The 285,619-nt window shown below is 48.2% G+C and overlaps 8 protein-coding genes and 1 long non-coding RNA gene across 17 annotated transcripts in view; 5 read left to right on the top strand and 4 right to left on the bottom strand.

The window, feature by feature from the left end:
- LGALS12 (galectin 12) overlaps window positions 1-7,497 on the bottom strand; it is a 14,946-nt gene extending 7,449 nt beyond the window's left edge. The window contains exons 1-2 of one of the 2 annotated variants that reach the window (XM_075939126.2): window positions 7,156-7,497; window positions 5,034-5,122 (exon numbers count right to left, since the gene is read on the bottom strand). In XM_075939126.2, coding sequence (XP_075795241.2) covers window positions 5,034-5,122; window positions 7,156-7,209 — 143 coding nt within the window. In that variant the 5' untranslated portion in view covers window positions 7,210-7,497. The remainder of the gene's footprint in view (window positions 1-5,033; window positions 5,123-7,155) is intronic. The other variant, XM_075939125.2, reaches the window with a different exon arrangement.
- A 6,068-nt stretch (window positions 7,498-13,565) lies between these two features.
- Window positions 13,566-34,491, top strand: LOC102460791 (solute carrier family 22 member 6-A-like). The gene is made up of 10 exons (XM_075939124.2): window positions 13,566-14,783; window positions 20,355-20,458; window positions 20,937-21,091; window positions 21,425-21,593; window positions 22,336-22,459; window positions 24,059-24,174; window positions 24,765-24,979; window positions 26,621-26,729; window positions 28,439-28,642; window positions 31,988-34,491. Exons 1-10 carry the CDS (start codon window positions 14,382-14,384, stop codon window positions 32,067-32,069), a joined length of 1,680 nt encoding a protein of 559 aa, XP_075795239.2. The 5' UTR covers window positions 13,566-14,381; the 3' UTR covers window positions 32,070-34,491.
- A 7,950-nt stretch (window positions 34,492-42,441) lies between these two features.
- On the top strand, window positions 42,442-61,193 carry LOC102460551 (solute carrier family 22 member 6-A-like). The gene is made up of 10 exons (XM_006136594.5): window positions 42,442-43,306; window positions 44,714-44,817; window positions 46,018-46,172; window positions 47,367-47,535; window positions 50,007-50,130; window positions 51,098-51,213; window positions 54,807-55,021; window positions 56,535-56,643; window positions 58,715-58,918; window positions 59,193-61,193. Exons 1-10 carry the CDS (start codon window positions 42,905-42,907, stop codon window positions 59,275-59,277), a joined length of 1,683 nt encoding a protein of 560 aa, XP_006136656.2. The 5' UTR covers window positions 42,442-42,904; the 3' UTR covers window positions 59,278-61,193.
- Window positions 61,194-86,447: 25,254 nt separating this feature from the next.
- Window positions 86,448-99,571, top strand: LOC102463953 (solute carrier family 22 member 6-A-like). The gene is made up of 10 exons (XM_006136608.5): window positions 86,448-86,960; window positions 87,294-87,397; window positions 87,753-87,907; window positions 88,762-88,930; window positions 91,315-91,438; window positions 92,490-92,605; window positions 93,300-93,514; window positions 94,491-94,599; window positions 94,973-95,176; window positions 99,308-99,571. The coding sequence occupies exons 1-10, from the start codon at window positions 86,559-86,561 to the stop codon at window positions 99,396-99,398; spliced, it is 1,689 nt and encodes a 562-aa protein (XP_006136670.2). The 5' UTR covers window positions 86,448-86,558; the 3' UTR covers window positions 99,399-99,571.
- A 4,854-nt stretch (window positions 99,572-104,425) lies between these two features.
- LOC142830945 (uncharacterized) lies at window positions 104,426-155,809 on the bottom strand. The gene is made up of 3 exons (XR_012906506.2): window positions 155,680-155,809; window positions 116,559-116,715; window positions 104,426-105,290 (listed from the first exon to the last, which is right to left on the bottom strand). It is a non-coding gene; the product is annotated as an uncharacterized LOC142830945 (long non-coding RNA).
- LOC102460310 (solute carrier family 22 member 6-A-like) lies at window positions 110,051-132,276 on the top strand. Its single transcript, XM_006136593.5, has 10 exons — window positions 110,051-110,565; window positions 115,222-115,325; window positions 116,525-116,679; window positions 121,282-121,450; window positions 122,005-122,128; window positions 125,573-125,688; window positions 125,959-126,173; window positions 127,176-127,284; window positions 130,706-130,909; window positions 131,871-132,276. Exons 1-10 carry the CDS (start codon window positions 110,164-110,166, stop codon window positions 131,956-131,958), a joined length of 1,686 nt encoding a protein of 561 aa, XP_006136655.3. The 5' UTR covers window positions 110,051-110,163; the 3' UTR covers window positions 131,959-132,276.
- On the top strand, window positions 135,586-179,859 carry CHRM1 (cholinergic receptor muscarinic 1). Of its 2 annotated transcripts, none has more exons than XM_014580325.4 (4): window positions 135,586-135,792; window positions 172,755-172,865; window positions 173,907-175,642; window positions 177,510-179,859. In XM_014580325.4, the coding sequence occupies exon 3, from the start codon at window positions 173,988-173,990 to the stop codon at window positions 175,614-175,616; it is 1,629 nt and encodes a 542-aa protein (XP_014435811.2). In that variant the 5' UTR covers window positions 135,586-135,792; window positions 172,755-172,865; window positions 173,907-173,987; the 3' UTR covers window positions 175,617-175,642; window positions 177,510-179,859. The 2 variants fall into 2 exon arrangements, with proteins under 2 accessions (XP_014435811.2, XP_075795243.1); XM_075939128.2 differs by lacking the exon at window positions 135,586-135,792 and adding an exon at window positions 170,479-171,325.
- Window positions 179,860-184,955: 5,096 nt separating this feature from the next.
- On the bottom strand, window positions 184,956-233,498 carry DPF2 (double PHD fingers 2). Of its 5 annotated transcripts, XM_089781154.1 has the most exons (14): window positions 233,340-233,386; window positions 232,275-232,313; window positions 222,496-222,656; window positions 220,039-220,146; window positions 217,604-217,767; window positions 207,208-207,300; window positions 204,132-204,210; window positions 202,651-202,692; window positions 195,393-195,530; window positions 194,162-194,290; window positions 192,641-192,753; window positions 190,868-190,949; window positions 188,451-188,566; window positions 184,956-188,326 (listed from the first exon to the last, which is right to left on the bottom strand). In XM_089781154.1, exons 1-13 carry the CDS (start codon window positions 233,369-233,371, stop codon window positions 188,490-188,492), a joined length of 1,257 nt encoding a protein of 418 aa, XP_089637280.1. In that variant the 5' UTR covers window positions 233,372-233,386; the 3' UTR covers window positions 184,956-188,326; window positions 188,451-188,489. The 5 variants fall into 5 exon arrangements, with proteins under 5 accessions (XP_089637280.1, XP_075795249.1, XP_089637281.1 ...); XM_075939134.2 differs by having other exon boundaries at window positions 184,956-188,566; XM_089781155.1 differs by having other exon boundaries at window positions 184,956-188,566; window positions 190,868-190,943.
- Window positions 233,499-253,384: 19,886 nt separating this feature from the next.
- On the bottom strand, window positions 253,385-277,148 carry CDC42EP2 (CDC42 effector protein 2). Of its 3 annotated transcripts, none has more exons than XM_075939135.2 (3): window positions 277,012-277,029; window positions 275,716-275,837; window positions 253,385-257,120 (listed from the first exon to the last, which is right to left on the bottom strand). In XM_075939135.2, exon 3 carries the CDS (start codon window positions 256,561-256,563, stop codon window positions 255,850-255,852), a length of 714 nt encoding a protein of 237 aa, XP_075795250.1. In that variant the 5' UTR covers window positions 256,564-257,120; window positions 275,716-275,837; window positions 277,012-277,029; the 3' UTR covers window positions 253,385-255,849. The 3 variants fall into 3 exon arrangements, with proteins under 3 accessions (XP_075795250.1, XP_089637283.1, XP_006136649.2); XM_089781157.1 differs by lacking the exon at window positions 277,012-277,029 and adding an exon at window positions 266,327-266,467 and having other exon boundaries at window positions 275,716-275,853; XM_006136587.5 differs by lacking the exon at window positions 275,716-275,837 and having other exon boundaries at window positions 277,012-277,148.
- Window positions 277,149-285,619: the final 8,471 nt, after the last annotated feature.

Below are 285,619 nucleotides of genomic sequence, written 5' to 3'. Positions count from 1 at the left end.
AGCAAATTAGCCCTTTGTCTTCAGCTGGCCTGACACACTCCAAAGTGGGATGGAGACCTGGGCTGGCCTTACCATGAGGCGAACTGAGGTGGCCGCCTCAGGTGCCAGACTCTGTGTGTGTGTGAGGGGGGGGGCGCCACTAGGACCCAGAGTGTAGAAAATTGTGTCTGCTGCGGATGCCTATGTATTCTCTCTGCTCTAGATGCACAGAGATGGTGGAGTGCCATGAGAGGAGTAGAACAGGAAGAAGGCAGAATTGAGACCTTTCAAAGTTTTGGCCCAAGCGAGGGGGCATAGGGCGTCATTTGAGCTCCCCACCTCATGTGCCAAAATGTTGTGGGCCGGCCCTGGCTGGAGACCCAGGTCAGAGTAAATGATCATCTTTAACTTGAAGACTATGCCTAAAATAATGACAGCTCTTTAGGGGTAAGAATCTGCTTGCCTTAAAGTTTCTTAGTGAAGTAGAACTAGCTTTGTTTTTTCTTTTTGTTTTAATTTGGTAAAATACTTTGTTCTGGCTGTTCTCACTTGCAACTACCTAAATCCTACTGTGTGTACTTAATAAAAACCACTTGTTTCCCTCGCCCCAGGTAACAATTATTTACACTGGGCCTGACGGTAAACAACCAGTGTGCACATCCGTCTTTCTTTGAAAAGGAGGATGAACATCCTCATGAGCTCTCCTTGTGTAAAACTTTTACACAGAGAGACAGATTTATTTGGGGTTTTGATCTGCTTGGGGGGGGGGGGGGGGGGTTGGTTTCCAGAGTGCTGTGCCCTAGAATTGCATCCTCCCAGAGCTGAAGTGGTTCAGCGTCTGCATTATTCTGAGAAGGGCAAAAACCCCAACTCAGTGCCTTGTCTAGGAGAGACAGAGGATCTGGCTCAGCAGGATAGGATGGTGAGGAACCCCAGAGAGCAAGAAGGTGGGTGTCACTGGAATGATCAGCACACCGGGGAACAATCCCAAGGGGTCTTCTGTGACTGCACCCCATCACAAGCAGCATTGATGAAAAGACCCTCTGCTGTTGCTGTGGGAAGCATCTATGCTATGGCAGCTGCAGCATCATAGCTGTGTCACGAGAGCACAGACATGCGGTTAGTTTACAGGCAAGAGAAACTATGCCCTTACCTGTGCAAAGCACCCAACCATCTCCAACATGTTAATTAAGGACCAGAGGAGTGGAAAAACCAAAATGAAGGTCTATACCAGACAGGCATAGCCAGCTGCTGATCCAAAAACTTGACAGTTCCAAAACTCAAATTTCTGAAACCTCAAGCAGCACCCCTTATTACATATACGCACCCCAACTCCAAGCGTAGATTTGTTTGCCTTCTGAATGAGATCTGCATCTCTGGGTATGTCTATGCTATAGGATAAGGTCAAATTAAGATAGAATCTTTGGCTATGTTAAATTACGTAGCTGAAATTGAAGTACCTTAACTTGACTTTTGGCACTGTCCACACAGCAGGAAGTCGAAAGGAGAATGCTCTCCCTTTGACTTCCCTTATTCGTCGTGGAAGCGGGACTACTGGCATCAACTGGAGTGCCCCTCTCAGTTCAAATTAGCACATCTTCACTAGACCTGCTAATTTGAACTCTGGAAGATCAACAGCAGCAGCTTCACTCTTCTCTGTAGAGTAGACATATCCTCAGTGAACAATCTCTCTTGTTCCTCTATTTCCTATCCTAGGATATACCCCGAAAGAGGAGCACTTAAGAGTTTTAGCAATCAAAGAATATATTGACCATGCCTACCAGCTTTAGACAAGGGGCTCTGTTTCCTTTGTAAATAAATGTTGCACAAGGGGGGGAAGGGGAGAAACCATTGAACAGAAATCACCTAACCAGGGTATAAGTGTAGAATATTAATAGAAATTGCTTAAGAGGGGAGGATCTAATTGATAATTGAATAACAAAATGCAAATCAAGAAATGAATCAAACCCCACAACTAAAAAGAAAAGCATCAAAGACATTGGATCCTATCAATTGGGTGTGGGCTGAAACAGCAATGAAACTGAGACCGCTGAAAGCCAAGAGCTACTTGGCAAGTGACCAATAGAAATCAGAGGACTACCCCCTCCAGTAAGCCCTGAAATCAGAGGATATAAAATTGAAGTCAAGGTAGGACCACAGAGTTTTGATCAAGCCCCATGTGGGAAAGGCACCTCCCAATCCATGGTTACAGGACTAACAAGGGTTGACCGAACCCACAAAGAAGCTGCAGAATCTTCAGTGCAACCAATACTCAGAGGGTTAGCAGAAAAAGGAGCAGAGAGATTTTCCTTCCAGGATTGTATTTCTCCTGTTCATAGCACTAACACCTGTAGGTTATCTATCTGAGCCAATACACTTTAGCAAGACCTCAAGTGAGCATGGTTTAGGGACTGTAAGTACAGGCAGTCCCCGGGTTACGTACAAGATAGGGACTGTAGGTTTGTTCTTAAGTTGAATCTGTATGTAAGTCGGAACTGGCGTCCAGATTCAGCCGCTGCTGAAACTGACCGCCAGTTCCAACTTACATACAGAATCAACTTAAGAACCCCAAGCGTCCCCAAGTCAGCTGCTGCTGAAACTGATCAGCAGCTGATTCCAGGAAGCCCGGGGCAGAGCAACTCTGCCTCGGGCTTCCTGTATTCAGTGCTGGTCAGTTTCAGCAGCAGCTGACTTGGGGACGCCTGGGGCAAAGCGGCTGAATCAGGACGCCTGGGGCAGAGCAGCTGGGGTGCTGCCGGGTTGGTCCAGTAGCGCCCAGAGCGGCGCTGTGGGACCAACCAGCAGCGCCCCAGCTGCTCTGCGACAGGCATCCAGAGAAAAGCCTAGTCAGCTATGCAATTTGGAGCTGCGCCCCCCCCCACCCCAGCAGACCAGGAAGACATGGGCGGACCGAGACGCACCGCGGTCCCGCCGCCTGGGTCCTCCGCGGCTTTGCTCCCCGTCTCCCTGGTCTGCTGGAGACCAGCAGACCAGGGAGACGGGGAGCAAAGCCTCTGAGGACGCCAGCAGCGGGACAGCCGTGGGGCGTCTGGGCTGTCCTGCTGCCGGCTTCCCCAAGGCTTTGCAAAGCCACGGGGGGGCTCGGGCAGCGAGGCAGCCCAGGCGCGCCTGGGCTGTTCCGCTGCCAGCTTCCCCGTGGCTTTGCTCTGTGTCTTCCTGGTCTGCAGACCAGGGAGACGCGGAGAAAGCCCCAGAGTACACGGGTGGCAGGACCGCGAGGTCCCGCAGTCCGTGTCCTCCGGGGCGAGCCCCGTTCGTAACTTACGTCGGATCCGCGTAAGTCGGGGACTGCCTGTATTACTATTGGCATGCCCTTCTTCCAAAGACCAACCAAACTGACCTAAGAGATTCACACCAAAAGCAATTGCTTAAGTTTATGCTATTCTAAACCAATTCTTCCTAGCAAGGAAGTGCCTCCTTACTCCTTGGAGAGACACTGGAAGTGAGATAAGCATGCTAGGTACTAAAGAACTGATCAAATAAAGTAAATGCGTTAAGATATCTTGGTGATTTTTGTTGTTCCTTGGCAAATACTGAATCTCAACCATAGTCCAGTCACAAGTACTTGCAAGACAACATTATGTGGTCAGTACATGCCTAGAACACTGGTGGTCTACACATGATTGATTATATGCTGATGTGTTTCTGGGTGAATTACAAAACTGTTGATTGGTTTATAATAACTGAGGGTGCATCTACACTGCACCCTGAGCTCGAAATAAGCTATGCAATTTGGAGCTACGCAAATTGCATAGTTTATTTTGAGTTAATTTCAAAATCACTAAATTATGAAATAAGCTCTGTCTACACTGCCAAATGTCGAAATAACCTGCTATTCCGAAACGTCCCTTAAACCTCGTGGAATGAGGTTTACAGGGGCGTCAGAACAGCAAGCCCGTTATATTTTGAAATAACGGGCTTGTTCAAAAGATGCAGAACAGCTACTTCAGTATACCGGAGGTATCCCAAAATTGCACCGCAGTGTAGACGTACCCTACGTGTTTTAATTTAAGAAATGCTATTCAAGTTAAAAAGTTGATCAGAAAAGAACCTAGCATTGAATTAATAAGCTGATGCTCCCTTGACTAAAAAAAAAAAAAAAAAAAAAAAAAAAAAAGGGTATTCCATTCTCAAATTGCTGATAGCATTGGCAAGAATTGAAAGGCAAATCTAGTTTGTTGGATTTCAGCTTTAAAACCTACCTGGTAGCCCAGCAAATGTACAAGAGTAAACTCATTTCATGCTTACATCGCTCAGGTGAAATGGGGCCACACCAGGGCATGTCTCCACAGCAGCATTATTTCGATATAACAGAGTGTATGTCTACCCAGCAAGCCCGTTACTTCGAAATAATTTTGAAATAACAGGCATTTTACTCCTACTTCTGTAACCCTCATTTCACAAGGAGTAAGGGAAAGGGAAGGATGTGTGTTCTTCCTTTGACTTCCTGCAGTGTAGAGAGTGCCGAGGCAATTAACGTAGCTGAAGTTGCATATCTTAATTCGAATTTAGCCTGCAGTGTAGACGTATGCAGAGGGGTTCCACTCATTATGGGAAAAAGAGAATGGCACAGAGTCCTCCGGTTACTGGTCAAGGAGGGACTAGACACTGTAACTCCCTTGGAGTCCGGGGATTGCCTGTCCTTTAGTAGCTTCCAGCTGGAGCTGGAAGACAATTTTTGGCTAGAAAAAAAACAAAAACATTTGGGAGGAGGGGAAAAGGCAGCAAAGGTGGGGAGAAGTGACTAGTCAACTAGCATGTTGACTATCCAATAAGCATTTGCTTATCAGATAGACTAGTCGTTCACATCCCTATTCCTGTCCCAGCCCTGAAAGGGACTGGAAGGATCCTGACACTCCTGGACTAAAGGAAACACTAGTTACAGCTCACCTGAGCTCTGTAAAGCCCCAGGGTTTAACACATTGACTCCCAGCAGCCAGTGAATTGGTGTGTTTTCTGGCTGACTGCAGGAACTGTGAATAAGGGGTTGGAGTAGGACAAGAAGCCCGAGCCCCAGTGACATAGCCTTTTACCTTTCCGCCTCCACAAAGACCATGCCCTGCATCAGAACCATCTTCCCATGGGTCAAGCCACCGAAGATCGTCGTCATATACGGGAGCACCTGAAACAGACATAGGGTGGAGATGAGGGATCCATATTGGTGCTGGGAATGGGAGAGTCTGGGAGCTCTGGCTGATAACATGGAACTCGGGGTTCATTCCAACTCTGGGAGAAGAAGGGGATAATGGGAACTGACAGCCACGCCAGGTCCCTGGGCAAGGTGGGGGCTGGCTCTGTGCTCAGGGAAGGGGAGGAGCCTCGGGGGAAGGGGGCGGGTCCAATGGCAGGCAGCACTGAGGGCTGCCTGGAGCGTACCGCGTGGCCCTCTGGGCCTAAGAGCCGCCCAGAGTGCGCCGCATGCTGCTATGGCAGGAATTTAAAGGGCTCAGGGCTCTGCTGCTGCCACAGCAGTAGCCACTGGAGCCCCAGGCCCTTTTGAATTGCTGGACCCAGGAGCAACTGCCCTCTTCACTCGCTTCCCTCTCCTGACAGCAGGCCTGAATGGGAGCTAGACTTTGAACGCAGGGCGGGAAGGCTCTCATCTGTGCACAGTCGGGCTGGGGGCCAGGACTCCTCTGCGCCATCCCCGCTTTGGGAGGGGAGGAGAGCAGCTAGGACAGGGCTGCTATCAATGCAGATCTCCTGGGTTCCATGCCCAGCAGTGGGAGGGAAACAGGGTGTAGCGATGAGTTCAAACAGGAGCAGATTAGCTGGGGCAACCGGGAGTTAAGACACCAAGTTCCATCTCTGCTGGTGATTCACTGTGTGATCTTGCAAAAGAACCCTCCCTTCCTCCCTCTTTCTGTGCCTCAGTTTCCCAGGGCATCAGACACCAGTTATTGCTTTAGCTTAGTGACTAGCATCAGTGTTGTGATCGGAAATTCCTGGGCTAAGTAAATGGGAAAAAATTATGTTCCAAACCAAAGCCCTGCGGGGGTGGAGGGAGGGAGATGATCACACAAACAAGGGTATTATAATATTACAGACCCCATCTCTTCTCACCATTGGAGACTGGATAGCTGACCAGAGATGAATTAGAAGCCAGAATATTTTACCTGAACCCCACTGAGCTCTGGGGAGGGCTGGGGGTACAATAGATTCAGGAGCTAAATAACCTGCCCCTTTCTGTAAGGCAGATGCCTGGATTTAGCAGAGTCCAAAATGAAACCACAACCCAAACTTCCTGAGTGAGGAACTGGCTTGATTTAAAGAAACCAGCAACTGTCTCAGCTGAAGTTTCTGCACTTTACAGAACCATGATCTGCCTGACAAGGGTCAGGAGAAAAGTCTGTGCAGAAAACAACCAGATGGCTGAAAAGTTTTGCAACATCCTGATAAGCACCCCTCCCCCAGCCCTAAACAAACAAACAGACAGACACAGCTGCAGAGAGGAGCTTAAAACAAGATTCCAGCTAAACTAGTCACACACACAGTGCTTGGGGATTAACCCTTGAAAAGTCAGGTTCCCCCTGGATTTAAGATCAGGTCAGACAGTCCCTGCTGCAACAGCCACACAAGGAGCCAGCTTCCCAGGAAGTGAGGTCAGCTGTCAGATATTTGACAGCACCCAGTTTGAGATCTGTTGGAAAAATCCCCCCCAGAGGCATGCTCTAAAGCACCCACCCTATGGACCATCCAAGCCTTGCTGGAGGGGGGGGGGGGGGTCCAGTGAGGCACCTGAAAGTTTGAGACATTCAGAGATTCCTTGTTTCTTTTGGGAAAACAAACCACAGCCTGGCCCCTGAGGGAAAGAGAGCAGTGAGTGAAATTAGCTTGGGAGCTCTGTGGGGCAGGGGCTGCCCTTTTACTCTACTTGTACAGAGTCTATCACACTGGAGTCCTGATCCAAGGGGAAGACTTCTACCTGTTGCCACACTACAAGCCATGGGCGTGCAAGAGCCATAGTCTGCTCTGGGCTGCACTCCTGTAAACTCTTTTGGGTTCGACACCTGGAGTCACACCCACCCTCCTACCTCAGCATGATTCAGCTGTAGGAACCCAGGAAACTGGGCAAGGCCAGACGTAGGAGCCAACTGCTCTTTGATTTCCTTGCACACTGGCTGCCCCCGGGCACGTGTCATAGTGATTACTCACCGGGTGGAAGACTGGGGGCTGGAGGATGAAATCTACCAGAGAAGTGGGGCCCATGGTTTGAAAATCCTCAAAGCCAGCAAGCTCTCTTCAGTTTCCAGCAGGGAACTTTGCGCTTAGAGCAGTCACATGATGCAATCACACTGGGTGGAGAGAAAACTTTTAAGAGAAATCCACACCAGCCTCCCTCCGGAGCAGCCTTTGGCTCTTTCATCGTCCATGCAGGGTCCTAGTGCCTGCCCCAATTTAGAGGGAAATGCTGACCCAGCTCTTCAGCTGGCGGTGATTGGCTTGCAGCCTTCGGCCCCAGCTGAGGGTCTGGCCCCATTGAGTGTTTGGGAATCAGGATGCTGACTCGTAGGTAGCGTCACCACAACTGAATTTAAAATCTCACAAGTCAGCAATATTGTCCCTGCCAGGAGTTCATGAATCAGCCCCTCCAAGATGTCATGGGATTGGCTCAAATCCATGAGATTTCAAAAAGACTGTAATACATGCTGCTGGGCTTGTTTATCTTACTTGTGTTTGTAAGCCTTTAGAGATCAAGCTTTTCTTTTGGCATTTGCAATGTTTTAGAAAGGGGGAGGACAGATTTCCCCTTCAGGGAATTCAGCTGACACTAGAAAACCTCACTTTACCTGGGATTTCAGGTGGGACTTGAACCCTGGTTCCAGCCAGTCAAGGCTCCCCAGCCCTCAAGGAAGCGTTGCTGATTTTGAGTGGGGCTGGCTGGCTTTGTGTGAGCTGATGTAGGGCATCTGGTTCAATATCCAGTTCTGCCACCACACTCCCTGTGCGACCTTGGGCAAGTCACTTAATTGCTCTGCCCCAATGGCCCCATCAGTAAAATATGGGACATAATCATCCTTCCTTTGTTTGGACTGGGACCACTTTGGGGCAGGGAGTCTCCCCCTGGGCTTGAGCCTGGACCAGTATGTTGGACCATGATCGTGGCAAGCATTTCTGTGGGTCGCTGTAACTTAACTAAGTAATATTAGAAATGTATTGGCATGAGTGGCCTCTCTGGGTACATCTACACTGCATGCTTATTTTGGAATAAGCAATTTCAGAAGAAATATTCCAAAACAGATTATTTCAAAATAGTGTGTCTGCACTACAGGGAAGCCTCGAAATTAGCCCAAGGCAGGCTCCCCTAATGTGAATGTGCTACCCCAATTTAGAGCCCCAGGAAGCGCTAGAGAGTAATTACTTTGAATGGTCCTGGGGAGGAGCTATTTCAAAATAGCAGAAGTGGAGCATCCACACTACAGCTATTTTGAAATAGCAGTTTCGGAAGAGGCATTATTCCTTGTGGAATGAGGTGTAAAGAAGTCAGAATAAGCCGTCCATTATTTCAAAATTATTTTGAAATAGCAGTATTGCTGTGTAGACACTTGATTGTTATTTCAGAATAACTGCCGAATAATATTCTGAAAGAATGCTGCTGTGTAGATGCACCAAGCTCGTTTCGTTCCTTTGAAGAGGGGGAACAAATTCTTTTAAAATGTTAATTTCCCTCCACCAGATGGCAGTGTTGTCCCAAAGGTTTTCACGTTTCTCTGTAGTGGATAGCCATGGGCAACCTAGGCTAGTGAGTGGGCTGCATGAGTGGCCCTCCTTCCGCTCAATCGGCTGCACGACTGTTGTAACCAAGATGGTCTCCCGTAGTTTTGCTAACTGAGCGCTTGCGTGCCTAGAATTTGCAGGTGCGCTGACTGAACTGCAGACGCGCTTTGATTGGCTGCAGAGGGAGTGCAGGGCTTTTACAGTCAGTGTTGTGTGCAATCAGCACGCACCTAACTTCACGTGCCCTTGCTTGATGCGAGTGTCACTTTAGTAATACTGGTAGGAAAAAATGACATGGCCAGAAACCAGTGGAACTTGGTACCTGTGCATGGGCAATGGTAAATAAAATGTCTTGCGGGCCACACATAGAACCCCGATGGGCTGTAGGTTGCCCACGACTGGGCTATGTCCTGCACAAAGGGGATTAAATATAACAAGGTCCAATTCTGCAAAGGGTTAAGCTGGTGCATAACTTTACTCACTTAAAGTTGTAATTACTTATATTACAAGAGCACAACTAAGAATGAGACCTCCCTAATGCTGGGCACTGTCTGTACTCTGAAGGGGATCAGAACTTCTTCTGCCAGGTGTTGGCTCAAGAGTGAAAGACAGTCCTTATAACCAGAACAGACTATGTCAGGGAAAGGGAAACACACAAAATGACTCCCCCAAAGTCATACAGACAGTCGGTGGCAAAGCCAGGAAAAGACCCCATATCTTCTAGGCTTGGGTTTTATTGGCCATGTAGCCAGCCCGCTTCTGAACATTTTGTACTAAGTCAGGGAGCACTGGGTGATATTTAGTTTATCCAGCAGCACAGCTAGAGCAGGACCTTTGACCCTGGAAATGTTCAGCTATAGGTTAATGGGCCATCCTATTAGCAGCAGAAAAAAGCAGACTCAGCAACTTCCGGGTACCTTTGTTCCCAGAAGGTGCTTGGAAGGATGGGGGCTGGACTTTGACACCCATTTGTTTGGTGACTTGCCACACTAAGCTTACAATCTATTTGTAAGACTGATCACAATCTTCCCAAATGGGTCTCCAAGCAGGTTCCTTGTTTGGGTCATTACCAAATTGGTCCTCAGGGCATCTACCTCCCAATTGGCACTCCAAACCTTGCTTCTCTGCAAACCCAACAATCAACCCTCAGTTTCTCATGGTCCTCATAGGGGCCACCATACCCAAATGTGCCATGAAACTCCCCACGGCTCTGACAAATGATATGGGGTGAAATTTTGGGCTCCTCAAAGTCAATGGGAGTTTTCCAAATAACTTCATTGGGGGCAGGATTTCACCTACACTCCAGTTCAACCACAAGCCACCATCACGCTCGCAGCAGGGAAGGGAACTCCCTCCATTGCCCCAAATGCTGTGTGACGGACTAAAGACAGTTTTCTTAGCCCCAAATGCCTGTCTTTGACGCCTGTCTGTGTCCCTCCACTGGCTCCCCTTCTCTTTCACATCAGACTTAAGCCACTTGTCTTCCTTTCCGAAGTCTTTCATGCTCTGAACACCTGGCCGGGTGTTCTCCTCCACTCTGGAGGGCGATGATTCCTACCTCCAGCCAGCCTATGATGCCGGCCACCATCACCCACTAATTACAGTTTCAAACAAGCCTCTTTGTGTTTTCTCCCCTGCTGCCCCTCGTGTTTGGGAAAAGCTCCCTGTAAACACCTGCAAAAAACCTCACTCTCCGCCTTCAAACTCTTCTTAGACACTCCTTTGCCATGAGGCCTACAAACAACCTGACAACAGTCAGGGCATGAGTGGTTGGAGCCCACTGCTTGTCATGCTGGCCAGGATCGTCTCATGGTTTTCTTCTGCTCCTCAGTGTGTCTGTATCCAACTGTCATCTCTTGTCTTACCCTTACACTGGCAGCTCACTGCAGTAGGGACCATCTTTCTGTACAAGGTCTACACAGGGCCTAGCCAGGCCTGCCAATGGGCCAGGGGAGGGGCGGCCCAGTGATTCAAAAGGACCCAGGACTCCCAGCTACTGCCCAGAGCCCTGGGCCCTTTAAATCACTGCCAGAGCGGAGGGCTGGCTGCCCAGCCCTGCCACTTCTGCCCTAGGTCCAGCCTCTTCCAGGAGTACGAAGCCCTCCCCACCTTGTCCTGGGGCCTGGTGAGGGAGTCATCTCCCTTGTGCCAAGCACAATGGGGTCCTGCTCTAAGGACAGTACAAATATCCCAGGCTGTCCTTGGGATATGCTCAAATATCTGGAACAGACCAGGGAATTGCAGCGAGCTCTCTAGACCCTTACAGCAGGGCCTGAGTCATGAGCCTGTCTGCTGGAAACTCTCTTAACCCTCTGCCACGTTCCATCCGACCCACTAACTTTCCTGAGCCAGCTGGAAAAACACCCTAATGTGACTCTAGTGCGTCACGTGGCTTTGACCCTGGTCAGTGAAGCTTCACCAGGACACCCGCCACAGCTAAAAAAGACAACCCAACAAATTCCAGCCTGGTCCAAAGGGTGGCTGCAGTCAGGCGAGCGGTGTAGAAATGGGGTGGCAAGGGGAAAGGTCACATGAACTGGCAGACAATCATTTAGGTGATGAGCTACTGGGAGCTCTTGGACAAGTCATCTCCCTCCACCCCCACCCTTCGACTGTGAGCTTCCCCAGGACAAGGTCTTATCTCCAAGGCCTTGCCTAGACTGGGCAAATCCATTGTGCTGGGGTGACACAAGCCATCATGACCAGCACACCAGGGCTTGAGCTGGAAATCTCCAGAGCTGAATTCATGAGTCACTACAGGCAGTCATTGCAGCTGATACCTGTAACAGAGCTACCATCCCTGTGAACCATGTCTGAGTTAGGCTACATTAAATGGGGGAAACTGAGGCACAGAGTGAGCGCAAGTTACTTGCCCAAGGACAAACAGGGTATTGGACCCTGATCTTCTCTGTCTTAGCTCAGTGCCTCAACCCACAAGCCAGGTCTCCTTTGCCCTACAGGAAGCCTTGTGCCTAATAAATGCTTAAGCAGCAGCCACCAGGGTTCAGGGCTGATGTTTTGCCACAGCAGACAGTCAGAGTTTATTCTAATGATGGAACACGCTGCATACCTTAGGGGCTCTTTGCCTCCCTTTGCCTGCTCCCCAGCTCCCTGGGGCCACCATCCCCTCTAGTTCAGGGACTCCCTGCAACTCCCCCCACCCCTTGCTCCCACCAGGGGCTCTGTGTGCCCTCCTGACCCCTCCTTCCTCCTCTTCCCCTGGCAGGGACACTGCTGTGATTGATTTGACTCTGCCATGGGGTGCTGGTGAACTGGCTCTGTAAAGAAAAACTAACCCTGGGGTGTCACCCTCTGCAGCACCTCAACTCCTACTCCAGAGAATTTAGCAACTGAACCTTCCAGAATTAGTCAGTTGGCTGCTTGGCTTGGTGGTCTAGTGGCCTAGCATGCCTGGGCTCTTATCCCAGCTGTGGGAGGGCAGTGGCATCTAGTGGTGACATCAATGGATTGGAAGACAGGTCTCCTGTTTTGTGCTCTTCTGAGACTTCACAACTAAATGGTTCAACCCTTGGCAAACCTGCTTTGCTGGCCCTGCCATGAGAAAGGCTGCTGTTTCCTCTTATCGTATGCCAGAGCTGACACCATCATGGCTGGGGTCTCTGTGGGTGGGACAGTGGGTTCATGCCATATCCTCTGCCACCCCGCCCCCTCCAACTCCAGTCTTAAATCGAATTCTGCCAGTGTGCTCCCCCGGCAATGAACTGCAGCGGCAGCCTTCGGCCCCCTCCATAGCAAAAATGAGCAGGGTAGCCAAGCTGCATTAGCTTGGCCTTCCATGAGCTGCAGTAGGGTGATAAAGACAGATAGGAACTTCCATAGAATAGAAACTTCATAGACCTGGCCAGAGATTGGAGCCCTGTCACATTTGGTGCTGCACAGACCTTGCCCTCATCATGGCACACATCGGTAGGCAGACTCTGCCTCAAAGAGCTCTCCGTCAAAACAGACAGCTGGGGAAACTGAGGCAGGGGGTATTTTGCATCTGAGATTTTTCCCCTGAGTCGTAGTCCAGGGCCTAATCCACAAGCTGTCCTTCTAACACAGAACTTACTCTGAAAAATACTCTCCACTGGCCTTTAAAGGATATTTTGCCAGGGAGAGGTTTTTAACAGAGCAGCTCCACTCCCAGGTACTGACATGCAGTCCCCAGCATCTGCTGGCTCCTCTGGTTCTTGTGTAACTACATGTGGATTTGACTAGCTACCACTGGCTCTGCCAAATAGATGCACAGGTTGTCATTCCTATTCAGCTGATGAACAATGGCCTTTCAGTAAAGAATTGGGACCCAGGAGATCCCTTGAGCCAATAATAGCATTGCTCTGTGCCTCAGTTTCCCTGTTTGTAAAATGGGGGAGAATTATCCTCCAGCCCAGTGCAAGAGGGGTCCTGATCTCAGACAGGACCCATGGAGCACCAGCACAAGAGAGGGGCCCTGATCTCAGTCAGGATTTGTGAAGTGCCCAGCATGAGAGGGAGGCCCTTGATCTCAGAGTCCATGCAGCATCTAGCATGACCTGAAGGGTGGCCCTGATTGCAGATCCGCTGCATCCCACTCCGGTGCCTTAACCACAGAGCCTTCTTATATTTAGACTTTTCTCCACTTTTCCAGATCAAAGTGTTCATGCAGCTTTCTCTGATGGCCGAAGCCAGGCAAATGCGCCACACAACACCTGCAATGCTACCCAGTGGGAGAGACCAGACCTGGGCACTTTGGCCTCTAGAACGCACTGACCTTGTACCCAGCCACGTAAAACCCTGATGATGCAGCCTGTACATTTCTGAGCACAGCCCCGCCCGCAGAGAGCACTGGATGCGTTTCCCTTTTTGGCCCCTCTCCGATTCCAGAAGGCTGGTTTCCCTTGACTTTGCTCTTGGGGGTGTCACAGTTTTCAGCCCCATGCCTTAGAGTGAACTCATCTTCCAGCAAACCCAGTGCACTTTCCTCTGCTGCATTTTGCTCCATTTTCCCCTTACATTTTTTTCAGATTTTTTTCCCTTTTCATTTTAATGAATCCCTTAAAACAAGAGTAAAACTTCAACCTAATGAGCTGATTAACGCTTATATAATCCTCTAGGACTGTTAAATCAGGCTCTCTTTGCCAGAAGGGGGAAAACAGGAATCTATTTTTCAACTCCCCTTCTCCCCCAGCAAAGGTTCTGTTTTATTTGCCATAGAAGTTTCACTGAGCGACCAGTTCCACTGGGCAACCTGGAAGCTTGACAGACTCAGTGACTCTAACCTCAAGCCACAGGTACAAATCCAAAGCTAAAGCTCCACAATCAAATGAAAAGCTCTTTTGCCAGCTCTCCTGTGGATATTTCAGTGCTGGGAGCAACTCCACAGCAGCGTCTTAGGTAAATGCTAAATCTTTCCAAGGCTGCAAGGACTCTTCCAATCACTTTCTAAAGCCTCGATCAGTTGCAGACCAGATTCCCCGTAAGGGGAGTGACCTCCGGACCGCTGGATCCAAGAGCGTGACAGTCAATTACAGAAGTACACACGTTAGCAACTAGTGGTAACAGCAGCCCATTAATCACTGTTTATATTTGAGATCCATGCAGCTCTAGAAGTATTTGGAATCCTGGAGTATTTTTTTGTTGCTTGGGGTTCTTTCTGAGAACAAGGCACTTCCAGCAGGATCATGACTTTTGCTGAATTCTTGCACCAGGTGGGTGGCATGGGACGTTTTCAAATTATCCACACAACGCTGCTCACCATCCCCATCGTGCTGATGGCCAGCCACAACCTCTTGCAGAACTTTACCGCTGCCATCCCAGGGCACCACTGCCAAATCCGTATCGATGGCAACAACACCCGCTACTCTAATGCTACCCTGCACCTGGACTCCCAGGACCTTCTCCGGGTCTCCATCCCCATGGACAGGAACCAACAGCCAGAGAAGTGCCACCGCTTTGTCAGCACTCAGTGGCAGCTCCTAGACCCCAATGCCACCCAGCCCAATGGAACTCAGCTGGCCACAGAGCCCTGCAGGGAGGGATGGACCTATGACAGGAGCATCTTCACCTCCACCATCATTACTGAGGTGAGACCTGCTGAGTTGCGAAGCTCTAGATGGAACAGGTGTGCTGCAGAATGCAGAATGCCATTATAGTTGAGGTGCTCAGGGATCAGAGAGAGGAGGACTGCATCGGTAACTAGGTAGATACAGAGATGCGTATGAGACAGGTGGATACCGGGGTTTGAATGGGAAGGGAGATACAGCAAAACACAAAATCTTCAGGAAATGGTTGGAATGTGTTGGAGACGAAGGAGAGGGAGTAGCAGGGGGCTGTGACAGCCATTTTAGGCTCAGTTCTCACTAATGCAGGAAACGGTTGAGACTCTGAAGGGGGAAGGACATTTGGATGCAAGTGGTTATGAAATGATAGATTTCGTGATTCTAAGGGAAAGAAGAAATGAGAGCAGCAGAAAGAGGACAAGGCACTGACAAAAAGCCCACTGTACCAAATCCAGAGAACTGGTGTGGGGGGGGGGAGGGAGGGAGGTTCCCATGGAAAGCAAATCTAAGGGAAAAAGGAGTTCAGGAGAGCTGGCAGTTTCTTAAAGAGATAGAATTGGTGGTACAAGAGCAAACCTTTTTTATACCTTCCTTCCTGGCTGTCTTGTGTAAGAGGCAAATATGGCCCACAGGAGCTCTTTAAAGACCTGAAAATAAAAAAGTGGAAACACGGACTAATGGCTACGTTTGGGTACAAAAGAACAGTGTGAGTAGGAAGGGACACAACAAGAACTAAAGCACAAAATTAGTCACTCCTAGCTGGGGTGAAAGTAACTTTGCTTTCTTACAGGTACTGTTGTACTGCAACCCTCTCCTGGGACAGGATCAGGGCAGGGGTTGTGATAGGACAGTACCCGTGAGAAATTTAAGAATGAGATGGAATGTGGGGGGCTCAGAGTAGGGGGCTGTGTTGTGGGGGGTGCAGGGTTCAGCACAGGGGGTTGGAATGTGCAGTGGGGCTCAGAGTGGGGGGCTCATGGAAGGAGTATGGATGGCATCGGGGTACAGGAGTCAGGGCGGGGGACTGGAGTGTGGAGGGCTCAGGGCAGGTGATTGGCATCTGTGTGGGGAGCTTGGGGCTGGGAATGCAGCCACCGCACTGTCCAGCCACCAGATCCCTTGGGGCTGGCTGGGGTGGCAGGTAGCATGCCGCCTGGCCGCCTGAGCATCAGGGCAGGAGTCTGGACGTACTGAGGCCATGCAGCCCAAGTAGCTGGCAGCACCCAGAGCCCCTTCCCTAGCCGGCCAGTCTCTTACCAGTGCATTGCAGCAGGGCGCACCAGCTTACTTCCACTTTTGCTCTTAGCAAGAAATATAAGAGGTAATAAGAGATACCTATGGTGCAAGAGAAAAACAAAGGAAAGTAGGAAGGCTGAGGAGTTTAACATTCAGAGGGGTAGCCGAGTTAGTCTGTAACAGGAAAAACTTAAAAAAACTCGAATAGTCTAGTAGCACCTTAGAGACTAACAAAACACGTAGATGGTATCATGAGCTTTCGTGGGCACAGCCCACTTCTTCAGATGACACATTTAACATTAACAATCGAAGGGAGGGAACACAAGCCAGAGTAGGGAAAGAGCAGATGAAAGACTATTTAGACAAGTTAGATGTATTCAAGTCAGCAGGGCCAGATGAAATCCCCCCTAAAAGTACTTAAGGAACTACCTGCAACAATTTCGGAACTGGTCGCGTTTATCCTTGCAAACTCAAGGAGAAGGGATGAGGTTCCAGAGGATTGGAGAAGGGCAAATTTACCTGTCTCTGAAAAGAGGAGCAAAGAGAGCTGGGGAAAATCCGAGATCAGTCAGCCTACTACACAGGGGTGAAAGTAACTTACGTTTCTTACAGGTACTGTCATAGTGCAACCCCCATCCCCAGGGGGGGCCTTAGGGCAGGGTCTTGCAGTGGGGGTTGCACTATGACAGTACCTATTTGAATGTAAGTGTGGGATGAAGTGTAGAGAGCTCAGGACAGTAGGTTGGGGTGTGGATGGGTGAGGGGCAGCTCTGGGCAGGAGATAGGGACATGGGAGGGGGACAGGCTCCAAGAGTCAGGGAAGGGAGTGAAGGTGTGTGGGGGGTACAGGATTGCAGCTGGAGATATGAGGGATGTGGGGGGTGATGAAAAGAATCAGGCAAGTGGGTGCAAGAGTCAGGACAGGAGCTGTGGGGGTGTAGGAATTTAGGACTCAGGGCAGGCATAGGGGGAGCTTGGGGCTGGTTGGGGCAGCAGAGACCATGCTGCCTGGCCACTGGATCCTTGGGGCTGGCTGGGGTGGCAGGTCCCGATCTGCCTGGATGCCCCAGCACCAGGGCTGGAGCTTGGGTGTATTGTGGCCATCCCACCAAGAGTGAGCTGTAAGTTCCGGCTCAGGCCCACTCGTGTATGGTGGCAGGCTGCATCCAGAGTCCTGCACCCAGCTGGCCAGTGTCTTACCACTGCACCTGCACCAGGGCACATCAACTTACTTACCCCTTTGCAACAAGATACTGGGATGAATTATTAAACAATCTGTTTGCAAGCATAGGGGATGATAGGGTAATGAGAAAGAGCCACCGTGGATTTGTCAAGAGCAAGTCATGCCAGACCAACCTAATATCCTTCTTTGACAGAGTTACTGGCTAGTGGATGGGGGAGAGAGCAGTAGATGTGATATCTCTTGATTTTAGTTACGTTTTTGAAACCGTCTCACAGGGCATACGAATTAGGAAAATGTGATCTAGATGAAATTACTGTAAAGTGGTTGCAGACCTGGCTGAAAGACCATTCTCGAATAGTAATCAATGGTTCACTGTCAATTTGGGAGGGCGTATCTAGTGAGGTTTCATTTAGTGACTGGGATGATAGAGTGGAGAGTCTGTTTATAAAATTTGCAAGTGACATTTTGCTGGGAAGGACTGCAAGTACTTTGAAGGGCAGGATCAGAATTCAAAAGAACGTTGGCAAGTTGGAGAATTGTCTATGGCCCAGGTGACATCGGTTTTCTAAAAGGGGACAGGGCCAGTGTACCTGTGCTTGATCAGCTGACCACAACTGGGTTCTGGAGGGTGCACAGCTGGGTGCCTCTGGCCTAGTCAGTTAGGAAAGGGGCTAGAGGAGACCTGGGGAGCTCATTGCTGGCTCCCTGGGAATAGGAACACAGGCCAGAAGCAGGAAGCTCTGTGAGATGGGAGGCCGTGGGAACCTGCTGGAAGAAGCACAACCAGGGAGCTGCAAGAAGCAGGGAGTTCCAAAGAGATTCCTGGGAGGGGAGACAGTGGAAACGTGCTGGGGAATAACAGGCCGTGCAAGGAGAAAGCCCTGGGAGGGGTGCTCAGGGAAGGGTACCTGGAAGATTCCTGCAGAAAGCACTGAAAGGCAAAGGAGAAAAAACCCGGAAAGCTGTAACTTAGCTCGAGCTGAGAAACTCTTTGTTTGTTTTGTGTTTGCCCAGCACCTGGAAAAATAAAGTCCCTGAGAAGAGACTCTGTGGGGGTCAGTGAGGTATCTGGGAGCAGGGCAGCTTGTTACAGCCTGAAATCAGCACGATGAAATCCTGTAAAGCAAGTGTGAAGTACTGCACGTAGGAAGCAAACCCCAAATGCACAGCTCAGAGCGAGGGATCGCTGGCTAAGCAGCCTTACTGCTGGGAATGAGAGGGGGGTTATGGCAGACCACAGACGGCAGAACAACTTGAGCTCCGAATGGGCAATTGCATCAACCCCAGAGATACTGATCAACACCACAGAAAGGTCACATTCCAAAATGGCCCTTGAGTTAGTACAAAGGCCCTACCTGACCACATGACAGGAGCGGTGGAAGCACCGTAAAAGTGGAGGGGCCAGAGGGGCCCAAACAGTGGCCTTGCCCCCCCATCCCACTTCCTCTTGAGGGCCCACCCCCACACATTCCATTGTCCTGAGGCCCCAACCCATCCCTTCTCCCATTGCCCCACCTTCACACCATCTCCTTTCCCAAGATCCTGTCCCCAAGCCATCTCTTCTCCCTAAGACTCCATGTCCAGCTCACTCCTCTCTGCCCTCTCCCTGTTTCTCACACTTACAACGGGTACAAAGTGGGAGGGCAATGGCTCTCTGCCCTCCTTTCTCCCCCCTCCCAGGCTATGTGCTGCCAGCTGACATGCCCACAAATGCTTGTTCTCATGACTGAGGTTCTTGGCCACAACTTCTGCAGAGATTTTGATTTGTGAGTCTATCCATCCATTTCCCCACACACTGCTCTATCTACCCATCCATCCTCCTACACGCCCACACAGTTCCTGCGGTCGCTGCACAGCTGACCCCTTCGTGGCCTCCCCTGGGACACCCCACTAAGGTCTCTAGCTTCTAGCCCTCACTCTATTGAGGTAGAGTCCCACAACTCCCTCCACCCAGTGCAGGGATTTAAACTTGCAGTTCCTCTTGCAACTCTCCGCAATTATTTCTGCAGGCCTGACTGGAGTCCGGCACCTGCAGCTCTGCTCAGCTGGAGGCAATGCCAAGCTTCCCCAGGGCCCCGGCAGCTGCCAGAAAGCAAAGTACAATTTATTCAGCAAGAAACCACCACAGAAAGCCATACCTAGAAAACATCCTACAGTTTAGTCACATGCCTGTCTTCTCTGGCAGTCAGCCGAATGGGGTAGGAATACAGTGCCTCAAGCCCCTCCCACAACACCCATGCCTCCTGGGCACCTCATTATGATCTTGGACCAGCTGAGGATGAGGTGTCCTACTGTTCTCAGTCCTTTGTCTGGTGCCCTTTGCCATCTCGTCCAAACTGGGCTATGCAGTTTCCCTCAAGGTCTGAGGCTTTTCCAGACTTGGAATCCCTGCCCTGCAACTCCTTCTTGTCATCTCACTTCCTTTGAGAAACTCCTGTTACTTGTCCCTAGGCCCAGAATCCAACCCCTCGCCCACGCAGAGAACAGGCAGCATTTGTGCAGGCGATACAGCAGACTGAGACATTCCATGTATCGTATCTCTCCCCAGACACACCCCTCATCTCTCTCTCCAGACAAACCCTCTTCTGTTTTTCACGTTCCTACGACAGTGGGGCTCATTACTTTAATTGCGTTTGCAACATCAGCATCGCCCAGGCCTCTTGTGGGAGAGGAGAATGGTCAGGGCAGGAATGGCACAGAGACCAGACTCTCTGGGCTGCTCCAATACACACGCTGGGTCCCATGGCCCCGGGGAGGAAGGAAATAGGCAGACTGCTGTGCATTCTCCAGGTGCTCTTTCACCCCTTAGCTCAGCTCCACACCAGCGAGGGAGACACACAGTCCCACGCGGTTCCTAGGGAGCCATTTCCACTCATGTTAAGGCTCCTTTACCTTGCCAGAGAGATACAAAGGGGCCTGAGCAGGAGTGAGAAGCAGCCCCAGTGATTCCAGGGTAATGAGAGCAGAATACCAGTGACTGTGTTGCACAACCACAGCCGGGCTGAGGAAAGCCACCGCTGCTGGCCATGGACACCATGCACCAAGCAGCTTCTGTGACTCACAGCCCCCGGGCTGTATCTTGTTCCATGCTCCAGTGCCTTAGTATCTGCTCGCCATCCGTTGGGCCTCTCCAGAAATGGCTGACTTGCTCTCTGTCTCCCTTCCCCCATCTGCAGTGGGACCTCGTGTGTAACCTGCGGAGGCTCCGGCAGATGGCTCAGTCGATCTACATGGCTGGGGTGCTGGTGGGAGCGCTTGTGCTCAGTGGTCTCTCTGACAGGTGAGCTGACATGGGCAGCACAGGGCCGGGACTCAGGAGACTGGAGTTCTGTTCCCTGCTCTGCTTTGTGACTTGACATCTCTCTCTCTCTCTCTGCCCCAGCTTTCCCCTGGCACTCTGTTTGGGGCTGTCTCTCTGGGCAGTGTCCAGCATGATGGGGCCCTGATATTAGTCAGGGGCTGCGCAGCACCTGGCACAATGGAGCCTCCGTTTCATTTGGGACCTCCTGGGCCCTGTGTAATTGCCCAATGATCTGAGTGATACAGGATGTCAGACTGGACAATCTAATGCACCCATCTAGCATTAAAATCTTCCAGCCGTCACTCCACATGGTCCCCATCTGGTTCATGGTCATACCCAGCTGGGCATGCCACTGCCTCTCCAATCACTTCAGAGCCCATGTGACCCTATACTCACTGATGCATTGAGTTTCTCATTGCCTGTTTCTCATTCCCCTCTCTATCCCCCTTTGCCATAGGACTGGACGCAAGGCAATGCTCATCTGGTCCTTTCTGCAGCTGGCCGTGATGGGGACCTGCACGGCCTTCTCCCCCAATTACATCTCCTACTGCATCTTCCGCTTCCTGGGTGGGATGGCGCTGTCTGGCTTCGGGCTCAGCATCGCCTGCCTGAGTAAGCCCCGCCTACTTAGCAGCTGGGTCTTACGTGTCTCACCTCCATCCATAGCAGATACTGTGACTGGTGTATGCAGGGTGCTGCACCACCTGCTGCCACCAGGGGAGCTGCAGCACTGGAGGCTGCAATACCCCTGGCTACCACCATGGGGGGGTCTGAGGTTGCAGCTCAGAGTGCAGAGCTGTTTGCACATTTCCCTGCTGCCTCCTTTCTGTTGCAGCCCTAGAGGGGACAATGCCATGTGGCGCCAGTGACTCCCAGGAGAGTCAGGGCTAGTGGTATCCTGGTCACGGCCCCTGGGCAGATTAAACAAGGCTCCTTTCCTTGCAGTTGTGGAATGGATCCCCACCCAGTTCCGCACCATCACCGTTGCCATATCAGGGTTTGTCTACACCCTGGGCCAGCTCCTGCTGGCAGGCTTGGCATATGGCATTCCAGATTGGCGCTGGCTACAGCTGACTGTGTCTTTGCCTTTCTTCCTCTTCCTCTTCTATTCCTGGTACGTATCTCTAAAGAGCTCCCTTCCAGGAGCAAGTGCTGCCCTCTTTCCTTGTGGTTGTTAGCAGGCAGGGTGGGAGGGGGGGAGTGTCGAGTGGTTAAAGCCGGGAGCTGGGAGTCAGGACTCATGGGTACTACAGGCAGTCCCCGGGTTACATGGATCCAACTTACATCGGATCCCTACTTACAAATGGGGTGAGGCAACCCCGCACTAGCTGCTTCCCCCTAGCAGACCAGGGAGACGCGGAGCGGCTTTTCTCAGCAGACACCTCAGCTTGAGAATAAAGGACTGAGGGAAGTGAGGTGTGGGAGAATAAAACTGAGCTCTGGAGAAATGTTTGGCTAGAGTTTCCCCTACAATATGTACCAGTTCCTACTTACATACAAATTCAACTTAAGAACAAACCTACAGTCCCTATCTTGTACGTAACCCGAGGCCTGCCTGTATATGCAGCTCTCAAGTGGAGTTACAGCAGGGAACTAGGAATCAGGCTTTTGGGTGTCCATACCTAAAACAAAGGGATGGAGCACAGGACTCCTGGATTCTGTTCCTGGCTCAGCTGCTGGCTCCTTAGGCAGGTTTCTGATGGTCTGTGCCTCAGTTTCCTCATCGTAATACCGGGATAATAATCTTGTGCTGCATTACGTTTCCACTGATCCTGCTTTGAGGACTCTGTTGAAGTTGTGGGTCACATCACTGACCTTGGTTCTACAGGACAAATATTTGACTCTTTTTTCAACAGGTGGCTTGCAGAATCTGCCCGCTGGCTGGTTCTGGCTGGTAAAGCTGATGTAGCTGTGAATGTGCTCCAAAGGGTCGCCAGAGTGAATGGGAAACAGGAAGAAGGGGAGAAGATTACCACAGAGGTAAAGAGACCCAATGGAGCCTTTACTGAAGGGCTTGATCCTGAAGTGGCCTAAATAGACAAAACTCCACTTGAGTCATTCATATATATCAGCTGAGGATCAGGTCATTTAACCTTTTAATTAAGACTATTGATTAATCTCAATTAACTCATGCAACTAACCAAAAAAATTAATTGCAATTAAAAATTAATTGTGACAAATTGCAGTTTAAATCATTCTGTTAATCAATTCAATACTAACTGAAATGTATTAAGTATTGTATTTTCAAATATATTGATCTCAATTACAACACAGAATACAGTGTATAGTGCTCACTTTATATAATTACTTTTATATATAATATATATATAATTACTATATATAACAAATATTTGCACAGTAACAATGATAAACAAAGGAAACAGTATTTTTCAACTTCATACACATTCTGTAGTGCAAATTCTTTATCATGAAAGTGCAACTTACAAATGTATTTTTTACATGACTCCACTCAAAAACAAAACATTGCAAAACTTTAACGCTTACAAGTCCACTCAGTCCTCTTTCTTGTTCAGTCACTTGCTGAGACAAGTTTGTTTACATTTACAGGAGATAATTCTGACCACTTTTTATTTACAGTGTCACTAGGAAGTGATAACAAGGGTTATCAATTGGCTGAACAAGAAATAGGACTGAGTGGATTTGTTTTATTTTTGAATGCAAGTTTTTTGGTACATAATTCTACATTTGTAAGTTCAACTTTCGTGCTAAAGAGATTGTGCTACAGTGCTTGTATTAGGTGAATTGAAAAATACTATATTATTTTTACAGAGCAAATATATGTAATAAAAATAAAGAGCACTTTTTGTATTATGTCTTGCAATTGAAATAAATATATTTGAAAATGTAGAAAACATCCAAAATATTTAAACAAATGGTATTCTGTTATTGTTTAACAGTGTGATTAATCACATGATTAATCATGATTAATTCTTTTAATCACTCAATTAATCACAATTTATTTTAAATTGCTTGACGGCCCTACTTTTAATCTATTCAGAGAACGTAGGAAAGCCGGTCCCACTAGATTTCTAGTTCTAGGCAAGGGAGCTTGAATAAAGTCTGATTTCAGCAGAGAGCGGGGACATTTGGGCTTCCTCCCTTGCTTCAAAGTGAAATTAACATAGTCCCCTGTGAATATTTGTCCATGGTTTAAAACCAGCAAACTATTTCACACAACTAACAGCCTGGCAGAGAACACTGGAAGGACACTTGCAGAGCAGATGGGTGGATGTGTAAGGTTCGAATAGTGGGGGAGGAGAGAGGGAACCATGTTACTAAGTCTTGAGCTTAGTTGTGGCTTCTCAGTGCTACCATAATATTACTAATCAATAGCACCAATAATACCAGGCCAGCAGGGTCAATATAGTGTGGCCTCTATATTCAATCATAAGTAGGTCTTGCTGAACTGAAACCTGAGGTCCACGGGAGTTTGCCTTAGTCAGAAGTGACTAGCTACCATTTGCTGGAGTGAGAAGCCATTGGCAGGTCCTGTGTGATCATAGGTGAATCTGTGGGGCTGTCATGTGCTTCCCCACCCATTCTTTTGTTTCCTACTAGATTCTAAAATCCAACATGCAGAAGGAACTGTCAACAGTGAAGTCCTCCTACACTGTCTCAGACCTGGTGCGCACACCCGCCATACGTCACATATTCTGCTGCCTCTCAGTTGTGTGGTAAGAGCTCCTTCCCTTTGATCCTGATCCAGAATCTGGGTCCAAATCAGATCTGGCAGGCCCAGTATCAATAACCTTAGTTCATTTCCCAGCATAAATAACCCACAGATTTTGGACATCTATCTGCCCAAGGGTTATTTATCCATGCTCCAATTTAGCCCTAGACATACACAGATGTGTCTGTTGACCTTATGTATCCATCTAGCTGTCCTATCTCCCAGTCTTTAAGTTTCTAATCAGGAATGTGGAGTTTCTCTCTAAAGTTGGTGCAGTTTAGGTCCCTAGGTGTGTCCATGCAGTCCTGGGCATCCCTGCTTTGAATAATGCCCATCCACACCCACCCTGTTTCATCACTGCGTACACCAAGCAGAGCACCCCCAAGTATTACACTAAAAGTTCCCCTGGCCAACTCTACCCTGGAGAGACTTTTATGGCTGTTCAAAAGAGTAACACAAGGGCCTAGATAGTACTCAAGGCCCATCTAGATTGTGGTTAAGTTGTGACTAAGCCTGGAGCTGAATCTCACTGGGCTGCACACACAGTAGGACTCTCACTCATCCCTTTGCTTTCCTCTCTATGGCCAATGGCAGGTTCTCTGCCAGTTTCTCCTATTATGGGCTGGCCATGGACTTGCAGAACTTTGGCGTCAGCATCTATGTGATCCAGTTGATTTTTGGAGCCGTCGACTTCCCAGCCAAAGTGGTGGTCACCATCTCCATGTCCTACATTGGGCGCAGGGTCACGCTCTCAGCCTGCCTCATCCTGGCAGGGAGTGTCATCATTGCCAACATCTTTGTGCCCAGAGGTGAGTTTAGCGCAGTCCACACGCGACAATGCTTAGTGCGTAACTGCCAAGAAAACTCCATGAGTCTACACTCCAACTAAGAGTGATTGACTCCTTCAGTATGCATCGCTCGCTCTCTGCACCCACATACACACACACCTATCTATCCACCCTTCTATTTGCATACACACCCACCCGTCTATCTGTCCTTCTATCCGCATACACACCCACCTATTTAGCCATCCCCCCACATATATAACCCCCTATCTAGCCATCCCTCCTCATACATAACTACCTATCCATCTCTGAACCCATCCAAATTCACAACCACTTGTCTATTCATCTATTTACATAACCACCTATTTATTTATCCATCCACCCATGCATACCACCTATTCATCCATCCATCCATCCATCCATCCATCCATCCATCCATATATACAACTACCTAGCTACCTATCCATCCTTCTATCCACATACACAATCAATCATCTATCTTTCCAAGGGATGGATTTTCAATTAAGCACAGTGGGCATGTGGCTGGGTTGCCAGTATTCTAGAGGTGCCTTACATCTCTAAAACTGCACGCAACACGAAAGTCATGAAAGCTGTAGACTGGGAGGGAGCATTGAAAATGTTATGTCTTGGGCACCTAAGGGCTACGTCTACACTGGCCCCTTTTCCGGAAGGGGCATGTAAATTTCACTAGTCGTCGTAGGGAAATCCGCGGGGGATTTAAATATCCCCCGCGGCATTTAAATAAAAATGTCCGCCGCTTTTTTCCGGCTTTTAAAAAAGCCGGAAAAGAGCGTCTAGACTGGCCCCGATCCTCCGGAAAAAGTGCCCTTTTCCGGAGGCTCTTATTCTTACTTCAAAGTAAGAATAAGAGCCTCCAGAAAAGGGCACTTTTTCCGGAGGATCGGGGCCAGTCTAGACGCTCTTTTCCGGCTTTTTTAAAAGCCGGAAAAAAGCGGCGGACATTTTTATTTAAATGCCGCGGGGGATATTTAAATCCCCCGCGGATTTCCCTACGACGACTGCTGAAATTTACATGCCCCTTCCGGAAGAGGGGCCAGTGTAGACGTAGCCAAGGTGTAAAGCTGGCCCTGTCTATCCATTTACATTCATACCTGCCTATTTATCCATCCACTCACATATAAAATCACTTCTCTATGAATACATCCACATAAGTAGCCAACAATCTATGGATCCATCCATCCATCCACCCACATACATAACCAGGAATCCATCCTTGAACCCATCTACATACATAACCACTTGCCTATTCATCTACCTATGTAACCACCTTTTTATGCATCCACCCACATATATAACCACCTAGCCATACCTCCATCAGCCCATCCATACACATAACGACCTGTCTTTCTCCATACACACCCATCTATCTGACTAGCTTTGCGATAGGTGTGAGCGAGGTCAGAGGGTAAAACAACCAAGATGAGCGATGGAGAGATTCTCAGCCGTGGGAGAGAGGGGAAAGGCCAATTGCTGGAGAATGATGAAGGGAGAAAGAGCAGGGACTGGGATATACCAGGCGAAACAGGGCAGAGGAGAGATGCTGCCAAGGTGGCAGGGCTGGGCTGCAAGGGAGCGCTCCGAGCAGTGTTCTAGCCCTGGATTCTCCTTGCTCCCTCTTTGCAGAGTTGCAGATGGTGCGCACATCGCTGGCTGTGATTGGGAAGGGATGTCTTTCAGCCGCCTTCAATTGCGTGTTTCTGTTCACAACTGAGCTCTACCCCACCCCGATCAGGTAAGACCCTTCCCGAGCCCTTCCTCATCCTCTGCAGCACAGCGCCCCCTAGCATGGCACTGCAGCGTTGGAGTCAGTAGTGGCTGAGCAAGGAGAGTGTACTCCTTGGGAGCCCCTGCCCTGCTCCTAGGCCCATGCTGGGCACTAGGGCCAGCGAGGCTTGCCAGGTGTCTGGTATTTGTGTGCTCTGTCCGGTAAAAAAAATCAGAAAATGCCGGACATGTGCAATGTCCAGTATTTTCTGATTTTTCTGGCTGTGCACCCGACGGAAGCCTGGCGTGGGCGGGGGGAGCGTCTGGGAGTCCCAGCTGGGAGGCGGGGCTGCGATTGCCGCCGGAAGCCCTCAGTCAGTTGAGTGTGAGGAGGAGGGGAAGCCTCCTCGCTCGTGTGTCACCGGGAGCCTGCGTGGGGCAGGCAGCAAGTGCCCAGGTCAGTCCCACTCCCCGCCGGCCAATTTGCTCACTCCCCGCTTCCGGGCCGGCTGGTTCTCCCCCACTTCCCCTCCTGATCATCCCCGGTCAGCCCCCCTGCACCCTCCCCAGCTCTGCTTCCCGCCGGCCCATTCCTCTTCCTGATTTCCCCCCAGCCAGCGCTGCTGCACCCCTCTCCCCGCCAGCTCTGCTTCCCACCCCCCTTCCTCCCGGCCCCCCCCTTCCTCCTGGCCAGCACCACGGCCCCCCGATCCCCGCATCTGTGCTTCCCGCCCTCCCTTACTCCTGGCCAGCCCCGCCCCCTCCCAGCTGGTCCGCCCTCCCCTGATATCCCGCACGAAGCCCTGTTCTGCCCGACCCCTCCCAACCAGCCCTGCTTCCTGTTGGCCCCCCCATCTCCTCCGGCCAGCCCTGTTCCCCCCCCCCCCCATTAACTGTTTCCAGGGCCCCCCCTTCCCAGCCAGCAACGCTCCCTTCCTGGCCGGTCCTCCCCAGCACCCCTCCCCCCATGAATCGTGTCTGGGGTTTGTTTTTTTAAAACAGACTACCTGGTAACCCCTAGCAGTGATCCAGGTTCCTGGAGTTTTTTTTTTTTTTTGATCCACAGCTTTGGTGTCCCCCCCCCCACCTTTTTTTCCTTCAACAAAATTTTTTCCCGGTGTTTTTTTTTTGTGGGGGAAGGGAAGTGTTCGGTATGTTTGTTTCAGCCATCTGGCAACCCTAGGGCCAGCACTGACTGTGAGAAGAGAGTATCTCCTGCTGAGCCCCCACCCTGCAGCACAGTGCCCCTAGCCAGCGGCATGGGAGCGTTTGTAGTAGTGGGGCTGCCGAAAGCCAGCCCCCTTATCCTGGTCCATGCCCTTCCTGAGCTGGGAAGACAGGATCTGCGGGCAGGACTGGCAGAGCCCCAGGGCTGGCAGACAGGATCTGAGGATGGGGCCAGCAGAGCCCCAGGGCTGGCAAACAGGATCTGAGGGTGGGGCAGGCAGAGCCCCAGGGCTGGCAGACAGGATCTGAGGCCGCGGCCAGCATCTGGGTCCCAGGCGTGGGGCCAGTAGCAGAGCTCCAGCTAAAACCTGGAGGTGCTGCAGCTCCCCCCCACACCCAGGTAGTTCTCATGCCTATGCCCCTAGTGCCATGCTGGGGCACTGGGAACAGCACTGGCCGTAAAGGGAGAGCACCTCCCCATAGTCACTGCTCAGCTCTCCCGGCAGGGCTGCCCTCGCAGTACTGAGCTAACCTTCCCTGTTCTGGATGCTTATTTCCCTGCAATGCCAGGCAGACGGGACTGGGCTTTGGCAGCACCATGGCCCGGGTAGGAGGTATTGTGGCTCCCTTGGCCAAGATGTTGGATGAATACGTCTCCTTCCTGCCGCCAGTCGTCTACGGCGCCGCCCCCATCCTCTCCGGTATTGCGGCCTCCTTCCTCCCGGAGACACTCAACCAGCCACTGCCAGACACTGTTGAGGAGGTGGAGAGCAGGTGGGTCTGGCGGGAGGCCTCCCCTCTCTTCCTGTCTGACTCCGACCCTGGGACCAAGACAGGGCTTGGGTTCCAAAGGCCAAAACACTCAGCTGGTGCTTGGGATCAGTTCTGCCCCCACCCAGCTAGCAAGGCAAATTGGGCTGAGACATTATGATTGGTACGACTGTAGCACCCAGCCACTCCAGTCATGGCCCTGGACCTGTTGTGTTAGGTGCTGTACAGAGAGTAGCCTCTGTCCATTGACTGATTCCAGTGAGGGGAGACTGGGCATGTGTGTCGAAAGACAGATTCCCCTCCAGGCCTCCATTGTTCCCGGTGCTGCACAGACCCCATCCAAGATGGGGACCCCTGTGTGCTAGGTGCTGCATAGACACACAGTGAGACAGATTCGTCCTGAAGATCTGACAGTCTAGCTCAGGCTACGTCTACAGTTCTGTAGTGATAGCGCAGCAGCTTTAGCACCTATTGTAATCACGGCACTGGTGCTGAGAGCTCTCGCAGCGCTGTAAGTAAAACACCTCCACGAGGGAAGCAGGTAACAGCGCTGGGAGCCTGTTTACCCTGGTGCTTTTCAGCGCTGTAACTTGCCATGTTTGGGGGAGGTGTGTTCTTACACACACCTGAGTGAGAAAGTTACAGCGCAGTCAAGTGGCAGTGTAGGCAAGTCCTCAAAAGTCCTCAAACACTGTGCGATATGCCTCCCTAGGGGTCAGCCCGTGGAGGGCAGGGAGGAAGTGCTACCCAGTTCCACTCTACTCCCAGCTCTGGTCCAGCCCCCAGCCTCAGCCCCTGTCCGCAGCTTCGTTTCTGGTCCCGGACCCACTCCTAGCCTTGGCCCTCTTACCTCTGTCGGTGTCCCACACCATAACTGGAAACTGTGGTCCTGGTCCCAGTCCCAACTGGGAAGGAGAGCGTGGACAGGGCAAGAGGGGGAGTGATCCTGAAAAGTTTTGGCGCTACTGGTCTAAATGGACAATGAGGTGGGGGAACAGAGACAGGACAGGAGTTGCCCAATATCACAGTGAGAACAGGAGTCAGTCGCCTGTCCAGAGCAGTAACCACTAGATCCTGGGGCTCTTCAGGGCATAACGTCCTTGTATTGTTCTTCTAGTGAAGTTCAGCCCAGGGGAATAATTCCTGAGCCATAGGCATGTGCACGGGGTGTGCCAGGTGTGCCCAGGCACACCCTAATGTTTCAAAGGGGGTGCGAGCGAAGGAGCGCCGCTTTGGCGCTCTGGGGAACGGATGCTGCGCTGGGTTTGCCGCACATGCCCGGCCAAAACTGGCGGGTCTTAGGACCCCACAGAAAGAGGCAGCAGGGACGCAGTGACGTCACCCTGCCACCCCATCAAGCGAGGTGAGTTTAAACTCCGGGCGGGAAGGTGGGGGGCAAGGGGGTGCGCCCTGGGCAGGGGATCAGTTGCAGTGTGGCTGGCCCAGGAGGGGCCTGAGGTCGGGAGCAGCACAGCTGGCCCCGGGGAGGAAGGAGGGGCCGGGATTGGGGGCAGCACAGATGCCCCGGGGAGGGAGGAAGGGGGCCCGGGGGCAGTGTGGCTGGCCTGGGGAAGGACAGGGGGGTTGGGGGCAGCACGGTTGGCCCAGGGGGAGGAGCGGGGGATCCGGGGTCAGGGGCAGCGTGGCTGGCCCGGGGAGGGGGGGCAGGGTCGGGGGCAGCATGGCTGGCCCCCGCCTTCCCCAGATCTGCTTCCCATCCCCTCTTTCTTCCGGCCCCCCACTTCCCCCTGGCTAGTCCCTGCCCCCCAGCCAGTCCCTTCCCCCCCCCCTCTACGATCAAGTGTGTCCGTTTTTTTGGGGAGGTTCTACCTGGCAACCCTACGAGTCGGACCTGGTACAGGCACCAAGTGATGGGGACTGCTGGAACTTTGGGAACCAGAGACTGCAGGGTGGGGTTTTGTGGCCCAAAAGGGAGCTGAGAAACCTAAGAAAGACAGAGTAGGGGGAGCACCAGAAGTGTGACAGTCAGGCCAACCCTAGAACTCTGTTACAGACCAGCTGGCGGCTGCTGGAAGAGGAGGGAACAATAGGGGGTAAGGGTCAGAGAGGAAGGGGCTTGTGCTGAGGGGAGAGAGGCAGGTCAGGAGAATAAAGAGGAAGGCACCAAGGGACAGGGTGCAGGAGAGAGACAAATGCCAGGGGGCCAAGTAGAGACAATGAGGAAAAGGGCAGAAGGAGAGGTGTCAGTGAGGGGGGGAACAGGATGATGCTAAGAGAGGAGAGGGGAAGAGCTTTGGGGGCTAGAGGGGAGAAGGGGAGGTGCTGGGAGAAGGCTTGAAAGAAGGGGAGGGCATGAGGAAGGCGGAGATGGAGCAAGGCATGTGTGAGGGCACAGGGGCATGAGGGAAATGGGGGCAGAGAGTGGTGAGGGGGTGGGCATCAGGGAAAAAGAAGGCAAAGGGGGCAGGGGCAGTGAGGGAAGGGGGAGGCACCAGGAGGGTGCAGGGGTAAGGGAAGGTGCAGGTGCCAGGGGATTCTGGGGTGAAGCAGGAGGGCAGACACCTGCAGGGGAGGGACCAGCACCAGAGGAGAGAGGCAGGGTAGAAGGAGGTGTTAGGAGAGGGGATGAGGAGGGGTAGCTCACATGATCTGAGTGGGGCTACTGGAGGAGTGGGCACGGTGGGGAGTGAAAGGCTGGTGGAGGGGGGCAGGTCTCAGGAAGGCTGAGGGCAGTGAGAAGGGCAAGAGTCAGGACAGCAGAGGTGGGCAAGGGGTTGGGGGGGGGCAGCAGGTACCAGGGCAGCTGATGGAGCAAGTGGAGGAGACCGAGCAGCAGAGGGGAAAGGTAGAGGTTCATAAGATATTTATTAATAACTTGGGTGCCACAGAAGCACATCCAAACAAGCCACAACTCAGGACTGGTGCACAACACAAAATGTATTGTGCTCATAGGAGGAAACTCTTAGAGGGAACACGTCCCCCAGCCTCTCCACCCCCCGAGTTAATGTCACACACATTGGGTTAATGCAATTGCAGGATTGTTGCATGAGGGGGGTTTGGTGAGGGCCAAACTGATCCCTATTGGTAATAGGATGATGGGAAAAATCCTTGGGGGGGGGGCACATGACACCTTTTATTTCTGGTCATGTGTCCATATTGCCCTGAAAGTGTTACCTGCAGAAGCATGGCTCATGGGGGCCGGGGGTGTGGCTAACGGGGGTTAAAGAGTACATTTGAAAAAATTCTTTGGGTGCTCAGCCTAATGAAATGTGCTGCGCACGCCTATGTCCTGAGCCCTGTTTTAATGTTCAAACTGGCTGGAAAATAACTGATCCTGGGTGTGCCGCCTCTCTGCTTCATCGGTATCCCCCTTCCCTTTCCTCAAAGGTCCCGCAAGAAGAGGGCTGAGGCCTCCCAAGAGAAGATTCCGCTTCAGACCCCGGAGCAAGTCATGCTCAAAGAGACTTGAGGACGGTGCTCAGACCCAGAGTCCTTCTGGGTTCATTGGGGTGGAGGGGTAGGGGGGAGGGCAGCAGCTCAGTTCCAAATATCCCCTATCTAATCACACACTGCTCCCAGTCATCCCCATGTCCCTTGAGACCCACACCCAGGGTGGCTTTTTGCACACAAGGATTCTGGGTAGGAGGCATTAAATTTACACCGCAGTTTGAGGGAAGGGGTTTCCAGAGAGAAACCTACTGGGAAAGGAACCTGCGGGCTGGTTCAAAACTCTCAGGAACATTCAGGAAATACCTCCCCACTCCCTTCCAGGCTAACTAATGCTTGGAGTACACCAAGGAGCACAACGAGGCCCTTCATCTCCTGTGTGGCATCAGCCTTCTGTAATGCAACCCGTTCCCCCGCTGCTAAGAAAGGAGACAGGGACAAGCTCACACCAAACCTCCTTCATGCCGAGTAGCCCAGGGGCTGGCACAGGGGCTAGCTAACATAACTCAGCACTGACACAGATAGCGTTACTGTGTCATGTGGCTGATGCCCAGCTGCACGGCCTGGCTGGCTGGCACCTTACACCTGACCATTATTGGGGGGCTACCGAGGGAGGAGGCACAGGAGATACAGACCCTAGTGGAGTGTACAGCAGCCCAGAGTCCAGTGTTTTCTGCAAATGCAACCTACTGCTTGGCACCTGCCTGCCACAAGAATGGGGGATAAAGATCACAGCCTTCCCTGGGAATGCAGCAGGGATGAATCTGTCCCAAAGCTTGTGTTTCAGCCTACGCACTGGAGAAAACAAGCCTTTCTATAGCGGGGAGCAGACATGGCCGTGCAATAAACACACAGTCATTTCACAGCACAATGTCTTGTGATTACTTAATCTCCGAGCCCAGGGCTGGTCTGGTGAGATGCAACAAATAAGGGAGAAAAGACACACAAGGTAAAATTTCCTCTCTGCTCCTACTCAGTCCCCTTCCTTATTTATATAGCCAAAGATCGCATTGGCTCTTTAGGTCCCAGCATTGCACCAGGAGCGCATGTTATAATTTAGATTATTCACAAGAATGCACACAGCCCCGTTTCCCCGACAACAGAAGGTAAGAATTCCCTACTCAGAAACCCCCACGTCTGCCCCACCAGCAGGCTCTGTGCCCAAGAAGCCCTGTCTCTCTGCATCCTCTCCCACAACTGCTCCAGCCCACACAGGCTGCAAAACCAACCTCCTAGACCATTGGGTCTCAAACTGGGGGGCGTGCCTCCTTTGGGGGTGGTGAAGAAATTCCAAGGGGGGCATGAGGTGACCCAGTCTCCCCTCCCTCCCCGTCATTCCTCACCCACCCTAAGAAAGAGCCCGTGCTGGCACTACCTCCTGCAAAAATGGAGTAGTGCTGGGCTCCTGCAGTGTGTGTGTGTGTGGGGGGGGGAAGTCCCACAGCTGCACGCCAGGTCTGGGTTTCAGGAAGTGCGTGCTGCCAGGGGAACAGAGGAGCAGGGCGTGCGCTGCCTGGGCAGCTGGAGCTGGCACGGTCCCAGGACCTCTACTCCCTCCCCCCTCGCATAGGCAGGCAGCAGGGGGAAGGAAGTCAGGAAATGTGCCGGCTTTTTCGGGAGGAGGAAAGCAGTGCACGTGCTTCCTGAAACCCAGACCTGGCGCGCAGCTGTGGGATCCCCCCCCGGTACCAGCTGAGCTGTCCCTGTCCCCTCCCTCCACCCAGACCCCCATGAGTACCATGCCCCCCTGCCCAGTTCCTCATGAGTACCCTGTCCCCTACCTAGACTCCCCACGAGTACCTGCTCCTCTGCCCTCCCTGCCCAGACCCCCACAAGTATCCTGCCCAAGGTCCCACCAGCAACCTGCTCCAGGACCCAGCAACACCCTGCCCCCTGGCCAGGCTCCCACCTGCCCCCTGGCCAGGCTCCCACCTGCACCCTGCCTAGGGCCTCACTTGCACCCTGCTCCTGCCCCCTCCCAGACACCATCACTCTGCCCCTGCCTCCTAGCCGGACACCCACCAGCACCCTTCTCCTGCCCCCTCCCTCCTGGCCAGACACCTACCCTTAGCTTGTTCCTGTACCCTATTTTCCACCCAGATTTTGCACCCCATCTCTATCCCACTCACTGACACACTGGATCCCCTGTCCCACACACTGGAACCCTCAATTTTTGGCCCTACCTTAGAGTGTAGAGGGGCCCACAAATTCTACTTACCATAGAACCCCACAAGAGTTAATCTGACCTTGAACCTCAGTCCTACCTACCTTCCTTCCATGGGGCTGGGGTGCGAGGTGTCTCAGTTGGGGCCACATCAGTGAGGCTTGGAGGTGTTGTTTTTTCGCATCTTGCTTGTGTGGTCCCTGACTGATTTTTCTGATTTCTCCTGTCCTGCCTCAAAACAGGTTCCCCACCCCTCCCATAAATAAAGACAATGCTGAAACATTTGTGTTGGACATATTTTATTTTAAAACGAAGCCTGGCCAACAAGCCCCCATTGGGGCCAAGTCCTCATCTGGCTGCAGCATCATAACACCCCTGCATGTCCACATACACCCCAACCCTGAACCTATCATACTCTGGAACCCCCTGTTCTGAGCCTCTCACATCCCCAGTCTTCTGCCATAACACTACAAATCTGTGTCCTGTTGTGACATAGTGTTGGTACCTTGCTGGTTGCTATGCTGGGCGGTGGGCTGTGGGTGACCTCCGCTGGCGGCTGTTTGTAGCATGGCCAAGCAGGACAGGGGATGAGTCATTATGCAAGGGGCTTCCAACCTGTCCGACCAGTTGCCTCCCAGGGAGAGAAACAAAGGAAGGAGGGGAGGCCAGCCCTGGCTGGGGGGCAGGGCTGGAAGAGAATTTTTTTGGTTTCTGTCTGGTATCATGGAGGAAGCAGCCTAAGCAACGGGTTGGGATTTAGGGGCCCAGTCTCCCCCATCTCAAGGGGGGCTGAGGCATCCTAGGCCTGGCCCTGTAACCGGATTACATCTTTGCTGTGCTTTATCCTGGAGAAGCAATAAACTCCCTCTATTCTACTGGCTGGTGGAGTCTGTTCGTGCCACTACGGGGGTGCAGGAGGCGGGGTAACCCCGACACGCCACCACACCTGTGCCCATCATACTCCCAACCTGCCTGCCCTGAGCCCCTCATGCACCCCAACCTGAACTCCTCCACCCTCATGTCCACAAGCCTGTGGTTTGCTTAGCACCCCAACACTCACCAGCCTGGAGCCCCCTCCCTGAGCCAGCATCCCCTTCTCTACCTCCTCCTGTACCCAAATTCCCCCCCAGAGCTTCCACCTCTCACCCCTTCCCACACCCAAATCCCTCATTCCCTCATTTCAAACCTAGGATTTCCCAACTCGTGAAGAAAATGCAGCATCATCCTTCACATTAACTTTGTTTTGTTTCTGCTACTTCTTATGCTGTTACATTTTTATTAAGTTTTTGTGCCAAGAAAACTTCTGTGGTCATTTTTAATTTTAAATAATTTTTATACCAAGTTTTTGTGTTTATTTTTAATTTTAAATTACTAATTGAATTTTTTGTTAAAAGGGGGGGGTGGATGCTGGTAAAGAAGAGGTGGGGAGGCACGAGGGTTTCTCAGAAATCAAAAAGGGGGCGTGATGCCGAGAAGTTGGGGAACCACTGTCCTAGCCCCTGTGCCTGCAAGGCAGAAACCTCTCAGCAGGTAGGGCCTAGATCTGAGCTACTAAGAGTCACTTCAGTCTTTGTAGCTGGCTCTATTGTATAAAGGGGCTTAATTGCATCTTCCATACAATTGGCACAGGGGCCTGGTACACCCAACACCTTTAGCGAAGTCTGTGATGGTCTTTCATTACCCTGCGACCTCCTTCTGGCAACAAAAATCATTACACGGCCCCAGAAAAGGGAGACTGAAGCATGAGCCCTCCCAAGCCCTGCCAAAGCCCAAACCCATGAACTTGCCCCCAGGCACTTGGGCTCAGGCTTCGGCTTCAGCAAGTCTAACGCCAGTCCCGGTAACCCCGCTAAAATGGGACCACGACCCACGTCTTTGGTTTTAATATACTTTGACATGACCCCTGAAGCTTATTTGTAACTAATGGTGGCTGGGGAAGAAAGACTGAAATTCACCTCCCCCCTCCCAATTTTTTTCTTTCTTCCCATCTCCCCTTTCTCTATTTATTCTTGGTTCTGGACATCCAATACTCTGGTGATCTGAAGTTTTTCCTGTTACAGATTAACTTGGCTACCCCTCTGGAGCTTGTGAAATTCTTGTCAGGTTTATACAGAACTATGCTCAACTTTCGTAAACTGATTTTAGTTAGATTATTAGTTGGGATTTTTCCATTTACTAATCAGGCAATAACCGGAGCCAATAAAGGAGAGTGTGGGGAAAGAAAGACTCACATGACGGCTGCTGTTAATAATCCCTAGCCCTTGCCTAGGGATTTGCATCCATAGTTCTCAAAGCACTTTGCAAAGGAGGTGAGGACTGTTGCAAGGGAATGTGGATTGCAACTGCTTTAAACACTAAGGAGAGGGGATCACCACATAGGAGTGTAAAGGGTTTGTTTATTCAGTTAAAACTGGGAAGGGAGAGGAATCTCACTCATACACTCAACCACACTTACGGTCCCAGGCAGGATGATAAGGCGAGCAGAAGGCAGTTCATGGTGTTTGATCTTCCCAAGACCTCCTAAGCTGGTCCGCTGGCCAGGAGAGCCGAGCAGGGGACATTCTGGGAGGCTCCACTTGATGGTCAACCAACTGTGTCTCTGTCCCTCTTTCCTTTTAGGATCAGCCACATGCAGCGTCTGTGTCTCTGGGTTTGGGGCCCCGTGCACTGTTGTTTACTCCTGCCGTTTACCTCAGAGTTTTCCCGCCTCTGGTGTCCACCTCAGACATTCTTCTGCACTCACTCAGGGAAGGGATAGGGGGTGAACAGATAACACTTTAACAGCTTAGGGAACCAAATACAACATCATTAACTGGTGAGAAAGAGAACAACATCCATTTTAACTCTTCCCTTGTTCCTCCTTTGCCTCCAACAAGGACAGTTACCACAGTTTTATAGCAGTAACGGGAGGTGGGGGGAGTGTCTAACTTGTCCCAACATCCCTTTTGAAAACAAAATGTTTTGTTTTCAGGGTTCTAAATGGCTGTCTTGAATTTTTAGTATACTTCTGAAAAAAACAAAAAAGGTAGAAATTGAAAGGCACGTTTTGAGCCATCCTGATGGAATTTTTCCTTCGTTTTATTGGTCCACAACATTTTTGGACATTGTGATTTTTCATCCCAGCACAGGACGGGAAAAAATGTCAAATGTCAGGAGAGATGGGGGAAAACATTGCCCTCCCAGCTCTCAGCACTATAACTAGGGATTTTTGTGCCTGGAACAAAATATTAATTAGGCGCCCCCTCACCTTAGGTTAGCAGCGTCGTCCTCTTTACTTTTGCAACTTATTATTTTTATTTATTGTATCTTTGTGCCCCTGATTATGATGCACCTGTGGCAAATGGCCTGCTTGCCCCATGCTTGTTATGGCCCTGCCAGCTCTACCTTCAGCCCTGCATCTGCCCCTTTGCCAGCCCAGCAATGCCCTGTCCCAAACCCCACAGCAATTCTCTCCCCCAACCCCATCTCCTCTCCTCTTGCAGCTTCCGGCGTTTTTCACACACACACACCCCAGGCCTAGAAGGGGGCAACGCCAGTGAAGTCTCCCCTGCTCCCTCCCAGGCCAGGTGATGCTGGCAGGAGAAAGAAAGGAGGAGGAGCTGGAGAACCATCCCGTTGTTCTGGGGATGGGAGGGTTCGACTGTAAGGTTCTTGGACTATGTCCAGGACTGTGAGAGTCGCACTGTCACCCCTGCCTCCAACAAGGGGTTGTTTCTTCTGGTAGCTGGGTATCAACTCCCCCTCCCGCGTCACAGTTCTCGGCAATGCCAGCTCTAACCTGGCCCTGGGGGGTACCAACTTCTGATCCCACTTAGCACTAGCCAGCACTGACAGAGAAACCCAGAAACAAGAGGGAGGGGTGGAAATGGGGGAGGAGGTGAGAAAAGAGAGAGGGGCTGGATTGTGATTTGCAGGAGTGGGAGAGAAAGGGGCTGGACCATGGTTTGCATTTAGTAGCTGCTCCTGCCATAGCCTCTGCTCCTACCTTCCTCTCCCCGACAGGCTGCAACTTTCTCTGGTTCTGCAATGCAGATGGCAGAGCTTCCTAAGAGTCTGCCTGGGTCCAGGGCCATCCTTACCCCTATGCAGAATACACTGCTGCATAGGGCACCTGAAAATCTGGGACACCACTGGGCCTTAATGTCCACCTTGCTGCCTCTTCCTCTCCCAACTCTATCCCCTGCTTCCTCCAGAGAGGATCTAATTAACTTAAAAGTGAAAAAACCTGCCAGGCCTATTAGCAGAACATTGAACGTGTGAAAGAGCCGTTCAAGTGGTAATGAAACCACTTAACTGGCATGTGCCAACCCCAGGTATATCCTGTCAGGTTCTGGATTTACTGTGCTGACAAGACCTTAGCTTAAATTTTGTTTTAAAAATATTTCATTAGTTTGTTGTGGGAGATTAGAAAATCACATCTCTAAAAAATTGTCCTCCTTCCCCCACCAATCCAGACTGCCATCAGGCACAGGGGCACTAATTTAATAGTATTGTGTAGAGTCCCATAAATACTAAGGATGGCCCTGCCTGGGTCACCAGGGCCCTTGCAGTGCCATGGGGCTTGGGCACAGACCTGCTATGTGAGTTCACACTGCCCTTCTCAACCCCACCAAACAGAACTACCCCACTTCTGCTGAGGTATTCAGCTTTTACCTCTCCTAGCAAATGTATGACCTGACCCCCCCAATTTTTTGTCCATCCACCCATCTCCATACACATCCATCCCCATATGTATCAATCTATCTATGTCAGCGATTGGTACCTGGGAACCAAGATAAACAACCCATAATGCAACAGGTTCTATCTCATTTTTTTTGCTCAGTTCTGACCCTCCCAAATGCTTGATTGAGACCCCCCCCACCACCACCACCACCACTTCAGGTGCAAGACATCAGTGGTAACATGTAATAAACAAAGGACAGTGGCATTGAGCCAATCAGCCAACTAGGCAGACTGAGTCTGACAGTGCTGGACATACCAAGCTGCTCATCAAGCATCAAAACCACACCCCAAGATAGAAGAGCCTTGTGAGGAACAATGGCCTAAGGGCTAATGCATAGGGTGAGGACTCATGAATTCAGGCCTCTCTCTCTTTCCAGATACAGGCAGTCCCCGGGTTACATGGATCCGACTTACATCGGATCCCTGCTTACAAACAGGGTGAGGCAACCCCGCACTAGCTGCTTCCCCTCAGCAGACCAGGGAGACGCGAAGCTAGCGCCCCCCTCCCCCAGCAGACCAGGGAGACGGGGAGCGGCTTTTCTCAGCAGACACCTCAGCTTGAGAATAAAGGACTGAGGGAAGTGAGGTGTGGGAGAATAAAACTGAGCTCTGGAGAAATGTTTGGCTAGAGTTTCCCCTACAATATGTACCAGTTCCGACTTACATACAAATTCAACTTAAGAACAAACCTACAGTCCCTATCTTGTACATAACCCGGGGACTGCCTGTACTTGGGCACGTTATTTTCCCCCTCCCTGTGCTTCATTTTTCCCAACTGTAAAAGGAAGAGAGTAATGGAGTAGGGTAGGTTTTCTATCCAGAGAAAATTCACTGAGATTCCAAAATAAAATAAAATAATTCCGGTCTAGAATCAGGATGAAAAGTTAAAATCCCAGAATTTTTTTAAAATTTGGTTTAGTCAGTCAAAACATTTTGTATTTTCCAAACATTTTTACTATAATTACCCCAAATTTGTAAATAAAAAGTCATTTTGCACTGAAAAACTGATATTTGTCATATTCAATTTTTCATCTTCAAAACTGTTTTCTTAAAATGTTTTAGAATTAAGACATTTGTCAAAAACAATACTTGTCAGCACACCATTTTCCGCAAAAACCTTTTGCTAAAATGTTTCAAACTAGCACTAATTATAACCCCCCCCCCCACCCTTTTGGTCTGTCTTGTCTAAGACTGTTAGCTCTTTGGAACAGGGATGTTTTGGACTTACTTTGCAACAAGGGAGATTTAGGGTACGTCTAGACTACATGCCTCTGTCGCCAGAGGCATGTAGATTAGGCTACCAGGCATAGGAAAATGAAGCGGCGATTTAAATAATCGCCACTTCATTTAAATTTACATGGCTGCCGCGCTGAGCAGACAAACAGCTGATCAGCTGTTTGTCGGCTCAGCGCGGTAGTCTGGACGCGCGAGTGTCGACATCAAAGGCATTTGTCGACCACCCAGGTATACCCAGGTCGACAAATGCCTTTGATGTCGACACTCGCGCGTCCAGACTACCGCGCTGAGCCGACAAACAGCTGATCAGCTGTTTGTCTGCTCAGCGCGGCAGCCATGTAAATTTAAATGAAGCGGCGATTATTTAAATCGCCGCTTCATTTTCCTATGCCTGGTAGCCTAATCTACATGCCTCTGGCGACAGAGGCATGTAGTCTAGACGTACCCTAAATCTCCCTTGTTGCAAAGTAAGTCCAAAACATCCCTGTTCCAAAGAGCTAACAGTCTTAGACAAGACAGACCAAAAGGGTGGGGGAGAGGGGGTTATAATTAGTGCTAGTTTGAAACATTTTAGCAAAAGGTTTTTGCGGAAAATGGTGTGCTGACAAGTATTGTTTTTGACAAATGTCTTAATTCTAAAACATTTTAAGAAAACAGTTTTGAAGATGAAAAATTGAATATGACAAATATCAGTTTTTCAGTGCAAAATGACTTTTTATTTACAAATTTGGGGTAATTATAGTAAAAATGTTTGGAAAATACAAAATGTTTTGACTGACTAAACCAAATTTTAAAAAAATTCTGGGATTTTAACTTTTCATCCTGATTCTAGACCGGAATTATTTTATTTTATTTTGGAATCTCAGTGAATTTTCTCTGGATAGAAAACCTACCCTACTCCATTACTCTCTTCCTTTTACAGTTGGGAAAAATGAAGCACAGGGAGGGGGAAAATAACGTGCCCAAGTACAGGCAGTCCCCGGGTTATGTACAAGATAGGGACTGTAGGTTTGTTCTTAAGTTGAATTTGTATGTAGGTCGGAACTGGTACATATTGTAGGGGAAACTGCCTAAGGTGCATGTGGAATCTCTGTCATTGGAGAGGTTAGACAACCACCTGTCAGAGACAGTTTAGATCAGTGTTTCTCATCCAGTGGTACGAGAACTCCTAGGAGTACTTGAGAGAAGTCTAGGGGGTACGTCAACACAGCTGAAACTTGGAGAAAACTGACCTAACCAGATCAGCCATACCATCACTGGTTCATTCTCCTGCACATCTACTAACGTAATATATGCCATCATGTGCCAAGAATGCCCCTCTGCTATATACATTGGCCAAACTGGACAGTCCCTACGTAAAAGAATAAATGGACACAAATCAGATATTAGGAATGGCAACATACAAAAACCTGTAGGGAAACACTTCAATCTCCCTGGACACACAATTGCAGATCTAAAGGAGGCCATCCTGCAGCAAAAAAACTTCAGGACCAGACTTCAAAGAGAAACTGCTGAGCTACAGTTCATCTTCAAGTTTGACACAATCAACTCAGGATTAAACAAAGAGTGTGAATGGCTTGCTAACTACAAAAGCAGCTTCTCCTCTCTTGGTATTCACACCTCCAGATCAGCTACTAGAAGTGGGCCTCATCCTCCCTGATTGGATCCACCTCGTCATCTCTAGCCTGATTCTGGCCTGCATATTTATACCTGCCTCTAGAAATTTCCACTACATGCATCTGACAAAGTGGGTCTTTACCCACGAAAGCTTATGCTCCAACACTTCGGTTAGTCTATAAGGTCCACAGGACTCCTCGCTGCTTTTGAAGAATAGTGATGACCAGGGCTCGACAAATACAATCTACTCTCTCGTGGTGAGTAGATTGTAACCCGGAAGAGCTGGGTTCGGGCAATCTGCGCACGCGCAGATCGCCGGACAGCGTGGCTGGCGAGCGGGGCTCGCCGTGGTTCGGCGAGCCCTGGTGATGACTCAGAACAGATGTGACCTTTTAGTAGCACTGCTAAACCTGGATCCTTCTTAGTTAAAGTTTATTTCTAGTTCTGTAGTATAAATATTATACTCGTTTAGCAACTTGGATTAGTGTGTTTGTCACCTCTGTACTTGAAGAATATGGCATGGTATCTAGCAAATGGCATTCAGACTTTCTCTTTTTTGACTTAATCCATGCAAAACAAAGTAAAATTTTAACCAAGTGACCTGCTTACGGCCTTATATAATCTTTCGAGGGATATATAAACCCTACTTGCTTTTTCAGAGGGTGAACTACAAGGATCAGAGTGGAACTAAGCTTTGCAAAACCATCCCCTTATGTATTCAAAGTTCATGGAATGGGAGTGTGGAATTTTCCCTCAATTGACAGAAAACTAAGAATGGTTGTATGGGAATTTTTGCAACAAAGGAGAAGCAACGTGCTAACACACTGTTATTTAGGAAGAATATAACTCACTGCCTCTTCTTGGGAGACTACGCCTTTAAGAATCCGCAGACACTATTTACCAACAGCTGACTTTTTCTAGGCAGTGGTGCACTTTATGGGTGTCTCTGAAGTTGTGAAACAGGATATAAGCCGGAGACAAATTAACATCTTTCTGTGTAGATATTTTGATTGCACATTTAGTTTTTACAAGTATCCTATTCAGGTAACACCAGATATTTGAGCCCCATCGTTTTTGCTTAACCAGGTGGCTAGTGCTGAATCTTTCAACCCAACACCATGAGTTTTGCTGAGCTCTTAGACCACGTCGGGGGCATGGGCCGCTTCCAAATCATCTATGTTATCTTACTGGCTCTTCCAGTTTTTATGATGGCCAGCCATAACCTCCTGCAGAATTTCACCGCGGTCGACTCTGAGCACCACTGCCATGTCCATATCAACATCAACGACACTCCTTACACCAACCTCAGTGGAATGATCGGTGCCAAGGACCTGCTCAGGGTTTCCATCCCCTTCGACAACAACCAGCAGCCAGAGAAGTGTCACCGTTTTGTCACCACTCAGTGGCAGCTCCTAGATCCCAACGTTACAGTCACAAACATAACCAAATTGGAGACTGAACCCTGTGCTGATGGGTGGGTGTACGAGAAGGACTTTTTCACCAGTTCTATCGTTACAGAGGTATGTGAGAGCAAGACCTGCTGCCATGTGGGTAACCAAGTGGGAAAAGGATGCTGACCCCATGGGGTGGAAGCTGGGGGTGGATGAGTGAAAATATGGTTGTTGGAAGCATGCCTGTTTCATAGATTTTTGCAACTAAGTAGCACTGTGGTATGGGCACAGGAGGTTACAATTTTGATCTATCAACCCTGCTCTTCCTAGTCTCTGATCTTAAAATTTGCATCAACATACAGTCCCTGCACATCCATTGGCATCAGCTTGGTTTCACGGAGCCTAAATCAGTGCAGAATTTCATCCAGGGCCATGTGCCATTCTCAGTTACATTCTGGCTCCTGGCGACTTCAATCCATGCAATTTCAAGTGGCTGCCCTGGCACAGGTGGTAAGGAAAGTGTGCAGGTCACAGCCTTTACGCTTCACAGAGCCTGGATTTCTTCAGTGCACAAGCACAAGGAAGCTGTGGTAGCACTGCTTGGGGTGGGAATTTGCCCATCTATTTTGTGTTTGGTGTCCTCTCAATTAAATTCAATGTAATTCTCTGATTCACATTAAAGAAAGCAAGAATGATGCTAAGAGTTAGCCCTGCTCTCCCCTAGATCTCAAAGGGCTTTACACTAGTGACTAATCTTTACTATCCCATTTCGCAGCTGGGGGAAACTAAGGCACGGTGAGGCTACATGACTTGCCCAAGGTCACAGCAAGTCAGTGTCAGAGCCAGGAGGAAAGATCCAGGTCTCTTGAACACACACTTCACTCCAAACCATCCACCTTACATAGGATCTTTCTCTTTGATCCTACATTTCTGTCTAAAGGATCCTAGCACTGCACAGATCCCAGCTGTGTTCAGAGACCAGCTGTGCCAGGTGCTACACAGACCCACGTTGGGAGTGGGGTCCTGTGCTGCCTGGCACTGCACAGAGCCCAGCTGAGACAGAGGAGCCAATGGCTCAGACGCTGCATGGGCTCCAGCTCAAATCAGGACCCCACTGCTCTAGGCACTGCACAGGTCCCATAGATTGTGCCGCGCGACACACAGACCCCAACTGAGATTGGGGCCCACCTGTGCTGGGTGCTACACAGACACAGAGCTAGAGACCCAAAGAATTTACAGCCTGAGTAGACAAAGGAGGGATGAGCCTCCCTCATTCTGCAGACAATGGACACTGAGGCTCAGCTAGAATGAGGTTGTGATGCCCTACAGATGACATTTCCCACCAGTTGTAGGTAGCTTTGGACGTTTATTGCATATATTAAAATTGATTGCAATGGGCACTGGATAGCCAAGTGCTGCCTGTGGTTTTGAAAACCTCAGCCTAAAGCACCAACTCTTTTGAGCCCCAGTCTGGGGCCTTAAACACCAGCCAGTCTTCATCCTGGAGCCAAGCTTTGTTTTCTCTTTCCCTGACAGTGGGACCTCGTGTGTGATTCCCGGCAGCTGAAGCAGATGGCTCAGTCCCTCTACATGGCCGGGATCCTGGTGGGAGGCATCATCTTTGGAGGCCTGTCAGACAGGTGAGGGTGATGTCGTTGTGAAACTGAGCAAGGCTGGTCCTGGGGGGAGTCAGGAATCTCGCGCAGGAGGAGAGATGTTGTGGTGTCTCTGTACGGGGCACTGGTACGGCTGATACCGGAATCCTGTATCAGTTCTGGTATCCACAACTCCACAAGGCTGTTGGAAGGTTGCAGGGGGGTTAGAGAAAAGCCAGGAGACTGAGGAAAGGCTTGGAAAAGGTGCCTTACAGCGAGACATTTGATCACGGTCTGTATGTTGGAGCCCCACAAATTCTTTTTATGATTTTTTTGGTGAATTGCTCGTGATTTTTATTTTGTTCATTTTATCCATGTGGGGGAGGGGAGGATTGGATCCTGCCCCTGAGGGTTGGCAGGTTCTGGAGGGGGACGGGGCCCTGCCACCAGGTGCTGGGAGGCTCTAGGGGAGACAAGTCTTCCATGCCCAAGTCTGCCCTGCACTCACCTTGCAGCTGTAACTCCTGAGGGTCTAGGAGGTGGGGCTGGGCCCAGCTCTTGAGTCAGGGTGCAGCAAGCTGGCACAGGGGGTCACAATGCTGCCCAGGTTTGACCAGGTGCCCCCCTGTTCAGAATAGGGAGCCTCACAGGCCAGGAGCTGCCACAGCAGGCTTGGTTTTTTGCTTTATTTTGTTTTATTTCACATTTGCAAAGAAGATGGGGCTCTGTATATAGGTACCTGCCTGGGGAGCAGAAATCTGGTAACAGCTTTTCCATCCAGCTGACAAAGGGCTAGATGGAAAGTGAAGCTAGACAAATTCAGACTGGAAATAAGGTGCAAATTTTAACAGCAAAAGGAATTACCCACTTGAACAACGGCCCCAGAGCTGTGGTGAATTCTCCATCCCAGGAGCTTTTAAAATAAAAATTGGATGTTTTTCTAACAGTCCAATACCAGCCAGGTGATGGGCCTCAGATTGCCTTCATCCATCCCTGAAGGTCTTGTCATTCGCAGCCACAGCACAACTGTCATGAAGTATTTTCATCAGTAACCTTTTGTCACATGCCACAGAGCTGGTTTTAGAGCAGGGACCTCCTGCCTGTTTGCCCATTCCCCTTGCTAGGAAGCCACAGACATCAATGGCTCCAAGAGTCCCTGGCACCAGGGTTAACTCCTACTCTGAAAACACTTTTCTCAGTCTCCTGGGTTTCCCTCACCTGTTCTCTTGGTTCTTTCGGGCTCAGGTTTGGACGCAGATCTCTCTTGATCTGGTGCTACTTGCAGATGGCCGTCACGGGCACGTGCTCTGCCTTCTCACCCAGCTTCACTGCCTACTGCATCTTCCGCTTCCTGACTGGAATGGCCTTCTCGGGCATCGTGATGAACGGTGTCTGTCTATGTAAGTGTGTCCAGCGCCTGCCACTCCAGACACAAGACAAGCTGGCTACTGGGGATGGAAGGAGGTGCCTTGGTCCAGAGGCTGATAAATGAGTCTGTGGAGGGATCACAGGGAGGCCAGAAGCACACACAGCATGGGTGGCATGGCCAAGATCTCAGCACTCAAAACCGGGAGTTAGATTTTCCAAAAAGTCCACCCTGGATTTCCCACGGCACTCAGCAGCTCACAGTGGCACATGGATTTGCTACAATCGATAAGGGCCTGAGCATGTTATTTAGGTGCTTAAATGGGTATTGTTCACCTCAAAATCTGGCCCTGGCCTCACTTCTGAAAAAGTGGTACCTAAATGAGAACTGAGTTCCCTAGAACAATCCCCCCCCCACATGATCCCATAACAGAGATGCCACAATATGTCCTTTACAAAACAGGGCAGCTTCCAATAGCATACAGGTCCCCCCAAAATGGGATGGATGCTCAGTGGAGTAGGGTGCCATTGTTCAATAACAGATGCCACAATGCCTCTTTCACATAACCGGCACGAGTCATGAGCATCAGCTGGGAGCTACGAACTCCCTCCTCATTACTAAAAAGTCCCTTCCCTATACAGAATGTACTTGTCCTCCAGGGACTGGAGGGTCAGCCGGGTATGAGAAGCTAGTGGGACTCAGACTCATGTTACATAATAGCTGGGTACTGTGGCTGATGCATGTCAGGGTGCAGATATGCGCCACTGTGGGGCGTGAAAGCAGCTGCAGCCCTGCAGGGTACTGTACCACCTGCTGCCATAGGGAGGTTCTGGAGTATTTGCAGCCACGCTGAGGACAGTGCATCCTGCTGCCCCTGAGGAACAGGTGCTGCTGTAGCCCTGAGGGTACAGCATTGCTTGCTGTTACGGGGAGGGCTGGAGGTGCTGGAGGGTGCAGTACTAACTGCTGCCATGGGGAGGGCAGAGGGAGAGGCTCCAGCAGGGTGCAGAACCACCTATGGCCAGCAAGTGGGGCAGAGCTAGCAGGGGAAGGAGGCCGGAACAGGAATGCAGGTTCTGGGGAGCTATTTCATCTCAGCCTCACCGAGGCAGGTGTACACTGTTTGTACCTGCTTCCTGCTGCCTTCACCTGCACTTGTTCTCACCACTGGAGGACATCACCCCGAGGACAGAGACATTATTTTCCCTTTCTGTGTGTATCTCCCCAGCTGTGGAATGGACACCCACCCACACCCGGGCCATTGTGGGCACCATGTATGGCTACTGCTACACGACCGGGCAGTTCATTCTGGTAGGGGTGGCTTACGTCATCTCCAGTTGGCGATGGCTGCAGCTTGTGGTGTCTTTGCCCTACTTCATCTTCTTCATCTACTCCTGGTAGGTTAGCTCATCCTCATCCTTTCGGATCAGTCTCCTTCCAACCTGCCTTGTTCACTGAATGCAGCAATGAGTGAAATGTTAAGCAAGTAGAATAAACAGATTGAGTATCCTGATTCTCAGAAGCTTGCTCCTCAGTAGTTGCAACATGCTCTTCTCCAGCCTTGGCAAATGAAGTCTTGCTCCACTCACATCCATTCAAAACACTCCCGCAAAGATCATTTCCCTCTCCCGTGGCTTTGCTCAGGTCACCCCTCTTTGCAGCCTTCCAATGGCTCCCCATCTTCATTGCACCATACACAAAGTACTCACCTTCACATTCAAAGCTGTTCATGGCCAATGGCAGCGTAAGCATCTCATTTGTCCGCCACTAGCACAGGGCTAGTGATTCCCAACTCCAACTGGCCTGTGATGCCTGCCTCCACTGCACACTTGCTACATTTTGAAACAAGCACCTTTTGCGCTTTCGCCCATGCTGCCCCCTGCACCTGGGTGGAGTTCCCCTGTCAACATCATCTCATTGACCCTCCTCAAACCCTTCAAACTCTGCTTTGTGGCGAGGCTTACAAAAAACCCGACGTTGGTTAGGCTGCTGCTGATACTGTCTTGCAGTTTCCTTGTGCTCTTTTATCTGTCTGTAAGCTTGTTTTGTCCTTAGATTCTAAACGGTTTGGGGCTGTGACTGTCTTTTTGTTCAGCATCTGGCACAATGAAGGTCTTGCCCCATGACTGGGCCTTCTGGGCATTAGAGCAATACAAATAATAAATAATAATGAACAGAGAGCTATGAAAACTATGGAGTATCATACCTGGAATTGTTTCAGCAAACTAGAGAAGTGGCGAGACTAAGAATAAAGAAAGTTGATGATTTGATGTTTTTAATTTGTTTTCCATGAAAAATGACTCCTCCCCCCCCCCCAAAAAAATTCTGTTTCCTTCAAAAATGTTCAAAGAAAGGAAACATTTAATTTTAGTTTCCAGAATTTTTGCTGAAAAATGACCATTTCTTTCTAATTCTAGCAATTTCTTTGATATAACAAACATTTCATTTCAATATTTTGGGGTTATTTTTTCAACTTTACTCCATTTACCAGTGGAAAAATGAAGTAAACAAACAAGAGGAAATAAAAAAAGCTCTCTCTAAATGGAAACAAAATGAACACTCTTGTTCTGTTGTAAATTTTTTTTAATATATTGTGAAAAATTTCAGATGAAACCAAACAGGGATTTACCCCACCCATAAAATCAATGCTAGGTTAATGTGAGGGGTTTATCTATCTTAAATACTCATCTGGCACCCATCATCACAGCACCTAGGCACAGCACAATGTTTAACATATTTATGCTCACAGCAAGAATGGGATGGCAAAAACCATAGGAGTTCTTGAAGCTTTGAAAATATTTCCCATCCTGAATCTGGCCAAAAGTCTAAAGTAGGAAAACTTTTGTCAATTGATAATGTGAAAAAATATTCAGGTTCGGTCAAACAAAATGTTTCCTTTTGATAATTTTGAAACTTTTATTTTTGATCTGAAGCTTTTTAATTTATTTTTTACCCTTAAATGAAGAAAAATGAACCAAAATGGTTGAAAATTTTAATTTTGACAAAAGTCAAATTTTGAAGCTTTTTCCATTTTTTTAAAAAATTGAGAGATTCATGGCAACCAACCTTTTCCTGTAGTCCGTTTCAGTTCAGACAAATCAGCATTTTTCAGTGGAAAAATATTTCACTAAAAAATGCCAACCAGCTGTAATCACAACAACTTTCTGTGGTAGAGAGCAGAGCTATTATCTTGTAATACAGATGAGCCATTTCAGACAGAGATAGACTAAGGCTTTATCTACCCTTGCACTTGATCGACCAAACTTTAGTCATTCACGGGGACTCAAAAAACCCCGCATTAATGAGAAAGTTTAGTGGTGGCAAGTGAAAGTGTGAACGCTGCTTTGGCTGCAGGACCACTCACCTATCCACAAAGTGAACCCCTCATTGGGGGTAAAAGTATTTTGCTGACAAAGGAGCTGACAAACAGCGTTCACACATTCCGATTTTTAGCAATAGTGCTGTGTTGACAGAGCCTTGTCGCTAAAAGCTGTGTAGTGTAGACATACTCCGAGACATGTCTTGCAACAGTGGCATAGGAAGTCAGCAGGGGAGCAAGGAATGGAAGCCAGGTTTTGGCCATATCACCCTATTCTTCCTTCCTGGTGCACTACCGAGTGCAGTACCGCCTGCAGCCACTGCACTGTCTCCTGGTGGGAATGGAGGTTGCAGTAACACCAGGCAGCAGGGGAAGGTTCCATTGATGCAGGTTCCATGGAGGCTATTCCACATGCCCACTGCTGCCTCTGTCACTGGTTGTGTCCTGCAACGCCAGCACCAGCTTTGGGCACTGCACCATGCACCGCTGGGGCAGATCCCAGTACAAGGAGATCCAGGCAGGTGTGTTTTCATCTCTTCTGTTTCCCAGGTGGTTTGCAGAGTCTGCCCGCTGGCTGGTGATGACTGGCAGACATGACCATGCAGCTCAGCAGCTCAAGAGAGTGGCCAGGATAAATGGGAAGAAGGAAGAAGGAGACAAATTCAACACAGAGGTAAGACTGGATCTCAAGAAAAGTTGAAAGCACCCACCAACTCCAGCAGCCCAGAGAGGCACATGAGAGAAGCAAGTATAATTTAGTGTAGCTGAGCTCATAGTATGAGGGCTCCGCAGATGTACACCAGCAGTGCACCCAGCTGTAATATTCCCTGAGCAATATTTTCACCATGTCATGTCAGTGACAGCTCAGGCTTTCGGTATAACAGTCAATTTCACCATACTTTGTACATATGGAATCTCATTGTATCTTCTTTCAGTCTATCTACCTATAACTGTACACACACAACCATCTATCCAGCCATCTATCTATCTATCCATCTCTAGACAAACACCTATATTTTTATAAATGTACAGTCATATATGTAATTTTTCTATTAATCCCCATGCAGTCTATATCAGTGTTTCTCAACCAGTGATACAAGTACCTTTGGGGAGCTTGAGAGAAGCCTGTAGGGTACGTCAACATAACTGAAACTTGGAGAAAACTGAATATTTGTCTTAAGTTTTACAGCACTTTATTGTTTTTGTACTTTTTATACACCAAAATTTCATTGCCCGCCCGGCTACAATTAAGTTGTTTAAACAAATGTGTTACAATAGAAGAAAAGAGCGGTGTGTCTGAAAACTGTAGGTACTGGGGGTACTTACATTTTTTTTGAAAAAGGGGGTACTTATAATTTTTGTAAAGGGGTACTTTATGAAAAAAGGTTGAGAAACACTGGTCCACACACACCACTGTATCCATCCACCCTCCTGCACACTCATCTACCTACATACATACCTATCCATCCATTCCTAGATGTACACATTTTTTTGTCTGAGGCCTGTTCCAAGACAAGAATTTTGTCATCACTGGATGATCCAGAATCTCATCGCCTCTCATAACCCAGCTCTGTTTCCAAGCTTTTCCCTGACCATGGAGGCCCCATACTCTGTTACCCAGACCTCTGTTCTCTCTCCAGGCCTTGATATCCAACATGCAGAAGGAAATAGCCTCTTCAAAGAGCAGTTATACCTTCATTGACCTGGTGAGGACCCCTGTCATGCGCCGGATCTCCTGTTGCCTCTGCTTTGTATGGTGAGTCGGCTCATATGATCCCATAAAGAGGAAGCTGAGACAATGGTATGAATGAAAAAATCAGCAAAAAAAATATTTTGAGTTGAACAGGAAACTACTTTTCTTAATATTTGGCTAATCAAAAAATTGGAAAAAATCAGATGAAACCCAATGCTTTGATTTCAAATATTTTAAGATGTTTTTAAAATAAAAGCAAAGAACATTTTGAGATGAAAATCAAAACATTTTTATTTTTTATTTGGGATTATTTATTTTCTTAAACGCAAACAATTCAGCAAAAGGGACATGAACTCCTTGGCTGTGTCTACACTGATGCGATCTTGCGCCAAAGTGACCGCTCTTGCGCAAAAACTTGCTGCCTGTCTACACTGGCCACGTGTTCTTGCGCAAGTAAACTGACGTTCTAATGTATGAAATCAGGGCTTCTTGCGCCTGAACTGATGCTCCCGCTCAGGAATAAGCCCCTTGCGCAAGAGGCCAGTGTAGACAGGCAACATGAATTTCTTCCGCAAGAAAGCCCGATGGCTAAAATGGCCATCAGAGTTTTCTTGTGCAAGAGAGCATCTATACTGGCATGGATGCTGTGACGTAGTGGGGGTACTTGCTGGGCTGTGGTGACCCCTGCTGTCTGGAGCAAGACCCAGCAGGGAAAACCTCACTAGGCAGAGGTAAGGCCAAACTTGTTGAACCAGTGGCCAGACACCCCCCATGGAGAGGAACAAAGGAAGGTGAATGCGGCCCTGACTGGGGGGGCAGGGCTGCAAGGGATTTTAGTTGGTTGGTGGCTGTCTGGGAGGATGGATGAGACAGCCTAGGGAGAGGAGCTGGAGTTTTAGGGGCCCAGTCTCCCCCATCTCAAGGGGGCCTGAGGCATCCTAGCCCAGTTCCTGTAACCAGATTACATCTGTGCTGCGCTGTGCTGGAGGAGCAATAAACCACCCTCAATTCCACTGGCTGGTACAGTCTGTTTGTGCCATGTCGGGGTGCAGGAGACGGGGAACCCCCAACGCGCCGTCACACTGGTGTCAGAAGTGGGATGCACTGCACCCCGTGGATGGAGCTTCCAGCGGCAAGCGACAAGGCGCAGTAGAAGCAAGAGCCCTGGAGCCAGGCGTGCTGGAGGCAGAGCGAAGCGGTTCCTGGGAATCGTGGGGCGCTGCAGCACTAGACTGGTGAGTCTGCACCGAGGGGCCCAGCGGGCAGATGGCCTACGCCCGACTCTTGAAGGCAGAGCTGGTGGGGCTGTGCAGAGAGAGGGGCTTGCCTGTGCGGAAAGCGACCAAGGCCCAGCTGATTGCCCAGCTGGAAGAGAATGACCAGCCACAGGGCCAGGATCTTGTCCCCAGGGGAAGCAGCCAGACCCCCCCTGAGAGTGTGTCAGGCTCAGAGAGGGGGAGGAGCGCTGGAACCCACCGGAGAGATGAGACAGCGTCTCCCGGGAGGCCTGCAAGCCGTAGCCCATCTAGGGCAGGGGCCAGCCCAGCGGAGCTGCGGCGGCTGGAGATCCAGCTGCGGATCAGGGAATTGGAAGTAGAGGACCGAGAGAAGGAGCGCCAGGATCGAGAGAGGCAGCGGCAGCATGAGCTGGCCATGGCAGAGCGGAGAACCGGCGGGGCACCGGCTGCGCCAAGTGCGGATGGGCCCCAGGGTCCCAGGACTGCCAGATGCTTGGAGAGGCCCGTGGTGGCCCAACTGAAGGACGTGGGCGACATAGACGGGTTCCTCAGCTCCTTTGAGAGGGCCTGTGGACTGCAACGGGTCCCCCCAGCTGACTGGCTGCAGGAGCTCATCCCCGCACTGAGCCAGGAGGCGGCCGGAGTGCTCAGTCAGCTGGAGGACCTACAGCCAGGGGATTACAACCGAGTCAAGGAGGCCCTGCTGCACAAGTTCGGGCTGACCCCCGAGATGTACAGGAAGAAGTTCCGGGGGGTGCAGAAAGGGCCACGGGAGACCTATGTGGACCTGGCCTCCCGCCTGGCGCAATACTGCCGCAAGTGGGTGTCTGGAGTCGGAGCCCAGGCCGCAGAGGAGCTGCTCAAGCTGGTCATGATGGAGCAGTTCTGTGAAGCGTGCCCACCCAAACTGAGGCTGTGGCTCAAGGACCGGAGACCAGAGAACCCCCGAGGACAGGCCTGTGCCAGTCGCCCTGGAGCGGGGCGGCGAGTGGACAGAGGGAAGCCAGCTCATGTGGGGCCTTGCCACGGCCGGCCCGAGTCAAGGGGAGCACCCATGTCCCCAGGGCGGGTTCCCACGCAGAGGACCCGAACTTCCCTAGGTCACGAGTGGAGTGACCCTGCTCAGTTCGCTCTCGGAGGGGGGAGAACTGTGACGTAGTGGGGGTACTTGCTGGGCTGTGGTGACCCCTGCTGTCTGGAGCAAGACCCAGCAGGGAAAACCTCACTAGGCAGAGGTAAGGCCAAACTTGTTGAACCAGTGGCCAGACACCCCCCATGGAGAGGAACAAAGGAAGGTGAATGCGGCCCTGACTGGGGGGGCAGGGCTGCAAGGGATTTTAGTTGGTTGGTGGCTGTCTGGGAGGATGGATGAGACAGCCTAGGGAGAGGAGCTGGAGTTTTAGGGGCCCAGTCTCCCCCATCTCAAGGGGGCCTGAGGCATCCTAGCCCAGTTCCTGTAACCAGATTACATCTGTGCTGCGCTGTGCTGGAGGAGCAATAAACCACCCTCAATTCCACTGGCTGGTACAGTCTGTTTGTGCCATGTCGGGGTGCAGGAGACGGGGAACCCCCAACGCGCCGTCACAGATGCTCTTGCGCAAAAGCACATCTCTTGCGGAAAAGCACATGCCAGTGTAGACGCTCTCTTCTGGAAGAGTTTTTGCAGAAGAACTCTTCAGCAAAGGGTTTTTGCGTGAGTGTTTTGATGTTGTTGCATCTGCATTTTGCACTGAAAAAAGTTTTAGATGAAAAATTTTGCTCAGCTCTACGAAGGCTGACAGATGCGCTGCGTCATCCCATGTCATGTCAGTGACAGCTCAGGCTTTCAGTATAACAGTCAATTTCACCTTGATTGACTATCCCCTAGGCCAACATTGTGCTGGGTCACAGCTCAGTACGTTTTAGTGAGTTTTTGGTAAATCCCATCTGGGAGACAGCAAGGGAAAACCATCATGAGGTGCTTCTACCCAGATGCAGAATCCTGGCTTCAGAAACTCCTATTTCTAGTATTAGGACACATTCCACATGCAGAGCCGGAGAAAGAACTCAGGTGTTCTTGGCTCCTAGTTTGTCCTGTGCCAGCTTTAGACCCCACTCGTCTCTGAGAACTATAAACAACAAAGTTCCCTCTTGCTCTAACCAGTAGGCCACACTTCTCCAAAACTGGGAATAGAGCCCCCCACAGTCCTGGCTCCTAGCTGCTTACCAGTCTAACTCATGAGAATATAATCTCTTCCCACAGTTATGAACAGGACCCAGTGCAGTCCACCTACTAGTCTACACTGCCACCCAAAGCAGCAAAGAGAACTCATGAGTCCTGACTCCAACCACTAAACACAATTCTAAACAGGAACATGCTTGTAATAAACTCAGTGGTAAGGACCCTCTGTGCATCAATCTCTGTCTGATTCATCCCAGGTTCTCCACTAGCTTTGCCTATTATGGGTTGGCCATGGACCTGCAGAATTTTGGTGTCAATATCTTCTTGATCCAGCTGGTCTTCGGAGCTGTCGATTTCCCAGCAAAGTTCATCTCGGTCCTCACAATTAGTTTCATCGGACGCCGGTTCACACAGGCCTGTGTCCTCATCCTGGCTGGACTCTCTATCATAGCCAACATCTTTGTCCCACAAGGTGATTACATGGTGTCCTGGATTTTCAGAGGTTGATACAGAGGCATTCAATCCTTTGTCATGTCAAAGGTCCAAAGCCTAGCTGACAAAGGCTATGTCTACACTGCAGGGGGGGTTCCAGGATACCTGCCACATCCAGAGAACGCGTTTGCATGTCCGCTTTTTTTTTTTGCGGATGTGCAAATGCGCTTTTTCGGAAACCCCTGTATTCTTCCTTCCATGAGGAAGAAGGGGGCTTCTGAAAGAGGGTTTTTTTCCGACATTTGGCCCAGTCTAGACGGGCCAAATGTTGGAAAAGCCTCTTCTGACAAAAGAATTGGAAAAAGCTATGCAAAACATGGAGCGCATTTTGCATAGCTTTTTCTGACAGAAACCTGTAGTCTAGACCTAGCCATAGTCGGCAGCAGGGGAGGGAGAAGAACGAATCCAGTGCTACTCAACATGTGGCCCGAGGACCACATGCGGCCTGTGGCCCGTTTGTTTTCAGCCCACGGTGTGGTTTGGGTTTATGTGGGGCTCAATATGCAGTCCACAGGTGGGATCCTTTGAACATGCCCTCCACTGGGAACACATTCCACAACAGCAAGGCATCTCCCAGGTGGGGTGAGTACTGAAAGACACAAGTGAACAGGCTGGCTGGAACAGATAGGTACAGGGTGTCGGTGTTTCTAGCTCCCAGGGAGGAAGTGCTGGAAGCGCTGCGTGAAAGAAACTATTTGCATATATATATTTGCAACTTACATTGTGGCCCTTAGCATGTGCTGTGGGTATCATTGTGGCCCCCAGGGCTTCCAAAGTTGGCTAATCTGTAAGAGCTAAAGGACTCAAGGCCACCGATAAGGCCACAGCTGTGTACTATGGTTGCAGAATCGCCTGCTGCTGCCAAGGATAGAAGCAGCTGGCATATGTTTATGACTCCAGTAGCCATGGCACTGCCCCATGAAGCAAGCTGAGACACACATTCAGCCTGAGCAGGGCTGGTCTGTTGCAAGATGGTTGCAAAATGGATGCTCCTCTTGCTGTCTGTGAAGTGTGACAGACACAGTTTCACAAAGCTGGCTGGAAGGTTATTAGTATTTGATCACGGGGCGAGTCGCTGCACAGACTCTAAGGAAGATCAGGCTTAGCACTGTACTAATAATGAGATCAGGGACCCTGGTGCTGAGCAGTGCACACACCTGAAGTGAGAGAGAGGCCCTTCCACACAGAGTTCACCATCTAAATAGGCACAATGCAGAAAGGAAGATCATTTCTAGGTGGCAAACTGAGGCACAGATCCTGTAAATTAGCTCAGCTCCATTGATTTCTTGCCCCTTTTGGCTTTCATGGAGCAGCTGGGGATTTGACTCCATTGACACCAATGGAGTCACAGTCAATTTTCACCAGCTGGGAATCTGGTCTCGCTGGCACTAGTGGAACTACAGATGATGCGGGGGATACATCCCATTGGTTCCCTGAGCTTTTCAGCTTTTTTTCGCATGCTTAACCCTCCTCCACTGTGTGCTTCTCCCAAGATCTGAAGACCGTACGTACGGTTCTGGCTGTCTTTGGAAAAGGCTGTCTTGCTGCCTCCTTCAACTGTGTCTACCTCTACACAAGTGAGCTGTACCCCACAGTGGTTAGGTATGTGGCAAAAACTCAAACAGTGCAGCTCCAACTTCCCCTACAGCCCAGCAGAACAGAAAAGGACCAGGGCCAAGGGGCTAGTGATTAAAATTGGTCAGGAATTTTTCATCACAATGTATTTTTCTGTTGGAAAAGGCTGTTTCATCAAAGACAAAGCTTTTCATAGGAAGGGGCTGCTTGGAAAATAATTGTGGGGTGTGTGTGTGGGGAAACAGGGTGGAAATTACATTTCCAAATGAAAAAGCCCATTTTCCCAGGTGGAAACAGCTGTGCATTTTGGACTGTGTCAGCTAGCTCTAGTCAATAAAAGACAACGATGCTTGTACTGACACATCACAAAGGTTGAAATTGAAACGAAGACATGGGATGGACCCAAACCAAAGGGGTTTTATATTGGTGAATTCACAGTGATATTTGAAATGTCAATAGTTCATCCTGATTGGGAATGACAAGAATGTTTGAAATCTCAGAAATGATCATGGGACAGGAAACCCCTTTCCTGACCAGCTCTCCTAGTGATGTTAGGGGATGCCCACGTCAGGATCCCAAAGTGGGCCTGACTCTCCACAATTGCTGAGGATGTGCCACCTGAAAAGGGAGAGCCCTCTGAGGCATCTCAGTCTTGCCACACAAAATTGCCCTTCTGCGAACTAAGAACTGCTGCATCAGCTCAAAGATCTAGCTAGCCTAGTCCCAGCTGCAAGAAACTCTGCACTTGTGGGGTCAACTACCCCCAGTAAATGTCTCATTTGTCCCCATGGTGCCAGGTGCTGCACAAACTCTGACTTGGATTAGGGTCCCCATTGTACCAGGTGCTGGCCAAACACAGTGACAGCAGTCTCTGTGCTTCACAATCACAGTAGACAAGGCAGATTGAGGGTGATAGGGGAAAGAGATTAATGCAGAGGAGGAAGGGAGTTGCCCAAGGTCATACAAAGGGTCAGTGGCAGAGCAGGGAAAAGACCCCTGGTATCCTGTCTCCCTAGTCACTATGGGCACATCCAAACTACATTCCTCTTCCAAAAGAGGAAGGTAAATGAGGCCAATTGAAAATTCAAATGAAGCATGGATTTATAAATCTCACGCTTCATTTGCATAATCACGGGAGAGCCCTTTTTCGAAAAAGAAACCACAGTCTAGATGAGGTTCTTTAAAAAAAAACAACCCTTTTTCGAAAGAACCCGTACTCCTGAAAAAATGAGTATGAAAAGGCACTCTCCCGCGAGTATGTAAATGAAGCGCGAGATTTGTAAATCCGCACTTCATTTGAATTTTCAATTGGCTCATTTACATTCCTCTTTCAGAAGAGGAATGTAGTTTAGACATAGCCTCTGAGTCCACAGGGTTTGACTGACCATTACTACTCAGCTTATTGCGTGTGAACTCCTTAACCCAGATTCATCTCAACTCTGTGGCTTAAGCTAATAGCTCTGTTTGTTATCTTCTTTACTATATATTTTAGTATCTGCATCTGTCTTTCTGTCTGGCTGTCAGTGAGTCTGTTTGTTCAAGTACTCCTAAATGGTAAGAGCTAGGCTCACCACATTTGATGTGCAGCTTCCTCTTACCATAACTTTAGAGAAGGCCAGGGTTTGATTGTGCCAGGGCAATGGGGTGTGCCTGGAATTTGATTGTTTCTCAGAAAATGGAAAGGGAGGGGTGTGGTAGGTGGGCATTATACTGCAGAATGACCACAGGGGGGGCATCAAAGGGCCAAGATGAGGACCAGGACAGCTATCACCCCATTGGGCCAACAGGCAGCTGGGGTGAAGAAAGGGACAGCTATCTACTATGTATCTCAGAGTGTTTGTTTGTGTGTCTGTGTGTCTTTCTGTCCCCCACCCAGGGGACATGCGCCCTCCCCCAGCTGTGCTCACTGCAGCTGCAGTGGCCATGGACAGGCGCTTCTCACCTGGCCCCAAACTGCTGCAGTGAGAGAGGCCTGGGGTTGCCCACCCTTCGTCATTCCCACCCCAAAGCAATGATTTAAATGAAGAAAAACAAAACTTACTTGAGTTAAGGACCTGAGCAACGCCGAGAAAATCTTCTAATGTTTTCAAATTCACAGACAGACCGGCATGGGCTTGACCAACACTATGGCACGTCTGGGCAGCATGACTGCCCCATTGGCGAAGATGTTAGAGGATTACATGCCCTCCCTGCCACTCATCATTTATGGGGGTGCCCCAATCATCTCCGGCATCACAGCTGCCTTCCTGCCAGAGACACTCAATGTGCCATTGCCTGAGACTATAGAAGAAGTGGAGAGACAGTGAGTAGAATCAATGAAAGGCAGGAACAGTGGCCATGATGCATTAGTTGAGAGGGGCGTGCTTTATGATACAGACAAGGATCCACTGAGAGCAAGAGAGTGAGGGAGCTCAAGCGATGATAGACAGACAGATAGATATCTGACCCCATTGATTCTGATGTGGCTATGGATAATTTACACCGGGTGGGATCTTGCCCCATTAGCATGTTTTAAGCCAAATACAACTCTTGATACTTGTCTAAGTGTTAATATTTATTGATTCTTTTTTATTAAGATCCAAGCATCTGAGAGATGAGGAACAACAAATGAAGATCCTTCTGAAATCCACCATGCCAGACCCAGCCAAGGAAGCCAGTTAAGAAAAGAAAAAATTAGCAACCATTGTAGGGCAATGGGTAATTTTTTCCAAAAGTGCTTTAGGAGCCTATATTCCATTTTCAGCAGTGACTTAGCCACTTCATGAGAGTTAAGTGCCTCACCTACCTCACATTTGAAAATGTGGCTCCAAATCACTTTTGAAAATAGGGGCTTAGGCACTTTTGAAGATTCTCCCCTGTCTGTTTTACTGTTTTAATCACACCAGAAGTGTGCAGGCATCAGTGATAACTCTGTAGGGGTTCAACTTGCACTTAATGCAGCGAATTAACCTCTTCAAACAGCATATTGACCCCCCCCCCCAAAAAACAGCAGGAATTGGGACCTGCTGGTGTGCAAAGTGGGAGACATGAATCAATTGCTCTAGGTGGCTCTGCCATGAGGTCCAAAACATGGAGTAGCACTTGGGATCCAACACATGGTACCCAACAATTCAGCAAATACTTCCAGGGCCATTTCCATTAGGTGAACCTAACATTTAACCGGTTAACAGATTAACCAGGATTTTACATCCCTACTATGCTCCACTCAGAGTACAAGGGTTTAAGAAGAAGAAAACAACTAGGGATATTAAATATTGGTTAACTGAATAGTCCATTAACCTCATGAATTCTTATTGGTTAGTCGACTATTCTATAGTCCCTGGGCAGCCCATGTCTGATGGGGAGGGGTGTGAGCTCCTGGACCCAGCATGAGCTGAAACTGAGCTGGGCTGCCTGCCTGCCTCCTAATACTCTTTAAATACAGGGCCACAGCGGGGGTAGGTTCAGGACCCAGTGCAAGCCAGGACTGAGCTGGGCTGCTCACCAGCGTGCTAAACAATTTACTGGCAAGGGGTGGGGGGGAAATGCATGTAGTCTATAATATTGACCTATGAGCTTTTGCTTATCGTTTAATCAGTTAATTGACTACACTATTACCTCCCTAATCACTACCCTGCAGTGGGCAGATATGAGAGAACCTCTCCATTATCAAGTCACATCCTGATCTTGAACAGTCACTAAAGTTGGGCAAATAATGGTTTTTTCCTTGGTTTAGAAAAATCCATTTTGGCTGCAAATAAGAACATAACATAATGTAAGAACGTAAGATTGACCATAGTGGGTCAGACCAAAGGTTTATCTAGCCCAGTGTCCTGTCTTCCAATAGTGGCCAATGACAGATACCCCAGAGAGAATGAACAGAGCAGGTAATCATCTAGTGATCCATCTCCTGTCACCCATTTCCAACTTCTGACATAGGCTAGGGACACCATTCCTGCCTATCCTGGCTAATAGCCATTTATGGACCTAGCCTCCATGAATTTATCTAGTCTAGCTTTTTTTAAACCCTGTTAAACACCTGGCCTTCACAACATCCTCTGGCAAAGAGTGCCACTGGTTGACTGTGAGTTGTGTGAAAATGAAATTGTTCAAAATTTCCAGCAAATAGAAAAATGTAAAAAATTTGTTTTTAATTAAATATTTTGCTTTGATTCCAAACTACTTTAAAACTTTAGTATTTTTTATAAAACAACAATTAAAGGAAATTTCCAAACTAAGTTGCTTCAGGTTGGAAAATCAAAACATTTAGACTTTCAACAACATTTACCACTTTCTCCCTTCCTCGCAATAAATAATTCAGCAAAACCAACATGAACTCATGAACCATTGCAGTGTCACCAAATCTGCATTTTCAAACAAAACCAGTTTCAGTTGAAAAATTTTGCACTATTCTACTAGACACAGATTTTGAGGGGGGGGGGGTAAGGCCTGACTCATGAGGTTTGTATGACTTCGAAATCTCTTCTTTGTATTATTGATATTCCTGTTATCCAGATAGATGTCCAGTTCTCCTTTGCATCTTGCTAAGTCGTGGCCTTAGTGTCATCCTGTCTCAATAAACTCCAGCCTAACACTGTCATGATAGAAATATTTCCTTTATTCCATTTTGAAAATAGGAAAGAGAACCCAGGAGTCCTGATTCTCAACTTCCTCTGCCCTGATTCACTAATTTCACTTCCCTCAGAGCTGGGAATCATGTCTACCAATCCTCCACCCCCAAACACATACCGGAAAAACTGAAAACGGAATAGTATTCCGTTTTAAGCAGTTCCGGAAATTTATGCCAGTGTAGACACAGCCATACAGACTCTAACCCACTAAGCTCCAGCGGTGAAAGCAACATAACATTTTTTACAGGTACTGCCTTATCAGAACCCCAAGTCCCTGCCAGCTCTTTAAATAGCTTCCTTAGCCAACCCTTGCTAGAGCTGCGCACCAGGGTTCACCTGCTTACTTTCGCCTCTGCGAAGCTTCCATCCCATTCCAAAGCTGAGAATGGAACCCCAGAGTCCTGACTCCTAGCTCCACCTGCTCTAACCGTTAGATCTTACTCTCCAGCCAGAACTGGGAATGGAATCTAGAAGTCCTGACCCTCCTTCCTACTTCTCTGACCCGCTAGACTTCATTCTCCTCTGAGAACTGATAACCAAACCCAGGGGTCCTGAATCTCAGCCTCTACCACTCTAATCATTAGACGCTACTTTCCTCACAGAACTGGAAATAGAACCCAAGAGCGCTGATGCCTAGCTTTAACCACTGGACCACTCAGTTACACCCATAGCAATCAAGATGGAGGGACTGACTACAGCTTGAGCAGACATACCTGAGCTACCTTTAGTCTTGCTAGCTCAGGTACCAGAGCAGTACGTCGGCACAGACTGTACAAGTCTGTCTGGAACCCAGAGTCATTATTTGCAGGACTAGCCCACGCTGAAGCATGCGCTGCTTAGCTTCACTGTTCTTGGAGCCAAGGAAGCCAGATTGAAAGTACGTCTGCTTGGGTTGCAATCTTAGCCCATGACTGCAGCATAGACAGATCCTAACTCAACTGCTTCTGTTGGATTTGAGACTGTCTCCTTGTACCCCTGCTTTGGGCTCATCAGATGCACATTTTCATGTTTAAAAACTCCCAATTTACCAGGATCAAAATGTAGCTCATCTATAGAGATATCCTGATACATTATGGTATAAATTCCACCTAGAACTGGGGCGAACACATCTATTTACTGTACAAAGAAAGTTCCTCTGTGAAACGCTGCCACAAATAAACAGTTTCTGTGGCACTTGGCTCAGCCGTGTTCTCCACGGGAGGGTTCTGCATTCTTTGGAGGTCTTGCTCAGAGTTCAAACACAGACGCTGGTTCTGGTTACATCCTCGGCCTGTGGGGTGCTGAAGAGAACACAGCCATCCCATACAATCGTACTTTGCCCTTCTCTGTGTGAGCTTTTTGCAGACTGCTTGACAAAGCCTCCCAGCCCCATGGGAGTTTGGTGAATATTATTGTACCCACAGGTGCTGCCTTTTTTTTTCCTGCTGGGTGCTCCATGCCGAGGCCCCTCTCCGATTCTGCCTCTTCCTGTCCCCACTTCACCTCCTCCTCCATTAAGGCTATGCCCATGTGCCTGCTGCTTGCTCCTTTCCGCCTCCCTGAGCACTTTGTGCCAGCTGCATACTACTATGCTGGCTGCCTCAGGGGCTGCCAAACTGCTCAGTAGCAGCCAGACCCAGGGCCTCCAGAACCACTGTGGCTAATGGGTGCTAGGCACCTCCTATTTCCCCCATGTGTACTAAGCCCCAGAGCACCCAAGGAGTCAGCACCTAGGACTGTACCCGTCTTCCACAGTATCAAAGTAAGGCACAGAGCAAAATGCCCAAGAATACAGATGGAAAGTCAGTGGCAGTGCTAGGGATAAAACTCCAGAGTCTCCTCTCCCCACTAGACTCCACTCCTCTCTCAGAGTTGTGGATGGAGCCAAAGACTCCCAGCTATCAGTCCTCTACAACTCTAAGCACAAGCTAACACTTCTCCTGCTGTTTGGACCAAAATCCAAGCACCTCAGTTTCCGATCCCCTGCTCTGGTCACTAGGGCCGTGTCCAGACTCAGGGGTTTTTTCGGGAAAAGTAGCCTTTTCCCGAAAAAACTTCCCCTGCGTCCAGACTCAAGCCGCGTTCTTTCGAAATTATTTCGAAAGAACGCGGCTTTTCTTTCGATGGCGGTAAACCTCATTTCACGAGGAAGAATGCCTTCTTTCGAAAGTTCCTCTTTCGAAAGAAGGCGTTCTTCAATGTAAAGAGGCCGTCTTCGAAAGAGAGCATCCAGACTCGCTGGGTGCTCTCTTTCGAAAAAGCGGATTTCTCTTTCGAAAGATCCGCCTGCAGTCTAGACACGATCTTTCGAAAGAGGCTCTTTCGAAAGATGCTTTCGAAAGAGCCTCTTTCGAAAGAAGCCTGCAGTCTAGACATAGCCTAGATGACTATCTACTTCCTCCCAACTCAGCCACGGAACCCAGAAATCAAAACGCCAGGCCCTCCCTCTTCCACTGCTACACCATAAACACCTTGTAGAGATAAGACCAGAACTCAAACACCAAGGCTCTCAAATTAATCACTAACCCCTCCCCCCAGAGCCCATTTCACTCTACTCCCAGAGCTGGCACCAGAACCCAAGAGTCTCACAGTCCCCTGGCTCTAACCATTAGAACCTCCTTCTCAGCCACATCTGGGAATAAAAACCCAGTAGCCCTGACTCTCAGTCCCCCTGTATTATGATGTCCCTCAGTCCAACATCCTCCCCCTCCCCCCTCTTCTCACCCACTAGACCCTACTCCCCTCCCAGAGCTAGGAATCTAACTCACAGCTCCCCTTCCCCTTTCCCCACACTCCCCCACAGCTCCCCTTCCCCCACACTGATCACCAGTGGCTCAACCTCCATGTAAAAGAAGCAGTGAGGGACAAAAAGGTATCTTTTAAGAATTGGAAGTCCAATCCTAGTGAGATAAATAGAAAGGAACATAAACACTGTCAAATCAAGTGTAAAAATGTAATAAGAAAAGCAAAAAAAGATTTTGAGGAATAGCTAGCCAAAAACTCAAAAAGAAATAACAAAATGTTTTTTAAGTACATTAGAAGCAGGAAACCTGCTAAAAAACCTGTGGGTCCCCTAGATGATCGAGCTATAAAAGGAGCAATCAAGGACGACAAAGCCATTGCGGAGAAACTAAATGATTTCTTTGCTTCAGTCTTCATGGCTGAGGACGTTGGGGAGATTCCTGAATCTGCACCGTCCTTTGTGGGTGATGAATCTGAGGAACTGTTCCGGATTGAAGTGTCATTAGAGGAGGTTTTGGAACAAATAGAAAAACGTAATGTTAACAAATCTCCGGGACCTGATGGCATTCATCCAAGGGTTCTTAAAGAACTCAAATGGGAAATTGTTGAGCTATTATCTGTGGTTTGTAACCTATCCTTTAAATGGGCTTCCGTACCTAATGACTGGAAGGTAGCCAACGTGACACCAATATTTAAAAAGGGCTCTAGCGGCGATCCTGGCAATTACAGACCGGTAAGTCTAAATTCAGTATCAGGCAAATTAGTCGAAACAATAGTAAAGAATAAAATTGTGAAGCATGTGGAAGAACATAATTTGTTGGACAAAAGTCAACATGGTTTCTGTAAAGGGAAATCCTGTCTTACTAATCTATTAGGGTATGTCTACACTACCCTCCTAGTTCGAACTAGGAGGGTAATGTATGCATACCGCACTTGCTAATGAAGCCCGGGATTTGAATTTCCCGGGCTTCATTAGCATAAGCGGGGAGCCGCCATTTTTAAATCCCCGCTGCTTCGAACCCCGTGTAGCGCGGCTACACGGGGCTCGAACTAGGTAGTTCGGACTAGGGTACCTATTCCGAACTACCGGTACACCTCGTTTCACGAGGAGTACCGGTAGTTCGGAATAGGACCCTAGTCCGAACTACCTAGTTCGAGCCCCGTGTAGCCGCGCTACACGGGGTTCGAAGCAGCGGGGATTTAAAAATGGCGGCTCCCCGCTTATGCTAATGAAGCCCGGGAAATTCAAATCCCGGGCTTCATTAGCAAGTGCGGTATGCCTACATTACCCCGCTAGTTCGAACTAGCGGGGTAGTGTAGACATACCCTTAGAGTTCTTTGAAGGGGTTAACAGACATGCGGACAAGGGGGATCCAGTAGATATAGTATACTTGGATTTTCAGAAAGCCTTTGACAAGGTCCCTCACCAAAGGCTCTTGTGTAAATTACATGGCCATGGGATAAGAGGAAAGGTCCTTTCTTGGACTGAGAACTGGTTAAAAGACAGGAAACAAAGGGTAGGAATAAATGGTAAATTTTCAGATTGGAGAGGGGTAACTAGTGGTGTCCCCCAAGGGTCAGTCCTGGGACCAATCCTTTTCAACTTATTCATAAATGATCTGGAGAAAGGGGTAAGCAGTGAGATAGTAAAGTTTGCAGATGATACAAAACTGTTTAGGATATTTAAGACAGAAGCAGACTGTGAGGGACTCCAAGAAGATCTCACCAAACTTAGTGATTGGGCAGCAAAATGGCAAATGAAATTTAATGTGGATAAGTGTAAAGTAATGCACATTGGGAAAAATAACCCCAACTATATGTACAGTATGATGGGGGATAATTTGGCTACGACAAATCAGGAAAGGGATCTTGGAGTTATCGTGGACAGTTCTCTGAAAACTTCCACACAGTGTGCAGCGGTGGTCAAAAAGGCAAATAGGTTGCTAGGAATTATTAGGAAAGGGATAGAAAATAAGACACAGAATATCTTACTGCCCCTGTATAAAACTATGGTACGCCCACATCTTGAATACTGTGTACAGATGTGGTCTCCTCACCTCAGAAAAGATATTTTGGCCTTGGAAAGGGTTCAGAAAAGGGCAACTAAAATGATTAGGGGTTTGGAGCGGGTCCCATATGAGGAGAGGTTAAAGCGACTGGGACTTTTCAGTTTAGAAAAGAGGAGATTGAGGGGGGATATGATAGAGGTATATAAAATCATGAGTGGTGTGGAGAGGGCCGATAAAGAAAAGTTATTTATTAGTTCCCATAATAGAAGAACTAGAGGACACCAAATGAAATGAATGGGTAGCAGGTTTAAAACGAATAAAAGAAAGTTCTTCTTCACACAGCGTGTAGTCAACCTGTGGAACTCCTTGCCAGAGGAGGCTGTGAAGACTAGGACTATAATAGAGTTTAAAGAGAAGCTAGATAATTTCATGGAGGTTAGGTCCATAAAAGGCTATTAGCCAGGGGATAAAATGGTGTCCTTGGCCTCTGTTTTTCAGAGGCTGGAGAGAGATGGCAGGAGACAAATCGCTTGGTCATTGTCTTCGGTCCACCCTCTCTGGGGCACCTGGTGCTGGCCACTGTCGGTAGACAGGATACTGGGCTAGAAGGACCTTTGGTCTGATCCAGTACAGCCGTTCTTATGTTCTTATGTTCTTATGTAATTACCCAAGGTCATTCCTTCCACATGAATGGATGGATGATCATTCTCTCAGAAATGCACTCTGGGCCAAAGAGAGAGTTGAGGGTGGTGTGACTGCCAGTATGAGCCCTTGCACCTGGTGATTATGGCTGTGAAAGGCCTAACAGACCCAGTCATCGGCATCTGACCTTCGTCCAACACAAGCAAATGATCAACCACTGCAGGCTCTGGACCAGGCAAACAGCCCCAAAGTGGCTTTCTGGCAACCAAGCTACCCTCCTGCCACCTTGGCCCAAAGAGGTGAGGAACAAGCACCAAGACTGGGAGACCAATGGTTCCTCAGACAACCACTCATTTGCATTGCTTCATGCCTTTTCAATCCAGAAGGAAGCATCTGATTGTCTTGTCTTGCCTTGCCTCCTGTATAATCACAGATCAGAGAAAGTCACCCAGATGTCTCTGCTCTGAGCCCAACAACTGGGGTTTGGCTACAGCTCTTGCAGGAAGGGCTCCAGGAGATAGAAACCCATCCCTTCCCCTGGGAGTTTCTTCCAATGGTGAATCCCCCTCACTGTGAAACACTGGTATCTGCTTTCTGACTGGAATTGGTCTGGCTTCACCTTCCAGCCTTTGGTTCTTGTCCTGCCTTTCCCTGATAGGTTTAAACTCCATCTAGAACTGGGGTGAAAGCCTCCCTAGCATCCCATTAGAGCCTGGTATTTTCCTTCCATAAAGGTGTTTTACACTATAAGCAGCTCACCTCTTGACCTGACCAGCCTGAGCTTTCCAAGTCTATCACTGTCAGGCATTTTCTTGAGCCTTGAATAATTTCTCTCTTTTCTGCAGCATCCTCTCTGGTTTTTAACAAGCACACCTCGGAATGGGATGTAGCATTCTCATCCATGTTTGTTATTCCTTCCACACGAATGGATGATTGCTCGCCCAGAAATGCCTTTGGGCCCAAGAGAGAGTTGAGGGGTGTGTGACTGGCAGTGTAAGCCTTTGTGTCTAGTGATTAAGGCTGTGAAGGCCTAACAGACCCAGTCATCAGCATCTGACCTTTGTGAAAGGTGCAGCTTTCTCACCAACACTACAGTAAAACTCCAATAGTCCGGCACCCAATTGTCCGGCACTCTCGATAGTCCGGCATCAAAATGGCATGCGCTCCTGACGGAACTGGGACGGAACCCAGAACCGCTCAGGTCAGCCGCTCTCACATGGGTTACAGCAGGGAGGGGAGGTGTTTGGCTCTGGAGAAGGGGAGGGGAGGGGAGGAGGATTGGGTGAGGCACGACATCCCGGCCAGCTCATTGAAAAGCCGGCCGCTCAGCACACGTGCCCCAGCGCCTGGAGGGAGATGCACGGCTGTACTGGCAGCTTTGGGACCCAAGCATAAGGTTGGGGGGGGGGCAAGAGAGGGATTGGGTTAGGAGTATGCAGTCCCTCCAGATACTTCGTCATATCCAATAATCTGGCACCACCTATGTCCCAACTTCTGAATTATCAGAAGTCTACTGTATATACAGAGTGCTCTTTATCACTGCTCTGCCCTTTATACAGCCAAAGATCACGTAGCCATTTTTGCATTGACCAGGAAGCCCATGTCGAGTTATTTGTCCACCACTTGCTCTGACCCCAAACAAATGGAAATTTACAATTTAAAAAAAAATCCAAGCTGAGGTTCTGGAGAACATGATAGTTCCCATGGGGACGTCTCAGGAAAGGTGCATACTAGTTGTTCCCAAGCCCCAGCATAATTGAGGCGGAGAAGTCACTGTCACAGGAGAATTTAGCAGTATTCAGAGAGGGGCTGGCCTTTTATATAGCTATTAAGGGTATCTAATATTGCCATAACTAATGCCTAGGAAAAGGATAGCAAGCCTCCTGCTTTGGGGCTGAAGCCCACCTTTAACCGTTCAAAATCAGGATGAGACTTTGATGAGACCACAGTCTGACTCCTTTGGCATTCTTACACCTACTTCTGAAACATCTGGTGCTGGCCAGAGACAGGATATTGGATTATACCAGGGATGGGAAATAATTGTAGAAGAGGGGCCACGTAACAAATTTTTGAAGTGGCCCCAGGCCACGCCGGAAGGGCCCTGCCTCAGGTCAATCAGGGCCTAGGGGTGGGAGAGCACGCAAAGTCTCTCCCTCCCTGCCCCACCCTGCAAGAGGTGAGTGGTGCTTAGAGTGAACCACCAGCTGAGCTTAGAGTGAACTGCATGCTCATAGCAGGGGAGGCGACTTTGCATGTTCCCCCAGGCCCAAGCCCTGATCAGCCTGGGGGCCGGGGAACGGCAGGGCATCTGCAGGCTGGATCAGCCCGCTTGGTGGGTTGGATGCAGCCAGCGGAGACTCTCTTGCCCACCCCTGGATTGCACTGACCCCAGGTCTGATCCACTCTGAAAATTCCTGTGTTCTTACAATCACAGTTCATTTAGGAAGCCATGTGTCTTGTGTTCCAAGAGAAAGGTACAGTCTACTGTCAATGAATTATGAACCTCCAACACACACGTGGCATAACCAAACATGAGATCCCATCTTGGAGGAACACCTAAAACCGCTATACAGGCCAAAACCAGTCTGGGATTCAGCCTCATAAGTCAATGGAGCTGCTTCATCTATTAAAGACTCTAGAAATAAGGCAGTTTGGTTTATATGTTTTTTAGCAATGATAGTAGCTAACCACTGGAACAACTTTCCAGGGGTTGTGATGGATTCTTCATCACTGGCTCTTTTAAAATCAAGAAGACAGGACGGTTCTCGAGAAGATATACTTTGGTCCAAGCTGGAACTAATCCAATAGTATGGCCAGTGTTAGATGGGAGGTCAGACTAGATGATCACAATGGGCCCTTCTGGCCTTAAAAATGGTGATGCTGCCAATAACATGATGCCGTTACAGTGGAAAACAAAGCCGAGAATGATCAGAGGGTGTGATGGATGCATCAGACCTCCAGCTGATGTAAATTGGCAGAGCTCCACCAAAGTCAATTTACACCAGTTGGGCATCTGGCCCATAAACTTGAGGTAGGGTGGAAATTTCAAATGCTTCTTTTAGCATGAAATTCCCCAGTCTAATTACATCTTTGGGGGGGAAGGTATTCGAAAATCTCCCTCTTTACATCAGCACTAAGTGATACAAAATCCGAGCCCAGTCTCCCGTCCATGCTATACCCATCCTATAACCCTGATATACTAACCAGGTCATCATTCTTGTCCCCTGTGCTCTGCAGACTCGTCCCTTTGCCAGCACTGCCCTTTGTGCCATGTCGTGCCAAGCATTTTCTTATCCGATTCAATCCACCAACTAAGCAATGTAAAACTTTAACTGGCTGAGCCCATCAAGCCTTTATATAACGAGTCAGTCTGCACAAGGGTAAAACCTTGGAGATGAGCAAGCATTCCTAGAACTGGTGTCTTCTCATTGACCTGGGACTAAATGATTTGCCAATGCAAACTGGGACCAGTTCAACTGGACTTTCTGCAGCAACAGGAAAAACAACAGCCCCTGAATGCAGGTGGCAGCCTGCAAAGATATTAAGCCAACTCACCACTTTTGGCAACTGTGACCCGTGGTATCAAAGGACTGTTTGCTAAGAAGCACATAACTTCCACGAAGTTCAGTATAAGCACCCCAAGTGTGAATCAGCTTCACTCAGCTGTTATTTTTTGGCCAGATCACTGATATATTTTGCCAATATGGGAGAACAGTATATTCTTTTCAGTCGTCCCTGGTAATTTGTTTTAATGGATGCAGCATCACCTGCAAGCTAGGAATTTCCCCGAACTTGTGGCATGGGACATTTCCAAGTCATGCATGTGGCATTACTGGCCATCCCACTCCTTTTTCTTTGCCTCGAGGAGAGGCATGTAGCTACTGGGATCATCTGCACCAATCTCAACCTAATTAATACCCTGCTATTGCAAGGGCTTTGGTCTCTCCTGTTCTTGGCCTGTGGCACAACACAGTTCAGTTCCCTAAAGACTAAAATGCTTTGGTGTAACTGAAATTTTTGGGTTCAATTTAGGGTGTGAATGAGGTAAAATTTAATGACCTGTGACGTGCAGGAGGTCAGACAAGATGATCTAATGTTCCCTTCTGGCCTACATCAATAGGGGTATGTCTACACTGCCACCCTAGTTCCACGAAGAGTAACGGTAGTTCGAATTAGAGAGCCTAATTCGAACTACCTACTCCGTGCTGCATGTAGCCGCGGGCACGGAGTCCGCACTAACGGGGATTTAAAAATGGCGGCGCCCGGCAAGATGCAAATGAAGCTCGGGATATTTAAATCCCGGGCTTCATTTGCAACTTCGAATGCCTACATTAGCCACCCTAGTTCGAACTAGGGTGGCAGTGTAAACATACCCTACGAAACTGAAAATGTCCAGACATCAGAGTATTTGCTTAACCATGGAACAGTGTGCTAGATCCTTAACTGATATAAACTGACATAGTTCAACTGTAGCGCATCCCACAGACACACTCTAACATAGTGTAGTCCTTTGTCCCATTGTAGTGGACTAATGTAGGGGTTTCTCTTGCTCTGGATCATCACCTGGTCGTAATGAGTGGGCTTGTGTGTTCCAATGAACCTGAGAGTGATGCCGTTGGCTCTTGTACTCCTGGTAGGGACACCCACAGCGGCAAGGTCAAGGGGGAGGGACCAGATGAATAACGATCCTAAAAGTGCTCAATGGCAGAACAGGCAGAGGATAGCAAGGGTAATGCTACAATGGCTGTGAAGGCTGCCAGTGGACAGGAGACTCCCAATTGTCGTGAATTCCATGCCATTGGTCCTGGGCCTTCTCTCCATCAAGGATTGTGTGGTGGCTGCAGTGCCACAGTCCCCCCATGTTAAAAGAAGTCATGTGCAAGCATCTTCCTATGCACTACTCTCGTAAGCTTAAGCCCTACGGAAGTGGTCTCCAACCTTTTTACACCCAAGATCACTTTTTAAATGTCAGAATAAGCCAAGATCTACCCCATCCTTCCCCCAAGACCGCCTCCCCTCTTCCTTGAAGCCCTGCCCTCTCTGTTCTCCTCCTCTCCATCACTTGCTATCCCCAGCCCTTATACACTCTCAGGGTACGGCTACACTGGCACTTTTAAAAAAATTCTTTTGTAAGAAGAGGTTCTTCCAACATTTGGCTTGTCTAGACTGGGCCAAATGTCAGAAAATCCCCTTCTTTCAGAAGCCCCCTTATCCCTCATGGAATGAGGAATACAGGGGTTCCCAAAAGAGCATGTTTGCTCTTCCGCTAAAAAAAGTGGAAGAACAAACACGTCCCTGGATGTGGAAGAGTTTTTCTGAAAAACTCTTGCACTCTAGACGTACCCTCATTGGGTTCAGACAGGAGGTGCGGACTCTGGGGTGGGAATGAGGGATTTGAGAGTGGGGAGGGGTGAGAGGTACAAGCTCTGGGAGGAAATCTGGATGCAAGAGGAGATGGAGAAGGGGATGCTGGCTCTGGGAGGGGGCTCCAGGCTGGGGAGCATTGGGGTCAGGTGGAGGGCTGGGGTGCTGAGCAAACCACAGGCTTGTGGTTGTGGAGGTGCAGGAGTCTGGGTTGGGGTATGTGAGGTTGGGAGTATGATGGGCACAGGACACAGACTGGCAGTGTGTGGATGGTGCAGAAGTGTTGTGGCAGAAGACTGGGGATGTGAGGGTGCAGGAGTTTGGGGATGTGAGAGGCTCAGGACAGTTCCAGTGTATGATAGGCTCAGGGGGGTGATACAGGAGTGTTTTAATGCTGCAGTGAGATGGGGGTTTGGCCACAATTGGGGGTTTGTTGGCCAGGCTTTATTTTTAAATAAAATATTATGTCAAACACAAAAAGTTTCAGCATTGTCTTTATTTATGAGAAGGGTGGGGAACCTGTTTTGAGTCAGGGGTCACTGACCCACAGAAAAGTCAGTTGGAGCCACACAAGTGAGATGAAAAAAAAAAGCTCCTCCAACCCCCCCCCCCCCCAAGCCTCACTTATGTGGTCCCAACAGTGCTGGTGGGAGCAGGGACATGGTACTGGGCAAGGGTGCTAGTGGGTGCTGGGGTGGGGACAGGATGCTAGTGGGGGCAGTGGACAGGGTGCCAATGGGAACAGGGGACAGGGTGCCAGTGGGAGCAGGGGACATGGGACAGAGTGCGGGGGTGGGGAACAGGGTGTTGGTGAGGGTAGGGCACAGGGTGATGGGGCAGGTGGCAGGCTGCCGGTGGGTGCTGGGGCAAGGAACAGGGTGTCGGTGGGGGCAGGGAACAGGGAGTCCCCAGCATGCGCCTCCTCCCGGGACTCCTACCCCCTCCCTCTCCCACAAGGGAAGGACGTCCTGGCGCATGCCTCCTCCAGGGACTCCTACCCCCTCCTCCCTGCAGGTGAAGGACATCCTGGTGCGCACCTCCTCCGGGTACTCCTCTCCCCTCCCCCCCGCAGAGCAGGGAAGTCTGCGCGCATCTCCTCCGGGGACTCCTCCCCCCTCTCCCCTGCAGGGGAAGGATGTCCCCAGCACACCACAGACCTGGCCTTTCAGGTATTGCGCTGGCTGCTTGGGGGAGGGGGAGCAGCCAGCGTACTTCCTGAAACCCCGGAAGTCACACGCAGCTGCAGGACTTTCATTCACCCCGCAGGAAGCTGGTGGGCACTGCCTCCATTGTCTCTGGAGGTAGGTATTGGGGCTTCTTGGGGGTGGGGGGAAATGAGGGGGCCCCAAACGCCTCGCGATCAACTGATCAAGCCCTCCCGATCAACCAGTCAATCACAATCAATGGGTTGGTGACCACAGCCCTATGGTGACTTGCGAATGGCGATGGGAGCAGGATTGTGAAGTCCAGGAGCTTTTAGTCATGGACCAGCACATAGGCGGTGGATGTGTGTATCAGTTGGTCTGTTTTAAGGACCTAAGTGGTAGAACGGTCCGGCAGCTGCGTCCACAACTGAGCAACTCTATTTAGGATCCGCTCTGCTCACCCCGTATGGGGAGGGGGCTAGAAAAGGTGCCCTAAACATAGTCCACCTCAACCTTCCTGACTGGATAACTGTGTCCAGTGGGTTCACCTCTATGTGGTCAAAATTGAAGGTTAAATTTTGGAACATGGAATATTTGGACTTTAATGGACAATCCATATAGGGGACGACCTGAAAGATGCACAGCAATTATAGCCCATGAGCTCTAATGATTTAACATCAACATAGCTGCCCTGGCAGAAATGCATAGACCAGAAGGTCAACTAAGAGAAGAAGGCGGAGGGTACACCTTTTTCTGGAAAGGAACCCCAAAGGAAGAAAAACAAATTCACTGAGTAGGAGTTACCTCAAGAACAAAGTGACAAAGATCCTATCTGAAGTCCCTGTCGGTATCAATGAGCATCTCATGACACTCTGCATGAAGCTTGCCAAAAACCAACAGGCAACCCTTGTGAGTGCTTATGCATCAACTCTAGATGCAGAAGATGATGTGAAGGATAAGTTTTACACCCAACTGGACACAGACTTGAAAGACATCCCCAAAGACGACAAGGATGATTCTTCTGGGAGATTTCAATGCCAGGGGTGGAAGAGATGCACACCTCTAGCAAATCACCATTGGAAAAAAAGGAGTCAGCAACAGCAACTCCAATGGAGTGCTCCTCCTTACGAAATGCGTGGAACATCATGAACACCCTCTTTTACCAGAAGAATAAATTTAAGACCTCTTGGCAACCTCCTCAATCAAAGCACTGGCATCTTATAGATTATGTCATCGTCCGCTCTCGGGATCGGCACGATGTCCTTCTCATGCGTGCAATGACTAGTGCTGATGACTAGTGGACCAATCACTGCCTCATCCAATCCACGATGGCCATTAGGATTGTCACCAAACAGAGAACTCAGAAGAAACTGACCCAACGAAAGATCATTGTACAAGGATTGAAGGAGCCCACCAGACCAGTCACTTCCAGATAGCACTCCAAAGGAAGCTGCCAACAGTACACCCTGAAGATGTGGAAGAATACTGGTGTCAATTGAAAGATGCCATCATTGGAGCTTGTGGAGAAACCATTGGCTACCAGTCCAGGAAGCATCAGGACTAGTTTGATGAGAATGGTGTGGAAATCAATCATCTGAGTGAGGTAACTTGCCTTCAGGGTCTGGCAAAGTGACATCAATGCACAATGAAGAGAGAAATGCATGCTAAGGCCAAGACAGATGTCTAATGCAAAACGAGGACTCTGAAAAATCAATGGTGGACTGAGAAGGCACGAGAGCTCCAACATCTCACAGATATCAACGATACAAGAAGTTTCTTCAATGTCACCAAAGCTGTTTATGGACCTAGAAACCACAGAATTAATCCCCTGAGATCAAAGGATGGTACCCAGCTCTTGAAAGACAATGAAGCTATTGCTTCTCGCTGGAGGGAGCACTTTCACGAGCTCCTGAACAGCCCCTCTACTGTAGTCCCAGAATCTCTTGACCAAATCCTTCAGCAACCGTCTAGGGACGATCTTGAAATACTTCCTACCCTGAATGAGGTCCAAGCTGCCATCAAAGCAACGAAGAGCATCAAGGCAACTGGACTAGATGGAATCCCCACTGAAATCTTCAAAGAAGGGAAGCCAGAGTTCCACAAACAACTCCATTTCCTGATTCTCAAGATCAGGAATAGGGAGCAAATACTGCCAGAGTTCAGAGACACACTGACTGTCAGTCCTTCAAGAAGGATGACAAATCAGACTGTGGAAACTATTGCAGCATCTCCGTCCTGGCAACGGCAGGGAAAATAGCTCAAATCCTTGCCAATTGATTCCTGCCACTCTCAGAAGAAATTCTTCCAGAGTCCCAATGTGGCTTCTGACCATTCTGAGGAACAGTGGACATGATCTTCACCACTTGGCAATTGCAAGAAAAATGTCGCAAACAAAATCAAGCCTTATACATGAGTTTCATTGATCTGGCCAACACGTTCAATTCAATCAATCATAGCGCCCTGTGGACCATCCTCTCAAAGATCGGTTGCCCAAAATATTCATCACCATTCTGAGGCTGCTTCATGACAATATGACTGCCACGGTGCTGAGTAACAATGGATCCCAAAGCAATCCCTTTGAGGTGAAAATGGGAGTCAAACAAGGCTACGTCATTGCCCCAGTGCTGTTCTGAATCTTCATTGCCATGACCCTCCATCTCAGACCACATTTTCTCCTTATGGGGGAAATCCCCCCTGAAATACACATTAAAAGGGGGCAAATCTCAGAAGGGCAGCTGTGTTAGTCTGTATCTACAAAGACAATGAGGAGTCCTATGGCACCTTAAAGGCTAACATTTATTAGGCATAAGCTTTGGTGGGTAAAAACCAGGAAAGGTGATGCCCACATAAATCTGTTAGTCTTTAAGGTGCCACAGGATTCCTTGTTACACTTAAAGTTTGTGCAAATTGGTATCATGCCATTGGAGTCAGTGCAGCCAAATCCCCAGCTGGTGTAAATCAGCATTGTTCCAGTGGAGTTGACAAGGCCCAATTCCAGCAGGTGTAAATCAACCGTAGCTCCACTGGAGTCATTGATTCAAATCCAGAACTGGTGTAACTCAGTGTTGTTCTATTGGAGTCTTTGGGAGTAGATGCCAAACTGATGTAAATTGAGCATAGTTTCTTTGGAGTCAATGATTCAAGTCCAAAGCGAGGGGGTCACTCCACTGATTTCAGAGCTAAGGTCCAGTACACCAGCTGAGGTTCTGGCACAATATCCAATATTTAGGGGTGTTTTTGACGTCTGTTGCAGGCAGTCTGGGCTGAGACTAGGAGGCACCATGGCTCGGGTTGACAGCATCATGGCTCCACTTGTTTGGCTGACTTGTGAATTCTTCTCATCCCTGCCCCTGATTATCAATGGAGCTGTCCCTATCATCTTCGGCATCGCAATCTGCCTACTGCCAGAGACATGGAACATACCACTGCCTGGGACCATAGATAGAGGAAGCGGAAAGACAGTAAATGGCAATTGTGTAATTAATCAAAACATTTAAAAAAAAGAAATTTCTCAAAAACCTTGAAGTTGTTTTTGATCTATGTGTTCCAAAAAGGAACAGCTATTTCAGTGTTCTCAACTTTTTCTCACCATTTTTCTTGTATAGAAATTTTTCATTTTTCCACATCCAGTTTAGTCATTTTGTCTCCATTTCTGTCTTGCCACTGAAAGTGGGAGGAAAGGGAGGGGGGAGAATTGGTTTCAGCTTCATCAAAAAATCTGAGGAAAATGGGGAAAAAATCATTATTTAGTTTTGTTAAAAAAACAAACAAATAATTAAAATGAATTTCTTACAGTCAAAAATTAAAAGAAATGTTCGGAAAGAAATTAAATTTTTTTGTTTTTGGGTTTCAAAAAGAAAAGTGAAAAATTTCAAGAGAAATTAACAATATTTGGGTTTTGTCAAAAATGAAATCCTTGAAAATTTTGGGAAAAACAACTTTTTAGTACAACTTAGTTTAAAAAAACCAAACACCCCAGAACTTTAAAAAAAAAAGTGTTGGTTTTGAGCATCTGTTTTATATTAATTACTTCTCTTGATGACTCTGCAAACATTGATATTTATTTATTTTCTTCTTTTTATTAAGATCAAGACAGATGATTGAGGATGAAGTGCAAATGAATGTTCTCCTAAATTCCACATAGCTAGATCCAGCCAAAGAAGTGAGCAAGGAGGGAAAATGAAGCACCTTTTTTAGCTGTTATGTCTTTTACTATTCTATTCCTTCTGGAAGTATTTACACAGTGTGACTAGCTAGAAAGCAAAGGGAGAGCATGTCCCAATTGCTCTGCATAGCATCTCTCTATAGTTCAGCATCCCACATAGCTAATTGCAAGAATCCAACATATGCTGCCCAGCAACCTTGCAAATATGGGTCATTCATGGTCTGACATTGCCTGTATAGTCAAACCATCCACTGAGTATATGGAACGGGGCCTGGCTAGTGATCTGGCATCATTCATAGACGGTCTGAGTATGGTATGCACATTTTAAGAGGTTTTGTTATTCAACACTGCTTTGAAAAGGCCCCATTGCTCACCAGTCAAAGACTGGACCCTAGCTGGATTCAACGGAGCTCTGCTGATTTACACCAGTTGAAAATCTAGTGTATTATTTCATAGGATAGGGCCGGGATAGTGACAATGACCTGAAGCACAAATAGGTAAAGCAACCTGCTTTACCTCACACAGCAAAGCTTGTGGCATCATTAGAGAACCCAGGAGTCCCAGTGCCACACACGCACTCCACTTTAACCATTAGACCCTATTCCCTCCCAGAGCCAGGAACAGACCCAGGAGTCCTGACCCCATTCTCCTTCCAGCAGACAATTCAGGAGTCTTAGCTCTCAGCTCTAACTTGCCAGACAATACTCCGCACCTAGGTACAGCAAAGGAGAAAACAGAATAGATGCTAGGGATGTTAGATATGATGTAGCTGAATAGTCGTGTAACTGCATAAAATATTATCGGTTACACAATTATTTGATAGTCCCTGGGGGCAGGGCCAACAGCCAGTGAGCTCCCAGACTCACTCCCAGTGAGCCCTTTGCCATCCTACGCTGCTGCCTCTCTATCAGAGGCAGCAATGTGGGGTGCCAGGCAGTAGATGGTGTGGGAGGGGAGCCAGTTTAAAAACCAGCTCCCCTTGTGGACCAGCTGCCCGCTGCCCTGTGCTGCTGCCTCTGATACAGAGGCAGCAGCATAGGGTGGCAGCAGCCCCTGTCCATGGGGGGAGGGGAGGCTGAGCTGAGCAGAGCAGCCTTTGTCTGTGGGGAGCTCAGACCCCTGTGACCAGAGGCTCCTTTGGGGTGGTCTCCTCTGCCCTCCTGCCCCCCATGTTGCTGCCTCTGGTAGAGGCAGCAGCATGGGAGGGAGAGGCAGGTGGTGGCACCATGGAGCTGATGCTGCAGGGACTATGGGGACCTGGCTCCGTAGGAGGCAGCAAGGGGGGGCAGGTGGGTTTGCGGGAGCTAACAGGTGCAAAGAGCTGGCTGGAAAGCAGGCTCCCCGCATGTATTGGTTCCTACTTGCCCCCCCCTCACCCTCCACACTGCTGCCTCTCTATCAGAGGCAGTAGTGCGGGGGTTGGGGAGGAGGTAGATCCAGTGCTTGTGGGGAGCCTGCTTAAAACCAGCTCCTCACAGGCACCAGCTTCTGCTTCCCACCTTGCTGCCTCTGATACAGAAGCAGAAAGGGGGGATATAGCCAGGGGCAGATGACGATTTTGCAGGGCCCAGGGCAGCACAATTTCATGGGGCTCCCCCTTTGACACCGCGCATGCGCAGTGGCGCCACGGCGCATGCGCGGGGCTTCTTGAAGCGCGGGGCCCAGGTCGGCCGCCCCACTCGCCCTGCCCTATATCCTCCCCTGGATATAGCAGACAGGATTAACTGATAAGCATAGACGTATCAGTTAATCATTTATTCAGCGTTACACTACCATCCCTAATAGATGCACATGGGGAAAAATCAGGCACATCTCAAACTTCCCAGCACTGACATTCCTGCACAGTGATTTGCTGATCCTCATTAAATGACTACATCTCATTGTACCCTATTAACCATTCATTTCTCCAACTCTGCACAATTGTAAACACCTTCTTCTATTTCATAAGGCATCCTTGCTTTGCTAGCACTATGGGGGGCTCCGCTGAGATCAGGGCCCCATTGTGAAAGGTGCTGCACAAACAGCTAGTGAGCGACAGTCTGTTTCCCAAACACCATGCAAAGTAAATAGGCAAGGGAAGTATTATCTCCAATTTATAGACAGGGAAACTTAGGCACAGAGTAATCAAGTTACTGCCTCTTTCTATGGATTAGTTTGCATAGCACAATGCAGATGCAGTTCCAATTTCAGCTGTTCAATAGTGATCACATAATACAAATAATTAATAATTGGCACACCACATCTTGCACCAGCAGAGAGCTGACTCAGTATGTTCCAACTCCAACGTCTGTGCCCCAGATTCTTAACTGGTGCAAATTATCACAGCTCTGTTGCAGCCAATGGAGGTGCACTGGCTTACACCAGCTGAGGATCTGACCCATGTAGGATTCTGTGAACGTAAATTTGCTTTTCTACAAGGACTTGAAGCTGCTTGTTAATAAGCTGTTAGGCAATTTCTGCGATCCTGCAAGTTGCTTCCACGAGGAGGAGCAATTTATGGGGTCAGGTATTTCTTTTATGCAAGCCTGCTTATTTTTTACATCCGCAGTAAGTCCTGTTTCCCAGAATACAGCAGGACTCAAACCACAGGAGGCAGTTTCTTGCTCACAGTTCCAAGCCTCTTTCCAACTAGCACTTAACCCAAAAGCTCCCACTCTCTTAGCTTTCCCTCTGAGTGCTACAACCATTGTTTCTGTGCCTGCTGCTTCTCTCTCCCATGCAGACACGGTTCCCTAAATAATGCCCTAGTCTCTACATTTGTTGTATCAATTTCCAGAGAAACTTCTAGGGCCATTTGATTCAGCTTCTACTCATGCCTTGTCATATATCTGTGTTGGGGAGGAGGGGGTTATTGTTTCAACTAGCTGGTTCCATAAAGGAGCTCCCTTGTGTTTTACAGCTTATCTAGAATGAAGGACAGTTATTACTTAAACCAGCTTCAACTAGATTTAACCCTGCCCATAAGTAAGCTTATATGCGTAACCAAAAATGGAGGTAAAGGGACAATATGTGAAAAAAGTGCAAGTTTTTAACAAAAGATTCAAAAATGCAGGAAATGATCTATTTATTGTAGCAATGGCATATTATTGTAAAATCCTGAGCAAAATAAAGGAGTTTATGTTGCGGTTTAATATATTTTCTTTCAGTGAAGACACTGTACCATTTCAGAAGCCCAATCTCATGTTCTGAAAAGGGATCTCGGTTTTGGTTATTGCAACTTGGACTGCAGGAGACAAGAGTAAAGGAAAAGCTCCTATTTAAATAGTAACTTGCCAAGATACAGCTCTCCTTACCAAAGGCTCACAAGGCACTTCACAAAAAGGTCCGGATTACCATCTCCCTATTTTCATGGATGAGGCAAAAAGTTATTTACAGCAAGATCTAAGGGTGAATCCATGACACAGATGGGAAAATAACCCAAAGGTTCTAGTTGCTAGCCTCCTGCTCTAACCACTAGACTCCGCTTTCCCATCTAGAGCTGAGACTAGAACTCCGGAGTCTTAAATCCCAGCCCACATCACCACTCTGCTTCAATATCTAGACTCCACAGTGAGAGCCTGGAACAGAACCCAGGAGTCCTTCCTACCAGCCTCCCTGCTCTCACCATTAGAGCAGACAACTTATTGTCCCCCGTCACATACATTGGATGCAACTTCTGCACTACCAGGAAAGAGAAACTTTTGTAACTTACGGCATCTCTGAATATGGCCCAGTGGGAAAAAGAGAAAAGGAGAATGAAATAGGACAAAGTGGCCCCGGGACATACAAGCTACATGAGCCAGGTCCCCAGCTGGTTTACATCGGTTATATCTCCATTAGAGTTGATGGGGCCAGGTCCCCAGTGGGTATAATCACTCCTCAACTTCAAGGGAGTGATTCCAGATTATAGCAGCCAAGGTTCTGGCTCTTCACTGGGATGTTCAGTTTATGCAAGCAACCAGCTTCAACAGCCGGTGGATGCCTCAGTGGCTAGCATGAGCTGAGTGGGTCCTGGCAGGACCCTCACATGCTGGCAATACTACAGAGACTGCTGGCATGTCTTGCCCTCTCATTATTTTCATGTCAGCAGCCTGCTCTGGTGTGAAAATCTCTTCTGTTTCCTGGCCAGCACCATTTATATTCATTCTCCATTTGCACTGGGAAAGGGTGAATGTACGGCACCTGCTTTCCAATCCATTAACCCTGCAGCATCATTTCGTGTGTATCTATTTCTCTCTCCATAACTTTCCCATCGCAATGGAGATTTTTCCCCTTTAAAATATGAAAAGGTTTAGTGAAAATTTTCGTTTTGTCAAAAAAGCCACTGTGCATCAGGAAGAGAAAGCCAGCACCTAGAACATTTGTAAGCAGGTCTAATGGGAAGAGGAGTATAATTGTGCCCTTTTTGCTGATGGGGAAACTGAGGCATGGCAAGATGAAATGACTTGCCCAAGTCACCCAGTAGACCAGAGCTACAAGCAGAATCCTGAATCCCTGGGCAGTGCTCTGGACAACTAAGCAACCATCTCCAGCATTAGTCCAGTGTTAGCTCACAGGAAACCTGTTTTGCCTTGTTAGAAGGTTTCTAATTTCTTCTTGTTCTGAAACAAGCCCCTGGCGCGAGATGGTTCAGCCCACATCTGTTCTTCTGGCTCATTTTCGTTCTCATACCAGGAGCTTCAGGGAGGCACCATGTTTATATTCCCCAGTCACAATGTTCCGCTCCAGGTCCTGGCTGCATGGTGGGATCATGTTAGCTCTTGTTTATTAATTTGCTAAGTAGGGGTTCTCCTCACTGGGCCATTAAAGGGGCAGTTGGGGTTTGCATGCTGGGCTTTTGATGCCGTAGTTGAAGAAAGGGCAAAGAGGTTGCAAGCTCTAATGAGTCCCACCTCCTCTGTCCTCAGTGTGTTGCTGTCATAGCCGGATCTCCACTAATCTGGAAAGATTTCTAGACAATTTGCTTGGTGAGAGAGCACGATCCATATGACCCACAGAGAAATGCAGCTGTAGCCTATTAAAGACATTGCTTGATAGCAAAATAGGAAGCAGGTAAGTCTATTTTAATTGTATGGGACCAGATTATCAGCTCTATTGTAGATAGGGGCCTGTTTACACTAGCGGAGGATCTGGCTCACTGACTCGCCCCGATTAAATATGGGCTTGAAATGCAGTGATTCCAGATTTACACTGATGTCTGTGAGTCACAGCCTTAGCTGGAGTAAAGCAGCATTGAAGTTAGTTGAGCTATGTTGATTGAAACCTGCTGAGCATAATGCTCATTGAATTGTCTTCAACTGACTTCAGATTTATACCTGTGTGAATAGGCCAGCTGGTGTAAATCAGCATAGCCCCATGCCTCTCATTAACAGCTCAGTTCTGTACCTAGGGGGATCTGATGTCCTGCTTTTAAAGGGAAGTCCTGTATTTAAGCCCTCCTGAAGGTGTCCCTATTTTTTTAAAATGGGCAAATTGCCCCGTATTTTCTGTCTCTCCCTTCCCATCAGTGCGGGTGGGTCCTACTTCTGGCTGGATCCTTGCTCACCAGCTGCCCACCCACCAGCAGCGACCGAGGGCTCCAGTGGCTGATGATAGAGTTGGGAGTGGGGGTCAGGCAAAGCTGCAGCACAGGGGGCTGGGAGCTCCTGGTGCTGGTCAATCAGTGCATCCCTGCTGGGTGCCAGCTCTAAGCCAGCAGGCTTCCCCATTCCCCCCTGCCCTTGTGGGGTATACCGGAATGCATGCAGTGACTGGTGAGCAGTGTTCACGGTAAGCGGAGCACTTGGGCAGTCACCCAGGAGAGATTCAGGTGCTGCCCAACTGATTAGCAGAGTGCCCAGCTTGTCCACAACCAGCACTATGTTGCTACTGGTGGTGCATATTTGTCCATGCCTCAGTGCACATAACAAAAGTTATTCTGCACACAGATGGGAAACATTAGAGGGAACATTGCTGGTGAGTGTAGGCAGGTGCTGGCTGGTTAAGTGTCACCTGCTGCCCACTCATTGGCCCTTTACATGCTTCCCCTCTCACTGTCCTCTCCCTGCTGTGCCCATTCTTCCCCCTAGCCCCACTGCTCCTTCATCCCACTCACAGCCCTGGTCTTATCATTCAGCTCATCAACATCCCAGCTGGCAGGCTCCTTCCTCCCCTCACAGCCTCTGGCTGGGCTGGCAGCCCTGGAAAGCTCAAGACCCTCTGGCCTGGGATGTTGTCCAGGAGCAGCCAAGCCCTGCATGGACAAAAGCCCCACACAGCACTGGCGGGGGGAGCTTCTCTGCCCCACAGCTAAGCTCTGGACTGGTGGGGAGGAAGCTACTTCCAGCTGGTTCACACCCCAATCCTGCAGGTTCCCAAGCAGAGGCACTTAGCCCCCTCTTCACATGCTGACCCCTGCCATAGGTCCTGCCCCAGGGAGTGCAGGGCTTCTCTGTCCTCTAGGCACCCTCCCCTGAGGAGCCACCTCACTGGCCAGGTTCCCTGGCTCTTGGTGCTCACTGCATCCTTAGGACTTAACTCCTTTCTGCCTGTGCTGTAGCGAGGGGACAGGAGGCTGCTGGGTTATGTCAGTGGCCAACCTCAGAGGAAGCAGTGCAGAGTGGCAGGTGGGAGCTGGTTCGCAAGGGGAGCTGGTTTAGCTCCCCACACAGAGCAGCTCCTGCCTGCTACCCCACACTGCTGCTTCTGAGACAGAGGCAGCAGCACAGGGCGGTAGCAGCTCCTGTCTGCAGGGGCCCGACCTTCCCACGGACAGAGGCTGCACTGGCATATCACCTGCTCCCCCACCACCACCACATGCTGCTGCCTCTGGTACAGAGGCAGCAGCATGGGGGTGGGAAGGCAGCTCCGCAAAACCACTGCCACGGGGAGCCGGCTCCTAAATCCCAGAGCACCATCTCCCACCTGCCTCCCAACCCTGCTGCCTCTGTAGGAGGCAGCCTGGTGGGGACAGGCAGAGCTGGCACATGTGGAGAGTCGGCTTAAAAGCTGGCTCTCCATACATATCGGCTCCTATCTGCCCCCCTCACCCTCCACGCTGCTGCCTCTCTATTAGAGGCAGCAGCACGGCAGTGGGGGAGGCAGGCAGCTCTGTGGGATCCAGTGCTTATGGGATGCCAGCTTAGAAGCAGAGGCAGCAAACGGTGGGGAGTGCGTGTAGTCATTTGGATTAACTGATAACCCTGCTCTGGAGCTGCTGCCAGGGAGGGAGCAGCGGGGCAGCCACCATGCCATTGGTTAATTGTTTAAATGGCTATATGCTAACATCCTTAATGCGGGCAGGCAGGGACAGGCTGCTTTTAGCCATAGGGGAACAGCGGACAGGAGGAAGAGATGATCTCTAGAAAAACACGTCAGATCATCCCCATCCTCGGCCCCTTCAGCTGAAAGCAGCTCCCATCCCTTCCCTCCCGCACAGTGCTGAAAGGCTGCTGCTGGCCACCTCCTGGTATGAAACCCGACAGAAACCTGTGGAGGGGCTTGTGACCCTCTGTATCCTACCCACATGGTGCCTGAAGAAAATGTAGCGCCAGGCCCAGGCAGGCATGCAGGGTTGGGTCAGGTTGGTCAGCCACCCCCATCCCCATGTGAGAGGGGTGTCTGGGAATGTCTGCATGTGTCACCTCTCCCCATGCAATCCTTAAAGATAAGCAGGCACACTAAATGGCTCCAGCTACTCAGTATGTTTTTAAACAGAGGCTCAGTTAGCTTGCTGTGAATTTGAACATTTGTACTGCAGAGTTCTGCTTGATTGCCGTTAAACTTGCTTGAATACACAGAGCTGTTCTAACCCATATGCAGCTGGATAGGGCACCTGAAATTTTGGGGCACTACTGGGTAAGTCCTCAGCCCTGCCCACCACAGAGAGGCAGGGCAGCAAGTGTGCACCCACCCACCCACCACACCATGGGGGAGAAGAGGGCAGGTACACGTACGCATGTGCCTCAGCCTGCCCGACCCCAGAGCATGGGGAAGAGGGAGTGAGTATGGCCCCAGCTTTCCTGCCCTGGAGCCCTGTCCTCCCCATGCTCCAACCTGACCCCACCCACACTCTGCTCCCAGAACACTTACAGTAGGCATTCTGGGGGCGGAGTACGGGTGGGGTCAGGTTGGTGGTTTGGGAAGGCAGTGCCCTCCCCCACCTAGCATACCAGCCGCCCACAACTACTGGGTCTTAATGTCCATTCTCCACATTCTGTGGTTCTGCTTTCTCGGGAAGGATCTAGCAGCACACTGAACCTGTGAAAGAGCCATTCAAGTGATATTTTAGGGGCATTTCCTAGCCGCACGTATATTCTCTCTGTTTCTGAATTTACTGTGTTAGTCGACAGGACCTTAGTTTAAAATTTGTTTTAAAAATATTTCTTTAATGTGTTGCTGAAGGTTATAAAAATCACATCTCTGAAAAAACATCATCTTCTCCCCTCCCCCAGCTGCCATCAGGCATATGCGCACCAGTTTAACAGTATAGCATAGGGCCCCATAAATCCTAAGGCTGACCCTGTGAATACAAGTGACTTTGTGTCCCATGTTCAGCATATGGAAAAATGGTCACCCTATCTATTCTCTGCCACTCTGCACTATGGATACATAGAAACTCCCACTGAGCTATTTGGAATTCCAATATTTAGTCCATTTACACAACAAGTGCAAAATATATCAGGGTTGCAAAGCTCAGATTTAAGGGCATATTTTACCTGGTTCTCCATTGACATTTTCTCTCCTAAATGCCTCTTCAAATAGTTTCCTTTTTGCGGTAAGTCCTCCAAACCCAGGAAAGCTTTGCCTAACTGGAACAAATGACCCCAACCAAAGATTAACTAAAAGTGCAAGAGAACCCCAGACAGTCTACTTTTTGACATGGAACTCCTCTCAGCAAAGGATACACTTTCCCAACCAGTTTCTGGGATTCACAATCAACTTGGAATGGTCTAGTAGCCAAAAAAGACTGTGGATTAGTTTTGAACGGAATGACCTAGAATTTTTGCATCTGATTTAATTGTACCAATATTCTGATTAGCTGCTTATTTAATCAGCAAGTACTTAATGCAGCCAAATTTGCCACTTGACTGTAGGAATTCACTCTGAGCTATAGCTAGATCGAATGCAACTCTTTCTGTCTTTCCAGAGTAGGTTGCTGCATCTGACAAGACTGGGGGCAGATGAGTAAGCAAATCCAAAGCTGTGCCTATCTGTGAGTAGACAGTAGCTTCATTCCTCTGTTTAGATCTGCACGTTGTTTTGGGTGTGTATCTAATTCACAAAACAAGTACATTTGAGGTGTAAGGGTCTTCTGGTGTGGGGCAACATGACCTTTGCAGAACTTTTGGAGCAGGTTGGCAGTATGGGCCGTTTCCAAATTATCCATGTTACGTTACTGGCCCTGCCATTATTACTGGCAGCCAGCCACAACATTCTACAGAACTTTACAGCTGCGACCCCTGGGCACCACTGCCATATTGCCATTGTTCCTAACCACACTTGTGAGGACAACTTTACTGACTTCCTGCATTGCCAAGAGCTGCTCAGAATCTCCATCCCCATGGACGGGAACCAGCAGCCGGAGAAGTGTCTTCGATTCATCTCTACCCAGTGGCATCTCCTAGACTCAAATACCACAACCACCAATGGGACCAAAATGGACACTGAGCCCTGTATGGATGGATGGATCTATGACAGGAGTGTTTTCACCTCCACCATCATCACCGAGGTAAGAAAGAGTCCACTGGCAGGGACTGGCTAGTGACTATGCTGAACGACATTGCTATCCGGTGGCCACCAGCATAGTTTCATTGAACTCAACAGAGCTACCCCGATAGCTACCAGATAAAGATCTGGCCTAGTATTGTGGTAGCATCTGGACACCCCAAACTGCTCATGTTGGGTCCTGCCTAGTCCCTGACCAAGATCAGGGCCCCATTTTGCCAGACTCTTCAGACACCTCATCTGAGTTTGGGGCCCCCATTCTCATTATGACCAACTTTGCTGGACTTGTCTCCCTTGTGCTTTCTCACTGGGAAAGTGCTTTTTCTCCCGTTTGCAGTGGGATCTGGTGTGTGGCTCACGGACGTTGAAACAGATGGCTCAGTCGATCTATATGGCGGGAGTGCTGGTGGGAGCAATTGTGTTTGGAAGTCTTGCTGACAAGTAAGACAGCTGTCACTTTGCCTCAGTAGGGTGCAGATGAATTACTGGGGGTAGTGGTTCATTCTAACAGCTTTCAGCTGTCTTCACGAGTGCCTCTAAGAAGAGCGGAAAAGTGGCCCAGTGGCTAGGGCACTCACATAGAATTTGGTAAAGCCTGGATTCAAACCTTTGCTCCGCCACAGACTTCCCGTATTACCATGTGCAAGTCATTTAGTCATTCTCTATTTGGATTCCTCATCTGTATAATGGGGATTGTAGTGCTGCCCTACGACAGGGATGGGGTCATACAGGTCCCTCGGAGTGCTAACTCAGTGCTCAAGCCACAATCCCATCTCGCCTGTTTTCTCTGACACAGGTTTGGACGGAAGTCACTCTTGATCTGGTCCTATCTGCAAATCGCCATCACTGGCTCCTGTGTAGCCTTCTCATCTAACTTCACCATGTACTGCATTTTCCGCTTCCTGACTGGAATGGCTCAGTCAGGGATCGGCCTCAACTGTGTGTCCCTCTGTAAGTATGGAGCCAAGCAAGTAGCAAGGCTGAGGGACTCGGGGGACAGGGGGTGGACAGACTTGCAGGATGCTTCCATTAGGAAGAGAAATGGATGATGGAGCTGAGCATTTCTTTGGGGCAATACTGGCTGCTCCAGTCCATGTTACAGCCCTAAGTTTGCTATATCGCTGCCCAAGGAACCCCCATGGGCACATGACTCAGTAGCTACTCCTGCCTTGCCATGTGCCTGTTTTGGGTTGTAGGTCCTATTGTTTCAGTTATCTAGTGGCAGTCATCTAAACAGCATGATGGCCATGCCTAAAAATCCCAGTCATGGACCAGCATCCCATTGTGCTAGAGTCTGTTAACACACAGAACTAGAGGGACAGTCCCTCTTGCAAAGAGCTTCCGTTTAGAGCTGGGTGATAATTTCTAGCTGAAACTTTCTTCTATAAAACATTTAGCAAATTTGTGCTGGTTCTGCCACATTTTCTGATTCGTTTTCAACATGAACAAAGTTGAATTTTTGTGTGTGTTCAAAATCACTTTTCATTTCAAAATGTCCTCACCTTTTACATTGTTTTGCATTCCAAAGCATGACAAAAATGTGGGCGCTCAAAACAAAACAATTCATTTAACCAAAAGTGAAACCTTTTCCAATTCTTTGATTTGCCAACAATTAAAAAAATATATTTTCTGGTTGACCCAAAATGATTTTTTTTTAGATGCCACTAAAACAAGAATTCCATGATTCTCCCTGCCCTGCTTAAGTTCCACTTGGGGTAGATTTTGGTGTCCTGGTGGCTTTGAAAGCTGGGATTTGTGTTCTCTAGACTTTGACTTTCTTTCCCCCTTTTCCTCTCCCCACCTAGCTGTGGAGTGGACCCCCACCAGACTCCGAGCAACAGTTGGCATAGTGATAGGATATAGCTACAGCATTGGGCAGTTTCTTCTGGCGGGGGTGGCCTATGCCATCCCGGATTGGCGCTGGTTGCAGCTAGCTGTTTCAGTGCCTTATTTCATCTTCTTCTTCTATGGCTGGTAGGTATCTCGCTCACTTGCCAGCATGGGGACCTCTCTGTTATCCCTTGTGGGAACTATGGGTTTCTGGGAGACGTACAGACTGCAAGCTCTCAGACACCAGATGTCTCTCTCACCGTGTGTCTGTCCTGCATCTGTCACCACAAGGGCCTCAATCTAAAGCTGCACTGATCGTTATTTTTCATATTATGGTCGCACTAGATTTATCCACCACTGCTTGGGTCTTTAACTTCATTTTTGGTTTTTTTTGGAAAATAAAATGAAAAATGTCAAGGCTTCATTTAAACCGTTGCTCTGGGGTGGGACTGGGGATGAGGAGCTCAGTATGCAGGCTGCCCTGGGGAGAGAGGACTACAGCAGCTTGGCGCCAGGTGAGAAGCACCTCTCCATGGCTGCTGCAGTTCCAGCGGGCACAGCCAGGGGAGGGGTGCATGTCCCTCTGGCTGGGGCAGGTCCCAGTTCATCTGCCCCTTGTGCTCCCCAGCCAGATTGAGGAATGCAGCAAACTCTGCACTTTCCCCTCGCCCCATGATGAAAGGGAACAGCCAGCAATGTCCCCGTACTTCAGCCCCCTCTGCCCTCCCTAAAGAGTGCCTGGGGGATGGGAGGCTTGGGCAGTGGAGGGGAAGGCTAGGGAGGGGTACCTAGCCAGCGCATTTCACCTGCCTGGTGACTCTGTCTCTTTTCTATATGGTTTTATGAGAGCAATCCCATTTTCCTGGCACAACCAAACCCTTACCTTGCTTTAAGTCATGAGAAGAGGAAACTGTATACCAAGTTTGGTGGTCCTAGATCTTACCAGTTATGGGAGTTCTTGAACAGACAGACAGACAAAGTCTCTCAAATATATAGCAGATTTAGAGGCCTCATCTGAGGTCAAGGTCGCATTGTGCTGGGTGCCACACAGACACACACTGAGAGACAGGCCTGGTCCCAAAGCGCTCAGAGTCTAAATAGAAAAAGGAAGCGGTTTATAGACTGGGAGCTGAAGCACAGAAATATAGAGCAAGTTGCCCCAAGTAACATGGTGTGTCCGTGGTAGGGCAGGGAAATGAACGCAGGTTTCCCAAGTCCCAGGCTAGTGTCCTACTCACAAGCCCATTATTATGAGGGTAGCCACTACAGACCAGGATTAGGAGCTGAACAGACACGGTCCCTGCCCAGACGTGCTTATCAATGCAACAGATGATCTTTGGAGAACCAGCTGGCAAGTTATTAGTCAAAGGTCACAAGACAGGCATTGCTACAGCCAGAGGTGAAAGTGAGCGGGTGTGTCCTGGAGTGCAGCTCTAGCAAGAGCTGGCTGAGCTGCGGATTAAAGAGCTGGCACGGACCTGGGTTGCAATAGGACAGCACCTGTAAGAAATGTTAAGTTACTGTCACTGCTGGCTACAGCCCAGAAAAGAACCTGCTTCCTAATGCTGTGCCCTAACCATTAGACCACACTGTTTCCCACCTTGCGTGCTTAGCCTGAACACCAAATCTATTCTAAGCACATAGGGTATGTCTACACTACCCTCCTAGTTTGAACTAGGAGGGTAATGTAGGCATACCGCACTTGCAAATGAAGCCCGGGATTTGAATTTCCCGGGCTTCATTTGCATAAGCGGGGAGCCGCCATTTTTAAAACCCCGCTGGTTCGAACCCCGTGTCGCGCGGCTACACGGGGCACGAACTAGGTAGTTCGAACTAGGCTTCCTAGTTCAAACTACCGTTACTCCTCATTTCACGAGGAGTAACGGTAGTTTGAACTAGGAAGCCTAGTTCGAACTACCTAGTTCGTGCCCCGTGTAGCCGCGCGGCACGGGGTTCGAACCAGCGGGGTTTTAAAAATGGCGGCTCCCCGCTTATGCAAATGAAGCCTGGGAAATTCAAATCCCGGGCTTCATTTGCAAGTGCGGTATGCCTACATTACCCCGCTAGTTCGAACTAGCGAGGTAGTATAGACATACCCATAGAGACAGAGGAGTTTTGAAATGTGCCCTGAACATAGGGTGACAAAATAGCAAATGTGAAAATCAGGACACTGTGAGGAAAGTGGGGGGTAGGGTTGCATGTATAAGACAAAGCCCCTAATATCAGAAAATCTGGTCACTCTACCTGAAATGAAACAGACTCTTTCTGTAACATACATCGTTTGGGAAGCTCAGGCGTGCTGAGTCTTTTCAATAGGTTTAGTGTTTCTCATGGGAGAAAGGGCCTTGTAGTAATGGACATACAGCCAATTCTTTATTAGGCTGCTGAACAAACACAGCCTTGGGGTTCCCGTGGAGTCTCCCCCCTGCACTTCCCAGGTCAGCACTGGGGGTCACCCTAAACCCGGCCCTGCAGTAAGCCTGGTGGCAGGGAAGTTGGCTACCGTATGACCTTCTAGTTCCGAACAGGTGGTTCACGGAGTCAGCCCGCTGGCTTGCAACCGCTGGCAAACTGAACCAGGCATTGAAGGAACTGCAGAAAGTGGCACGAATAAATGGGCGAAAGGAAGAAGGGAACAAACTCAGCATAGAGGTGAGGAACTGAATGGGCTAAAAAGGGAGGCTGTAATGCATGGAGCTTATGTGAGTGCCTCTCACCTTGTCATAGGCAGGACCATGGATATTCCTGAACTAGAGAGCTTGGGATCCTAATGGCAGAAGGGCCAACATGGTCAGGACTGGGGGCAGCAGGGCTGGAGGATCCCCAAAGCAGTGCGGGAGCCAGGGCCATAGAACCCCGGCAACCCATGGCAGTGTGGGGTTGGGGGCTGAAGAAGCCCAGCAGCACACGGCAGTGTGGAGTTGGGGAAACCTGGCTGTTGACAGCAGCGCAAGGCCAGTGCTGGGGACCAGAGAACCCTGGCCGCCCATGGGCAGTCCGGAGCCAGGAGGCAGCAGCAGCAGAGCGGACAGCTGGGCTTGGGAGGGAGTACATGGGGCCAGAGGCAGGAGGAAGGACAGCTCCTCTGGTCTGGCAAATTCTCTCATTTGGGACCAGTCAGATCCCAGGGTGCTGGACCAGGGAGGTCCAACCTGTACCTCTCACAGTGCCCTAAACAAATCATAGGGCTGCAAGGAGCCCTGTGGTATGAGTTGAAGTAGACCCATTGGAGCCTACCCTTCCTGCTCTATGCCTCCTCCCTTGGCTGCCTGTATCCCCCAGTGGTAGCCCGGGGTACTGCAGCCTCAAGATTGGCTCTGCCCATGACCGCACTCAGTATTGCAAGAAGCTCCCAGACCCGAGGTGTTACATGGGTAGCAAGAATACCCAAAGTTATAGCTGTGCAAATCCATGGATATCTGCTTTATATCCAGGAGTATTTGCATTTGCGACTATGGATATAGATATCCACAGCTAATTTTTGTGGATATGGAATAGGTGCAGATACAAAATTTGTATCTAGAAACCAGCAAATTTGTGGATATCTGCTTTATAGCCGCAGATATCCATATCCACGGATGTCAATGGGGATATCCACGGCTCATTTTTGCTGATACTAATATCAGCAAATTTTGTATCCAAGCAAGGCTGTATCAAGTTATAACCATAAGGATTGAAACTCTCCTGTGTCTCTTCCCTACAGGACTTGAGAGCGAGTCTGCAGAAAGAAATGTCCTCAGCCAAGTCCACCCACACAGCTGCTGATCTGGTGCACACACCATCTGTACGCAGGATATCCTGCTGCTTGTGCTTTGTATGGTACGTGGGCTCGTTCAGATGCAGAGGGAGCAAAGAAGGTGGAAGGGCAGAAAATAAACCAAGAGCTTTTGGGACAATGGCACTGTTAGCTGAGATCCAAGTGCTGTTGTGCTTGGTGCTGTACAATAAGACAAGACAGGCCCAACCTTACAATCTAAATTAACCAGAGCAAGGATGAGTGCTCCCATTTTTACAAAAGGGGAACTGAAGCACAGCGACACTAAATGACTTGCTGAAGGTCACACCAGGGAGTCTGTGACAGAGCAGGGAATAGAACAGTGGTCTCTCAAGTCCCAGGCTACAGAGAGTTTTACAGCACTCCCAGGCTATGTCTACACTGGCGCGATCTTGCACCAGAAATATGCAAATGAGGCTAAGCATGGAATATCGCCAAGCCTCATTTGCATATCTAATGAGCTGCCATTTTGCGGAAGAGGCTCTTGTGCAAGAAGGAGCATCTACACTGCCCCTTCTTATGCAAGAAAAACCCTCTTGCGCAATGCCGTTACGCTGATTATTTTCAGGCTCATTATATATGCAAATGAGGCTCAGCGAGATTCCACGCTTAGCCTCATTTGCATATTTCTGGTGCAAGATTGCGTCAGTGTAGACAAAGCCCCAGTGGTCACAGGCAGAACTGCACCCTGCAGACTATTTTCATTGTCGCCCTGCATTTTTGTGCTGTCAATGGCAGGTTCTCCACCAGCTTTGCCTATTACGGGCTGATCATGGACTTGCAGAATTTTGGGGTCAGCATTTACCTCATCCAGGTGATATACGGCGCTGTCGACATCCCTGCAAAGCTGATTGGTTTCTTCATGATCAGTTTTATTGGCCGGAGAGTCACCCAGGCATCTGCTCTCATCCTAGCAGGGATTGCGATCCTGGCCAACATACATGTGCCCCAAGGTGAGGTGCACTATTGGTTTGCATGCTCTGATTTTAATTAGCATGTAAATACATTTAGCTCATATTTAATTTAATTGGCATGCATGCATGATACAGCAAGAGCAATGTTACAAGAATGGTCTATAAAAAGTCTGTATATCGAACTTTTTTCATCCAGTTTGTCAACAGAAAATTGGAAGACTGGCTACCTTACATTTTATATGAAAGGCATCAGCTTCACACTGAAACTTTCTATTTGCCAATAAATTTTTTTTATCAAAAGCATTGCCCCTCTCCCAAATTTTAATTATGAAATGCTGGGGTCCCTTGCCAGGCTACATTTCTCATAATGCAATGCAGCTGCCATGACTCACCACTTCCCTCTCTTTGCTTCTCTGGAGTGGTCCCTTTTTCTCTAGCTACTTGTCTTCACTCTCAAGACCCTTCATGACCAATCCATACCCACCTTGTCAGCTCAACTCCAGTCAGTCCGTAATGTCAGCCTCTATCACCCACTTGTTACATGTTCAAACAAGCACCTTTTGGCTTCCCCTCATACTTGGGAGAAGTTCCCTGTAAACATCAGCAAAATTAACATCATATCCTCCTTAAAACTCCTTCTGCCCTAGGCCTACTAAAAATTCGACAGTGGTTAGGTTGCTGGTGTGCTGAAACCATAGTCTATCGTGCTGACCGATAGTGTCTCATTGTTTTCTGGAGATACCTCACGGAGAACCCAGAGTCACTCAATGAAATCAATAGGCACCAGATTTAAAACAATCACAAGGCAGTACTTCCTCACACAGTACACCGCCAGCCTGTGGAACTCATTGCCAGGGGATGTTGTGCAGGCCAAAACTATAACTGAGTTCCAAAAAGAATTAGATGAGCTAATGGAGGATACATCCCTCAATAGCTATTAAACCAAGATGATAAGGGATACAATCTCATGCTGTGGGTGTCCTAAACCTCTAACGGCATCATTTCCTTTCCCCAGATCTGCAGATCTTACGCGCTCTCTTGGCTGTGTTTGGAAAAGGCTGCCTGGCTGCCTCATTCAACTGCGCCGCGCTCTATACGGGAGAGCTCTACCCCACGGTGATTAGGTACGTAGACACGAACGCCCCTTTTGGAGTCCCGTCTGGGCTGCTGAGCTGTGTGGTGGTTTGCACCCTGCCTGATCCACCTCAAGGAAATGGCAATGAGAGAATAAGAACAGGAGCCAGTTGGGTGTCCCACGGCTGGTAGGAGATGCAACGCCAAAGGAATGTACAGGATAAAGCCAGACTGCATGAAGCAGGGTTTCTTGGGCCACTGCTTTCTCACGGGAGGCGTGGCAGGCAGGCAGGTTCAAGATTAGATTAGGATCAGATAAAATATGCAAATTGTGGATGAGAAACACTGAGATTGTAGTTCAGAGAAGGGAACCCAATGGAGGGCCGGTTCCCAGCTCCTGACTGTTCTCTCTCCACCCGGCAGACAGACCGGAACAGGGTTTGTGAACACCCTGGCGCGGGTGGGCGGCATAGTGGCTCCGCTTGTCAGAATGACCAGCGAGTTCTTGCCGTCCCTGCCTCTGATCATCTATGGAGCTGCCCCTATTGTATCCGGCATCGCCGCCTGCTTCCTACCTGAGACCCGTAACATGCCATTGCCGGACACCATAGAAGATGTCGAGAGTCAGTGAGTAATTTCTGCAACCATTAAGGGGAACTGGTGGAGAAGAAGCAAGGCCAGGTGGCTAGAGCAATGGGCTGGAGCTCAGAGACCTGGATTCTACTTCTAGCTCCACCAGCCTGAATTTAGGCAAACACCTCCCGCTCCCAAAACTCTTCAGGGTCTGTTTCTTAGTATGAGTCTGTGCAGCCCCTGGCACAACGGGGCCCTGACCTCACCAATATCTGTGCAACACCCGGCACAATGGGGCCCTGACCTCAGTGAACACACGTGCAACCCTTCAGCCGGGTTTTGTACGCAGAAGGGTTGGGTTCAGTTTTCAATGGGGCCCGTCTAAAAACACCAGCTTGAGCCCCAACTTAGAAACCTGGAAACTGAATACGCCACCCTGGCTGCCTTGATAGGTAATTCTTCCCTGCTTTCAAGTACTGAGTGTAGGGGTTAAAGAAGAAAAAGCTTTATGAGGGTGGGGGAAGGGGACAACAGGACTAATGTGAGACAGCCAGCAATTAATAAATCCGCACTGTTAGGCAAGACTCTCTCCTTGAGGGTGTGCTGGCAGGAATCCCAGCCTCAGGCCTCCTTTCATGGTGGGGAGCAGCTCAGACACTCTCGCCACTTCCCTGCTCCCCCTTGCTACGTCTCTGTGGGAAGGGAAGGGAAGGGAAGGGAAGGGAAGGGCAGGCTCCTGCTAGCTGTGAGCTAAGCTAAGCTGGCATTGAGCAGTGGTGGGGAGTGGAGCTGAGGTGCTGTTGAGGTACAGGCTGGAGCTGAGTTGAGGCAGTGTTGGGGCTGGAGGGAGGAGGGGGGGCGTGGGCTGAAACTGTAGACAGCAGCAGCCGGGAACCTGAGGGAGTCTGGTGAAGGCCAGAGGCGTAGCGAGGGTGTTATGCGCCCGGAGGCAAAGGAAAAATTTGCGCTCCCCTTCCCCTCCTGCCACCATGTGGCACAGCCCTGAACCTGGTACACAGCTGAGGGGAACTTGTACCGCATCTTCCCATGAGCAGAATGAATTTTATGTTGTGCACCAGTACTGAGTTCATGGGGCTTGTTTGGATGTGCCACTGTGGCATCCAAGTTATTAATAAATATTTTATAAAACTTTACCTTTTCTCTCTGCTGCCATGTCTCCTCCCCTTGCTCCATCAGCTCCCCAGTGCCTGCTGCCCCCCAACTCCTCACCCTCCTCTGCTGTCCTGACTCCTGCCTTTCTCACTGCCCTCAGCCCTCCTGCAACCTGCCCCCCTCCACTAGCCCTTCTCTCCCCCCTGTGCCCACTCCTCCAGTAGCCCCCCTCTGATCATGTGAGCTACCCCTCCTCATCCCCTCTCCTAACACCTCCTTCTACACACCTGCCCTGCCTCTCTCCTCTGGTGCTGGTCCCTCCCCTGCAGGTGTCTGCCCTTATGCTTCACCTCTAGAATCCCCTGGCACCTGCACCTTCCCTTAGCCCTGCATCCTCCTGGTGCCTCCCCCTTCCCTCACTGCCCCTGCCCCCTTTTTCCCTGATGCCCACCCCCTCACCACTCTCTGCCTCCATTCCTCTCATGCCCCTGTGCCCTCACACATGACTTGCTCCATCCCCACCTTTCTCATGCCCACCTGTGACCGTGTCCCCTCCCTCGGTCTGGTCCGGGGTGCGGTCACCCGTCTCTAATCCAATTAATTCTATCTCTGTGTGTCGAATTCGACCACGTTTCTCTTTTTCTTGGTTGGGGGAAGGAAGGGGGGCCCGCTCCAGTCTCGGTCCGGCTGGCGGGGTCGTGCCCCTAAACGCACCAGCCCACGGGCTACTTCACCGCCCTGCCCTGGGCTGCTTCCTTTCTCCCCCACTTTGTCCTCGGGATGCCCTTTACTCACAGGGTCGGCTCCCCCTCCCCGGGAGATTGTCCCGAGTGCGTCCAGGTCTCTCCTCTCCTCTGGGAAGCCTGGTCCTCTCTGTGTCCCCCCTTCCCCTTCTCCGGTGGCTGGTGGGCTTTTAAAGTCCCCGCCGATCCGGGAGGGGTTTATGCGCCCCGCCCCCCGACGTCTGCCGCGGCGCGTCCTTGTGCCTTCTCTGACCAGCGGGGCTGGGGCGGACTCAGCTGCGCCTTGCCTTCCTCCAGCTGAGCCGCGGCGCTAATCAGCTGAGCCGCGAGGCCGCTCCGTCTAGCCGCGGCGCGGGAACAACCGGTGCACCGCCGGTATCCACTCTGCTGCCCCTCTGCAAGGGTGCAGAGTCCCGGATGTCGGGTGCGGGGTCTCGGCACCCCGTCACACCACCCCTTCTTTCAAGCCTTCTCCCAGCATCTCCCTCTCTCCCTTCTAGCCCCCAATGCTCTTACCCTCTCCTCTCCCAGCATCACCCTGTCCCCCCTCCCACTGACACCTCCCCTCCTGCCCTTTCCCTCATTGTCTCCACTTGGCCCCCTGGCATTTGTCTCTCCTCCAGGCTGTCCCTTGGTGCCTTTCTCTCCCGCCCCCTCCCCCTCCACACAAGCCCCTTCTTCTCCCACCTCTTCCCCTCCCCCTCCGCACAAGCCCCTTCCTCTCCCACCTCTTCCCCATAGTTTTCACCCTTCCCTGCCCTGCCGTACCTTCTGCCTTCCACTTTGCGGGGCTGGAGTCTGTGCTCGGGCCCCAGAAGTCCCTGGACTCTGAACCCGGAGCTAGGCCTTGCGGTGCAATGCGGCACGGAGCAGTTTTAAAGTCCCGGGCCATGACGTCATGTCACGCCCGGGCGTCTCCCCGATCACCTGGAAATGCCACACATGGCGGTAGCAGCAGCCAGCAGCGCACGCTGGCAAGGGGGAGCCAACTGAACACTGCACATGACAGGGACGGTCCAGGGCTGGGAGGGATACACGGGGGGGGGGGGGGATGGCAGGTGGGGGCCTGGGCGCGCTCCAGGCAGGGCCGGGGGAGAGACCCAGCTCCAAATATTGCTGGAGCACGGGCACCACGAGCCCATATAACTTGCCGCCCATGAGTGTCAGGTGAGCCTGCGCAGTGAGCGCTTGTTCTAATCCTGGCCTGGCGCCCCCCTGGGTAATTGCCTCCCCCCACCCCGCCTTCGCTATGCCTCTGCCTTTCCCATGAGTTCCCTCAGGGGAGCCACTGGGCCCCTGACCAAGGACGGGGGGCAGCTCTGCACTTCCAGAAGGGGCAGGGCCTCTGGCAGAAGGGGCAGAATTAGGGTGGCCTGCCTCAGGGGAGGGGACTGGACTTGATGACCTCTGGAGGTCCCTTCTAGTTCTAGGATTCTATGAATTGTCAAGGTCTGTGCATCACCTGGCACAATGGGTCCTGACCTCAGTCAGAGTCTGTGCAGTTACTGGTGTCACACACACACACACACCTTATACGTGTAGTGCATTGTCCCAGCTACTGGCACTGAGACCTCTTATAGAGAAAATAATGACCCTGCTTTACAGCCTTAGGTAATAGCCCACTGGTTATTAGCTTGTGCACCAAGCTCTGATCCCAGCTGGGTCGGTGCACCACCTGGCAGTGGCACTGGAACTATTTTTGGGGAGAGGCTGCAGAGCTGCATCCTGCCTTTAGACCTGTTATCAGCACTTCTCAATATTGCATATGTCAGGATCATGCAACTGCTTCGCACTGAAGCTGGTTGGGAATTTTCCAGAGAAACCTTTTTTTGCCACTTTGTCAAAACTGAAACTGTGTATTGAAAAGTGTCTGGGTGAATTTTTCAAACAACACATTTTCAGAACCAAAAAAAGTGATTTTCTGGTTCAAAATGACTTTCTGCTAATAAATTTAAGCTAACTGAAAGAAAACAAATATGTAATTTGGTCAAAATCAAAATAAAAAATGTTTCTAAATTATTGACAGGACACATTTTCATTGATTCAAAATGAATTTGACTTTTCATCCTAATCTGGGACAAGGACATTTTTCAAAATCTCAAAAATATTCATAGGACGTGACAATCATTCCTCCTCCCCCAGCTCCATCATGAACCAAGACCATGGATGCTGCATTATGGGAGGGGATAAAAAGGGGGAGTGTAATTCACAGAGCAGTTGGGAGGCTTGGCTAATCCCTATTTATACAGTATCATGGTTTGCTGTGATGAAAAGAGCTACAGAAATTCAGTGTTATATAATCCTGTGGTCTCTTCTTATTCCTTTCTAGGAGAAGACCCAAAGTGATTAGAGATGTAGGACGGAAAGACAAACTTCCGCTGAGAGCCTACAGATTGGAACCACTCAAGGAAATTATGTAAGAAGTGAAACTAAAGAGACCCTAGGTCCTGATACCAATTAGTGTGATTAAAATCAAACATGCCCTTGTGTTTTACCAACTCAGGGTCAGAGAAAGCTTCTGTGGAAAGGGTATTCATGGGACATTATACGAGCTTTTGTATCCATTTTCAGAGAGGCTAATAAAGTCTACAGTGCCTCGACAGTTACTGCTAACATGGGGCGGCAGCGTGATACGGAACACAGCATTGGGCTGGGAGTCATCTTGGATTCGGATCTCAGCTCAGCCCCTGGCATCAGACTTGTGTCTCATGCTTTTCCCTCCGCAAAAGGGGTGTGAACAAACTACACCAGTCCAGTTGGGTCCCAAATAACTATGTCTATTTCACAGGGCTAGCCAGAAAACAGGAATTCTGAATAGCACAATAATTTAATAATTTTTGTTCCACATCAGAACAAAGCCAAGATGCTTTCAAAATGCCTCATGAAAACAGAGAGCTCCATCCCAAAAGAACCAACAGCTCAGGCAAAGCAGCAACCTAAACTTTGTATCTCTATACCCCTCCCAAGTACCCTAACAGCCATGCTAGCAAGTTAGTGCTTCTCACTCTATGTCAGGACTTGAACCTGGCTCCTCAACACAGGTAAGCAGTCTGACCTACAGGCTTTTCTGGGGTGGGTCTTGCTCTCTCTCTCATTTTGTTCAGTGGTATTCCATTCTGGACCTGAGAAATCCTCCCCACAAAGTATTGGTCGAAACCCATACATTTCTGTGAAAAATTTTAGTTTTGACACATTGGCAATTTCCCCACAGAAAATTCTCACCCTGCTCTTCTGTTTAGTACATACAACCATTCAAAGCCTCACTACAAAGACACCATTGCTCTGAGTGGCTTTGAAAACACAGAACACGGTGAGAACCTTTCGAGGGATCACTGATGAGTTAAAGGGACACTGCTCTGATTCTGTATACTACACTCTGCAAGTCACTTCCCCACTCTGCCCCAGTTTCCCTCCCCACTCTGTCTATTTAGATTACAAGCTTTTCAGGGCAGGGACAGCGCCCAACACAGCGGGATCATGACTTCTTATTGCTACTGTAAAAACATACCAGTTTAAAGGAGGCTCTGAACAATGTAGCTCTGGGTACTGAGTAAATACCATCACAGACCAGGGCTGTGCTGTCATACAATGAGAGCGCTTATCACACAGTAGTTCATGTATATCGCAGACTCTAGTTTCCCAGACTGGCAATTTGCATCAGACCCATAGGGGAAGGCAGGGGAAGAATAAAGGCAAGTCCAAAGAGGGTGTGTTTAGCCTGGCCACCAAACAAGCCACATACATAAATAAACCCCATTCTCATCAGAAACATATGTCACTCAAAGTCAAAGTGAAATACAGGATGTTTCTGGGGACACTGCCGAGAGGGTTAATTATAGGTGAATTGCTTAAAGACAGAGCTACCTACATCCCAAGACTAGGGCCCTCCACGATGAGGCACCAAACCAGTCAGAAAGAGCACTTCTGTTTGCCACACTGGCAAGCAAGAAGTTGTACAAGCAATTCCTTTCAGACACTCCAGTTCTCCTTATACAGATAAGAGATTATGAAAACCAATCCCACCAAATCAAAACAGATCCTTCTGATCCAAAAGGATCAGCCATATTCCCAGGTCAATTTATAACTCAGATCTTACTCATAAAAGCATGATGTTAGCCAGGTTTTTTTTTTTTTTTTTTTGTTTTTTTAAAGAAAAGAAAGAAAGGAAGACAGACATCTCAGCAGAGGACAAGTTGTTAAAGGAATCAAATACATACCAATTGCAAAGTTCTTGGTGCAGGCTTGTAGCAGAGGTGGAATAATCTGCTGTCTTAAAACAAGTCTCTGGAATACAGCCTCAGTTAGGATAAATCATCAGTCTTCAGGCTTCAGGGCGTATCACAGACCCTTCAAATGTGATGAGCCAGCTTAAAGATGAATGGAGGAACCCCCAGGTCTCTTTTTATAACCTTGGCCACATGGAGGGATTCCCATTGTTCTCACTGTATAATAATGTGTCCCAAGATGGAGTTTGTCACATGAGAGAGTTATATGTCCATGCATGATTTGGTCCTTTTTAGGCAGTGGCGATTGCTCTCATGCTGGTCTGAACATATACAGAAAAGCTCATCAGATGTGGATTGTCACCACTTAAGGTACATTGTTAGTCAAGTATTGCTATTCACTTGACTAATAGTTTTCTCATTGTAGTTTAGCCAGGCCTTCTGTTAATATCTCCCAGAAGCTAACATTTGAAATGCAAGTACATAGCCAATACACATACCTTCAAACACAAAAATAATACATGCATATGAACAGCATAAACAGAATCAGTGAAGCATATGCTTTTCATAGACATCCTCCTTGGCAACAGTGATTGTATGTTCATATTACAATCCAATAACGTCACACGAGGTGACCATGTTTTCAGTGCCACCAACCCCGGCTTTTGTATAGCGATGTTCTTTCAGGGCCATACATGAGTCAAAGTTATTCATGTCACAGAAGAGTCTCATTGGCGAGGCAATGCACATACACATAGCTAGGGCCTGCCTTTTCCCCAAAGAGCTCTCAGTCCCAACACCCAAATGGTGGGAGGGGAAACAAAGGGACAGAAAGAGGAAGTGACTCGTTCAAGGTTACACACCAGACCATGGCAGAGCTGGGACTAGAACCCAGATGAGTGCCCCATTCACTAGGCCATGTTTCTACTAAAAAATTCCCTTTAAAAAGTACCTGTGCTGGTATTGCTAGAGTGGGTCAGAAATGGGGTGTTTCCAGGGGAAAATTTTGAGGGAAAAGAAGGAAATTGAACCCACTGAGTCAGGAGGATTTACTGCCATGGTCTCCGGACAGGTCTCTGGCTCTCTCGATGATGATAACCAGAAGGCTGCTTGTATGTACGCTCAATGATGTGACCCCAAGAGGGCCTCCAAAATCAGGCAAGGATCAAAGGTGCCCGGCCAGGTTTATTGTTAAGCGAAGTACAGTAATAGTTGTCAGTAGACTCTACCAAATCACTACACACTTGTACTTACAACAATGCCCGCAGCACAACCAGTGGGAAACTCCCACTGTCCCCTCAAGACACCACTTTGTATACAGATGCAAACAAGTTACACATCACTGCTGACATTGTCAGGTTACCACTCTCTGACACTACTTAGATACCACCTTGTGGTTTGATTAGATCATCCCTATCCATCATTCTGTCATTTTAGACCCTTTCCCGAATCTGTATCTGTATCTGTGGGGAGTGTGTACCAAGGATTTTTTTTTTTTTAATGAGCTGCTGGTACCATGTGCTTTCAACTTATGACCAGTACCAATTACTGCTCTATTCCTAGGTCTATTACCAATTAGTGTTTTGCTCTCTCAGCCCTGGTCATTCCAAGTTCTGTTAGCAGGGGCCTGCCTCTTGCTCACAGCTTAGCTTTGCTTCATATTAGATATGTTTTGTTCATTGTTAGCTAGGCCTCAGGCCTCTAACCGGGCCTGTGCTACATGGGCTTTTGTTTTAGGCCTTCATCTTACTACACCCACAACTCCCAAATCCATGGCTTATGGCCTAACCAGAAGAACACCCCGACTACTCTATTTGCACGTCTCCTGCATACCAAATTATTGTCCCACTGCACTATTAGTATCATAACAACATGAGGCCCCGCTCAGAGATCAGGGCCTCACAGCACTACAGAAGTGTGAAATAAATGAAGACATTCCTTATAGTCTCAGCGGAGGACCAGAAACAACAATTGGCTCACCAAAGAACATGCAACCAGGCAGGAAAAATGGTGGGTGTTTCAGTTACAGCTCTGGATTGTGACGTCTGGGGAGTTAATTCCCTCCTCTGCCAAAGGCACCGAGTGTGACATTGGGCAAGGCAGAGAGGGGAACAAAACCTCCTATGTTGCATAGGAAGCTAATTCCTGTTTTCAGAAGTGATTCATGCACTTAGGAGCCTGAGTCTCCTTGACCTTCAGTGAGACTTGAGCTCTTGAGTGCCTAAATCATTTAGTCCCACTTTCAAAAGTGAATTAAGTCACTTGAAACACTGAGTGGAGCAACTCTAAGATACCTTTAAAACTCTGTGCTCAGTACCCCAGATTCTCCATCTGTAAAAGAGCACTAATAAACCTTCCCATGTCTATTTACACGGCAAGCTCCTGAGACCAAGGGCTGTCACGTACTGTATGTTCTTGGCACAATGGGACTCTGATCTCAGTCAGTGTCTCTGCAGCACCCAGCATGACAGGGCCTGCATCTCAAGTGGTACCAGCTGTGGTCCGTGCAGCATCTGACATCACAAGGCCCTGACCTTGGTCAGAGGCTAGCACAGTGGACCCCGGCATCTGTCAGTTCTGTGCGGTGCCCAGCACCTGCGAGGGCCCCACTCTTGCACAGGGTCTGTGCAGTGCCTGACACGATGGGGTCTTTAGGCACCGCTGTGCTATACTTCATATTTACACAAGGAGAAGGGGCAAGTGAGACAATCACGTGTAGGAAAAACACTGCAGTCACAGCACACCAGTTCCCCAGCAATTGCTCCAGGTGAATATGCCCAAATGCCAACATCGCCTGTGGATAACTGACTACATCAAAGGATATCTACTCATTGGACTGGCTTTTACATGCACCCAATGCTGTTACCCATGACTCTTACTCTCACTCTCAAGTATTGTCTGCATTATGGTGGTATCGAGAAGACACAACCAAGTTCAGGATTGCAACATTATTTGCATTTATTTGTGTTGTGCTAGGGTCAAGGAGCACCGTTATGTTCTGCATTAGGCAAACACGGAACAAAGAGATGGTTCCGTCCCCAAAGGGCTTCCAGTCTAAGAGCAGACAATGAGGCAGCGCAATTCCAGTTTAATAAACAGACAGAGAAAAGGAGCGAATTGCCCAGCTGCAGAACCAGAGACAGAAGCCAGGACTGCTTCCCTAAGCCAGCACTCCAGGCACTTCCTTAACCTCCCCCCACCCACCCATTCTCTTTGTGCTCCCCTCTCTCCCATGGATTTGTGCGCTCTTTTTACCCTGTCTGTACAAAGACCACCCCGAAGTCGTGGTAGGTGGTCAGTTTTTATTACATAAGCTCTACCGTACAGCACACGAACCCCGCCGTACAGCAGTAGGGTAGGAGAGCTTGGGCCCGCCCACTCTCCCGAGCCCCAGCCCAGGGCCCTAAGGCAGGGGGAAGAACCTCCCACCTGCCTGTGGATGGGGTGTAAACCCCTAAACTCACCTGCACTCGGGGTCCTCGGCCCAGCCCCGGGCCACTTCCTACCCCGCCTGGAGTTCCCTCCCCGAGGCCGACGTGGGGATGTTGCTCACCCCGGTTGGTTCCCAGACTCTTCTGTCCTCCCCCTCCTCGCTGGCCTCACCTGCCTTCCCCTGGGCTGGCCGAAGGCTCACCCCCTTGTTAGCGGCCTCCGGGCTGCTTTTGAATGCCCCGCCGGCCCGGTGGGTCATGTCATCAGCCAGCACCTGCCATAGCCATGCCAGCTGACACCAAGGTGATGTCATCAGCCAGAGCCAGCCCTCCGGCATGTTGCGCGCCTGTGGCATTGTGCCCAGCAGCATCTGCCAGGCCACCTCTAACTTGGCCCGGCAGCGTGCGGAGCCACTCCACCCCACCGTACCCCTCCCCCCTTAAAGTCCCCCTTTCACTCTCTTCCTCTTCCCCATCACCCTCGTGTCCTGGTATATGAGAGAGTCTGCATTCTGGTGCTTTGCCCCTGCACGGTGCACGACTTCAATGTGGTAGAGTTGCAGGCTCAGGTACCACTGCATAATCCTCGGGTTGGTGTCTTTCATGGTGTTGAGCCATTTCAATGGGGCACGGTCAGTCACCAGCGTGAAGCAGTCCCCTAAAAGAAAGTAATGGCAGGCCTCAATAGCCCACTTGATGGCTAATGCCTCTTTCTCTACCGTAGTGTAGTTCTTTTCCCTCGGAAATAGTTTCTGGTTTAAGTAAGCCACTGGGTGCTCGACACCCCCCTCCTCCTGGACTAGAACAGCCCCTAGTCCCACCTCCGAGACATCAGTCTGGAGCAAAAAGGGTTTGGTAAAGTCAGGCTGGTGTAGCACCGGAGCCTTAGTTAAACACTCTTTAAGGGTCCTAAAAGCTCGAGTGGCCGGCTCAGACTACCTCACCCGCTGAGGCTTCCTGCTCTTTGTCAGGTCAGTCAGGGGGGCAGCTAGGGCCGCAAAGTCAGCTACAAACCGGCGATAGTAGCCCACCAGACCAAGGAACTGTCTCTTTGTTATCAGGAGGGGGTACTCCCTGGCTGCCCGCACTTTATCTAACAGGGGCTTTACCTGGCCCCATCCCACCATATACCCCAAATACGATACCTCTCGCTGGCCGAAGCAACACTTCTTCGGGCTGGCGGTTAAGCCGGCAGCAATATGCCGAAGGTGTTGTTCCCAGGTATCGCTAAATATTATGACATCATCTATGTACGAGTGGTGGTCCCCTAATATCCCATCCGTTAATCATTGAAAGGTCGCCGTGGCTCCATGCAACCCAAACAGCATTTTCTGGAACTGGTATAGGCCAAAGGGCATGGCAAAGGCTGTCTTCTCCTTAGCGTCCAGGGTCAGCACTATTTGCCAGTACCCCTTTGTGAGGTCAATGGTGGACAGATATCTGGCCCGTCCCAGCCATTCCAGTAACTCATCAATGCGCAGCATGGGGTACGCGTCGAAGTGAGACACTGCGTTGACCTTCTGGAAGTCAATGCAAAATCTGGTGGACCCATCAGCCTTAGGCACTAATACAAGGGGCTTCTCCCCTCTCTCCGGGATTCCTCTACCACTCCCCGCTTCAGCATTGATTGTAACTCCCGGTGGACCATCCCACACAATTTTCGAGGAAGGGGACAGAGAGCTTCCCGTACCTTCTGGCCTGGGTCGGTTATTATATCATGACTCACCATGTTGGTTTGCCCCGGTCGGCTCATCAGTCTCATTTGGAATGTGGCAAGGAGGCTACGAAGTTCTCAACATTGTTTGGTACTCAGCTCTTCGCCCATTCAGACCTCCTCGACTGTTACTTCTTTCTCGCCCCAGGGGCCGAGTTCAAAGTCCTCAAGTTGGGGTTCGCCGAGGAGCATCTCTGGGGATTTCCATTTCTTTAACAAGTTCATGTGGTATAGCTGAGTCGCATTCCACTTTCCCCCTACTTGTACCTCATAATCCACTTTACCGATTCTCCTTAGCACCCTGTACGGCCCCCGCCACCAAGCTAACAACTTAGACCCTTCCGTCGGGAGCAACACCAGGACTTGCTCCCCCAGCTTGAATTCCCTCAATCTAGCACCTCGATTATACTGCTGGGCTTGGGTCTCCTGGGCCTTCCGTAAATTCTCCCGGGCCCAGTCCCCCAGGCGACGCAACCATTGCCTTAGTTTGAGTACATACTAAGCGGTGCCCAGGCCCAGTGAGAGCTGTTGCTGCTCCTTTGGAAGACCCACCCTCAAAAATATCTTCACTAGTTCCTCGGCTATCACCGGGGCAGTGGTCTTCCGCAGAGGGACGGCCTCTGGGTATCGTGTTCGGCGGGTGCGGCTCTCACTTCAAGCGTCGTGCGGTGGGCCTCATCCCCTTTGCCACTGATGCGACGCCGCCTTTGCCTCCCTGATCCCCTTCCTGTCTGGCCCAGCCCCACAGTTGTACCAAGCGCTTGAACCCAGGCCAATCTCTTCCCAGCAAAGTGGGGTGGGTAAGTCGGGGGGCCACTGCCACCCTGCAAACTGCCTCTTCCCACCCATCATTAATTCGTACTTGGACCGTGAGGTAGAAGCGTACGTCCCCATGCACCCAACATATCCAGATCCTCCACCCTGTCGGTGGGGGTGCCCCCACCACGACCATCTGCACCATCGTTTGTCCACACCCCAAATCCATTATTGCCTTGACCGATTTCCCATTTATTGTCACCCATCGGGGGACTGGCCGTTGGGCTGCTCTAGCACGCAGAACACCCACCTGGGTCGGCTGTCCATAGGTGCAGTCCATGAGGGGGCAATCCTGGTGGAAATGCCCCTCTTTTCTGCACTGGTAACAGGCCCCCCGGACTGGTGGGGCTCCCTTTGGGTGGGATCCCGGTTCCTCTCTGGCCAGCTTTACGCCGCCGGCCGCCAGGTCGGGGTTCTGCCACACCGGCGCCAACTTCCTCTTCATCCCCAACCTCAGGGTTGGAGTCCACCCTCCCCTTGCTCGTTGGGGGCAGCGGGTGTTTTAGATCCCCAACGGGACTGGGTGTCTTTCCCTTGCCTGCCTGCCGTGCAGGGGAACCTCTCCATAAGGGTCACTGCCTCTTCCAGGGTGTTGGGCAGGTGCCACCGGACCCATTGTTGGCCCTTGGGGGGGAGAATCTGTACATACTGCTCCAGAATCACTTTGTTGACTTGCCCTCCCATCTTACTGTCCAGCTCCAGCCATCTCCTTCCGGCTTCTTTAACCCGGTGAGCGACGGCACGTGGAGTTTCACCCGGGTTTATACCGGGACTCTCGGAAGCACTACCAGTAGGCCTCCGGGGTAATGCCCAGCTGGTCCAGTATCGCCTCCTTGACCTTAAAATAGCATAGGGCCTCCTTTGCCGTCATTCCTCGGCAAGCCACCTGCGTGGGGCCAGCAGGGTAGCCCAGTGCTCCTGCGGCCATTGGGCCGCCATCGCCACCCTCTCGAAAATTACTAGGAAGGCTTTGGGGTCATCCTCAGGGCCCAGCTTAGATAGCCGTATTGGGAGCTGAGTCCCCACAGGCAGACCCTCTTCACTGGCGAATGGCCCTTCTTCACTGCGTGGGCCCCCCAGCCCTGGGGTGGTCTCACGCATCTCCTGGACCAGCTGCCTCTGCTGTTCCTGAAACTGTGCCGCTAATTGTTGTAGCAGTTGAGTTTGCTGCTGCTGTTGATGTCTCTGGCTGTCCATCAGCCATTCTAGCAGTTTGTTAACCTGCATTTTGGCGTCTCCTTGCAAAACAAAATCACACTCAAGTCTCTTACTCCCTTTTCTCCCACTCCCCTAGCCCTGCTGCAGGGCCAGGGACCGTGCCTGCCTTCTCCACCATGTGTACAAAGACCACCCCAAAGTCGTGGTAGGTGGTCGGTTTTTATTACATAAGCTCTACCATACAGCGCAAGAACCTCGCCGTACAGCAGTGGGATAGGGGGGCTCGGGCCCATCCACTCTCCCGAGCCCCAGCCCAGGGCCCTAAGGCAGGGGGAAAGAACCTCCCACCTGCCTGCAGATGGGGTGTAAACCCCTAAACTCACCTGCACTCGGGGTTCTCGGCCCAGCCCTGGGCCACTTCCTACCCCGCCTGGAGTTCCCTCCCCAGGGCCGATGCGGGGTTGCTGCTCACCCTAGTCAGTTCCCAGATCCTTCTGTCCTCCCCCTCCTTGCTGGCCTCACCTGCCTTCCCCCTGGCCAGCCTGAGGTTCAGCCCCTTGTCAGTAGCCTCCGGGCCGCTTTTGAATGCCCCGCCAGCCCAGTGGGTGGCATCATTGGCCGGCGCCAATGTAGCCATGCCGGCCGATGCCGAGGTGATGTCATCAGCCGGCGCCAGCCCTGTGGCACTTTGCGCGTCTGCAGCATTGTGCCCGGCAGCGTCTGCCAGGCTGCCGCTAACTTGGCCCAGTGGCATGCAGGGCCACTCCGCCCTGCCACACTGTCGGTATCCAGAAATTTGCCATCCCCCCCGTGGACACCAGCTCTCCTCTATCATCAGCTTTGATGAAGCGTATATGGAGTTAGATACTCAGCTGATGTAAAGTGACATAACGTCCATGGGACCATGCTGACTTACTCCAGCTCAGGATATGGTCCCATTAGTCATTTTTTCTGAACCCAGCACAAGGGGGCCCTGTTCTTACTGGGGATCTGCACAGCATCTAGCATAATGGGGCCCTGATCTAGATCGGCGTCTATACAATACCCAGCACGATGGGGCCTGGATCTCAGTTAGGGTCTGTGCAGTGCCTGGCAGAATGGGGCCCTGGTCTCAGTTGGGGTCTGCAGTGCCTGGCACAGTGGAACAATAGTCTGAGTTGGTGCCTCTGTAAGGCCAGTAATAACTGACCAATGCAAAGCAAGCTTGGTGCGCTCATGGACTGGAGGCCTAATGCCTTCCTAACAGTGCCCTTTGTTCCACATTTACACAGTAGATTTTCTCTCCCTTTCCCTTCACGCTAATCCTTCAAACTTTAACCCAAGTAAGATGATTATGGCTTACATAACCCACACAAGCACCCATTTAACCCAATCAGTTTCCTAAGGCTAAAATAATAAATATATGTATTACCCCACACTCCCAATCCCCACCACTACACACACATGGAGCTTCCAGCATCCCAAAACAAAAGCATCCAAACGAGGTGATCCAAGGTCACATCACAGGTTGCTCAGATCTTCTTCCAACAGACTGGGATCCCAGCTGAGACCCCAGAGCTTTGGATGGATGCCAGACCGATTGCGGCTTCAGTGTTGCAGGCAAGAGTTTAGTGGGGTCTTGATAAAGGGAACTTTTTCCGAGACAATGAGACTAAACTTTCCCATGCAGCAGCCCAAGCTGTGCGCTTCTCCTGGGGGAAGCTGATGGCTGTAGCTGATCATGCTTTGACAGATCTTGAAGAGAGCTGGAATGTATTGTAGGAGGCACCCTTTCCAAATGCAGCTCTGTCTGTGAAACTCGTTTAAGTCATCAGGCAGCGAGTTGACAGGGGATCTGTTCGTCATGACTTTTGCCGAACTCCTCGACAGCGTTGGCGGCATGGGCCGCTTTCAAATCATCCACGTCACTTTGCTTGTTATCCCAGTTTTAATGACAGCCTCTCACAATCTCCTGCAGAATTTTTCCGCTGCTGTCCCAGGACACCACTGCCAGATCCGTGCGGCTGCCAACAACACGCGTGGTGCAAATGCGACTCACAGGCTGAGCGCCAAAGATCTCTTGAGGGTCTCCATCCCCATGGACAGGGACTGGGAGCCAGAGAAGTGTCGCCGGTTCGTCACCGCCCAGTGGCAGCTCCTAAATTCCAATGCAACAGTCTCAAACGGGACCGAGATGGAAACAGAGCCATGCACGGATGGGTGGACCTATGATAAGAGCATCTTCACCAACACCATCATTATGGAGGTAAGGAAAAGCCTAAAGCACTCACAATTGTTTAGGGAAACCCTGCGCAGCTTGTGTGTTACTGATCAGTATTTACATCTGGTCCAGGCTGTTAACTCTGACTTGTGTTCATTCACTGTCTCTGAACCATTCCTACTCCGTGTCCTTAGGCACATTATCGGATTTATTGATAATTGAATCAGCCCCACAGTCCATCCAGCTCAGTAGCCTGTCTGGGACAATGGCCAGCACTGGATGCTTCAGAAGCAGATGTAAGAACCCCCTGGTAGCCCCACGTGGGATAATTTGTCCCATACACAGGTCTCATCCTGATCTTTAGTAGTTGGAGATGGACACAAGCCCTGAAGTATCAGGTTTAATATGCCTCCCAGAAGCCTTGTTGTTGTTACGATTACTCTGGATGCTTTTGATATCCATATAAAATGCCAACTCCTGCTTTCAATCTTGTTAACTTCTTCCCCTCGATGACTTCATGTGACAGTGAGTTCCACAGGCTAATCCCACATCATATGAAAAAGCTTATTTCTTCCCATCAGTTTTGAACTCCCATCTTTTAATTTCATTGAACGGCCCCTTGATCTCATGTTATGAGACAGGAGGAACAAATGTTTCTGATATGGCTCCTCTTTCCCAATCCCTGTTTTGTATTTACCAGAAGACTTACCCAGCATTACCTGGGTCTGGCCAGGGGGCGGGGGTAGCTGCGTAGGCCTCCTGGCTGGGGGTGGGGAGAGGCGGGGGCTGTGCAGGCCTCACACTGGCACTCCCTGGGCCCAGCCTAGGGACATGGGGGACTTGCAGGCTTCCCAACAATGTTCCCTGGGCTCCACACAGGCTGGCCGGCCATGCTCGGTGGCCCAGCAGTGCTGGGGGGAGGGATGTGGCTCCTGTGGCAGGAACCAGGGTGGTGGGGCCAGCAGTACTCTCAGGGGGGCCATGATGGTGGGGCTGTCCTGGCTTTCTCCTCCCAAGCCAGTGGAGTTGCTGAGGGATGGGAGGTGGGGTTTGAAACCAGGGGGCCACTTAACCGGGCCAGTGGCAGGCAAGACAACGAGTCCCATCCTCAGCTGGCCATTCCCTTGGTGGTGCAGCTGCCCCCAGTGGTCACTCTACAGCAGAGGTGGGCAAATTCTGGCTTGCGGGCCAGATCTGGTCCACAGGCTTAGTCCCTGGTGGGCCCCCACCACCATGCTTACCTGCACCTCCACAGGTATCAGAGGATCATAGCTCTTATTGGCTGCGAATCACTATTCGCGGCCAATTTGAGTGGCAGAAAGTGGAATCCTGGTCCACAATACTTCCCACTGCTTGCATTGGCCGTGGCCAACCAGAGCTGCGATCCTCCGATGCCTGTAGAGGCACAAACATAGCGGTGGTGGCCCGCCAGCGACTAACTCCACAGGTTACCAGTTTTTTATTGCCCGCCCCTGCTCTACAGTAAACTGTGTTCGCTGTCCTCAGTGGTGACTGTGAGAATAATGTCCCTCCGCTCAGCCCCCTCCCTTTCCATCTTATAGAAAACAATAGAATTCCAGGCACATCCTGTTTTTCTGGCTAAGCCAACCCCTGACCTTGCTTTAAGTTAGAAGAAGAGGAAGCTACATTCCAAATGTGGTGGTCCTAGCTCTTACCGTTTAGGAGTTCTTGAACAAATGGACTTGCAGACAGACAGACAGACAGACAAAAGCACAAATCTCTAAAATAGAGAGACTAAAATGCTTACCCTGCATTGCCCAGGTCCTTCAGGGCAGGGAGCTGGGGATGTGAGAGTGAGGGCTGTAGGCTGAGGAGGGGCTCAGGGTGGGGGGGGTCCTATCTGCTGGGGCTTTCTCTTTCCCCAGCCAGCAGCACCTTCTCTCCTTCTCCACCCCCCGAGCCCTCCCAGCTGACAGGGGCCTTTTCTCTCTCCCCAGGCCCTTTGGCCAGAAGGAACCTTTTCTCCCCATCTGGCAGGGATTTCTTGCCCCCCACCCCAGGTGCTGCAGCCAAGGACCAGGGGGAAGGGTTTGGGGCAGGGCAAGCCACTTGCACAGTCAGGTGGCAGGCAAGTTGATGAGCCCCAGCCTCAACAGGGCACTTCCTTGGTGGTACGTCTGCCTCCAGTGTTACTCTGCAGTAGAACTCTCCCCTGTGTTCACTGCCCCTGAGGCCACTGTGAGTATCGTGTCTCTCCTCTCTGCCCCCTCACTTTCCATGTTATGGAAAACAGTCCCATTCCAGGGACTTCTCCTTTTCCTGGCACAATCAAACCCTGACCTTACTTTAAGTTAGGAGAAGAGGACGCTGCCTACCAAATTTCGTGGCCTTAGCTCTTACTATTTTTAGGAGGAGTTCTTGCACAAATGGGCTTGCAGGCAAACAGACAGACTCACAGACAGAGAGATGCACTCTAAAATATATATGTAGATATTCCATCCCATCTAATTCATCTCCTTTGCAAGGTAACAAATATCAGAGGGGTAGCCATGTTAGTCTGAATCTGCATAAACAACGAGAAGCCCTAGAGCACTATATAGACTAACAGATTTATTGGAGCATAAGCTTTTGTGGGCAAAGACCTCTCTCTGTCCTTCACATCTGTAAAAGATGGATAATTCTTCCTTTCTCCCACCTGTGTCTATATGAAAGGTAAACCCTTAATGGCAGAGAGCATCTTTTACTGTGCTCACATATTGTTGGTGCTTCTAACTGCTGCTAAAACAGAAAATAATGTCTTGTATGATGACGCACTGTAGGTCTCCAGGCCTCCTGCTTCTGCTATTTACTGACAATTTGTTCTGGGAAAGAACATTGAGATTGTCAAAGGGGATGTAACTGTTTCCCAGATGGCAAGAGGTGGCTGTCGCTGGATATAATACAACTCAGCCCTTCCCATGATTCAAAGAGCTTTACAAACTCCCATGCACGGTTATGAGTTAAGTGTGTAGAACCATTAGCTCCATTTTACAGATGGGGAAACTGAAGCATAGGGAGGTGACGTGACTTGCTCAAGGCCACAGTTGTGCCAGCCATAGAGCTGGCTCCAGAATCCAGGAGTCCTAGGCTTTCAATCCTGGTCCTGTAACCCCTAGAACTATAGATGCTGTCAGAGAACCCAGGAATCCCAGTCATACCGCTCCAAGCAGCAGAACAGTCTCCTTCCATGTGCCAGGAACACCACCCAGGAGACCTGATGCCCACATTTTAATTCCTAGAGCCAGTGTTCCATCTATATTTTTCCATCCAGGTGCAGAATAAATTTTCTTATGTGCACAGAGGCATGTGTAGATGTGCACCACTAGTAGAAACACATGCTGCCAGCTGTGGGTGCTCTGCTAATCAGCTGGGCAGCATTTGAATCTCTCCTGGGTGGCTGCCCAAACACTCAGCTTACAGGGAACACTGCCTAGACTCCACTCTCCTCCCACAGCGGTGGGCAGAACCCAGCATTCCTGTCTCCCAGGTCCCCTCCCCCCCCAAACTACCTGACCCCACTTACCCACAAGAGCTGGGACTAGACCCAAAAGTTCTTATGCCCCATCCTAGTTTTACCCAATACATGTAATTCCAGAGTCTGGAGTAGAACGTAGGAGTATTGACCGCTGGTACTCTGCTCTAACCACTAGGCCACACCATGCAGCTACACAATAGTGAATATGCAATACTGCTATGCTCACATTTAAATATCCACCAGTAGTTAGCTCATGCTCATGTGTCAACCACCCTGTTAACAAATCCACTGACACAGCAAAGTGCTGTTTGCTTGCTTAACCAATGCTGGGCTGCAGGACTGCACACAGAGAAAGTCCTTTCCCCTTGACAATTCCCAGCTTGTTGGTTATTTAAATATGCGCTTGCGCTTTTTTAAAAAAGCATAAATATGAGGCAGGGATTAATTTCATTTTAAATACAACCTTATTTGCCAAATACAAATGGTCAAATCCTGGTGCCAATAAAATCATTATTGTTACTAAAATATCTGTAGTGCCAAAAGACCCCAACTGAAATCAGGGCCCCCGTTGTGCCAGGCATTTCACAAGCCACAAGTGCAGGGTGCCCTCATGTCAGGCACTGAAGAGACCATGACTGAGATGGAACCCCCATTGTGCCAGGTGCTGCACAGACACAGTCCCTGCCCTGACGAGCCAATAATCTAAACAGACAATGGGTGGGAGTGGAAACAACTTGCTCAAGATGATGCAGCAGGTCAGCAGTAGAGCATAGACCAGAACCCCCCTCACCTGAGTCCCAGGCCAGTGCATTATCAGTAGGCCACCTTGCCTCCTCTTCAAAGGCTTCAGGTGCTCCAAACTGGGGAGGCTGCAGGAGCAGAGGCGGCAGCAGCCCTCCCAGCCCCTTTTTATGCCTCCTTCCTTCACCACCTGCAGCCCTCCAGCAGCAGGCAGGGGGAACTGCAGCCTGAGACATTCCACCTCCCACTGCCAGCAGGCGATAGTGCACCCTGGAGGCCACCAACCACTAACACAGTCATGACACAACTGCTGAGGATAAATCCCCATAGTCCCTAGTGACCAGCCATCCTAGCTCTCCATTAGACCTTCGTCTGCTCTCTTACCTCCATAGCACTGGCTGTTTTCTTCTTGTGTGGGTATGAGCAGCTTGTTATGACAATGTCTAACCCCCCCCCCCCCACTTTTGCTTCCCCCATCCTGGCAGTGGGACTTGGTGTGTAACCTGCGCACGCTCGGACAGATGGCTCAGTCGATCTACATGGCTGGGGTGTTGGTGGGAGCGCTCGTGTTTGGAAGCTTAGCGGACAGGTAGGTTTTTGCCAGGCTCTTCCTTCTCCCCCTGCTGAGACAGGCTGCAGGGACAGAGAAAGCAGCAGCTGTGAGGTGACTGGTACCTGCTGGACTAGGGGCAAAAGCACAGGCAGTGAACAGGATAGTTAAATGTTCACTTCAGAGATGAGGTTTATATGTAGGGATGTGGGCTCGGGTAGAATAATCCCAGGATCTAATAGACTGGTGTGTTCAGATGCACAGCTGGTGTAAATCAGCATCACACCCCAGCAGCCACTGGGGCTAACACGCTAACTGGCATAATCGCCAACCCCACGCACTGGGGCCCATAAGCATTTTTCTGTGGCATTCAATGAGCATTAGCTGAGGACCTGGCCCATGGCCTGTTAGTTGCTACGTTTTACTTTGCTTATGTTCATCCTCTTCTTTCTAGTCCGTTTCCTCCCCCTGCCTGGTTGTGTGAAGTCAAAGGCATAACTCCCACTGATTTCAATGCTGCAGTAGCCCTAAGTCGGCAACGCCCGTCAGGTCTGGAGGTTACCCTTCTGCTACGCTTGAGATGCTGACCCCTTGAAGTCATTGCTAGGCCACAGTTTTAACACCTCTGATAGCTTGTCTTGTGGGCCAGTCCCCCAGTGCCTGGTCATTTGTGCTTGCTCTCCCCTGAGCACCTTACAGGCCATGTCAGAGCAGGAGGGGGGCCAACAGCCTTGCCAGACCCCTGGACAAGGTGAGTGGGGAGGCAGGTGCTGGTTCTGCAGTCCTGAAAAGGACAGGTTCTCGGGCAGAAGGGGTGGAGCTGGGCAACCAGCCCTCAGCCCCACCCAGACCGTGCGCCGCCCCCCACAGCCAGCTGCCCAGAGCATGGCACTCTGGTGGCAATTTAAAGGACCCAGGACTCCAGCCACTGCTGCTACCACAGTAGCAGAGGCTGGGAGCTCTGGTCCCTTTTGAATCACTGGGCCCTGAGGCAGCTGCCCCGTTGTGTGCCCCCCTCCATCAGCAGGCTTGCAGAGCACACAGACTAACAGTGGTTAGATAAACAGACAATCGGTACCCTCATGCCATGGACTGAATGCAGAGTGCGAGGTGTAATCACATCCGCCCTGTCCCTACCTATCCACAGGGCTCTGTGACTCTGCACATACAGGGATCTATCAGTCACTAGATCCCTTGACACCCCAGCACAGCTATTAACATGCCTTCCTGTGCCACAGGTTCGGGCGGAAGGCTCTCCTGAGCTGGTCTTACCTGCAGATGGCTGTCGCGGGCACCTGCACGGCCTTCTCACCCAATTTCACCGCATACTGCATCTTCCGCTTCCTGGTCGGGATGGCCCTTTCTGGGGTGGTCCTCAACTGCATGTCACTGGGTAAGGGACCTTCTTCCTCTACTCCTTGTGTTTAACCTGGGAAAATTAGCCCTTGCTGTTACTATCTGCATTACGGTAGCTCTGAAGAGACCTAAACACAGTGGCTATGGCTAGACTGGCATGATTTTCCACAAATGCTTTTAACGGAAAAGTTTTTCTGTTAAAAGCATTTGCGGAAAAGAGCATCTAGATTGGCACGGACGCTTTTGCGCATTTTCGCCATTGGGGCTTTTTTTTACCTATCGACACTGGCCCTCTTGCGCAAATACATTTGCGCAAGAGGGCTTTTTCCCGAATGGGAGCAGCATAGTATTTGCGGAAGAACACTGACAATCTTACATTAGATCGTCAGCGTTCTTACGCAAATTCAAGCGGCCAGTGTAGACAGCTGGCAAGTTTTTGGAAAAACTTGCCAGTCTAGACGCAGCTAGTGTGTACATTATTTCTGGTATTACCGTAGCACCAAGAAGCCCCCTTCTGGTGTGTGCATAACTTATAATATTGCAGTAGCACCCTGATGATCCAATACGCTATGAATATTAGTAATATTACAGTAGCACCCACAGGCCCTTATGAAGCTCAGGGCCCCATTACAATGGTCAGGTTATTAGTAGCGTCACAGTAGCACTTAGAGGCAGTAAATAAACTCATTGACCCATTGCAGAGTGTGCAGTAATACCAGAACGTAGCATCTAGCAGCCCTAAGGGAGATCTGGTCGCCATTTTGCAAAGCACTGGACAATTACATCCCCCTTTGCATCAGCAGAGCCAAGGACACTCCAGCCCCAGGGCCCTGCTCACCATTCCTTAGGGATCCTGTGCCAGATCCAGAAACTGAATCCAGTCACCTGAGTCCCCATCTACAGCTGCAACCATGAGACCAACCTACCCCAGCAGCCTTCATTATCTAGAAAGCTGTGAGCTGCTGTCCCACTTTTCATGACCCAGCCAGAAGGCAAGCTGCACGGCCCTGGTATGCAGTGTGAATGATCTAACAGTCCCTCACTGTTCTTTGATCGCTGGGGTGCTGCCTAAATTACAATGTAGCTTAGAACAGATCACATTATACTTCTGTATCCTAAGACCCTTGTTATTATTATTCATATTGAAGTAGCATCGAGGAGCCCCACTTTTGGACCAACACCCCCCTGGTGCTAGGTGCAGCACAAACACAGAACAAAAAGATGGTTCCTAAGTAACCTAGGGTATGTCTACACTACCACCCTAGTTCGAATAGGGTGGTAATGTAGGCAACCGGAGTTGCAAATGAAGCCTGGGATTTGAATTTCCCGGACTTCATTTGCATCTCGCAGGGCGCCACCATTTTTAAATGTCTGCTAGTGCGGGCTCCGTACCGCGCGGCTACACGCGGCATGGACTAGGTAGTTTGGACTAGGAGGAGTAACGGTAGTTCGGAATAGGAAGCCTAGTCCGAATTACCTAGTCCGTGCCGTGTGTAGCCACGCGGCACGGAGTCCGCACTAGCGGACATTTAAAATGGTGGCGCCCGGCGAGATGCAAATGAAGCCCGGGAAATTCAAATCCCGGGCTTCATTTGCAACTCCGGTTGCCTATATTACCACCCTAGGGTGGTAGTGTAGACATACCCTTACTTCTTTTCTTTTGGGAGGCTGTGTTCTCATTTTCCAGATAAATGTTTGATTCCTCTTTTGACTGCTGCTCAGTTCTCAGCCTCAAGGTAGTCTTATGACAGTGAGCAACACAGGCTAATGGGGCATCATACAGGACTCCTAGCACTGGATTTCAGCCACCCCCTTCCCTTAAATGCCTGGTTTTCATTTTCGAATGCTATTTTCCTGCTCTTGTTGGTTTTGAGCTGGCCCCAGCATACAAATATTTATCTCTGCATTTGCATGCATCTCTTCTGCTTGTATTCAGCCCAAGCCAGGAGGGTGTCTCAGAGGGAGCCCAGCATTGTAGCAGCACTGGATTACAATAATAATACTTTGCAATGAAGGACACATTACAATAAACTGTTTGATTTCAAATTGTGGGCGAGGGTTTGAGTCAGTCTTTTCTAATGATATGAACAGTGCTAGAACAGTAATTCTTAGGGTAGCACCTCAAGGTTCTGACTGAAACTGATGCTCTCATTGTGCCAGGCACTAAACAGACCCCAAGATCAGGGCCTTCATTGTGCCAGATGCTGCATAGACTTCGACTCAGATCTGGGTACCCATTGAGCTGGGCATAGTGCATTCACACAGTGAGCAACGGCTCACGTCTTAAAGAGGTTGTGGCTTAAAAGGGTGGGAGAGTGAAGCAGGAGCCAAAGGATAATGTACTGAGACCACTGCCTACAGTGCTGACCAGATCTGCTTCATTATTTCTTGGGCTACGTCTACACTGCAGGCTTTTTGCACAAGAACAGCTGTTCTTGCGCAAAAATGTGTGGAGCGTCTACACTGCACGCACATTGTTCCACAAGTAAATTTACAGTAAGGTGTCAGAGCAGAGGGCTTCTTGCACAAGAGTTATTCCTCTCCCCACGAGGAATAAGCCATTTTGCGCAAGAGCTCTTGCGCAAGAAGGCAGTGTGGTCGGGCAACAGGGGTTTCTTGCGCAAGAAACCCCCTGGCTAAAATGGCCATCAGAGCTTTCTTGCACAAGTGAGTGTCCACACTGCCATGGACACTCTTGCGCAAAAGTACGTGGCAGTGTGGATGCGCTCTTGCACAAGATCTTTTGCGCAAGAACCCTTGCACAAGAAGCCTGCAGTGTAGACGTAGCCTTGGTGTTCCCCCAGCTGTATTTCTGCAGCTAACTGTTGTCTCTTGTCCTATATTTGAAATTCATCTTTGTTCTGTATCTGTACAGTGCCTAGCACAATTGGGGCTACTAAAATACAAATAAGGGATAGAGAAAACAAAGTACCTTGGCCCAAAGTTCATGGAGAAATTCCATGGCAGATCCAGGAATGCAACACCAGTGCCTTGAATACCCATCTGGTACCTTAACAGCTAGCCCATACTGCCTCTCATTGATAGCTCAGTTTCATTTTTAACTCTGAAGGACAGCAAAGCCCCTCACAGACTGGCACATTTGAGCACTGAATCCATGCCCATGAAAACATCCCCACCTGCCTCCAAAACCTGATCACTTGTGTAGCATATTAACTAGAGCTATGGGATTGTTTGGCTCAGTGGCTGAACAAAAAAAAACCATTATTTCAGGTTGACCCCCGAAAAGAATTTTTTGTTTTGTTTTTCCTCACCAAAATGAAAACAAAACTTAATTTTGGATCAAATTACATGCTCTGTTCAACCGAAATTTGGAGGGAGAAGTGGAGGGGTTTTGTTTTTCCATTATATGCATTTCTATGACACATTTTGGAGCTTTTTAAAAATAAATCCCACTACAGGCAGTCCCCGACTTACGCGGATCCGACTTATGTCGGATCCGCACTTACGAACGGGGCTTTCTCGCCCCGGAGGTCGAGGTGGCGGATTGCTGCCTGCGAGCTCTGGGGCAAGAAAGCCCCGTTCGTAAGCTGCTCCCGGTGCCCCTGGTCTGCTGGAGACCGTCTCCAGCAGACCAGGGGCACCGGGACTGAAGCCGCAGCAGCGGCGGGTTCCTGCGCTTCTGAGGCTTTGCCAGAGCAAAGCCTCAGAAGCGCGGGAACCTGCCGCTGCTGCGGCTTCGTTCCCGGTGCCTGTGGTCTGCTGGGGACCGTCTCCAGCAGACCAGGGGCACTGGGACTGAAGCTGCCGCTGCGGCTCTGCTCCCTGTGTCCCTGGTCTGCTGGGGGGGGGGGGGCGCAGCTAGTGTGCCCCCCCCCCCCCAGCAGACCAGGCTTTTGTTGTGGACCCTGGGGCAGAGCAGCTGGGGCGCTGCCGATTGGTCCTGCAGCGCCGCTCTGGGCACTACTGGACCAACCCGGCAGCACCCCAGCTGCTCTGCCCCAGGTCCTGATTCAGCCGCTACTGGTCAGTTTCAGCAGTGGCTGAATTAGGACGCCTGGGGCAGAGCAGCTGGGGTGCTGCTGGGTTGGTCCAGTAGCGCCAAGGAGCGAGGAGCGGTGCTACTGGAGCAACCCAGCAGCACCCCAGCTACTCTGCCCCAGGCGTCCCCAAGTCAGCCACTGCTGAAACTGACCAGCGCTGACTACAGGAAGCCCGAGGCAGAGTTGCTCTGCCCCAGGCTTCCTGGAATCAGCCGCTGATCAGTTTCAGCAGCAGCTGACTTGCGGACGCTTGGGGATCTTAAGTTGAATCTGTATGTAAGTCAGAACTGGCGGTCAGTTTCAGCAGCGGCTGAATCTGGACGCCAGTTCCGACTTACATACAGATTCAACTTAAGAACAAACCTACAGTCCCTATCTTGTACGCAACCCGGGGACTGCCTGTACTTCTCTAAACAAAACATTGTTTCAAAACAAAGAGTTGAAACAAAATATTTTGACTGTGTCAGAAAAAAAATATTTGGGGGCTGGGAGGCCAAAGCTGTTTGGGAACTCAAACCTAATTTGCAAATAGCTTTGGTCAATCTTAACCTGCATTTTTCAGCAAATAAACTCTGCATCCAAAACATTTCAACCAGCTATAGTATTAATCCCTCTGTCGTGGGGGCCTTCCTTTCCAGTCGTTGAGTGGGTGCCAACCAAAGTACGGACCATCGCTGGCACGGTGGTGGGATACTGCGCTACCATTGGACAGATTGTTCTTGCAGGCTTGGCTTATGCCCTCCCAGACTGGCGCTGGCTACAATTCACTGCATCAATGCCCTTCTTTGTCTTCTTTCTCTACTCCTGGTAAGTGCATCGCTGCGCGTTGGTAGGTGAGCAGGATTCTGATCTCACTCAAACACAGGGCTCAGGAGTGGGAGCTGCAGGGACAATACACTGACAGTCCAATACTCATTGGGATGAGCTGAAATAAGCCCCACTTCACTCTGTATTCCTATCTGATTTAGCTGTGATCCACCACAGCCTAGTGCCCCTATTGTTTGCAGCTGTCTTGACTACATAAAAGAGCTAGACTGGTCCTGAAAGGATGTGCTTGGCACACCCAGTGGCTTTACCAAGGTCTGTTGCTGTCTGGATCAGTGCAGAAAATGCAGAGGGGCTGGTACTCTAGGGGCTGGGAGCAGTAGGCCCCTCTGATACAGAAGTTGAAACAACTTGATGTTGTTCCTCTGTGTTTGCCAACAATGCAACTTCCCCTCAGAATCTGCCTCACGAGGTCATAGCTCTACCCAGGGCTGAGTGCCCCTAATTCCCATGAGCCGCAAATGCCTACCACGAGAACCCAGCTGGGAAAGAAGAAAGCACTCCATTGGTTTTTGGCATTGCTGCTCCATTTGCAGGTGGTTTGCCGAGTCCGCTCGCTGGCTGGTACTATCAGGAAAACCGGACCGAGCAGTGCAGGTGCTTAAGAAAGTTGCTCAGATAAACAGAAAAAAAGAAGAAGGAGACAAGCTCGATACTGAGGTAAAAAAATGAATGGAATTGCTGTGCCATCAAAGGAAACCACAGATAATCACATCTTATGCTTAGGCCAGGTCTATACTTACCTGGAGATCAATGCTCTGGAGATTGATCTTCCGGGGTTCAATTTAGCAAGTCTAGCAAGGACCTGCTAAATTGACTGCTGATGTCACCCATTGTCAGCCCTGGTACTCCATGGGGTCGCAAGGAATAAGGAAAGTCAACGGGAGAGTTTCTTCTGTCAGCTTCCCACAGTGAGGACTCAGTAGAAATTCAAATTAAGATATGTTGATTCCAGCTATGCTATTCTTGTAGTTGAAGTTGTGTATCTTAGGTTGACTCTCTCCCATACCGTAGGCCTGGCCTTAGGACCCTACCAAATTCACTGTCCATTTGGTCAATTTCGTGATCATAGGATTTTAAAAATAATAAATGTTGTGGTTTCAGCTATTTAAACCTGAAATTTCACAGTGTTGTAAGTGTAGAGGTTCTAACCCCAAAAGAAGTTGTGGAGGATTGCAAGGTTATTATGGGGGAGTAGTAATATTGCTACATTTATTTCTCTGCCTTCAGAGCTAGGCAGCTAGAGAGCAGTGGCTGCTGGCCAGGATCCCAGCTCTGAAGGCATTCAGCGCCAGCAGCAGCACAGAAGTAAGAATAGCATGGTATGCTTCTGTGCTGCTACCTGCAGAAACTGACACCTTCTGTCAGCAGCTACCTTTCTCCAGCTGCTTGTTTGGATGTGTGCTACTGTGGCATCCACCAGTTACTGACAACATTTAAATTGTTATGTCAGAAAAAATACAAACACAAGGGATAATTAACAAGGTGCATAACCCTGCACCCACCCACCCTGAAAACCACCTAGCTTGACTTTCAGACTCACTCCCCCCCAGCCTTACTCCCACTGTTTCTGCATCCATGGGCTCCCCAACCCCACACCTCATCCTGTGCAGCCTTTACCACTAACCCTGCATTGTGCCCCCTTTGCCCCTCACTTCTACACAGTGCCCCCTTCATCCCAACTCCTACTTTACTCCCAGCTGTGCCCCCAACTCCCATCCTGTGCTTCCAGCATGTCCTGCCATGCGTCCCCCTGCCCAGTACCCTCCACCCCCGTTGCCTGGCAACACCAGTGCCCAGTTGCCCTTCATCCTCTGGCTATGGCACCCTGGGCATGGGCCCAGTTTGCCCAGCCCCAAAGCTGGTCCTGCGACAAGACAGCTGACCACCATGTGGTCCCAGCCACCCCACACACAGCAGCTCAGGCTCAGGCCCCAGCCCCAGTGGCCAGAGCTGCCACTGCCTCCCGCCGTGCAGTGGCTCAGGCCCGGGCCCTGGCTGCCAGAGCTGCTGCCGCCACCACCCACCAAGCAGCCCACCCTGGCAGCAGCTCCAGCCCTGGGGAAGGGCTGAAGCTAGGGCCAGGGCTGTGTGGTGGCTGCCCAGCTGCTCCTGGGTCAGGTCAGCCGCCCTGAAGAGGTGGGCAGGACTCAAATTCTTGGAGCAAGCCTGCACAGATGTGCACCTAAGAGAGAACTATCTTTACGGGGAACATTGGTCATAACCCAAACCTCTGCACCTCCACCCCTGGTCACAATTCCCTCCCAGACACTGCACCCCTGTTTACACCCTTCCCCCAGGTCAGAATCCACTCCTGTACCCAACCCCCCCCCCCCTTCCTGCACCCGTCCCTTGCCCCAGGTCACAACCTCCTCCCTCCACTAAAATTCTCTCCCAGACCCCACATCCCCTCCTGCACCCCAGTCCTCTACCCCAAGCTTCTTTTTGCAAATCAATCGCCATCCCAGTGTCTGCACCCCCTCCATAGAAAAGTGACCACTGACCAAAATCTTGGAGTGGCCCCCCCCAATCAAAAATTATTGCCCACCCCAAGTCTAGATGGTGTTTGGTGCTCCCATGAGTATCAGGGACTGAACCTGATAACCTCTTCCCAGTCCTAGGATTCTATGACAATGGTTAACTCAGGGACACAAGTGCAAGTGGGTACAAACTGTCCTGCTGTATTTCACAATAGATTGCAGAGTGTTTTGGTGCTAATGCTTCTACTATGTTTGGACAATGACTTATGAGATGGGAGACTGGGTAGGGGGGGACGCTCTCCTTCGAATCCATGCGAGATGCCCCAGTCTGGTGCTACAGAACAGGGTGTTGCAGGAGTGGGATGGGGGTCCCAGCAGGAGGTGCTGTCTCCTCACAGTCAGTGCTGACGCCAATGACCCACCGTGATTTACTGGAGATAGAAATGTGTGGCCCATTAGAGTTCTAGGGCCCTTTTCCCAATGGAGTGAATTACGCCAGGGATAAACCTACCCTCACTAGTCAGTAAGGGTAAAAAGAGGGACTTTGGTGGTGCCTAGGCTAGTGCACAAGGAATAATTTCACTTTCAATACTTTGGACCAAATTATCCCAGGACTGATGCCCCAGGAAAACCCGCCCAAGTCAAATTATGTGTCTTAATGTTGAGTAGTCTTATTATAGGTTGTTAAACAGCTTCAGCTTTCCAATGCAGAGCGTTTCAGTGGAGGATAAAGTGATTCTATCCACCTTCATACGCACCCCTCTCTCTGTCTCTATGTCCATATGCAACTGGAGGAAAATAATTTTAACAAGTCAGGAAAGTCTCTGTGTTCTGCTTTTCTCTTCCGACCATGTTAGGGTCCCTCAGCATTGTGCCAGCTCCAGGAGCCAGGCGATAGCTCTCGGCTGGTCACTAGAGGGGGATGCAGGATTGGTTGTATGTTGCCTGTGTTGAGCTCCTCCACATTCCTACACTGCTTTTGTTTCCTCTAAATGGAATGGTGCAAACATTTTACAACAGCTCCTCGGCCGCAGGGAGTGATCTTCACAGGAATTGCCTGACTGGATTAGCCCAGTGATCTATGTAACCCAGTATCCTGTTTCTGACAGCACCTAGCACGGAGACTCATTCCAGGCTCTGGGAGAAGAGTCTAGTGGCTAGAGCTGGAGGAGGCTGGGAATCAGGATTCCTGGTTCCATTCCCAATTTTGAGAGAGGGGCAAAGCCTATTGGTTAGAGCTAGGAACTGGGTCAGGACTTCAGGGTTCTCATCCTCTCTCAAGCGCTGGCAAGCTATTCTTTATCCTGCCCATTACTTTGACACCCTTTATCAGATCCCCTCTTATGCGTCTCCTTGTTGTGGTAAGCATTCCCAATCCTCTCAGTCTCCCAGGTGTCTCTCCAGAGCGCTAATCATTCGCACCGTGCATCTTTGCCTCCCCTCCCTGCACACCCTATGGGCCAGATCCTCAGCTTCATTGCCAGGTGACTGCAACAGCTGTTCCATCAGCTGGAGATCTGGCCCATGTTCTCCAATGGGGCATATCAAATGTGCAAGGCACAGTAAGGAGGGTGCAGCAGGATATTACACCAGAATTATTTTTCCTGCTGTCTCTCCTTGCTAGGTCTTGAAATCCAACATGCAGAAGGAAATGGCCTTGGCACAATCATCCCACACGTTCTACAGTTTGGTCCGTACACCCAATGTACGCAGGATATCCTGCTGCATCGCCAGTGTCTGGTAGGTGTGCTCTGTTCTTTCTTTCTAACCCTGAGGCAGCACTAGGGGGCGCTGTGCTGCAGGGAGAGAGGAGTGGGGATCAGTAGCAGGCACCCTCAGAGTCAGGGAAGATTCCAATGCCTCCCCATAGTACACTGGGGATAAAAATATGTTGCCAGTCAGCCAGTCAAGATCCCCTCTCTCCTTTCCCCCAGGGGAGTCAGTTACATCAGGGATAAATCTGGCCCTGCTCTCCATTTACACCCCACCCCCTTCGATGACCCTTCACAGGTTTGCCACCAGCTTTGCCTTCTATGGCTTGGCCATGGACCTGCAGCATTTCGGCTTCAACATTTATCTCATCCAGGTGGCTTTTGGCTCCATCGACATCCCGGCCAAGCTGGCTGCTGCCATCGGGATGAGCTTCATCGGCCGGCGTGTCACCCAGGCAGCTTCCGTTATCCTGGCAGGGCTGGCGATCCTGGCCAACATATTTGTGCCACGAGGTGAGCATTCAGGGTGCAGCTGGCAGGGGAAGGACGGGCTGAATTAAGCTTATCTGGGTCCCTCGGCATGCCAAGTGATGGATACCTGATTCCCAAGAGGCTCTCCCCCTGGCCACAGCCCTCATAGCCCAAACCCATCCTGATTGCCATTCCCTCAGAAGCCTCCCCTGCCCCAATGCCCTGCCCCGGGGCTTCCCCTGACTCCTTGCTCCACTCCCACAATACAACCACATCCCTCAGCTCTGCTTCCTTGGCTGAACCTCCCCCACCAATACAAAGCCCTCTCCATGGCCTTGCCCTCAGAGCCAAGATGGCTTTTAGCTCCATCGCCATCCCAGACAAGCCGGCTGCTGCCATCAGGATGAGCTTCATCTGCCACGCGTCACCCAGGCAGCCTATCTCCCCACAACTGACCTCATTGCCCTATCTGCCCACAACTGTGTTGCCCCTCCACAAGCCAGCCACCCACCCTGAAAACCACCCTTCGTGTCCCTACCTCTACCTCCCGAGCCCAGCCTCAATATGGCCCCCACGTCCACTTGAAGTGGCAGAGGGAAGGTTCCCCTCAGGAGCAGAACAGGAGTCTCATGAGAGATGTTGTCCAGTCATTGTGCTGGGCTCTCAGAGGAGAATGGGAACGAGAGGCAACTGAACTAAAACCCCCATATGGCACTAAAATAGCATCAACATATTTCAACTTTCAGGTGTTCATTGTTTGACCAAAAAAAAAATTGATATTGTCCATGGGAGGCAAACACACTCTGGGAAAACTTTGTTTAGTTGACAACCCCAATTTTCCATGGAAAAAATAGTTTTCATGGAAAATTTCTTACCATCCATAATTCAAACATTTGCATATGTATCTTGTTTACCTCGAATACATATTGTAATGTAGGCCCTGAGCGATCAGCCTTAGCCAGGGCTGTTTCAGCAACTGATTCCTATTCATGACTGTTACCAGCACTGACCATTAGCTCTTATCCTTTTGTGTCTCCCCACAAGAGCTGAAGGCTTTACGTACATCCCTGGCTGTGCTTGGGAAAGGATGCTTAGCCTCTTCCTTTAACTGTTTGTATCTCTACACCGGCGAGCTGTACCCCACAGTCATCAGGTACCTACAGCAGTAACTCATCTATTTCTGTGCTAGAGGAAAATCCACCCAATGCTGTACTCGATTCAGGGGGCCAGAGCTTGGAACAACAGGACTCCCCGGACAAAGCTGGAAGCAGAGATCTCAATTTCCATTCCCAAGGAAGTTCCAGCATTTCAAAATTTCTTGCAAGTCGAAAATTCCAAAAAAATATCATTTCAGAAATATCTGAATGACCTTATTGAAACCATGGTTATTGGGGTTAACACAGGGGTAACAGGGTGAAATTTAACAGCTCATGTTATCTCGGTGGTCAGACTAGAAGATCTACTGGTCTCTTCAGGCCTTAAACTCTATGAAATATGTCAACAAAGACTTATCAAAACAATAACTGATTTATCATTGCAACTATTATATTATGTAAACCATCAAATCATAGAAATCTAGGGTTGGTAAGGACCTCAAGAGGTCATCTAGTCCACCCCCACCCCTCCCTATGTGAAGCAGGATTAAGCATCTCTAGATCATCCCTAACAAGTATTTGTCTAACTGGTCTTTAAAAAACATGAAGAACAGGACTCCCACAATCTCTTTTGGTAACCTGTTCCTATCCTTAGACTGAGTTTGAAAGTTTTTTTCCTAATACCCAAGATGAATTTTCTATGCTGCAAACTAAGCTGATTCCTTCTTGTCTTAACCTTGGGGAACCTGTAGAACAATTGAGCATCCTTTTTATAACAACTATTTACATATTTGAAGACTTGCGTGTTTTCCACACTCCCCTGCCTCGTCGTCTTTTCTGATCATTTTTGTAGCTCTTCTCTGGACTCTCTGCACGACACAGTATTTCAGCTGAGACTCACCAGTGCCCAGTGCAGTGGAATAATTGCCCCCTGTGTCTCACATACAACAGTCCTGTTAATACATCTCAGGATCACATTTGCCTTTTTCCCCACATTCAATATGTGATCCACTATAACCTTCGGGTGCTCTCCAGCAGTATGGCCACCGAGCCACTTAGTCACCGTTTTATGTGTGTGCTTTAATTTTCCTTCTTACATGCAGCTGTCACAAATCACTGGCACTTTAAGGGCAATTGAGCGCAGGCACACTTGCGCCAGATTAGCTAGCCCCCTGCCTTAACTTTGGAAGGTCTCTGTGGGAACCCTGAGAAAGGGTCTGAAGGAGTTTGCAAAGGGTTCCTGGGAAGGAGTGAGGGCTGTGTCCCAAAGACAGAGACTGAAGGATAACCCAGAAAGGACTGGGAACTGAGCCAGACGGGTGTGCTGAAAGGGAGTCCAAGTGAGGACAAAGATCTTTTGATTGTGTGGGGGCTTTTGTTAGCCCAAGGGACAATTGACCTCTGAGTGAGCTAGTCTGAGGGGTGGGCCACGTGAACCCTCAGGAGAGATAAGAAAGCCAGAGGAGGAGGAAGCTGAGGCAAGGAGTGCTTGCAGCACTCTCAAATAGCAGGGTGTGCTTCAGGGCAGGCATGTCCCATGACACTGGGGCTACGTCTACACTGGCATGATTTTCCAAAAATGCTGTTAACGGAAAAGTTTTCCATTAAAAGCATTTTCAGAAAAGCGCATCTAGATTGGCAGGATGCTTTTCCGCAAAAGCACTTTTTGCGGACAAGCGTCCGTGCCAATCTAGACGCGCTATTTTCGCGATCGGGGCTTTTTTGCGGAAAACAGTACTGTGCTGTTTACACTGGCCCTCTTGCGCAAATGATTTGTGCAAGAGAGCTTTTGCCCGAACGGGAGCAGCACAGTATTTCCGCAAGAACACTGACGATCTTACATGAGATCGTCAGTGTTCTTGCGGAAATTCAAACGGCCAGTGTAGACAGCTGGCAAGTTTTTCCGCAAAAGCAGATGATTTTGCGGAAAAATTTGCCAGTCTAGACACAGCCTAGTACTTTGTACTTGTCTTTGTTGAATTACATCTGGTTGATTAACATCATAGCCAAAATGATAAATCAGTTATTTCAGTAAGTCCCTGTTGAACCATTTTGCTAATAAGCTTCAGGGGGTGGCCAAGTTAGTCTGTAACTGGAAAATCTTGAAAAACAACCATAGTCTTGCAGCACCTTAAAGACAAACAAAATATGTAGATTGTATCTACATTCATCTGAAGAAGTGGGTTGTAGCCACGAAAGCTCCTGATACCATTTATATGTTCTGTTAGTCTTTAAGGTGCTGCTAGACTAGTCATTGTTTTTCAAGTTTTTCTATTTTGCTAATGTCCATTCAGTAGTTCCAAGCCCTGCACTTTCTGTATATCTGATTAGGTAAAGAATACACCTCAGAAGGATGACTTTTTTTCCTTTCGATAGCTGGGGGAGGGAAATAGGTGAACCAATCGACTGTCACCCTCCCCTACTCCCAATTTAAGGCTTCTCCTGTTCCCCTCTTTGGGCTGCCACAGCCTCACCAGGGCAAAAAGAAAAACAATGAAGCCCTTTGACCTCACTGAAATAAAATGTTTCAATCATTTCTCATTGAAAACATTACAGGAACATTATGATTTCAACAAACTATTTTGATATAATTGAATCAGCATTTTCCAATGGAAAACTGTTCCATTGGAAAATCTTCCCTCAGTTCTATTCTTAAGTCTAAGGTAACATTTTCTGAATTACCTAAGTCCCATTTTCAAAACTTTCCCCCTTTCAAAATGTGCCCCTTATTTACAGTTTGAATTGGTCTAGCTCCAATTTTCAGCCCTTGGATCTCTCACTCACATTGTCTCTGAGGCATCAAATGGTGCATCTCAGCTAGAAAATAACTTGTCCCCAGGTAGGTATTTACAGGCGATAATCCTGTTGTATAGCATCAGCCTTCCTCTCACAGGGAACCCCAACCACAGTTTGAGGACAGTCTCAAAGATTAAGCATAAACTTAAAAAAAATAACAAATAGTCTGGTAGCACTTTAAAGACTAACAAAACATGTAGATGGTATCATGAGCTTTCCTGGGCATAGCCCTTAGAAGTGGGCTGTGCCCACGAAAGCTCATGATCCCATCTACATGTTTTGTTAGTCTTTAAAGTGCTACCAGACTATTTGTTGTTTTTTTAAGTTTATCCTGTACAGACTAACTTGGCTACTCCCTGAAGCTCAAAGATTACGGTCAATCCAAAATATTTAGTTTTGATCCCTACCTGCCCCCAAGAGAAAATTTAAAAAAAAAATTGTCAACAATTTGACCTTTTTGCCACAGAAGAAAATTTGCTTTTGCCAAAACTACACTTCCTGTTGAAGGAAGTTCCTAACTGGCTCTAGAAATAAGGAAAGCCAGTTCTGATCAAAGACCATTTAAGGGCAGGCCAAGGGGAGAAAAAAATGCATGGGTGGATTGAAGCTGGTCTTTCCAGAATCAGTCCAATATTATCATGATTTTATGATTTCTCTCTTAAACGTTGTTTTCTACACTTGCAGACAGACTGGCATGGGGCTTGGAAGCACCATGGCTCGCGTTGGTGGCATAGTAGCTCCAGTGGTAAGGGTGACAGGGGAATATTTCCCATACCTTCCACCAATCATATACGGGACAGCTCCTATAATTTCAGGCATTGCTGCTATATTCCTGCCAGAGACCCTCAACGTGCCATTGCCTGACACCATAGAAGAAGTGGAGAGAGGGTTAGTTGGCTTTCACTTCATTTTCATTGTGTCCTCTCCTGCAGGAGCTAGTCTGAGCCGTCTCTCTCTTATAAATGGGAAGAAACTGTATTGGAGTCAATGTAACGACACTGTAGTGAGAGAGGAACTGACACATCCCATCTTAATGGCAGCGTGGGCTAGTGGACAGTGTGCAGGAGTAGAAGTCAGGGGACAGGGTTTCACTCCTGTCACTCTGTGCTTCTGTTTCCCTTCCCACTCTTTTCTCAGTCTTCCTTTTTAGACCATAAGAACGTTAAGGCAAAGACTGTCTCCTACTACATGTCTGCGAAGCACCTGGCCCATTGGAGTTCTGGTCTCAGTTAGGGTGTGTACATAAACCAGAGCTCCCCTGGAGTCAACACGCCCGTATTCCCAGCCCCTGTACATTGGTTGTAGTATCGTGATAGAAATGTAGCCGTGTTAGTCTGGTGTAGCTAAAACAAAAGACAGGACTATGTAGCACTTTAAAGACTAACAAGATGGTTTAATAGGTGATGAGCTTTCGTGGGCCAGACCCACTTCCTCAGATCAAATAGTGGAAGAAAATAGTCTCAACCATATATACCAAAGGATACAATTTAAAAAATGAACAAATATGAAAAGGACAAATCACATTTCAGAACAGAAGGGGGATGGAAGGGAGGTAAATGTCTGTGAGCTAATGATATTAGAGGTGATAATTGGGGAAGCATTAGCTCACAGACATTTACCTCCCCCCCTTCCCTATTAAACTATCTTGTTAGTCTTTAAAGTGCTACATAGTCCTGTTTTTTGTTTCATTGGTTGTAGTGACACTGAAGTGAATGGGGCCAGACTCCCAGCTGGTGAAAATCAGACAGAGCTCCCTTGAAGTCAATGGCCCCAGGCCAATTCACACCAGCTGGGGATCTGGCTCAGTATTTATTTTTGAGTGTATCTCTCTCCTTTTTTTTTTTTAAAGGAAAAAGGCCAGAAACCTAAAGAATGAAGATCAAAAGGAGAAGATTCTTCTGCAGACGGTGGGGCCAGTAATGCTGCAAGAAGTCTGATGGTGCGATGAGAGAGGGGGGCCCTTGGGTTAGGTTCAAAGTGTCACCCATGTTTCTGTACACAGCAGTACATCTTCAGGGGGTAGGTCTGTCCCCTGCTGCAGAGCAGAGAGGTGTCACATGGGAGTTATAACAAATAAATGGCAGATTCCTCAGTCTTGGCAATCTCTCGCACACACACTTGGATATTCGCACTGTTACATACATGCACAAGCACTCACGTTCATGTTCACACTTGCACTCGTGGATACACCCACCCCCATTCAGACATGCACACAAAAACACTCTCTTTCACACTGTCTTGCACATGTTCTCACACACACCCACTCACATCCTCATGTTCAAACACACACACAACACACACACAGGGCAGCCTTGTTAGGCTCCCTCCCTTTCTACCACAGCTGATTAACACTAGACCTCCTGCCATAGGACAATAAGTCAATTCCCTAACCAGATCTCATAAACAGTTGCGTCTTATGGAACACTCACCCTATAAATCTAATGGCTGTGGATGGAATGTGTTTCATTCAGTTCCCACTGCAGAGAGGCCCCTGGCCATTTTTCACATACCTGAATACCGGAGCCCTTGGGTCAGAGGAAATGTTTAAACAACTTCAATTACCATCACGGCTGTTTCCATGGGGCACAAACAGAACACTCGTGCTGCTTCATAAATGCCGACTCCTGTTAAGGAGGTAGTCTGGGATGACTCATTCATCTCCTGACCACGGTATCATCACCTCTCCAATGGATGAGTCCCAGTATGGCTCTGTATCTGCCGAAAGGTTCATCCTTTTAGCCCTGACATGATCTGCAACATCCTGAATGGGACAAAGTTTGGACCATATCCTAGGCTGGTGTAAATGGGCATAGCTTCATTGACTTCAGTGGAGTGATGCCCCTTTACAGCTGGGCTGTGTCTAGACTGGCAAGTTTTTCCGCAAAATCATCTGCTTTTGCGGAAAAACTTGCCAGCTGTCTACACTGGCCGCTTGAATTTCTGCAAAAGCACTGACGATCTCATGTAAGATTGTCAGTGCTTTTGCGGAAATACTATGCTGCTCCCATTCGGGCAAAACTCTTTTTCCGAAAAACTTTTGCGCAAGAGGGCCAGTGTAGACAGCAGAGATTTATTTTCCGCAAAAAAGCCCCGATCACGAAAATGGCCATCGGGGCTTTTTTGTGGAAAAGCGCGTCTAGATTGGCCACGGACGCTTTTCCGCAAAAAGTGCTTTTCCATTAAAAGCATTTCCGGAAAATCATGCCAGTGTAGACGTAGCCCTGCTGTGGATCTGGCCCCTTTCTGGTGTCCAAGAAGCTATGCCCAGTTTATAGCAGCTGGGATCTAGCCCTATTGTTACCCATACTGATGTCATTTTACACCATCTGGGGATCTGCTCTATGTATTTCAATGGTGCTATGGCTGATTTACATCATCTTGGGATCTGGCCTCATTGACTCCAATGAAGCTATAGGCCTAGTCCTGACTCAGTGAGGTTGAATGATTAGCGCAGTGGGGGACTGGATGTCAGGACTCCTGGGACATTGTCCCAGCTCTCAGAAGCAAACAGGTTAAAGCACAGTGAAGATTTCTAGTGATGAGAAGGGAGCGAGATCGAGTGGATTAGACATGGAAGTGCTAGGAATCCATTGCCAGTTCTGAGGACACAGGGGTCTAGTGATTAGAGCAGATGGGGCTAGGAGTCAGGACTCCTGGTTCTATATTCCTGACTTTAGCTCTGGCCTCTCTGTAGTCTAGGTGGGTAGAACAAAGGGCATTTGCTCCACTGCTTGGGACAGTATCAGGGTATGATACTGAGCCAGGCCTGGCACAATAACTCTGGTGTTCTGTATTGTACCAACCTGGATCCATGGCTCCTGGTTTAATAGGAATAAAGGGAGAAAATGCATTTGGGGCTTAAATTCAATAAATTATAAAGCACTCAGGGGACGGTTTATCCACTCTGCTCTCTGGGCTGGATGAACATGTCTTATCCTATATCATGCCATATATAGAAGGTGTCCTGTCTGAGGAATAAAATGAGCTGACATCATCCCACTCTAAGCACCAGGCAGTTCCATATTAAAACAACACTGAAAGAAAGGCGGATTCTTAACCTGGCCAAACTCCACTCTACCCTATGATGTCATGAAGCCTTTTCATTGGAATAGTGCTTCAAATTTCAGTGCTACATCCCACAGAACTTTCCGTTTGAATTGCAGAGGTATTCAGGGAGGGAGTGTTGCCTAATGATTAGAGTAGATGGCGCTGGAAGTCAGGACTTCTGGTGTCTATTTCCAACTCTGGAAAGGGGATAGGATCTAGCAGTTGGAAGGGGGGGCTGAAAGTCCAGATTTTGGGGTTCTGCTCCCAGCTGACGGAGGGAGAGTGTTTCTTGGCAGGAAAGCCTAGTAATGGGAACTAAGATGCCTGGATTCTGTTCCCAGCTCTGGGGGGAAATGTGATCTAATGAACAGAGCAGGAAACTTCTCCTAGGAATCAGACTCCCAGGTTCTACTACCAGAGGCAAGTGTGGTCTAGTGGTATTTAAACTGGGAACTGAAACTTGGGTTCTGTTCCCAGTTTTCTTAGTGATTCATCATTTCACTTGCCTTCTCTGGGCCTAAAATTCTCCCCCTATAAGATGGAGTTCTTAAATTCTTATATAAAATGGATTATTATAAAAGTGCTGCAAATTATTACACTAATGCTACTTTTCATCTCTAGAACAGATCCCTTGTATGCAGCTGCACCAGGTACTGAAAACATAAACACATAATTTACATAGGCCAAACTAAAATGCTGTGAGTTCTAGTTCACAGAATATTTGTGTCACAATAGTGCCTAGATCAGAGCCTCATAGTGTGTGCATTATTAATAATGCAACAGTAGTGCCCAGAAGTCCTAACGGAGATCAGGGGGCTGTTATGGTGAGTGTGCATTATTAGCAGCATTACGGTAGCACCTGAAAACCTCAGTGAAGCCAGGGGTCTCATTATGGTGTGCATTATTAGCAGCATTACTGTAGTGCCTAGAGAGCCGAGTCCAGATGAGGCCCTCATTATGGTGTGTTTGTTATCATTAGCATTATGGTAATATCCAAAAGTCCTCACTATGATCATGACCCATTGTGATATGTGCATTATTAACAGGACTACAGCAGTACCTACAATGCTCTACACTAGACCAAGGCCCCATTACGGTGTGTGTATTAGTAGCAGTACTACAGCAGTACCCAGAGGCCCGACACTAGGCCATTATCCTAGGTGCTGCACAGCCACTCACCGCCCAACAGTCTTGCTGTCTGAATAGAGAAGCCAAAAGGTGAACGAGAGTCAGACTCACCAAAGCCCACACAGCAGATCACTGTCAATCAACAGGTACAGGAACAGAACCAAGGCCTGCCTGACTTGTGTGCTACCCTCGAGGCCACACTGCGGAATGAATAAATATGCGCTCATCCCGTGACCCCTTAGATCCCAATCACTTGCATAGACCCGAGCGAGGCTAATGCAGTCTATGCAACCCAGATAACTCTCATGTTGGCAACTACATCCAGAAACCAACTGCCAACTCGAAACAGCCAGGCACATTCTAAGACAGTCAGCAGCTCTGAGTCTCATATCCAGCAGAGGGAGTGGTAGAGATGCCTTTATTAAGAGTTTGTGAATTTAACCCTCGCAAACTACGCCATAATCGCCAAGCACTGGGAGAGATTTGCCAGTTCAAAGCAAGTGCTCAGGACAGGAGCTCAGAGACACAGAGATAGATCCAAACTCCCATTTCCGGTGCCGCTCAGAGGGGCTGAATTGCGATAGGACACAACCCACGTAAGTGAGCCTCTATTGCATTTAAATCGTTGGGAGGATGCTACATTTTCATGCCTCTGTTGACCTACTGAATGCAGGCTGGAAAGGGCTGTAAAAGGCAGTCTTGCAAGTGAGTTGAAGCCATTGCAAGGAGGTGGGGAACCAGGGAGTGCTGATGCTTGTGTGCAGGGAAAAACTGAGCACACGTGGATGTGGCGGAGGCAGAAAAGATGGGGCAATTTTATTTTTGTGGGTAACTTTCCAGGGCAAGCAATAGCTAGAGAAAAGCAGCCTGTCGTGGGATGGGTCAGCAGATGATTCTCGCACTGTCCGTGTGATGGTTTCATTCTGAATTCAGGGTCAGATCCTGTGCTGGTGGAAATCAGCATCACTCCGTGAATTTGGATGGAGTTCAGCTGATTCGTGCCAGAGCTGATGAGCTAGCCCTTGATTTCTTTGGTGAAAGACGTGGGGGGGTAGGAGTGTGCTCTATAAGGCAGCAGTTTGATCAAAAGGCAAAAATGTGCTTTTCAAGACTGGACAAGGAATTGATGCGACGTCTCACATTTAAAATCTAAGCCTCTTTCTATCACACAGCCATATACAAGTAAGGGATGGCATGTGAGACAAAAAATGCTTGTTTCTAGCACCTGGCTCTGTAAATAACATCATTAATTTTATTGCTGCAAGAGACGTGTCATCTGAATCCTGGTCATCTGTTCCCGCCCCTGGGAGTTGAGTCAGATCTAGTGATTAGAGGAGAGGGACGGGAGTCTGGAGTCCTGGATTCAGTTCCCAGCTCAGAATGGGTAGTGGTCAGAGCAGCGCAATGCAGGCAGGACTCCTTAGTTCTACCCTAGCTGTGGGAAGGCAGGTGATCAGAGTGAGGGACCAGGACGTCTGGTTTTGACTCTGGCTGGCATGAGGGAATATGTTCTAGTGCAGTGTTTCTTAAACTTCTTGAGACCACGGAACACTAAACAATCTTTTTTTTTTTATGCGGAACACCTATGCAAATTTTCTTCAAAAAAAATTGTCAGACAAAAAAAGACAAAAACAAAGAAGTAACAAAAACAAAGACAAGGTTGCGGCACACCTGCGAGTTATTCACGGAACACCAGTGTTCTGCAGAACATAGTTTAAGAAACACTGTTCTAGTGGTCACAGCAACAGACTAGGAGTCAGACCTTCTGGGATCTTTTCCCAGTTCTGGAAAGTGAGGGGAGTCCAATGGATTATGGCAGGAGCCAAGAACCTGATTTCTCCTCCCAGTGGCATACGCATTAGATTAAAGACAATATAAAGCCTGTTAAAAGCTTTACAGTTGAAGAAATAAACCACAGTCTTTAGTCTATTTTATAGCTCTTTGCCTAGGAGTAGATCTAGAAGAATTCATTGCACATGATTTACATTTTCCTTCCAGTGTTTGCAGATGACAAATATAATAGAACCCAGTGCCAGAACAGACTTTAAAGAGCAAACTTTACAGCTAATTGCAAGAGTCTGTTTTCCTCATTTCTCTCAGGCAGTAACATTAACCACCTGTCATCAGATACACCCACACTCATTATTCTCTTTCCTTCTGCTGTTTTTTAAATATATGAGTGAGTGTAGCTTGTGTTTCACCAAATGTTATTATTTATAACAACTGTAATTTATAGAGCCCTCATATGAGATTCCCCATTGTGCCAAATCCTGCATGGACCCCAACCAAAATCAGCACCCAAATTGGGCCAGGTGCTGCACAAACCCAAACAGAAACCAGGGCCTCATTGTGCTAGGCACTGCAGAAGCATTGTCTGGGATCAGGGTCCCTATTATATGAGGCACTGCAGAGACCCCCACCAAACCCACTGTGCCAGACACAGGAGATACATATGGTAAGAACCCACCTCTGCCCTAATAGATCTTATCTATTAAAGACAGACAAAGGATATAAGGGGAAACCGAGGCAGGGCGAGTGGAACTGGTTTGCCCAGAATCATGCAGCGGCTCAACAACAGAGATAGGATTAAACCCCAGCCCCTCTGATGGCCAGACCAATGCCCTGTCCAGTAGACTAGTGGCTCCATTTCTTGACAGGCCTGGAAAAATGTTGCTCTGTACCTAGAATAGCATTACAGAAGCCCTGGGAGTGAGTCGGGGGAAGGAAGAGCACAATTTGGATATGGATCTTTGACATTCTATCAGAAAAAACTTTCGAAAAATAGAGCCAACACCTAGTAACTTAGCCTAAGAAAAAGCAATCGCAAGTACCAGCCACAAAGGCAGAGAAAAGTAAAATAATTGTAGCCTATAATGAACCTCAATCACATGGAAGAACAAACGGAAGATTATTCTAATAGGTTTTTGAAGAGCTAATAAATTAAGACAATAAGACCCAGCAGGGGAAAATGAAGCTAATTAATGCATAAAGGCTTTATTCTAAAGTTCAGTTGAGTGAAATCTATGATGTTCTTATGGTGAATGCCTGTTCTTATTGACAGTATCCTTCCTTTGTCTGAACAGTCTCTTCAGAATTCTCTTCAAGTACACCACCATCTTTTATTGTGCTTGTGCTGTGCTCAGTACAATGGGGCCCCTGCTCTCAGTTGGGCGGGGTGAGTCTTTAGTATAAATAGTAATACATTCTGCTTAAAAACAATACTGTCTGCTCAAAAACTACTCCTAAACCTCCATGTCAAGAAGGAATATAGAAAATAATTTGCCTGCAAAGAAAAAGCAGTTAAGTCCCAAGACACTTGGATATATTAAGATGCTATAAAATCGTCCCGTTTGATGTATTAACATGTTACTTGAAAATCTTTTTCACTTAGGGAGATGTGTGCTTTGGAAACCCGAATACTGTGAGCTCTTGCTGAATAATCTTTTAAGGCACTTAGCCAAATAAATCCAGTGTTACAAATTTTACTAATAGAAATCGGTCTCAAAACAGCTGTTTAGAATCCACTGCTGTGAAATAGCAGGCTCCGACTGCTGGCAGGGAGGAATAGGAGAGAAAGCTGCCACTTTTCATAACAGTTTATGAAAGGATCAAACTTGCAGTGCTGGGAGGTGGGAAAAGAAACAAACAAAGGGAGGATTTAGGGTTTGAGGGCACCTATCTAAGAGCAGAACAGATAGAGGGAGGGATAGACAGACGAAGGAGCTTGAGGAACAGAGAAACAGATAGAGGGGAATGTACTGGGATGGACAGACAGACAGATGTAGTGGTGAGGCTCTTTCCTATTACAGACCCCAGAATCTTCCATTCATTTCCATTGGCTTTTGTTGTCCCCGGCACGCACTAACGCAGGGCTAAATCATCCCCTCTTCAGAGGCTAGGACAATTTGCAGGCATCCCAGACAACTGGCCACTAGGCAGAGGGGATAGAATGGGGTTCCCACCCCACTTTGTAAAACTGGATGCCCCGAGTAGCCAAGGGCCTCGTGCACAGTGATCGCCAGGCTAGGTTTATTGAGAGTGGGACACCTGCAAAGTTTAACCTGGGTCCCAACGAGGCACAACACTTGATTAACCCTCTCTCTATCGAGCAAAGCCCTGGAGTCCCAGAGAGTTCTTTGCTGAGCAGGGCTGGGCTTTCTCCTGTGTTTGGGGGTTAAGCAGTTGACGCACAATTTTCTGCACTGAGGTGCGGGTGTTAAAGGCAAGTGCTAAATGTCTGAGGGTTTCACACCACAACGGCCAGTCTAAGCAGCTCTCATCTTCATTTTATCACCCTCCAAACCCCTCTCATTACCCCAGTCTCCACTGTACAAAAAACTGTAGGAAACCCCCGTTCCAAGCAAGCATTCAGTCAGAGGGGAAGTGATTAATCCAATACATCAATGGCAGATGCAGGATTAGCACCTAGCTCGCCCACATGTCTACCCTCTCTTAGTTCAGATATCGATTGTAGCTTCCTATGCAATGCGCAGCTGCATAATACCCAAGTGCCTTATAATCTCCAATGTATTTAGGCCCACAACACCTCTGTGAAGTGCTTTCAGCCCCGTATGCTAGATGGGAAAACTGAGGCACAGAAAGGCTTAGGCTCAGATGTTCAAAAGTACCTAACTCACCAATTTAAATGAGTCACCTCTGGTGTTCTAGGTATAGTAACATGAGCAGTGATAGAAATGTAGCCGTGTTAGTCTGGGGTAGCTGAAGCAAAATGCAGGACAATGTAGCACTTTAAAGACTAACAAGATGGTTTATTAGATGATGAGCTTTCGTGGGCCAGACCCACTTCCTCAGATCAAATAGTGGAAGAAAGTAGTCACAGCCATATATACCAAAGGATACAATTAAAAAAATGAACAAATATGAATATGATTTGTCCTTTTCTGATTTGTCCTTTTCAGATTTGTTCATTTTTTTAATTGTATCCTTTGGTATATATGGTTGTGACTACTTTCTTCCACTATTTAACATGAGCAGAATCACTGCTACCAGAGTAAGGAATCACACCCCATCTCTTTGACAGCCAGCATTAGCCACCTATCCACCGGGCTATCTTTCCTCCTGTCCCTTTGCCCCATTAGTAAGCTCTCAACCCAGCTGCACATGTTCCATTTTCTGAACATTTAAAGTCAGTCCCTCCAGCAATTTACCAGCAACACCTAACTCTTTTCATCTTCAGACCTTAAAACACTTTGCAAGGGAGGGCGCTAGCATTTCTCCCATTTTACAGATGGGGAAATTGGGGCACTGGGGGAGGAGAGACTTGCCCAAAATCAGACCAGCAATAGACCCAGGAACTGAATCTCAGTCCCCTGAGACCTACGATAGAGATAAATGCACAATTTCAACATGGTCCATTCAGTTTTTTTCTCAGTTTCCCTCTAGTGCACGTCTGTCTGCTATTGAGATGACTGGAATTCAGTTTGAATGTAAGCGGCAAGTGGCCAACATCACTTACTGGAATAACATAATTGACTTGAATTGAACCTCTCTCTAGATTTGCACAAGTGTAAGTAAGATCAGAATCTGATCAAAAGACTCCAGCCAGTTGTGTATAACATTGGTGTGAGGGGGGGTGTAATTTTTTTAAAAAGCAGCTCATTTCCCCATGGAGGGGGAATGGTCTTGTGACTAGGGCACTAGATTCAGTCTCATGGGACAAATTCAGTTCCTGGTTCTTCCAGAGACTCCATGTGTGACACAAGACAAGTCATTTGATCACTCTGTGCCTCAGTTTCCCCATTTGTAAGGTGGTAGCAACTGGAGTGGGGCATTGCGGTCTAGCAGATAGAGCACTGGAGTTGGACTGAGAAAACCTAGGTTCTAGTCCTGGTTTTGCCATCTGCCTCTCTGTGCCTCAGTTTTCCCCATCTGGAAGATGGGATGATGACAATTGTTTCCTTCTTCATAAAGTGCTTTGAGATCCCCTCATGATGGGAAGAAAGGGGTATTATTAGTAATGAAAGTCCTCCTGAGAGTCTCAGCCTTTTGCAGTGAGACACCCAGGGACCGTGTCTGTGCAATGCCCAGCACAATGGCCCAGAGGGCTATGATGGCAGTGCCCTTAAGTGCTCCTGTCATGCTATTAGCAACATCCATGAGTGTGGCATATGTGACCACAATCCTCAAAGCGATTTTGCTGCCTCTCATTGAGATCAATGAGCTAGGCACCTAAATACCTTTGAGCATCTGAACTTTGGCACCTCATTGCACAAGGAGGGCAGAAATCACTGCCTTCAGCAATCCCTGGCTATTAGCAGTAGGAGATGCTAAACGGGTTGATTTTAAAGAACCATGGCAAATCCCGTGGAAAAGTTTTGACCTTCCAGCAAGTAAAGACTTGGCCAGCCAGTCAGATGATGCCTCAGACGTAGAACTGTCAGGACTCCTTTGTGCAATGCAAACATGTCATGAACAGGAGGCCCTGTCCCCTTTCTGACATTTAAACCCCTCTTAAAGCTGGCTGTGATGTCCAGCCAAACTTGCTATGACTAACGGGGACATGAAGCCCAGTGCATGCACCAGCTGCAAGTAAGACCTGAGCAGCGCTCTGGGGATGCAAAGAGGTTCCTTTTCCTCTGGGAGGCAGTGAGGCTCAGGCTCTAGCCAGGCAGTCAGAAACCTGCCTCTGCTACTGACCTTGGGCAAATTATCCTGGTGTAAGTTTTCCAAACCAAAGGCTCAGATTTTCAGCTTCTATTGTGTGACTTCCAGCTAAGTTCTCCCAAGAACTAAGACACAACTCTGGTCCCTAAAGGAATCCAATTCTGGCCTCAGTCTTGCTGTGCCTCAGTTTACCTCCCTGCAAAATTTGGGCCAGTGATGCTGACCCACCTATCCTGAGAGCAAGGGGGCCAGATACTCAGCTGTTATAAGTCAGCACTGTTGAAGCCAGGAGAGCTACGCTGCATTACAGCAGCTGTGAATTTCCAGTGAGTGTCACTTTTGGTAACAGCCTAGTGTTTTGTCTGCACATAAAAGCTGTATCATTTTCACTATACCCATATAGCTAAATCTGCATCATAACAACTTACACACACACACACACACACACACACGACACAGTTGTAGCACAACAAATATATACCTTCAGTAAGATAGAGTGTTGCCTAGGGAATAGGGCCTTAGATGCGCACTCAAAAGACCTGTGTTCATTTCTTGCATTCACCACTGCCTTGCTCGGTGAACTTAGGCAAATCATGTTTCGCTCTATGTGCCTCAGTTTCCCCAATTGTAAAAAGGAGAGAATGATGCTGATCTGCTTTGAGAAGTAGGTACCTTAGTATCCGTGTCATTGCGTCCAGATCAGAGGTCATAACTGCTCCATGGGACACCACAGATAGCAGTCCATGATAATGCTGCAGCCACAGCTAACAGACCTCGATCTGTCAGCGACTACTCATGCTTTAAGAGCTGGAGAGTGTAGGTTTGATTCGTTCTAATGGTGACCCACCCAGTATTACAGGTACAATTATTATATAGATAAGAACTCACACGCCTACCAGATTTAGTTATATCAGCACAAGGTTTTTGTGTTGACCGAGCCTAAAGGAATTCTTGGCTTTCTGGCTCCTGGATACTAAGGAGTTAAAAATAAAAACATTGCCAAGTCATGTTTTTCAAAAGGAACAACCACCTTAAATCTTGACCTAAAAATACACCCATAATGGCCTCTCATGGGGGCTTGAATACTCCAAAGCTGGGATGCTTAATAACTAACAGCCCAGAGTAGCCAAGTGAGCGAGAGCTAAAATTTAGCACACTGGGAGGTTGCTAAATTTGGACCTCCTGGCTGCAATTTTTTGCCCATGTTGCAATCACATTGCTGAGATCAGCGGAATAAGGGGCTAAGGGCAGCAGGCACCTTGCAGGATCGGAGCCAATGCAAACTACCGGGCACTTAAATCCTGATGATGTCAGCACGTAGGTGAAAATTCCAGCATAGGGCCAGATTCAGATCTGAGTTTCTCCAGGCTACATCTGGAGCAACCCCATGGAATTCAGTGCAACCAGTCCACATTTACACCAATATTAGATCAGAATTTGTCCACAACTCCACTGAATTCACTACAATAATTCTGGATTTATACAAATATGAGACTAGAATCTTGCTTTAACTCGCTCCAGATTTACACCACTGTAAGAACGAAATCTGTTCATGGGCAAACAAGTCATCCCTTGACTTGGAAGCACTAGCAAGGGCAATCATATTTAGTGAGGTACTTGTAAAAACTGCAATCAGATCGCAAAAGCATTACCCTGGATTACATTATAACAGGCCCCGTTCCCTAGAGAGATTAAGTGAATTACCCGTAGTCACACAGCCAGCATAGGGAACAGGCAGGAATTGAACAGAGCGCACTCTGGGGCCTCCGGCTGAGTGTTAACCATTGTACCACCATCCGTCCTCAGATATGAAGCTTGTGTTACAATAAAAGTGGGGATGGTGGAGGGAGAGAAAACATATGATCATTAGGAAAGATCAGAAGTATAGCAGCCTACTTTGTACTGCTGGGAAAGCTCACGTTAAATGGTGAATTAGAACTAGTAATGTGCTTACCAACTGTCTACCCTAGGGTTGCCAGGTGTCCAGTTTTGAACCGGAGAGTCCAGTATTTGAGCTTTCTGTTCGGGAAACAAATTGAGAAAATAGAAATGTCCGGTATTTTCTAAATCAGATGTAATGTAGATTGTGATGTAATGTCAAGCGTGTCTGGTATTTTTGTTGAAACCATCTGGCAACCCTAGCTATCCAGAGGCTCCCCTATCCCTACTTCAGAACCCTCTGTTTATATATTATAGCCTTCCCTAGCATTCAGTTTGTGCAGCTGGCTCCAGGGCAGGCAGGCACTGATGAGAAGACTGGCTCCATGGTGCTTTAAAGGGGCAGCCCCCCCCCCCCACAGCTGAGCCACTGATCAGCTATGCGGCAGCTGCCCCTTTGAAACACCACCTTGGCTCAGCTGTGCAGCACTGCTGCTTTCAAGTACCCCTTCCCCCCTCGCTTTGCTACCTCCATCTGATAGAGGCAGCAGGGGAGGGGGGAATTGACTAGTCAACTGACTATCTGATAAACATTTGCTTATCGAATAGTTGACTAGTCCTTAACATCTTTAGTCGGAGTAAGACGTCCTCCAGCTTGACAGTATTTTTACACTATTTTGAAATAACTGCCTGCTGTGCAGACACAGGCTAAGTTATTTCGGAATAGCGCTAGTTATTTCCAAATAGTGTTGTAGTGTGGACGTACCCTTAATAAGCAATGACAGTCCAGGAATTTAACTACTAAAACGCATACCAACAGAAGACCATTATACTGACTCGCCGTTGTGGAGCATGTTCCCATGGCCATGTTCAAAGGACCCCACCCACAGGTCGCGTGTTGAGCCCCACGTAAACCCAAACCGCACCGCGGGCCACAAACAGATGGGCCACGGGCCACATGTGGCCCACAGGCCGTGTGTTAAGTAGCCCTGCCTTACATGGTGTTAGTCAGAGTAACTCCACTGATTTCAGTGGATCGGGTCTAAAGAGTTTCCAGAGAACAGCTGGATAGTGCCGCCCAAAGAGAACATGTGCTTGGATCATTATAATGCTGTCTGGAAGCAAATCTTTTTGAGATTAAGTTGCAATTTGGAAGGCTGATAAAAATCACACACACTCCAGTGAGCAACACATTCCGGTCATGAATCATTTGCTGGTGGATCAGCTCTGTAGAAAAGCAGCATGTTTTTCTTCTGGAGTCTAATCCTTCTAGCACGGAGGAGGCTCTGAATATTTTTATTATGCATTTAAATCTCCCTTCTTTTATTTGACTCTTGGCTTAAACAGCTTCTTGAGACACTGAGTTCCACTGTTTAAGGGCAGGTCTATGCTACAGGTCAATCTCACTTATGTCACTCAGGAGTGTGAAAAAGCACCCTCCACGTCCCCAAGCCATTCAAGTTTCTCACTGCTCGTACCAGCCCTATGTTAGCAGGAGATGCTCTCTCACCAACAGAGCTTATGCTTCTCACCAAGGTGAAGTAATTATGCTGACAAGAGAGCGCTCTGTCGGCATAGCACGTCTTCACCAGACAGGCTGTAGCTGCGCCAGTGTAGCACTATAATGCAGACTTGCCCTAAGCATGCGTTGTGCCAAACAAGTGACATTAAAAGAACATGGGTGAGATATGCAGAGTCATTAATGGGAACTGAATGTCCAAATCTACTGTGGGTTTAAGTGTTTCCAAGGCCTCTAATCCAATGACTGCTTCCAGAACCTCTAATTAATAAGAGCCACTCTAAATACAGGTGGGCAAATAATGGATTTTTTTGATGCACTGAAAATTCTGAAAAAGAAGATTGAAAAAAAATACATTGAGACAACATGAAAAATATTTTTAAAGATCTGGAGAATCAAGTTTTAAAAACAGTTTCAGCTCAAAAGAAACATTTTGGTTTTCCAAGCATTTTTAACTTTTAAAAAAATAAAATGGAAGGACATTTAAAAAAACATATTTGGAATTGAAAAATCAACTCTCTCAGAATTTTTTAGGGGAGGGAGCGGAGATTTCTGAGAAACAATTTGGCAAAACTGACACAAACATGTGGAATGTTTAATTGTTGCTGAATCTGCATTTTTACATTGAAAACGTTTTGGATGAAAAATGTTGCCCAGCTTTATTTCTGGAGCCATTTTCACCAGCTATAAGGTGAGGCTACCACAGAGGAAGGATAATGTGGTAGATACCGCATCAGATTGAGACTCTGGAGAGCTAGATTCAAATCCCACCTCTACCACTGACTCCTTGCATGACCTTGAGCAAGTCACTGTAAGACTCTGTTTTCTGTGTAATTTGGGGGTGACAATCCTGGCTTTGTCGGTCTATGGAAGCTGGTTGGGGCAGGGACTGCATCTCACTGTGTGCATGTAAAGGAGTTCACACCATGTAGCTCAGATCCCAGGGATACTATTGACTTCAATTGACTCCTTTTTCCACCATAACCAAGGCTAGAGACTAATTTCCTTTTAAAAGAAAGCTGAGAGTCTCATGTAATCATGTGAGTCCAGGTGCAGAGGATTTAATAAAAACACCAAATATCATAAGAGTCACCCACACTGTCTACCTAAGATAGTTGTATGGACTCTGTCACCGTAGCCCAGAGATGGGGAATCTATGGCCTGGGGGCCTGATGCATTCCTTGGTTTGCCTCAATCCAACCCCCAAGGCTTCTTCCCAGGATTGGGAAGCCTGCGCTCTGGTGTGCAAGGGGAACATGGAGAGTGTTTTTCTCCTTCTCAGTTGAGGGTTGTGACTGATTTTTTTTTTTTGAGGGTCTGGACCTTCAACCCAAAAAAGGTTCCCCACTCCTGTCGGAGCTTCTGGCACCTCAACATTTTTAATGCATATATCCTCCCAGTGCTCCCATGATGCAGAGCAGTGCTATTATGCCCATTGTACAGACGGGAAAGCTGGAACACAGAGAGAATACATGACTTGGCCAAGGACAGCAGGGGACTGAATTCAGCATCCCTTCCAGACCTATGTCTCTATGTCACACAGCAGCTCATTAAAAAGACTAGAACCCAGGTGAACCAACACCCCCGAGTCCAGAATCCTGAACTACTAAGCCACATTGCTCCACTGCCAATAGGCCCAGAAATAGGTTCTATTTTTATTCATCTGTAACTATGGCTCTCCAGCCTCTTAACATGGTCCCTTCTAGCCCTAAAATCTAGAACTCTATGAGCTACTCTGATTCTTGCAGACACATTAGTCCTCCCAGGCAAGAAACACAAAAATAGAAAGATCTTCTCCTTGCTGCAGAATGCGCCACGGGGAGAGGCAAGGCAGAGTACGGGCAGGAGAAGAACATGTCACTGGGAGATTTTATTCCATAAACACGCCTTGATAAAGAACATGCACTGATGGATTCCTGGGAGCGAGGTGAGCTTCCAAAAACAGGCTGCAAATTACCTTCAGTGCCACACTGCAAACCCAAATCAAAGCAGAGCTTGGAGAATCAGACAGACATCCCAAGGTGCCAGAGCACAGATTTCACAAAGGGCCTGCAGACTCAGGGATTGTCTGCCACACAAGCTACAGCTTGAGGGACCCCAGGGTCCCCATTAACACCTGCACCATCCACAAACCAAACTCCATCCCCACACATGGCTGGGGTAACATGGGACAGCTGGAAGTGAAGCACAGATTCAAGTATATCTGTTCTGTGGATGCAGACCAGCGCTGCTGTACAACTATACAAGGTGTCTGGACCTCCAATGCCTTCCCCTAACATGACCCACCACATGGCCTATCCTTGTTATTAACTTTTTTCCTAACTGGACGTCACCTACCTCTGCATGCAGCCTGTGAAGAGGTCTGTTGCTCCTACTGGCTTATTCCTTCCACCACTAGCAACTATATTCATCCCATCTTTGATATATTTTGGAATTTTCACCATCATAGTGCCCTCTTTGTGTAGTCAGTTGCACTAGTGCAAAGTGCAACCTGCTGTGTCCATTGGTGCGAATGAGCAGTCAAAATGCCACATAACAGTAAAATGAGTGTCTTGTGGCAAACACATTGGATAGGGAAATCAAGAGATCAGCATAAACCTTGAATAAGTCTCTTAATTTCTCTCTGCCTCAATTCGGTCTGTGAAGTCATGCAAGTCATTTATCTGTGACTCTGTTTCCCCTCCACCACTTGTATGATAGGCAATTGGGGTGGGGACTGCTTCATCATGCAAAATGGAAATAATCACAAAGAGGACACAGTCCTCCCAAGCAAGAAACCTCAAAATAGAAAGATCTTCTCTTTGCTGCAGTATGCCCCATGGGGAGAGGTGAGACAGATTTCAGGCAAGAGAAGAACATGGCATTGTAATTTGACAGACTGATGGAGGAATACAACCCAAGTCCTCTAGCTACAATGCAGTGTTTTTGCCATTAGACCTCCTGGCCTTCCTTAGGCAAAACTAGCTCTGCAGAAGGTTATTCCATATCCCACTCTAGCTGATACCACCTTACTTTGATCTCTGCCTCAAAATATGTCCAGATTTCATTTCAGAGTCCTTCATCAGTGATGCAAGCTCTTTCCATTCCTCCCCAACAATAACCACCCCCTCTGGCTCATCCATTAAATTCTTTGCCCAAGGACTAAAGCATGCGCACAGAGCGACCACACAAAAGTTAAATAGAACCCTGATGTTATATCAACACAGCTACAAAAAGGAGGCGGGCCTGGTCCTCAAAGCCACATCAGAGGCTTCTGGAGTCTCAGGAAATGAAACAGTCTGTGTCTCAAGAAAGGAAAGGACTTTCTAACATCTCAGAAGTTCCAAGAGCCCTTGGGGCAGGCAGCTGGTGGGGACTGATTTGCAAAAGTGTGGTCCTGTTTCTGATTGATCCCACAATGGAACTTTTGCAGGGGCAACACTGCAGAAGGAGGCAAATAGAGAGCATGTCTTCAACACGTCTGATCATAGAATCATAGAGCTGGAAGAGCTAATTTTAGTGTAGACAGGAGCTGGGCAAATAATGGATTTTTTTATTTACTAGCCATTCAAAAAAATTAAAACAAAAACAGAAAATAATTATTTTGGTTGAACCAAGATATTTTTTTTTAAGTTGGGCAAATCTAAAAGAAAAAAATAAGTTTCAGGTCAAATGAAATAAGTGTTTTAGTTCAAAAACAACAAAACAATTCCGTTCCGTTTTTCTGGGGTTTGTTTTGTTTGTTTACCAGCACAATTTAGTGAAATTGACCTAAATTTCACACAATGTAACCGTGTCACTGAATCTGCATTTTTTTTACCCTAAAAGTTTAGGTGAAGAAATCTCACCCCGCCTAGTCCACTCTGGCATTTATTGATCTATATTAATAGCTTCATTTGAAGAGCAGCACCAAAGGAGCCTTTTGTAGCGTACAACAACCGAGCTGTACTGATTCCAGGAACTAAGCTGCATATTTAGTTTACATACATAACAGGCGCCTCAGGCGCTCAGTGACAGAGCACTCATAACAACTTGCAGCAGAGAGAAGATTTCCTGAGTGGCCTGTGGTTTGCAACAGGGTTAAACAAAGTCCCCTACACAGGGAAAGCTGTAGGACTTCTAGCTGTGCAGGGGCAGCCCACGCCAACCTGAGGACTTAGGGCTTTCAGATGTGTTAGTTTATGGTCATTCCCAATCAGTCACTACTCTCCAGCAGCGTGGTCATGCCATGCGACAGCGCAGCTCCACTCCATGCTGCACACAGACTTCAGACTAGCAATGCCAGCAACTCTGGGTGGTGGGTTGTTGGACTGGCCCACTCCTGGGTTGCACCAGTCACCCCCCAACCTCATTCTGCAGAGGACTAGGGACAGACTGAGGGGTGACTGAGTATACTGTCCCCAGCGCATGTCTGTCTGGGGAAGCTGAATCTAGTAGCTTGCCTCACCAGGATGGGTGGTCACAACTCCAGGGTTCTGTTCTGGATGCACAGAAGTAGTGGTTAGTACAATGGGAAAAAACTGTAAAGCAAGACTAAGGGAGTAGGGTCTAGTGGTTTGAGCAGGTGGGAGCTGGCACCCCCAGGGGTTCTATCATCATCACCTCTGGGAGGAGAGAGAATAGTTCAGTAACCAGAGCAGCAAACTAAAAGTCAGGATGGCTGGAAGAGGTGTGGGAGTCAAAACTTCTTGGATCTATCCCCAGCTCTTGCAGGGGAATGCAGTCTGACCCTTTGAGCACAAAAGTGGGAGTCCGGAGAGCTCTTCCCACTTCTTTCATTGACTGGCTGTGTCAATTTGTGGGGTCAGGGATATTCCTACCCCCTCTTTGTGTGTCTATTTCATGATGTGCTTTGAGAGCTACAAACAAAGGGCTGGAGATTATGGCTTTCTCCTTCCTTTCTCACCCATGCAAATTCTGGGTGCAAAGTATTATCATTCAGCCTACTCCGCCCTGTACCTGGAGTAAGGCATAAAGATTTATCCCAGAGAGTAAGACGCAGAGGTTGCAGGCAAAATCCATGGCCCCAGATAAGCTTCGTTTTCAGCACAGAAGTGTGTCTAGACTATAGGGTTTCTCAAAAAAGTGTCCTTTTTCGAAAAAACTTCCCCTGCGTCTAGAATGCTGCTGCATTCTTTAGAAAATAAATTGAAAGAATGCAGCAGTTTTTTCAACCACGGAAAACCTCGTTTTATGAGGAAGAATGCCTTTTTTTGGACGTGCTCTTTTGAAAAAAGGCGCTATGTAATGCAAACTGTGCTTTTTCGAAAGAGAGCATCCAGACTCTGGGCGCGCGCTTTCAAAAAAGTGGCTTGCTTTTTCAAAAGTATTGGTTGCAGTCTAGATGCTCTTTTTCGAAAAAGCCTCTTTCCAAAGAGGCTTGCAGTCTAGATGTAGCCTGGATTCACATGCAAGTGATGAAGGATGGTGCAGAGGCTAAGTCACAAGCCACTTGGAAGGCCAGGTTCAATTACCTGAGCTGCCACAGATTCCATGTGCGATCTTGGGCAGCTCATGTAATGAACGGGATTGAAATCAACGGGGTCCAAAGGCCTTTGAGTATCACTTGCTCTGTGCCTCTGTTTCCCCACATGTCATAGGACTAGCAGCACTGCTCTGCCTCAAGCGGCTGTTGTGAGCACGAGTATGTTAAAGGTAGCTTTGTGTCTGTCCAGCACCTAGTACTAGGAGGGCCTGACCAGTGTACACAATACATTGTGAACAGCTCAGTTGCTGAAACGATAGGGTACCTACGACAGATGTCTGCCGGATCGAGTCCTAGGCTAAACCTTGGGGGCAGGATGGGGCCCATTCTCACTTGGCTTTGCCTATGCCAGCTGCTAAGACAAATGCATGCAACCTTCTCCTGACCCTTTTAGCTGGTGATGCCTTTAATTGTGTGTGTGCTGCACAGAGCCCATTTCAGCCCCAATCAGCCTCACTGATGACAACCAGACTCCAGCACTTCCATTTATCAAAGCTAATATAAATATTTCCTGCCAAAGAACAGAACCCTAATAAGTGAACTCTCCTGACCAGCGCAAAGACGGAGAGGTTGGCATTAGGCGCAGAGAAGCTCAAAATCCCAAAGCTCTGCCATGGATCTGTGGCCGCAATCCTCAATTGCACCATGGCCCCTTTATGGCACCCTGGTAGCTTCAAATCCTCCTTGGGGTTAGGATTCTGGGACTCACAGCCCACTGCATAGGGGGACAGAGCAGGGGCATGGCCAGCAACCCCCACACTCTGACTGTTCTCTGCTCCAGGTCTGTACTGCCAGAGACGCTGGCTGGCATTTTCTCAAGGGCACCACACCCACAATCAGCAACAGGTTTTCCCAGGAACTTCACTCCCATCTGTGCACCTGAGTCAGTGGGAGCTCTGAGCTGTTTGGAAACCCAGGGCACTGGAAGTGTCACTGCAGGAGCTGCTGGGTGCTGTGTGTTTGCGCAGCAACCACAAGAACCCCAGTCTCAGCCTGGATCTGTGCAGCATCCACACAACTGAGTCCTCTAATGAGGATTAGGTTTCTGGGTGCCCGACATGAGATGCCTTTTTGTGTGATCAGCAGAGGCGCTGGGCAGTTACAATTCACTGCCCAAGCTGGCGGGAAGGGGAGGCACATACCACACGCTGCTGACCTGTGGGTTACATCAGCACCTGGGAAAACTAAGGACCCTCAGCAATATGTCAATATACAGATATCGTAGGCATTTAAATGTAGCCCTTCTGGTTTCTGGAAGCAAAAAGGTCCAATCAGCTTTAATGTCACGTGAGCAGTGTACAGCATGATGCAGTACCATCTGTTCCCACTGGGGGAGCTGTAGTACATCTGGCTGGCACGAGGGGAGTTCTGGTCCGGCAGAACATAGGTTATAGGGAGCACAAGCAGGGGAGAGTAATAGAGCGAGAAATGTAGGGTATAGTGAAGCTTTTGCAGCTCAGACTGTAGGGCCCTCTGCATATGCTCTCCCCAGGCTTCCCCCTCCCCTTGGGCACCAAACACTGCTGGCTTAGGTTACACACCGAATCAGACACCAGGATGGTGAGAATGGTCCATTCCAATTTATGAGCAGGTCTTAAAACAGCCTGAGGTTTGGATTTCCGGTTCAAATGTGGTAGCAGAGCTAGACCATGGGCACTGAACAAAGGGAGTCAAATTCCACTGGGGGCCTTATCTCTGTGAAATACCTACATATCATCCATTATAACAACATTCAAGCACTTTGCAATCTGCGCACACTTTACAACATAGCACTTCTCTTTTTTACCAGTGGGGAAACTGAGGCATGGGAAGTCTAAGATCCAGCTATTTAGGCAGATAGTTCCCATTGACTTCAAACAACAACTTGCCCAAGATACCAAGGTCCGAGAAGGGAATTGAATCCTGGTCTCCAAAGTCCTAAGCGAGCACCCTAACTATTGTTATTGTTATTGCTCACATGCCGCAATAAGGCTCCATACGTGAGCAGCTGCAATTGAACCCTAGACTCTCAAGAAGGCCAGTGCAAAGTGTTGTCATTTGAGTTACAGGCGTAGAGATAAGTAAGGCTGTAAATCTTCCTGCTTCTGGCCATAACGCAATGGGAGTTCGGAAGGAAACTCGCTGGGGGACCAGCCGATGTCAGAGGCCAGACGGGCATGCAGGTCTGACCTGGTTTGGCAATTCTGATGCCTCTAGAGCAACAGCCCCAAACCCCACATCATCACTGCTGCAAGCTGCCGCTCTAGGAGCAGCTCCTGCCGCCCCTTTTTTAAATAAGGGCTCACATGCCATCAAGTTAGTGGGAGGGTTTGTTTGACATGTGACGTGATATTTACACAAGGTTCAACAGAAAGACGAGACGTGCGGGGACAATAACATAAGCTGCCGGAAAACTTCTTTTGCATTTTTACCTGCTTGCCTCCTTCGTGGGCAAATATAGGATTAGAAGCAAGAGAGAAGCAAACCCACCTGGGATGGAGCGCAGAAGGGCTGTAAACTTATGCTAGTCTTTGGAGAAGGACAATGCAAATTATTCTCCATATGGAACTCACTCAGGTACAGTAGCTGTTACCCTCTTTCTTGGCATATATTAGGTACTAGTGGGGTTTTATTAGTGTAAAAAAGGATTAGCCTAGCACCTTATCCATAAGCCCAACTGGATCATTGGAGAGCTCTATTTATTTCCCAGCTCTGTCACAGACTCCCTCTGTGACCTTGGAGACAGTATGCCCTAGTGGATAGAGAAGTGGGCCTTCTCCATGTTACCTTGTAACCTATGTTCATCTGGATGCTCTCATTGTATAGTTCCGTACCTTCTGAAGGAAGCGGGCATTCTATTCCCAGCTCAGCCACTGACCTGCTGGGGAAACCACATCACCACCCACTGCCTCAGTTTCCCTGTCTGTAAAATGTAAAATTGTGAAGGGCTTCGCGATGTGTGCATGAAAAGCAGAGTACAAAAACTACATATTATCTCAGTTTCCCCACATGTACAGTCCTGCATTGAGCATGTAGCTAGTAATCTCTTCAGAACAGAGGCTCTCTCTGAAACTATGTGCATGAAGTAGGGGGTGGCGGTATTTGTACTAGGAAGAAAACATAGCTGTGCTGGGTTGCTTTGCTCTCCAGACATCCTCCCTGTGCTAAGCATTATCAGATGCTGCTAGCAGAATTTAAAACATGGTGTGATTTGCAAAAGAATGAGTCATTTTGCTCTCCAGATCTTTTCAATACTAACAGACATAGCACGTGCCCTGCAGAATTTGTAAGTGACTTTGTCTTTTCTAAATAAATAAGTTGCATTGACAAAGTGCTCAGGCACTAATGTGCAACACAGGACACCTGGGTTCAATTTCCAGCTTTGCCACTGACTTGCTGTGTAACCGTGGGCAAGTCCCTGCCCTGCTCAGTGCCTCTTTCCACACCCACCCTTTGGCTATTTCAGTTGTGGGCTCTTTGGGGCAGACTGTCAGACATGGCTACTTCTACACTGGCGAGTGCTCACGCAAAAATTCTTTTGCGGAAGAGTTCTGCAAAAACTCTTCCAGACAAGAGCACGTACACTGGCATGTGCTTTTGCGCAAGAGCGTCCATGCCAGGGTAGACGCTCTCTTGCGCAAGAAAGCTCTGATGGCCATTTTAACCATCAGGCTTTCTTGTGCCAGAAATTCATGTTGCCTGTCTACACTGGCCTCTTCTGGAAGAGCTCTTGCGCAAGAGGGCTTATTCCTGAGCGGGAGCGTCAGAGGTCTCTCACAAGAAGCCCTGATTTTATACATTAGAACGTCAGTTTACTTGCGCAAGAACACGTGGCCAGTGTAGACAGGCAGCAAGTTTTTGCGCAGTAGCGGCCGCTTTTGCACAAGATGGCGCCAGTGTAGACACAGCCTATGTATTTGTGCAGCACCTGGCACAATAGGGTGCTGATGTCGGTTGGGGTTTATGTCATGCCTGGCAGAACAGGCCCAATTGTTGTTGGGGTCTGTGCAACACGTGGCAGAACATGGTCTACACCAAGGGTGGGGACCCTTTTTTGGGTCAGGGGCCGCTGACCTACAAAAAAATCAGTCAGAGGCCACACAAAAGTGTGAAGCAAAAAATAACCAAACAAACCCTCACTGATGTGGCCCCTGACTGAGAAGGAGAAAGACACTCCCCACATTCCCCTCACACACCTGGGGGGGCCAGGCTAGTAGAATTTGTGTGCTCAGGCCTTCACACCGCGTGGCTGGGAGTGCCAGTGTGGGCTCCCCAATGCTGGAAGGGAGCAATGAAGGAAGCTGGGGGCCGCATCTGGCTCCTGGGCTTTGGGTTCCCCACCTCTGGTCTACACCTTGATGGGGGTCAATGAAGCACCCAACCTGGCAGGGCCCCAATCTCAGTCAGGGACCATCCAGCACCCCCCACAATAGGGTATTGAAGGGTGACTGGGTTTCTAGGTGGCCAACATGAAACTTCTTTTGCCTGATTCACAGAGGTGCTATGCAGCTACAATTCACTGTGCACGTCAGTGGGAACGGTGGGTAGCCAGGGGAGAGTGGGATGGGCACATAACACACTCTGACCGGTAGGTTACATGGACATCTGTGAAAAGTAAGACCGTGGAGATGTTACACAGGCAGATATTTAAGTCACTTAAATGCCTTCTGCCAGGTGTTCTTGGCAGCAAAAATGTCCTAGTTCTATTTGTAAGGGTTTCCTCTCAAAACTTCAAGAGCACTGTCTCAGGGAAAGCTATTCCTCTGAGAGCCTTTGACAGACATTTCCTGCAAGCAAGCATGGAGTGTGGGGATTTAAAACAAAAAGAACTGTAATAGGGGACAAAGAATAAACATAAGAAAGCCAGCAATAAAGCAACTATATCTATCACATATCTAATACCACTCCACCAACCCCAGCTATTTTAGCAGTAGTCTGAACCTCCATCCCCTTCTCACAGATATCATGGCAAATAAGACACACAAAAAATCTTTCAGCATTAACCACTTCTCTCCTCACCACTGACAGCATGTGGTCCAGAGTTTGTGGAGACCAATTTCAGACAGGTTCATTTCCAGCCAGATAGGGAAGGACAGCACCAAAGAGCTTAGCATGCTCTACCAACCAGCCCAGCTGAGTTGAGTTGAGTTGAGTTGAGTTGATTACAGCTTTAGTACCAGGTAGGGAAATCCATGCCAGAGATCCTCAAATGCCTGCTATTCTCTATAACTTCTGTCTAAGCTACTAGAACAGCTTCTCAACCTCGGTTCCTTACTGAGTAATCTGTAATCACACAAAATTCTTCCTTCTAAAAAAGAACTTGGAAAATAAACAGAAACCTATATTCATTTTCTAAGCATCAACCACAGTCTCTCATCCAACTGTCCTAGACTGTGGTGATGGTCAGGGTGACCCCTCCTCCTAGGCAGAGTCGGTGCAGTGCTTTTCCCTTTTCATTTCCCAAAAGGGAAATGGAAATGTCATCACTCTCAAACTCAAAACTTAACCAGATTCGTATCAAAATGTTCTAAACTATCACAGAACTGAAATGCAAATGAGGATTTGCCCATTCAATAGTTTTCCCTTCCTCTCCCACAGATGTCAGCAGAGAGCTCCCTCCACTTTGGAATCCCTGGCCTTCTGGCATTCTCAAGCAGCTCTGGGATGCTCTTCTTGTTTGTCAACAGGTGTCAATAGTGAGCACCCTGCTCAATAGGCCAGGACTTCTGGTCACTAGGCATACATAGTGGCTGTGTCTACATTGGCACAACGCAAATACTCTTTAACGCAAGAGTTCTTGTGTTAAAGTATTTGCACAAGAGAGCATCTACACTGGCATGTGCCTTTGCGCAAGAGCATCTGTGCCAGTGTAGACGCTCTCTTGCACAAGAAAGCTCCGATGGCCATTTTAGCCATCGGGCTTTCTTGCGCAAGAAATTCATGTTGCCTGTCTACACTGGCCTCTTGTGCAAGAACAGTTACGCAAGAGGGCTTATTCCTGAGTGCGAGCATCATAGTTCTTGCGCAAGAAGCACTGATTTCACACATTAGAACGTCAGTGTTCTTGCGCAAGAACTCCCCACCAGTGTAGACAGGCAGCATATTTTTGCGCAAAAGTGGTCGCTTTGGCGCAAGATCATGCCAATGTAGAGACAGCCATAGGCTATGTCTACACTGGCGGCTTCTTGTGCAAGAACAGCTGTTCTTGCGCAAAAACTTGCAGGGTGTCTACACTGCACGCATGTTCTTGCACAAGTAAATTTACAGTACAGCATCGGAAAACAGGGCTTCTTCCGGAAGAGTTATTCCTCTCCCCACGAGGAATAAGCTCTCTTGTGCAAGAGCTCTTGCACAAGAGGCCAGTGTAAACAGGCAACATGAATTTTTTGCGCAAGAAGCCCCTGTGGCTAAAATGGCCATCAGAGCTTTCTTGCACAAGAGAGCGTGCGGACTGCCATAGATGCTCTTGTGCAAAAGCCCATGCCAGTGTAGACACGCTCTTGTGGAAGACTTTTTGCGCAAGAACTCTTCCGCAAAACAGTTCTTGCGCAAGAAGCTGCCAGTGTAGATGTAGCCACAATGCATGGTCCCTTCTGAAAGTCCCATGCCCTATTGCTCATTTTAATTGCAATATTAGCATAGAGATCCCAACCGAGATTAAGACTTCAGTGTGCTGCACAGTCCCCAACCGAGATTGAAGCCTCATATGGATGGGCCCTACAAAGATACATAGTAAGAAACAGTCCATGTCCCCAAAGGGTCTCAGTCACATATTTATACAAAGGACAGGTTATTATCCCCATTTTAGGATTGGGAAACTGAGGCACGGAGCAATGAGGTGACTTCTCCAAGTCAAAGTGGGAGTGTGTGGCTGTAAAATGGAACCACTACATGTTGATCCAATGATTTAACCACTAAATAGTCCTTCTACCTGGAAAGAAATGGCCTCTTCTGAAAAAGGTTGCTCCAATAGACAAACCTACCAGTGGAGGAAGTGAAGCCTTAGCCCATTAACTTTACATTTCAACAGGATATTATCCTTGTTTTCAAAGCAAGACACAAAGGGGCTTGAACCCACCATAGCATGAGCCAGTGCTGTATGCTATCCAGCTACCGCAAGCATTGATCACCCTATTGACAGCTCCGGGGTCTGACCACTTAGGTGACTCCAGATATGGGATGGCAAGAAAAATAATGCTTGTGAATTTTAAACTGAGGTGTTGCAAGACCCAACAGCTAGAAGCTGAAGTCAGCAGCATTCCAACTGTCAATAAGAGGCACACTTTAAACAAGGAAAGTGATTAACAATGGAAGCAGATTCTTGGAGGATGAGACAAATTCTCCATCACTGGAAAGCTTTAAATCAACAGATGTCTTTCTAAAAGACACAATCTACTTAAATCACATACTTTGGGTCTGGGCATGTGGAGTGTGATTCTCCAGTCTGATTACAGCCATCTGGAATTTGTTTTTTATTTCAATTTTTTTTTAGAGAAAAATCAAAACACAAAATAGTGCCACCACATTGCCTTGTGAGAAAGGGAGTTCACACTCCCTTTTTCCTCTGTAGGCTAGGATTCCACTATGCTGCAATAAAAGACAGTTCCCTACCCCCAAACAGCTTCTAATTAGACAAGGGATGAATTTGAAAGATAAGGGAAACTGAGGCACAGCTTGGTGACATACCTTGTTTTAGATCACACACTGGTGAGAAAGCCAGGAGCTGAGAACTCAGGAGTCCTTATTCCTAATGTCTAGTTCAGTGGTTCCCAATCTTTTTGATACTGGGGACCAGTAAACCCATCCACAAGCTTTTGAAGGACTGGTAACATTTATTTGCATATTCATTAAGCAAATGATGAATATGCAAATAAATTGTGTCACTGGCCCTACCTGTCTGGAGGGTTGTTCCTCCCCCTTTCTTGGCCCCAATCCCGGCCGCTTTACCCGCCGGTGCTAGCTCCCCTGGCTGCATCCGGCACCGGGCGTTCTGCATCAGTGCGCACGGCCTTCTCCCTGGGTTCTAGCGCCTGCCAGAACTAGCCCCACCACCCGGGAGCATGTCTGGCAGAGACACCACGGTGGCGGGCTCTCTCCCAAGAGGGCTACGCCACTGCACTCAGCAGTTCGGGGTGCTGCTACCCCGTCACACAAATTAATAGGATTGTGCGGGATAATTTTTCTAAGGACCACTTTTTTTTTCTAAGGACCGGTACTGGGCCGCAGACCACACTTTGGGAAATTCTGGTCTAGCTGATCAAACTCACTGCCCTTCCACAGCTGGCAATTCAAGTAGGAGTCCTGACTGCCAGTGCCCTTGTGATATAACCACTAGACTCCCCTCCCAGGGTTGGCAATAGAACCCAGGAATCAACAATTGGTAGATTTTCAGACCAGAAGGAACCATCAGATCATTTAATCTGGCTGCCTACATAGGTCAGGCCAGAGAATTTCACCCAGTTATCCCTGTGCTTATGTTTGACTAAAACTTTTAAGCATTAACCCAGTAATTCCTGATTCAGGACTCCCCCACATCCTCAAACTACTAGTCCCCATTCTCCACTCAGTTGGAACAAAACCCAGGAATGCTCATTCACAATCCAGTGACTCTCCACTAATCCACAATGATAAGGAAAATCCTGCACTAGATATTTATTTTAACTGTGTCCATGGTAAACACGACACTTCCATTTCCTGCTGGGAGCAAAAGGCATTTTCTCCTCCCTTAATCATCCCTGAAAAGGGCCATTTTGCCTGGAGTTTGTCAGCGCTTGTGTTGAGCACTCTCTAGCAGCACAGGATGTGTAAAAGTGGCGGGGAAGCTGTTCTAAAAAACAAGCCACAGACGGAGACAATGTAAATTCATGGAGTCATCTCAAGTCACCTGATTTCACATCACCCAGGGTCACCATTAAACATGCACTCATCAAACAGAACCTTGCATTAGCCCCCCCCGTCTCTCTACTGTTCAAAAAGATGGACTTTGCGGAGAAGAGAGAATACGATTTTAATCTTTCCTTTGAATTTCCTCTAGCAGGTTTTTATCTGATAGCATCTAAAAGGCCTTACTGAGTTTGAGGGCTTCCTATCCCATTGCACCAATTCCAGTTGGAACCCCCCTCCCCTCCCCCGCATCCTGCTGGGCACTTCACCAACCCCCAGCTGGAGCCTTCCCATCCCATTGGGCACTACCCTAACCATGATTAGAACCTTACTGCATTGGGAGCGACACAGACCCTGACTGTACCCCGACCCCATTATGCTGGGAGCTGCACAGACACATTTAAAACACAGTCTCTGTCCCATAAGCACTTGACATCTAAATAGACAGGACACCCAAAGGCTGCTAAGGCGACAGAGGCAAAGTGACTTGTCCAAGGCAACACATCAAGTAAGTGGCAGAGCAACCCAGGAATTTTTATCTCCCAGTCCCCTGGTTATACCCCAGGGATGAGCAATAATTTTTGGGACCACTCCAAGAATTTGGTAAGTGGTCAAAGGCTGCACTTTGTAAATGGCAGAGGTGGAGGGTCTGGGATGGAGGTTAGGAGCAGAAGGGAGCTTCTTGTAAGGAATTGGAGTACAGGAGGGGATCTGGGAGGGAGTTTGGGTGAAGGAAGTGCTTGTGACCCAGGACAGGGGTTTGGGTTGTGACCTAGGAGAGGAGGCAGTTGTGACCTGGGGCAGAGGACTGGGGTGCAGAGGTTTGGGTTACAAGGGACAGGGGTGCATAAGGCAGAGGGAGAGGCTGGGGTGCCAAAGGCAGGCTGTGGCCAAGAGGCTGGATTTTACGTACCCCTGCTCTAATTTACTAAACAACCTAACTCCTAGAGAGGTGACAGAACCGAGGTGTCCCAGCTTCCAGCCCCCTTCTGTTATAACTATAGTACTGTCATACAGTACCCACTGCAGGCATCTATGACCAAAAACACTCAGACAGCACACCTGAGAGGGTCCAAACAAGACAGTTTCATGCTGTTCTAATCTATTCAAAGCAAACCAGGCAGCCAATTGCAAACAGCTTCTGTCCAGCATCTCTTACGCTCATTCACACTCACTCCCTTAAATTCCCAGAGAGATTCTTCCTTAAATGATCTTTTTCAAGGAGTGCAGAGAACATGATGGTTATTAGACATGAAGTTGGGGGTAGATTCCGGGTATGTCTACACTACAGATTTTTTTTTGAAAAACGGCCATTTTCTGAAAAAACTTCAGTTATGTCCACACTGCAATCGGGTTCTTCCAAAAGAAAATTGAAAGAACAGAGAGGTTTTTCCGACATTGGTAATCCTCATTTTACGAGGAAGAGGCCTTTTTCTGAAAGAGCTCTTTAGGAAAAAGGCGTGTGTGGACGGGGAAGAGGGAGTTCTTTCAGAAGAAGAGGAAAGAGGAAAAAGCACGGGTGACCTGGTGGCCACTCTGTCCATAGTAATCACAGCAGAAATGCAAGATAGCATCCATTCAGTGTGGACGCTATCTTTGAAAAAAGCAGATCACTTTTTCAATGCGCTTTTGCAGTGTGGACGCTCTCCTTCGGAAGAAGTTTTTCCAGAAGATCTCTTCCAGAAAAGCATCTTCCGAAAGAAGCATGCAGTCTAGACACAGCCCCTATAACAGAGAAAAATTCCTCCCATTGAAGGAAATAAAGGGACAGTGAGCTGCTGAATTTTAGATTATGGTGTGATTAAAGGGATTAAAACTGCAGTGGGGGGGCTCTTGACCCTTTTGTATCACTGAGCCCAGGATCAGTTGCTCCCTTTACCACCTCCAACCCCCCTCAGTAGGCTTGCCTTACAATCTATGAATTTGGAAAAGCAGGTCTGAAAACAGCCTGAAATCTGAGTTTCCACAGTCAAGCCCTGTATTAATCTTCAGTCTGTGAGCGCAGAAAGAAAGGAGCAAATTCCATTGTGCATCCCTACACAGCCCCATTACAATAATACCCTAGCACCTCACAATCTGGAAAACATCAGCTTCATACGCACCCCTCAGCTTATCAAGGAGGAAGCTAACGCACAGGCCCAGCTCCTCAAAGGTTTTTAGGCACCTAGGTCCCATAGATTTCAAACAGCAACTTGCCCAAGCTGCCTATATCAGATAACAGAATTAAAGCTTGGTGTCCAAAGTCCTAAGCAAGCACCCTAAGCATCGGTCCCTCCATCACAACTCCTCACATGCCTCAGTAAGGCTCCATACAGCAGCAGCTACAACTGAATCCTAGACTCTCAAGACGGCCAGTGCAAAGTGTTGTCATTTGAGTTACAGGCATAGAGATAAGTAAGGCTGTAAATCTTCCTGCTTCTGGCCATAACGCAAAGGGAGTTCAGAAGGAAACTCGCTGGGGGACCGGCCAATGTCAGAGGCCAGACGGGCATGCAGGTCTGACCTTGTTTGGCAATTCTGATGCCTCTAGAGCAACAGCCCCAAACCCCACATCATCACTGCTGCAAGCTGCCGCTCTAGGAGCAGCTCCTGCCGCCCCTTTTTTAAATAAGGGCTCACATGCCATCAAGTTAGTGGGAGGGTTTGTTTGACATGTGACGTGATATTTACACAAGGTTCAACAGAAAGACGAGACGTGCGGGGACAATGACATAAGCTGCCGGAAAACTTCTTTTGCATTTTTACCTGCTTGCCTCCTTCGTGGGCAAATATAGGATTAGAAGCAAGAGAGAGGCAAACCCGCCTGGGATAGAGCACAAAAGGGCTCTGTGCCTCTTTCTACTTCACCCTTCATCTACTTCAATTGTGAGCTCTTTGGGGCAGACTGTCTGCCCTTATGAATTTGTGTAGCACCCAGCACAACAGGGTGCTGATGCAATGGGGTCTGTGCCATGCTCACACAAAGGCCATCAATTGCAGTCAGGGTCTGAGAAACTTGTGGCAAGATAGGGTCTGTGGAGCACCAGCCTGGCAGCGCCCCATTCTGCGTCAGGGTCTGTGAAGCAGTGTGGGCCTCAACCACGCTCAGTATGGGTATGTCTACACTACCCCCCTAGTTCGAACTAGGGGGGTAATGTATGCATACCGAACTTGCTAATGAAGCCCGGGATTTGAATTTCCCGGGCTTCATTAGCATAAAGCCGGCTCTGCCATTTTTAAAAGCCGGCTTGTTCGAACCCCGTGCCGCGCGGCTACACGCGGCACAGGCTAGATAGTTCGAACTATGTAGTTATTCCGAACTATCTGTATGCCTCGTGGAACGAGGTGTACAGATAGATCGGAATGGCTACATAGTTCGAACTATCTAGCCTGTGCCGCGTGTAGCCGCGCGGCACGGGGTTCGAACAAGCCGGCTTTTAAAAATGGCGGAGCCGGCTTTAGGCTAATGAAGCCCGGGAAATTCAAATCCCGGGCTTCATTAGCAAGTTCGGTATGCATACATTACCCCCCTAGTTCGAACTAGGGGGGTAGTGTAGACATACCCTATCTGTGGTATTTCCAGCTTGCCATGGCCTCAGACTGCGTTAATGTCATAAATGTAACTTTGGTAGCACGTCGCTGATTTACAGCAGCTAAAATTTCAGGCTACAGCCCAGGCCACCAGCAAATGCAGCATTAAAACCAAAGCCGAACTGCACAGCTAAGTAAATAATCATTGCCAATTAAAGGCATATTTGAGCCAATTAGAAGCAGTGGGGCCGTGTGCTGTGATAGCAATGGAGTTTGTCCATATGGCTGATGCTCTCCAGATGACAGGGCTCCGAGGCCTGATTGTGGGTCATCCTTTTTCACATGATCCTTATATTCCTGCCTCCCAGTGGGCTGGCCGGCCAGTCAGTAATTAGAATGACGCTTGCTGGACTTGAGGTAATGCTGGGAGCAGTCTGCTCCCTGCCATAGCTTGGCCTGGCCACAAAGGGCGGGGCTTCTGCTTTCCGAGCATAGGGGAGTCAAACAACATGACAAACAGGACAGAAACCAGTTTGAAGCCAAGCCCAGGTTGGGCTGAGAGTTGGGACTGCTGGGTTCTACCCCTACTTCTGGGAGAGGAAAGGCCTGTACCTATAATAGGTAATGGGATGAGCAGGTCCAGGCCCATCCAAATCTAAGGCCTGACCACTCAAAGAAGGGGGAGAAGCCACTGATTCCAGCTGGCAAGCAAATATGAGGGACAACAAATGAAAAGATAGGGTGGGAGTGAAGGTCAAAGGTTGAAAATCAGGGATCCCCAAGGGATTCCCTAGCAGCACCCATCAAGTCTCAAAGGTTTCTAAAGAGTTAATGGGCACCTCCTCTGCCCCCCCCCCCCCAAAGAACATAATAATGGCCATACTGGGTCAGACCAAAGGTCCATCTAGCCCAGTATCCTGTCTGCCAACAGCGGCCAGCGCCAACAGGGGTGGCCCTATACTAGCTGGCAGCAACTGGCACCCTAGGCGAACCATGCAATCGGCGCCCCCACCTCTAAACCCCTTACTGATATTGCGCCACCATTTGGCACCCCATTTAACTTGGCGCCCTAGGCGACCGCCCAGTTCGCCTATATGGACAGGCCGCCTCTGAGTACCAGGTGCCCCAGAGGGAGTGAACAGAACAAGTAATGATCAAGTGATCCCTGTCCTATCACCCATTCCCAGTTTCTGACCAACAGAGGCTTGGGACGCCATTCCTACCCATCCTGATAAGTATTCTTCCCAGAGCATAAGTAGAGGAGAGACAGGACACAGACCCAGGGCGCACTCCCCCCGCCACACACACACACACTCTCTCTCCCTCCCTCTCTCTTACTGAGCTTCCTCCTCTGGTTTGCTGGGTGGCCAGCTGAAGGAGGTTGACAAGGAAGTCTCATGACTCTGCGGAGCCACAGATAAACTTCCAGATAAACGCTTCCAGTTTATGAGTTCTAGGTAACTAAGCCCAGGGACACAATGACACTGAAGCTGGAAGTTAAGGGAGTGACTCCTCTTCTCATGAAAACAGACTTGCACTAGTGCAAATGTAAACAGCCACGTGGCCATGGGCAGCACATATAAGAGGCAGGGGAAGGCTAGGGCCACCCGCCCTCCCCATGCTCTGGGGTCAGGGAACTTTGGGCCGCACTTCACCCGCCTTCTTCATGCTCCAGGCTGGGTAGGCTACGCTGGGGCCACTTGCTGCCTGCCCTCCCCTCCCACCTGGTTCTCCAGGACCAGGGAGGCTTGCCCCTGCAATGGCAAGGGCTTAGCTTCTGTGGGGGGCAGGCTCTTGGACAGAAGGGGCAGGGCTGGGGGAGGCAAGTCCCCAGCCCAACGTTCACCCACCACCCATGCATGTGGCCAGAGCAGATGGGTAGCGGAAGCATGGCTTAGCTGTGCCAAGTACAAACCCCGCAGTTCCAGGAGGGTTTTGTACTCGGCACAGCTAAGTCATCCCTCTACTGCGGCTACACTGCTATTTATACTCCTGCTTCCTTGATGAGAACAAGCACAAGTACATGTACACGAGCAGAGGAAATCACAACTCTAGTTTACAATGCACTCTGGGCCCTAAAGAAAGCCAGGGGGCAGAGGTCACCTCTTTTGAGGCTTAGTGCTGGCAGGAGGAATGTAGGGCAGGGATTCTTTGGAAGGAAATTGCATGTAAGGTGTGTGTTTCACATGCTGCCAAGGAAATGGACTTTTTTGCCTTTTTCTATAAATTGCACTCAGGGCTCCTTTTCTTCCAAACAGAATCACACCCAATTTCAACCTATGGGCAGCAATAACAACAGGGTGGAGGATTTTTACTGGGAGGCTTAAAAGCAAAGTGCCTCTAAACAAAGGCATATTTAATAAGTGGAGCCCACGTGGTGCCTACATTCAATTTTCTGGCCGTGCCACCATGTAATCCCCCTTTAAATGGACCTGACTTGCAGGGCATTTTCCAGGAAGAAAGGAGAAAGGTTCTGACACTTCTCCAACAGTCTCCCCTACTCCCTTCCCATCAGCAGCTGTGAACAGCACTCCTGATCAGTCGCATTCCTTGAATTTCAGGGCAGTAACAGGGGCAGGGAAACAAAGGGCTGAGGATGAGGTTCACAAGGAAAATCAGATGTCAGTGAACTGGCACTAACAGGGACCTGTGCAAGGGAGGAATTGGGATTTTCACTCACAAAGCATTACATTGCTCTCATAAAAGCACACAGCAACTGGATCGGAAGTGCTTACCTGACTCCCACCACAATAGTATCTGAGCCCCTCACTATTTTTAATGTGACAAACCCCCTCAGAGATAGGGCAGTGATATTACCCCTAATTTGCAAAAGGGAAAATTGAGGCACACAGCAGCTAAACGACTTGCCCAAGTTCTCCCTAGATTCCCCAGGCAGCCAGCTAACGATCTGTCCTCCCCTAATCTGCAGATCTCAAGGCAGGTATTTCAGCATGATTAGCCCAAATCTCACTCCCATTTTTAGCACTCGAACTGCAGAGGGGGGTGTTGGGCCATTTATAAAAACCTGGTATAATTAAAGGCACATGCCTGAGTGTGTAGACAAAGCATTCTGAGCCCTTTAAAGGATGCCAAGGAAGGGCAAGGCGATTTGGGAAAGGAGAGGTCTCTGGGGCTCTGCATCTTGCTTTTTGCTTCCACAGCACCATGCCATCCCCCTTCAATTATTCATGTGCCGTTCACTTCCCATCACTGCTGCTTGGGTTACCCAACAGTCATTTTTCTGCCATAATAGGTAAAAAACCTCCCCCATTATATTCTTCCCTTTCAAACCCACCAGAAATAGGAAGTCTTAGGCAGGGCAGGGGGACAGGCTAGAATCTGTGGAATATTAATTAGTGCGCAGTTCATGCTAAGCCAAGATGCACTTGCTTGTAACTCTGGGGGCGGAACCATGTTTTTGTTCTATCTTTGTACAGTGCCTGGCCCAATGCAATCTGACTCCTGGCCCATGACTGGAGCTCCTAAGCATTATTACAATTCCACAGATGTGATGAGCATTTGGAACGGCCACTCTGTAAGAGAAAAAGGAAGCAAAATAACCTTGTTGCTGGGATTCTATGACAGGGTTCCCAACACTAGCAGGGACTGGACTCAGTGATCCATGAGGTGTCCTACAGCCCTATGTTCCTAATACAAATAATAAAAATTAACAGCAGTAACTAATGGGCTGGCCAAAAACATTGTCGTCAAGATGTTTGTTTGGACAAAAATGGCTTTTTAAACAAAATACGAATGTTCGTGGTGGTGGAATTTTTTCTTTTTATTTAAAATGAAAACATTGCAAAAAGCAGGCAGTTCTCATTTTAGCTTGCTAGGGAACAGGGGGGCAAACCACTCACTTTAAAAATAATTTGCCCCTGGAAAAAGAAGAGGAGGGGAACAGTGTGAGAAAATAGGTTTCTCCCCTCCCACATGGAGACCAATTTCTCTAAGTCTCCAACATTCACATTACTCATCCCTGAAGCCCTCCCACTACTTCCGCTCTGTATTTGGGTGGCCAGAGAGAAGTAGATCTTATGGCCAGAGGGGACAATGTCTGCTGGATCATTTCTGAGATGAGGATGACAAATGAGCTGCAGTCAGAAGGGACTAGCGTAATCATCTAGTCTGACCTGTATAACCTTGCCCTGAGAACTCCATCCAGAGGCCTGGCCCAGACAAACACTCTGATTACTGTGTTATTGCTACCTCCTTCCTCTCATGGAGCCAGGCTGTGCATGAAGCAGAGACTGAAATAGCATGAGACAGCTATGGATTCCCAGTCACCAGTCCAGATTTCATTTAGCTAAAACCTCATCTAATAATACAAAAACCTCCTACAAGGTTAGGAAAAATGAATGATTGATCTGCCATCTGGGGGGGTTGTCTTTTTTTCCCCTAGTGTCTTGATACTGCAAGATCGGTAGGACTGATCAGAGGAGCTGATAGACAGAGCACTAGACAGCTGTCCACCCTACAGGGGAAAACTGACACTTTAACTTTTACCCACTGATGTACAAAGTGGGCCAGATCTCCAAGTAGTGTAAATCCGTGTAAATCCTCAGCTGGTGCAAATCACTACTTTGGTTTCCATAGTGTGATGCTGACTGAAACAGCTAAGGGTCTGATCCTAAAAAGCTGTTTGATCCCCACTTGGTGCACAGTGGATGTAGTGTATTAATGTGTGAAACTCACCCACCAATGACTCTCTGACCTGCAATGGTGCAAAGGTTTTGTGCTGGCCCCTCTACGCAGGAGGGACTATCACCCAGGGCAGGCTGGTTCTCAGCTACACCAACAACCTTGCCACTAGCAGTACCGCCAGCCGCAGGAGATCAGACGTAATGATTCACATCAGCCTCAACACGAGAAGTTTTAAAGGCTCTATTGCATGTCTTGGCCTGGCTTTTGATGTCTGAACTCCCCTGCCTCTGCCTGGGGGAGGGGGTTACAGTTACTGTTTCCACTCCCCAAAATGCAGTGGATAAGTCATTTTGGCCCATGTTGCAGGAGCTCTCACCCCCCTCCTCCTCCTCTCCCGCCCAGCAATTAATTCTGCCCAGCCCATCAGTTGAGCTCCCCACATCCTCCCTTAGATCAGCCCTGCTTAGTTCAGCCCCCCAACCCCCTGCCTAACCCGTTCCTCCTGAGGCTCTCCACCCTCTCCAAGGCCTGGGGGCTGAGCGGGGTCCCCCTACTGCTTCCCGGCTGGGGGCAGTGCCAGGGGCTCCTCACACACACCCCTTCCCAGGCTGGGTGCTGCAGGCTGAAAGGGGAGGGGCAAGGAGCAGAATCACCTTGCTCACAGGAGCAGAGGAGAGGAGGGGACAGGCAGAGCTGGCCTGGGCTGCTGGGTTCTTCAGCTCCCTCCTGCGCTCCTGTGGGTTTGGCTTTGGGGTGCTACAGGGAGCAGGAGGCGGGGGGGGGGGGTCATTTCTGCCTGCTGCAGCCCTATTTGGTTAGTCAGGCAGACAAGGGGGGCAGGTGGCCAATCAGAGGACTCTAATTCAGAAGACAACTGGCATGTCTCACGTCATGGCACGACTGGCCCCAGCCACGTCTCAGCCTTGCTAAAGAAATCTCAGAAGTGGGCAACACTCAAGTAACTTGAGTCACGTTGCGGCCCTGCTGCAAGGTGGGACACTGCCAGCTGCCTCCAGGGGAGCTGGAGATGCTGAAAATCCTCAACAGAGCAGCCGCAGAGATCCCAGAAACAGCCGGAGTGAGCAGGTGCTAGTTTGAGCTTGGTTTGAAAAGCAGAATGGCCGCCTGAGCCTTCTCCACAGCTAGAGCCCTGGAGCTCAGATGCAGCAGAGCCGGGCTTCAGACAATGCTAGTCACCAGCGGAGATTTCCATGGCCTGGAAGCTCTTTGAGGCAGGGAGCTTCCCTCTCTTTGGTCTACATTTGTGTAGCACCTAACACGATGGGGCCCTGGTCTGTGACGGGCTCCCTGGGCACTATCACAGCACAAATACATTCACACACATGCCCAGTTACACTGATCTCATCCATTCATGCTGCCCGCATGTGACTGTTCACTGGAATACTTAGCAATAGCCCAGGAGTGAGAGGCAGCCTGACTTAGCAGCTAGAGCAGCCTAAGCCTGTGAGTGGGCCACATGAGTGGACCTCCCTCATCTCAGTGGCCACAAGATTGTTGTCACCAAGACAGTGTCCGGGACAGGGTAGTCTTGCTAACTGTGCTTGTGTAACCCACACACATGCGCTACAGCTACACTACAAGCTTTTTCCGGAAGAGGACATGCAAATGGAGCGCTCGTTTGCATACGTCACGCTCTCATTTGCATTTTCTCTTCTGATCCTTTTTGCGAAAGAGGTTTTTGCTCAAAAAAGTGCAGTGTAGACGGTGCCTTTTTGTGCAAAAACCCCCTTTTGCATAAGAGCCCTCTTCCTCATTTTTTGAGGAATAAGGGTTCTTGCACAAAAGGGTTTTTTTGTGCAAAATGGCCCCAGCTACACTCTGGTTTTTTCCTGCAAAAACTTCTTCCGCAAAAAGGATCAGGAGAGAATATGCACATGAGAGTGAGAAAGAAATGCTAATGAGCGCTTCATTTGCATTTCCTCTTCCGCAAAAATGATGCCATGTACACGGAACCTAGGTATGTGGATTACACGTACGTACCTAGAATTTGCAGGGTTTGCCAACTGAACCGTAGCAGCGCTTGGATAGGCTGCAGAGGGAGCATGGGGCTCTCACAATGTGCAGTCAGCATGCACCTCACTTCACATGCCCTTTGTGCTTTTCGTGTGTGTGTCACACTAGTAATACCTGTAGGGAAAAAAACCCTATGTGGACAGAAACCAGCGGAATCTGGCAGCTTTGCGCATGGGCAACGGTGAACCAAATGTTTCATGGGCCACACACAGAACTCTGATGGGTTGCAGGTTGCCTACCACAGAGCTAGAGGTAGCCTGGGCTAGGTTTCAGTAGACCTGGCTTCTATGCCTGGCTTTTTCACTGACCAGCTGTGTGAGTCTGAACAAGTCCCTTTCCCTCCCTGTGCTTCTTGTTTTCCCTCTCAACCTGTATCTGTTTAATTATAAGCCCTGTGGGTAGGTGCTGTCTCTTTAGGGCAGTGGTCCCCAACCTTTTGGGGCTGCCGGGCGCCATGGGGCAGGGCTGCTCATGTGCCGTGGGGGGGGGAGGGGCTGCGCATGCACCACGCACTGGGGGTGAGGCTGCGCATGCACCGCGCACAGAACCGGATTAAGGGGGGGGCTAGCCAGGCAGCTGCCTGGGGCGCCAACCTATGGGTGGCACCTGGGGCCAGGGGCCGCACAGCGCCCCTTAGAGCTGCCATTGAGCGCCGCACACCCGATTGCAGCTGTAAGGTGTGCAGCGCACCAGGGGGCAGGGCCACGCATGTGCCATGCACCCAGGGGCGGAGTCGTGCATGCGTCACACGCCCGCTGCCCGGGGCGCAGAATGGCTTGGGCCGGCCCTGGTCACTCGGTGGGCGCACATAAATGCCCCAGCGGGTGCCATGGTGCCCACGGGCACTGCGTTGGGGACCACTGCTTTAGGATGTGTCTGTGCAACTAGCACAACAGGGTTCTGATCTCAGTTGGGGCTCATAGAAGTTGCTGTGATACAAGAAATATTACATGGAGAGGGATGCCGTCCAATTTTCAAAAATAAGATTAAGTTAAAATAAAATTAGGGTTTTTTTTTACATTGAAGATTATAGAATTAGATAAAATAAAACTAGATTAGATAACAATGAGAGTTTAGCTAGAGTCATTATTATTTAACTTAGATACACTAAATCAGACTAGAAAAATGATGGAGAGACAAGGCGGGTGAGGTAATATCTATTATTGGACCAAGTGAAAGAGACAAACTTTCAAGCTTCACAGAGCTCTTTTTCACCTGAAAGACTGGAAGCTTGTCTCTTTCACCAGCAGCTGGTGGTTCAATAAAAAAATTGAACCAACATGTCACTCATCACCTACCTTGTCATTCATGTCCTGAGACCAACATGGCTTATGGCTACAACACTGCAAGCAAAACAGAAAAATATTTAGGTCATTTTTTATATTGGAGGTCTGTTTCTCTGTAATTCTATTCCTGGAAGTGTGTGAAATAGAAAGAGTCAACAACTTTTCTTCTTCCCAACTAGTGTTCCCTGTAAGCTGACCACTTGGGCAGCCAACCAGGAGAGATTCAAATGCCACCTAGCTGTTTAGCAGAGTGCTCACAGCCAGCAACATGCATGTCTACTGGTGGTGCACATCTTGAACATGCTTTGGTACGCATAACAAAATGTATTCTACACATGGGTTGGAAAAAATAGAGGGAACACTGCTCCCAACCAAAAATTGCTTTTTGGACAAAAGACAGATTTTCTCATTTCTGATTTAATCAAAATTGTCCTGTCTCCCAACCTATAACAACAAAACAAAATGAGAATAGACTAGTTTTCATTAAAATATTAGTTTTCTACAAATGAAAATTTTGTAAGGAAGATCCAAAACACACAGTCTAATATTTTAATTGTGGAAATAAAACCTAACTTTCCTCAAACTTTTGCAGGGGGAAAGGGATTTTTTTTTAATTTCTGGTGAAAAATTAGTATTTTTCAGTCAGCCCTGGTGCACTACAAATGCTGACACCCTGTACCCGTCTGTTCCTGCCAGCCCCTCCGCTTGTGTCTTTCAGTGCTCACCCTGCCTGGGAGAGGCCTCTCTGTTGTGGAGCGTGTTCCCAGTGGAGGCCATGTTCAAAGGATCCCACCTGCAAGCCATGTGTTGAGCCCCACGTAAACCTGAACCACACTGTGGGTTGCAAACGAACGGGTTGCAGGCTGCATGTTGAGTAGCCCTGCTCTAAGGTGTCACAGGACTACTTGTTCTTAAAGACACTCTGCCTTAGAACACAGGTGGATGATCCCAACTCCCCAGGCCTATAAGGAGACAGACCTCTCTGTCACACACATTGAAAAAATAAACCAATGCATTCAAAATCATTAGTCACTTTGAAAACTTTTGGACTGTGTCCTGACATTGTGATAGTTCTAGATACTAGTGATCAGGGAAACAGGCATCTTCTCCTATCAGTGTAGCAGGAGAGCTTGATTTGCTATGGTACAAATTCTACTACTGCCCAGCGTTCTGGGGGCTCCTTCTGTTTGTAATAAGCCAAAAGATCATCTAGCTTAGGGTTTCCCAACCTATGGGTCGGGACCCAAATATGGGTCACCATTACATTTCAAAAGGGTCACCAAGTGTCTCCCCGGGTGGCTCTTCCCTCCCGCCTCTCCCCATTTTTGAATTGCCTTGGGTCACCAAGTCTTCCTGAATTGTCAGAATGGGTCCCCATCTGGAAAAGGTTGGGAACCACTGCTCTAGCTCATGGGATGTGAAGCTGCCGGCACAAGGACAGAGGTTGTTGCATGAGATGGCAGCACTGATAGGTTAGGGTAGATTCTGTTCTCTGTGGAGCTCCACTACATTAAGCCCTTGTAAAAGTTTGTTTGAAGTAAAAATTGAATCTGTCCCTTTAATCAGAGATAAAACAGCTATACACGAGGGGCCCTGTAGGGCTAAGGACCCAACTCTGCATCACTGAACTAAATAGGGGTTGTGATGTTATCTTGAGTGAAAACAAGTAATCTAAATGTGACTATTTGAGAGTTGCCTAGCAGTAACTAGGAGAGTAACTACTTTTCATTGACACAGATGGCCTTCTTAGATGTGACATCTTAGATGTGTCAGTGCCCCCCTGCCATGGCAACATCATGGGACTGGAGAATGGACAGGAAGTTTCAAAGAAACAATCTCAATAACAAGGTGAGTAGCCTCCTGTGATCTCCTTAGCCACTCCAAGCAATGGGCTTCAGGGTCCTGAAGACGCTGTCTTTCCATTGGCTCCCTCTTCTGATCATTGGTATGGTGGCAGTGTGCAGAGCACTGCCTAGACCCTGACTGAGATCAGGCCCCCTATCATGCTGCACAGACACAAAGAGAGGGTCTCTGCTCCAAAGAGCTCATTATTTAAATAGACAATGGCGAGACATGAACCAGGCACAGGAAGGGGAAATGGCTAGACCAAGATTAGTGGCAGAGTCAGGAATTGAGCCCAGGTGTCCAGAGCCCCTGCCCAGTGCCCTAACTATTAAACAAAACTGCTCTTCTGCACAGGATGTGACTTACTTGAGGTCACAGAGAAATCAAGCCAGGAATGAATCCAGTTCTCCTACCCCAGTACCCTTGCTACCCAGCACTTGAGGGACATTTTCATTGCAAGTTGAACCAAAATTGAAAGCTTTCAACATTTTTTGCAGATCAAACTTTTTTTTTTAAATGTGACACCTTAAAGACGAGCAAATTTATTAGGGCATAAGCTTTTCTGGGCTGCAACCCCCTTCGTCAGAGCTATAGCCCAGAAAAGCTTATTCTCTAGTAAAAACGCTACTCTTTAAGATGTCATAGGACTTCTCATTGTTTTTGCTAAAACAGACTAACTCGGTTACCCATCTGACACTTAAAAAAACCTTTGGGTACAACAATATTCTGTTTCAATTTGGATCTTTTATAACATTTTTGAATGTTTTTAAATAATTGAATGAAATTTCTACATAAACATTGTTTCAAACCAAAAAACCGAAACATTTCATTTAGAAAATGTCAGAAGGAAACATTCTGACTGGGGAGGAGATGCTGAGGATTTTATTAAATGGACAATTCAGCAAAACCAACGTGAATTCACAAAACATCTCAGCATAGCTGAATCTGCATTTTTCAAGGAAAAAACATTTTGTCCAAAAAATGTCACTCTGCTCTAAATCCAACCTCTCTCCCAGCTCAGCTAAGTCTCTTTCCTCATTCCAGGCGGTGTTCTCAGACTGAAGACCCCAGCTCACCTTTCCTCTCTCAGCCAAAGAGGTTTTGAATTGGAGCGGCGGGAACCAAATGTGGTTGTCATTTCAGTATGCTATTCTGGGAGAGGTGAGACCCCACCCCAGCACCATGAACCTTTCTGGTGTCCCACCAGCCCTCAATGGCTCCCAGGGAAGCCCCGGGCATGCCCTGCATGGAGGCTATTCTTTGTGGCAGGTGGTGTTGATTGTGCTGATGACTGGGATCCTATCACTGGTCACACTGGTGGGCAACCTGCTTGTGATGGTCTCCTTCAAAGTCAACAGTGAATTAAAGACCGTCAACAACTACTTCCTACTCAGCCTTGCCTGTGCTGACCTCATCATTGGAGCAGTGTCCATGAACCTCTACACCACCTACATCATCATGGGCCACTGGGCCCTTGGCAACGTAGCCTGTGACCTCTGGCTGGCCCTTGACTATGTAGCTAGCAATGCTTCAGTCATGAACCTCCTGATCATCAGCTTTGACCGCTATTTCTCTGTCACACGGCCCTTGACTTACCGGGCTAAGAGGACACCGAAGAGGGCAGCCATTATGATTGGCCTAGCTTGGGCTATTTCCTTCATCCTTTGGGCACCTGCCATCTTGTTCTGGCAGTACTTTGTTGGGGAGAGGACAGTGCCCTCAGGAGCCTGTTATCTTCAGTTCCTCTCTCAGCCCATCATTACTTCTGGCACGGCCATTGCAGCTTTCTACCTGCCGGTCACCATCATGATCATTCTCTACTGGAGGATCTACCGGGAGACTGAAAACAGGACCAAGGAACTAGCTTGCCTACAGGGCTCAGAGAGCAAGAGTATTGCCAGGCCGACCACCATCAACAGGCCCAAAGGAGGTGGCGGATGCAGCATCAGCAGCTCCGAGAGGTTGCAACCCATCAAGGTTTCTTCTGCTGTGACAACAGCCCCCACACAGGCCTGCTGCTTCCCCAGTTGGAGGAAGGTCAAGCTATATATGGAGCAGAACAGCAATGGAAGCTGGAACAATACAGAGGAGGAGGAAGAGGAGGACGGCTCTCCTGATTCCTTGACATCGTCAGAAGGTGAGGAGCAGCCCTTTGAGGTTCAGAGTGTCTGCTCAGTGGTGATCCAACTGCCTATGATTGGCAGTGTAGCGCAGTCCCCACTGCCGACCATCAAACCCACCCGGGACCAGGGGAAGCTGGCTGGAGGACCGTGGGTAGGAGGGAATGGCTTGTGCAAGATCCTAGCTCAGCCTCGTACTGCCACCGAATCCCCCAACACTACCAAGAAACCATCAAAGAAGCCAACGAAAGAGAAGAGGGTGCTGACTGCCAAAAGCCATTTGCTGAAGAGGAGCAAACAGCTCTCCGAACGGAAGACCCTCTCCCTGATCAAGGAGAAGAAAGCAGCCCGGACACTGAGTGCTATCCTGCTAGCTTTCATTCTCACCTGGACACCTTACAACATCATGGTGCTGGTGTCCACCTTCTGCCAGGACTGCATTCCCAAGAGCCTCTGGGAGCTGGGCTACTGGCTTTGCTACGTCAACAGCACAGTCAACCCCATGTGCTATGCCCTGTGCAGTAAGTCTTTTCGCGATACCTTTAAGATGCTGCTGCTGTGCCGCTGGGACAAGAGGAGGTGGAGGAAGATGCCCAAGCAAGTGGTGGCCTTCCATAGGGCTCCAGCCCAGTGAGCAGATGTGGGGCAAATCCCAGAATGGTGAGCCAGACACAGCTGGTCGTGGGAGCCCATTGCGGGGGGGGGGGGGAGGGGATTAGCTTCTCAGGTGGGCAGTGGAGGGTGAATCATACCAGGAAGTGTTGGGTGTGTGTGGCAGAGGTCCCCACATTGTAGGGCATGCCCCCCTAGAGGGACATGGAGAATGATTGAAGAGGACAGCTCCTACAGGAGATGGGGAGGAAGCACCACCCAGCCCTGCTCCATTCCCAGCTCTGCTCTGGCCCAGCCCCTAGCTGCAACCCTGGCTCTTGAGCCCCAAGCCACCCACAGTCACAGGCCCTGACCACAGACTGGCTGTGGCTCTAGTCCCACTCCCAGTCCTGCACCCAGCTGAGGACCCACCCTCTGTTCTCAACCCTGTCCACACCCTCCTGAAGCCCGGCTCCTGGCCCCAGGAAGAGGGAGGGGGCTGAACAGGAGTAAGGGACGATATAACCTTGAAAAGTTTGGAGATCCCTGCAGTAGAGTATCCCCCATGTCATCAGTTGTTCTGAACTGGTAAAGAGCACGGAGGGGGCAATTTTGCTGCAGCAGACATGCATGCACCTTGCTGGAGACTTGATCCACCTGTAACTGCCTACATGGGGAACAGTAATTTGATAATAGAGGCTCTTTAGTCTAACAGCTACAAGTAATTAGGTTCTTTACTAAAAAATTTGCCATATAGTGGAAGATTCAGGGAGCTTGGGCTATTTAGTTTATCCAAGAGAAGGGTGAGGGCTCTGTAAGTATTTATAAAGAGAAGAGCAGCTCTGTGTAAGCCTGAAAGCGTCTCTCTCTCTCCCCAGCAGACGCTGGGTCAATAAAAGCTATTAACTCAACACTCTTATCGCTGTACATGGGGAAAAGAAATTTAATAATGGAGTGCTCATTAAACTAGCCAAAAATCTAACAAGAACTAATGACTGGCAGCCAAATCTGTACAATTCAGACCAAAAATAAGGTGCCTTTTCTTAACTGTGAGGGGAACGGACTACTGGAACAATTTACCAAAGGCTGTGGTGGATTTTCCTTTATTAGCAATTTTTAAATCCAGATTGGTTGTTTTTCTTTAAAAAAAACATTTTAGTTCCAATGGGAATTATTATTCCGGGAAGCCCTATAGCCTGTGTTTGACAGATGGTCAAATAAGATGATCACAGTTGTCCCCTCCAGCCTCATAATCTGTAAGAGTGGGGACGCTGCAGCCCCCTGGTGAAGAATAAATTGGCTTGGAGGAGGAAGCATAGATGGTGGGTGGAACAAAAGAGATCCTGGGCACTGCCAGGGCCACCGTTGGGGGAGGGGGAAAAGGGGCAGTTGGCCCTGGGGCCTGGCAATTCAAAAGGAGCCAAGGTTCCCTTAAATCACCATTGGAGCTCTACATGGTGCGCTCCAGGCAGCTCTGAGGAATAGCTGCTCCTAGTCCTGCTCCCCCTGGTGCCCAAGGCCCTTCCCCTTCCAGGAACCTGGAGTCAGCCTCCTCCCACCATGCCTAAGGGCCCAGCAATTGTCAACCTCCTTTGGCGCCACTGAGTGGATTTTGACCCTGGGAACACATGTGAAAACAATTAATACACCAGCGCTAATCCTGTCTCAAAGGGCTCTATGCCAGCTCCAGAAAGGGGAGCTGGAGGGTTAGAGCAGGAAGAAATTGGGAGTCAAAGGTCTGTGGGTTCTAGTGCCAGCTCTGAGGAGACCACAGGGCTTAGTGGTTACAACAGTGGGTATAGGGGGTTGGGACTCTTGATTTTTATTCCCAGCTCAGGGGGCCTGTGTTGCTGCTGGTGGCCAAGGTGCCAGCAGCTCTTACCAAGATATAACAAGCAGCTGTCTCAATTTGCTGTTCCTTGCCTTTTTCCCCTAGATGAAATCCCTGGGCTGGGATGAAGAATGTCCGGCAAACTGCACTGCAGCAGCAGAACGGGCCCTGGCTGTGATGCCAGAAGGGGAATCCCTCCGAGACGGCCATGAACCCAGCCTTTGGGATCTGGGTGAGGATACAGCTGGCAGGTTCCGGAACACCGTGCCGCCATTTATCATTGTAATCTTGAACTCATTGTCAGATAGCGACCTTCCTTAAAACACCGATGAATGTGGACGTATCAACAGGAAAACAAATAGATGAAGCTGGCACATTTAGCGCTGTGGGCTTGAGAGAAATGGATTGAAAAAAAAAATGGTTTAAAATCTAAGCCAAAGGGGCCATAGAAACCAGCCATTCAAGGTTGTGACAGGACCTCTTGGGATTTTCAACACTTTCCAGTATTGCTGCTTTGACTAAAAGGACATTGGACCTTTCAGCCATTCAGTCACATAGACAAGTGTGGTCTAGGCACCCTACCACTTAGGCCAGGAAAATGGGAGTCAGGAGTCCCGGACTTCAGTATTTGGCTCTTCACAAGGAGTGAATCCAGTGGTTAGAGCAGACACAGCTGGGAGGGGAGAGGGTGTCAAGTGATTAAAGAAAGGACTGGAAGGACTCCTGCATTGGAGCCCCAATTCTGGGAGCACAGTGGTGTCTGGTGATTAGAGCAGAGAATGGTAGACAGGACAACCAAATCCTTCTGTTTCCCAGCGCAGAGTCCGAAACTAAGTACCAGAGGCGTAATGGGTTGGAGTAGGGGGGCACTGGGAGCCAGGACTCCTGGATTCTGTTGCAATTCTGGGATGGGAGTGGTGTCAAGTATAAAAGCAGGGGCATCAGGTCTCTGGAGTTCCATTCTCAGAGCTTGTCACCTTGGGCAAGCATGGGAGGTGAAGCTTCATTGGTTGAGTTTTGGGAAACACTTTGTAATCTGGGGCTAGCGAGGCACAGATAACACTGGACTGAGAGAGGTGAAAAGCGGAGGTAACGTGGGGAAAGATGACCTCTGGAGGGGGAAAGACGAGAAGCACAACTGCACCTCTCTCCTTCCAAGGGTTCTAGAATGTTCCATTCAACCACACGGACACAGGATACTACCACTAACCCACGCTGCCTGTCTCCAACTCAAGAGGATTGGTGTAGAGAAATTCTTCCCCGGTCTCTGCTGGAGCAGTATACAGGGGCATGGACGAGCAGCTGAGGTAGTTATGTTAGCCCCATTACCATAGTATCTGGGCACCTTACAATATTTTAATATATTTCTCTTCACCCCACTCCTGTGCGAGAGGGAAGCATTATTCCATTTTACAAAGGAGTAACTGAGGCAGTGAACGACTCAAAGATATCTAGGCACTGAAATAGATGCATTAGGCACGTAAAAAGCTTTGAGGACCTCGGCCCTCAGCGACTTACTCCCAGTCACACAACAAAGTGGAGGATTGAATGTAGGTCCCCCAGGGCTCAGGCTGCCATGCAAACTCCTACACCAGCCACCTGTGGCGCCTCCTTGCCCCATCCACACACGTCTTTTGCCACGAAGCCTTCAAGCAGCAGTGTAGCTCCAACACTTTTATGCCTGATGTGGATGGATATATTTGAGCTATCCAGGCTGGTCCCTCCCTCAGAGATCTTTTGATCCATTCTCCCCCCTGGGAGTGACAAGCAAGGAGAGACGGGGAAAGGAAGAGTGAATTATTCTGCAAGAAAATAAGCGTTCTCCACCTTTCTAACTCCCACCAATGCTCCTGGGAGCTAAGTGCATGCAGGCAACTGAGAAATGGTCTAAGTGCAATTTCCTGAAGCTGTCCCAGAAGGAAGTCCGGGGGCAGTCCTCCAAATCATTCCCTCGGAACCATGATTCCAACCCTCCTTTGGTGAATCCAGAAAGCTTAATTATGAATAAACCATTGACTCAAACATGTCTATGAGTTACAAACCCAGCATTGCAAACCCCAAGCATGCCAAAACCACAACCCAGGCTCTAAAAATCACAAGATTAAAAAAATTCGTGATTTTAAGATTAATATTAAACTGGGCAGGAGGGACTGAAGGAAGGATTCATATTCTCCTTCTGATTTGAGCCGCTAGAGGTCACGTTTTCAAGCTTTTCACCACAAACCTTTTTTAAATATACGTAAGCCAAGCCTCACGTAATCATGACTTCAGAGGCTGTGAGGAAGGAAAACTCCAGTTAGCGTCAAAATGAGCAAAGCTGCAAAACCCTGATCACACAGGACTGTACATACTGACATTTCCTCATGCAGGGGCCCATTGGCCTGGAGTTTGTCACTGTTCTTTGTATTTATTTGGTTGAACAAAATAAAAAGGAAAACAAACTTGTTTTACAAGAGTGGGTTTTGCTTCAAGATATGATTGCCACTGCAAGAGGCCCAGACTAAAAATCAAGTCTCCATCCTGCTAGAGCAGTGCTCCTATCATACCAACCAGTGTACAGACCTCCTCTGGTACTGGGGCCCACCCCAGTTATGCTGGGTACCATAACACTGTGCCTGCAGTGAAGAGTTTACAGCCTGAACGAAGGGAGGATTCAATTTGCAACTGAGGAAAGCAAGAGACAGAGATTTAGGGCTCATGTAGATTACGCTAGAGTGTCGAAAGAGGATATGCAAATTCCATGGGTATTTGCATATCTTCTTCCAATCTCACTTTTGAAAGTGAGATCAGAAGATATGCAAATCCCAGCAGAATTTGCATATCCTCTTTCAACACTCTAGCGTAGTCTACATGAGCCCACCAGTTCAAGTTTGTGGTAGATTTGGGAACCGAACCTAAATCGACTGATTCCAGTCCCAGGCATTATCGCATGTCAGAAAGAAACTTTGGCAAAGAAGTTTATCAATCTCTATAATGTAATATTTGCACTAAGGACCATAAAAATCCCATGAGCCCCTTAGAAAGCATTTCATGCAATTTTCAGCAAGGAATCTTCTCTCCCAACCATCCCCTGTTCTACACAATTTAGGCACTAAGAAAATCTTCAGTTCTTTAATCTTATGTTGTTGCTTTTCTCTGAATCCCCTGTAACATAGTTCCACTGTTCTGGTAGATGACTAGAATTCATCCCATTACAGCATGCTGCCATCATTTCATTTGAGCCCTAATTTAAAGTAGCGAATGGTCATTTAAAAACATGAAGGCTGTATTGTGATCTTCCTGGGAGCTGGGTAAAAGCAGGCTAACTCCCATGCGTTAAATGGAACTTCACTTCAGATTTACACCAGCATTCGTAGGATAAGATTGTGACCATCTGACACCAGCCAGTTATGTACACCATTATTACAGAGAAACCACATTAAAAAAAGAGGCAGGATGTTTCTCTGTGGGGAAAGAATGGGCTGTGTGTCACTACATTAGGTCTGAAGCAAGGTGGAGAAGGAAACTTTTCCATGAACTGTTTCATTGAACATTTAAATAATATTTCCCAAAACCATGGCATTTTTATTTTTTTAAAAAGTAGTCCCAGAGACAATTAATAGCCCAGTGATTAGTGGAGATGGGAGAGGGGACCCAGATTCAGTCCCTACTCTGCCTCAGGCAGGGCTATTGATTATTCTGAGCTGTCTCACATTTCCATGCTACTTATGCCGAGTCCCAGTACCGCACCACTAGGCCATGCTGCCATCCAGACCATAATCAGAGAACATTTTAGTGGGAGGTGTTGGGTCTATGAAGTGCTGCAATGAACGATTTATTTTGAATTAAGCCTGGCACTAAAAAAAAAAATTTAGAGGACAAGAATGTGGGGGGGGAGGTAAGGTGGAGAGGAAGAGAATAAACAGAGCCCTGTAAATCTGCAGATATCCATTCGTTGCTGTGGGTATAGCTCAAGCACATTTTTGTCAATACAAATTTTTTATCTATAATCCTGCAAATCTGCGGATATCCGCAGGTATCTACATCCACAGATGTGGATATCTGCAAATCATTTGTGCAACTATGGATACCAATTTTGCATGTGCGCAAGGCTCTAAGAATAAGTTAATAAAATCCACTTCCCCCCACACGGAACTGAGTCACACTGAAGTCATAGCTTCTTCAGTCTGTTAGACATAACACCTGACCCTGTCTTACCTATAGCTACTGATTTTCCCCGTTAAGATACAAGGATGCAAATCTCTGGAAACAGCATTGCAAGCAAAGGTCACATTACAGGCAGTCCCTGGGTTACGTACAAGATAGGGACTGTAGGTTTGTTCTTAAGTTGAATCTGTATGTAAGTCGGAACTGGCGGCCAGATTCAGCAGCTGCTGAAACTGACCGCCAGTTCTGACTTACATAGATTCAACTTAAGAACCCCAAGCGTCCCCAAGTCAGCTGCTGCTGAAACTGATCAGCGGCTGATTCCAGGAAGCCTGGGGCAGAGCAACTCTGCCTCGGGCTTCCTGTAGTCAGCGCTGGTCAGCTAGTGTGCCCCTCCCCCCCCAGCAGACCAGGCTTTTGTTGTGGACCCTGAGGCAGAGCAGCTGGGGCGCTGCCGGTTGGTCCCGCAGCGCCACTCTGGGCACTACTGGACCAACCCGGCAGCACCCCAGCTGCTCTGCCCCAGGCGTCCTGATTCAGCTGCTGCTGGTCAGTTTCAGCAGCGGCTGACTTGGGGGCGCCTGGGGCAGAGCAGCTGGGGTGCTGCCGGGTTGGTCCAGTAGTGCCCAGAGCGGCGCTGCGGGACCAACCAGCAGCGCCCCAGCTGCTCTGCCTCAGGGTCCACAACAAAAGCCTGGTCTGCTGGGGGGGGAGGCACACTAGCTGCGCCCCCCCCCCCCAGCAGACCAGGGACACGGGGAGCAAAGCCGCAGTCACGGCGGGGTCCCGCACCTCTGAGGCTTTGCCAGAGGAAAGCCTCAGAAGCACGGGTAGCCGCCGCGGCTGCGGCTTTGCTCCCGGTGCCCCTGGTCTGCTGGAGACGGTCCCCAGCCGACCAGGGGCACCGGGAGCAGCTTTTCTTGCCCCGGAGGTCAAGGTGGTGGGACCACTGCCTGCGAGCTCCGGGGCGAGAACCCCCGTTTGTAAGTGCGAATCCAACGTAAGTCGGATCCGCGTAAGTCGGGGACTGCCTGTATATTCACACACACACAAACACTCTCTCTCTTCTAAGAGTGACATGATCTTAATTTTAACAATTAGAAAAAAGGTTTATAATCAAATGTCCTCTAACTCTACTAGGAAGCAGAACATCTAGCAATGAGAGCAAGACAGAGTTGGCAGTGCTAGGAAGCTCAATATTCTAAGAGCTGTAAGACACACTTGGTAATGCAGGACACCTGGATTCTATTCCTGGTTCTGGGAATGGGATTTAGTTGTTAGAGCAGGATGGCTGGGGGCAAGGACTCTGGGGCTATGTCTACGCTACAGGATTTTCGAGTAAAAACCCACAGAGCATCCACACCTCAAGTGCATTTTTGCACAAGTAAATTTACAGTAAATCAAAAGAACAGAGGGGTTTTTGCAGTGTAGATAGTCCTTTCTATGAGAAATAACTCCTTTCTGCGCAAGAGTTCTTGTGTGTGGACAGGCAACAGGGGGTTTTTGTGGACAAAGAGCCAACCGAAAAAAGCACAGGTACTCCGGTGGCTATTCTGTGAATAGCAATCAGAGCTATCTTTCAAGAGTGTCCATGCAGTCTGGATGCTCTCTTGCACAAAAGCGCATTGCTTTTGCGATGCACTTTTGTAGTGTGGACACGCTCTTGCACAAGTTTTTGCAGCTCTCTTCCGCAAAAAGCTTCCTGCACAAGAAGCCTGCAGTGTAGACATAGCCCTGGGGTTCTATGCTTACCTCTGGGAGAGTGTGGGCTGGTGGCTAGGCATGGAATATGGGGGGCACATGGGCTATCTCTTTGATAGACACCCAGGGGGCTTCCATCAACCAGGCTGACTAAGCATCTTGCATAAGCACCCGTGATAAAAACGTCTCTCCCTGGTAACAATGTCCTGGGCATGAGGCGCATAAGTATACCCAGCACTTGGGAGCTGCCAGTAAGGCCTTTTACTGGCCCTTAGGTCTGGACTACACTAAGGCTACGTCTACACTACGAGTTTTCTCTGCAAAAAATATGCTAATGAGGGACTCATTTGCATGAGTTGCGATCTCATTTGCTTATGTTCTACCTATCTGTTTTTGCGCAAAAACAAGCAGTGTGGACATTTTCTTTTTGTGCAAAAACCCTTTTTCCGAAAGATCCTTATGCCCCCAAAAAGGAAGTATACCGATCTTGTGAAAAACCAGGTTTTTGCACAAAAAGAAAACATCCACTGCTTGTTTTTGTGCAAAAACGGATCGGCAGAAAACATGCAAATGAGAAAGCAACTCATGCAAATGAGTCCCTCATTAGCATTTTTTTGCCGAGAAAACTCGTAATGTAGACATAGCCTAAGAGTTTAGGTTGAACTTAGTCATGTTAGGTCAACATTCTAAACAGTGAGCCCTCACCACCAAACCTGTTCTGTTGAACGTCAAGGGAAGTTAAAGGCAGTTTTTCTCCTGCTTTTCAAGAGAAGTAACGATAAATTCAACCTTGCATGGTCAGATTTAGGGTTGTACAGATGCAGCACTGTGAAAGGCAACATTCTTGGCCTCTAAGTGTCGTCCCACAATTCCCCAAGTGACCACTGTGGCCAGGACTTTCAACTCTGCTGCTCTCCAGGTGCACAGGGAAAGCCCTGGGAAAATTTGAATTTCCTGTGTGACCAGTATGGTGAGCAGACCTCAGAGTTGGCAGGCCACCTCAGCAGCACACCTGACTATGAATGCCTAGGATCACAAATGAGGACCAGCATGGAGCATGCAGGAGATCCTGGACCTCATTGCTATGTGGGGAGAGGAATCTGTTCAGGCACAACAATGAAGCAGCAAAAGAAATGCAGATATCTCTGCCAAGATCACACAGGGCACAGTAGAGAAAGAATATACAAGGAATGCCCAGCAGTGCCATGTGAAAATAAAGGGCTCAAGCAGGCAGAAGAGAAAGGAGGCAAACGGACGGTCTGGGTCAGTGCCACAAATATGCCACTTCTATCAGCAGTTGCATGAGATTGTAGGGCGAGGCCCAACCAGTTTTCAAAGCCAGTCCATGGATTCCCCTAAGACACTCCTCCACGCTGCTGAACTGGGTGAATGAAGTTCTGGCTTCTGTTATGCAGGTCAGAATAGGTGATGTCACAGAATATTCTGGCCTTAAAAAAAAAAAATCTATGAATCCATGGCAGTGATATCCTTTGCCCACTCTCCTGTTTAGAAATTTAAGACACAAGCTTAAGAACCTTGCTGAACTAGAGCCTAACAACAAATGGGAAAAACAGAACAATGAAATAAACACCATTACCTTAACAGTTTTTCCTGGAGAACTGAATAGTAAATCAGAAGCACACCCAGCATCTAATCTCATGGCATCTGTATCAGTAACAAATAAAACAGCTTAAAATGAGAAAGCTGTGTAAAAATGTTTATTTACTAATGGTTTTTTTAATACAGTACCTTAAAAAATTACACACCTTGGCTCCACTTAAAGTGAGGAGGAAAGGGGAATAAAGGAATCTTAACAGCAGCAAAATATTCCCACTTGTTTTTTACTCTGTAAATTAAAAAACCAAACCCAAAATATACTTCTGAAACTTTGTGATTTAACTAGGTTATTGAAATGGAAAAACACAAGTCCACTATTCTCAACACAATCAGCTATTAATGCGTTTGCGTGTGTGCGTGTGTGTGGGAGTGGGGGAGGCAGCTTGCTAAGTCAGAGCAAAAAGCTGTGAAAGTCAGTCAAAGACAAAAACTAACTAAGCAGCAGGCGGCTTTCCCTGCTCAGAACTATTTGACATTTCTCCTCCAAGGGGGGGGTGAAGCAGCATTATAAAGAGTAGAGGAAATCAAGCTGCTCCCCCACTCCATCCCCTGAAAAACATTACAAGGTGAAAGCACAGAAACTAGCTATCTAATACTCTCCATTCCAACCCTAACGTGCTTCCTTATGGGAAATCAATGTAACTGGGGACACATCTGACCTGAGCGTTGAATTCCTGTTGCAAGGAGAGCTACATACAAATGTAAGTAAAATAACTGACCCCAAAGTGACAATATAGAGAGGTTTAACAAGCCATTTTGGTGATTTTGGGGGTAGGTGGGATAAGACACACATGTGATACTTTGCAGGGGATTATGGTCCGTCCAAGACAAGACACTCAGGGCCCTACAGTGCAGGCAAGAGCTACTGGGGAACAGCCAGTTTCAGTTAGGGCAACAGCTCCCCAGTTAAACAAGCAAGGAAGATTTGCTTAGTGACCGAGCCCCATTCATTAGAAGGCTCCGGATGAAATCAGAGGCAAAGCAGTCTTCTGCCTCTCCCTGCATTGAATCCCCACCCATTTCAGCTTGGACAGTCATTCTTAAGAGTGGATAAGATAATGAAATGGGCAAAGCTATGCTTCCCTTTCCAGGTGGCTTCCAACCACAGCTGAGTGGGATACAGGATTCCAAACAAATGCAGACAGGTCACTGTTGTGCAAGTGCGGAGGAAGTTCGGTCTTTTATTTAATGATTTCCATCTGAAGTTAGTGCTCAGAATTGGTCTGGACTGACAGTCTACTTTTAGCCACATGAGACATCATGGCAAGCATCCTCATTGTGCCACCATGTCCCTGAACCTGGCGTTTTTGTATTTTACTGGATTGAGACCCACCACACTCATTTAATATGGGCCACCAAATCACCACTGGCTGGTAATGGCTTCTGATTGCTACCAGCATGGGCTGGATTTGAACCAGTGACCTAGCAGTGAACGAGAATGTCCCCCTTCACCAACCCGAGCCATCCAGCCCCTTTTGTACAGGCGAAGTGTGTTTTTTTTTTCTTTTTTAAATGCGTTTCTAGTGAGTGAGGAAGAACGTAAAAAGGGATTTTGGAGGTAGGTTTGAAGTCGAGTTAGAAAAAACAGGCACATTATTTAACAGAACCCTTGTGTGTCACCTTTCCGAAGATGCTTCATCCTATACTAGAGCTGTACAACAAAAAACGTCCCATGCACCTTGACCCCGCTACTGAAAACAGCGATGCAAGGAGAGCTTTAAAAGGTCACCAGCGGGTTCCGAGTCACATGATTAGATGAGATTCCTGCAGAGCAGAAACAAAAATTGCGAGGAGGGGGATCCTTATTTTCCAAGGGAGCGAGCTGGGAGGAGAAAACAATTGGTTTAACTGGCTTCTCTTCCTCCATCGGCGAGCGGAGCAAGGTCCTGAAACAAGCCAGCTTAACCTTTAGGAACACACCACAGCAGGGGGAGATGGGTCCCTGCTGGCATGCATTCATACCCATTGGCTGGAACAGGCACTCCCATGTCTTGGGCATGCAGCTCCCTTGCATAGGCACATTAACTGGAGTGGCAAAGGAATCTGCAAATCAAAAGACTAGTCCATCCACACCTTGTTCCTGGAAACACAGTGGCCTCTGCTTGATAACCTTAGTCCCAAACCGTCACCCTCCTATCAGGGGCATGGTGCTGTCATTGCTACAGCATGGGAGGATTTAAGCCACTTGCAGGGGTGGCAATCAACTAGCTACTGTATGAGACTGTAAGAGTCCACAATGAAAGCCCCAACTGTAGTTTCATAACGATATGAAAATCTACAACATCTCCAAAAGCTGGGACCATAGGCTTTGTAGGTTAAAAAAAATAGGCAACACACCATTAAGATGCTTGAGTGCAGGGGATGTACATGGGAAGGGGCAACTTACACATCTGAACTATGTTAAGGCAGCAGTGAAGAATCTTAAGGACCACCCCTTTCTCCTCTCTAGAAGGAAGTCTGAAAAGGAGGCAGGGGCAGACCTTTTCCAAAATAACCTAGGGTGACATTTTAAACCCTGTGTGACCATTAGAACCTGAAACTGTGAGTGTAGTTTTACAGGGCAGGTGTAAACACACCATCAAGCTCAGACACTGCAGGGTCTATGGGTTTGACTGATCTCAGTCAGACCAGTCACTTCACATTTAAACTGGTGTGACTCAGGTGGAAATCAAAGGCCTTTGCTACACTGGGATATTGATCCAGACGATACCATACCCTCATCCACACACTGAATCCCTTCCAATCGGTGCTGGAATCTATTCTCTAGCAGGTGGTGTTGAAAGCTCTGTGGTCTTGTGACCTATACCAGTTGAACTGCTTTCAACTTGTGGAAGGAGGAGGAGGAAATCAGTGATCAATGCCCTCCTATTAACCAGGGATATGCTTCCTGTCTACACTAGGAAAAATGTGTTCACTTAAACCCAGTAATTAGGGAAAGCAGAGAAGGAGGATTTGGGATACGAAGAATGTCTGGAGCCACTTCCCTTTACCTGACGAGTTGATTTTTCTCAGACAAACTTGTATTATAAGAGCGTGGATGACAGGAGCTCTGGAGGTGGCTGCTAACTTGGTAACACTGAATGGCAAAACAGACTCAGGGATAGGAGCCATTTAAGCAAGGATGTAAGACCCCTTTTCTTCTATGGGGTTTCTTTCTGCACTGCAGAGTCCAAGAGACACCTTCGCCAGCATGAATAAGGCAATTCTCTCTCCTACATAGAGAAGAGAATCCTGTTTGTTGCATGTCATTTGCATGTTGGGACCGGTTTTGCCTTCAGTGAGGGTCAAGCATTGGTTCATGCTATATATGTTTGGAGCAGCGTCTAGACAGAGGCAGAAATGCAGCAACAACCAAAGGAGAGCCTTGCGTACAAGACTTCATCTAGGATAGCAGGGGAAGCAGATCCACTTCTAACCCCAGGCCAGGACGGATCTTCTGGTAACAGGCAGAATCCAATCTGCTTTGTAAAGGAGAGAAATTGAACAAAAAGGAACTCAAAGAAACACAGGAAAAGTTAAACCATAAAAAGAGAGAGAGAGAAAGTAACAGAGCCCTGTATGTAATGAATGACTGGAGGTTACTCTGTTGAGCCACGCTTTGCCCTCCAATCTAAAACTGGATCAAGAGGAGTTCTGGTTCTGGTAGATCGAGGCTTTCTCCTTCAGCAAATCCAGACACAAGTGACAGCTCCAGCTCCCTGCAAGAAGAGATGAAGACTAAGTAACTAGGCTTTCCCAGAATGCGTCGTGAACTGCACGTGTGAGGGGGCGATTTGCCTGCTGCTGAAATGTTGTGGCCAGCTCTAGGGTGGAACACAGTAGCTGTTTAACACGACAACAGAGGAATGTTAGAACAGATTAACAAGCAAGCTGGTGGCTATTTAGGTGCCAAACTGGGGTTTATTTCTGGCTCTGCCACTGGACTACTGTGTGATCTTGGGCAAGTTACTTCCCCTCTTTGTACCACTAATTCACCTCCCAGCCTTTGTTTATTTAGAATAGCAAGTGCTTTGAGTCAGGAACTGCCTCACTATGGGTTTGTCCATGCAGTGTCCTTGGCGCCCCAGGACTGGGAGCATCCTGCCGCCAGAAACGGCAGCAGCCCCAACCCTGGGGCAGGATCCTGCTTTGTTGGTTAACTGGTTGAATGTTAGGTTAACCTAACATTTAACCTGTTAATTGATTAATCAGGATTTGACATTCCTAATGTTAACATACTACTACTAACAATGCACATGCAATAACAGGCCTCAATCTCATTGGAGCCCTCAACCATTACCACCATATTATTGGCTGAGTTTCCAAGGCATTACCATAATACTACCAATAGTGCACATGCTGTAACAGAGCCCAAAACTCTGCTGGGGCATCCTAGGAACTACTGTCATACAAATAAATGACTTGGAAGAGAGTGAGCTGGAAACAGAGAGATCAGAAATTTGGTCCCTTTCCAACTAGCAGTAAATATGAAGGAGGCATTAGCCCTTTAAGCCCTCCCACTCCCTAGTGGGCCCTTTAGATGCAAAAGTGGATGAGGTTTGTGCAGGTTACTAGACAGTACTGCTTTCCTCTTACAATCCTTGCCCAATTCCCCCACATGTCCACAAGATTCATGCCCTTGCTCCTGGAACATAGCCCAGCAGTTGTTAATCCAGAACTATGTGCTATCAGTATGCTAGAAAACAAAACCCCTTCCAATCTTCAGCTAGCCCTCCATCTAGATAATATTAAGTGAAAGACGTAAAAGATTATTTAAAATTAACACGAGTAAATCTAGGTCAGAGATTGCTTCTGCCTGCTCAAAAGTTACAAGTGTGCTTTGAAACCATGAATCAGCACATTATGTGAGGAAAGGTGGGGCTGCTGGAAAATATGGACTCTGCCACTTTTCTCTTGGGTTTGCTACCAATGCAGAAACATTTCCATGTTTGGCAGGATGCTATTCCTAGGCTTCCTTCCTCAGGATGCCTAGTGACATTCCCACCACATCCCAGGTGGCAGAGACAGTTATGATTTAGTATTAGGAAGATCTACTTGCAAGGGCACTGCCCGGAAAAGATATATCTGACTACTTTGACAGCAGGCTGATGAAGGGAGAGCCACAAGCCTCATCTAATCTGAACCCCTGTATGACACATGCCAAAGAATTTCATGGGTTCTGCTGTAAACAGAAACTTTTCTGATCAATTTCAACCAGAGCTGCACCTGCTTCCTCCGAGGCTGAATGTATTATTGGCCCTTGTATCCATAGCCTCTTTTTAAAAAAATCAATAATGGATTTTTAAATCAGATATGCTCCAACTAAAACATCAACTAATTCAGGATAGTGCTATGGTCTTTAATATACACAAGATCAGACGAACTGATCATAGTGGTTCCTTCTGGTATTAGAATCTGACAAAAACACAAGGCAAGTTATGGAGAAGCAGAGTATTTGTATAGCACCTGCCATAATGGGGTTCTGTCCCAGGACTGGACCACCAAGGGGCTACCAACAATATGAATAAGTAAAGTTGCATCCTAACCCTACACATGGCACAGTGTTTCCTTCATCACAAGATCCTACTGCACACCACTTGGCACATTTATCAGTTTTAAGAGGCACCCAGGGCTGCTGTTGCAAGTTAGGACTGTGGCTCATTGGGTGGAGGGGGGGAGAACTCCCAGCAGAAGGATCTGTGGGTTCAGGTCATAGCGGAACAGCAGAGCTACGTGTCGAGGAATTCAGAGCCAGAATAGCAAGGGATGCTATGCGCCAAGTTTGAGAAACACTGGCAGAGCGCTGGATGGAGCGGGAAGCCAGGCCCAGAATCATAGAGGTGTTATAAGGGATTCAGAGCTGCGTGGGAGAAAGTTGCGCATTTCCTGCTCATGCCATGGCATGCTGCAACCTAATGCTACAACTCACTAGTGCTTAGAACCAAAACTATACAAAGCTATCAGAGTTCTACAGAGACAGACATACAGATGAAAAGTGGGCCAAGGAGGACTACATTTACCTTCAGGTGGTTCTGACATCGGTGGAGTTAGACAGTACATGTGATACCCACGATCACAATCGTCACAAAAGAGCAGCTGGTCCTAAGCAGAAGGGGGAGGAAAATAAAGAAAAATTTGGATGATTCAACAAAGCTCCACAAAGGGGCTCTATTTACAAGTCACTGCATGATTCTGCCACCCCACAAACAACAACAGAGAGTGCTTTAATAAAATGCAAGTCTGAACAACCCCTCAGGGTCTTCACCAAGGACTGGACCTACCATGTTTTGACACATTTAAACCACAGGAGTAACCCATGGGGCCTGCCACGGACAGGGACACTCCAGTTGGGCTGTAGCAGCCCCTGCCTGCAGTGGAAGAACCTCTCCAGCCCAGCCATGACGGGCAGGAGGACCCAGCCAGGCTGGAGAGGCCTCCCCACCCACCAGCCCTTTAATCAGTTAACAGAATAAACACAATGTTTAACCAGTTAACCAATTAACGGGGATATTACATCCCTATTGCCACTGAAGATGCCCATGTAGTACCTGCAGGGCTGAATCAAGACACACTCCCATGCCTAGAGTCTTAGAAGCATGTTAAAAGGTCAGGATTTCCGTTTTCAATTTTCTACCCTTTGGAACAAGGAAACAAATTCTGACAGTGTGGCCTGAATGTAACTGATGCAGAGACATTGCCCTGAGTCCTCAGAGCCTAAGACATTAGCTCTGAAAGGATGGAGCATTTCACTGGTGACTAATGTTGTGACCTCCGCCTGAGTCTACAGAGAGCAGATTAATTACTCAGAGTAGAGGTGCCACACATTTAACCAAACACAGCCTGTCTTCATCAGTAAAAATCCTTGGGTAATGAGAGAAGCATCCACCAGAACCAATGAGGAAGCCCCACAACCCAAATGGATCCCCACTCCCCACCCCAGCTTGGGGGAGAGAGCAATGAGATGGTATGCCTAGAGCAGGGGTGGGGAATCTCTTTTGGGTAGGGAGCCACTGACCAACAGAAAATCAGTCAGGGGCTGCACACAAATGAGAAACCATCCCCCTCCCCACCCCGCCAATTCTCACTCATGTGGGCCCCAACTGAGAGGGAGAAAGTCACTCCCCACATTCTCCTTGCATACCAAAGCCTAGGGGGGCCCAGCCCAGTAGATTTTGTATGCGCCAGCCCAACAGTGGTGGGGCTGGAGCACCAGAGCATGCTCCCCAGTGATGGGGGGGGCGGGAGGCCCTAAGCAGTGTTCCCTCTAAACTGTGGGGCAGCACAGCTTCACAGGTGATTAATTAACCCCACCCAGTCAGCCAGTCCTGAGCCTCTGACCGGGCAGGGCTGATGAACGGCCTGTGAAGCTGTGCTGCCCGGCAGCTTAGAGGGAACACTGGCCCTGAGCCTCAGGGGGCCAGATCCAGGGACCACATCCAGACCCTGGCCTACGGTCTCAAGGGCTCCAGCGCAGAGTTCACCCTCCCTGAGAGCCTACCTTGGACATTATCCATAAATCCCACCTTTCAGCTAGTCGCCATTCTGAATTTAAACTCCCACAGTTAATTTCCATTCCAAAGATTATTCTCATCTCTCTGCCAAAACCATGCAAGCTGCTGCTCTCACTATGTAGCATGGCGAAATGTAGGCGGATAATGTTTGGGACACAGATGCCATGCACCCCTTGTGCAGCTTGCTGTTCCCCTCTAAGTCCCTGTTTGCAGCTGTGGATGCCCAAAGCATCAAGCCTGCTCTGCCTTGGTTGATCCCCCGCAGCACTGAAGGATACTCACATCATTCTCTGAAGTGCCACAGATGTTGCAGCACTTACATTCGATGCACTGCCAACGGTATGTCTTCACTGCTGCCATCATAACCGGGGTGAACTGGAGGCACGAAGGATGCCCTGCCAAGAGGGATGAAACAAAGCCACACATGGATATTGGGCACATCTGGCCTGGACAAGAGGCAAGAGCTCAGAGAGGAGAAATGGAAATGAAGACCAAACATAGGAAGGCAGGAAGATACAGAGGCTGTTTCCAGATAGCAGCAACAGCAGTGGTGATGGCTCTTGCCCCCAGAGAAAGGGAAACAAAGAGGGAGCAGTGCTAGACAAGGAAGGAAGAAGAAATATACAGAGAGGCTGCTCCAGACAGCAGCAAAGGAGATGGCTCTCCAGCTAACAGGAGAGCAGGACAAAGAAGCAGACAAATGGGGATGCTGAAGCACAGAGGGAAAGTGACATGCTCATGGTCACATCAGCAGCAGAGCCAAGAGCTGAAGCCAGGAGTCCTGTCTTCCAGTCTCCCACTGCTCTAATCACTAAAGACAATTCTCATTCTACATCTATATCAAAAAAAGATACACTGGCATTAGAAAAGGTTCAGAGAAGGGCAACTAAAATGATTAGGGGTTTGGAACGGGCCCCATATGAGGAGAGATTAAAGAGACTGGTACTTTTCAGCTTGGAAAAGAGGAGACTAAGGGGGGATATGATAGAGGTCTATAACATCATGAGTGGTGTGGAGAAAGTGAACAAGGAAAAGTTATTTACTTGTTCCCATAATATAAGAACTAGGGGCCACCAAATGAAACTAATGGGCAGCAGGTTTAAAACAAGTAAAAAGAAGTTCTTCTTCATACAGCGCATAGTCAATCTGTGGAACTCCTTGCCTGAGGAGGCTGTGAAGGCTAGGACTATAACAGGGTTTAAAAGATAAATTCATGGAAGTTAAGTCCATAAATGTCTATTAGCCAGTATGGGTAAGGAATGGTGTCCCTAGCCTCTGTTTGTCAGAGGGTGGAGATGGATGGCAGGAGAGAGATCTCTTGATCATTACCTGTTTGATTCACTCCCTCTGGAGCGCATGGCATTGGCCACTGATGGCAGACAGGGTAGTGGGCTGGATGGACCTTTGGTCTGACCCAGTATGGCCATTCTTATGTACAACTGGATATAAAACCTAGAGGCCTTGAATCCCATGCCTTCTCCTGCTCTAACCCATTAGACCCCTTATTCCCTCCCGAGTCGGGAACATAACCTAGGAGCATTGACTCAGCAGTCCCCAGGTTCTTCCTTCACTTAACTTAGGTGGGACAAAAAAAGAGACTGAACTGCAGAAATGTTCCTTGCTCTTGGCAAGAGACATCAACTTCTCGTCATGGATGACTGCAGCCACCACTTGGGACAACTAAGGGAGCACCCAGCATAAAGAACCACCCCAACTCAGTGAAGTGAAGCAGTAGTAGCAACAGCTCATGCTGGAGCATGTGCATCCAACCTCTTGAATGCAGGTATTGCAAAATCCAAGTACCTGATCGGCCGCAGTCTGAACAGGACACCAGCTCCTCTGGGTGTCCGGTCTTCTTATTGATTTTTGAGTCTCCCAAACAGAAGTCACAGTAATTGTTGGGCAAAGCCAAGCCATCAGGACCTTTCTTGGCTGTTTAGAAAAGAGACCAACCCACCAAACAGACAAAAAGTTATTTAGAGTGAGCAATAGCCCCCTGGAGAACATACAATGAGATTCCCACAAGGATTTTGGCCCATGTAAGCTTACAGATGCAGCAGAGAAGTTCAGGCTGTAGCAGAGGTACCGACTTCTAGAGTCGCATGGATACAAAATTTATCTCCACGGATGTGGACTGCTGCAAATATAAAGTGGATACCTGCAAAGTTGAGGGACTCTAGCAACAATGAGCAAGACCAGCAGGGCCACAGCCAGCAACCAGGCCAGAAATGGCAGTGGCAAAAACAACAGCATGTTGGGCTGCCACTCACAGGAGCCAGTGTCCAGCCTCGCAGTGTCTGCATTGCCCCCAGCCCTGCTCCCTCGGATGTGACCAGGTTCATCAACAGCTGTTCCTGATGGTGTGAAAAAGTGGCTCCTGCACTCCTGGAAGAAGAGTAGGGTACATAACCTGTCCATGTGCATGCAAGCCACTTGCACACACTAGCTTTTGCCACAGGTCTTGTTCATTGTTGCTGGAGCCCCGCAACTCCGTGGCTATCTGCTCTATACTAGTGGACATACATTTTGTATCCACACAGGACTATACTCACTTCTGCAGAACCTTTTATTTGAGACTCTCAAAGTACTTGAGAAACACAAAGCTTCACAATTGTGCATGTGAGGAAGGTAACTGTTCTTTCACCTGCCTTACACGAAGGTAAACAGACAGAGTGGGGAAGGGATTCTTCTAACACATCTGGCTGCGGCAGTGATGGAAAAAGAATCCCAGAGTTGTGGTCTGGCTAATCTAACCACTATGCTAATTCCCCCTATCTACATTGATCCCAGGTGTCTCAGCTCCCTTCTCTAACCTACTATGACCCTAGAGCCAAGAATCCTGATTGAGCCCTTCTTGTTCAAGGCCTCTAGACCTCCCATCTTCCTCCTAGAAGTGGGGATTGGCCCCAAGCGTCCCCTTCATTGTCTTGGTTCCTACACCATTCCTCTCTGGCCCTACATCTACATATCTAAGACTACAGAAGAGCCAGGACACGCAGGGCACGGGGTCAGGTCAGTAGGCAAAAGGTCTTACACTTCTGCTCCTCGGATCTCTGAGAGACAGGCGTTGGGGGCTGTGAATCTTCCTTATCCTCCCCCTCCTCCTCAGCCAGATGGGAGTGAGCGTAGTGGTAACTAAGACCAGGGCGGTTCTTGTAACGCTTTCCACAGACTGCAAAAGAAAAAGGGGATGGGTCTGAGCTTCTGGCAGGCACGCAAGTAACACATCACTGCTTACCTGCAAATCCCCCGCTCCCTGAAACAGCCCTTCCCAAACCACCCTCCTCCCGCAGACACAGCTATTAACAGTGTATATCGGTCAACATGGCTTCAGGAAGGTGCCTCATGAGCCAGCAAGCTCATGGCTTGGCCAGATCCTGAGAAGCCCAGACATTTCTCCCCTTGTAGACTTTAAGCCATAAATCCTTCCACTCCTCTCCCCACCCATCTCCTGCGTGCTTAGCAGATCTTCCAAGGGAATGGGAAAGCTTTGCCCAGAACAATCCAAGCCATGAATCATAAAAGGAAATTCCCATCTTCTCTTGGGTTTAAACCCTGAAATTCAGGCCTGAGGCACTCCCCACACCCCCATGGGTGGTATCTCCTGGAACACATGCTCTCTAAGATCAAGAGACACTGAAACCACGCTGAAAGAACCTTACACAAACCCCTGGAAAACAAACACCACACTCTCCCCAAACTCCCGTACACACTTCTGTTGCTTCTGCCTGCTTTGCTATCCCTAGAAGGCAGCTGCTTTACAGCCACTGGAACCAGAGAAAAAGCCTGTTCTCCATGCAATAAACAAACTTCCCTTGCAGGATTTGAAGTAGAGAGCACAAGGCCCCTGGACTCAGGAGCCACCTCCCTGGTCTGTGTTCCTTTCTTACATTTATCCCTGATGTTGTCTGGTGCCAGAATAGCAGCCTCAAAGACCAAAGCTCACAGAACAGGCACAACACAGGCATCAGCCACCCAAGTTTCTCCCACACTCTCTGGCCACAAGACGGACAGGACAAGTCCTACTGTGGAGGGACTTCCCCATGACTGTGGGATAGCAGATTGACACTTCAGTCTTCAGGGCACATCTACTGGCCTCTCAATGTTAATGAAGGCTTCTGAGAGACGGGCACCACTGGGAACTGCTCTGAGAACAACCTGACTCATTTCATGCACTCGCAATCACTGAGCAGTCAGATGGCAGCTGCTTTTGGTCACCAATAACCTAGGCTATAATCGCACTGGTGAGCCGGCAGTGAGATGTTCATATTCTGCCCCCCATTCTGGTGTCCATGACAGCAATTACATCCTGCTTAAAATACAGCTGGGGAGTGGGGACAAGGACAGACGACAGGTTCTCTGTTGCAATCTATTCCCTTTGTGCCATTAGAGTGAGAACCTGCTGCAAGCCCAGAGCTAGGGAAACCCAGAGCAGCCAAAATAGCTCTTATGCTTCCCTCTATGCAGTTCCAAGCACTGGAAGGGAAGAGAGGATGCACATGCATAAGGAGCACATCACACTCCAGCCATCAGCAGCTGGTACGTGGTTTTTCCAGGATCATGCCAAGCTTGTGCAAAGCAAAGCATTCCCCATAGCCTGCTTTCATTTGCTTTGAAGATGGGCCACAGCGGAAGATCTACTCTTGCATGCAACGATCCCTGACTTTGCCTGCTTGCTTTATCCTACTCCACTCAATGAGACAAAACACCCAATTCCCACTTATCAACGCAACCAAGCAGCTGAGGTAGAAGGGCAGTAAGTGAAATTTTCAGAAGAGCTTAAATCCTAATGAGCTTCAGTGAGACTTACTTCCCTATGCCCTGGTCTACACTAGGAGCTTATTTCGAAATAAGCGCCCGGAGGCTGAATTTATAAGCAGTGCATCCACACTACCAAGTCCATTATTTCGAAATAATGGGCCACAGAGTTCAAATTCTGTACTCCTGCTTTTCATGAGGAGCAATGCTAATTCCAAACTAGTAATTTCAAAATAAAGATAGTGTGGATGCTCTTGTGCCGCTAATTTGAACTTACTGGCCTTCAGCAGAGCTCCCACACCTCCCTAGAGTGCTACCTGGGGCTCTACATCCAAGGTAGCATGTCCACAATAATGGAGCCTGCCTTGGAATAATTTCAAGGCTTCCCTGTAGCAAGGGCAAGCTAGTTCAAATTTGTTAAATCGGGAGTTAAGTGAAATTTAGTCATTTTGAAACAGGCCATTTCTGCACTAGGAAACTAAGACACTTTTGAATCAGGACTTAGGCCAGTGGTCACCAATCAGAAAACTGGGATCTACCAGTAGATCTTGGAGCCTCTGACAGGTTTGGCCAGGAAGCTATCAAGTGCTGGCACTTCAGCCACTGTCATGCTGCTCCTGCCCTCTGCCTTGGAGCTGCCTTTTGGGAACATCCTGCTTGCTGTGCAGGGTGTGGGAAGGAGGTGTCCCTCCTCCCCCCTACTCCTGTACCCTGTCTCCAGAGAGAGAAGGGGAAGGAAAGGAGCTTAGCAATGCAAATCTATCACTCACACACTGCGTGTGTCTGTCATTCTCACAAACACACTGACCTTCCCTCATCTCCTGAACCAACACGTACATGGGGGGGCCGTTACTACTTGCAAAGTGGGTTATTTTTAGTTTTTGACTGGTCTGTGCATTTCATCATTTTCATATCTTTCTTATGCTTAAATTTAATTCTTTGAGTAGCGAGTTCTAAAATGCCTAACCTGGCATGGCTGGAGTGATTAACTCTGTGGTAACTGTGCTCCTGGAAGTGGCTGGCATGTCCCTGCAGGCCCTGAGAAAGTCAAATCAGGGGGTCTCCGCATACTGTTCTTGCCTGTGGACACAACTCCTGCAGCTCCCATTGATCAATAATGGAAAACCATGGCCAGCGGAGGCAGTGGGGTCAGTGCCTGTAGATAAGGGGCAGCACATGGATCCACTGCTGTACATGCCAGCTGCTTTCAGGAGTGGTGCAGGGCCAGAGCAGGAGTAAGCCTGCCTTTGGCTCCATTGCTCCATCCCTGGGGCAGCTGTCCAGCTGGTCCCAGGAGGGATGGGATCAAGCCCAACCCCCTGTACTCCCCAGGTGAATGCTGTATCCCCTGGGCAAGTCCAGCTCCCCTTATTCTTTGTTGGCTGTCTGGTCATGTGGAGGGGAGGCAAGACTCGAACCCACCACCCTGTGCTCCCCAAGCCAATGCCTTATCTCCTAAGCCACTCCAGAACCCACCTGACCTCCCTGCCTTCAGGGCATCCCTTATCCAAATTAGGAAGGCAGGAAGTCAGCACCATCCCCTGGGACAACTAGTGTTGGTTGCAAGGCTGCTGCCTGAGTGGGGATCGGGGAGGGGGAAGAGGAGATGGGAGGGGAGACTCGAGTCCACTCAAGTGCTCCAGACATTGATGCCATATCCCCTAGGCCACTCCAGAACCCACACCACCTCCTACCTTCGGCAGGTCCCTTATCCTGTTTTCCTAACGCGGGAGCCAGCTCCATACCTGGGGCAGCCTGTGTTGGCTGTCCAGCCTCTCCCACGGTGGGCGGGAGGGGGGACTCGAGCTCCCAACCCTGCGCTCCCCAGGCAAATGCCCTATCTCTTAGAGCACTCCAGAATCCACCTCACCTCCCTGCTTTCAGGGCCAAAACCAGAGCCTGCACCCCAACTCCCTACCCCAGCCTGGTGAAAGTGAATGAGGTTTGGGGAGGAAAGGGGATGGAGTGAGCAGGGTGATGCCTCGGAGAAGGGGTGGAGCAGGGGTGGAGCCGCAGAGAAGCGGGGGAAGGAAGCTGGGCAAGGGTATTTGGGTTTGAGGTAGATCTTACATTGCACTTTAATTGAAAAAGTGATCTTGTGGTTAAAAAGGTTGGAGACCACTGACTTAGGCACTGTCCCCAATATAAAGGCTTTGTCAGAGCAGCTCTAATAAAGCTATACCAGCGAACCCACCCTAGACCATATCTACACTAGGGACTTGGACCTTCACAATAGCTGTGTCAGTCAACAATACAAAGAGGAGTGAACATTGACAGAGTTGTGCTGCCAGAAGTCCCTACTGTAATCGATTTTTCCAACACAGCTTGCTTTCTTCAGGGGGAGTCTGCATGTGCATGTTGGTTTTACTGTGCTGGCATCGTGCGGTCCACACACGGAGTGATTTGTCAGTGTGGCATGTGGACTGAAAACCCACCCAATTAATTTCAGATGCTGGCCTCCAAACCACAGTCGGAGGAGGACTGTTTTTGGTTACAATGACCCTGACTGGATTCGAACTGGTGGTAAGGGGTTCGGTATACTACCCCTAATCGGAGCCAGCTGGGGTGCATTACATCAAGCTACAGCAGCAGCCCCCATCCACAGGGAGCTTGGAACCCCCACGGACAGGGGACGTTTTGTGGCAGACTCCCCTGCCCCTCCCCCCTGCGCTGTCTCTGATACAAAAGCAACAGGGAGGGGAGAAATGCAAGCAGCTGAGAAAATTAACTAATAAGCCTACGCTACTCATCCACATCCCCAGCACAGAGTCATGAAATAAGCTAGGGTGGTGGGCTTTTTTTGTTTTGGTTTTTTGTTTTTGTTTTTTGCTGGTATAATGCATTTACACTAAGGATTTTATTAGCACAGCTTGTTGGTTTAGGCTCCTAAATCATTTAGGTGGTTTGATAACTTTACTCAAAATCCTTATTACCCAAGATTGCTAGTGAGTGGGAATAGAGTCACGGCTGGATAACAAGGAGGAGAGAGGCAGGGAGAACAGAGGGAAAGTGATGAAGCTTAAACTGAGTCTCAGAGAGGGACAGATTAATTTGGGCTTGCCAAGATTTTCAATAAAGCAAAGATGGGGACAAGAGAAATCCCAAGCCTGTTAGTCATTTAACCAAAGACTCAGATCTAGCAAAAAAAGGGGAAAGACGAAAAAAAATCTAAAACCATTAAGTCAGTCAATTTATATAGCAATTGGAAAGCCTATTTGGCAAAGGGAATTACTGTTCTCTTAGGGTATGTCTAGACTATATGGCTCTGTCGACAGAGCCATGTAAACTAGTTTACTGGACATAGGCAATGAAGCGGGGATTTAAATAATCCCCGCTTCATTAAAATAAAAATGGCCACCGCGCTGTGCCGACAATCAGCTGACCTGACACAGCGTGGCAGTCTAGACACGGATGGGTCGACAAGGGAAGCTTTTGTCGATCGCTCCTGTATGCCTCATGAAACGAGGTTTACAGGAGCGATCGACAAAAGCTTCCCTTATTGACCGATCCGCGTCTAGACTGCCACGCTGTGCCAGGTCAGCTGATTGTCGGCACAGCGCGGTGGCCATTTTTATTTTAATGGAGCAGGGATTATTTAAATCCCCGCTTCATTGATTATGTTGGGTAAACTAGTTTACATGGCTCCATCGACAGAGCCATGTAGTCTAGACACATCCTTAGTGCCGTGTAAACGTAGTACAAGCCAGGCCTGGCTAGCTCCTCCAGCAGCACTGTTCTCTGGATACTTTTGCTGCAGCAGAGATCTTGTATGTACTGGCTTGGATGGAATGGAGTTGGACTCTGAGCAGTCATTGGGATAACGATGGCTTCTCTCTAATCCAGGTGATATATTATAGGTATTAAATAATGGTAATTTTAATGAGAAATAAAAATGTTTGTTCTTATGCAGCATATTTCATCCAAAGACCCCAATGCACTGGACATCCACCACTTTATAGAAAAGCCAAGATCATACAGCGTCTCCAAGGTAGAGCCCAAAGCAAAACTCAGGAGTCCTTACTTCCACCCACCCTCTTATTTTAACCACTATACCCCACTCCTCTCCTGGAGCTAAGAAGCCCAACCTGCCCTCCCCCAATTCCAACCCACTAGACCACCACTCACCCCTCCTGCAGGTCAGACTAGAACCCTGACTCTCAGGCCCTAGCTGTAATAAGACCACTATGTTGCACTATAGAGAACAGAGGCAGCAGAGGACTAGCGATGAGGTGGCTGGGGAAGGGGAGAAAAGCCAACATGCTGGATTTCTCTTTACTACAGATGCCATGTAACAAATGATGGATGATCAGGCCCCATGTGAGGAGTTTAATGAGGCCACAGAAGTATGCGTTGTTGCAGAAAACTGCAGATACATAACTTTGCCAATCAAATATTTAACAGAGCCTGCAAATTCCAGAGACCTAGCCAATGCACTGGCTTGCCCAGCAGCCTTTTGAACCTGCTGTTGCATTAATATCTAATCCCAGCTGTGGAAGAAAAGGGAAGCAGTTAGAGTCGTGCAGGTGCAGCTGAAGCGAGATGGAGTAGCAGATTAACTAGGAGGCATAGGAGCCCAGTGAGTCAAAAAAGCCATCACAAGTCTGAGCCAAGAAACAGAAGAACAGCATAAGGAAAAACAAATTTGACTCTTATTACACCATCATTTACCACCTAGAATGTCACTGGTGTCCTTGCCAAGCCAGGAGCTAATGCTACAGCAGCCAACAAGGAATGGGTTTAAGCCATACCGCACCGCTTCAGAATTCTGAGGACAATGGTCGACAACACCCACTCCCCATGATGTCTATCATTCATTCAAGCATCTTGCAGTTTTAATGGACCCAACATCTCTATTTCCAAAAAGACATCTCCCATGGTAACCAAAACCCCGAGAATAAAGTCAGTTATGCTTCAGAGGAGGCCTCAGCCATTCCAGAGTGGGTTTGAATTCATCACATGAATTTAGTGTTGGCAAAAACGGACAGATTGACATCCCAAGACAGTGAGGCCTCTGTATCCACAGCACCAGTCAGGGCACTTCTCCCTGCACTGTGGGCAAGAGGTAAGATTTTCAGAAGCAATTAGCAATTTTGGGTGCCCTGTTTGAGACATCTCCGCGGGGCCTGATTTTCAGCAAGCGCATGGGCTCGCCCTCTGAAAAACAGTATGATGAGGGAGATTAATAAGTTTATGATCATGCTGACATGACATGAAATAGTAAGGACTCAATGAACCAGGAGAGGTCCTCCTTAGTGTCATGTTCTGCAAATTAGGTCTCTGTAATAAAGGCTCTAGGGTTGGGTTACCCAAGATTACCAGTCACATTTGAAAACCATGGCCAATGGGAAAGTTAAAACTCAGTCTCCCTGGCCTCTCATGCAGTAGGAGAGCCAACCACTGCAAACTGGTGGTTTTGCTCTGATTTTTCCTAATGCTCTGGATTGAGACCCCACTCCAAAGAATTTTTAAAACTAACATTCCAGGAGAACAAAGTCAGGAGGAAATAAAAAAAGCAGACAGAGAGAATGGACTACCTCGGTCGGGAGGTTTCAAGGTATGCTTTTGTTTGTAACTATCTGAAATACAGAAAGAGAATAATGAGAAAAAGGTGAACACACCATAGGTCACACACATGGCAAGCAACAGAGAGCAGAGTGATTTTAAAAGGAGAAAATAGAAAAAATATTGCTTCGTTTTTTTAAAAAAAACTAGTAGCAATTCTACCAGGACAGTAGGAAGGAGAGAGAAAAGTAACCGTAAAAAGTCAGGCTTTTGTACATTCTTTTGCCAATTTAAAGTTCAGAACCATAGGAATAGCTGCTCCATTGCACTACTTGAGTTTTTCCAGTGGGATTCCCACTGACAGCAGGGAAAGAAACAACAGCACAGAATTCTGCAAGGGGCAGCATGGGACAAAGTCTTGAGGGACGTAGTGGCTGCTACCAAATCAGAAACAGACAGTAACGCACAACAGGATGTCATAGAAATCCCATTTGCTTGCCCTAGACACGCGCTTGACGTATTCATTCCCAGCAGGGCCAGAATGTCTTTCTGTTGCCAATAAAATTACTGAAATTTAATCCCATGAGAGCTAAATTAGCTCTCCCACACCACAAGTGTGGAATGAAACCCACGTTTTGTGGCCACAGCATGGACCAAAGGGTCTTTAGGACAACAATCAGCAAAGCAGCAACTATATCTCCAGTAGGACAGAACTGAACCCTGCCCTCCAGCTGCACTATGAGGTCTGAGAAGAGGGAGAGGACAAAGTAATTGGATTCCACAAACCCTGCAGCAAACAGATAGTTGAGTCATGTATTGAATAGCATAGGGAAGGGTGGGTTGGGCTATTCCAGGCCCATAAAACAGACAACCTAGAAATCAAAGACAGGAACCCTGGGTTAGTGGGAATGAGATCTCAGTGTTCATTCTCCCCACTACCCACACCCATATCTCAAGAAACAATTTTCAATCAGATTCAGAGACCGTGGCTGGATATTAATATGGAGCTCTGACAGCTCCTTGCAGCCAAACAGAAAAGTATTATGTTGGCACTGCAGCCAGAAATGCCATTCACACCTGTGGTGCAGGCTGAAGTGTTGCAAGAACGCAAGCAGAGTGACTGGCTGTGTCAAGCCGTCCAAGCATCTGCAATGGCCTTCTTGCTTAGTGAAGATTCTGCTAGAGTGGGAGAACCTGCCTGCAATGCCACATATCACAGGTATCCTTTCAAGAAAAACAAATTGGACTCTCCACACCCAGCAGAAACTACATCTCTGGATTAGGGCCACAGCTCCCAAGAAAAACAAACAATGGGGGAAGCTTACAAGTCCTCTGAATATTCTCAGATGCACCTCCATTTTGAACACTATTACACCCTGCAAAAATCCCATCCTGCCACCCAATGGATTGCAGAACATTACTCCCTTCATCCCTCACTTCACAAGCAAATACATTTAAGACAGCTTTGTTCCAGAGTGCAGACTACAGGGAGACAAACGCCCTTCATACTCACTGTCACAGGCATAAGGTTTATCTCTATCTTCTAATATGGCTGCATCCAGCTTCTTCCGAGCACCACTTACACCTTTACCCTGGGAACCAAAAAACATCACATCAGTGAAGTGCTGTAGCCAACACATTTGCTTCTGAAATTTGCTAATTTTTATGCCACCAAATTAGCTGAGTTTGTAAGGTATTAGTCAGAGAGGCTCCTGCCTCTGTGTAGCTAAACTAACAAATTAACCAACCTGCTTGAGTATAGTCAATCAAATAGTGCCCCTTAGTGGCCTTTGCCTGAAATAATTCATAGATTTTAAGGCCAGAATGGACCATTAGATCCTCTAGTCCAGGGGTCGGCAAACCTTTCAGAAGTGGTGTGCTAAGATTTAATTTATTCACTTCTATTTATGGATCTGCGTGACACTGATACTTTTTAAACTCAACAATAGTCCTACTTACATTTTAGCAGCTTCATTAATAAAATGCATTAAGATGCAGATCTTACATTACTTCAGTCTTTATGGACATTTAATTTTTGTTCTCTCTCCTGAGACTGTCAAAAAAGTGGCTGTGTTGTATATTCTCTGTGATATGGACTCTTAAGTGAAATGAGTCAAGTTGTGTCTGAGACACACAAGCCACCAAATTTACATGACTACTTATGAGGGTTGGATTTCACTCTGTGGTTCAGCAGCCACCCCATCCCAGCCACCAGCCAGCACAGGCTCAAGGAAACTTTGGAAGCCAGAAAGGTCTGCCAGATTGGCTGGGGAGGAGGGGGAGAGGGGAGACCATCAAAGCTGAACTGCAAACCACTAAGCAGGGTTCGTGTGTTGTAGGTATTCCTCACTTGTTGTCCCCCACACCCCACTGTCTCTTGGGCTAGGGGCTGAGGTGATTCAGTGCACCTGGGCAACCTGGGTTGAGGACCCAATCTCAGCAGCTAGGGAAGATCAGAGACTCCCAAGCAGGTTAGGCTCCATGCACAGAAGCTGAATGCTCAGAGGTACCCCTGAGCCAGGAGCAGGCTGGAGCCGGGCGGGGGTGCGGTAGCAGCCACGGGGAAAAGGAGGGCTTGCTTTCAAGTGCTGTTTTCCTGCTTCAGAGGGCAGAGGTGGTGCTGCTTTCCAGCCCCTCTGCCACCTTCGCCTGGGAGTCCCATCCCCACCTCCTCCAGCCCACCGCCCTCACAACCCTAAATCTGCAGCCTCCTCTCCTGGCCCCTAGAGCTGGTGCTGCATCCTCGCACCAACTGAGAGACTCCAGTGGTGGCTCAGACTCCCTGCTGCGTGGGAGGAAAGATGGGGGGTGAACTCCCGCCTCAAATCATGCACATGCCACTCAAACAGCTCACGTGCCACTTATGCCATAGGTTGCCAACCTCTGATCTAGTCTGACCTGTCTAACAGAGGCTGGAGAAATCTGGTCAATTACGCAAGCCATTGGGCTCAACAGCGGTTTGACTAAAGCATCTTCCAGAAAGGCATCCAGTCTGAATTTGCAGACCCCAAGTATCCCCCACTTCTGAGAGAGATTGTTCAATGGCTAAATCCTTTCACTTTGAAAAATGGGTGCCTTATTTCTAATGTGAATTTGTCTGGTTTTAATTTCTGCCATTGATTCTTGTTTTGCCTTTCTCCAGTATGTTAAAAGATCCCTTTAGTAAGCTAGGATTTCTCCTTTTAGAGGGCTCATGCACCTTAATCAATTCACTTCTTAATTTTTTTTTATAAGCTTCACAGACCTTTCAAGGTACATCTACACTGCATGTGCGTACCTCTTTAGAGCAGTGGTTCCCAACCTTTTTTATGCTGAGGACCAGCAAACCCATTCACAACGTTTTTGGCAAACAATGAATATGCAAATAAAATGTTACCTGACCGCCTATCCCCAATCCAGCCCCTTGTTCCCCAGTGCCTAACACTCTTTGACCCCCATTCCTATGCCCCATGCCCTTTGACCTCTGACCTCTACAGGCCATGCCAACACCCTTTTGCCCCATGACCCCACCAGCCCTCACCCAACACCCTTAGCCTCCACCCCACCCCCACAATCCCCAGAGCAAGGCGGCTCCCCTAGGGAGCATTGGCGGCGCATGCTCCCTCCTTTGCTCCCGCTCCCTCCCAAAGTGCATGTTGCATCCCCATAGGAGGGAAGCATGGAGCCCTGTCTGGGCTGCCATTACCGAAGCGGCGGGAAGGAGAGAGGCGTCTCCTGCACCACCTCCTCCTGACACCGCTCCAGGTGGCAAAAGCAGCCATGCGGGCAGTGGGATCAGCTGTTGGTGACGTGCACATTCCCTCCTCCTTCGCACCCCGTTTTTCCCCAAGCGTGGAGGGGGAGAGGGAAAGAGGGAGGGAGGAATATTCTGCTCCACCTCCTCTTGTCGCACCTCAGCCACCATGGCTGCCTGAGCTGAACTCCCATGAACAGCCAGCTTGACTGCCATCAGCAGCTAGCAGTCTGCAGACTGGTGGTTGGGAACCGTTGCTTTAGAGTACATCCCAGAGCCAAGGCTTCAGACCAAATCTAAATAGCTACACCGCAATTTTATAATCCCACAAGTCTGAATCAGCTGACATGAACCACCCACAGGTGTTTGACTGCAACATAGATACACCCTAAATCTCTCCATGCATTTTCTCCAGCTCTTAAGTAATTTGTGTGTGTCTGTTCTATACCCTTTATGATTTTTCAACATTCTTTTTGACATTCAGACACTGTCCAGTTCTAGTATTTCAATATTGATCTCACCAATGCCATACACAGTCCAGCCCCAGTGGTAGTGTGACAGTGCGAGGGAGGGGGTTGTCAGTGGAGTTCCCATGGGCTTCTTCGGAAATCCCAGCTCTAGTTCTTACCATGGCGGCAACATGTTCTGTAATCATGCTGGATATGGATATAATGTGGTACTGAATAGTGTTTACCACATGGTCCCAAGCATTAATGGTGACAGACCTTTACAATGAGTAGTGGTCTCAGTCTTCAGGAAAAATACATAGGGCAGACTCAGTGGAATTACTTGGCGAGGCCCAGTGAGACAGAACCAAGAAAACCCACAGCACCCTAATTCCTCTCACTGGCATTACCTTGGCTTTTCCTTTGCCTCGTCGCTTTGGTGTATCCTCTTCATAGTCTTCATCATCCAGATCATCCAGGAAATCATCAGGTTCAAGGATCCGCTACAGAGATGAAAATGTTTATTGTAGGGGGGAAAAAAATCTTCGCATGGTTTGGGGAAAAAAAGAAATGGAAAATAGACAGTGATGTCAGAACTTGGCTGGGGAATGTCTACTCAAAGCTACATACACGCTCAGAAAAAGAAGTGGCTTTCAGAGCAGGAGTGGGGAGCGGGGAGGAATTTTCAGGTACATTTTACTCCCAATCACACTAAAGAAAAGACTGGTCTTGTGGTTATGGAATCAGGCTGTATTCAGGAGAACTGGCCCTCAGCTCTTGGCTCCTCTACAGATCTTGGGTGAGTCATTCAGGTTATGCCTACACTTGCAGTTGATTGACAAAACTTTTGTCATTCACAGTTGCTTAAACGCACACACCTCCCACGAACGATAAAGTTTTGCCATGAGTGAAAGTGTAAATGCTGTTTTCTCAGCAGGATCACTCTGCAGCCAGCAAAGCAAAATCCCCTCATTGGGGTGGAATTATTTGGTTGACAAAAAGTGCCAACAGTGTTTACAGGCTCTAACTTTAGTGACAGAGCTGTGTCGACAGTCGTGGTGCTAAAAGCTGCATAGTGTAGACATATCCTTAGTACCTGATACAGCATGAAACTTTAATATATGGCTAACATTAATACTGAGTAGTTACAAGTTGGGCCTGACCAGTCCCAAATGAGGGATTCTCTTGGACCAGGGCAGGTCATTTCTAGCCCTCCAGCCCAACTCCACTCCTGGCCCACTGGCCCAGCCAGATTCCCAGGGCAGGGCTTCCAGCCACCAGCCCCTCTGCAGCCAGCCCAGCTCGGCTCCCACAGGGCTCCTGCCTCCAGTCCTGCACCGGGACTATCTGGTACAGCAACATCCTGCCCGATTACAGATGTTGCTGGACCAGAGTCTTGATTTAGAGAGGTTCAACCATTTTTAAAAAGGTTCAAGAATTTACTCCAGGGGAATATGAAATGTCATAGCTAAGGAGCTTATTTCAGAACAGACATAGGGATGAGAGAAATGCAGTGCCAGGGAACACTGCTCACCCCAAACTGGGAGCAGCTGGGAAAGGTCCTACAAAAGACCCTGCTAGGAGAGGCGCAAAGAAAAAAATAATTACCATGGAGCAGATTCTCCATTCTCACCAGGAGAGGAAGAGAGACAGATAATGCTCCCTTTAATACCTTCTATCCATGTACAGAATAAATTTGTATGTGCACCAAGGTATGCGTGAATTGCACCACCAGTAGAAACAAAAAAACCTAGCTGCGGGCACTTTGTTAATCACCTGTGAAGCATCTGAATTTCTCCTGAGCAGCCGCCCAAGCGCGCAGGGAACACTGGACAAAGAAGTGATGCCTTCTACTTTAACAAATGCTTAGGTGGAGGAAATAGGAATGATACAATGTGTAGCGGATTTTGCTATGCACAAAGTGCTTAATGCTAACAAACCGAATGTAAGTAATGGTAGCTAATTATGGATTGCTGTGACCACCGCCTATCAAGTCTTACTGTTTGCTTGCGCTCCCCTTGTCTGTTTGCAATGTCCACCTATTGTGTTTGGTCTTAGTTAAGTTATTTGGAGCAGGAGACATTTCTTTGTTCTGTATTTCCACAGTGCCCAACACAATGGCCTCATATGCACTATTTACATGACAAATTAAATAAGACTACTCACAGACCTAAATTTAGGCATTTGTTAAATTGGGGTGTTCATTAATTTCCTGGTGACTCAGTTACCTACCAATATAATGCGCCTAATACTTTCTCACTTCCATCCCAACCCTTTGCCTGTCTTGTCTATATAGAACTTTTCAGGTAGAGACAGTCCCATTACCTAACACAATATGTGCACAACACCTGGAGAATGGGGCCCTGATGAGGCCTCCGGATGCTGCAGTGATACAAGAAAAAAAAAATCAGTCTCATAGAAAGGATATATAACAGACACCATAGTAAAGAGCGCTGTATAAAAGCTTAGAAAGAAAAACATTGTTTACACTGAAGTTCCCAGGATAATATATTTCTCTAGCATCTTTCATCCCTATATGGTACACGGAAGATGACTGGTTCACACAGCACTAAATTGCAGTTGTTTGTGCAATGGAACACAGATTCTGATTGTAGAGAATTGGGAAACTTCTGATTTATTCTCATCAAAGAATGCATCACTCAATTTCATCTCTCATTTTATTTAATCATCTACAGGGCTTGAAGGGGTTAAACTTCTCTCTTGAAACAAGCCAAGCAATACAGTGTCTGAGAGAAAGTCACTAAGCATGAACAAACTATCAGAAACCAACATCATCTGTAAAGCTCTCCATAGCATGGGGGAAACTGCAGAGAATTGTTTTGACAGGTTCCTGAGAACCAGCAGACAAAAAAAATTGGAAATGTGTACAAAATGGACAGCTAGCCAAGGTGAGAAGGGAGTGGGACTCTCACTGGTTATAGTTTCACATCAGTTCTTGGATCCAAGAGGAACAAACTCTGATGATGAAAGGTTTGGAAGACCTTGAAATCTACCAAGATCTCCATGTGGAAGATGGGTAACGTGGTAAAACAGCATAGGTATTTATGGTTTTCAAGATATGTTTTCTCTGTAGAGTTCTGTGTCCTGAATAAATACCTCCCTTTATGGAAGATGGCTGTTCACCGATAAAATCTCTCACTGTACACAGGAAAGAGCAGGACTAAGCTGAACTAAGTTCCAACTTGCTACAGTGATCACAATGAGCTTCAAGAGGAAATTGTGGCCAGAATCTCCAGAAAGAAGGGAGAGGAATGCAGGTTCCCACCACAAGAAAGCTAACAGATCAAGACCTGAGTGGAGATACCATAGGCCAGGCCTCAAAGAACACAGAGGCCTGTTTCACAACAGTCCACCAATTTCATCTAGAGTTATTAATTTACACCAGTGGTCTCCAACTTAATTTACAATTTTTAAATCTCAGAACAGGCAAAGATCTACTGTCCTGCCCCTTCCTGGAAGCCCCGCTTTCTCTATTCTCCTCCTGTCCATCACTTGCTATCCCCAGTCCTTACTTACACACTCTGATAAACAGTTTATTTTTAAATTATGCAATATATAAAATTAAAATCATGTGTTTACAGTTATGAAATAAATGGTCTATTTTTTATTCATACTATTTAAATCTAAAATGAAGCATTTATAATTATACATTTGGGGAGAGAGTTCTGGGGGCAGGGGAGAGGGAACAGGGTGCTAGGAGGGCAGAGGACAGGGTTCTGCAGCAGGGGACAGGGTGCCAGTGGGGACAGAGTTCAAGGAGTGGGGACAGAGCTCTGTAGCTGGGGACAGGGGAGTGGGGACAGAGTTCGGGAAGTGGGGACAGGAATGGGGACAGAGTTCTGCAGCTGGGGACAGGGGAGTGAGGACAGAGTAAGGGGAATGGGGACAGAGTTCTGTAGCTGGGAACAGGTGGGATGCCAGTGGCAGCAGAGAGTCCCCTGAATCTGCCTCCTCCCAGGATTCCCCCCCCCCCCCCCCGCAAGAAAGGGAAGCCAGCACATGCCTCCTCCGGGCCCGAATCTCCCCCCCCCCCCCCCCCAGCGCAGGGAAATCCTACGTGTGCCTGCACCAGGGCCAACCCCCGCTCCCGCGGCAGGGCCAAACCCCCTCCTGCAGCATGGCCAAGCCCCGTGGGCGCCTTCCCCGAGGTCAAACCCCCCCTCCCATGGCACGGCACGGCACAGCCTGACCTGACCCTCTCCTCTCCTTCTGCAGCCCAGCCAACCCCTGCAGGCACCTGCCCCGGGGCCAAAACCCCCTTCCGCAATGCGGCCCAGCCCAGCCAAGCCCCTCCCCTCCCGCAGCGCGGCCAAACCCCGGGGCTGACCCCCGCTCCCGCAGCACAGAGAAACCCGTGCTTGACTCACCCCTCCAGAGCTGGCGGCGCAGGGAAGCCACCGCACTCCTCCTCCAGGGCCGATGCCCCCTCCCCCAGCACGCAACAGAGCTGTGGGAGGGGAGCAGCCCGCGCAGTTCCGGAACCCCCGGAAGTGACGCAGGTTTCAGACAGGACTTCCGTCCACCCCGCAGGAAGCCGGCACTACACTAGAGGTAGGTAGTGGGGCTTCTCGGGGGTGGGAGTGCCCGAACGCCTCGCAATCGACAGGTCGAGGCCTCGCGATTGACCAGTCGATTGCAATCGATGGGTTGGTGACCACGGACACGGATTTACACTAATTAACCCCAACAGTTTAGGACAAGAGGAAGAATGCATCTGCCTGAAAGTGTTTTGAGAATCCAGAAGGCAGATCTGGAATTTGGTCACTGACAGTGGGGCAAACCTCAACTCTTACAGAAAGAGCCTGGGGATATTTTGTGACCAGAAAATATTTTGGAATTTAAGGGCCTACAAACCATCAATTGTATATGGTTCAATTTATTTGCCAGAGAAGGATAAAGGAGAGACACAATCCTCTTGGGATTGTAGTATGTGCTTCCAGCAAGTCTTCCTCTAAGGCTGTTGAACACAGTTGCTCAGCAGTGCAGTCTAGCAGACAAAACATGGAAATTAGGAGACCTGAGGTCTTATTCCACTGGTCTACTACGTCACTTGACCAAGCCTCATCCTGTCTGGAGGCCTCTGTTTAAACTTTTCAGCGCAGGAGCTCTCTTTTTTCTGTAAGTTTGTTCAGTGCCAAGCACAGTGAGGCAAAGCTTTTAGTGCCATCGACGCGGTACAGGCTCAGGGATGATCTCGTTGCCCTAGCGGCAGTGAGGACGAGCTCGTGGTCAACTCTATTAGCTCTCATGCTGCCTCCAGTGTCCTATGTAGAGGGCCTATCGACAAGGACCGACTCCTCTTGAAACCTACCAAGGTGTCATCTTCTGCACCACATCCCCTAGTCGCGCTCAACCAGCCATGCTTGGGCCCAGGAGAGGCAGACCTTGAGGCCGGTGCAGGTACATCAGGGTGTCCAGACTGGGGGTGTACCATGGGCACGTGTCAGGGCAGTGATCTGCCCCTCTCCGCTTGCTGCTTCTTACGCAGCACCAGTGATTGTGAGCGGTACAGGGCCAAACGGCACCTTGATGACGCCAAGGCCCCTGAGGATCCTGGAAGCCTCCTGCCCCGAGGGCAGTGCACTGTGGGACTCCAGAGCCACGTCCGCAGCCGGGCGAAGCGCTGACTCCTTTAGGAGTATTTTTAAGCGCAAATCTTTCTCACGCTGAGTCTGGGGCTTAAAACTGCAACAGATCTTGCAGTTGGCTGGGACATGGGCCTTACCCAAGCACTTTAAGCACAAATTGTGCAGATCACCACAGAGCATAGGTTTAGCACAGTCCACGCAAGACTTAGGGACTGGGGGGGTGGAAGGCCAGCAGGGGTATATATGCGCTGCTATAGTGGTGCCACTCCAGGGGGCTTCCCTGCTGGCCCGATGGGTACTGCTAAGGGACAACGCTCCAATCTGTGCATGCAGCACACACACACCTAAATGGAATGGACATGAGCAAGCACTCGAAGAATAAATATAATTTTCGGTGGTAACTGAGACCCATGAAACTGGAACATTTACAGCAATGCATTGGGTACTAAATAAAGGCAGTTATTGCCAATCTGATATTCAATCTACTAAACCATCCCCTCCCTCTGGATCACAAAGCCCAAGACAATTATGCAAAAGAAAATACCCAGGCAGAGGCGGGAACAGTTTTACACATGTAAATCTGAAAAACTTTCAACTAGAAAATTCCCACCCCAATCCTCCTTCCACAAAAATAGTTTGACAATGGGGTAAAGGATTAGAACAAAATTCATGCTGAAGAAATTTTCTCCAATCAGCGCCAATCCTTACTAGGCTTGTAGAGCTGTGGCATGTGAGGCGTTCCTGGAAGTCAGCCAATGCATTTAATATACATTCAGCAATTCAACAGAAAATGACGAAGAGCAGAGCCCCCTGTGACTTTGAGGGCCTAGTTTACATTTCACAGCAAATTCCACTCTCCTTGTGGGGAAGAAAGTTCCTAGAAGCCAAAGTTAATTTGCAATTGGTATGGGGAGAGCAGAGAAATCTTTAACAAAGAAAATAATATTTAATATTTTACAGAGGGGACTCTAGCATCCCCATACAACAGAAGGATTAAACATGGCGTTGTACTAACTGCACAAGCTAAACAGAGAAGTCTTACACATGCTGCTGCAGCTCACAAGCAGCCCTGGACTCCTGTCAGAGCTACTTAGTGGATAGAGCACTGGACTAGGACTCAGGAGACTTGGGTTCTATTCTCAGCTCTGGCCCTAACCTACTGGGTGATTTTAGTCAGGTACCATCAACTCTGTGCCTCAGTTTCCCTATGTGTAAAATGGGAATAATGGTACTCTAAAACGCTACTGACAAAACATCCTATACAAGAGCTAGGTATTATTTTTGTCATTATTAATATGTTAGATAGTGATTGGTAACATGGGTTAGGACACAGGGATTAATACCCTCATCTCTTCAAGAAGTGAGGGATGATACAAAGAGGAACTTTGGTGTAATACAATTCAAAGCATGGCACCAGCACACACACACCACAGCAACCAATCAATCCAGGCTACGATGGAAAGTTTGAACCCAATACCTCTTTTTTGCAGAAGCAAACAGAAGGACCGACCCCAAAGTTCTTGTAGGCTGGCCATCTTGCATGGTGAACGAATGCACAGATCAGATCAGATCACATCCGCAAGCATAATACTTGAAATAGTAAAGATCCAGCACACAGATGCACCATATCTGCTACAACAGCGAGGGACACCTCAGATGTATAGATAACAAAGAGCTACAGTGAGTAGTAACCACAGTTCAGTAGAGGGTCCTCCTCCAAGCCAGTGCTGACCCCAGTGCCTCACTAAGATATCAGGCAGTGTCATGTGCAAGGAATGGTGTGAGCAACTGAACAGAGGGCATTCTTCCATGTCAGTGCAACTGGCCCCACACATCCCAGAACACTCTAAGGAGGCACATCTTTCAGATGACAAGGATAATAAAATTCCCATTGTTTATGGCATATTACAGCTCCCATGGAACTTTGTGTACCAATAAGAGTGATATCCTGCCTAAATCCCAACTTGGGTAATTCCATTCTGTGTCTCAATTTCCTTGCAATTTCATGTGGATATCGTGTTCTTTGCTCCTGCCCTAAACTTCTGTACAGCTGCTAAATAGCTCCTGCATTCCACAGAAGAGATGGCTGCATGTGAGGCAGGATGAGTGTACCCCATTTTCTGATCTACAGATGACAAGTGCTTGCAATGGGGCATACAAACCCCATATTGCCAGGAAAAGGTTAATGAGCTGCTGTAGGCACAGTCAAACCCCTCTGTTATATCCACAATAGGTATCAGGCTCAAAGAGAGGGTTAGAATTGAAAAGCCCACCTCTCTTGGGAGTTGGAGGGGAAGGAGAGATCTCACTCTGTAAGAGAAGTCTGGCTGGGACCAAGAACTGACAAGATATAGCTGCCTGCCAGAGCCTCCTGAAGAAAGGTAGGCTTGACACAGGACTAGAGTTCTGACTTGCTACCTGTGTCTTGCCTATAGATACAGAGTAAGACTAATGCAAATAATGCCCCACCTGAAAGGGGGTGACTGTCAAATAAAATCCTTTTGTCTCGTGCACCTAAGAATGCAGCAGTGAGTTGTTGTGAACCCAGTGCTATGCAAGAGGTAGATATTATTATTACTATCTACCTTACATGGATATAGTCAGGGTTTGTACTTGTTAAGGGCTTCCATAAACTTCAATCATGGCAAATATTATTCACTGAAGAATTCACATAAAATGCATCAGCTACAAGCCAACTCACTTCAAAAGAAATGAACAAGACTGACTACACAAGTATTTACAACAGATGTGGGGAACCTTTTTTGGGTCAGGGGCTGCTGACCCACAGAAAAATCAGTTGGGGGCCAAGGGCTGCAAGGAGGCAGTGGGGGGCTGGAGTGCCAGCATGGACTCTCTAACACTGCACAAGACCCTAGCCTCGGAGTCCAGATCCAGGCAACCCAGGGGCCGCATCCAGTCCCCGGGTCTTAGGTTCCTCACCCCAATCTACAAATACAAAACTGAGTACACGTGGCTCCCCATAAAATAAGGCTCCTAGGATAAAACAACGTAACCACCAAGTGATCATCCTCATACAACCACAAAGGTAGGATTAACTGCTGTTCAGCACAGCCATGTTACTCAGGACTGTGTCAATCCGTCGCAGACTGAACTTGTGCCCAGAGGTGAGAAATAAAGTAAAAACACAAGGAATCAAAGGGAGAAAGGAGTGGAATGGAAAGTGCTTTCCAATTATTTCATCCTGGGCAACTCATGACTAAAAGCCCTAATTACTTTTTAGCATGCCCTTTACTGGCTATAAAGCATGGTAACATAATGAAGCAGGCAGCAGTCATACCATCAGCTGTATTATTTGCAACCAATAAGGAAGAGCAGAACTGCTGTTTATGTAAGTAATAAGCTCTCTGGGGCAAACCAATACTATGATGAGGGCTCTGTAAGTATATACACTATGGATGTTAAATATAGGCTAATTCCGCATTTCTCAAACTATGGGTCCCAACCTCCCGGGAGGTCACGAGCAACTTGAGGGGGCTCGCGAGCAACTTGAGGGGAGGGTCACAGTATCACAAAGTTTGAGAACCCTGAGTTAATTGAATAGTCAATTAACTTCATGAATCCTTATTGGTTACTTAACAGTCCCAAGGATGGGCCAGCAGCTATGCGCCTCCAGACCCATTCCTGAGGAGCCCCCTGCCACTTTCACACTGCTACCTCTGTATCAGAAGCCGTGTAGGGTAGCATCAGCCCCTTTCAGTGGGGAAGAAAGGGCAGTTTAGCTCCCAGACCCAGCACAAACCAGAACTGAGCCAGGCTGCTTGCCCACCTAGCTCCTAATACACTTTAGATGCAGAGCCACAGCAGGGGTAGGTCCCAGACCCAGGGTGAGCCAGGCTGCTGGCCAGCCTGCTAAAAAATGTACTGGTAAGGGGAGGAGGGGAAAAATAAGTGCAAATGCTTGTGCTTATCAGTTAATCAACTATTATATTCCTAATATACACTGCACCTCAATTTGTAATGTAAAAAACCACCACCCTTTCAGGGCTTTTTCCATCATAATACAGCCAAAAAACCCAAAGCCATATGAGCATAGTTCTTATTCTACTTTCACAGATCCTTTTAAATTACATCTCTACTCTTGCTGCAGATTACACAAATTCCCAGATTGGTGTCCATGGAAATTTTTGAAATAGATACTTTTTAGAGAGTGCCTTGTAACTTCCGTGTTTGTTCCAATTTTCTGAGAACACTTATTTCTCTGCAGACATCCCAAAGCATAGTAAAAATCACTGCAGGGCTTCCTGTGTTGAATCATCGTTGTTTAGGAAGCAAAAGGCAGTGGGGCCAGGGGTTAAGTCAGATTATAGTATGTTCCATGATATTAATCATGACAGCATGTTTTAACTGATGTCAGCTCCTTCCTTATCCCACTTTTCTTTTAAACTGCTAGGGGTTGAACATGAAAGCTAAAACTTTAGGCCAATACAAAACAACAACTGGATTATTATTAATATGACCCTGTTCATCTATAGCGCTTTCATCAGCAGATCCAAGAACTTTACAAGAGAGGTTGATATCACTATCCCCATTTTATGGATGGGGAAACCGAGGCACAGAGCCTAGAAGTGACTTGCCCGAGGTTGCCCAGCAGGCCAGTAGAGTCAGGAACAGAACCCAGTCCTCCCAAGTCCCAGTGCTCTCCCCAATAGTCTACATTGCTCTTATAATAGCCCCCATCATAGTCAGGGCAACAGCAGCAACAAATTCATAGTAATGGTTGTTAGCTCTAATATAGCACAATCAGTGACAGAGCCAAGAACAGAACCCCAGTCTCCCGAGTCCCCATTCAGTGAGCTACCCATGTATCCTAACACCAAAATGTGGCCTGGAAAAAATGAAAGTTTCCTTTTTCTACCACCAGAAAGCAAATCCAATAGTTCACTGCACTCCTGGATTCCTGATCTGCCACTGCTACCTCCTGCTCCCTACACCCAATGGCAGATTCTCACAAGAAGTTCAAAATTCTGAGTGTTCAGTTGCTCCCTTTGTCATGCCAGACTTCATCAAAAGACACCCACCCTCCCACCCTCATCCTAACCATAAAAGCAGCAGCCAGAGAGAGACCGAAGAAGAGGAAAAAAAGAAGCATGCTTTGTTTGCTTTGGCAGCAAGACACGTGTTTTACCATGAAGCTCCCCCTTGCAACATAGGGGAGAACGCTCTCTCTCTGCCGTACCTTCCGTGCACGGCTGTTGGTGACAGGGAACTCGCTCAGGCTGTCTTCATCATTGCGCAGGTCTGGCAGGCTGCGTTTCTCCAGGGGGTCAGTCCTCAAGAGGGCCTCCAGGCTGCTACCATCCTGGGAGATCAGCCCCTCTTTTTTTAAGGTCTGATCAGTATCTGTAGAGGGGAAAGAAAACCATACCCAAAGTCACCACTACACCATCAAATTAATTAATTGTGTGCAAAGGAGAAGACGCAGTCAAGACATTAGCACAATTTGGAGATGTAAATAGGACCAGTCTACACTGTGGGGGACAGTTACCATGTAACAAAAATATTACAAATAGGTCCTGCAATGCAACTGATTCTATAGCAGAAATGGGACTGGAACTGCACTGGCCCTCTGAAAGTATCATTACAGTCCCTCTAGTTCAGTATCAATCTTCTTGCCATGCCCAGAACCCTGGTATCTCCACCATCCAACTGCACTGCATCAGAACAATGGATCAGTCTAGGCTGCTACCCTGCCACTCCCTGTAACGCTGAAACAAACCAATGGACCCATGTAACCTGGTATCACAAAAATGCTAGATCAGACCAATGAGCCCATCTAAGCTAGTATCTCTCCAATACTGACCATCAACAGGTGGTCCCCAGGGAGGTATACACCCTCCAAAATACAAAATTCTGCAACAATATTTAATGGGAAAGGACATTTTCCCCATAGACTAGATGCTTAGTACAAGCTGACTTCCCTGCTTCAGCACCCTCGGGACCTGACCAGTCCCAAACGAGGGAGTTTGCTAGACCTGGGGAGGTCAATTCTGGCCCCCTGCTGCTGGCCTCTGGTTCTCCCGGGGGGGGGGGGGGGGGCACTAGCCTCCCAACCACCAACCCTGGCACTGCTTCTAGCTACCAGCCTCGCTGCCCCAGGGCTCTCTGGTTTGGCAACATTTGTTGCCAGATCAGAGAGTCCCAGACCCAGACCTGCAGTTAGCTTAAACTCCAAAGAGCAGCGGCTCTCTCCCATGTTTACCCTACACTTGGTACTTCCCAAATGTGATGTACACCATACTGGTCTAGAGAGCCACAGGATGAAAACCTGGGGAAAGCGGCAGAACACTGATTTACTCCACCCATAATGACAAAATGGGTGCAGAAGGGGGTGGAGGTGCAGGGTCTGGGTAGGAGGGAGGGTGCAGGAATGGGATGGGTGAGCGGGGTCTCAACAAAAGGAGTGTGTAAGTATGATGGGGGGACTGCCGGTTCCAGGCATGAAGTGGATGGAGGGGGCTTACCGGGCTTTGTGCCTCCCACCACTCCCAGGACCCGCCCCTCACTGCTCCCATTGGCTGTGATTCCAGCTAACAGGAGCAATGGCAAAAGCTTCCAGGTGAGTGGTTTTCTGTGCTGCTGTTCCTCCAGTTGAGGTGAGAGCAGCAGCACGCACAGCTGCTTGCTTGCCCCAGATCCAGCCTGTGAGGCTCAGCCCTCTCCCCACTTGCAGCAGGAAGCCAGTGCTCAAACCTCGCAGGGGGAGGTGTTGGAGTGCCTGCACAGACTCCCCATTGGGAGGCATGGGGGAGCCTCGAGCACACAGCCCACCTGAAAGATGGTCACAGACCACATGAGAACCACTGATTTACTCCAATTCCACACTGAAAATGTGTTCATGTGGGAGAAAGCAAAAGGCAACTGCTTCAAACATGCATCCCCTCCCTGTTCCTGCAATAGTCTCAAATCAGCTGCCCACAGGAGTAGCTCGGGATGCCAGTGAGCTGAGCTCTGTATAACAAGCTCAAGTTCTTATTATACAGAGCTCAGTCACAACTCATACCATGCCAACAATGATTTCTACATCAGGTGGTAGAACTGTGGCACTGAGGTTACGTTGTCGAGTTTTTTTCAGAAGAAGATCTGCAAATCATGCTCTCATTTGCATATATTCTTCCAATTCTTTTTGCGGAAGAGGTTTTTCCAATATTTGGCCCTAGCCCTGGCCCTGTGTAGACGGGGCAAAATGTCGTGAAAAAACCTTCACAAGACTTCTTATTCCTCGTAAATCAAGGTTTATAGGGTCTTGCAAAAAGAGGGTTTTTTTCCCAACTTTTGGCCCCATCCACAAAGGGCCAAATATTGGAAAAACCTCTTCCGAAAAAGAATCGGAAGATATGCACATGTGAGCACAATTTGCATATGTTCTTCCGAAAAAAACCTGCAATGTAGCCATAGACACAGTAGTACCAAGAGGTTATTTCCATCCATGTTCTATACAAACTACGATTATGACATAGTTGAGGCTGCATCCTCAATCCAAGAGAGGAACATATGAACTGGAAGGGACTGTCTGGGTCAGAGACCACTACCCTAATATCGCAGGCACTTGTCTCAGGAGAGGAGCCTAATAAATGCATTGCAAGCAGAGATCAGACGGAGGGAAAGTGTCACCTGGTTTGATGGAGGGGAAGGAAAGCCTTGGGTCCTCAGGAGGGTGAGCACGGCGCTTTTTCCTCCAGCGACGAGCTGGGTAGGAGTAGAGCTGGCCAGAAGCTAAACCTTTAAAAAATACAAGAGAAAGCCTGAAACCCGATATTCTGACAAATTGATGCCACAAAGCAATGAATATAAGCACTGTCTTCAGAAAGCAATGGGGATTATGGGTAACCCCAGCGCCTTTAGAGATAAGACCCCATGTTATTTTAATTATTACAGTAGCACCAAAAGGCCCACACTAAGATCAAGGCCCCACCTTTTGACACCATCAAACAGCAAGGGAAAGTCCCTATGACCACAGAGTTTAAAATCTAAACAGATACACGGTGAAAGGGGAAAACTGAAGCACAGAAAGGCAAAGTGACTTGCTCATGGCCATCCAGAAGGTTACTGGCAAAACCAGGAATAGATCCCAGGTCTTCTGACTCCCAGTCTAGTGCCCTATCCTCTGGCTCCCACAGCCTCTCTGTAAAATGGGATAAGTGTTAGGAAGAAAAGTTAGCTGCCAAGGGTCAGTCTTCCATTCCCCATTGTATGAGAAGCTCAGTCTAATATAAGGAAAGCACAACACACAGAGTGTGGTAAGATGCACTCGTGAATGAAAGTGCCAAAGGGAAGTTTTTACCAAAAGCTGCACGTTTGCAGCCCCGTTCCTGTTTCTCAAAGCCATCGTCAGGGGAACCTTCAAAGCTTCAATCCCACAAATTCCTCCTACACACATTGAAAAAGGCTGTGAGATGCCTACAAAACAATGCAGTCTAGCATTGCTTAGGCCAGCTAAGGTTTCTGCTACCTTTGTTCACATTAGCATTGGAATTGCAAGGGCATCTAAGGGCGTTGTTCATGGACCTAGACCCCATGCAGACGCAGAACAAAAAAAAATTCCTTTCCCAAAAAGCTTCCAAGAGAAGTATCATTTTTCACCCTGTCCTTCCAATCACTCTTCATCCCATTTTATCTATTCTGTCCTGTAATACGCAGATTATACACCTTCTGGAGAGGGCACTATCTTTGCAGCTTGTCCACGCGAGGAACAGGACAGTGATTAATTCTTGACTGAGCCACATGTATCATCATAAACACCATCATGCACATTTCCTTTTGTGGGGTAGGGGATGTCAGGGCTCTCTCTGCATTTCCTAATACAGTTAGGTTTTAAGACAAAATGTCACAACATAATATTCCTCATGACTTAAACAACATTTGAATTGTCAAAGAGCTATACAAAATAGCAGCACAGACTTTCCAAAGGAGGTCGGTATCACTATTCCCATTTTACAGATGGACACAGAAGGGATGTGACTCACCCAAGATAACCCAACAAAACACCGATCCAGGAACAGAACCTAGATATCCTGAGTTCCAATTCAGTATTCTAGCCAGTAGGCCACACTGATCCCACACGCATTGATGAGATTATTAGTACCAGTTCTGATCCCAGATACAGAGGACTTGCATATTTCCTCAAGTTCATTGCAGGTTGGTAGCAGAATCAGACACAAAAATCAAGGAGCCCCAATTTTCAGTTGTTTTGAAGGATCCCCTGTTCATGGCTTTGAGAAACAGAAATTGATTTGCAAACATGTAGCTGTTGGTAGACGCTTCCCTTCAGCCCTTTCATTCAGGAGTGCATCTTTCCCACACTGTGTGTAGTTATGCTTTGATATATTAAGTCATATTCTCTACTCAGAGCCAGAAGAGAAACCCAGAGATCTTAATTCATACTCACCTTGCTATAACAACTAGACCCAATGGCCTTCCAGAGCTGTGACTAGAATTCAGAAGTCCTGACTACTAGCTTTTTTGCTCTATCCGCTACACTACATTGAATATGCAAGACAATAAACTGTACGTTAGAAGACAGGAGATAAGCGAACTGTAAAAAGAATGCACGCCTGTTGCATTAATCAAAACCAAAGAGCCACCCCGCTCACCTAAACACCTATAAAGGGCCGCAAGAGTTATGCCCATGTACCACAGAATGAATTGGCCCTTAAAGAGATTTGGCTTAGCCCCCACCTGTGACATGTCAGATGCCTCCCAGCAGGTGAGATAAAAAGACAAGAAACACGCAGGTCTCTTAATGGAGAGAGCTGAAGGAGACCATGGAAGGACCCGGAAGGCATGTTTGCCACACAAATTAGACAAAGACTTGGCTAGAGATAACTGCACAGCAGTTTGTAGCAGGTGCCTGAGGAGGGGGCCAGGCATGCCTTAACTGATGTTGAAGTGTGTGAAAAATTAATACATCCCTAGGAAAAGGAAATTAAATACTAAGACACTGGGGGGAGCTTGACTGACACACTGGCTAGTGAGCTGGCCTGCTAGTTTATACAAGTGTGGGTAAGCTGAGGCAGAGGGGAAGCCTAGTGCTGAGTTTGGGGATACATATCATAACAGAAAAGGCCCCACCTGGTCCTCTGTGACGCTTTTCCATCCATATGTAGCAGTTGCTCTGTGCCACTCCGGTCTGTGAATCTAGGAAAGGCAGACGGACACTCCTCTCAGCACATAGCCTGGCGTTGTAGTTGTGGCACTGCTCCATTGCATCTTTGTAGTATTGCTCTCCAAGGCTATGGGTAGAGAAAACAGACACCATGCATTAGTTGTTAGGATTCCCTGATGAGCTGCATGCCTCTTCTGGCACTTTCTGCACACCGGTTTATAACATCCTCCTGACCCTGTGGCAAGATTGAAGATCCCAATATAAATATTGGAGCTAGATCTTTGTAAAGATCTACAGCCAACTCTGAAGACAACAAAATAGCTGGAGCCAAGCTCTAGGGATGTAACAAGAACTATCACATTGGTTTATTTCTTGGGGATTTATATCCCTAATACAGGACTTCCCAGGAAACTATTTAAAAACACCTGCCTCAGGACTTGTACCCTCTGACAATCTATCACCATCATGTGGACATGCCAAGACTTCTAGTTATAATTAGCATTTTAAAAGGACCAATAACCCATAGAGATCAGAGCATACAACAGCCCTTATTCTTGGAATTACTTCAAGTGTGGTTGTAGCAAAGAGGTGTGGCCTCGGTCGGGGACAGTGAGGAGGGCCAGACCCCCTCTGGTGGGCAGAACCATGAAGTCCATGCCCACTAGATCAAATAAGAAAAACATGACAGGAACAGGAAATAAGATAGGGATGTAGAAGTTTAACCTGTTTTATCTGGTAAGCATTAGTCTGGAGCACTAGACTAAGGTGCCATTGCTGCATCCCTAATTATGTTACACTGCCTGGGGTTGGAACTCTGAACCATTTGGGGACTTCACCCACCCATGGGTTGGGTCCCCAGAATCATTCACAGCTCTCCCTCACCTGAGGTGAAGCCATGAAACAGCCAATTTTCCCTTTCTGATAGACTGACTCCAGGGGCATATGTATCAAAGAGGGATGTGAGTAGTTGACCAGTCGCATGCAAATCAATCAATCAATCAATCAATCTCTCTCTCTCTCTCTCTCTCACACACACACACACACACACACACCCCTCTCTATATCAGAGTCAGCAAGTGGGGGAAGCAAGAGCCGGTGCTGGGGGGGAGTTGGCTTAAAAGCTGATTCCTCCCAGCACTGTCTCCGTGGTGCCACCTGCCTCCTCCGATGATGCCTCTATCAGAGGCGGCAGCAGGAGGGGGGCATGGGAGGCTGTCATGAAGCAGCCTCTGCCTGCAGTGGGCCCAAGCTAGATGCAGGTAGCAGCTGCTCCAGCAACAACCCCTGTCCACAGGGGGGGTCCCAGCCTCTGCACATCCAGATCCTACTACATTTAAACTGCAGATCTGCAGAAGGGGTAGCTCCTGGAGCCGACATGGGCTGGGACTGAGCACTCTGCCTTAACTAATCTGTAGTCTATACAAATTCTATCGACTAGATGATTAGCCAATTACCCACCTCTTAACATCCTTAGCAGCAAAGAGATGGGCAGTGAGAGGGCGCACAAATGCTTAGAGGTACATACCACTCCCTCCGAAGTAAGGACTGCCAACACTTCCCCTACAGCTTTTGGTATTTTTCTCAAAGCTGCTTACACTGAATAATGTTCTGCAGAAACCAAAGAGGCTTCCCATTATTTTGTATCACAAAGCAATTTAATTTTAATCATTTTTATTTATTACTACTAAGTGTCAAGGTGCATAGCATTCTAAATCTCTCTAGTGCGGATTTAATGCTGGTGAAAGTTACTAGCCTATTTAAATCCTAGGATGGTGGGCAGAATTAACAGTTGGCTCCAACCCTCTCCTTCTCTGCCTACTCTCTCTGGCCATGTCTACACTGTCACTTCACTTCATTGCAACTTTCCTGTTCAGGGTTGTGAAAAAACACCCCCAATAGCACAGAAAGTTACAGTGCTGTAAAGCACCAGTGTAAATGGGTTCCCAGCACTGTTAGCTACTCCCTTCTTTTAGGTGGTTTCCACAGAGCGCTGGGACAGCTCTCTCCCAGGGCTGGTGCTGTGGCCATACATTCCCTTTAAAGGGATACCATGGCACTTAGGTTTTAAGTGCAGACTTAGCCTATGTCTCAGCTTCACTTCACACCTGCCCTATTCCCCTCATTTTTCATTTAGATGATTCGCCACCCCAATCAAATTGTGGAACATGTTTGCTCACATCCAGAGCCATCCCATTCATAAGATGATTCAGGGCAGTCATCCCAGACTATGCTTTGGGGGGCCCCACAGCAGCCACCTCAACCATCCTATGGATGGGTCCCAGAGTGGCCCAGAAAATTATGGGGGAGCCTGGCAGAAGGGGTAGGCCCCACTCCTGCACTCACCGTGGGAAGCGACCTGGCAACCTGCTCCACTTGCCCTCTCCCAGCCCTCTGTGCTCTGCTTCACCACAGCAGTAGGAAGCAAAGCATCCTGGCCCCACTCAGGCTTTTAACTTTGGGCAGGTCTAGATCCACTTGTCCCAGTACCCACAAAGAGTACTGTGTGTTTGTGCAGTGACTAGCACAGGGATGGGGAATCTTTGGGGTGGGGGAGAAGTGGGGGTACTGGCTCAAAAAAAAAAATCAGTCCAATACCACATGAGTGAGAAGCAAATAAAAAAAAAAGACACAGCGGGGAGGGTGAACCAAGGCTCGGAGACTTGCCACAGGGAGCACTGACAGGGGAAAGCCCCAGGCCTCGCCACAGGCCAGATCAAAGTAAGCTGGGGGCCAGATTCAGACCGCAGACTGCTCAGCTCAGCCTAGCACAACAGAATTCCATTCTCGGTTGGTCCTTAGGTACTACTATAAAAAACATGTTTAATTAAAAGGTGGACCCATTCAGATGAGGGACATGCTGCAGAACCCAGCACTTACTTGATCATAGAGTACAAAGAATGAAAGGCAGATCACAGGCTCACAGTGAGGGATCTAGAAGGTGATGCTGAGCAGAGAACCACAGACCAGCCTACTTGAATCCTCAGGAAGGGCAGGCAGTGCCCTATCAAGACCCATGCCATAGACGAGGGAAGCACCATGGGAACTAGAAATTGACTGAATCCAAAGGAACTAGAAATTGACTGAATACATGGGACAAGTGAAAAAACAGGAATGGAGATAAAGGTCAAAGGTACATAATGAGCGGACTTGTATGGAGACAGTGCAGAGAATATGAGACCAAGTTGACATTCCTTGAATCTAACAGAAGCTGCTCAGAGCCCATCACCGCTGCTCAACTCTGGGAGAAAAGTAAGTCTCCCTGGCTTTTTCAATACTTGGCATTTCTGCCATGAGTACTAGCAAGGGAGCCAATAAATAACATACCTGTCCTACTGAGAACTGGATAGGGGATCTATCATACACTCATCATATGAGATTTTTAAAGGCATTGGTAAGCCACGCTGGAGACAAATGGCAGAGCTGAAAGGCTCTGGTTACTCAGGCAAGTGGGTAATAATCTTTCACCCTAAATACCATTTCATGAAATGTCACAAAAGATGCACTATGTATAGGTGAAAAGTGGAATCCATCTGTTTTAACACAATTATCCATAAGTAAATCTATTTCATATGAGATCATTACCTTGATTTATATTTGGGTTTTTTATTACATTTAGTACCAAATTACTCGTTTCTCAGAGTTAAATAGGTAGATTACCTAACTGGAACTGAGTAACAGGACCAGTCAGCCCTTAATTCTTATCTAGCTCTGTCTTCTATGATTTGTTTGTTCGTCTTGTCTCTTTCACCTCAGTGGATATACTCCCACATTTAAACATGTCGTTGTAGCCAGCAAAAAACCAAGCAACACTGCTTGTTACTGAAGGGTGCTATCACGTGCTAACAGTAATACTATTTACACAAATACTTGAGTAAAGAGCACATGTTCACAGTTGCACAGTAGAACACGGAAGATTTTATCCAGCATGTGCAAAATGACACACATTCTTGCTTCACACATCCTATACAACACAAATAGAGTATGCATTTCTTGGGGGGCATTATCCTCAAAACATTCTCACATCTCTCCAGTTCTCCAAACAATTTCCACTCTCTGGAAATATCAATAGGGTATTAAACTCTTGTCTTCCATTAACAAGTAAAATGCAAGTCATCTGAAATTTAAAGAACCCAGGGTCCTTTTCATGCCCCAGGATGTTAAGCAAATTCTAACTCGGGCACACCGTGCAGTCTAAATTAGTCTTTTCACTAGCTGCTTGAAGTTGTTGTGCAGTGCAGCTGCCGTGATCCAACCAAGAAATAGCTGGATTTTAACTGAGTGGAGTGACACTTGCATTTTTGAGATACTCCTTTATGCAGTGCCTTTCAAAGAAAGAAATGCGTAATGTATGTGAACCACTGAACAAATTCAGAAGTACTTAAGTATGTCACATACCCTATAGTGCTAAGATGCTCATTTAGATCAAGTGTTGTAGGCATGTATCTTGAAAGGAGGCTTTGAGTTCTACTCCTCCTACTATAATGAAGACAGAATTATCTCAAATTTACCACATACAACAATGGAAATATCATGGGTGTGTAAGGCTATGATTTAATCATGTTTAATAATGAGTATTTTTAATAAAAGTCATGGATAGGTCACAGGCAAGAAAAAAAAAAATCACATCTATGAACATGACCCGTATAAATACCCCTGATTAAATCTTGAAACCAAGGGGTCCACAGCACTGGCTTCTGAAGAAGGAAGCCCCAGTGGGAGTCTGCTGCTGCTCCAGCTATCACAGGAGGAGGGGGCGGGAGTCCCAGGGGGCCAGCTGCTCCCACCACTCTGCACAACTGCTCAGGCAGTCCCCACAGCCAGCAACATCAGCCCATCAGCCAATGCTCAGGCAATCCTGTGGCCAGCTGGCCAGGGCTGCCAGAGCACCTGCCAGTATGGATGGAAGCAAGGCCCCCTGAATTGCTGGCTCCAAAGATGCTTCAGCAGCAGCTGGTGTAACTGTCCCCAGGGCTCTGGGGTCTGACACACTGGCTGCTGCAGAAGTTATAGAGGTCACAGGAAGTCACTGAAACTTTGACCTCTTCCATGACAGACATGGGGCCCTAATGACGAGCACAGATGTGTCACAAAAATATGGAGTAGCATTTTGAAGTGATGCCAAGAGCTGAATTTCCAGCAACATACTGAAAATTCAGGTGACGTACCTACATTCCATGCTCATGTCCTTACCCTCTAAGAAAAGCATTTATCTGACAGTCCCTCTACTTAGTCTTTTTATATCATTATGCTATACTGAAGCTCAGTTACAATACATAGATGCTAGAGAGAGAAAAAAAATTGAATCCGTTTTGGTAATCTGGTTAGCAAAAACATCAGGGAAATTCAGGAACCAACAAAAGAATACAAGACTTGGATTAACTCTGATTCCCCCCACCCCCACCTTAAAGGTTTTTTGTTTTGTTTTTTTGCTACAGCAGAACCAAAGACTCACTTAATCGAATGAGCCATAATTACAGTGATTTCAATGTTAAAATCTTGCCACAACGTAGCAGGGAGAAGGGGAAAGCAGGGAATTTGCTGGATTCAGCTTGCTAAAGAAGAGAGAATTTTATATCTCTGATGCCAGGAGAGGAAAGGAAAGAAACTGGAGAAATACATAAGCACAACACCCCTTGGTTTACATACACACACATATATAGATCCTGACACTTCAATATGGTCTGAAATGACTGCATCAAACTAGAGAACATGAGTCAGAGGGGAAAGTCACTCAGGCTGGCTCCATAGCACAACTCAGTAATCACACACGGCAAGGAAGCTGCTAGTTAATGGGATGAACAAGACATGACACAAGGGAGCATTTGTCTTTCAGGCAACACGTGAGATTTTGCACATAACATTGCATGCAAAGTAACTTGCTGGACATAACGCAGAACAACTGGGGATGAGACAGCTGGATAATAAACATCTCAATGCCATTTCTGATCCAACACCAATAAAGATCAGGATTAACAATCGAAGTCAGTGGAGTTAGACAGAGGAAAACTGATGTAAATTAAAGGGAAACCAGCCCCTTTAACTGGAGAATAAAAACTTTCAAAAAATAAGATATGAATATACACTTCACATGCACATGAAACCTCCCTGGCTCCACAGCTGCCCAACAAATATTCTGGTTCATCCAATGTGCTTTCTGCTTATTCATAGCACAGAAAGATTTGACAACCAAACAAGATCACAAGAGATAAAATGGTCCACAGAACTAACTATGAGAGTCACTGTCCTTATGGGTTTCCAAATGTAAGGTTACACTAATCTTAGCAAAAATCAGTGCCATAAAGTAATATGTGGTACAAGTCATATGTGTGTTAGAAACTAAGTGGACCGGGGAAGTCCTGGTTATAGTACTGTGCAGTAGTAGATGGAATTTCATTATGGTTTAGCCACATTCCCAACTATCCTCTCCCCCTCTACAGCTAGATTTGTAGTGTAGAAAGGAGTTGAAGCTATAGCCATTCTACAGATGAAACCCTCTATTGAAGGGCTACTCAACTTTGCAAGCCCCAGGGGCCACAATGATACTCACAGCACATGCGGCAACTTAAGTGTGGTTGCTTATATATGCAAATAGCTTATTTCACACTGACAAGCATGAATACAAAGATTAAGGCAAGACTACACAACATGTAGTCCCCATTTAAGTCAGTTCTGCTGATATTAATAAAATGCAATATTTATCCGATTTCCACCCATATGACAGCACTCTTAATGAGCAATGACAGTCCAGGAATTTAACTACTAAAATGCATATCAACAGAAGACCATTATATTGACCACTTTTTGGTTTTGGCTCCCACCTGCAGACCATATGTTGAGCCCTGCATAAACCCAAACTGCACTGCAGGCCACAAACAAATGGGCTGTGGGCCGCATGTTGAGTAGCCCTGCTCTATTGCTTGCAAAACAATCCTCCAATCAGTGTATGTAGCAGTCTTTTGCCCTGATAACTGATCAGTAAATTATGTTATTGACAAAACAAGTCTCTTCCCCACTGCAGTCTTAGAAATAATGCACTGGAGAGAGCCTTGGACCGATTTAAGAGACCTAAACTCTAGTCCCAGTTCTGCTACTCATTCAGAGTAATCTTAATAGTTCCCAGTTCTGCTCATTTCCTCCATGCTTGAAATGGGTAATTCCAACTACCCTCCCTTATAAAACAATTTTAGTCTCTTGAGTTAAAGGCACTACATAAGCATTAACTATTTTAACAATTTTCAGGATGGAAAATTTTCCTAAAGTATTCAGAAACAGAATAGGATTCCCCTTAGCAGCGTAATATGGTTTGGACTTGTAGCATGGATCAAAGATCAGGAAAGGAACTAAAAGCAGGGTGGAAAAAAACAGGAAAGAGACATCTTAACGGAAGAGTGAAAGCTTCCATGGATATGACTGGATACTCTCTTAAAAATCCATAACCTAATTTTTTTTATTGAAGTCTTATCTTATACAGTTCAGTCTACTAATGCACATTTATAAGATGCAATTAAAAACTACATCTCAACTTAATGCACAAGCTGATTGTACAGACACACCATTGCTGTGCATTCAGATACAGCCCAAGCAGACTTAACAAATAAAGCACAATATTTTAAAAAATCCAACATTTCCAGGTAATATACAAAAATATCTTGATCCAAGGAGGGAAAAAAGAACAGATTCAGTGAGGAGCCTGAGCTGCCACCTCTGCTGGGGCAGGTGTTCCCAGTCAATGCACTCTGGGCAGTAATGGCAGCTCCCAAGGACTTGGGGGTGGAACAGGGCTGGAAGTGAGAAGAGGGGTCAGGACTGAAAAATCTGTTCCAGCCTCCAGGAATTACTGAGAAAAACCATTTTTCTAAAGGACATAGGAACCTACTCTGCTTTCAATTCTACAAGTAAATACAACACTAAAAATGTGACAGTTACTTGAGATTACCTCTGACATGACTGACAAAAGGATCCGACCTCAAGTCTATAACCCTGCTTTCTAAAATGGTATTAAAATGCTACTGGAGAAGCAGTATAGTCCAATGGTTAAGGTATTGGACTGGGGTACAGGAGACCTAGATCTGTTCCTAGCTCCATGACCTTGAGCAACCTAGTCCCATCTTTTGTCTCTTGTCCCATCCTTTGTCTCATCTGTTTGGGTCATAAAGAGATCAGGGCACAGACTATATACACTGCCTTGCACACTGGGTCCACACACTCAGATTTTACCTACTCTGTACCAACAATGATTTAAAAAAAATATGTTTAAAACAGCTTTAGCTAAACACACAATGATAATTAAACATCTACCATTAGTTTTTAAAAACAGCTATTCAGTTATATATTATGTTCAAAAAATAAAAAAATTCAACAAGTGCCCTCTTCATTAAAAATAAATTCCATGGACATAGGACAAGTGGATAACTTGATAATTACATTTTGCTTGTTTTTTGACTGAATTAAGACCAAATTATGTGCAAAAAGTCACTCTCAGAGCAGAAGAATGGGGAGAATTAAGAGGAGGTTTGGCTCAGTCATCCCTTATTTAAAAGCATGTTATTATAATACACTGTCCTAACATTTTGGTGCAAAGTACGTGGATTATTACTGTAATGTAGCATTTGGTGCTGGGGATAACAATACTATGTAAATTGCTTTGAGATCTAGTGGTGAAAGACATTATATAAGAGATATTCTATATTTCTACTCTACAATACCTGTACTTCTGATAGTGTAGCTTTATAGAGATCTAGGTACCTATACAGCCCCTACTTACTATATGTCTATACATCTCAATCATTAAAGGATTTTTCCTCACCATGTCCATTAAGAAAAAGGGAAGGGCTATCCACTTTCCACAGATGGGGAACTGAAGCACAGAGTAGCTAGATTAAGTCAGTGGTTCCCAACTGTCAATCTGTGGACTAGGGATTTAAATTGCATGTAATCAGCAGTCAATAGAATTTCCACTGACTACTCAATTAGTGGATAAGAGGGGAAACTGCAGAGCCCCAGTGGGGTTAACTCCCAGGGCCACTGCGGCTCTGCTTTTTAAATATATTAAGAGCTACCAGGCTCTTACTACATTTAAAAAGCAGAGGCACAGTATGCTCATGCCCAGTCCCAGCTATGACTCTGCCTCCCCTGCTCCCTCAGACGGTGCTGGGGGGGAACAGGCTTTCCAGCTCCTGCTCCTCCCACCCTTGCTGCCTCTCTCTAATAGAGGCAGCAGGGAAGAAGGGCAACTAGTCAAGTCACTACTCAACTACCCAATTAGCATATGCTTTGAGGTAGTTGACTAGTTGCTACCCTACCATGGACTGGTGCTGGTCCACAAAGGCTACCAGAGCTCAAGCAGTCATACTGGCTGAGGCAGGAGGGACCTCCCTCCCCCATCCACACTTGGGGAGACATGCCTGGGGATTAAGTAACATACCCAGGGACAGGTGGGAAACAAATGGCTGAGCCAGGATTCCACCCTAAATTACCCAAGGTCCTCTGCAGTGCCTTTATCCCAAAGAAGACCCTCCCCTCCCTCTGCACAAAGCTTCAAATCATGCTATTTGAGAAAGAGAAAGTGATGTTCTTAGTGCTAAGACTGTCCTTTCCTCAAGGAATTTTTAAGAATATCTGCAGTGTTGTGCATTCCAGAGAAAATCTTTTGCTCTTCTCAAGTATCTTTAGATACAGCAAAGGTATGACAACATCAAGAAGAGAAACTAAACAGAACTGAAACAGAAGCATGGAAATCATATACCTTGATTTAACCCCAGTTAGGTCAAATACTTTTTCCGGACTTCAGTATCCCATATGACAGCCATTATGAGGACAAAATGGAGAATGAAAGCAGAGTGTAAGCTGATAGCCTCAAGAGGCAATAAACAATGTCATCACAGTTATAAACAACCACTCCCTCCTTTAAGGTCTACCATCCATATTCAACCTACCTCAAAACCCTTCTCACTTTAAACCCTGGTTCCATCTCAATCCAGCCCATTTTCAATGCAAACACAGCATTCTGTCTGGCTGAATCACCATGATTTTTCAAGTCCAAGTTTTAAAATAGCACTTTTGCTCCTTCACACCATGTGGACCAAGAACATGAGGGGAGCTGTCTCTTTTCCCACCCTGGTGAGGGTAGGCAGCTGTAGTCCCCAACCTTAGGGTAGTCTTGCGGCCACCCCATTCCTACTTTATCTCATTACTAGCATCTAAGAAAAGTGTGGAAAAAGCTACTTTAGAAGGTCAAATGGCCTGTAGCCTTTCCACCTCTCAGCACCTGGGCAAGAAGCAGTAGCCTGGGCTCTCACATGGATCCCGTGGAAAGAAAAGCTGCAGCCCCTATCCTAGCCTGTTCCCCACCCCAGCTCTATAAATGGAGCTATCGTCTTCCCCATCCCCCAGTGGGACTTGGAAGGGGGAGGGGAAGAGCGGACGTCAACTTGCTGCTCTCGGTGATGTCCTGAGGGTGATAATCCAACCTCCCTCCCTGATGCTAAGCAGGCGCAGTCCCTGCTCCCCCCTTCCCGCCCCACGGATCCTGGGGGGGCCCTGCGAGAGCGGTCTCCTCACCCATGCCCCGCGAGGGCTCTGCTGCTCCCCGCTCCTGGGCGCCCCGTGCGCCGGGCTCCCCACTCCGCCTGCGCAGCCGGGCTGGGAAACTTTGCGCCTAACAATGAAAGCCCCAGAGCAGGAGCCCCCGCGCCGCCCCTGCTCCGCGCCACCCAGTTTCTCCCGGGCGGTCGGGGCCCAGCCGGGCGGCTTCGCTGATCGCTCGGGGGGCGGGGCAGGAAAATGGGGGGAAAGAGGGGCAACCACTCACAGCTTCACCACATTCTGTACCACCGCCGCCATCTTCCCTCCGCCGCCTAAGCCCGTGGCCGGTCAGTGCGCACGCGCCGGGCGCAGAACTGCTGTGACAGGCTCACCCCGCCTACCCTATGTTGCGCAAGCGTCCAGAACCGCTTGCCCATCCCACTCCTTCCCTCCGCTGCCTGACATCAATTGCGCATGCGCCGGAGAAAAAACCCTATGCGCTTTCCCCGGCGCTTCGACATCAAGGCGCATGCGCTACCGCAGAGGCTTACACACCGCAGTACCGGTACGGCAAAGAGAGAGAAAACGCCTGACCTTGTCGCATGCGCAACATGACGCTCCCGCGAGTTCGCTCCTTCCCTGAGGCACGGCTGGCGCAGGCGCCTAGGAGAGCAGGGTTGGGGCGCATGCGCCGTAGCAGAAACTAGCGGGAAAGATGAGGGGGTGTGGAGGGAGCTGTGTAAGGAAAGGCTGGAGGGGGAGGGGGATCTAAAATCTCATTTTAAATGTTAACTGTTAAACAATCTTTAGCCGTTAACCACCCCACCATGCTGCGGGGGCTGCTCCAGTCAGGCTGGGCCCCGTTAAGCGGTTACTGGTAAGGGGGATACTGGTTACCTGTTTATATTCCTAGAGAGAGGGAGGTGTGAGGAGAGATGGGGGAGGGGAAGAGAGAGGAGGGGGGAGGGAGGTGTGAGGAGAGATGGGGAGGGGAAGAGAGAGGAGGGGGGAGGGAGGTGTGAGGAGAGATGGGGGAGGGGAGGAGGGGGGAGGGAGGTGTGAGGAGAGATGGGGGAGGGGAGAGGGAGGTGTGAGGAGAGATGGGGGAGGGAGGTATGAGGAAGGAGAGGAGATGGAGGTGTTGCTCTGCAGGCCCCAAGAGTAAAGCCCTATGTTGATATAAAACTTGTATCCGCATCCGCATAAATGAGCTGCAGATATCCACCTCCACAGATGGATGCCTGTAGATATAAGGCGGATATCCACAGATTTGCAGGGATCTACCGGAGAGGCCAGGCTCCAGCTGATGTTGTGCAGCAGCATGGCACTGACTGGTGCCATTGTTGGGCTTGCATGCCTCACCAGAGTAGCCAAAGAAGCTGATCTTTATTCTGATCGGTGGAGCATGCTGATGTGTGTCCCCCAGGTACTTTGTGTAAACATGAAGGGGGGATATTGTCATAGGTTGTTTGATTTTGCCTTGTAAAAATCAACACTCTAATTCCCTAATGTAAACCACAGTCCCATGAGATTGGGCACTATCAATGCTAACTGCATCTGTACAAAATTCGCCTGATGGGAACCAGCAAGTTCAGCTTCAGAGCAAGAAGAGACATTATGAGGAATCACTGTCAAACAAAAGAGACAGATTGTGCCCACAATAGACAAGACTCTTGTTCTCCCCAACGCAGTCTGCTGGGCACTACCATGCCTCCACTTGCCCCCAGTGTGCTGGAGTAGGACTGCTGCTCGTTGGGGTGCACTGAAACAGAACATTTTGTTTGCTAGTTTGCCTGCATTTGGAGAGCCTTACAACCTCAGATTTCAAGATAATAAAACTTGTTGCCTGTGTTTGAAAGACAACCACTTCAACACAATGGGGAACACCAATGGAAGTGGGGGAAATGGAAGAGAGTACTCAAATGTGTATATTTTAGGGTAAGGCAAATCATCCAGGTGATAGGGCATTGGACTATGATTCAATAAACATAGGTTTAGCGCCTACCTCAGCCACAGATTTCCTGGGTAAGTAACTTAATATGACATATTTTAAAAAATGGGGGTAATGCTTTCCTATTTCACAGAGGTGTTCTGAAAATAAAATCTGTGAATTGCTCAAAAACTTTGGGAACAGAATATGTACCTACATGGATCCAAATTCTTGCAGATCAATCTCTAACATTTCCATATAATCTTGTATCATTCTCATATGACTTTGTATTAAGATAGACTTTGTGAGTCCTTGTACATATATCTTTGTGTTAAGTCTTCTTACAGAAAACCTTGTATTAAGAGAAACCTTGTCTCCAGTCATTTCTATAGAAACTTTGTATCAAGCCCTTTATGTTAGGAATAGTTAAGGTAAAGAAAAAATTTTGTTTTTCTGGAAATAGAATAGCTCTCTCCCCTTTCTTTGATTGCCCTGTTGAAATGAATGAGTTGTGAATGGAGAAGGTGTGAAAGGTGAGCACCTCCAGAGGCAGATGCAAGGGTTGGAGAGGAGCTGGGAGCCAAATCCAAGGACAATAAAACCTGTTAAGTGAGCTCATTGAAAGAAGATTGGACATAAAGCCTTGGGAGTCAAGCAGGCAAATGCTTGCTCTTGGAAGGACCCTCTTTGAAGCAGCATTAAAAAAAGGTGCCACAGATATCTCACTGCATATATATGTGATGACTAACTGGCTGCATGAGAGGGATAAATCTGAGGCACCTTGCAAAGGTTTTGTCAGCATTGGAGCATTGATCCAGATCTGCTCCTCCCCAATCTAATTCACCTGGCCAGTGCAGTGAGGGGGAGCAACTATTGGTAACAAGAAGACAGACTGTGCTTGTGCTTGTGTGTGTGTGAGTGAGTGAATGTATTACTTTGAGTCTGTTACAAAAGCTCATCATCTAATAAACCATCTTGTTAGTCTTTAAAGTGCTACATTGTCCTGCATTTTGCTTCAGCTACCCCAGACTAACACGGCTACATTTCTATCACTATTCTTCCATAGTGTTTGTTTGTTTGTTTTGTTTGTTTTTTCCTGCTCAGCCACACCCAGCATCTTCCTGACACTTTCTTGGCTTATTCTCTAGGAAAGTTGAGAGCAAGCAAAATTTTTGCTATGCTTTTTTCCCCTTCCATTACAAATGGCAGGTTCCTTCCCCCCTGCAGATTTTTCAAGACACAAATTAGCTCTTTGTTCAAAGCTTCCCTTCCCAGCTCCCCAGTAATAAGTTTTGCAGTCGGAGTCTAACAGAACGATCTGTATGACAGACATTTCAGCTTTTATTCAGAAGGAGGTGCCCTTACCAACCCCACAAGAATTCTTCTTCCTGTATTGCCAGTTTGACTAGGTAGAGTTTCTCAGCTTTATCAGTGCTATCCAGGAGAGGTAAAATGTTTCCATTGAACTCTTTGTTTCCCTGAAATACGTTGACTGCTCATTATTTTTGCACAGTAGGGTTAACCAGGGATCTGAAAGCACCAAAGTCTTATTAAGAAGTTGTCTAAGTCTTTTGACCCTTTAAAATAAGTTGTCTAATTCCTTTTCTACAAGTAGATATAAATACCCTACAAGTATTTCCTACATCTTAGGGTGTTTTAGTCCATGCTCAGAAGACTTCCAAGTGATACAAAAACAGTTTGTTGAAATTCCCTCTGTTGTCATTGGTGAAAAATGATGGATGTAGCTGTGCTTATGTGCCATGTGGCTGAGCCCTGCAAATCCACAGATATCCACTTTAAAGCTGCTGGTATTTGCATCCATGGATATGGATACAGATATCTGCAGCTCATTTTTGTGAATGCAGATGCAAATACAAATTTTGTATCTAGAACCCTGCAAAATTGCGGATATCCACTTCATACCCGTGAGTATCCACATTCAGATATGGATACCAATTTCATATCTGCGCTGGCTTTACCTATGCAAATCTCAGCCCAAACCACTCTTAGCATAATGTGCAACAATGCAGTTTAGCTCATTTACAAATGATGCAAATAGCAGCTTTGCCTGTCAACACTAGCATTTTGCACTGGTAACCCAGGGAAATATCCATTCAGGACAAGATCCTATTTTGTAATTCTCAGTGTATCTGTAAGGAAATCAACATTGCAGGAATATGTGTACTGATATCAGATCTCCCCACTGTTCAACCTGAGTCGGATGATGTTTTCTGTTGGGACAAAGTAAAGAGAACAAGATACAGTTTTTGTATCAAATCTAGGCAACCTTGGATGCCCAACTAACAAAGTGCATTCCCCAATTTTCTTTCTTCCTCCAGATGCATGATTCCTACATTCTTTTTTTGCCTCTCCCTCTAGGCCTCTTCCCAGCTCTTTCACTTCTCATTGCTTGTAATTTGTCTTACAAGTAGCTGGAATCCTGCTTTCAAGATCATACAGAGAATCAGAAGCACAGCAAGGATTAAAATGCAGGAGATCCCTCCATTAGACCACACTTTATATTTAATCTAGGAACAGAATTCAGGAGTCTCAATTATGTTGCCTGCTCTAACCTTTAAGAGACAATTCTAAAGCTGGAATAGATCCTAGTCCCACTTCTATAACCATTAGTTCACCTCCATTCTAGATCTAGGAATGGAAATGAGGAATCTCAATTCAATTTCTTGCTGTTACCTATACCATACCACTCACTCCTAGAGCAGGAAATAGAACCCAGGAATCTTCACTCAGTTCCCTTCTCAAACCTCCAGATTACTCTCCCTCCCAGAAAAATAGAAAAGTCTCCATCCCAGAAAGATAGAAAACCAAATGGGACTTGATTTCATTCTGTGATCATGGACTAAGACACAATATTGAATATGTTGGAATTAATAACTTTTCTGGCAGAAAACTTTTTAAAACTAAGGTAAAACTCACACGTGTGGTAGGGCTATGGAAGTGTAACTATGTACATGGTTAACTAATGAGCCTGGGCTCATCAGTTAACATTCACGGTTACACACAGGCTCCTGGTACGAGCAGGGAGCCGGCTTAAAAGGGCCTGCTCCTGGAGCGCACCCGCTCCTGGGGAGCAACCTGCTGCCCTGCACTGCTACCTCTGAAACAGAGGTAGCAGCATGGAACAGCAGGTATGAGTTGGTATACATGGAGAGCTGGCTTAAAAGCTGACTGCCACTCTGTGTGTAACCATGTGACCGCTTAAAATATCAGCAGTTACGTGGTTACATGATTACATGCATTTTAACATCCCTACTGTGTGTAGTTTTGGAATAATAATTTAGGTTAGTATCTTATTTGAAAAGTGAACAATCAAGAAAAGCTAGTTAAAAATTAAGACAGAACAAAACAAGTTAAAAATGTCAGGGTCAGTGAATAAAAGGAAGTTGTCACCAGCATTGTGGGACATCTCTGAAGTGGGCCTGATTTATTCAGTGGTTTTTACTGGCTTTGTAAGAGAGGAATAAGGCAATATTAATTGCAACATTTTAAATGGGCAGGAAGCCAGGGAGAAAAATCAAGATGAGTTTGAGCACTTAAGAAGAAAGCTTGGACTAAGTTTACTCTGAATACAGCTTTGTAGAACACTAGAACTGGAAAGGACCTCGAGCGGTCATCGAGTCCAGTCCCCTGCCCTCACGGCAGGACCCAGTATCATCTAGACCATCCCTGGTAGATATCTATCTAATCTGCTCTTAACTATCTCCAGAGATGGAGATTCCACAACTTGCCTAGGCAACTTATTCCAGTGTTTAATCAGTGTTTAACTAAGATGACATTGTCAGCTTGATAGGAAGAGGATTTTACAAACAATCAGACAAAGAGAGAGCAGTCTAATTTTCCATATAATATGCTGCAAAGGTTAATGGTGGCCACCGAGTGAGTCTTTTAACTATAAGACAATCATTAAAATGGAATCTAACCATATAGGTGCTTTTGAAAATTGTATCTTATGTGACTTGTCCAAAGTCACAGGAAGTCTGTGCCAGGGCCAGGAATCAAGATTAGATTAAATAATCTCAGGCCAGCCTTTCAACCACAGGACTTGACTTCATTTGATTTACCTCAGGAGTGAGTTTGTCTTGTTGCTTTAATGTAAGCCTTATACAAATTGTGGCTGACATTTCGTGTTTTTAATTGGTATCAAAGTGAGGCTGTTTGGTTAACAAAAATTAATATTTACAGGTCAGAGTGCCAATTATGCCTGTTTATAATGAGCCAAGTTTTTTATCTCAATTATTGGCAGGATCCCTTTAAGCCTGGCATTATTTTTACAGATTGATAACCTTAAAATTGTTAAGTATCAGAGGGGTAGCCGTGTTAGTCTGAATCTGCAAAAGCGATGAGGAGTCCTGTGGCACCTTATAGACTAACTGAAGTGTAGGAGCATAAGCTTTCGTGGGCAAAGACCCACTTCGTCAGATGCATGTAGTGGAAATTTCCAGAGGCAGGAATAAATATGCAGGCCAGGAAGTTTTTTTGCTGCAGGATGGCTACTTTTAGATCTGCAATTGTGTGTCCAGGAAGATTGAAGTGTTCCCCTACAGGTTTTTGTATGTTGCCATTCCTAATATCAGATTTGTGTCCATTGATTCTTTTACGTAGGGACTGTCCTGTTTGGCCGATGTATATAGCAGTGGGGCATTGTTGGCACATGATGGCATATATTACGTTGGTGGATGTGCAGGAGAATGTACCAGTGACAGTATGGCTGATCTGGTTAGGTCCTGTGATGGTGTTGCTGGTGTATATATGTGGGCAGAGTTGGCACCGAGGTTTGTTGCAAGGATTGGTTCCTGAGTTCGAGTTATTATGGTGCGGTGTGTAGTTGCTGGTGAGAATATGCTTCAGGTTGGCGGGTTGTCTGTGGGCAAGGACCGGCCTACCTCCCAAGGCCTGTGAGAGCGAGGGATCATTGTCCAGGATGGGCTGAAGATCACTAATGATGCGTTGGAGAGGTTTTAGCTGGGGACTATAGGTGATGGCCAGTGGTGTTCTGTTGGTTTCTTTCTTGGGCTTGTCCCGTAGCAGGAGGCTTCTGGGTACACGTCTGGCTCTGTCAATCTGTCTCCTCACTTCCTCGTGTGGGTATCGCAGTTTACAGAATGCTTGTTGAAGGTCTTATAGGTGTAGGTCTCTGTCTGAGGGGTTGGAGCATATGCGGTTGTACCTCAGTGCTTGGCTGTAAACAATGGATCGTGTGGTGTGTCCGGGATGGAAACTGGAGGCATGCAGGTAAGTATAGCGGTCGGTAGGTTTTCTGTATAGGGTGGTATTGATATGACCGTCACTTATTTGTATCGTGGTGTCCAGGAAATGGACCTCCCGTGTAGATTGGTCCATGCTGAGGTTGATGGTGGGGTGGAAGCTGTTGAAATCATGGTGAAATTCTTCCAGAGTCTCCTTCCCATGGGTCCAGATGATGAAGATGTCATCGATGTAGCGTAGGTAGAGAAGGGGTGTAAGTGGACGAGAGCTGAGGAAGCGTTGTTCCAGGTCAGCCATAAAAATGTTGGCGTATTGTGGGGCCATGCGGCCAGGGTTGTTCTATCTATTACTCAAGATCCACAAACCTGGAAATCCCGGACGCCCCATCATCTCGTGCATTGGCACTCTTACTGAAGGACTGTCTGGCTATGTGGACTCTCTGCTCAGACCCTACGCCACCAGCACTCCCAGTTACCTTCGTGACACTACGGATTTCCTGAGAAAACTACAATGCATAGGTGATCTTCCAGAAAACACCATCCTAGCCACCATGGATGTAGAGGCTCTCTACACAAACATCCCACATGCAGATGGAGTACAAGCTGTCAGGAACAGTATTCCTGATGATGCCACAGCACAACTGGTGGCTGAACTCTGTGAATTTATCCTCACACACAACTATTTCAGATTTGGTGACAACATATACCTCCAGACCAGTGGCACTGCTATGGGCACCCGCATGGCCCCACAATACGCCAACATTTTTATGGCTGACCTGGAACAACTCTTCCTCAGCTCTCGTCCACTTACACCCCTTCTCTACCTACGCTACATCGATGACATCTTCATCATCTGGACCCATGGGAAGGAGACTCTGGAAGAATTTCACCATGATTTCAACAGCTTCCACCCCACCATCAACCTCAGCATGGACCAATCTACACGGGAGGTCCATTTCCTGGACACCACGATACAAATAAGTGACGGTCATATCAATACCACCCTATACAGAAAACCTACCGACCGCTATACTTACCTGCATGCCTCCAGTTTCCATCCCGGACACACCACACGATCCATTGTTTACAGCCAAGCACTGAGGTACAACCGCATATGCTCCAACCCCTCAGACAGAGACCTACACCTACAAGACCTTCAACAAGCATTCTGTAAACTGCGATACCCACACGAGGAAGTGAGGAGACAGATTGACAGAGCCAGACGTGTACCCAGAAGCCTCCTGCTACGGGACAAGCCCAAGAAAGAAACCAACAGAACACCACTGGCCATCACCTATAGTCCCCAGCTAAAACCTCTCCAACGCATCATTAGTGATCTTCAGCCCATCCTGGACAATGATCCCTCGCTCTCACAGGCCTTGGGAGGTAGGCCGGTCCTTGCCCACAGACAACCCGCCAACCTGAAGCATATTCTCACCAGCAACTACACACCGCACCATAATAACTCGAACTCAGGAACCAATCCTTGCAACAAACCTCGGTGCCAACTCTGCCCACATATATACACCAGCAACACCATCACAGGACCTAACCAGATCAGCCATACTGTCACTGGTACATTCTCCTGCACATCCACCAACGTAATATATGCCATCATGTGCCAACAATGCCCCACTGCTATATACATCGGCCAAACAGGACAGTCCCTACGTAAAAGAATCAATGGACACAAATCTGATATTAGGAATGGCAACATACAAAAACCTGTAGGGGAACACTTCAATCTTCCTGGACACACAATTGCAGATCTAAAAGTAGCCATCCTGCAGCAAAAAAACTTCAGGACCAGACTTCAAAGAGAAACTGCTGAGCTACAGTTCATCTTTAAGTTTGACACAATCAACTCTGGATTAAACAAAGACTGTGAATGGCTTGCTAACTACAAAAGCAGCTTCTATTCTCTTGGAATTCACACCTCCAGATCAGCTGCTAGAAGTGGGCCTCATCCTCCTTGATTGGATCCACCTGGTCATCTCCAGCCTGATCCTGGCCTGCATATTTATTCCTGCCTCTGGAAATTTCCCTACATGCATCTGACGAAGTGGGTCTTTGCCCACGAAAGCTTATGCTCCTACACTTCAGTTAGTCTATAAGGTGCCACAGGACTCCTCATCGCTTTCTTAAAATTGTTAAACATTTTTTCTATAGCCGAAACAGAAATCTCTGAAAATGTAAGTTTCTTATGAAATAATCACAGTAAGGGGCAGAAGGGATTCCATGCCTTCCTGTCTACACTTAGTAAAACATTACACAAGGTGCAGGCTGGATTTCTCTTTTTCACAAGCTAATAGGCTCTTTTGGCAGCAGGCTATGAAACTAGTCAGGGGTGTCCAAACTTTTTTCAAAGAGGGCCAGATTTGATGAAGTGAACATGCGTGAGGGCCGACCATTTTGCCTGACATTCTTTGAACCATTAAAATTAAATGCAAATTAACTTTTATGCAAAGTTTATTGCAAACGGCATACTTTTCATTTCGTCACATGGATGACAAATCTAAACAGGTGTTAAATCACTCTGCCTTTCATATCTGAAGGCCAGATGAAAAAAAAATCCAGGAAGCTGAAATATATGTCAGGTACATTGTAAAGTACATTACATATTATTGGTAATAAAGGTTGTCTGTCAACTTTTAAGTTCAAAAAATATGAACAGGAACATAACACCAAGTATACATGTTGTGTCCAAATATATTTATAACTGATTTAGACCAACTGACATTAACTGAGATTTTACAATGTATTCATCTCAATACATATGGCTTCGTTGGGGGCCATAAAAGATAGATATTGCCAAATTACCTGGGGGGCCGTATTAAACCGGAACACGGGCCGCAATTGGCCCGCGGGCCGGACTTTGGACATGCCTGAACTAGATGCATCAATGGCATGGTACAGGGTAACAATGAGGCAAGAAGACCAGACTAGATGGACCCTTGGTCTGAGCTGAGATGGGGATATCAGGATAATTTGGCCCCATTGTTCTGATCTAATGCAGCAGGATGTGATGAGGCTATTAAGCTAGATGGATCATGGAAGTTGGATACCAGACTTCATATATTAATGCTATGAATCCTATATTTCTAACACATCACTAACAGTGGAAGGAAGGAATTTTAATAGAAGCAACTTTTTGGACTGATTGCAGAAAGTCATATGCTATTTGGAATTTTCAATATTATCTGTTCAAGAAGTTTTAACACAGGACATACAATTCTGACAGCTAGGAAGACTGATGCCTAGAGGCTGATCCTGTGTGCTAGTATGTTTTTCTTGGTAAGGGTGATTTTGTACCAGTCAGTGCAAATTTCTGATGCTTTCAAGGATGATTGTGGTGAGGGAGGTGGATTCCAAACACTTTAGTTTCAGGCTGTTTATTTGTGCATTCACTCTGATGTGCCAGCTAAGGTGAAATCCATGGAAACAAATGCCACTGTGCTGTCACCATGGACACAAAGCCCCCATGAGGATTATTGGCAGCAATAGAAAAGCAGAGCTGCCCATTAGCAGATCTGCTTTCCACTCAAAAACATGGTCTGTTCCAGAATTTTTCTTGGAATTGTTTGGCTGAACAGCAGCTTTAGTATGTTAGAAAATAAAGTTAACCTTATGAGAGAGACTAACAGAGATTGATTGTGGATAAAGCAAATTGCTGCAAATATAAAATTGTAGAGGCATGCTTTCTAAATTTGAATTCACACCCCCTCTTCTCCCCACCCTCCCTGCTTCAAAATCTCAACATTCATACAGTCTAGTCCAGGGATGGGCAATAATTTTTGGCCAGGGGTCATTTCAAAACATTTTTAACTGCCCCAGGCTGCCCAGAAGGGGGGTGGGCTAAACTGGAAGGGGCAGGGCCAGAATGCTTCTGGGCTACCCCACCCACAGACCTGATTGGTCTGGGGGTGGGGGAGCCCCTTTGCCCCCCCTCTTTCCCACTAGGCACCCATGCCAGTTCCTTGCGCATGCTCCTCAAAGGGTGGAGGTAGGGCGGGAGGAGGGTTCAGGTGCTCCTTCCGTCCTGCAAGGAGCACGTGGCACTTTGAAGTGCCATGTGCTCCTCGCAGGGCCAGGGCAGGGCAAGGGAAGCTTCGCACAGCTCCTGTGCCCCTGGCCCTGATTGGCCTGGGGGTGGGGGGAGCGCCCGTAGCCTCTTGCCACCCTACCCCTACTCTGCGACAAGCACATGGCACTTCAAAGTGCTACGTGCTTCTCTTGGGGCGGGGGGAGGGCAGAGGAAACTTCAAGTGCTCCTTCTGCCCCCAGGTCAATCAGGACTTGGGGGCATGGGAGCGTTCTAAGCCTCCTCCTACCCTGCGAGGAGCATGTAGCATTTTGAAGTGCAGCATGCTCCTCGCAGCGTGGCAGGAAGTCTCGCGCACTCCCCCGCTCTCTGACCCCCATTGGCCTAGGGGTAGGGGAGTGGCAGGGCCTCCGCGGGACGGATCCATCTGCTTGGTGGGCCAGATCCAGCCCACAGAGGCCCTTTTGCCCACCCCAGTCTAGTCCCTGGAAATTCTTGCAGTGATGCCTGATTGAGTATTGTATATAAGAAGGATAATCTAAACAGAAGAGATGGAGTCCAGATACTATGGTGATAGCCACATTAGGCATACCAAAGAGGATTCTACATTGCCTCCAACTTGTGTAGTCATTTGTACCAATGCAAAACAGGCATACAATCCTACTCCACAACACAACAAATTGTATTTACTTTTATGTAGGACACTGTCAGATAAATTGAGGTCACCCCATATTGAGCCAGACAGACCAGCACCAAAGTGGGGGTTAACATGTGAAGGATGAAGTGTGGCAGTGGACCTGTGTTTCTTCTGGCTGCAGCATTTTTAGTGAGTGCCTACCCTAAAGCTCCAATGTGATCCTGGAAATTGGTGGCAGCCAAAAGAGGTAAGACTGTGGAAGACAGCTAGCTGAGACATTTTGCCATCTGAAAATGAACTGAAGTAAGGCTATAGGGGAAGAATGGCCTAATCACTTGGACAGGGTCATAGACTGGGATGGAGATCTCGCTTTGATTCTTGGCTTAGCCATAAACATGACCTTGGCCAAGTCAGTGAAGTCACTTAGGGTATGTTTACACAGCAAAGTTATTTCGAAATAACTTTACTAACATCTACACAGACGAACCGCTATTTTGAAATTAATTCGAATAGCGGAGCGCTTATTTCGAATTTGGTAAACCTCATTCCATGAGGAATAAAGCCAAATTTGAAATAGCTATTTTGAAACAAGTGCTGTGTAGACACTTATATCGAAATAGGGGGCCTCCAGCCTTCCCAGGATGGCCTGGTGGCCACTCTAGCCTCAATGAAGAACACTCATAGAATCATAGAATAATAGGACTGGAAGGGACCTCGAGAGGTCATCGAGTCCAGCCCCCCGCCCTCAAGGCAGGATCAAGCTCCGTCTACACCATCCCTGACAGATGTCTATCTAACCTGTTCTTAAATATCTCCAGACAGGGAGATTCCACCACCTCCCTTGGCAATTTATTCCAATATTTGACCACCCTGACAGTTAGGAATTTTTTCCTAATGTCCAATCTAAACTTCCCCTGCTGCACTTTAAGCCCATTACTCCTTGTCCTGTCCTCAGAAACCAAGAGGAACAAATTTTCGCCTTCCTCCTTGTGACACCCTTTTAGATATTTGAAAACCGCTATCATGTCCCCCCTTAATCTTCTTTTTTCCAAACTAAACAAGCCCAGTTCATGAAGCCTGGCTTCATAGGTCATGTTCTCTAAACCTTTAATCATTCTTGTCGCTCTTCTCTGTACCCTTTCCAATTTCTCCACATCTTTCTTGAAATGTGGCGCCCAGAACTGGACACAGTACTCCAGCTGAGGCCTAACTAGTGCAGAATAGAGCGGCAGAATGACTTCACGAGTTTTGCTTACAACACACCTGTTGATACAACCTAGAATCATATTTGCTTTTTTTGCAACAGCATCACACTGTTGACTCATATTCAACTTGTGGTCCACTATGACCCCTAGATCCCTTTCCGCCATGCTCCTTCCTAGACAGTCGCTTCCCATCTTGTATGTATGGAACTGATTGTTCCTTCCTAAGTGGAGCACTTTGCATTTCTCTTTATTAAACCTCATCCTGTTTACCTCTGACCATTTCTCTAACTTGCTAAGGTCATTTTGAATTATGTCTCTATCCTCCAAAGAAGTCGCAACCCCACCCAGTTTGGTATCATCTGCAAACTTAATAAGAGTACTCTCTATCCCAATATCTACATCATTGATGAAGATATTGAATAGTACGGGTCCCAAAACAGACCCTTGAGGAACTCCACTTGTTATCCCTTTCCAGTAGGATTTAGAACCGTTAACAACAACTCTCTGACTACGGTTATCCAGCCAATTATGCACCCACCTTATCGTGGCCCTATCTAAGTTATATTTGCCTAGTTTATCAATAAGAATAAACTAGGAAGAATAAAACTCCTCTCCCTCCCCCTTCCCTGGAGCCCTTAAAGGGTTTGACTCTGGTCACAGTGCCTGTGCCAGATCCAAGCCTGCCAGCTCAGAGCCAGCAGTCACTGCCCCTGACCCAGTGGCCCCAAAACATGAGCCAGCAAGCCACTGGCAGCCAGCCCTCCACAGCTCCCCAGGAGCAGTCTGCCAGCTCCCAGGAGCCTGCCAGGGCCCAGAGAAGGCAGGCACTTTCCTGGTCCAGGGTGGAGATCATGGACTTTATTCAGGTTTGGGGGGATGCCGTCAATGTCCATGATCGCTGCACTAGATGGAGGAACATGGCCATCTATGGCAGAATAGCTGCCAGCCTCGCCACCAAAGGCCACATGCGAACCCAGGAGCAGGTTTGCATGAAAATAAAGTTGGTCCGGCGAGACCCCCATCCTGAGACCTGACCTTCCCCTCCCCCTTCTTCCCATTGCTTCCCCCGTCTAGCTCCCTCCTCCCAGGTTTTCTCCTCCCCTCTCCCATCCTCTTTTTTCCTCTCCCACTTCCTTTCCCCAGTCTCACTAGAGTTTAATTTCCCCGTCCCCCACAGTTTTGTTAAATAAAGAGAGTTTGTGTTCATGAAAATACATGTATTTTATTTGACATCAGGAAGGGGGGGGGTTAGGAAGGGGTAAGTGGAAGGATGCGAGGGAGGAATGAGGCACAAGCCCCCAGTGGGGCACACCAGGGAGGCTCTTAGTGCTCCTCAGGGTAGAAGCTCTCCCGCAGGGCCTCCTGGGTACTGACAGCCCCCCGATGGACCTCCCGGATGGCAGCCTGCAGAAAGTACAGCCAGGCGCACAGCAACACATCCATGAGAAGCACCAGAGTGCCCAGAGGCAGCTCTGGCTCCATGTTGCAGAGTGCTGTGGTGTCCCGAGTGAGAGCAACCAGAGCACACAGACACAAAATGCTTTGCTGTCCCTCATCAAGACAGGCAAGCAAGCAGGGAAACCTGAGAACCGGCTGTCCAGGGGCTGTCCCTTTAAGCACAGGCCTCAGGTAGACTCAGGCAGCAGCCACACAAAGTAACTCCTGACCTGATGCCCTGCCGGACCTGGTGCTGGCTGGCCTGAAATGCGATTTAGCATCCTATCAGTGTGGACACGCTATTTTGAAATAGCCAAATGCTATTTCGAAATGCATTTTGTGTGTAGATGCGTTATTTCAAAATAAGCTATTGCGAAATAGTGCTGTTGTGTTAGACATACCCTTAGAGAACATTTACACAGCAGTGTTATTTTGAAATAATGTGAGCATGTACACAGCAAGCCCGTTATTTTGAAATACTTTCAAAACAACAGGCATCTTATTCCAAAATCTGTAACCCTCATTTCAGAAGGAATAATGCCTATTTTGAAGTAGAGTGTGTGTCGACAGTGCAGCTGTGCTTATTTCAAAGTAAGTGGCCGCCAGGGCTTCCCACAGGTGCTCTGGTGGCCACTCTGTCCACATTTATCAGAACGCTATAGTTCCCCTTCTCCTGCAGCCCTTAAAGCTGCAGCCACAGGGGAAAGGGCTTGTGGCACAACGCAGGGTCTACCAGCCTTGTGCCATACAGCGGCAGCCATCACTGCTTTTCCAGCTGCTATGGCAGAGTCTTGTGCTCCCACTGAGCCCCCCACATCTGCAAGGGAGCCAGCAGACACCTTGGAAACCTCATGGACTGATGCAGAGATTCTGGACCTGATCGAGATCTGAGGGGGGGTAGGGAAGGAGATCAGTCCAACCTCCAGGATCTCCACACCAAGTGGCAAAATGCTAACGTCTACCGACAAGCTGGTCCACAGGGGGCACAGCTGCACTCTGTACCACGTGAGAATGAAGATCAAGGAGCTCCATCAGGCCTACACCGAGGCCAGGTAAAGAAGTTCCTGATCGGGAGTGGCAAGCCAGACCTGCCGCTTCTATGCCCAGCTGGATGGCATCCTGGGAGGGAGGCAGGTCGCCTTCCCTCCCACCATCATCATCGACTCCAGCCTGGACACACCCATTGTCAGCCTCCAGGAAGGTGGGGTGTGGAGGAGGACAACAAGGATGAGGAGACCAGCAGTGACACCATGCCCACCAACTAGGAGGTCAGCTTGTCTCTGGAGCCAATATCCGCCTCCCAGGATGGTACCCAGGAGTCAGACAAGGCCTGGGAAGGCCCATCAGGTGCGTTCCATTACTTTCCCTAGACACACACGGGGGGGGGGGGCTGGCGGGCGGTGAAGGGCTGCGTGCTTCTCACTCAGCCTGGGGATTGCTCAGCAGCCTGTGCACGTGGGTGCACATGCAGTGTCAGGCACAGCAACAATGAGGCTGCCACACAAGAACCTCGCCCTCCTGCTCACAGGACACCATCACTGCCAGACCCAGAATGTGCGTGGCATGGAGGAAGCTGCCCTGTTGCCCCCTCATGCAGTCTCCCAGCCTGGCTGGCACCTTCCCATGCCTACTTGTCCCTTGGACGTGGGGGTAGCGAGGCTCCCCTGAGATGTCTGTGCCCCTGCAGGAAAGTGCCCACTGTCTAGGTCACAGATGGCCTTGCTCGAGGCACTTTGCCTTCGTCTGGGTGGAGACCTCTTAGTGTTGGCTCACATATTAGAGCTAGGCTTCATGCATCCTGTCTCCTGGGATGACTGCCCTTGTCACTTTTCTTCACAGCTGGACCAGCTGCAAGTGGAGCATGTCCATCACCTCCCGTGCCAGCCTCTGAACCCCGTGAGACCTGCAGGCACTGGCAACCTCAGGAAGACCTGCAGTGTGAACACGTTGCCTGCCTATGTACCCTGCAGCAGTCTCTCGAGTGGCAGGACCACAGATTGGATGCCAGCCTGGAGCTGCGCTGCACCACCTGGCAGGAGCTGTTACATCAGACCCGGAGCACATGCACGGCTTACACTGCTGCTGTTGACCACCACCATCCCGCTCCTGCTGCCACTTCTGCCCTCATCCCTCTGGCTTCCCCCCAGCATCCCACCCTGTGGGTGCCAAGAGTCCCGCACATGAAGCAGGGTGATTACCCAAGGCAGGCATTAGTCCCAGCCCCAACTCTGAGCCTCTCCTCCCCCCTTCTCACCCTTCCACCCCCCTCTTTCCCCTTCCCAGTTTCTTTCCCCAGTGACCAGTGGTTCCCAACCTTCTGGGGTTGCTGGGGGCTCAGAGCAAGGGCCGCGCATGCGCTGGGCACCCAGGGCACAAGAATGGCTCAGGGCAGCCCTGGTCAATAGGCAGATGCACATAAATGCCCCGGCGGGCGCCATGGCACCCACGGGTACCGCGTTGGGGACCACTGCCCCAGTCCCTCCCCAGTTACATTTATCCCAATTTAAATAAACAGTTTATTGGTTCAAAACAAAAAAGTGTGGTTTATTGTGTCTGAAGGAGGGGTAGGGGTGGGAAAGGGTGGAAGAGGAAAGGCAGACTGGGGCACTGTAGAGTTCCCTCGTGGGGAGGCTTGAGGGAATGTGTCAGAGGTGTCCTTGTCAAACTCTCCCTCAGGGCCTCCCAGATGCGTATAGGCCCCTGATGGGCCTGCCAGATGGCAGTAGTCTGTGGCTGCTGAAGGCCCTTGCGAGCTGCGTGGCCTCTGCACCCCACCCTGGCAGGAACATCTTGCCCCTTGTTCTCACACAGGTTGTGCAGGATGCTGCAGGTTGCCACCAGGTGGGGGGCATTCCGTTGGCCAAGGTGCAGGCTGGTGAGGAGACAACAGAACCTCCCTTTCAAATGCTGGCAGATACCCTCCATCGCAGTGCAGGCCCTGCTCAGCCTGCTGTTGAAACATTCCTTCATGGGGTCCAGATGTCCCATGTAGGGCTTCATTAGCCAGGAAAGCAAGCGGTAGGCTGCATCCCCTACAATGCACATAGAATACCAGGACTGGAAGGGACCATAGGCATGTTTATGTCCCCAACCCTGATGGTGCAGTCGGGGAAAAAAAGTGCTGACGTGCATCTTCTGGAACAGGCTGCTGTTACAGAAGATGTGGGCATCGTGTGCCTTCCCAGACCACCTGACAGTGTCGGTGAATCAGCCCTAGTGGTCCACAAGGGCCTGAAGCATCATTGAAAAGTACCCCTTCCTATTGATATAGTCAGAGGCCTGGTGGTTGGGAGCCTGGATGAGGATGTGGGTGCCCCCAATGCTCCTTCTTCCCCACCCCCCAAGTGGGGAAGCCCATGGCAACAAAGCCAGTGATGATGGGCTCCACGTTGCCCAGGATAATGACCCTGCACAGCAGGATGGTGTTGATGGCCCTCACCACCTGGAGAAGGAGACAAACAGAATCACAGGGTTGCCAGAGCCCTCGGGAGGTCCCCAAGCCCAACCTCCCTTCTCCCACACCGGGCCCAGTCTCAACTGAGCCCGTCCCCCTGCAGGGCTTTATGAAGGCGGGACTGACAAACCTTCCTGGGAGGGAGCTTCCACAACCCCCCCCTTTCCTAGGGAGCGCCATTACAGTGTTTCACCACCCTCCTAGGACAATCGTAAGAGAGTCATACCTGCATGAGCACAGCCCCAGTGGTCAATCTCCCCAGACCAAACTGGTTCCCGATGGAGTGGTAGCTGTCCGGCGTGGCGAGCTTTCTCTGTGCAATGGCAGCCCACTTCTGGAGGAGGATGGGGGGGTCGCAAGGAGGCAGGGGCAAGCCACTCGCACAGCTCCAGAAAGGTGGCCTTCCACGTGTGGAAGTTCTGGAGCCCCTGCTGATCGTCCCACTGCTCCATAACAAGCCAGTCCCACCAGTCGGAACTGGTGTCCCAGCGCCTGAAGTGGCAGTGCACGGTGTACAGGGGAGAGGGGGAGGGGCTGTGCAGAGAAACGAGGAGGCGCCCCGCAGAGAGCAATGAGTCCTGTTCCTGCAGTGCCACGAGGGTAGCCTGCAGTAACTGCACCAAGGGGTGCGACAGGAGGTCTAAGAGCAGGCGACTGCTTTCCAGCAGGTCTGGCTCCATGGCTGGAGTGCTGTGGCATCCACAAGGGCAACCAGAGCATACAGTGGGGAAAGTTTGCTGTCCCTCAAGCAGGTAGGCAAAAGAGAAGAGCCTGAGACACGGCGCACAGGGGGTCCCTTTAAGCATGAGACTGGTAGCCTCAGGCAGCAGCTTCAGGAAGTGACTGCTGTCCTGATGCCCTGCCCGAAGTGCTTCCAAGGGGCTTTAAATGCGATTCAGCCTCCAATCAGTGTGGGCGCGCTATTTCAAAATAGCTCATCGCTATTTCGATGGGCATTTGCAGTGTGGACGTGCTATTTGGAGTTATTCCAAAATAGCTTATATCAAAATAAGCGTGTAGTGTAGACGTACCCTTACTGTACTGTTTTGCAGTTTCCCCACTATAAAGTGGGGCTCCCTCTATCTCACGGGAGATGAGGACAAATATTCACTGATGATTGTGAAGTGTTCAGATACCCTGGCTATGTGGGCCATGGACGTACCAATACAGGATAGCATGAATAGTATGCTGCATGGTGCACAGACAGCCAAATTCAGGAGTGATATAACTCACACATAAGGCCAAGTCCCTAATAGGTGTAAGGCAGCATAGTTCCATTGTCTTTAATGGATTCACACCACTTTATACTAGCTGTGGATTTGACATGGCATATAAGCTGTCCTGAAAACAGCAATGCAGTTATATCCCTTTCTGACCCCAGGATATGTAAGTCACTCTCATTTTCCATCCATTCCAACTCTTATGAATTCTGACAGATTTACACCCCAGTAGCTAGATTTATCCATTGCCCTACACTTTGTGTAGTTATTTAACCCACTGAAATGGCAAGCTCTTTGGAGAAGGGGCAGTATTTTTGTTATGTGGTTGTACAGCACCTTGGGACCCAGATCTTTTGGTGATCCTGAAGCACTGCTAGAAAAAAAAAGACAGCTTTTATCCTCATTTAGTCAGAGGACCTATTTCTGGTCTATATTACACCACTGTATATCAGGAGTAACTACGCTGCAGACAGAAGGCTAGCTTTTCCTCTGGTAAATCAGTGGAGCTCTGTTGACTTTACCAGCTCAGAATCTGGCCCCTTAAAGTTAAAACTGGTGTAAAGTCAGACCAGAATGAAACCCAGAGACTGCCATGGGAGTGTTCCCACATACTCCAGGGTGAATTTGGTCCAATTTATCTGCTTTGCAGCCTGAGGGCTAGAAAATTTGGCAAAACACTTATTTAAACCAAAGTTGCTGCCTCTCTCAGGCAGCTTTGCCTTATAAGGCACCTTAGTCACATACACATTTGTCTCCTTTATAAAGCCTCCCAACAGAAACAGATGGGCAGCATAAACAAGAGCTGAGACAGTTGTGCAGTGACAAGATGAGAGCTTGTTATTTTTAATGAGTCATTATTTATTCCCCCCTAGAAAAGATTAAACAAAACGATACACTGTACAAAACAGCAAATCAGTGACGATGAGATGTTGTCGGAAAAACATATTCCGATGGGTGGGGAGGAACAGAAGGTCAGTGCATTAATTGCTTAAGTCTGGGCACAACTTAACTGTGAACTGAAGCTGCCAGAAATGTCTGTGAATGATGCTGCTTTGAACTTAATTACTGCCTTTAAGTCAGCAGGGTCTTATATTTTTTACATATATCAAACCTTGATATTTGTGATAGAAATGTAGCCGTGTTAGTCTGGGGTAGTTGAAGCAAAATGCAGGACAATGGAGCACTTTAAAGACTAACAAGATGGTTTATTAGATGATGAGCTTTCGTGGGCCAGACCCACTTCCTTGATATTTGTGTGATGCAGGGAAGGTATATTTATCCATACAGTATTTTATAGATAGAGAAACCGGGGAAGTGAGAGCTGTGATTTGCTCAAGATCACATAGTAAATCAGTGGTAGAGCTAGGAACAGCTCTGAGTTCTGGTCCTCACTGCTGTTCTAAGCACACGACATCCCCCCTCCCTCTCAGAGCTAGGAGGAAAACTCAAGAGTCCTGACTCCCAGTTTCCTTTTCCTAAGCATTAAACTACATTGACCTCTCAGAGATGGGAATAGAACCTTGGAGCCTAAGGGGTCTAATAGGTGCTTATAATATGTCCTCGCTCATAGCCTCATACCCCAAATCTGGACATTTGAAAGGATTTTAAGGGAGTCAGGCACCCAATTCCTATTTAATTTCAGAGGGATCTGGGTTTCTAACTCCAGTAGGCTCTTTTTAAAATCCTAAACCAAAAAACTACGCAAGTCTGAATTATCCCATATTGTTAGTTCAATTATTCCATAGAGTCAGCTGAGCAGTCTATTAAGTCCCTCCTTTATAGCCTATCTCTGCCATGACACCTACAAATCATTCTTGTCTGATACTGGTTGCGACAGAGACAATTGGAGGCTACTATTTCTTTGCTACATGCTGTTTCTTTTATTATTCACTCATTGTTTCTACCCACTCAGTCCTATCCAGTATTTACATTGTAAAATGGTGGAGGCAGAAGTGGTCTTCTGTATTAAAATATCTGTTTAGTGCCTAGTACCATAGGGCCTTGATATTTGATTGAGTGAAAGAATGATTATAAAACTGGAACTCTAGAGAGTTAGGTTCAATTCCTGGTTTAGCCCTGGATTACCTGTGTGATCATGCCCAAGGAGCCTAAATGCCTTTAAAAATCTGCTCATTGATCTATCCTTTGCCTCAGTTCCGCCAGGTATAAAATGAGGACAATACTTCCCTACATCACAGGGATGCTACTAGGATAAAGTCCACTAGTTAGTGATGAGAGATACAGAAGTACTGAGACTGTAGTTCCTACCTAAAATATTATAAACAAACAAACAAACACTATAAGAGAAGAGCTGACATTTTAAAACCACCTAAGAAATTTTAATAGGAATTAGAAGTCCAAATCTTTTAGGCAACTTTGAAAATAAGACCCACTTGAGCAAATGGAATCATCTGTTGTCTTGATTATTTTTGCAGTTCTAATGCCAGTATAATTTAGATTACCATCAATTTTAAAGGCCAGAAGGGACCATTATCTTGCATAATACAAGCCAAAACACATCCCCACAAATTCCTGCATCAAGCTTAAAAATTTGTGGTTGAATTAGAGTGTCTCAGTTTAAAGACTCCAAGTGATGGAGAATTCACCACATCCCTTGGTAATTTGTTCCAGTGGTTAATTATCCTTGCTGTAGAAAAGTTTCATCTTATTTCCAGCTTGGAGTGTGATGACTTCAACTTCCAACCATTGAATCTAGTTATGCTTATGTCTGCTAAAATTTACAATTTTCTAATCTGTTCTCTAACTTTTTTATAAAGAAGGATCATCGTAAAAGCCCAATGAATTTTTTCCTAGTTACTTTACTAATAAGATGGCAGATTTAAAAAAAAATCCAATATAGAGGTTATAAAAGTTGCTTACAATCCATTTGAAAATTCAGGTTATCTGGCAAACAGCAAGTGATCAAGTTTTAAAACAGTAAATACAAATAGGAAGACAATTTGATTTAGAATAGCATGGGTCAACTTGATTGAGTTGTACTACATCAGTGAGCGAGTTACATGACTAATGTGAACTGTGATTCTTGATTACAGTGCTAATGAGAAATTCCCAAAGTATATGTGGTTATATTCCAATCTGCTTTTTTTCCCTTTAAATAAGGACCTCAGCAATATGGCATCTCTCACAGGATCTACTTTGACAAAGTTCTATGTAAAATAGTCTCTCGTACAGTCAGAATCAGGATCCTTTTGAATTAATATCTTGATATTCCCCCATATCATTCACATCACACCAAGTACAAATAGTTTAAAATGACAGTGCTTTTTTAAAAAAAGTAATATCCCTTACAATTTACTCATATCAGTAAAGTTAAAAGTTCTTATTGCTACACCACAATTTATTGCTGCTGCTGAACTTATCTTGGCTTCATACATTTTTCAGTACTGAGCAGCATTCAAAGGCCTGCAAGAAGCAACATTAAAAATGTTGGCATGATAGGCATTGGGGAAAGTAAGCAACACACTCCTAAAAGCTTAATACCTTAGATCCACAATTGGGATTCCACACAGGATAAATTTCACTAAATTCAAGCTGGCCCAGTTAACCATATTCCCCTTGGGGAAAAATCTTATCTACAAAACCTCTACATTTTAAAGTCCTTCTCCCATCGAAGTCCCTTTAATTTTCATGTCAGGATTTCTTGCCTTCCAGAATCTTGTATCGCTTTTCCAGCTTGGTGTTTATCCATGACCTGAAGCACATCCTCCAAGATAGAAGGCCCCAGATCCACATGGAGGGAGAGCAGGGAACCAGCATGGGACATAAAGGGCTCATCTTTATTTTTTTCTTCAGCAAACCCATTCTGAGCAAGCAGCTCATTGGGGCTGCAGCGATGAGGGGCAGGCTCAGAAGTCCTGTTGTCCTTGGATGAAGTCAGTTCTGCCATAGCTTCCTTGCCTTGCAGCGCTGGTTGAAATTTGTCATCAAGGTGTAGCCTTGGAGGCTTTGGTGGAGCCTGGGTAGAGGGTAGCATCAGAGCCTGTGGACCACCAATGACAGGCAGCGAGATGGCATTCTTTAGAAGGGGAGAGGGCGTTTCAGACAGTGGTTGCTCATGACCAGAGATCGTAGCAGTTCTTGAGAACTCAAATGGCACTGCACAGTGGCTACCCCTGTCAGAATCTAGGCTACCTTCAGTCCTCGGTAGAAGGTGGAACTTCCCTTGCAAGAAAGAAATATCCCCAAACATATCATTCTCTCCACCACTCCCTATGTGAATAGTGTGTCTGAAGTCACCCAAGGGGGGGCTGATCATATCAGAAGAAAGGATGTCTCGGAGCTTTTCCTTCTTGCCCTTCCGACTGCCTCTCTTCAAGTAGATCGGGACCTTAGTGGACATCTTGGCAATTAAAATAAACCCTCAGGATCGTTTTGGATCCTAAAAAACAGTCTTAAAAATAATCTAAATGTTTTCTGCCATTTTTTATAAAAAGATGTTTGGAAATTGAGCAGTAACATGTAAGAGAAAAGTTCTCACTGTCAAAATGCTTCAGGAAATTAATTCCAGCCACTCATAATTTCTCTTTCTAAAATTTGTTGGAGATGTCACAGGTAACAGAATGACCCAGGTCATTCATTCCAGGCACGTGTGATGTCTCCTGGGAGATTATCCACAAATCCACAGATCATCCATAACTTTTCAGGAAAGTTGGAATCAACAAAATGTATTACATCCAAGAAGATTTATCTTTGATGAGAATGAATGGAGAGGCATTAAAAAGTTGGACAAGTGACATGTTCCCAATGAAGGCGAAGATTAGGAACACACATCTTCACTCAGTCAATTTGTTCTGATCTAGCTTTTCTTGAAGATGAAAACTGTCAGCTCAGCAGCCGAGTATGATCATTCCCTGTCTCCACCCTTCGTAAGCCAGGTTCTACACTTCCAGTCAAACACTGTATGAAACAGATTGATAAAAAAGTTAGCAATTGGTTTTTAATCTTAGTCAAGATCAGTCATTTTAATTACACTGGAGAAGTTCAGTAACTATTTCCAGGTTGGACCTCCCTGGTCTGGCACCCTAGGGACCTGACCAATGGAGGTCAATTCCAGGCTCCCCCTGGGTCCATCAGCAGAGGAATCCCCTACCCCCAGCCACACAACTGCTGGGGCCATTGGGGTTCTGCTGCCCCTGGGCCTGGAGAGCTGCCTCAGCCTCACCCCAGGGCTGCTGGGGTCACTGGGGCACTGCTGCTCCCTCGCAGTCCTGGGACTGCTGGGGCAGTGGGACTCTGCTGCCCCCAGGGGCTGCCCAGGCTTCTGGGCTCCTAGGGCTTTCTGGTCCAGAGGCTCTTTGGCCCAGCAACTTCCATGGTTCTGCTGGACCATGAATGTTGCCCCACCAGAGAGTCCCAGACAAGAAAGGTTCACCTGGTAGTAACCTTTAAAATGATCATTGCTTTTGAAATTAATTCTGCTTTTCCATGATTGGCACCGAGTTCCACAAGCCAATGTGTACGAATGAGTCACAGAGATCAGGAGGACACCAAAAAAAAAAAAAAAAAAAAGCGAGTGAACGAGAGACACGTGAACAAAGAATATAATCCATAGTTATGTTGAGAAGATTAATAATTGTAAATCAGACCAAACTTCATGTCTTAAACAATCACTAAGTGCCTGGGGTTAGGAAGAAACATCAAGTGAAATTTTCCAACGTGCCTAAGTGTTTTCGGAACTTCCACATTAATGCTTTTGAAAATCTCACCCTTCTCCCATAAGTATGCTTCTGCAGAATTGCCCATCAGGTAGAATTTACAACTTTCTCTGATGCATCTGGACTGGTACTGGATACTATTTGGTCATTGGTCTGAGCTGACATAGCAAAGTGGTGGAAGTACCATGCTAGATGGATTATTAATCTAATGGGAGGAGTTGAGGATACTGGACTATGTAGGCCCATTGGTCTGATACAGAATGAAATGGGGGAATATTGAGTTGGATGGATTAATTGGACTGACCCAATATAAACAATTTTATGTTCCTGTATTTCAAAAAGCTTCCCGACTCCTCATCCATCGTTGGGATGGATGAGTGACAACTAACCAATTACTGGTCCCACTTATGCCTTTCTTTCAATACCACTACAAGAATTCCTGGATTCTTGGCTCCACTACTGATTTCCTACATGACGCTGGACAAGTCTCTTCACCTCTCCGTGTGTTAGCCTCCCTGAACGATAAAATAGAAATGACAACACTGCCCTAAGTCAGAGGAGGGCTGGGCAGGTTAAATAGCTCATGTATGTAAAGCTCTTTGAGAACAAAATATTATGAGCTCTTTAAGGAAGGGACCACCTATTGCTGCAAGCCTACAACAGCGCATTGCACAATAAGCCTCTGCTCTTTTAGCTGAGGCCTCTCAGCACTACCATAATGAAAACAACTGAGGAAACATAAAATACTATTGACCACAGGCCTATTTACACTCCAGTCAAACACACAATTATTCAGAGCAAGCAGACCTCTTTGCAATGCTCAGTAGACTCAGCACTTCTGGGAAGAAAAAAAGAGCGTCTGCCAAGCTGTACTGACACTGTAGGCCAGTTCTTCCTCCTCCAGACAATCCCAAGCCATGATGAATTTTGCAAGCGAGTCATTTAACATTCCAAAGTGAACCACATTTGCAGTGTTCCATTCCCAGCCACTTAAAAACAAATGCAAGGCAATCAGCAGAAAGCTCTGTTTGGACTCCAGGAGTTTGTTTTACGTTCGACTTTAAAGCCCCAAAAACTGTCTCCACAAAACCACTTTTTTAAAAAAACCTTTGTGCCAAAGGTAGAGTGGGAAGCCATGTGATGTGTAGTAATGAGAGGGGGAGTCGCCAAAGCATATCAATTTTGTTAAAAACTCAAGTCAGAATGGGTTTAAATGTCAGACTGCTAAATTAATTAAGCAGGATTCTCTTGAGGGCAGCTCTTCTTGCGGTACCATTTCAAGTATTAGCTCTGTTATGAGCTGGGTGGAACTTTGTTATAGATTGAATTAAAACCTCCATTTAAAGACAAAAAGTATATAGATCCATCCCATGGCTTTTGGCTGATTCTTTGGGCATGGGTGGGAGGAAGGCAAAACAGAAAAAATGAAGAAGTCAGAGAGCCTACAGGAGCAACTGAAAGTGTGTGCGGCTAACCCTGTTTGTATACCACAAAGCCCCAGAGGGACCAGCTCCAGTGATGCAAAAGTCTGACATCTTTTAGGAAAAAACTCCTGGGTCTCATTCTAACATTTTACCTCACACCCGTGCTGTGAGATGGACAGAAAGGAGAGTTATTCACATCTAAGTGGAGTGGGCCAGCTCTGATTGTGCTGTAGAACTTACTCCCAGAAAAGAGCTGGAGTTATCCAGACTAGAGATGTAATAGTGTAACCGTTCAAGCAGTTAGTTAACTGAGACGCATGAGTGTATCAGTTACCATCATGGTTATACCTAAGTTCCCGGCCCCCCTCCAGGGGAGCCAGCTGCCACTCTGTGCTCCTGGTTCTCTATCAAGAGTCCACAGTGTGTGGCAGCAGCCAACTCCCTGGGAGCCAGTACAGATTAAAAGGAACCAGATTAAACGCTGGCTCCAGGCATGCACCAGCTCTCAGACAGCCAGCTGCCAATCCATGCTGTTGTGCATGGAGCGGCACCCGGCTCACCAGGAGGCAGGCTTCACCCAGAGTGGGGCAGCAGGCCGGAGTCAGTTGCTGCCCCGCACTGCTGCCTCTGATACAGAGGTAGCAGCAGCCAGCTCGCTGGGAGCAGGCAGGAGCTGGTGCATGCCAGGAGCTGTCTTAAAAGCTGGCTTCTGGCGCACACCAGCTGCCAGGGAGCCAGCTGCCATCCTGTGCTGTGGGCTTCCCAGGGAGCTGGCTGCACTGCAGGCTCTGCAGTACAAGCTTTATACTCCAGAGCCCGCAGCATATAACCACTCCATTTTTTTAATGGTTACATGGTTACCTAATTAACTGCTTTTTAACATCCTTAATGCAGACATGGTACAGGCCCTTGACATGCAGTTTGGAGTCAGTTGTCAATCTGAGCAAGCCAGGGCACAGCTAAGATCTTTTTAAAAAAGGAGGGGGGGGAGACTCCCCACTTGATCTAGCAGAGTAGCTAAAAAACGTATGGTCCTGGCATATCCAGATACCACAAAGGCCTTCTAGTACAGATGGGCAATGGATCAATGTGCAGATACTCAGCTGGATCCTGAGATGCTGATCAATATCGGCAAAAGGTCAAAGACATTCTGACAGGCTTTGGAATTTGCTACAGAACTTGAATTTTGAAGATGAAGCAGCTATTAGTGAGGAAGATGGAAGCTGGTGATCTTGAGCCCTGTATACACAATTCTGTATGTAATATATATGATGGAAAAGGGGATTCTCACCTGGATCATGACCTTATTAAATTATTAGATAAATAATAAATCTAATGTGTACATGGGAAACTGGCAAGAATTTAAAAGGTTAAAGGAAAACAATTTGTTAAGTTCTGGTACTGTAACAAAACCGGCCACAAAAAAGGAATGTTATCAATGTAAGGAAGGCCAAAACAGAATGTCACAAGTGCAGTGAAAGACCTTCTCCTAAATTTGAGAAATGGTGGTGCACTAAGCTGAAGGGGAAAAGCTGGGGGTACAAAGATCAGCCCTAGTTTTTGTTTAGATCTGGGCAGCTAAACAATAACAACAGGAGTTTGGCTATTGAGTGGGCATGGGATCCATGATGTGTATTTTCAAGGGAATCTTAGCTCCTATAGTTCTTGTAAATCTGAAACAAGAACTGACCCCATTTCCTTTGCTTAAGGTCTCTGGCAAACAGCAAATAGTGAGAAAAAGCACTGCAGCTGCAAAATGTGAGCTGGGTATCTGGTAAATAATGTTAGAAAGGAAAACAACAAGGGCTAATGTGAGCTCCCAGAGCTGGACACGTTCCAGCACCATGGAACAGCAGAACAACCTAAGGGCTGGTCTACACGAACATTGAAGTCGATCTAAGTTACACCAGTTCAGTTACATAAGTTACGTGACTGAAGTTGATATAACTTAGATTGGCTTACAGCGGTGTCCACACTGCAGTAGGTCAATGGGAGATGCTCTGTCGTCAACATAGTTTCTCTCTCTGACGAAGGTAGACGTGGAGGAGAGCACTCTCCCGTCACGTTAGTATGTCTTCCCAATGCCTTCCCAAACTACTAGATTGCCCCCCCGCCCATTCAGCTCTGCCAGCCATCCCCATGCTCTGAAGCCAGGAATGCTGGAGCTGGACCTCCTGCCTGCCCTCCTGATTCTCTGATTGTGGGGGGGAGGGTTCAGGCCACCCATGCTTGGGGAGTTGCCTCTACAATGGGGGTTGGCTCCCACGGGGGCCATGGGTGGCAGAGGCAGGTCTTGAGAGGAAGAGGCGGGGCTGAGGGTTTGCCCATGATACCGGGAAAAACCAACCCATGAAAACAGCCGCACCGGTTACCAGTAGCTAAAAGGGAAGAGGCACTACAGGCCATCACAGAAATGTATCAGGAATGGGAGGCATATCAAGCCTTCAACCAGTCATGGGGCTTACCCACAGTTCTCATTAAGAAAAGATGGCAGCACCAGATTCTGTATGGACTGCAGAAAATTAAACAACATAAGAACGGCCATACTGGGTCAGATCAAAGGTTCATCTAGCCCAGTGTCCTGTCTTCTGACAATGGCCATTGCCAGGTGCCCCAGAGGGAATGAACAGAACAGGTAAGCATCAAGTAATCCCTCCCGTCCCCCATTCCCAGCTTCTGACAAACAGGCAGGGGCACGATTCCTGCCCATCGAGGCCAATAGCCAATATTCTCCATTAATGTATCTAGTTGGTTTTTTTAATCTTATTAAAGACCTGGTCTTCACAGTATCCTCTGGCAAGCAGTTCCACAGGTTGACTGTGTGTTATGTGAAAAAATACTTCTTTTTGTTTATTTTAAACCTGCTACCTATTAATTTCATTTGGTGACCCCATGTTCTTATGTTATGGAGCAAGTAAATAACTTTTCCTTATTTACTTTCTCCACACCAGTCATGATTTTATAGACCTCTATCATATCCTCCCCTTAATCTCCTTTTTTCTAAGGTGAAAAGTCCCAGTTTTATTAATCTCTCCTCATATGGCACACGGGCTTTTTCTTCTTCTTCTTCTTCAAGTGCTTACTTTTAGTTCCAAACTAGGGGTGTGCATGCCACATGTATGAATGTTGGAAGGTCAGCTAGTGGAACCCATCAGGTCAGCTATGGAGACTCCTGGGATGGCATCTTCATGGTGGTGTATATAGCTATGGCCATAACCATGAGGTGCAGCTCTTGGGTTCAGATTTCTGGGCTCCTGCATGAAGTCCAAAATACAATCCCTGCCCTGGCCTGCAGACAGACTCAAGGCTGCATACCATGAAGGGCTCAACGGCAACCCTCAAGACCTGAGAATTTATACACCGGCCCCTCAGAGGAAGCCACTGAGATCCCAGGTCACCCCATGGTTCTGTTCTGCTCCTCACTGACAGGCTTGCAAGAAGGGGTGGGATCGCCCCCTGAACTCACTGATGGCAGGAAGTGGAGTGATGCAGCTGGAAGCCAGGGGAGCAGAGCAGAGTGGGGCTGGGTTGCTCCTTTTCCTGCTGCTGCAGTGAGCCTCAGGGTGGGCTTGACCCCTGCTGCTGGTGCCAGGCCCCCTGCTTGTCCCCTGGGCTGCATCACTCCAGGGAGGGGGCTTTGGAAAAGGGGGCGGGAAGAAGCAGGCTGGACTGAGGATGGAGGGTGTGTATGTCCCAGACCTTGCACTTGCCTAGGGATGGACCTAGTATTGGCACATGGCAGTGGATCCAAAAGAGAAGGGGAAAGTAGCTTTCAAAGCAGGACAAGGCTTGTAACAATTGAAAGTGGTGGGTTTCGGTTTGTGCAGTGAGTGGCTAATGGAGAATGCATCATATGGATGCCCTCTCAGCCTGTCTTGTTATACTGAGATGATATTCTGGTGAATGCTTAAACATTTGATCAGGAACTAAAACATTTACACATAGTCTGTGATATGCTGAAGGAGGCCGATTTGAAACTGAGCCCAAAGTAGCGTGAGTTGTTCCAAAAAGTGGTGATCTGTAGTAGGCACACAATTAGCAGGGGGGAAAGGAGGGAATTTCCCCTGGGAAAAAGAAAACGCAAGCTGAATAGAGCTGGCTAGCTCCCAAGATGCTCTCAGATGTTCTGGGTTTCTCAGGGCTCTACTCCTGTTACTCAGGGTTATTTGTGGGTTTGCCACTATTGCAAAACCACTGCACAGTTTGGGTGAGAAAGGGAAAACACTTCACTAGTCAGCAGAGTATGATGTAGCATTTTCAGAGTTGATTAAGACTCTTGCCCCAGACATGATTCACACCCCTTTCATTCTGGAAACAAACAGTAGTGCTTACAGATTGGGGGGCAGTTCTGATACAAGAATACAAACACTTGAAAGGGTGGTAGTTTAATCTAGTAAAAAGTCCAAGTTCTCCTGAGAGAAATTATTGCACCACACAAAAGGAGCTCTTAGCAGTGGTTACATCTATAAAATGTGTTCATTACTATTTGTGTGGAAGGAAGATTATGTCATGTTTCCCTGTAAGGGCTCTTTAGATTCAGGAATCTTTGAAGGACAGCTTTCCAGGAGGTTGGAGAAATTACAATGCTACAATTTCGCAATCATTCAGAGGCCTGGCCATAAGTATGGTAATGCCGAAGCCTTGTCCAGACAGGCCTCTTGCACAGCTAATTGCTCCAAAAAGAAAAGAAAGGAATTAGCTGCTCAAGGGAATGGGAAGACCTCCCTTTCTCTAGTCTCAGGCAGATCAATACTTACAGGATCAACACTGCAGCAATTGATCCCTCACAGGTTGATTTAGAGGGTCTAGTAAAGTCTCACTAAATTGATCACTGATCACTCGCTCATCGACTCAGGTACTCTGGAACATAAGGGGAGGTGATGGGAGAGTTTCTCCTGTGTGTGTTGTCCGTCCGTCCGTCATCCCCGCCCGCAGTGGAGACCCCGTGGTAACTCAATACTTTGAAAAAAAAATGTCCTAAGGTTATCTCATGATCTTACCACTGTAGGAAATTTTGGGGTTGCAAAAACCTTAGACAAACTAGGGACAAGTTCTGTTGGTTAAAAGCAGCCAAAATATAGACAGTTGGTGCAAGAAATGTGCCATTTGCGTTGCGAAGAAGGCCCCCCTAAAACAGGGAGAACCCCTTTGTAGTGTATCATGAGGGGATGCCAACAGAGTATATTGCCACTGCTGTTCTTGGAAACTTTGTCTGAGACAGAGGCTGACAAGCAATACCTGGTAGCTATTAGCTAATGGACTACTTCACAAATGGTCTAAGGCTTACCCAATTAAAAATCAAGTAACAGTGACCATAGCAGGGGTCCAAATGAATGACTTCTTCTCCAGATCTGCAAGCTTGGGTGAGTTACACATAGAGCAAGGGAGAAACTTTGAATCCAAAGTGCTTCAACAGTGGGGGTTTTTTTTGTTTTTTTGTGCAGGTCTGAGGGACAGGTCAGCTGGCAAACTTTAAAAAATAGTATCAAAGGGACTAGAACCAGCATATTCCATTCCTTTTGATAACTGAGTCCTGGTCTACACTGAAAAGTCAGGTTGAACCAGCTGTATCGCTTAAGGGTTTGAAAAATCCACGCATACCCTGAGCAGTTAAGTAACCCAACCCCCAGCTACACCAAACAGGAGAAACTCTCCCATCAGCATTAGTGGTGTCTACACTCATATTGCCACCTGCTGCTGCTGAGCCACGATGGCAATCCAAGAGTCGACAAGGCCTTAGAACAGCCATCAATGTGTACCCCAGCACTCCTCATGTTTTGGCAGATGCTAAAGCACTCTCTTGTATGGAGCTTTTGAAGTGGAACAAAGGCATGGATGGTTGGTACAGTTGGGGTGAGCAAAGGCAGGCCGCCAGCCTCATCTACAGCCCCACCCACTCTGCTGAGCGCTCCCCAGCCTCCCTGGAACACCAGAGAGAGGAAAGAGAGGGCAGAGGAGCATGCATGCAACGCAGCTTCTAGAGCACTATGGGAGGAGGTGGTTCCAGCCTCCCCAGCCAATAGGGTTGTAGGTGTCCGGTATTCAACCAGTTTTTGCGCCCTCTGTCCGGTAAAAAAATTCAGAAAATACCAGACGTGCAATTTCCAGTATTTTCTGGTTTTCCAGCTGGGCGCCCAACAGAAGCCTGGCAGGGACGGGGGGAGTGGCTGGGAGGCGGGGCGCGATCGGCGCTGGGAGCCTCTGTTGCGTCTGACGTAGGAGTAATGCTTTGGGGAGGAGGAGAAGCCCTGTCTGTGCTCCTGAGCGCTGTTCAAGAGCATTGTGGAGCCGTATCCAGACTCGCTTGTGAATCACCAGGACCATACACGGGACAGGCAGCGCCCTGGGATCTGCATGTGCCCAGGTCAGTCCCACTCCCTGCCGGCCGATTCTATCCCCCCCCCCCCGCTCTCCTCCCGGGTCAACCCTGCTCCCCCCAACCCCTCCCTACCAGCCCAGCTTCCCACTGGCTGCCCCTCCAATGTCCCCGGCCAGCCCCACTGCCCCTGACACCCCCCCAGCTCTGCTTCCCGCCCCCCCCCCCGGTCAGCTCCATTCCCCTCCCAGCTGGTCCCTTCCCCCACCACATCAAGAGTGTCCGGTATTTTTCTGAAGCTAGCTGGTAACCCTACCAGCCAGAAGCATGAGGAGGCCAGGCTCTGGGGGCAGCAACACTCCGCCCCAAAAATGCCTACAATAGGCTCTCTGGGAGCAGAGTGTGGGTGGCTGGTGGTTTGGGAAGGCAGAGCTTTCCCTTGCCTAAGCCACCCGGATGCCCATGAACAAAGGGATTTGAACTATCTGGACTCGGCAGAAACCCTACAACCCAAACCTGCAAAGGTTCAAACCTTTGCTAGGGAAAGTCTGAAGCTAGCATTTGACAGAATGAAAAGGCTCTATGATAGAAAGGCACTTACAGAAACTTTTAAAAGAGGAGATGAGTCTGGTTCCACAATCCTTGAAGGAAGGTGGACAAAAGCCCTACACTGGATACATTTTGTGAGGGACCATACATAGTACTGACCCAAATAAATGAAGTGATGTCACAACACGGTTGGATCCCAGGAGTAAGCCCAGAAGTTATCTTCTCAGATGGCCCTGATGGATATCGGGGACAGAATTTCAGCTTGGCTATCCCCTGAATCTGAGAACGTAGTGGTGGAAACTGAGATGGGAAAAGTTGTTAGAGGTGAATTCCTCGTTAGAACAAAATGGTCAGGCTCTATCTCAGCCATCAAATTCCACAGAAACAACCACAACAATGGGAAAAAAAGCCTCAAAGGGATTAGGGTAGGAATAAAATTGCTTTGGGCTGGTGATGGGAAACCATCTCAACAGAAGATACTATATTTGTGTTAACTTGTATGCTTTTAAATTTTTTTCTTTTTGTTTGGGATGGGCTCTTAAGTGACACCAGGGGAAGGGAGGAGGGCAGGGAGGAGGCCGGGGCTGGCTGCAGATGGAGGGGGGAGGGCGAGTGGCTGGGGAGGGGGAGGCAAGGGGGCCAAGGCTGGCTGTGGCTGGAGGGAGGGTGAGGGGGGAGCAAGAGCCCAGGTAGAGGCCACAGAGTAGGGCTGAGAGGCCAGAGCTGCGGCTGGGGGCGGGGGAGTAGCCAGGGAGGAGAGCCAGGCATGCTTACCCCCAAAGACAGGGAGGTTGGTGAGCATAGTGAGCAGGAAGCACCACCCCTAGTTCTTTGAAAATAGAGGTTTGCCCCAAAACCTCACTTTCATACCTTAAAAGTATTGGGACAGATCCTCAGTTAGTACAGCTGCATTAACTTTAATGGAGCTATGTCAATTTATAGCAGTTGCAGCTCTTGTCCACACATTGGCTGTGTCTACATTGGCACCCCTTTCCAGAAAAGGGATGCTAATGAGACACATCGCAATTGCAAATTCTGCGGGGGATTTAAATATCCCCCGCGGCATTTGCATTTACATGTCTGCCACTTTTTTCCGGCTCGGGGTTATGCTGGAGAAAAGCGCCAGTTTAGACGCGATTTTCCGGAAAATAAACCCTTTTCTGGAAGATCCTTTATTCCTATTTTCAAGTAGGAATAAGGGATCTTCCGGAAAAGGGTTTATTTTCCGGAAAATCACGTCTAGACTGGCACTTTTCTCCGGCATAACCCCGAGCCGGAAAAAAGCGGCAACCATGTAAATGCAAATGCCGCGTGGGATATGTCTCATTAGCATCCCTTTTCCGGAAAGGGGTGCCAATGTAGACACAGGCACCAGGTATAGTGATAGCTCTTTTCCTTGAACTAGTTAGTGGTAGAGGCACTGACCAAGCACAGCCCTGACAGCCTGATGCTGTGAGAACACTTCCTTCTGCGGAGCCAATCATTTGTGGGCCTTAGTTTCCCCTTAAAATAAAACCCATGATAGTCCTGATTTTGACCATTTTGAAGTCAATGGAGTTACATACTGTGCCTGATTCTGATCTCACACTAATTTTACACCCCAGCAACTTTATTATTATTATTATTCCTGATTTGCAGCACCACAAGTGAAATCAGCATCAGGCCTCATAAGTGCTGATTTTTAATACTGGATAAGTCTGATCTCTGGAAAGGTGTACACGCAAAGGTCTTTCTAAGCCGGGGTCTCAAACTCCTGACCTGCAAGCCAATCCCAGCTGGAGCAATTGCACAATCCAGCCCAAGACTTCTGGTAGGGTTGGGGGAGCCTGTCCTTTACCAGCCCTCAAAGCTCTGCCTCTTCCCACCATCACTCTGCCCTCTCCCACCCATGACACCCTGTCCCAAAGCACCCAGGGAGGGAGTCCTGGCGCCATGCGGCAGGAGCAGTCATTCACTCCCACATACACTAGGGCTACGTCTACACTGCAAGCTTTTTGCACAAGAATGTTCTTGCGCAAAAACTTGCCGAGTGTCTACACTGCACGTGCGTTCTTGCACAAGTAAATTTACAGTACAGCTTCGGAAAACAGGGCTTCTTCTGGAAGAGTTATTCCTCTCCCCACCAGGAATAAGCCCTCTTGTGCAAGAGTTCTTCCATAAGAAGTCAGTGTGGATGGGCAACATGATTTTCTTGCGCAAGAAACCCCGATGGCTAAAATGGCCATCAGAGCTTTCTTGCACAAGAGAGCGTCCACACTGCCATGGACACTCCTGCGCAAAAGCACATGGCAGTGTGGATACGCTCGTGGAAGACCTTTTGCACAAGAACTCTTGCACAAAACAGTTCTTGTGCAAGAAGCCTGTAGAGTAGAAGTAGCCTAGAAGCAGAGGACAGTGGAGTGAATGCACCTGCCCAGTGCACTCCGCTTCCCCCGCAGCTCCTGCCACCACTGGGAACGCGGAAGCATGACTGCCACTGTGGTGCCAAACCTCCCCTCCTCCCAGTAACAAACAAGCTTTGTGGCGCTCAACTTGCTAAGCAAAAATGTTGCTTTTCTCACTGAGATCTGACTCCCAATAGAAAGGGGAGAAGGACTAGAACATGCAACACAACGAATCACCTCCTGCTACTACTCTGGGTTCCCACTGGCAGCACAGTACAATTACAGGCAGTCCCCGGGTTACGTACAAGATAGGGACTATAGGTTTGTTCTTAAGTTGAATTTGTACGTAACTCGGAACTGGCTCCAGATTCAGCCACTGCTGCTGAAACTGACCAGGGGCTGACTACAGGAAGCCCGAGGCAGAGTTGCTCTTCCCCCAGCTTCCTGGAATCAGCCGCTGATCAATTTCAACAGCGGCTGAATCTGGAGCCTGGGCCAGAACAGCTGGGGCGCTGCCGGGTAGGTCCCCCTCAGGATCAACCTGGCAGCACCCCAGCTGCTCTACCCCAGGCGTCCACAACAAAAGCCTGGCCTGCTGGGGGGGCGCACTAGCTGCCCTCCCCACCCCACCCCAGCAGACCAGGGACACCCAGAGCAAAGCCGCAGATGCGGCGCGGTCCCGCGCCTCCAAAGCTTTGCTCTGGAGCAAAGCCGCAGAGGCGCGGGACCCCACCGCCTCTGTGGCTTTGCTCGAGGTGTCCCTGGTCTGCTGGGGACCCCTCCCAGCAGACCAGGGACACCCCAAGCAAAGCCACAGAGACCCCCCAGCAGACCAGGGACACCCGGAGCAGCTTTTCTCGCCCCAGAGGACGCGGTGGCGGGACCACTGCGTGTCTGGGTGGTCCCGCCGCCCGCGAGTTCCGGGGCAAGAAAAGCCCCGTTAGTAAGTGCGGATCCGACATAAGTCGGATCCACGTAAGTCGGGGACTGCCTGTACAACGACGTTACAGCAAGACTGAGCCTGATGGACCCTGAGTTCAATTCCAGGCTCTGGCCTACTGGGTGACCCTGGGCAAGTGACTGCCCCTCCCTGAGCCTCAGTTTCCCTACCTGTAAAATTGGAACGATACCGATGCACTCTGAGACATATGGATTAAGAGAGAAGTATTAATTTATTATCATAGTGTCACCAATCCTAGTCTGTTTTACTACGGACAGGGAAATGGGAGTATAAAACTGCAGTGCTTTATTATGGATAATAATATCAGAAAGAAAACCTGCCACCCAACATGGCTTGCACCCAGGAGATAAATATAAATGTTTGGCAGTCATGGAATGGGATTTTTAAAGGTGCCTAAGGAACTCCTCTAAAGATTCCACCGGGAATCTTACCATGATCAGATTAGAACTCTGTATTTCAATGGCTATTGTGACAAAACAGAGCAGCCCTGTAACCCCCTCCTGCCCTGCACAGTGAATGGCAGCCTATTCCTTTCTGTAATGTGCACCACGCCCTGTTCTTTATAAAAATAGCAGCCTAGCCCTGTTTGTGCCTGTTACTGATGAACAGTTTCCCTTTTGTGTCCTTCCTTCTTGGCAAAGCCTTAGAGGTTCAGTTTAACGGCTCCTTGCAGCACCTGCTCTGACAGGCTAATAGAAACCCCTCCCATCAGGGATTCAATGGCCTACCACTCCCCCAGACTCCAAAACAAAGGCATCCTGTGATAGAGGCCCTCCCCTGGGAGAGCTGAGGCACATGGCACTTTGGCTATTCAAGGGGCAGTGCTTAGTATTGTGATGCTGTGTCCATTGAAATAATTGGTAAAGCGCCCAATGATGTAACTCTGCCAGATCAAGCCAGTTCTCATTTACACTAATAAGGCTCAGGTCATGTAAAAGGGTCCTTTGCATCCACTTTAGGGCCCTTACTTTAGCAGAGTGGTGTAAAGGGGCTGCAGTGTAAATAAGAACCAGAGACTCGTAGTCTGGACAAACCAAACACAGGCTAGATCACAGATGATGGGTAACTGCTTTTATGACTGTACTGCCAAGAAACCAAAAGGAATTAGGGACCCCTGGCTTGAAATGATGTGGCTGCAAAAATAATTTTTCTAGCCTGTCACTTTAACCAGTTCAACCCTCCCTTTGAATCCCCCCACTGCATAAAGCATAAGCTGCTTCTGTTCACCTTCACAGCACTTCTCCATCAATCTCCCACCCACTCTGTTTATCATGTCTCCTCTGCTGTTGAGCTGTCAATGGTCACCTCTGATTGGCCCACGGTGCAAGCCAAGCCTGCATTGCCCACTTGTTACATTTTCAAACATGGTCCTTTGTGCTCTCTCCCATGCAGCCTCTCCCATTTGGGAGGAGCTCCCTATGAACATGCACAAAGCCACCTCACCATCCAACTTCAAATCCCTCCTCTGCTGGGAGGCCTACAAACAACTTGACCCCAGGCTGCTATTATGCTGCGATCTCTGCCTATCTATCATGCCTACCAACATTGTGTCCTTGTTTCCCTCCCCATCTGCCTGTATCCATCTGTTGTCTCTCGTATTAGAGCTAAGCTCACTGGCGCGGGGACCAACTTCTGTCCCATCTGTACAGCACCTAGCACAATAGGGGCCTAATCCATGACGGGTATTCCTGGGCTCTCTGGTAATATAAATAATAATTGTGCTAGGCACTGCGCAGATAGGAAGGCCTCGTCTACACTTGGAAAGGTTTGCCAGGACAGCGATGCAAATACATTTATTCCAGCAAACATACCTAGTGCAGATGCAGCTTAAACTGGCAAACATGCTTTTGCTGGTATAGTTTACACCAATTCCTTGAACAAAATAAGCTGGGGGGGGAGGGAAATCACACCCCTAACCATCATTACTGTACTGGCAAAAGTTTCAGTGTGGAACTGGCCATACTAAGAGACAATCCCTATTCCAAAGAGTTTACAATCTAAACAGGCAAGACATATGAAAGGTGGGAGGAAAACCAAGAGGAACATGTCAAAGCAAGTAAGGGCAGAGCTAGGAACAGAACCCAGATCTTCTTGATCACATTCCAGGAGTTTCCACCCCAAACCTATGAAATGATACTCTGGTGTATGTGTCAGGAGAAAGATGGAACATAAAAAGAAAAGTTCAGACCAGTCCAATTCCAGCTATTCAGACACTTAATTCTACTGGACATAGAAATAAAGGCAAGGCAGGATTCTTAACACAAGACTTTTATGACAAACCAGGTAGGAAGGACGCTTTTGCAGCTAAGGCATTGAGGGCCCAGTAGTGCTCTCACATCAGGATAAATCAGGACTTAACATCTCTGAAGTCGATGTGTAACACTGCTGTGAGCTGGGAGTCAGAACAGCTGCATTCTACTCTGGGCTCTGCCACCCGGTCAGCAGGATGTCCGTGGCTGAGGCACTTCCTTTACCTACCTCCTAAGAGTTCTGCTAAGCTAAAATTCAATAGCATTTAGTAAGGGAGTGACAATATGATCTAGTGGCTAGAACAGTGGGCTGGGACCCAGGAGTCCTGAATTCAGTGCTTGCTTCTGCAACCGCTTTGCTGGATGACACTGAACAAGTTACTTCCCCTCTCTGTGCCTTAGTTTCCCCATCTGTAAAGTGGGGAAACTGATTTGTAAAGCACTTGGAAATCTACTGGTAAAAAGCATCATGCCTGAGTGAGGGATTACTTGTATTTCAGCTGCCCCTTGGAACAGGACCCCATTGCGGCTACGTCAACACTACAGAGTTTTTGCAGCAAAAACAGCTGTTTTGCCGCAAAAACTCGCAGAGCGTCCACACTGTAAGCGCGTTCTTTTGACAGTAAATTGACAGTGAATCGAAAGAACAGAGGAGTTTTTGCACGATTGGTATTCCTCTTTCTATGAGGAAGAAGCCTTTTTGTGAAAGAGTTCTTTCGCAAACAGGCGTGTGTGGATGGGGAAGAGGAAAGAGGAAAACGCACAGGTGCCCTGGTGGCCATTCTGTGCATACCAATCAGTGCTTACTTTCGAGAAAGCATCCATGCAGTCTGGATGCTCTCTTTTGCAAAAGCGCATCGCTTTTTTAATGCGCTTTTGCAGTGTGGACACGCTCTTGTGCAAGAAGTTTTTGCGGAAGATCTCTTCTGACAAAAGCTTCTTGAGCAAAAATCCTGCAGTCTAGACGTAGCCTGTGCTAAGTGCTGATCAAACAAGGACTGAGACAGGCCCACTCCCAAGAGTTTACAACACTGTCCCAATTTTCTTCATCCCATCCCACTGCAGGATGAGGGCCTTCAGCAGCAGGGGGACTGGACCAATAGCAAGAGATTGATTCCTTGGCATGTGCTCCAGTGTTGGCATTGTAAACACTGAGAGGAAATGCTTATTTATTAGCATAGGAATTAAACAAAACAAAACAAAAAAAATCACAGAAATTTCTTGGGTTATTGAACAGCTTAATTTGCAGAATCTTTAATAATAACCCATAGCTCTTGTCACCTGTAGGTCTGAGCACTTTGCAAAAGAGCTCAGGATTATTATCCTTATCTGACAGAAGGGGAAACTAAGGCACACAGAGGGGAAAAGGACTTCCTCAAAGTCACTGAGCAGGCCAGGGCAAAGTCAGGAATAGCACCCAGGTCTCCTAAATCCCAGTCCTGTGCTTGTCCTGAGTCTGTTTTACTTCCAGTCCCCACCCCATCTGTGGTTTGTATAGTAATTGATACCTGTATAGAGTGGAGGTAAGCCAGTAGCCAAATCAGAGCTTTCCACTCATTCACACTCAGGCTGATTAGCCACAGCATTACCCTGGGTTTTTGCCAATGTGACTCCATTTTCAGTTAAATTACAGACATAGAACAGGATTAACAAAGTGGTGAATTCTGGGGCACCTAGCAGTCTAGTTTTGCACCCACTCTGCAGAAGAGTTAAATCAAGACTCCATGATGTGCTTACAAGGGAGAATCAGCCTCCTCCCCCCCCCAATCTTTAGCTTTTGAGACTAAAGCTTTGTCTATTGACATACACTGGTGAAAAGCCAGTGTTACACCAATTAATTCAGTGGAACTGCTCCTGATTTACACTGGCATAAGCAAAATCAGGATCTGGGATCTTAGCCAGAAGTTCCAACTCCTAGGGCCAGATTCTCCACTGACCTGCACCTTAAAACATTCCCCTGTTTCCCCCTGACACGTGCTGGCTAGTTTTCTAATACAATATAAGCACAGAGAGTTTGGATTGGAAGCATGCTAAGGGACAGTCTTTAGCAGAGAATCCATCTGGTTCTCCCATACATCCACTAGATGGCTGTGTCTGTCAGGGATCATCTTCTTAAAAGAAGTTTCACCTTTCCAGCCCCACATATGTCTCTGCATTACAAGGGCAGGGAAGGGTCATTCCCCTCACCCAACCCACTGAAAACTATTTGTTTAATGCTCCAGGGAAAACTTTTGCCCTGAAGAGCAATGTTTTAAAAATTCCCAAGACAGATTTATCTGTAGAGTGAATACAGCCTACATCCCCATCCCCTGTTTTATCCAATAACATTACCCATCCCCCAAAAAAGCCTAAAGCCAATCCTGTGTCCCCCCCCCCCAACAAAAATTATTCTTCCTGACCCTGTAAAACAGAACACAAAGCTCTGTGGCAAAACAGTCTGAAAAGAACATTCTTTCTCTCATGGTACTTCCCATTCTAGCACTCTCCACCCTGGAGTCCCTCCTCCCCTTGTTCTGTCTCCTCCCTACACTGGCTTGCCCTGCAGTTAACTCCAAGTTAAGCTAGCTCACAACGGAGCTAGGCAGTAAAGTGTATGTGCAAGTCCCACAAGAGGGGTGACGCACTCAGAACTACCCTTCTCTGACAGATCATTACAGGTTGAACCTCTCTAGTCCAGCACCGTTGCGATCTGACTGGTGCCAAACCAGAGAATTTGCCTGATCATCAGAGGACAATATTGTCTAGCAGCATTACCAACAATTCCACTGCTTACTGGGCTCTAGAAGACATTTAAGAGTAAATTAGAGCTAAGTAACAGCACAGAACACTGGAAGCCAGGACTGTGGTGGCCGTAAACAAACTTTATGGGACCGTGGGAAACTTAGCCACACACCCATGATAAGTGAACACGGGGCTAACTAAAATCATCCCAGATCACGGATGCTGCCGGAACAGAGAGGTGCCGGACTAGAGAGGTTCAACCTGCAGTTACAAAAATGCCACGAGAGACCATATTAGCCTAGCAGCACAGTGCGATGGGGAGGGATTGGCATAGCAAAGCAGATGGGCTTTGGGAGCAAGGCCAACCTTAAGAAGTTCTTTATTCCAGGACGCCCAAGATATTAGCTTTGTTAGTAGCCAATAATGTGCCAGCATACCTGCGATATCTAGGTGCCAGGCAGTGCAAAGTCAGGCTAGTGGCAGGTATTCCTATGGCAAGCACCTGCTGCTGGCTAAGTTACAGAACGCCAGTGACACCGTGCAGCATTTGAACTTGCTCCTTGCCTTGGCCAGTTGGAGAGGAGAGAATCATCCAAGAACACGGGGGAAACTAAAGAAGGTAAAGGTAGGACCAAACTTCTGAACCCATAAAACGAGTCTAACTGTAAGAAGAAAACAACAAATGGTTTGGTAGCATTTTACAGACTAACAAAACATGTCTATAAAGTGCTACCAGACCATTTGTTGTTTTCTTCTGTAACAAACTAACTCAGCTACCCCCTGAAGCTCCTGTAAGAAGAAAGTAATGCAGGTTAGTGGCTAAGATGTGGCTGAGCATCAGAAAAAATGGGTTCTAGGCTCTTCCCCTCCCTTTGCCAGTTCACTGTTTCCACTAACACCTTTTATCTGCTCTGTGGGTTTACATGGTATACTTTTTGGAGCAGGGTCAATATCTGTCTGTACAGTGCCAGGCACAGTAGGATCCCATTCTCTGTTAGGGTCTCAAGTTGCTACTGAAATATAAATAATAATGTAACAAATACTTTAAAAGAGGTAGTGGGCTTAAATGGCAGCAAGAGTGGTTTAAATTGGACATTAGGAAAAACTTCCTGTCACATTAGTTAAGCATTGGAATAAATGACCCAGGGAAACTAAGGAATCTCCACCACTGCAGATTTTTAAGAGCAGATGACAAAAACAGCTGTCTGGGTTGATCCAGGTACTTTGACCTACCTTTTGGGGTGAGATGGAAGTTTCCCTTTGGGCCAAGTAACCTCATATTTGTCTTCTACAGATTTCTTGCATCTTCCCCTGAAGCAGCAGGAACTGGGCAATGTAGAGGCAGGATCCTGGACCTGATGGTAATTTCAATATTCTTACATTGGGCTAGATTCTGCTCTCAGGAACAAAAGAGTAAATGGGGTCCCATGGAATTACTCTAGATTTACATAGAAAGAACTAAGTGGAACATCTGTGTGGTTACCCAGCTATCGCCATACCCTGCCTGCTTCTCATTTACCCCAAGGCTCTTATTGCTCTGCTGGTGTCAAGAGGTCTAATGTAAGAATCAGCCCTTTATCCCCTCATCTGGAACATGACATCTATTCAAGCATCTCAGTTTGCCAAAGATACTCTAAAGATAGTTAATTATAAACTTCACAGTTGGTTTCTAAAATTATGTAAGACATGTTGCTGGATGTAGATGGTGCCAGATGTAGATAGTGCTAGATGGAGACATATAATATAGGTGTAAAACAAACCCTCCTGGGGACCAGCAGAGCTTTATATAGACGATGATGGGTAAATGATACCCTGAAGTCCAGCTCCAAATGTAAAAGGCAGTTCCAGACACCCACAGCTTGGTTTAAAATGTGAGAGCATTAATTTCCCCCCATCCCTCTTGTTGCAAGCCCAAAGAGCCAACTTCACAAGTTTTACTGATTACAGATTTCACACACACACCCTTGGAATCAAATCCCCTGGAATGAGACAGGAGGGGATCCCATTTCAGTGCCAAGCCCGCTGCCTTCAACAAGGAAGAAAAGTGGTAGCAGCGACCAGCCTGCAGAGCAGGAAAAGGCTGCCCTCCTGGCCCCCAGAGCTAAGACTCTGACGCTTTCTAGGTACTGAAACAACGCTCAAACATTCTGGGCCTCATGGTCGCACCATGACAAACAGGGAAACTGAGGCAAAGGAAAATATGCCACTACCACACCCCCGCCCCCACCCCAGGGAGCCATTGCAGTGCCTGTCCTGCCTCCCACAGACGGGAAAGGAACCCAGGAGTCCTGCCTCCCAGCCCCACTCTGCTCTAACCGCTCGACCCCACTCCCCTCTCACGAGAGAGACCGGAGCCCAAGCGTCCTGACCCGACTCGCGCCTCGGGAGCAGAACCCAGGAGTCCCGACTCTCCGCCAGCTTCGAGCTCCTTGGCAAGTGAAACTGCTGCGGTGGGTTAGGCGGCACCGCCAAGCACCGACCGCCCCGCGCAGCCACTCCCTACCCCCCCCCCCCCCCACCCCGGCTCACCCTCTGCCCCGGCGGCGCTGGCGGGGGGACTCCTGCTCCGAGCTGCAGCCAGCGACCGAGTGAGCGGCAGCCGGGCTCTTCCTTCCCCACCCTGCTCCTCGAGCCAGCGCACCAAGGGCTGCCCCCCCCCTCCGCGCTGCCGCGCGGGCCAATGCTAGAGCTGCACTGCAGCCCGCCGGAGAAGCGGCCTGCAAACTCCTCCCCGGGCCAAGTGCACGAGCCAGCCCCAGCGAGCGGGCAGACTGATTCGTGGAGCGCGCTAGGGGAGGCTTTGGGCTGCCCGTCCAGAAAGGGCTGCAAACGGGGGCGGACTGTTTAGTGGGGAAACTTGCCCTCCTCTTTCCCGCATTCTCAGAGGGCGGCGTCAGCTGCATGCCTAGAATGACCAGTGCCCCCGGCGTCCACAGGGACGGATCGTGCACAAGATGCAAGAGGAAATGTAGGAGCTTCCTCCTGGGATTGAAGGCTAGTTTTCCGTATATCTAAGGAGCATGGTTTATCTGTGCATAGTATCCATAGATCGTCTCTGGATAAAAAGGCGTGGAGAGAGCGTGAATAAGATGCCTAGATAAAAGATACCATTTTCAAAAGCTCATAAGTGACTTAGGAGCATGCATCCTGTTGAACGTCAATGGGACTTTGCTGCTAAGTGATTTAGATGCCTTTGAAAATTCTTCCCAAAAGAATTTCAATTTCTGTACATAAAAGGCAGATCCCCTGGGAATTAAGGGAAAAGATTGGCCCTGTGCCTAAACTCTGTACAAGAGTATGGAGTCCCTGTGTATGAAATGCATGGCTTGTGGGTAAGAGATGGACTTTAAGAGGTCCCTAAGTAATTTAGGAACACAGTCCCATTGCCATTCAATGTCACTTCTGCTCCTAAATCACTTAGGTGTTCAGAAATTTGAGAGTCAGAATTATGAGACTGTCTTGAAAATCATGAGATTCTTTTAAAAATTAATTGCAATTTTTTTAAAATTTACCTTCTGCATTCTGAATATTTCAGATGCTCTCATTTCCAACTTCTCTACAGCCATTAGGGTTAGACACTTACCTTTTATTCTTCTTAATGGAAGCTGAGATTCTCACGCATTCTCTTGATTCCAGTCAATGTGACTTTAGGGAAACCACCAAAATCACAAGAATCGTGAACAAATCACAAGAGTTTTTCAACACTGCAAAATGCATGCACCCTCAGTTAACAAAATGCACAGATTGCCACAGCATAAAAAGTGCTGAGTCTCAAAGAACAAAATGCATGGTTTATGCATGAAGTGCTTGACCCAATATGCCTGCTGAGTGTTTCCATTGACTTCAAGAGGCTTTGGATCAGACCCAGAGTGCATGGATTCTCTAGGGATCCAGTGCACAGAGCTAAGCAAATTAGTCATCTAGCTAAATAAAAAGTATAAATCAGTATGCCTGACATCTCTGTAATTTCTCGGCCAACTTTCACTGGACAAGCTGCTCGAAAGATTGTATTTAAGTTGAGCCTTTGCCAACCCCAGCTGGAAATAGCCTGAGTATTTATTTACATTAAAAACTCATATTGTATCTCCATCTTCATCAGCATTAAACAGTTTATCTGCATAAAGAAGATGCACTGATAAAGGTTTGGTGATGCACCCATTTGGATAAACCGTTGAACTAGCCCTATGAGATTTCTTCTTGTGTAGGCCTAACAGAGGCTCTGGGGGCATGTCTACAATAGGAAATTATTTCAAAATAAGTTATTTCAAATTAAACTCCCAAAATAATAATTTCGAAATAGCATGTCCACGCTATGAGGAAGCCTCAAAATTAGTCCGAGGCAGGCTCCGTTAATGTGGATGTGCTACCTTGACTTAGAGGCCCACGAAGCACTGGGGAATAATTACTTTGAATGACTGGGAAGTAGATATTTCAAAATAGCAACAGTGGAGCGTCCCTACTGCTATTTCGAAATATCTATTTTGAAATAAGCATCAATCCTCATGGAAAGCAGGAGTTAGTATTTCAAAATAACCAGACTTATTTCAAAATAACGGACTTAATAGCGTGAACGCTCCACTTATTATTTCAAAATAAGAAGAGTTATTTCTAAGTAACTCCCTAATGTAGACCAGGGCTGGGAGATTAAAACTCTGTACCAGATCCTTAGTTGCTGTAAATTATAATTCAGGCCAATGGCGTCTGATCTACTTTAGTTGAGGATTTTAAGAAGAATGTTCTTACTTTTTGTCATTAGCAACACGTTAGGTTATTAGAGGAAAACAGAGGTGTACAAAATGGATGGACTAGAAGAAGATGAACAGAAGAAAAATGTAACATCTACAGAGTTGCCAGATGGTTTCAACAAAAATATCGGACACACTTGACATTACATCACAATCTACATTACATCTTATTTAGAAAATACTGGACATTTATATTTTCTCATTTATATTCTCTCAATTTGTTTCCCAAACAGAAAGCTCAAATACTGGACTGTCCGGTTTAAAACCGGACACCTGGAGACCCTAAACATCTACACTGGAATTTTCATAAATTCATAGAGTTTCAGTCTGACCTCCTGTACATCACAGGCCAGTCAATGTCCCTCACCTACTCCTGCGGTGAGCCCAGGATCTGGTTTTTGACTAAAGCATAATTTAAGAGGCTATACGCCATCTTCTCGAAAGGCATCCAGTCTGGATTTGCAGACACATCCCATGGGACTTTGTCAGTGCCAGACCGAGCCATACTTGCGCCCCGGGCAGCAGGTGCGCGGCACACGCGCGCCCTACCCCCGGGCACGCGTCACCTAATTGACATGGTAAGGGGCGTCGTGCTCCCAGGCGAGCGGCACATGCGCGGCCACACCCCCGGGCGCACCGCACCCCTTACCACTTCAATCAGGTGCCCCCCAAAGGTTGGCACCCCAGGCAGCTGCCCAGCTAGCCCCCCTGCTCAATCCGGTCCTGGACTTTGTTCCAATCACCTTTTGTGGTTAATTGTGCCTAATTTCTAATTTGAGTTTGTTTGACTTGAGCTTCCAGCCATTGGTTCTTGTTCTGCCTTTTCAGCTTGGCTAAGAAGCCACTTGGTACTCTGATGTTTCCTACCTATGTCACACTGTAATCAAGCCACCTTTTTGATAAACGCATTGAGTTCTTTCAGTCTCTCCTTGGCAGGAAGTGTCTATAGCCCTCAAATCAGTTGTGCGCCTCTTTTCTGGACCTTCTCCAATATTCCAACTTCCTTTTTAAAATGTGGACACTAGAATCAGGGTCACTGAGAGCTGCCAGCTCTTAATAATTTTATTGCAAAACTTGAAAAATGGGATGTTTTCCTTAAAGCCTATTTCTCTAGTCATGTGATTACACAAGACTCTCACATTTCATTTTTTTAAAAGGACATTTCTAACCCTCCTAGTTCAATTCTTGAAAACATTACCTCTAAAAAGCCCCAAACCACATTTATTTATGCAGGGCCACAAATCACTCCAAGGAGAAGATGCTGTTTGTTTTACTCCTGGCAAACGTGACACTTTTCTGAAGCGATAAAGGCATCAGAAAGTTGGCAAACAGACACTCCACACAGTCCCAAGGTACTGTGTCTTGCTGGGTTTCTACATGTTGGCAGACTCACACAGTGCAAAAAACACTTTGGAGGTTCCTGTGAGGTTTATATCAGCCACTCTGTCCAATTAAACATTTGTTACAAATGCTGATTGTTTTCTCACACTGCCCATCCAGCCAGACAGATAATTTAAAATAAAAGCCTGTAAACGAGATTATCTGTGCTGTGAATTTGTCTCTCTATCCAAACCAATAATTTACAGGGCTGCCAAAGGAAGTCGCAGGAGCACCTATCCCATTGCTTGTGTTGTTACAAAATACGGGTGCCATCTGCTGCAGCAAAGATGCTGCTCAGTATAGCTGCTGGGACACAGACCAGAGTGTCTGCCAGGGCAGAACATGGTGACCGATAATGATCCTTTGTCTGCCTGGAGTGTTGTCATGCAAGCATCTCAAAGTATTTCCCATTGGGGGAAAATGGTGCTTTGACATTACTCACCAAGTCTACACTGCAGTTAGACAACCATAGCTGGCAGCTGACACAAGCTATGGGGCTGTTGAAATGTCATGGTTTCAGAGGGGTAGCCGTTTTAGTCTGTAACCGAAAAAAAACCCCTCTTAAAAACAACGAATAGTCCTGCAGCATTTTATAGATGGTATCATGAGCTTTTGTGGGCACAACCCACTTCTTTGAGAGGTGTTTGGGGCAGAGCCCAGGCTCTGGTACTTTCCCACTTCACAAAGCCCAGGCTACGCCCAAGCCCGAAAAGTCCACACTGCATTTAACAGCCCAAGTTAGCTCACATAGGCCAGCTGGGAGGGTTTAACTGCACTGTAGACATCTCCCAAGTCCGTGGTCCCCAACACGGTGCCCGCGGGGGCACTTCCATGCGCCCGCCAGGTGCTCGGGGCTGGCCTGGCACTGGGCGCATGGCGGAGGGAGTGCCGGCCCCGGGCGCGCGGCGCTGGCGGGGGGGAGCGCCGGCCCCGGGTATGCAGCTATGGGGGGGGGCCGCCCCCAGGGCGCAAGTGTCCCTGCCCCCTGGCGGGCGAACAGCCACGCCCCCTGGCGCCCGACAACCTCGAAAGGCTGTCCTAAGTGGTAGAGTTGGGAATGGAACTCGAGTGTCCTGGCTCCTAGCTCCCTATTCTAATCACTCCTGGTCACATACCTTGCTTGCTATATGGACCACATTGCTAAAGAAGCTTATTTATTTTGCCAGCACTTCCTAAGCTCAGTGATCATTTCTGAGATCAAATACATGGATTTCAGAGGAATTGGAGGCAGAAAGTGAAAGCAACATAGTCTAACTTGTGGTTCTCAAACAATTTAGCATCGTGGGCTACTCTGCAACTCACAATGTAGTTCCTGGCCCACAGATTGAGAACCACAGTGAACAGCCCAACAGCCCCACCAGACCCCCATGCCCAATGCCCTGGCTTGCCTATCAACTTCTCCACAGAGTGGGGCCAGGAGCAGATGCCAGGCACAGGGCAGGGGGCAGCCCCTACCCTCCTGATCCTGCCACATGGCATCTCCAGCCCTGGACTCCACCAGATGGCAGGCAGGGCAGCCCCAAGCCCAGACCCAGCTGCATTGGGCAGGGCAGCCTGGCATCCCTGACTCTGGACTCTACCATGCCAGACAGGGCAGCAAGGGCCCTGGACTCTGCCATACCAAGTGGTGGGTTCGCCTGCATCCCTCTCCCCACTGGCTCAGTGGCCTTTAGCACATAGCTGTGTGCTAACTGGGTGGCATGCTGCCCTTGGGATGTGGGTTGAGTACCACTGCTCTAAACCAAATCCATACATTCATCCCCTCCAATGCCTTGGCTTTGAAAACGTTTTTTTTTTTTTAATAATCTGATTGTTTGAAATTCCTTGGCCTTGGGAGAAAATTAGCCTCTTAAACCCGGCACCAAATGTAAGTGCAAAATAAATTGTTTCGGAGTTGAGTCATTTGGTGAAGATTCTTCCTTCAGTACAAGTCAGGGATAATCTATCACAGATGTGCAGCTGGGTGTGTCTGTATCAGCTCAGAGACTGGAAAGCTGAGCTCTGTTGAACGGAACAACAGGCAAACAATCCCTTTTCTTTAGTAAGGGTAGTGTTTGTGACAGAGGAGAGAACGCTTGTCTGTGTACATCAGCAAGGACTGCAGAAAAACAGTGAATGCAAGCACAGGGAGGAGGATCACACAGAGTGGAACACGCACACACACTGCTTTGCCCCTTGTGGAAATGCAGCCACCTCTGTGGAGGAACTTGGTACAGCAACAGCACACAACAATTTAGGCTAGGACAGGAAGGAGAATGCCGTGTCTGATTTCGGCTGTTGGGGGAATTTTAGAGAGTGGTAATTACCCGAGTTAGAATTTGGATGGGTCCCCTGAGTTATCATGTATCATGTTTTTTTAATAGCCACCGGTGGTCAAGGAGCATGTTTTACTGCAGCTCCAGCAGCTAAAGTATGCGGCCAGTATGGACTCCAATGGGACCTGCTGAGTCATCCGGCCTGCTCCCTGCAGCACAGAGACCCCTAGCAACTCACTGAGTCACCAGTCTGTACTGAGCAAAGGGAGAGCACTCTCACACTGCTCCCCGGATCACAGGGCCACTCACGCTGCAGGGCGGGTCACTGAGTTTAGCAGTGATTGAGACGTGCAGGGAGCACCCCTAACTGAATCCTCCACCCCATCCCATGGAAACACATCAACCCCAGGCCAGCACTGTGCCTTTGGGGTCTCCACCACTATGGAGGGAAAAGCATGCCCACGTAGTAACTCTCGTCACTGCTTGCAGCACCTGGGCTTGGTCACCAAACGTTAAACCAGAAGCTGCTGTGGAGAACTAGCACTTCAGTCTCTAGTGCCGAGGTGTCCAACACACTAGCCACATGTGGCTATTTGGCTGGCTGAGTGTGGCTAGTTTGCTATAGCAGTACTGGTTGGATGCTACGGCTCTAGTGTGCAGCAATGCTTTTTTAAAGCATAATTGTTGTAATTATTTATTTGTATGACAACATTTCCGTCAAAGCTCAGCACTCCACTTGCCAGGAGCTGTACCTACCCATTTTGACCCATGTCCCTGCCCTAAAACATGAACAATCCCTCTAGGAATAATTCACAAAGCTATAGCAAGGATGTTCTAAAGACATAAAGCTGTAGCAGGCTAGCAAGGGAGAAGAGTAGCTGAACAGAGGAAAGTAACAGAAGGGAAGACGCTGCTCAAAGGTACCAAACAGTAGAAGGGGACTGGATTCTTTTTTAGAATATCATCCAAATCAAGGATTTATGGACTCCTATAAAAAGCATGGGATTGGAGAATGGCTATTCAATCAGACAAGGTAAACCCACACAGCAAGGTAATGTGCCATGTTAAGTACCCTGCACAGACTAGATGAGCACTGGAAGGAGAGGGATCAATAGCAGGTCAGCTTGGCAGTGCCTAATATTTGGCACTGAGATAGCATGTCTCCATCTGATGGTCTCAAACGTCACTCAGATGCTCTGGTCATAGGTGCATAGGAGCGTACATAGATCAAAGTATTCTTATCCTCGTGTTACAAAATGGAAACTGAGTCACAAAGAAAGGAGATGGCTTGTCCCTAAGAGTACATAAAAGACAGCAGCAGAGCTGGATACAGAACCCAGGCGAGCTGACTACCAGCCTGCTGCTCTGTCTTAATCTAGACCATATTCCCCTCCCATGGCCAAAAGCAGAACCCAGGAGTCTGAGTCCCAGCCTCTTACTCTAACCCCTAGCCCAACATGTTCTTTTGGGACCAGGAACAGAAACCGGGAGTCCTAACCTCCTGCCCCACCACTAAAGATCGCCCCCTCTAAAGCGAGGAAGAGAAACTCAGGAACCTTGATCTACAGTCCCGTTGTCTAACATGGAGAAATATACCCTCTTCCAAAGGCATCAGTGGAACTTGGGAGTCCTGTGCCCCACTATCCAGAACCCTGAACTCCATTAAACCCCACTCTCAGTTTGCTTCCACCCTCCTACATAACATGTCCATTTTTCTATCTGGTTTATCAGCACTGCCAGCTGGAGAAGGGCCAAAGTCTGACTCTTTCAGTTCTGAAATGCATTCCAGATGAAATCTAAACAAACACAAATAACAAAAACCATGCTGCCCCAGATTGCTGGGGGGGAGGAGGGGGGGGGGGACAATCAAATAAACCTCTGGCTGAGGAAACCTCAAACATTTCCTCCCTCCCATCACTGACCTCTGACCCTATACCCACAGTGGGTGGGGCAGGTTTTTATTTTGGGCTCCAGCTGGGAAACATTAAATCATAATTGACCTTCAGGCTGGGCTACATCAAGGCACAGAGCAACCCCTTTCTTTCACTGGGGTATGGGGGAGTCCAGCTGCTCCTAAGAGTTTCTACTGCTGCTCTTTCCTCACCAGGGGCAGAGTCATGGGGCCACATGCTGCGATATGTTCAGGACACCACAGCGGCTTAGTCCAATACTGGTGCTGGAAACTTTAAACAGCAAAATCTATTGGCACCTTGTTCAGCTTGAAGTCCTATGAGATCACCTCACCTGTTTCCTGCCCGGCCAGGTGACATTACCAAGCACTGGAAGGAGCAGGATGCTTTATACTAAAATCCTACAGTTTTGTTTCCTAACTCGGATTCCCATACGCATAGCTGGCCAGCAGCTTTTGGCATCACTTCATTATTATTCATAAGGCACAGTTCCATAGAACGTACAGTACAGAGTAGGAGACCGCAAAACACAGGAAAATGGGTGGGGGCATGGCCCTGAAGTGGGTCTTGGGAGACATGGGCTCAATCCCCAGCCCTGCTTGAGACATCTCAGGTGGCTTTAAGTAATTTAACCTCAGTGTTCCCTCTAAAAACGGGATAGCAATTCTTCCTTTGGTGAGCCAGATTGCAAGCTCTGTATGTCAGCAACTGTCTCTCGCTCTGTGACTACGTCTACACTGGCATGATTTTCTGGAAATGCTTTTAACGGAAAAGTTTTCAGTTAAAAGCATTTTCGGAAAAGCGTGTCTAGATTGACAGGACGCTTTTCAGCAAAAGCACTTTTTGC

This window comes from Pelodiscus sinensis, chromosome 11 (assembly GCF_052426305.1).
Source record: "Pelodiscus sinensis isolate ZL-2025 chromosome 11, ASM5242630v1, whole genome shotgun sequence".
NCBI classification, from domain to species: Eukaryota; Metazoa; Chordata; order Testudines; family Trionychidae; genus Pelodiscus; species Pelodiscus sinensis.
This window is presented reverse-complemented; position numbering and strand designations above follow the sequence as displayed.

What these genes read in the sequence shown, in the direction of transcription:
- CDC42EP2 (XM_006136587.5), bottom strand. Translation starts at nt 256,563, where the DNA reads ATGTCCACTAAGGTCCCGATCTACTTGAAGAGAGGCAGTCGGAAGGGC.
- LOC102460551 (XM_006136594.5), top strand. Translation starts at nt 42,905, where the DNA reads ATGAGTTTTGCTGAGCTCTTAGACCACGTCGGGGGCATGGGCCGCTTC. An exon ending in TTTGGAGGCCTGTCAGACAG is followed by an intron (nt 44,818 to 46,017) that starts GTGAGGGTGATG and finishes TTTCGGGCTCAG; the next exon opens with GTTTGGACGCAGATCTCTCT. An exon ending in GAGACAAATTCAACACAGAG is followed by an intron (nt 50,131 to 51,097) that starts GTAAGACTGGAT and finishes TTCTCTCTCCAG; the next exon opens with GCCTTGATATCCAACATGCA.
- DPF2 (XM_075939134.2), bottom strand. Translation starts at nt 233,371, where the DNA reads ATGGCGGCGGTGGTACAGAATGTGGTGAAGCT. An exon ending in GAGGCAAAGGAAAAGCCAAG is followed by an intron (nt 204,211 to 207,207) that starts GTAATGCCAGTG and finishes TTTGGTTCCCAG; the next exon opens with GGTAAAGGTGTAAGTGGTGC. An exon ending in CTTGAAACCTCCCGACCGAG is followed by an intron (nt 195,531 to 202,650) that starts GTAGTCCATTCT and finishes TTTCTTTTGCAG; the next exon opens with TCTGTGGAAAGCGTTACAAG.
- LOC102460791 (XM_075939124.2), top strand. Translation starts at nt 14,382, where the DNA reads ATGACTTTTGCTGAATTCTTGCACCAGGTGGGTGGCATGGGACGTTTT. An exon ending in CTCAGTGGTCTCTCTGACAG is followed by an intron (nt 20,459 to 20,936) that starts GTGAGCTGACAT and finishes CCTTTGCCATAG; the next exon opens with GACTGGACGCAAGGCAATGC. An exon ending in GCTCAGCATCGCCTGCCTGA is followed by an intron (nt 21,092 to 21,424) that starts GTAAGCCCCGCC and finishes CTTTCCTTGCAG; the next exon opens with TTGTGGAATGGATCCCCACC.
- CHRM1 (XM_014580325.4), top strand. Translation starts at nt 173,988, where the DNA reads ATGTGGTTGTCATTTCAGTATGCTATTCTGGGAGAGGTGAGACCCCAC.
- LOC102463953 (XM_006136608.5), top strand. Translation starts at nt 86,559, where the DNA reads ATGACCTTTGCAGAACTTTTGGAGCAGGTTGGCAGTATGGGCCGTTTC. An exon ending in CCTCAACTGTGTGTCCCTCT is followed by an intron (nt 87,908 to 88,761) that starts GTAAGTATGGAG and finishes CTCCCCACCTAG; the next exon opens with CTGTGGAGTGGACCCCCACC. An exon ending in TGCTGCTTGTGCTTTGTATG is followed by an intron (nt 92,606 to 93,299) that starts GTACGTGGGCTC and finishes TGTCAATGGCAG; the next exon opens with GTTCTCCACCAGCTTTGCCT.
- LOC102460310 (XM_006136593.5), top strand. Translation starts at nt 110,164, where the DNA reads ATGACTTTTGCCGAACTCCTCGACAGCGTTGGCGGCATGGGCCGCTTT. An exon ending in CCTCAACTGCATGTCACTGG is followed by an intron (nt 116,680 to 121,281) that starts GTAAGGGACCTT and finishes CTTCCTTTCCAG; the next exon opens with TCGTTGAGTGGGTGCCAACC. An exon ending in GTCTTCTTTCTCTACTCCTG is followed by an intron (nt 121,451 to 122,004) that starts GTAAGTGCATCG and finishes CTCCATTTGCAG; the next exon opens with GTGGTTTGCCGAGTCCGCTC.